The sequence below is a fragment of the Pristiophorus japonicus genome, unplaced genomic scaffold (genome assembly GCF_044704955.1).
Source record: "Pristiophorus japonicus isolate sPriJap1 unplaced genomic scaffold, sPriJap1.hap1 HAP1_SCAFFOLD_442, whole genome shotgun sequence".
In the NCBI taxonomy this organism is placed as follows: Eukaryota; Metazoa; Chordata; class Chondrichthyes; family Pristiophoridae; genus Pristiophorus; species Pristiophorus japonicus.
This window is the reverse complement of record NW_027254334.1, coordinates 262,679-536,477: the sequence shown is the minus strand read 5'-3', so window position 1 is coordinate 536,477 and position 273,799 is coordinate 262,679. Positions and strand designations below refer to the sequence as shown.

General features: G+C 48.7%; 2 protein-coding genes and 3 non-coding genes across 5 annotated transcripts; 2 read left to right on the top strand and 3 right to left on the bottom strand.

The window, feature by feature from the left end:
• The first annotated feature begins 43,308 nt into the window (after positions 1-43,308).
• On the top strand, positions 43,309-43,797 carry LOC139251760 (ribonuclease H-like). The gene has a single exon (XM_070873299.1). The coding sequence runs from the start codon at positions 43,309-43,311 to the stop codon at positions 43,795-43,797; it is 489 nt and encodes a 162-aa protein (XP_070729400.1).
• Positions 43,798-63,876: 20,079 nt separating this feature from the next.
• Positions 63,877-245,905, bottom strand: LOC139251759 (beta-1,4 N-acetylgalactosaminyltransferase 2-like). The gene is made up of 7 exons (XM_070873298.1): positions 245,802-245,905; positions 242,286-242,414; positions 228,238-228,344; positions 228,111-228,148; positions 226,034-226,174; positions 97,343-97,487; positions 63,877-64,016 (listed from the first exon to the last, which is right to left on the bottom strand). The coding sequence occupies exons 1-7, from the start codon at positions 245,903-245,905 to the stop codon at positions 63,877-63,879; spliced, it is 804 nt and encodes a 267-aa protein (XP_070729399.1).
• On the bottom strand, positions 193,212-193,285 carry trnan-guu (transfer RNA asparagine (anticodon GUU)). Its single transcript has one exon. It is a non-coding gene; the product is annotated as a tRNA-Asn (tRNA).
• On the bottom strand, positions 214,560-214,632 carry trnak-cuu (transfer RNA lysine (anticodon CUU)). Its single transcript has one exon. It is a non-coding gene; the product is annotated as a tRNA-Lys (tRNA).
• On the top strand, positions 221,357-221,428 carry trnaw-cca (transfer RNA tryptophan (anticodon CCA)). Its single transcript has one exon. It is a non-coding gene; the product is annotated as a tRNA-Trp (tRNA).
• Positions 245,906-273,799: the final 27,894 nt, after the last annotated feature.

Here is a 273,799-nt window from a genome sequence, read left to right as displayed (position 1 = left end):
TGCAAACCCTACACTTGCAAACCCTACACTTGCAAACCCTACACTTGCAAACCCTACACTTGCAAACCCTACACTTGCAAACCCTACACTTGCAAACCCTACACTTGCAAACCCTACACTTGCAAACCCTACACTTGCAAACCCTACACTTGCAAACCCTACACTTGCAAACCCTACACTTGCAAACCCTACACTTGCAAACCCTACACTTGCAAACCCTACACTTGCAAACCCTACACTTGCAAACCCTACACTTGCAAACCCTACACTTGCAAACCCTACACTTGCAAACCCTACACTTGCAAACCCTACACTTGCAAACCCTACACTTGCAAACCCTACACTTGCAAACCCTACACTTGCAAACCCTACACTTGCAAACCCTACACTTGCAAACCCTACACTTGCAAACCCTACACTTGCAAACCCTACACTTGCAAACCCTACACTTGCAAACCCTACACTTGCAAACCCTACACTTGCAAACCCTACACTTGCAAACCCTACACTTGCAAACCCTACACTTGCAAACCCTACACTTGCAAACCCTACACTTGCAAACCCTACACTTGCAAACCCTACACTTGCAAACCCTACACTTGCAAACCCTACACTTGCAAACCCTACACTTGCAAACCCTACACTTGCAAACCCTACACTTGCAAACCCTACACTTGCAAACCCTACACTTGCAAACCCTACACTTGCAAACCCTACACTTGCAAACCCTACACTTGCAAACCCTACACTTGCAAACCCTACACTTGCAAACCCTACACTTGCAAACCCTACACTTGCAAACCCTACACTTGCAAACCCTACACTTGCAAACCCTACACTTGCAAACCCTACACTTGCAAACCCTACACTTGCAAACCCTACACTTGCAAACCCTACACTTGCAAACCCTACACTTGCAAACCCTACACTTGCAAACCCTACACTTGCAAACCCTACACTTGCAAACCCTACACTTGCAAACCCTACACTTGCAAACCCTACACTTGCAAACCCTACACTTGCAAACCCTACACTTGCAAACCCTACACTTGCAAACCCTACACTTGCAAACCCTACACTTGCAAACCCTACACTTGCAAACCCTACACTTGCAAACCCTACACTTGCAAACCCTACACTTGCAAACCCTACACTTGCAAACCCTACACTTGCAAACCCTACACTTGCAAACCCTACACTTGCAAACCCTACACTTGCAAACCCTACACTTGCAAACCCTACACTTGCAAACCCTACACTTGCAAACCCTACACTTGCAAACCCTACACTTGCAAACCCTACACTTGCAAACCCTACACTTGCAAACCCTACACTTGCAAACCCTACACTTGCAAACCCTACACTTGCAAACCCTACACTTGCAAACCCTACACTTGCAAACCCTACACTTGCAAACCCTACACTTGCAAACCCTACACTTGCAAACCCTACACTTGCAAACCCTACACTTGCAAACCCTACACTTGCAAACCCTACACTTGCAAACCCTACACTTGCAAACCCTACACTTGCAAACCCTACACTTGCAAACCCTACACTTGCAAACCCTACACTTGCAAACCCTACACTTGCAAACCCTACACTTGCAAACCCTACACTTGCAAACCCTACACTTGCAAACCCTACACTTGCAAACCCTACACTTGCAAACCCTACACTTGCAAACCCTACACTTGCAAACCCTACACTTGCAAACCCTACACTTGCAAACCCTACACTTGCAAACCCTACACTTGCAAACCCTACACTTGCAAACCCTACACTTGCAAACCCTACACTTGCAAACCCTACACTTGCAAACCCTACACTTGCAAACCCTACACTTGCAAACCCTACACTTGCAAACCCTACACTTGCAAACCCTACACTTGCAAACCCTACACTTGCAAACCCTACACTTGCAAACCCTACACTTGCAAACCCTACACTTGCAAACCCTACACTTGCAAACCCTACACTTGCAAACCCTACACTTGCAAACCCTACACTTGCAAACCCTACACTTGCAAACCCTACACTTGCAAACCCTACACTTGCAAACCCTACACTTGCAAACCCTACACTTGCAAACCCTACACTTGCAAACCCTACACTTGCAAACCCTACACTTGCAAACCCTACACTTGCAAACCCTACACTTGCAAACCCTACACTTGCAAACCCTACACTTGCAAACCCTACACTTGCAAACCCTACACTTGCAAACCCTACACTTGCAAACCCTACACTTGCAAACCCTACACTTGCAAACCCTACACTTGCAAACCCTACACTTGCAAACCCTACACTTGCAAACCCTACACTTGCAAACCCTACACTTGCAAACCCTACACTTGCAAACCCTACACTTGCAAACCCTACACTTGCAAACCCTACACTTGCAAACCCTACACTTGCAAACCCTACACTTGCAAACCCTACACTTGCAAACCCTACACTTGCAAACCCTACACTTGCAAACCCTACACTTGCAAACCCTACACTTGCAAACCCTACACTTGCAAACCCTACACTTGCAAACCCTACACTTGCAAACCCTACACTTGCAAACCCTACACTTGCAAACCCTACACTTGCAAACCCTACACTTGCAAACCCTACACTTGCAAACCCTACACTTGCAAACCCTACACTTGCAAACCCTACACTTGCAAACCCTACACTTGCAAACCCTACACTTGCAAACCCTACACTTGCAAACCCTACACTTGCAAACCCTACACTTGCAAACCCTACACTTGCAAACCCTACACTTGCAAACCCTACACTTGCAAACCCTACACTTGCAAACCCTACACTTGCAAACCCTACACTTGCAAACCCTACACTTGCAAACCCTACACTTGCAAACCCTACACTTGCAAACCCTACACTTGCAAACCCTACACTTGCAAACCCTACACTTGCAAACCCTACACTTGCAAACCCTACACTTGCAAACCCTACACTTGCAAACCCTACACTTGCAAACCCTACACTTGCAAACCCTACACTTGCAAACCCTACACTTGCAAACCCTACACTTGCAAACCCTACACTTGCAAACCCTACACTTGCAAACCCTACACTTGCAAACCCTACACTTGCAAACCCTACACTTGCAAACCCTACACTTGCAAACCCTACACTTGCAAACCCTACACTTGCAAACCCTACACTTGCAAACCCTACACTTGCAAACCCTACACTTGCAAACCCTACACTTGCAAACCCTACACTTGCAAACCCTACACTTGCAAACCCTACACTTGCAAACCCTACACTTGCAAACCCTACACTTGCAAACCCTACACTTGCAAACCCTACACTTGCAAACCCTACACTTGCAAACCCTACACTTGCAAACCCTACACTTGCAAACCCTACACTTGCAAACCCTACACTTGCAAACCCTACACTTGCAAACCCTACACTTGCAAACCCTACACTTGCAAACCCTACACTTGCAAACCCTACACTTGCAAACCCTACACTTGCAAACCCTACACTTGCAAACCCTACACTTGCAAACCCTACACTTGCAAACCCTACACTTGCAAACCCTACACTTGCAAACCCTACACTTGCAAACCCTACACTTGCAAACCCTACACTTGCAAACCCTACACTTGCAAACCCTACACTTGCAAACCCTACACTTGCAAACCCTACACTTGCAAACCCTACACTTGCAAACCCTACACTTGCAAACCCTACACTTGCAAACCCTACACTTGCAAACCCTACACTTGCAAACCCTACACTTGCAAACCCTACACTTGCAAACCCTACACTTGCAAACCCTACACTTGCAAACCCTACACTTGCAAACCCTACACTTGCAAACCCTACACTTGCAAACCCTACACTTGCAAACCCTACACTTGCAAACCCTACACTTGCAAACCCTACACTTGCAAACCCTACACTTGCAAACCCTACACTTGCAAACCCTACACTTGCAAACCCTACACTTGCAAACCCTACACTTGCAAACCCTACACTTGCAAACCCTACACTTGCAAACCCTACACTTGCAAACCCTACACTTGCAAACCCTACACTTGCAAACCCTACACTTGCAAACCCTACACTTGCAAACCCTACACTTGCAAACCCTACACTTGCAAACCCTACACTTGCAAACCCTACACTTGCAAACCCTACACTTGCAAACCCTACACTTGCAAACCCTACACTTGCAAACCCTACACTTGCAAACCCTACACTTGCAAACCCTACACTTGCAAACCCTACACTTGCAAACCCTACACTTGCAAACCCTACACTTGCAAACCCTACACTTGCAAACCCTACACTTGCAAACCCTACACTTGCAAACCCTACACTTGCAAACCCTACACTTGCAAACCCTACACTTGCAAACCCTACACTTGCAAACCCTACACTTGCAAACCCTACACTTGCAAACCCTACACTTGCAAACCCTACACTTGCAAACCCTACACTTGCAAACCCTACACTTGCAAACCCTACACTTGCAAACCCTACACTTGCAAACCCTACACTTGCAAACCCTACACTTGCAAACCCTACACTTGCAAACCCTACACTTGCAAACCCTACACTTGCAAACCCTACACTTGCAAACCCTACACTTGCAAACCCTACACTTGCAAACCCTACACTTGCAAACCCTACACTTGCAAACCCTACACTTGCAAACCCTACACTTGCAAACCCTACACTTGCAAACCCTACACTTGCAAACCCTACACTTGCAAACCCTACACTTGCAAACCCTACACTTGCAAACCCTACACTTGCAAACCCTACACTTGCAAACCCTACACTTGCAAACCCTACACTTGCAAACCCTACACTTGCAAACCCTACACTTGCAAACCCTACACTTGCAAACCCTACACTTGCAAACCCTACACTTGCAAACCCTACACTTGCAAACCCTACACTTGCAAACCCTACACTTGCAAACCCTACACTTGCAAACCCTACACTTGCAAACCCTACACTTGCAAACCCTACACTTGCAAACCCTACACTTGCAAACCCTACACTTGCAAACCCTACACTTGCAAACCCTACACTTGCAAACCCTACACTTGCAAACCCTACACTTGCAAACCCTACACTTGCAAACCCTACACTTGCAAACCCTACACTTGCAAACCCTACACTTGCAAACCCTACACTTGCAAACCCTACACTTGCAAACCCTACACTTGCAAACCCTACACTTGCAAACCCTACACTTGCAAACCCTACACTTGCAAACCCTACACTTGCAAACCCTACACTTGCAAACCCTACACTTGCAAACCCTACACTTGCAAACCCTACACTTGCAAACCCTACACTTGCAAACCCTACACTTGCAAACCCTACACTTGCAAACCCTACACTTGCAAACCCTACACTTGCAAACCCTACACTTGCAAACCCTACACTTGCAAACCCTACACTTGCAAACCCTACACTTGCAAACCCTACACTTGCAAACCCTACACTTGCAAACCCTACACTTGCAAACCCTACACTTGCAAACCCTACACTTGCAAACCCTACACTTGCAAACCCTACACTTGCAAACCCTACACTTGCAAACCCTACACTTGCAAACCCTACACTTGCAAACCCTACACTTGCAAACCCTACACTTGCAAACCCTACACTTGCAAACCCTACACTTGCAAACCCTACACTTGCAAACCCTACACTTGCAAACCCTACACTTGCAAACCCTACACTTGCAAACCCTACACTTGCAAACCCTACACTTGCAAACCCTACACTTGCAAACCCTACACTTGCAAACCCTACACTTGCAAACCCTACACTTGCAAACCCTACACTTGCAAACCCTACACTTGCAAACCCTACACTTGCAAACCCTACACTTGCAAACCCTACACTTGCAAACCCTACACTTGCAAACCCTACACTTGCAAACCCTACACTTGCAAACCCTACACTTGCAAACCCTACACTTGCAAACCCTACACTTGCAAACCCTACACTTGCAAACCCTACACTTGCAAACCCTACACTTGCAAACCCTACACTTGCAAACCCTACACTTGCAAACCCTACACTTGCAAACCCTACACTTGCAAACCCTACACTTGCAAACCCTACACTTGCAAACCCTACACTTGCAAACCCTACACTTGCAAACCCTACACTTGCAAACCCTACACTTGCAAACCCTACACTTGCAAACCCTACACTTGCAAACCCTACACTTGCAAACCCTACACTTGCAAACCCTACACTTGCAAACCCTACACTTGCAAACCCTACACTTGCAAACCCTACACTTGCAAACCCTACACTTGCAAACCCTACACTTGCAAACCCTACACTTGCAAACCCTACACTTGCAAACCCTACACTTGCAAACCCTACACTTGCAAACCCTACACTTGCAAACCCTACACTTGCAAACCCTACACTTGCAAACCCTACACTTGCAAACCCTACACTTGCAAACCCTACACTTGCAAACCCTACACTTGCAAACCCTACACTTGCAAACCCTACACTTGCAAACCCTACACTTGCAAACCCTACACTTGCAAACCCTACACTTGCAAACCCTACACTTGCAAACCCTACACTTGCAAACCCTACACTTGCAAACCCTACACTTGCAAACCCTACACTTGCAAACCCTACACTTGCAAACCCTACACTTGCAAACCCTACACTTGCAAACCCTACACTTGCAAACCCTACACTTGCAAACCCTACACTTGCAAACCCTACACTTGCAAACCCTACACTTGCAAACCCTACACTTGCAAACCCTACACTTGCAAACCCTACACTTGCAAACCCTACACTTGCAAACCCTACACTTGCAAACCCTACACTTGCAAACCCTACACTTGCAAACCCTACACTTGCAAACCCTACACTTGCAAACCCTACACTTGCAAACCCTACACTTGCAAACCCTACACTTGCAAACCCTACACTTGCAAACCCTACACTTGCAAACCCTACACTTGCAAACCCTACACTTGCAAACCCTACACTTGCAAACCCTACACTTGCAAACCCTACACTTGCAAACCCTACACTTGCAAACCCTACACTTGCAAACCCTACACTTGCAAACCCTACACTTGCAAACCCTACACTTGCAAACCCTACACTTGCAAACCCTACACTTGCAAACCCTACACTTGCAAACCCAATTTCCATTTTAGGGTCAAGTTAGTTAGGTTTTAGTTCTCGTGCCTGCCTCCATACACAAGTTAAATTTACAGTAAGGGTTTGTTCAATGATCTTCCTACATACATTTAAGTTGGGTTTAGGTTTTAGGGCAACAGTTTTTTGGGGAATATGTCTGTTTAGCTTTAAGCTCGGGCCAGCATTTGTTCTCGTGTCTGTCCATTTCAGTTTAAGATTCAGTTGAGTTCTCAGTTCATGGTCTGCATTTGTTTTAAATTATGATTAGGTTTTAAGGCTAGGGTCGCTATTTAGGTTTACGTTTATAATGTTTTACTGCTAGGGTGGGTTTAGGTTTACAGTCAGGGTCTACAAGTATAGTTTAGAATTAAGGATTAGTTTGAGCACAGCTTTTAGACCAACTTAAAACAGAATCTATTGCCACTGTGCTTAAGAGCCCAAGGGGTTATTTTATCAAAGCATAACATGCCTTCTGCCCCATGCTGCAAATATTCACTTAAATTGAAAGGAATTCAACAATGTCCAATATCTTGTAAATGTAATTCTACAATTCAAGTGAATGAAGACATTAATTGCAGAAAGAATACCTGCTAGTAGAAAGGATTAATTCTTTAGGTTTAAAAGGCAGAGCAAAACCTTGTCATTTAGTCGTCACAAATTTAATAATATGTTTCCAAACAACAATTTGCCTAGAAAAAACATAAGGCGTTTCCCTTTTCTCCTCAATGTGAAAGTCTCATGTCTGGAACCAGAGACATTCACACTGAAAGAACTAGAATGTCACCGTGTCCACAATGAAAATTGCATTTTCGTATGTTAATCATTATTAATAACTCCATTTTAATTTTCAAGGGATACCATGCAAAGACAGACTTTCCTTTCCACAACCAAATGGTTATGGTTCGATTTTTTTAATTCATAGCATTTAACTTCAACGGTATAACGTCCCTTCTGCACAATAGGTCTTGTGCATTTTGTTACTCCAGGAATCAACAAAACAATGCACCCAAGTTTCTAACTCAATGTCATTTAAAAATAGCTACACAATCAGGAAACTTCCTACATCCAGTACAACACCAAAGGGTTTAAAAAAGCTGTCCGAAAAGGTGGCTGCAACTGAAGCAAAGACATTTATTTTAAACACAGGTTCAAACAAAAGATTCTTGAATTCCCCAAACATTGACAATTGGGAAAGCTTCCACACTTACAAAAAAAGTTTAAAACATCCTTTAAGGTGAGTATTTGGGCTGGGTGCAGTCTCTCTATGCCTGGGTTTCCTTACGATTTTCCCCATGCACGGTATAACCTTTCCTTGAGGACGCATCTGCGTGGCTACATATCAAAGCACCTCCTTGCAAGTCGGTTGAAATCCTTTGCGCGGTGGAACCTCAGTCTTCCCTTTTAGGCTACAGTTCTGGAGGTGCCCTCGCTCTCCAGTTAAAATAATCCCGCGGACGGACGCGCACATCGCCCTCGTGCAGAGTTTAGCGATTACAGAGCATGGCAAAAGGCAACGTGCTTTTGTTGTGGTCGCCTACTTCACGGGGATTGAAGGGAACTGCTAACTTGATAATTGATGGATATCCTGCTTAAACAATGTGAAGCAATAGTGTAACAAAGTTTAGATTTAAAAGTAAGATTCTCCATTACAAATAAGATTGTATTTCATTGTTCAGAACTGTTAATGTCGTGATTGACTGACTCGCTAACTGTAGATTGTATCAGTTCTTTAAATAAAGCTCTTTTTGGAGTGTGTGGATCAATAACAAACCACATCTCAAGCACACTTTTGGTGGAGGTACATTACGAGAGCCCGGTCCCTTACAATATCGAAGATAATTGTAATCAGGCTAAAACTTTATTAAAAAAGTAATCTGAAAGATCGTAACATTCTCGGGTTGTTCCTTTTGGGAAAAGTAGTCCAGACTTAGACCCAGTTAGCATCTTAAAAATTCGCTTACCACCAACCGGGACAGACGCAAATGGGCCAAGGTTGTAACAGTCACCAGGGGAAGGGGAGGGTGCGAGTTATGGTTAGGGATAAGGATTTGTTGATCACTGCACACCAGGTCCACGACCCCACAGACGTGATGAAGACCGTTCTTTATCCCTAGCCCAGACAAACCGTTCTCCGGGCCATTTGGATCCTGAAACTTGTAGCAATATGACGTCACACCGGAATTACATGACACGAGACCAGAAACCTACAAAAAAACTAATCTACACGGCAAACCGTTATCCAGGCCATTTGGACCCAGACATCTGTTGCAATGCGATGGACAGCGGGGTTACCCCCGCCTCCCAACCACGGGATTTTCCAGAATCCATAACTGCCACTTTTGATCGGCTCACGATGCCCAAAGCTTACGACTCAGACTTTCAATTGCCTTAGCCAACCTTTTATTTCTATGAGCCCTAACTCACGTATCACCATTTCAACATAACTGTCACACCCCTCGCCACAGGCAGGCACAGAACAGACCAAAGTCGAAAGAAGGGCTGCAAGCCAAGGCCACACAAGGTCCACGAACAGTGACCATCTGAAAGAAGAAACCAAGCGCCCCAGGCCCGTCCCTGTCGCATGTTGACCCAAACGTCCTCTGTCTGGCCACCTTCTAGCAAACTTTAGATTCGTTTTTTTTTTAATGCTAAAAATAGCACTACCTGAAGTAACCCACTGCATTTAAGGTTAGGGATTGATTTAGGAAAGGAATAGGCCCGGTGTGTTTCGCCCCTTCTAGGGCTCATCAGGAACCAAAAAAGGGTTTCAGGGAGGATGAGGTTTAGGAACGATTAGGTTTTAGTAAGAATGGGGAAAAAAAAGCCCCAACAGCAAAAAATGCAGCACTCCGACCCAACTCACTGTTTTTGTTTTTGTTTTTGTTTTTGTTTTGGTTTTGCCGTTGCCCCTACCTCTGCCTCGCCTTCTGCCTCCGGAAGTCATCTGAGCAAACAAGTCCCAGAGCTCGGTATTTAAGCGCAATAAGCTCCTCCCATATGATCAGGCGACCTGACCATTATAAAATTAACCCTATGCACTTCACTTAGTACCTAAAAAAGGTTAACTTTGAATAACGTTTATTGGTTTATTCACCCGTGGAAACACTAATTTTCAAAGGACACCGTGCAAATACGGAAACATTCCCTTTCTGCAACCACATTGAAAAACAGTACTTTGTTCGGTTCGACTTTTCTAATTGAATTCAACCCAAATATTTACAATCTATATTACTGACTTGGATGAAGGGGCCAAGTGTAGTGTAGCCAAGTTTGCTGACGATAAGGATGGGAGGAAAAGCAATGTGTGAGGTAATAAAACCTGCAAAAGGACATGCAGGCTAAGTGATTGGGCAAAAATTTGGCAGATGAAGTATAATGTTGGAAAATGTAAGGTTATGCACTTTGGCAGAAAACATCGAAGAGCAAGTTATTATTTAAATGGAGAAAAATTGCAAATTGCTGCAGTACAGCAGGACCTGGGGTCCTGGTGCATGAAACACCAAAGGTTAGTAAGCAGGTACAGCAAGTGATCAGGAAGGCGAATGGAATCTTGGCCTTTATTGCAAAGGGGATGGAGTATTAAAGCAGGGAAGTCTTACTACAATTATACAGGGTATTGGTGAGGCGACACATGGAATACTGCGGACAGTTAGTTTCCATATTTAAGGATAAACTTGCTTTGGAGGCAGTTCAGAGAAGGTTCACTAGGTTGATTCCAGAGATGAGGGGGTTGACATGAGGAAAGGTCAAGCCTCTAATCATTGGAATTCACTTCACTTGTCTGCATTTATTAAAGTTGAACAAAAAGGCTCTTGGCCTGCAAGGTATACCGCGTTATTAGGATTTAGTCAATTTGTAGGTTCTGCCATCTTAAAAGCAGGAAACTGTGCATTCGCAGAGGGCATCTCTCCCTCTCTTGCATAGGGGACGGGTGTATAACAGGAAAAAGAGAGAAGGAAGGACAATGGAGAGAGAGAGAAAAAAGTGGACGAGTGAAAGGAGAAATTGGAGGGCAAAGAGAGAAACAAAAATATAATAGAATGGAGAGAGGAGATAGAAAAGAGAGGAAGGTCGGAGGGAAAGTGTCAGCGAAAAGGAATGAAACAGGAAGAATGGAGAGCGAAAGGGAGAAAGAGGATTAAGAAAAAGGACACTTATGTCATTACAGATAAATATTTAGAATCTGCAGCATATAGAAAATCGAGGCAAAATTAAAAAGGATATTAGGAATGCTAAGAGAGAGCATGAGAAATTCTTGGCCAGTAAAATTAAAGGAAAACCCCAAGATGTTCTATAAATATATTAAGATATTAAGAGTAAGAAGGGAACTAAAGAAAGGGTAGGGCCTATTAGAGGCCATGAGGGTAATCTTTGTGTGGAAGTGGAAGATGTTGGTAGGGTTCTTAACAAATACTTTGCATCTGTTTTCAGAAAGGAAAGAGGCAATGCAGATACTGCTATAGAGGAGGAGTGTGATATTCTGGATGAAATAAATAGTGGAGTGGAAGGAGGGAGTATTAAGGGATTTAGCAGCTTTGATATGTCCCCAGGCCCGGATGAAATGCATCCCAAGCTGTTGAGCAAAGTAAGAGGAAATAGCAGAGGTCTTGACCATCATTTTCCAGTCCTCTTTGGATCTGGGCATGGTGCTGTAGGATTGGAGGACTGCTAATGTAGTACCCTTGTTTAAGAAGGGGAAAAGGGATAGGCCAAGTAATTACAGGCCTGTCAGCCTAACCTCAGTGGTGGGAGAATTATTGGAAAAAACTCTGAAAGACAGGATAAATCTGCATTTGGATAGGCAAGGATTAATTATGAACAGTCAGCATGGATTTGTTAAGGGAAGATCGTGTTTGACTAACCTGATTGAATTTTTTGTGGTGAAAACCAAGAGGGTCAATGAGGGTAGTGCATATGATGTAGTATATATGGACTTTAGCAAGGCTTTTGATAAGGTCCCGCATGGTAGACTGGTCAAGGTTAAAGCCCATGGGATCCAGGGCAAAGTGGCAAGTTGGATCCAAAATTGGCTCAGAGGTAGGAAGCAAAAGCATTGATGGATGTTTGTAACTGGAAGGATGTTTCCAGTGGGGTTCTGCAGGGCTCAGTATTGGGTCCCTTGCTTTTTGTGGTATATATCAACGATTTAGATTTGAATACAGGGAGTATGATTAAGACGTTTGCAGATTACACTAAAATTGTCTGTGTGGTTGATAATGAAGAGGAAAGTTATGGGCTGCAGGAGGATATCAATCTACTGGTCAGGTGGGCAGAGCAGTGGCAAATGGAATTTAATTCAGAGAAGTGTGAGGTGATGCACTTTTGGAGGGCTAATAAGGAAAGGATATACACATTAAGCGGTAGGCCACTTAGTGGAGATGAACAATAGGACCTTGGAGTGCTTGTCCACAGAACTCTTTTGCGAGGAAACTAAAACATTAAATCGTGGCCCCCCCAATCTGGGGGATGCACCAAACATTTACAAGGCCCTTTTTTGTGGTTTTTTTGTGGGATTTTTTGTGTTTTTTCTTTGTGGTTTTTTTTGGGGCACTAAAATCATATTTTTTTCTCCAAGTGCCCTCTATAAGAGGGGAGGGGGACACTAAAAACACCGGCAATTGAAACAAATAAACTTTAAAACATAAAATCAAATTAAAATTTGGTTGCCGGGGGTGACGATGCACTCCAGTCCCTCCGGCGCCCAACTCTCGCGGAAGGCCGCGAGCGTACCGGTGGACACCGCGTGCTCCATCTCCAAGGATACACTGGTGCGGGTGTACGCGCGGAAGAGAGGCAGGCAGTCAGGTTGAACAACCCCCTCGACCGCCCGCTGCCTGGACCGGCTGATGGCCCCCTTGGCCAGGCCCAGGAGCAGTCCTACGAGGAGGCCCTCGTACCTACCCGCTCCCTCCGCACAGGGTGCCCAAAGATCAGGAGTGTGGGACTGAAGTGCAGCCAGAATTTCAGGAGCAGCCCCTTTAAATAATAAAACAGGGGCTGCAACCTCGTGCATTCAATAAAAAACATGGAACACGGACTCTTCCAGACCGCAGAAATTGCAGGCGGCCTGGGAGCCCGTGAACCGGCTTAAAAATTTATTGCATGGCACTGCTCCGTGCAACACTCTCCAGGCCAAGTCCCCGATAAATAGTGGGAGGACTCCCGCGTAGAGTGCCCTCCATCGGGGACCCCCGCCTCCTTCGGACGGCAAGATGGTACATGGCGTGTCCGGACGGCAGGCGAGGATGGCAAAGTTGAGAGTGTGCAGGAGCAGCCCGTACAGGAAACCCCTCCGCGTGGAATTGAAAGGCATGGAGGGGATTTCCTCGAGGCGGCTCAAGTTGTGAGGCGCCGGCTCCCGAGGGAGGTTCCGGGGTTTGGCGCCGATGAGGAATTCCGTTCGGACAGGGGTCAGTTCGGACGGGATCTCCCCACGTGCTTGAGCCTCCTCGACACACCTAACGGAGTCGGGGCCCAGAGCTGTTTTTAGCGACTCGATGGCATCGGCCACGCGGCGGACGTTGGCGGAACTTAGGCACCGCGCCAGCGTGTCAGGTGCCATCCAGCCCGCTCCTCCGCCATCGAGCAGGTCCCTGACCCTGGTCACCTCACCAACCACAGCCCTCTCGTCCGACCGCCACCTAAAACCTCGGTCGTGGAGGTCCGGATTCCCGAGCAGCGGCTCCTGCAGGACAGCCGCCACTCCAGCCGGTGGAGAGCTGCACTTGGTGGAGACTTTGTTCCAGACTCTGGTGAGTTCCTTGTAAAAGACAGGCAGCTCCTGGAAGGCGGTCCTGACGCCCCCCACACTCACAAACAGGAGATGCGTGTCGTAGTTGAGGTCGTGCTGCTGGCGGAAGAAATACGTCGCCAGACCACGCCATCTGGGAGGGGGCTCGACGTAAAGGTATCTCTGCAGGGTCTGAAGACGGAAAGTCGCGAGCTGGGTGCTGACGCACACCAACGACTGACCGCCCTCCCCAAGCGGGAGACTCAAGACCGCGGCAGAGACCCAGTGCTTCCTGTTGTTCCAGAAGAAGTCCACCAGCTTCTTCTGTATCTTGGTGACAAACGCAGAGGGAGGGGTCAAAATGACCAGCCGGTACCACAACATGGCGGCCACCAGCTGGTTTATGACTAGCGCTCGACCACTGTAGGACAGCAGTCGGAGCAGTCCTGTCCAGCGCCCTAGGCGAGCGGCGACCTTGGCCTCCAGCTCATGCCAGTTCGCCGGCCAGGCTTCCTCGTCGGGGCTAAGGTAGACTCCCAAATAGAGGAGATGGGTCATGCTCCAGGCAAAAGGCCTGAGCTCCTCCGGCAGGGAGTCCACCCGCCAGTGACCCACCAGGAGCCCGGAACATTTCTCCCAGTTGATCTCCTGGCACTCACGCATCCTCCGCAGGTCAGCGGGATACTCTACTGTGAGGAGCACGTCATCGGCGTAAGACGAGAGGACGACCTCCATGCCCGGCCCTTGCAGAGCCAGTCCCGTCAACCTCGTCCACAGGAGACGCAGGAAAGGCTCCACGCAGATGGCATCTAACTGGCCGGACATGGGGCATCCCTGGCGCACCCCTCTCCCAAAGCGAAGGGGCGCTGTCAAGGACCCGTTAACCTTTATCAGACACTCCGCAGTGGCGTACAAAAGTCGGATCCGGGCGACGAAATGCGTCCCGAACCCGAAAGCGCGCAGAGTTCCGAACAGATAGTCGTGATCCACCCTGTCGAACGCCTTCTCTTGGTCGAGAGATAGGAAGGCGATCGACAGACCAGCCTCCTGGGAATGATGGATGAGGTCCCGGACCAGATGGATGTTATCATGGATTGTCCGGCCCGGGACCGTGTAGGACTGGTCGGGGTGGATCATGTTAGATGAAGTCCTTACTACTAGGGGAATCAAGGGGTATGGTGAGAAAGCAGAAATGGGGTACTGAAGTTGCATGTTCAGCCATGAACTCATTGAATGGCGGTGCAGGCTAGAAGGGCCGAATGGCCTACTCCTGCACCTATTTTCTATGTTTCTATGTTTCTATGTAGTCCAGCACGGTGACAAGGCGAGCAGACATCATCCTGGTGAAGATTTTGTAGTCCGTGCTGAGGAGGGAGGCCGGGCACCAGTTCTTAAGGAGGCGGAGATCGCCCTTCTTAGGCAGCAGGACGCCGCCTGCACGTACGTTTTAGCTGGCCCTGCCACCGGCGTGGATGGGGTCGCCATGACGGGGTCCCTTTAAGGGCTACACCCACCCCAAAGTCACAGGCTTTAATGGTCTTTAATTGGCCTCGTTGGTGTTTTGAGCAGAGGGAGCTCTTAATGGGGCACACCTCTTCCCTAGTTAGCGAATGGGGAGGGGCCTTGCTCCCTCTGCTCAGTTGTCATAATTTAACTTTAATTTAAGGAGGAAAGGGGCTCTCAGAGAGAGAGGGGAGAGACAGAGAGAGTGACAGAGAGAGAGAGAGAGGGAGGGGGGGGGGTGAAAGAGAGGGGGTGGGAAAGAGGGAAGCTGTGAGGGCAGGTCTCCCCTCACAGCGATGGGTGTGCGTTTTTCTGGGGTGCACTCCCCAGATGATGGAAAAAAACAAGACACAGTCTTATAGGATGGTCTTCGGGTGGGGGGAGAAGATGTCTTCACCTGGGGCAGCTGGAGCCACCCAGGCACACACTCCCAACGAAGTTTAAATAGGGTGATTAATGATTCTTCAGCCAGGTAGCTCCAGCTATCCCAGGCTAGGCAATGGGGGAGGGGTGCTTCAGTGGTGTGTGGGGCCTAGCTGTAAGCAAGACCCCCACACACACTTCCACACACACACAACCCCCACGATGTTCCGGCCCTCTAGCAAGTCTTCTTTCCTCCCCCACCGATATAACAAAGTCTTTCGGGGAATGCACCAATACACCCACCTTTAGAATGTTGTAGAGTCTCCCTCCTTCCACACAGGTTGTTGTTCTTTTCCCCCTCTCTCCAACTCTCTGTAGAAGTAATGAAGTTGTTGAATTTTCTGCTCTCCTCCTCTCCCTCTGGATGGATTGTAATGAAGTAAGCCCCTTCCTCCTCTTCCTGGGCTGGTCTCAGGGTTCACAAAGGCCTTCCAGGCAGGAGCAACAGCAGGGAGCTCCTTCTCTCACTGCAGCACAGCTCCAAGTGAATAGGCCACGCCTCCAACAGCTCCACCATTGGTCCACAGAACTCTTTTGGGAGGAAACTAAAACATTAAATCATTAAATCGTGTCCCCCTGACCTGGGGGCCACACCAAACATTTCCAAGGCCCTTTTTTTGGTGTTTTTCTTTGGGTTTTTTTGTGATTTTTAAAAAAGTTTTTTTGGGCACTAAAATCATTTCCCCCCCCACCCCCCCCTCCCTCCAAGTGCCCCCTATAAAAGGGGAGGGGGACACTAAAAAACACCGGCAATTAAAATAAATTAAACTTTAAAACATAAAATCAAATTAAAATTTGGTTGCCGGGCGTGATGATGCACTCCAGTCCCTCCGGTGCCCACCTCTCGCGGAAGGCCGCGAGTGTACCGGTGGACACCGCGTGTTCCATCTCCAAGGACACCCTGGCGTGGATGTACGCGTGGAAGAGAGGCAGGCAGTCAGGTTGAACGACCCCCTCGACCGCCCGCTGCCTGGACCGGCTGATGGCACCCTTGGCCAGGCCCAGGAGCAGTCCTACGAGGAGGCCCTCAGACCTACCCGCTCCCCTCCGCACAGGGTGCCCGAAGATCAGGAGTGTGGGACTAAAGTGCAGCCAGAATTTCAGGAGCAGCCCCTTTAAATAATAAAACATGGGCTGCAACCTCGTGCATTCAATAAAAACATGGAACACAGACTCTTCCAGACCGCAGAAATTGCAGGCGACCTGGGAGCCCGTGAACCGGCTTAAAAATTTATTGCACAGCACTGCTCCGTGCACCACCCTCCAGGCCAAGTCCCCGATAAATAGTGGGAGGACTCCCGCGTAGAGTGCCCTCCATCGGGGACCCCCGCCTCCTTCGGACGGCAAGATGGTGCACCATGGCGTGTCCGGATGGCAGGCGAGGATGGCAAAGTTGAGAGTGTGCAGGAGCAGCCCGTACAGGAAACCCCTCCGCACGGAACTGAAAGGCACGGAGGGGATTTCCTCGAGGCGGCACAAGTTCTGAGGTGCCGGCTCCCGAGGGAGGTTCCGGGGTTTGGCGCCGATGAGGAATTCCGTCCGGACTGGGGTCAGTTCGGACGGGATTTCCCCACGTGCTTGCGCCTCCTCGACACACCTAACGGAGTCGGGGCCCAGAGCTGTTTTTAGCGACTCGATGGCATCGGACGCGCGGCGGACATTGGCAGAATTTAGGCGCCGCGCCAGCGTGTCTGGCGCCATCCAGCCCGCTCCTCTGCCATCGAGCAGGTCCCTGACCCTGGTCACCTCACCAGCCACAGCCCTCTCGTCCGACCGCCACCTAAAACCTCGGTCGTGGAGGTACGGATTCCCGAGCAGCGGCTCCTGCGGGACAGCCGCCACTTCAGCCGGTGGAGAGCTGCGCTTGGTGGAGACTTTGTTCCAGACCCTGATGAGTTCCTTGTAAAAGACAGGCAGCTCCTGGAAGGCGGTCCTGACGCCCCCCAAGCTCACAAACAGGAGCTGCGTGTCATAGTTGAGGCCGTGCTGCTGATGGAAGAAATACGTCGCCAGAGCACGCCATCTGGGAGGGGGCTCGACGTAAAGGTATCTCTGCAGGGTCTGAAGACGGAAAGTCGCGAGCTGGGTGCTGACGCACACCAACGACTGACCACCCTCCCCAAGCGGGAAACTCAAGACTGCTGCAGAGACCCAGTACTTCCTGTTGTTCTAGAAGAAGTCCACCAGCTTCTTCTGTATTTTGGCGACAAACGCAGAGGGAGGGGTCAAAGTGACCAGCCGGTCCCACAACATGGCGGCCACCAGCTGGTTTATAACTCGCGCTCGACCCCTGTAGGACAGCACTAGGAGCAGTCCTGTCCAGCGCCCTAGGCGAGCGGCGACCTTGGCCTCCAGCTCTTGCCAGTTCGCTGGCCAGGCTTCCTCGTCGGGGCTAAGGTCGACTCCCAGATAGAGGAGATGGGTCGTGCTCCAGGCAAAAGGCCTGAGCTCCTCCGGCAGGGAGTCTGGAACATTTCTCCCAGTTGATCCTGGCGGAGGATGCGGCCGAGTAAATCTCCTGGAACTCACGCATCCTCCGCGGGTCAGCGGGATCCTCTACCGCGAGGAGCACGTCATCGGTGTAAGCCGAGAGGACGACCTCCATGCCTGGCCCTTGCAGAGCCAGTCCCGTCAACCTCGTCCGCAGGAGGCGCAGGAAAGGCTCCACGCAGATGGCATCTAACTGGCCGGACATGGGGCATCCCTGGCGCACCCCTCTCCCAAAGTGAAGGGGCGCCGTCAAGGACCTACTAATGGTTATCAGACACTCCGTGGCGGCGTACAAAAGTTGGATCCGGGCGACGAAATGCGTCCCGAACCCGAAAGCGCGCAGAGTTCTGAACAGATAGTCGTGATCCACCCTGTCGAACGCCTTCTCTTGGTCAAGAGATAGGAAGGCGACCGACAGACCAGCCTCCTGGGAATAATGGATGAGGTCCCAGACCAGATGGATGTTATTGTGGATTGTCCGGCCCGGGACCGTGTAGGACTGGTCGGGATGGATCATGTGGTCCAGCATGGTGCCAAGGCGAGCAGACATCACCCTGGTGAAGATTTTGTAGTCCGTGCTGAGGAGGGTGACCGGGAGCCAGTTCTTAAGGAGGCGGAGATCGCCCTTCTTAGGCAGCAGGACGATGACTGCCCTGCGCTAAGAGAGGGGCATCTCCCCGGTCGCCAGACTTTCCCCCAGGACCCGCGCGTAGTCGCCCCCCAGGACGTCCCAGAACGCCCTGTGGAACTCCACGGTCAGCCCTTCCAGCCCCGGGGCTTTTCCCCTCGAGAGCCGGTCGAGGGCGCCGGTAAGCTCCGCCAGGCTTAGCGGAGCTTCCAGATTTTCAGCGCCCTCCGGGCCGACCTTCGGCAGGTCCTCCCACAAAACTCTACGCGCTTCCTCGCTGGACGGCTCCGGAGAGAACAGAGCCCTGTAATATTCACGGGCCCTGTTGTTGACGCCCTCTGGATCCGAGACGAGAGAGCCGTCGTCGGCCAGCAGCGTCAAGAGCTGCTTACGGACACTGTCTTTTTTCCAGCGAGTAGAAGAAGTGAGAGCCGTGGTCCAGATCCCGCAGGAACCGGATCCACGACCTCACGAACGCGCCTCGGGACCCGACGAGCTGCAGGTCCTTCAGCGCGGCCTTCTTCCCTTTGTACACCATCCGCAGGGCCGGGTCCTCGACGACTTGACTGAGACGGGACTCCAGGACGAGCACCTCTTTTTCTAGGCGCCCGACCCTGGCCGCCCGCCTCTTGGTCGACCCCCTCGCGTATCTTGACAGAAGCCTTGCCCACGTCCCACCATAGCCTCAAGGAGGGGAAGCCCCCCTGCTTCCTTCTCCAGTTGGCCCAGAAACGACGGAACGAGTCCTGGAACCGCACATCCTCCAGCAGCTGGTTGTTAAAATGCCAGTACGCGGACCCCGTCCTCGCGCAGAGCGAAGCGAGCTCCGCCCACACCAGGTGGTGGTCCGAACACGGCACCGGCCGCATGGAGGCCGCCGGGACATAGGAAACGTACGCCTGAGACACGTAAAGGCGGTCGACTCTGGACCATCCTACTCCAGGCCTCACCCAAGTAAAGGCGCTGGAGTCGGGATGGAGATTTCGCCAGACGTCCACCAAGTCGAAGGACCCGACCAGGTCCCTCAACTTTTCCATCGCCGTCATGCTCTGCGGGGCACCGGAGCGGTCCCTCGCCTCGAGGGTGCAGTTAAAATCCCCCCCGAGGACAATGCAGTCGCCGACATCGACGGAGCCAAGAAGAGCGGACACTTCTTCGAAGAAGCGCGTTTGCTACGGGCCGGGCTGAGGGGCGTACACGTTCACGAGATGGAGCGGCATGTCCCCCAGGTGAACCGTGATGTGCAGCAAGCGGCCTGGCACGGGCTCCTCGACCCCCAAGATCTCCGGCTGAAAATGCGGGGCCAACAAGATGGCCACCCCACAAGAAGTGGTGGTGAGGTGGCTCATGCGGACCTCTCCTTGCCATTCCAGGAGCCATGTGGCTTCGTCTCCCGGAACGGTGTGGGTTTCTTGCAGGAAGCACACTGCATATTTCCCCTCCCGCAGGAGCAAAAAATTGTTAAATCTACGGCGTGCCTCTCTGCCGCCGTTGATGTTGAGGCTGGCTATGGTTATCTTCATGACAAAAGCATAGTGCAACCTCTACCTAACCTATTGTGGGGGGGGAGTGGAGTCGTTTGTTGACCTCCACTTCTTCAGCAGCCCAGCGAGGAACCTTTTGAGCCGGCGCAGCTCAAGGCCTTCCGCCTTTGATAAGGGCCCGCCCGCGGCCATGGTTTTAGCGGCGGCGCGGACGGACGCGACGAGCAGCCCCGGCTCGGACCATTTTTCCCGGGCCAGATGGGCTCGGTTGCGGCGACCCTGGCTCTGGACCAAAAAGTCCCGGAGTTCCTTTGCAGGAATGAGGGGGGACTCAGCGGCGGGCACGAGGAGATCCACCACCTCACTGGCGATGGACTCGAGATCTTCTCCCTCGTCCCCCACCGAGTCCCCGTCCCCCTCCGGGAGGTCGCAGCCAACAGCCGGCCCGTCGACCGCACGAGGTACGGCAAATGGCCCGCCCTCTCCATCCGGCCCTGGCTCCGCCCCGATCCCACCCCCAGGATCGGCGGCAGAGGAGACCCCACTGGGCTCGTTTAAAAGCGGTGCTGGGTCAGGAAGCGACAGCAGAAGGGGTTCCTCCTCCGCCCCAGGAGACGGGGAACACGGAGAGACCTGGTCAAAGAAATGTTCCAGGTCCTCCAAGTACCTCAGCTCCAAAGTAGGGGGTGAGGGTTGTTGTTCTTCCCCCTCCCCGCCGCCACCCCCCGGCCCAGCGTGTACAGAGTCATTAAAATTGTTAACATATTTTGTTTCTTCCGGGTCGAGCGACTCCCGGGGGCAGTTGGTTAATAGCTGGGCGGGCTCAGGTTCGGCCTTTTCGGCCCCGCCCGCCTCAGTCCCCGGGACGCTCGATCCGGCGGCTACGCATTCCTCCGCTGGCCCCACGCCCCCCACGACAGGCAGATCTTCCACGCCATCCCCGGGAGGCAGAGGCTGGGCAGCCACAACTGTATCACCCTCCCCGGGGACAGATTCCTCTTGCCTACGGCGCAGTTTGGGGGCGCTGGTGGGGGACGCGGGACACGCGGGGGGCACTGACTCCTCCGCGGAGGGATGTTGTTCCCCCTCCGTCTCATTCGAGCAGCGCCTCCTTTTGTTCCTGGGGGGGCGCGGAGGCAGGGAGACCTCCATGTCTGCCGAGGCATCCCGCTCCACTCCCCCCTTTTTCTCATCTTGCCCGCGCCTGAGCCCCTCTGTGATATTGGTCAAGGGCTCGGGCACGGGCTCAGGGCACCCCGCGCTCGCCGGTGACAGGGTTGGGTTGAGCGTGGTGATCAAATTGTCTGGCGCACTGAGGGGACCTGCCTCGAGATGTTTCGCCTTCCTCCGCGCCTTCTTTACGATCGGACGCTCTCCCTCCTCCTCGCCGGAGGCCGTGAAAACAAAGACCCCTGACGATGCCCGCGCACCTATGGCTCCCAGCATGCGGACGCTACTAGGGGGAGGGGTGGAGGCGGCGGCAGCCTTGGCCGCCCTTGGTGGTTTGGCGGCCTTGGAGGCGGGGCAGTTCTTACGAACATGCCCCACCTCCCTACAGGCATGGCACCACACACCGTCCGACGTCCAGAAGACGCGGTAGGCAGTCCCCTCGTGCACCACATTAAAACTTCCCTCCGTCGTCTCCTCCCGCGCCAGCCGGACAAAGAGCTGGCGGCGGAAGGAGAAGACATCGCGCAGGCTGCTCTCCCTGAGGCTGAGCAGTATGGGGTTTTTCCCTGACCTTACCTCCCCCAGTTGGTGTAGGTGAGGGAGGAGGAGCCCAGCGGGAACAAAGGGCGGGACGTTTGAAAGGATGACCCTCTGCGCGGTGGCCTCGAGAGGGTCCACCGGCTGGAACGTCCCGCCCACCGTGAGCCCCTTTTCAAGGGCCAGGGACACCGCCCGCTCCGACCCCAGGAAGAATACAGCCTTCCCAGACATCTTAGAGGCCGCGACAATGGCCGAGGGGCCGACTACCCCAGCCATCGCCCGCACGCACTCCTCGATGCTCATTGTGGGGTGAGTGTAGCTCTTGACCCCGTGTTTTTTTGTTATAAGTCTGAACGGTGGCAGGGCAGCAGGCGGTGCAGGAGGCGCCTTGGATGTCGATGCCACCTGCGCATATGTCTTTGCTGGCCCTGCCACCGGCGTGGATGGGGTCGCCATCACGGGGTCCATTTAAGGGCCACACCCACCACAAAGTCACAGGCCTTAATGGTCTTAAATGGACTCGTTGCTGTTTGAACAGAGGTAGCTCTAAAAGAGGCACACCTCTCCCCTGGTTGACAATTGGGGAGGGGCCTTGCTCCCTCTGCTCATTTGTCTTAATTGGTTTTTCAATTAGGGGGAAAGGGGATCTCAGAGAGAGAGGGGAGAGACAGAGAGAGAGAGAAAGAGAGAGGGGGTTGGGAAAGAGGGAAGCTGTGAGGGCAGGTCTCCCCTCACAGCGATGGGTGGGTGTTTTTCTTGGGGTGCACTCCCCAGATGATGGAAAAAGAAACAGTTTTTGTAGATGGTCTTCGGGTGGGGGGGAGAAGATGTCTTCACCAGGGACAGCTGGAACCACCCAGGCACACACTCCCAACGATGTTAAATAGGTGATTAATAGTTTTTCAGCCAGGCAGCTCCAGCTATCCCAGGCTAGGCAATGGGGGAGGGGTGCTTCAGTGGTGTGTGGGGCCTAGCTGTAAGCAAGACCCCCACACACACTTCCACACACACCCACCCACCACGGTGTTCCAGCCCTCTAGCAAGTCTTCTTTCCTCCCCCCACTGATACAACAAAGTCTTTAGGGGAATGCACCAAAACACACCCACCTTTGGTTGATGAAGTTTCTTCCTCCTTCCACACTGGATAGTTGTTCTTTTTTTCCCCTCTCTCCAACTCTCTGCAGCAGTATTAAAGGTTGTTGAATTTTCAGCTCTCCTCCTCTCCCTCTGGATGAATTGGAATTTTAGAAAGCCCCTTCCTCCTCCTCCTGGGCTGTTTCACAGGGCTCACTCCAGGCTTTCCAGGCAGGAGCAACAGCAGGTAGCTCCTTCTCTTACCACAGCACAGCTCCAACTGAATAGTCCACGCCTCCAACAGCTCCACCATTGGTCCACAGATTCCCTGAAAGTAGCAGGTCAGGTGGATAAGGTGGTTAAGAAGGCATATTGAATGCTTGCCTTTATTGGCTGAGGCATAGAATATAAGAGCAGGGAGATTATGCTGAAATTGTACAATACTTTGGTTAGGCCACAGCTGGAATACTGCGTGCAGTTCTGCTCGCCGTATTATAGAAAGGACGTGATTGCACTAGAGAGGGTGCAGAGGAGATTTACGAGGATGCTGCCTGGAATGGAGAATCTTAGTTATGAGGACAGATTGGATAGGCTGGGTTTGTTCCCATTGGAACAGAGGAGGTTGAGAGGAGACCTCATTGAGGTGTACAAAATATTGAGGGGCCTGGGCATAGTGCATAGTAAGGGTTCATTTCCATTGGTGGAGGGGTCTATTACGAGGGGGCATAGTTTTAAGGTGGTTGGTGGAAGCTTTAGAGGGGATTTGAGGGGGGGCTTCTTTACGCTGAGTGTTGTGGGGATCTGGAACTCGCTGCCTGGAAGAGTGGTGGATGCAGAAACCCTCACCACTTTTGAGAGATGGTTGGATGGGCACTTAAAGTGCAGTAACCTGCAGGGTTACAGACCTAGAGCTGGTAATTGGGATTAGACTGGATGACCTTTTGTTGGATTGCACAGATATGGTAAGTACTGCAGGGAATAGAATACGGCCAGGGTGATCTCCTGGACTAGTTTTGATTGCCTGGATGGGTCGGAGAGGAATTTTCCCAGATTTCTTTTCTCGCTAAATTTGCCTGGGTTTTTATCTGGTTTTTGCCTCTCCCAGGAGATCACTTGGCTCCGGTTGGGGTGGAGTGTAGATGTTTTCAGTATAAGGGGTGTCGCAGTTGTGTGGGGTGGACTGGTTGGGCTGGGTGCTCTTTGCCTTTCTGTCATTGTTCATAGGTTTGTATATAACCTTTAGGGCTGCTGACCAAGGGCCATGCGGTTCTTTGTCGGCCGGCGTGGACACAATGGGCCAAAAAGGTCTCCTTCTGCACTGTATGTTCTATGTTCTATGTTCCTATGTTTCTAAAGGGAGAAATAAATGAGATAGAGAAATAGAATCCAGAGAGGCAAAGAGAAAAGAGGGAGAAAGAGAAATACAAGAGTGAACTGGAAAAGGATGAAAGGAACAGCACAAGAAAGGATGAAAAGGGAGAAACTGAGAAAGGAGAAAAGGAGAGATCGGTGCAAGAAAAACAGCAAGAGTGAGAAATGAGAGAGAATGAGAAAAATTAGTGATACTCACCACCACACACGGTCAGCACTCATCATCTCCACCTTCTCGCAGACCCTTGACCCACAGCTCGGGAAACTTTCTCCTACACCTGGGCACAGGACCTGGAATAGAGAGAGGGGGAATGGGGTACAAGCATGATCCACTCACATGGAGAGTCCCACACACAAGGTGTTTCACATATACTTGGCACAGCACTAAACATTTGACAATACACTTACAATTCCTGGACAGAGTGACCCACACTTTGAAGACAAACAAAAACAGAGATAGTTACATTACCTGCAGAGCGACACTTGCCTTTAAAGACTGTCTCCACAACCTGCCTGCAGCAGGACTAAAAGACTGAAAACTAGCTCTGCAGGTCCTTAAATAGGCCAGCCCTAAAATGCCTCAACCTACCAGCTTGCTGCTTCCTCCACCCAGGTGAGAGAGTCCAAGGTGGTTTTAGGGAGGGTGACCTGCTACCATGTGCTGTGTGTCGCTCTACAGAAACATAGAAAATAGGTGCAGGAGTAGGCCATTCGGCCCTTTGAGCCTGCACCACCATTCAATAAGATCATGGCTGATCATTCACTTCAGTACCCCTTTCCCACTTTCTCTGCATATCCTTTGATCCCTTTAGCCATAAGGGCCATATCCAATTCCCTCTTGAATATATCCAATGAACTGGCATCAACAACTCTGCGATAGAGAATTCCACAGGTTAACAACTCTGAGTGAAGAAGCTACTCCTCATCAGTCCTAAATGGCCTACCCCTTATCCTGAGGCTGTGACCCCTGGTTCTGGACTTCCCCAACATCGGGAACATTCTTCCTGTATCTAACCTGTCCAGTCCTGTCAGAATTTTATACATTTCTATGAGATCCCCTCTCATCCTTCTAAGCTCCAGTGAATACAGGCCCAGTCGATCCAGTCTCTCCTCATGTCAGTCCTGCCATCCTGGGAATCAGCCTGGTGAACCTTTGCTGCACTCCCTCAATAGCAAGAATGTCCTTCCTCAGATTAGGAGACCAAACTGAACATAATATTCCAGGTGAGGCCTTACCAAGGCCCTGTACAACTGCAGTAAGACCTCCCTGCTCCGATACTCAAATCCCATACCTATGAAGGCCAACATACCATTTTCCTTCTTCACCGCCTGCTGTACCTGCATGCCAACTTTCAATGACTGATGTACCATGACACCCAGATCTCATTGCACCTCTCCTTTTCCTAATTTGCCGCCATTCAGATAATATTCTGCCTTCGTGTTTTTGCCACAAAAGTGGACAACATCACATTTATCCACATTATACTGCAACTGCCATGCATTTGCCCACTCACCTAACCTGTCCAAGTCAACCTGCAGCCTCTTAGTATCCTCCTCACAGCTCTCACTGCCACCCAGCTTAGTGTCATCTGCAAACCTGGAGATATTACACAATTCCTTCATCTAAATCATTAATGTATATTGTAAATAGCTGGGGTCCCAGCACTGAGCCCTGTGGCACCCCATTAGTCACTGCCTGCCATTCTGAAAAGGACCCATTAATCCCAACTCTCTGCTTCCTGTCTGCCAACCAATTCTCTATCCACGTCAGTATATTACCCCCAATACCATGTGCTTTAATTTTGTACACCAATCTCTTGTGTGGGACTTTGTCAAAAGCCTTTTGAAAATCCAAATACACCACATCCACTGGTTCTCCCTTGTCCACTCTACTAGTTACATACTCACAAAATTCTAGAAGATTTGTCAAGCATGATTTCCCTTTCATAAGTCCATGCTGACTTGGACCAATCCTGTCACTGCTTTCCAAATGCGCTGCTATTTCATCTTTAATAATTGATTCCAACATTTTCCCCATTACTGATGTCAGGCTAACTGGTGTATAATTACCTGTTTTTTCTCTCCCTCCTTTTTTAAAAAGTGGTGTTACATTAGCTACCCTCCTGTCAATAGGAACTGATCCAGAGTCGATAGACTGTTGGAAAATGATCACCAATGCATCCACTATTTCTAGGGCCTTAAGTACTCTGGGATGCAGACTATCAGACCCCGAGGATTTATCAGCCTTCAATCCCATCAATTTCCCACCTAATAAGGATCCCCTTCAGTTCCTCCTTCTCACTAGAATCTCGGTCCCCTAGTATTTCTGGAAGGTTATTTGTGTCTTCCTTCATGAAGACAGAACCAATGGTATAGATAAAAAACAGGATGTGTTCCTACAAGCTGAATTTAGGTAGCTCGGAGTTAAATTAAAAAGTAGTAATCTCAGGAGTGTTACGAGTGCCACGTGCTAGTCAGTAGGAATCGCAGGATAGTTCAGATGGTTATATGGCTTGAGTGGTGCAGGAGGGAGGGATTCAAATTCCTGGGACATTGGAACCGGTTCTGGGGGAGGTGGGACCAATACAAACTGGACAGTCTGTACTTGGGCAGGGCCGGAACCAATGTCCTATGGGGAGTGTTTGCTACTGCTGTTTGGGAGGGGTTAAACGAATATGGCAGGGGGATGGGAACCTATGCAGGGAGATAGAGGGAAGTAGAATGGGAGCAGAAGCAAAAGATAGAAGAAAAGTAAAAGTGGAGGGCAGAGAAACCCAAGGCAAAAATCAAAAAGGGACACATTACAGCAAAATTCTAAAGGGGCAAAGTGTATTAAAAAGACAAGCCTGAAGGCTCTGTGCCTCAATGCAAGGAGTATTCATAATAAGGTGGATGAATTAACTGCCCAGGCAGAAATTCACAAATATGATCATTGGCATCACGGAGACATGGCTCCAGGGTGACCAAGGCTGGGAACTCAACATCCAGGGGTATTCAACATTCAGGAAGGATCGACAGAAAGGAAAAGGAGGAGGGGTAGCATTACTGATTAAAGAGGAAATTAATGCAACAGTAAGGAAGGAAATTAGCTTGGATGATGTGGAATCTGTATGGATGGAGCTGCAGAATACCAAAGGGCAGAAAGCGCTAGTGGGACTTGTGTACAGACCACCAAACGATAATACTGAGGTTGGGGACAGCATCAAACAAGAAGTTAGGGATGCGTGCAATAAAGGTACAGCAGTTATCATGGGTGACTTTAATCTACATAGAAAATATAGAAAATAGGTGCAGGAGTAGGCCATTCGGCCCTTCTAGCCTGCACCGCCATTCAATGAGTTCATGGCTGGACATGCAACTTCAGTACCCCCTTCCTACTTTCTCGCATACCCCTTGATCCCCCTAGTAGTAAGGACTTCATCTAACTCCCTTTTGAATATATTTACATATAGATTGGGCTAACCAAACTGGTCGCAATACAGTAGAGGATTTCCTGGAGTATATTAGGGATGGTTTCCTAGACCAATTTGTCGAGGAAACAACTAGAGGGCTGGCCATCCTAGACTGGGTGATGTGTAATGAGAAAGGACTAATTAGCAATCTTGTTGTGCGAAGCCCCTTGGGGAAGAGTGACCATAATATGGTAGAATTCTTTACTAAGATGGAGAGACTAGGGTCCTGAACTTGAGGAAAGGTAACTTCGATGGTATTAGACGTGAATTGGCTAGAATAGACTGGCGTATGATACTTAAAGGGTTGACGGTGGATAGGCAATGGCAAGATCACATGGATGAACATTAACTGTACATCCCTGTCTAGAGTAAAAATAAAATGGGGACGGTGGCTCAACCATGGCTAACAAGGGAAATTAAGGACAGTGTTAAATCCAAGGAAGAGGCATATAAATTGGCCAGAAAAAGCAGCAAACCTGAGGACTGGGAGAATTTTATAATTCAGCAGAGGAGGACAAAGGGTTTACTTAGGAGGGGGAAAATAGAGTATGAGAGGAAGCTTGCTTGGAACATAAAAACTGACTGCAAAATCTTCTATGGATATGTGAAGAGAAAAAGATTAGTGAAGACAAACGTAGGTCACTTGCAGTCAGATTCAGGTGAATTTATAATGGGGAACAAAGAAATGGCAGACCAGTTGAACAAATACTTTGGTTCTGTCTTCACAAAGGAAGACACAAATAACCTTCCGGAAATACTAGGGGACCGAGGATCTAGTGAGAAGGAGGAACTGAAGGAAATCCTTATTAGTCAGGAAATTGTGTTAGGGAAATTGATGGGATTGAAGGCCAATAAATTCCTGGGACCTAATAATCTGCATCCCAGAGTAGTTAAGGAAGTAGCCCTAGAAATAGTGGATGCATTGGTGATCATTTTCCAACAGTCTATCGACTCTGGATCAGTCCTATGGAATGGAAGGTAGCTAATGTAACACCACTTTTTAAAAAAGGAGAGAGAGAGAAAATGGGTAATTATAGACCGGTTATCCTGACATCGGTAGTGGGGAAAATGTTGGAATCAATTATTAAAGATGAAATAGCAACGCATTTTGAAAGCAGTGACAGGTCCAAATCAGCATGGATTTATGAAAGGGAAATCATGCTTGACAAATCTTCTGGAATTTTTTGAGGATGTAACTGGTAGAGTGGACAAGGGAGAACCAGTGGATGTGGTGTATTTGGACTTTCAAAAGGCTTCTGACAAGGTCTCACACAAGAGATTGGTGTGCAAAATTAAAGCGCAAGGTATTGGGGGTAATGTACTGACATGGAGAGAGAACTGGTTGGCAGACAGGAAGCAGAGAGTCGGGATAAATGGGTCCTTTTCAGAATGGCAGGCAGTGACTAGTGAGGTGCCGCAGGGCTCAGTGCTGGGACCCCAGCTATTTACAATATACATTAATGATTTAGATGAAGGAATTGAGTGTAGTATCTCCAGGTTTGCAGATGACACTAAGCTGAGTGGCAGTGAGAGCTGTGAGGAGAATGCTAAGAGGCTGCAGGGTGACTTGGACAGGTAAGTGGGCAAACACATGGCAGATGCAGTATAATGTGGATAAATGTGAGGTTATCCACTTTGGTGGCAAAAACACGGAGGCAGATTATTATCTGAATGGCGGCAGATTAGGAAAAGAGGAGGTGCAACGAGACCTGGGTGTCATGGTACATCAGTCATTGAAAGTTGGCATGCAGGTTCAACAGGCGGTGAAGAAGCTAAATGGTATTTTGGCCTTCATAGCGAGGGGATTTGAGTATCGGAGCAGGGAGGTCTTACTGCAGTTGTACAGGCCTCACCTGGAATATTGTGTTCAGTTTTGTTCTCCTAATCTGAGGAAGGATGTTCTTGCTATCGAGGGAGTGCAGCGAAGGTTCACCAGACTGATTCCCGGGATGGCAGGACTGATATATGAGGAGAGACTGGATCGCCTGGGCCTGTATTCACTGGAGTTTAGAAGGATGAGAGAGGATCTCATCGAAACATATAAAATTCTGATGGCTCTGGACAGGTTAGATGCAGGAAGAATGTTCTCGATGTTGGAGAAGTCCAAAACCAGGGGACACAGTCTGAGGATAAGTGGTAAGCCATTTAGGACTGAGATGAGGAGAAACTTCTTCACTCAGAGAGTTGTTAACCTGTGGAATTCCCTACCACAGAGAGTTGTTGATGCCAGTTCGTTCGATATATTCAAGAGGGAGTTAGATACGGCCCTTATGGTTAAAGGGATCAAGGGGTATGGAGAGAAAGCAGGAAAGGGGTACTGAGGGAATGATCAGCCATGATCTTATTGAATGGTGGTGCAGGCTCGAAAGGCCGAATGGCCTACTCCTGCACCTATTTTCTTTGTTTCTATGTTTCTATGGGAGGGCGTCTCTCTCTCTCACATACTGGGGAGGGGCATGAAACAGGAAACATGGAGAGAGATGATGAGAAGAAGGACAATGAAAAATGAGAAAAAGCAAGGGGAAGAGGGAAAGGCGAAATCGGAGGGCAAAGAGAGGGAGAGAGAGACAAAGAGAATACAATGCAGAGAGGAGATAGAAGAGAAAGAAAGGTCGAGGCATGGGGGAAGAGTAAAAGAGAAAATTGAAGAAAGGAATGAAACAGGAAGGATGAGAAAAAGAGAGCGAAGGAGGAAAGGAATAAAGGGAGAAAGGAAAGAGATAAAGGAAGAATAGGAGCTAGAGAGAGACAAAGAGAAGAAGAATAGAGAAATACAAGAGTGAATTAGAAAAGGGAGATGGAAGGAACAGCATAAGAAAGAATGAAAAGTGATAAACTAAGAAAGGAGAGAAGCAGCGCAAAAGAAACAATGCAGCAAGATGAAGGTGAGAAATGCAAGAAAGAGAATGAGGAGAGAAATTAGAGGCGATACTCATCGCCACACATGGTCAGCGCTCCCTCCTCCACTACCATCTCGCAGACCTTTGACCCGCAGCTTGGGAAACTTTCTCCCACACCGGGGCACAGAACCTGGAACAGGCAGAGGGGGGACTGGAGTAAAAGCTCAGAGTTTCACACACTGAGTCTCCCTCACAAACAGAGTTCACATACACACATTCGGCACAGCACTGTCTAATCATTCGACAATACAGCTACATTTCCTGGACAGAGACCGCCAAACTTTAAAGACAGAAACCGAGATACAGTTACATTACTTGGAGAGACTTGTGCTTAAAGACATGAGACACTGTCCCCACAATCTGTCTGCAGCAGGAATAAGACTGAAAGCTAGCTCTGGAAGCCCTTAAATAGCCCAGCCGTCAAAATACCTCAACCTCCCAGTTTGCTGATTCCTCCACCTTCAGCCTTCCCGCTCCCCCCCGTCCCCCACCACCCAGCTGTGGGAGGGTCCAAAGGGATTTTTTTTCTGTAACGGGGGGAGGCATAACATGCTGTATCCCAAATGGTTCCTTCCTGTATCTGCTCTCCCTCCCCCAGGCCCCTGAGTGCAGACAGGCAGAGACTGGGCTGATGGACCTTGGGGAGCCTCACTCAGGTACATTATCCTGCTCCCTCACTGAGTCTCTTGCTGAAGGAATCTGGTTTGATGGGTTCCCCCCTGCTTGCACCCTTTTTGCTGGTTCCCTGTTTAACCCCGAGCTTCCTCCACTTTCCCCAGCTGATCCTGTGCAGTGTGCGGTGTGTGTGAGTCATGTAGCTGCCCCTGAGGATTATACAGTGTGTGCCTCCCAACAGTGTCTCTGGGGTTGATGAGGACACATTGTCTGCTATAACTGGGCAACTTCAGCTCACTGTACAACATGTTATTAAAAGAGGCTTTTCAGTGATTACTGTTTAAGACAACCAGACATAATAATAAGAACATAATAAGAATTAGGAACAGGAGTAGACCATCTAGCCCCTCGAGCCTGCTCGGCCATTCAACAAGATCATGGCTGATCTGGCCGTGGACTCAGCTCCACTTACCCGCCCACTCCCCATAACCCTTAATTCCCTTATTGGTTAAAAATCTATCTATCTGTGACTTGAATACATTCAATGAGCTAGCCTCAACTGCTTCCTTGGGCAGAGAATTCCACAGATTCACAACCCTCTGGGAGAAGAAATTCCTTCTCAACTCGGTTTTAAATTGGCTCCCCCGTATTTTGAGGCTACGCCCCCTAGTTCTAGTCTCCCCGACCAGTGGAAACAACCTCTCTGCCTCTATCTTGTCTATCCCTTTCATTATTTTAAATGTTTCTACAAGATCACCCCTCATCCTTCTGAACTCCAACGAGTAAAGACCCAGTCTACTCAATCTATCATCATAAGGTAACCCCCTCATCTCCGGAATCAGCCTAGTGAATCGTCTCTGTACCCCCTCCAAAGCTAGCATATCGTTCCTTAAGTAAGGTGACCAAAACTGCACGCAGTACTCCAGGTGCGGCCTCACCAATACCCTATGCAGTTGCAGAAGGACTTCCCTGATTTTGTACTCCATCCCTCTCGCAATGAAGGCCAACATTCCATTCGCCTTCCTGATTACCTGCTGCACCTGCAAACTAACTTTTTGGGATTCATGCACAAGGACCCCCAGGTCCCTCTGCACCGCAGCATGTTGTAATTTCTCCCCATTCAAATAATATTCCCTTTTCCTGTTTTTTTTCCCAAGGTGGATGACCTCACACTTTCCGACATTTTATTCCATCTGCCAAACCTTAGCCTATTCGCTTAACCTATCTAAATCTCTTTGCAGGCTCTCTGTATCCTCTACACAACCCGCTTTCCCACTAATCTTTGTGTCATCTGCAAATTTTGTTACACTACACTCTGGCCCCTCTTCCAGGTCATCTATGTATATTGTAAACAGTTGTGGTCCCAGCACCGATCCCTGTGGCACACCACTAACCACCGATTTCCAACCCGAAAAGGACCCATTTATCCCAACTCTCTGTTTTCTGTTAGCCAGCCAATTCTCTATCCATGCTAATACATTTCCACTGACTCCGCGTACCTTTATCTTCTGCAGTAATCTTTTGTGTGGCACCTTATCGAATGCCTTTTGAAAATCTAAATACATCACATCCATCAGTACACCTCTATCCACCATGCTCGTTATATCCTCAAAGAATTCCAGTAAATTAGTTAAACATGATTTCCCCTTCATGATTCCATGTTGTGTCTGCTTGATTGCACTATTCCTATCTAGATGTCCCACTATTTCTTCCTTAATGATAGTTTCAAGCATTTTCCCCACTACAAATGTTAAACTAACCGGCCTATAGTTATCTGCCTTTTGTCTGCCCCCTTTTTTAAACAGAGACGTTACATTAGCTGCTTTCCAATCCGCTGGTACCTCCCCAGAGTCCAGAGAATTTTGCTAGATTATAACGAATGCACTGTCCAATATACACTTTACTGACTGTCCAATATACACTTTACTGACTGTCCAATATACACTTTACTGACTGCCTCCCTCTGCTGGTCTCTATATTATTGTCACTCACTCCCCCGCTCATCTCTCCATCTCTCGCTAAACACCCTCCTCTCTCTCTCGCTCCCCCCTCCTCTCTCGCCCTCCCCTCCATCTCTCGCTCCCTACCCCCCTCCTCTCTCTGTCTCGCTCTCCCTCCTCTCTCTCTCACTCCCCCCTCTTCTCCCTCGCTCCCCCCACCTCATCTCTCTCTCACTCCCTGCCTCCTCTCTCTCTCTCTCACTACCCCTCCTCTCTCGCTCCCCCCTCTTTCGCTCCTCCCCCCTTGCTCCCCCCTCTCGCTCCCTCCTCCTCTCTCACTCCCTCACTCCTCTCTTTCTCTCACTCCCCCCTCCTCTCTCTCTCACTCCCCCCTCCTCTCTTTCTCACTTCCCCCTCCTCTCTCTCTCGCTCCCCCCTCATCTTTCTCTCGCTACTCCCCTCCTCTCTCTCTCACTCCCTCCTCATCTCTCTCTCACTCCCCCCTCCTTTCTCGCTCCCCTCTCCTCGCTCCCTCCCCCCTCCTCTCTCATTCCAACCTTCTCTCTCGCTCCCCCCTCCTCTCTCCCTCTCCCCTCCTCTCTCACTACCCTGCTCCTCTCTTGCTACCCCCTCCTGTCTCGCCCCCCCCTCCTCCCTCACTCCCCCATCTCTCTCCCTCCCACTTCGCTCTCCCCCTGCTCTCTCGCTCCCCCTCCTCTCCTGCTCCCCCCTTCGCTGTCCCCTCTCTCTCTTGCCCCCCTCACTCCCCCCTCCTCCCTCACTCCCCCTCCTCTCTCGCACCCCCCCTCTCTCGCTCTCCCCTTCTCTCTCGCCTCTCTCTCTCTCTCGCTCGCTTTATTTCTCCATTGCTCTCTCTTTCTCTCTCTCTCTCTCTCCCCCGTGCTCACTCTTTCTCCCGCGCTCGCTCTCTCTCTCTCTCCCTCTCTCACTCCTGCACTCTCTCTCTCTCCCACCCGCTCTCTCTCTCTCTGTCTCTACCCGCTCCTCCCTCTCTCTCTCTCCCCGCATGTCTCTCTCATTCTCTCTCCCCGCCTCCACATCCAACTGCTCTCTCTCTGTCTCCCTCCGCTCATCTCTCTCTGGCTGTCTCGCTCGCTCCCCCCGCATCTCTCGCTCCCCATCCCTCTCCTCTCTCTCTCTCACTGCACCCTCTTCTCTCTCGTTCCCCCCATCTTCTCTCCTGCTCCCCCCTCCTCTACCTCTCTCACTCCCTTGCTGCTATCTCGCTTACCCCCTCCTTTCTCGCTCCCCCCTTCTCTCTCACTCCCCCCTCCTCTCTCCCCCGCTCTCTCTCTCTCTCGCTCTCTCTCGCTCCCTTGCTCTTTTTTTCTCTCTCTCTCTCTCTCCCAGCCGCTCTCTCTCTCTCTCTCTCTCTCCCCCTGCATGTCTCTCTCACTCTCTCCCCCTCCCGCTCTCTCTCTGGCTCCCTCCGCTCATCTATCTCTGGCTGTCTCTCTCACTCCCCCATCTCTCGCTCCCCATCCCCCTCCTCTCTCTCTTGCTCCCCCATCTTCTCTCTCGCTCTTCCCTCCTCTACCTCTCTCGCTCCTTCCTCCTCTCTCTCTCTCACTCCCCCCTCCTCTCTTGCAACCCCCTCACTGCCCCTTCCTCTCTCGCTCCCCCTCCTCTCTCTCTCACTCCCCCATCTTCTCTCTCGCTCCGCCCTACTCTACCTCTCTCGCTCCTTCCTCCTCTCTCTCTCTCTCTCTCTCGCTCCCCCTTCCTCTCTCGCTGCCCCCTCCTCTCTCACTCCCCCTTCCTCTCTCTGTCGCTCCCCCCCTCGCTCCCCTCCCCTCCTCTCTCTCACTACCCCCTCCTCTCTCGCTCCCCCCCTACTCTCTCTCTCCCCGCTCTCTCTCTCTTGCTTTCTCTCTCCCCGCGCTCTCTTTCTCTCTCTCTCTTTCTCTCTCTCCCGTGCTCTCTCATTCTCCCACACTTGCTCTCTCTCTCTCTCCCTTTCTCACTCCTGCACTCTCTCTCTCTTTCCCACCCACTCTCTCTCTCTCCCTCTCTGTTTCTACCCGCTCCTCCCTCTCTCTCTCTCCCTGCATGTCTCTCTCACTATCCCCCCCTCCCGCTCTCTCTCTGTCTCCCTCTGCTCATCTCTTTCTGGCTGTCTCACTCCCCCTCTTCTCTCTCGCCCCCCCCTTATCTCTCGCTTCCTGCCTCTCTCTCTTGCTCCCCCTCCTTTCTCTCCCTCACTCCCCCCTCATCTCTCATTCCCCATGCCCCTCCTCTCTCTCTCGCTCCCCTCCTCTCTCTCTCTCGCTCCCCCTCCTCTTTCTTGCTCCCCCCTCCTCTTTCTTGCTCCCCCTCCTCCCACTCTCGCTCCCCTCCTCTCTCTCTCTCTCGCTCCCCCTCCTCTCTCTTGCTCCGCCGCTCATCTCTCTTGCTAAACCCCTTCCTCTCTCTCTCTTGCTCCCCCTCTCTCTCTCCCTCCCCTCCATCTCTCACTCCCCCTCTCCTCTCTCTCACTCCCCCTTCTCTTCCTCGCTCCCCCCACCTCATCCCTCTCTCTCACTCCCTGCCTCCTCTCTCTCTCTCGCTAACCCCCCTGCTCATTCTCTCGCTCCCCTTCCTCTCTCTTTTGCTGCCCCTCCTCTCTAGTTACCCCCTCCTCTCTCTCTCACTCCCCCCTCATCTCTTCCTCACTCCCCCCTCATCTCTCACTCCCCATGCCCCTCCTCACTCTCTCACTCCCCCCTCCTCTCTCCCTCTCCCTTCCTCTCTCACTACCCCTCTCCTCTCTCACTACCCCCTCCTCTCTTACCCCTTCCTCTCTCTCTCGCTCCCCCCCTCGCTCCCCTCCCCTCCTCTCTCTCACTCCCCCCTCCTCCTCTCTCTCGCTCCTCCTCTTCTCTCACTCCCCCCTCCTCTCTCGCTCCCCCCCTACTCTCTCTCTCCCCGCTCTCTCTCTCTTGCTTTCTCTCTCCCCGCGCTCTCTTTCTCTCTCTCTCTTTCTCTCTCTCCCGTGCTCTCTCATTCTCCCACACTTGCTCTCTCTCTCTCTCCCTTTCTCACTCCTGCACTCTCTCTCTCTTTCCCACCCACTCTCTCTCTCTCCCTCTCTGTTTCTACCCGCTCCTCCCTCTCTCTCTCTCCCTGCATGTCTCTCTCACTATCCCCCCCTCCCGCTCTCTCTCTGTCTCCCTCTGCTCATCTCTTTCTGGCTGTCTCACTCCCCCTCTTCTCTCTCGCCCCCCCATTATCTCTCGCTTCCTGCCTCTCTCTCTTGCTCCCCCTCCTTTCTCTCCCTCACTCCCCCCTCATCTCTCATTCCCCATGCCCCTCCTCCCTCTCTCGCTCCCCTCCTCTCTCTCTCTCGCACCCCGCCTCCTGTCTCTCTCGCTCCCCCCTTATCTCTCCATCGCTCCCCCATCTCTCGCTCCCCATCCCCCTCCTCTCACTCTCTCACTCCCCCCCTTCTCTCTTGTTCCCCCCATCTTCTCTCTCGCTCCTCCCTCCTCTCTCTCTCTCGCTACCCCCTCCTCTCTCACGCTCCCTCTCACTGCTCCCTCCTCTCTCGCTCCCCCCTCTTCCCTCGCTCTCCCGTCCTCTATCGCTCCCCACTCCTCTCTCTTGCTCCCTCCCTACTCTCTCGCTCCCCCCCTCCTCTCTCGCTTCCTCTCCTCCCTCTCTCTCTCGCACCCCCATCCTCTCTCTCTCGCTCCCCCCTCTCTCTCTCTCGCTCCCCTCTCCTCTCTCTCATGCCCCCTCATCTCTCTTTTGCTCCCCTCCATCTCTCGCTCTGCCCTCCTCTCTCTCTCTCGCTCCAACCTTCTCTCTCGCTCCCCCCTCCTCTTTCCCTCCCCCTCCTCTCTCACTCTCCCCTCCTTTCTCTCTCGCTCCCCCTCTTCTCTCGCTCCCCCCTCCTCTCTCCCACCCCCTTCTCGCTCTCCCCAATTTCTTGATGCCCCCTCTCTCTCTCGCTCCCCCCTCGCTCCCCCCTCCTCTCTCGCTGCCCCCTACTCTCTCGCTCTTCCCCCCCTCTCTCTCTCGCTCTCCCCTGCTCTCCCTTTCTCTCTCTCTCTCTCCCGTGGTCTCTCTTTCTCCCGTTCTCTCTCTCTCCCTCTCTCACTCCTGCACTCTCTCTCTCTCTTCCACCCGCTTTCTCTCTGTCTCTCTCTCTCTCTGTCTCTACCCACTCCTCCCTCTCTCTCTCTTCCCTGCATGTCTCTCTCGCTCGCCCCCTCCTCTCTCTCGCGCTCGCCCCCTCCTCTCTCTCTCTCACTCCCCCCATCTCTCTCGTTCCAACTTTCTCTCTCGCTCCCCCCTCCTCTCTCCCTCCCCCTCCTCTCTCACTACCCCCTCTCCTCTCTCGCTCTCCCCTCCTCTCTCGCTCTCCCCTCCTCTCTCCCTCCTCCCCCTCTCGCTCCCCCCAATTTCTCGATCCCCCCTCCTCTCTCGCTCCACCCTCCTCACTTGCTCCCCCCTCCTCTCTCGCTCCCCCCTACTCTCTCACTCTCCCTTACTCTCTCACACCCCCCTACTCTCTCACTCCCCCTCCTCTCTCGCTCCCCCCTACTCTCTCACTCCCCCCTACTCTCTCTCTCCCCCTACTCTCTCACTCCCCCCTACTCTCTCGCTCCCCCCTCCTCTCTCGCTCCCCCCTCTCTGACTCCCCCCTCCTCTCTTGCTACCTCTTCCTCTCTTGCTTGCGCCCTCCTCTCGCTCCCCCCTCCACTCGCTCGTCCCCTCCTCTCTCGCTCTCCCTGTCCTCTCTCGCTCCCCCCCGTCCTCTCTCGCTCCCCCTCTCCTCTCTCGCTCCCCCTCTCTTCACTCGCTCTACCATCCTCTCTCGTTCCCCCCTCCTCTCTCACACCCCCCTCCTCTCTCGCTCCCCCGTCCTCTCTCTCTCGCTCCCCCCTGTCCTCTCTCGCTCCCCTCATCTCTCTTGCTCCCTCCTCCTCTCTTGCCTTCCCCCTCCTCTCTCACTCCCCCCGTCTTCTCTCGCTCCCCCCCTCCTCTCTCGCTTACACACCCCCCCACCTCACCTCCTCTCTCATTAAATCCAAGAAAGAGGCATTATAAATTGGCCAGAAAAAGCAGCAAACCTGAGGACTGGGAAAAATTTAGAATTTATAATTCAGCAGAGGAGAACGAAGGGTTTAATTAGGAGGGGGAAAATAGAGTATGAGAGGAAGCTTGCTCAGAACATAAAAACTGACTGCAAAAGCTCCTATATGTGAAGAGAAAAAGATTAGTGAAGACAAATGTAGGTCCCTTACAGTCAGAATCAGGTGAACAAAGAAATGGCAGACCAATTGAACAAATACTTTGGTTCTGTCTTCACGAAGGAAGACACAAATAACCTTCTGGAAATACTTGGGGACGGAGGATCAAGCGAGAAGGAGGAGCTCAAGGAAATCCTTGTTAGTCAGGAAATTGTGTTCGGGAAATTGATGGGATTGAAGGCTGATAAATCCCCAGGGCCTGATAGTCTGCATCCCAGAGTACTTAAAGGAAATGGCCCTAGAAATAGTGGATGCATTGGTGATCATTTTCCAGCAGTCTATCGACTCTGGATCAGTTCCTATGGACTGGAGGGTAGCTAATGTAACACCATTTTTTAAAAAAGGAGGGAGAGAGAAAATGGGTAATTATAGACCGGTTAGCCTGACATCAGTAGTGGGGAAAATGTTGGACTCAATTATTAAAGATGAAATCGGAGCGCATTTGGAAAGCAGTGACAGGATCGGTCCAAGTAAGCATGGAGTTATGATGGGGAAATCATGCTTGACAAATCTTTGGTGTTAAAAACAGGAAGGCAGAATATTATCTGAATGGCTGCTGGAGTAAATAGAGCTTGTTGGGAAATCAGACAAGTGGCAGCTTGGCAGCAGGGGAGGGAAATCCCCAGTTGCACAACTATGGATAGGTCACACTCGAGCATAAACCATTTAACCGTATAATGTCATGTAGACAGACAAAGACGGTGGCTGTTATATGACTCATGGGTCAGGCGATTTCTGTACAATAACGAGATTTTCTGTACAATAACGATATTTTCTAAACTTGTTTACTTCAATGTATAAATGATTGTGCTCCGCTCTGCTTAAACGAGAAGTCGGCTGCTGTGACTGCAGAGTCCACAGCGTCTCTCCCAGAGCGCTCTGTTTAATAAACCGTTTATGATTCGCAAAGCTCACTCGGTATTCCGGTGAATAAGTTCTTTCACTAACAATTTGGCGCTGTGAGCAGGGTCCGTGTCGAGAACTCTCTCTACCTAGGCCCGCAGTACCGGGCGAGGAGTCACATTTCTGACCGTCCATAAATGGACACCGTGGGACTGGCGAGTAGGACACGCGGACAGATCCAACGTACTAAGGGTTTGTGACTTAAACGGCTTATATAGGTCACGACCAGCGGTTCCGTAACTGTACTGTTTCTTATTTACAGAAGACTAAACGTTAAATAGGTCCATGATATGCCACATATTAGTCACAAGTGAGACACCGCTGAGAGACCGGGAAAGTGTGGGTTTACAAGTGAGGCACCTCTGACGATGGATTATAGTAGGCGTCCCAGCTGGATAAGCGGGACCCAGTGGGACATAAGTGGGGTAGTAGACGTACTACGATGGCAGGTAAGGACTCTAGATTTAGTTCGGGGCCGTCAGGATCCTTGACCAGATGGTTTATGGAGGAAAGAAAGACAGTGAGAGAGAAAATGAATCGGGACGGGTGGGACCCATCCAAACTGCTCCCGGAGCAATGGGACTGGTGGGAAAAACAGAAGAAAGATAGAACACAAAAGGCAGGGATAATGTTGGGCCAAGCACATATACAGTTACAGGAAATAGCGGAAGAAAACGATAGATATAAAACAAAAAGAACCAGAGAATTAGAGAAACAATTGGAAAATGTAACCGGTACACCAAATAGGTCATACGCATCAAGAGAAATGTTCGGACGAGAAATACCGCCCCCATATGCGGCAATATATCCCGTGGCGTCGGCCCACCCCTCCGGAAATGGAGGGTCAGAACAGAGAAGGGGGCGACGGCGTCTCGGAAATAAAAGCAGCTCCAGTGAGAAGGGGAGGGACTGCGGCAAACCCAACTGCGAAATATGCCGCGTTTCCGCCATTAGAGAAACAAACCATCCTGAAGGACCTTGGGTCTCTGAAACCAAGGAGTAATAACAGAGAATTTTGGAAGGCCCTTGACGAGACCTGGGATGTACATGACTTACACCCTAGGGACATCGATCAACTGGTCAGGGCCAAGTGCCCGAAGGATCGGTGGAGAGCCCAGGCTAATGCAAATTATCGGGACGGGACTTGGGCCTCGAATGTTGTCCTGGCGGCAGACAGAGCTGCCCAATGGGCACCTTTTGCTGCCTTTAAGGCCTCCGTCCAAACCGCCCTCAGGGCAGCTCCCACTAATTGGGGGAAAATTATGACATACAAACAGATAAAGGGAGAGGGGATGTCAGAATACGGGGAACGACTGTTCGCCGCCTATGAGGAATCATCAGGACAGCCAAATGCCACAATCAATGACCCAGCCTTTGTCCAAGTGTTTAAGGAGGGATTATCATCCCAACACCAAAAGATTTTGGAAATGGGGGTGGTTGCCGCTGCCACCTATGATGATGTAGTACGGTGGGCTAGTAACGTAGATGCCCAAGGGGCAAAGCGAGAACATGGGGGCCCAACTTTAAAACAAGAGAGAGGGGCGACGGGACAGGTGCAGGGTACCCGACCCCGAACCTGTTTTAATTGGGGTAAGGCCGGGCACATGGCAAAGGCCTGTAAAGCCCCGAAACCTGTCTGCAAGAATTGTGGAAGGAATGGGACACCTAGCAGAGAAATGTTGGGCGGGACAGGCCGAGGCCAGTAAAACATTGGCCCCTGGGACCCTCAAACAACAAATAGATAGCGACGAGTACCGCAAATACCTGGAATACCTCGAAGTCAGGGAGCAGCTATTGAGGGTCTGCGGCCCCCAGGGAAGGAGGGTCAGATGAACGAATGTATGTGTCTGCACTAATACGGGGCCGACAGTGTGAAATGTTAGTGGACACAAGATGCTCGATCTCTATTACCAACATACCCCTCCCGTTAACCAAGGATAAAATAGTGATAGTGGGCTTAGGAGGAGAACGAGTCCACGTGTACAAAAGCACAGTGCAGGTGGTAGAAACAGATGGGAAAATGATACCCGCACAGTTCTATGTGTGTAAGAATAACGAGGGTACCATCATGGGGCTCGACCTCATGAGGGACCTTAACCTCTTGATAGATGCCCGACAATCTAAATTGCACTGGCTGGAAGCAAATGGGGCCAGGACACATCTCACCAAATATACCCGCCATACGGCCAAGGCAGGAAGTGCGCAAGTTTTGGCACAAGATTGGACAAAGATTAAGGGAATCTACCGAGCGGTATCTAGTGCCTTGTCCGCAGTTTGGGCCAAGGACAAGCAAGATACCGGAGAGGTGGTTATGCCACCCATTACAGTCGAGGGACCAGCCCATACCGCCCACAGACAGTACCCCATTAAAACGGAAGCAGAACAGGAGGTTAAAGAGATAGTTAAGGAGCTGGAGAAAAGAGGAATAGTGAGACACACTGAAAGCACTACTAATTCCCCTGTGTGGCCAGTGTCTAAACCAGACGGGTCTTACCGCCTTACGATCGACTACACGGCCCTAAAGAAGGTCACCTCGAAGGTACATCCAATTGTGGCCAACCCGGCCACAATATTTAACCGGCTCAGCCCCACTCATAAGGTTTTTACGGTTTTAGATATAGCAAATGGGTTCTGGTCTGTCCCACTCGGCCTGGCGTCTCAGGACAAATTCGTCTTCACAGTCGGGGCAAAGCAATATACCTGGACAAGACTCCCACAAGGATTTCACAATAGTCCAGTCATCTTCCACCGGGCCATGAGCGCGTTATTAGAAAAAGTAGACCTGACACCGTACCACAGGATGGTTTTACAATATGTAGACCACCTCCTAATCGCTTCAGAGGATATAAGGGGGCTCGCCACTGTGCTGGTCGTGGTATTGCAAGCACTGCTGGAGGTCAGGTTTAAGGTAAATCCAAAGAAAGCACAGATAGGGTTGGCCCAGGTCACGTACCTCGGACAACAGTTGTCGCAGGGACAACGAACCATTCCCGGAGACCGGCGGAGTGCCATAGAACGAATGCCTCGTCCGGTCTCCGTAAGGGGGGGTGAGGAAAGTCCTGGGGCTTTTTAATTACAGCTGGAGCTTTATTCCCAATTTTGCAGAAATAGTCGAACCTCTACAGGCATTAGTGAGAGGCTCCCCTCTGGCCACGTCGGAGGTAGAATGGGGCCCGAAACAACAGGAAGCCTATATGGCGTTAAAACGGGCCCTCATTACAGCACCCGGACTGGGATTGCCGGATATGTGAAAGCCATTCCACATATTCTGTAACAATCATGCAGGATTTTACACAGCAGTAGTGGCACAAGATCATGGGGATAGAAAAAGGCCGGCGGCCTATTACTCTGCTAAGAGTAGAAGAGGGACTATCGCGATGTGTAGCCGCCTTGGACTGTGCTGCATGGGTGGTAAAAGCATGGGTGGTAATGACAGGAGATATTATCCTACATACCAAACATACCATTGTGGAAACGTTAAACACTGGAAGGCTGAGGTCCATCTCTAACATGCGCCAGGCAAGGTGGGAGGCAGTGTTACTACCCACCTATCAGTCAGTCAAGATAATCAGAGACATAGGGGAGAATCCAGCAGAGGGGATGATGGGGGAAGGTAGTCCCCATCAATGTGAGGAAGTGGATGAGGAAGTGAACATGGGAAGGCTGAAGGATGTACCGTTGGAGGACCCACAGCTCACCTTCTACGTAGTTAGGTCACGTGAATATATAGATGGGGCCCCGCGGACTGGGTGGGCTGTGGTGAACGAGCACTTAGACGTTGAGAGATCGGGACGAATAGATGGGAGCCTGTCGGCTCAGGTAGCCGAATTGGTGGCCCTCACGGAAGCATTGAAGCTAGCAGAAGGAAAAACCGTAAACATTTATACGAACAGTCGGTACGCATTTGGGGTAGTGCATGACTATATGACCGCATGGGGACGCAGGGACTTTATCACCACAGGGGGAGAGCCTGTTAAGAATCAAGTAAGAATTAGGAACCTATTAGAAGCCTCAAGTAAACCGACACAGGCAGCAGTTATAAAGATTAAGGCACACCAAAAGGTTAAGACAAAAGAACAGGAGGGTAACCAAGCGGCTGACAAGGTTCGGAACGGGTGGAACAAGTGGCGGCCGCAAGAGTAGAACAGGAAAGGATAAATATAATCCAGCTTCATGCTGACATCCCCGCCGCCGAGAAAGGGGAATGGGCACAGAAGGGAGCAAAACTGGAAGCGGACCATGCGTGGAGGAAAGACGGGAGAGTAGTAGTCCCGTCCTGTATAAGGTAGATGTTAATGGAATTATACCATGGCGCGAGCCATACCGCACGAGTCCCAATGGCAATTGCGATTATGAAAGACTGGTGGTGGCCGGGGTTGAGGCCGGATGTCGGCCGATATTACCATAGGTGTATTATATGCGCACAGCACAATAGTGGAAAACCGGTACAGGTCCGGATGACACATCAGCCACACCCGCGGGGACCTTGGGAAAACGTCCAGATAGACTTCACTGGGCCCCTCCCAGCTTCCCGGGGAAAACAATACTGCTTGGTGGTGAGAGACAAATTCATCCTTTGGGTAGAAGCCTTTCCAACGAGAAACTGCACGGCAACTACCGTGGCACAAATCTTGGCAGAGGAGGTAATTCCGCGATGGTGGGTACCATTGCAAATAGATTCGGACCAGGGCACACACTTTACGGGATCGGTAATAAAAACAGTCTGTAAATTATTGGGAATCAGACAAAGGTTCCACGTTCCCTACCATCCTCAGAGCTCGGGTATGGTAGAACGAATGAATAGAACATTAAAATTGGCTTTGGGGAAGGCCATCCGGAACACCGGACAAACCTGGGTAGATGTGTTGCCTATAATCCTAATTAAATTAAGAGCGATCCCCCAATCGCACTACCGGAATTACCCCGTATGAACTGATGACCGGCGGGCAATGTTGCTGCCCGAGGGCATCGCCACGGGAGGAATGGAGGTGGGCCCATTGAAAGATAGAATACGAACCTACCTCATCGAATTGAGTCAGCAATTGGCAGATATGAGGAAAACGGTTCGTTCTGACCAAAAGGAAAGAGATGATAACCTTAAGTTGACCACTCTCCCTGAAGTACCCCCAGCGGGGACAAGGGTAATGGTCAAGGTCATACCGGGAAAACCGGGCTTCGCCCCGAAATGGATAGGACTCTATGAGGTCGTGCTTAGCAGTGATACTTGTGCTTGTGTGGACATTAAGGGAAAGGGACAATGGAAACATTGGTCCCAGCTTAAAGTATATGAGCCCTAACACTTAACAAACCTCGTTATTACCATTGACAGGAAGGCCCTGACACATCTTCTATCAACACGTTGCGCGCGGGTTTGGGAGATTGTTAAAGTGTCGAGTAATAAGTAACAATGAGAATGAAAGTACTGTCCCATTTATCTGTGTTTTGCTTCCTCAGCGTTAGCCAATGGGGAAAAGGTACGGCCCACCGGAGAAAACGGGAATTACATGTTAACATGTTCTTGTATATGTCATATACATATGCTAAAGCTCAGAATTTGTCAAGCTGCTGGGTATGTGCACATGTCCCAATTCACGCTGAGGGAGGTATTCCGCTGAGGCCCGTCCCGCTCAACCTGTCAGAGGGGGCGGAATGGTACATCAACCAGAACGCCTCCTCCACGGATGAGACAAGAGAAGGAAGTCTAGCCACCGGGGGTGGAAGGTATATAGTTAGTATATAAGAACATAAGAATTAGGAACAGGAGTAGACCATCTAGCCCCTCGAGCCTGCTCCGCCACTCAACAAGATCATGGCTGATCTGGCCGTGGATTCAGCTCCACTTACCCGCCCGCTCCCCGTAACCCTTAATTCCCTTATTGGTTAAAAATCTATCTATCTGTGACTTGAATACATTCAATGAGCTAGCCTCAACTGATTCCTTGGGCAGAGAATTCCACAGATTCACAACCCTCTGGGAGAAGAAATTCCTTCTCAACTCGATTTTAAATTGGCTCCCCCGTATTTTGAGGCTGTTCCCCCTAGTTCTAGTCTCCCCGACCAGTGGAAACAACCTCTCTGCCTCTATCTTGTCTATCCCTTTCATTATTTTAAATGTTTCCATAAGATCACCCCTCATCCTTCTGAACTCCAACGAGTAAAGACCCAGTCTACTCAATCTATCATCATAAGGTAACCCCCTCATCTCCGGAATCAGCCTAGTGAATCGTCTCTGTACCCCCTCCAAAGCTAGTATATCCTTCCTTAAGTAAGATGACCAAAACTGCACGCAGTACTCCAGGTGCGGCCTCACCAATACCCTGTACAGTTGCAGCAGGACCTCCCTGCTTTTGTACTCCATCCCTCTCGCAATGAAGGCCAACATTCCATTCGCCTTCCTGATTACCTGCTGCACCTGCAAACTAACTTTTTGGGATTCATGCACAAGGACACCCAGGTCCCTCTGCACCGCAGCATGTTGTAATTTCTCCCCATTAAAATAATATTCCCTTTTACTATTTTTTTTTCCAAGGTGGATGACCTCACATTTTCCGACATTGTATTCCATCTGCCAAACCTTAGCCCATTCGCTTAACCTATCTAAATCTCTTTGCAGCCTCTCTGTGTCCCCTACACAACCCGCTTTCCCACTAATCTTTGTGTCATCTGCAAATTTTGTTACATTACACTCTGTCCCCTCTTCCAGGTCATCTATGAATATTGTAAACAATTGTGGTCCCAGCACTGATCCCTGTGGCACACCACTAACCACCGATTTCCAACCCGAAAAGGACCCATTTATCCCGACTTCTGTTTGCCAGCCAATTCTCGATCCATGCTAATACATTTCCTCTGACTCTGCGTACCTTTATCTTTTGCAGTAACCTTTTGTATGGCACCTTATCGAATGCCTTTTGGAAATCTAAATACATCACATCCATCAGTACACCTCTATCCACCATGTTCGTTATATCCTCAAAGAATTCCAGTAAATTAGTTAAACATGATTTCCCCTTCATGAATCCTTGATGCGTCTGCTTGATTGCACTATTCCTATCTAGATGTCCTGCTATTTCTTCCTTAATGATAGCTTCAAGCATTTTCCCCACTACAGATGTTAAACTAACCAGCCTATAGTTACCTGCCTTTTGTCTGCCCCCTTTTTTAAACAGAGGTGTTACATTAGCTGCTTTCCAATCCGATGGTACCTCCCCAGAGTCCAGAGAATTTTGGTAGATTATAACGAATGCATCTGCTTTAACTTCCGCCATCTCTTTTAATACCCTGGGATGCATTTCATCAGGACCAGGGGACTTTTCTACCTTGAGATCCATTAGCCTGTCCAGCACTACCCTCCTAGTGATAGTGATTGTCTCAAGGTCCTCCGTTCCCACATTCCCATGACCAGCAATTTTTGGTATGGTTTTTGTGTCTTCCACTGTGAAGGGAAGTGCGGCAGAATGGGAACAAGCAGGCCACCCATTAAAAACCTTCACAGGATGGGACCAGCCCAAGTACAATACAAGTTGTCAGCCCCCGTTCCTGGTTCTTACTAATACCTCAGGAATAGGGGAACCACTCGGGTCAGTTTGTTTCATTAGAAACCAGACTGGAGGGCAAACAATGGGGCATAGTAAGGGCTCCCAGTATTTTAACATAACTGATGACGCTGATAAGAGTTGCATAATATTCCAGAACCTTACGGATGGTAGCAACCTGACTGACGCATGGGCCCCTGAGATGGTAACACCATACAGCCCATATAATGGGACATACTTTGTCTGTGGCCATAAGGCGTACCCCTGGCTACCACTGAAGTGGACCGGGTCTTGCTACCTGGCTTACGTGGTCCCATACGTACACCCTCATTTGGCAAAAAGAGAAATAAGTGAGACCACCCGATTCTTTGCTATCATAGCACCCTCCTATGGTGTTGCCTGAGCAATAAACAAAATACAACTCCTGGCCTCCCGACTCGAAGAGGTTGCCAATGATACGGCTGAAGCGCTGGAAGGCATAAGCGCCGAAACCGTGGCAATACGCACAATGGTTTTACAAAACAGGATGGCTCTAGACTTTATCTTAGCCGAGAAAGGAGGCACGATAATTGGAAGAGAGATAGCTCGGAGACTAGCCACGATTTAGCTAATCACATCCAAACAGAGGCAGCAAAGGCTCGATAAAGGCCGGATTCCTCCCTGTGGGGATGGGCGACCGGCTGGTTGGGATCAATAGGAACCACCCTGATGCAGGGATTTGTTACAATTGTTATTGTCATACTAGTGCTGTATCTCTTGGTTATGCTGGTACAGTGCTGTTGTGCCAGAATGGGAGAAACGATAGTCCCAGCCGCTGCCGCGGAATATCAACAAGTGATCCAGCCCAGATCCCGTTACTCCAACATTGCTAATACTCACAAGAAAGGAATTTGGCTGTAGGACCACCACAGCCTGAGAGCAGGGGATCGCAGGATTGGCGAACCCCATACATGCTGAACATCAAGCAAAACACCAGAAGAGGTGGCGAGAGGAACGACATCAGCAGAAGGGTCCAGGGCATTATGGTTCAGAGGGGTGGGAGCAGAGGGACTGTTGGAGTAAATAGAGCTTGTTGGGAAATCAGACAAGTGGCAGCTTGGCAGCAGGGGGGGGAAATCCCCAGTTGCACAACTAGGGATGAGGTCACACTCGAGCATAAACCTTTAACCATATAATCATATACAGACGTCATGTAAACAGACAAAGGCGGTGGCAGCTATATGACTCATGGGTCAGGCGATTTCTTATCAATAACGAGATTTTCTGTACAATAACGAGATTTTCTATACTTGTTTACTTCAATGTATAAATGATTGTGCCCCACTCTGCTTAAACGAGAAGTCGGCTGCTGTGACTGCGGAGTCCACGGCGTCTCTCCCAGAGCGCTCTGTTTAATAAACTGTTTATGATTCACAAAGCTCACTCCATATTCCGGGGAATAAGTTATTTCACTAACAATGGCGACAGATTAGGCAAAGGGGAGATGCAATGAGACCTGGGTGTCATGGTACATCAGTCATTGAAAGTTGGCATGCAGGTACAGCAGGCGGTGAAGAAGGCAAATGGCAGTCTCATTGATGTAATCTCTCTTTATCTCCCTTTCTTTCTGTTTGTCTCTCTCTATATTTTTCTGACTCCCTCACTCTCTGTCGCTGTCTCGTTCTGTGTCTTTGTCTCTCTCTCTCTCCGTCTTTCCATTTCTTTCTCTATCTCTCTCTCATACTGTCTCTCTCTCTCTCTCTTCTGTCTCTCTCTCACACTGTCTCTCTCGCTCCCTCTGCCTCTCTCTCTCTCTCTGCCTCCCTCTCTCTCTGTGCAGCTCTCTCTCTCTCTCTCTGTTTCTCTCTCTCTCGCACTGTCTCTCTCTCTCTCTCTTCTGTCTCTCTCTCTCTGTCTCTCTCTCTCGCACTGTCTCTGTCTCTCGCACTGTCTCTGTCTCTCTCTCTCGCACTGCTCTCTCTCTCTCTCTCTGACTCTCTATCTGTCTCGCTCTCCCTCTGTCTCTCTAACTCTCTTATAGACTCTGGATCAGTTCCTATGGATTGAAGGGTAGCTAACGTAACACCACTTTTTTAAAAAGGAGGGAGAGAGAAAACAGGGAATTATAGACCGGTTAGCCTGACATTTGTAGTGGGGAAAATGTTGGAATCAATTATTAAAAATATAATAGTAACGCATTTGGAAAGCAGTGACAGGATCGGTCCAAGTCAGCATGGATTTATGAAAGGGAAATCATGCTTGACAAATCTAGAATTTTTTGAGGATGTAACTAGTAGAGTGGACAAGGGAGAACCAGTGGATGTGATGTATTTGGACTTTCAAAAGGCTTTTGACAAGGTCCCACACAAGAGATTAGTGTGCAAAATTAAAGCACATGGTATTGGGGGTAATGTATTGAAGTGGATAGAGAACTGGTTGGCAGACAGGAAGCAAAGAATAGGAATAAACAGGTCCTTTTCAGAATGGCAGTGACTAGTGGGGTGCCGCAAGGTTCAGTGCTGGGACCGCAGCTATTCACAATATACATTAACGATTTAGACAAAGGAATTGAATGTAATATCTCCAAATTTGCAGATGACACTAAGCTGGGTGGTAGTGTGAGCTGTCAGGAGGATGCTAAGAGGCTGCAGGGTGACTTGGACAGGTTAGGTGAGTGGACAAATGCATGGCAGATGCAGTATAAAGTGGATAAATATGAGGTTATCCACTTTGGTGGCAAAAACAGGAAGGCAGAATATTATCTGAATGGTGACAGATTAGAAAAAGTTGAGGTACAACGAGACCTGGGTGTCATGGTACATCAGTCATTGAAAGTTGGCATGCAGGTACAACAGGCGGTGAAGAAGGCAAATGGCATGTTGGCCTTCATAGCGAGAGGAATGGGTCTCCTCCTGTTCCTAATGTAACAGGCTTGAGGGGCTGAATGGCCTCCTTCTGTTCCTAATGTAACAGGCTCGAGGGGCTGAATGGCCTCCTCCTGTTCCTGTGTAACAGGCTCGAGGGGCTGAACGGCCTCCTCCTGTTCCTGTGTAACAGGCACAAGGGGCTGAATGGCCTCCTCCTGTTCCTGTGTAACAGGCTCGAGAGGCTGAATGGCCTCCTCCTGTTCCTGTGTAACAGGCTCGAGGAGCTGAATGGCCTTTTCCTGTTCCTAATGTAACAGGCTCGAGGGGCTGAATGGCCTCCTCCTGTTCCTAATGTAACAGGCTCGAGGGGCTGAATGGGCCTCCTCCTGTTCCTCTTGGTAGGATCACTTCTCTTTGTTGCTCTTTTCTCTCTCTCTCTGTCACGGTCTCTCTCTATCTCTCTCTTTAACTCTCTCCCTCTGTGTCTCTTTCTCTCTGTTTCTCTCCCATTCTATCTCTCACTGTCTGTCTCTCTCTATTTCTCACCCACTATCTATTTCTCTCTCTCGCCCTCTGTCTTTCTCTCTGCCACTGTCTCTATCTATCTCGCTGTCTTTCTCGCTCACACACTGTGTATCTCTCTCTCCTCTCTGTCATTGTCTTTCTCTCTCTTTCTAATACTCTCTCTCACTGTCTCTCTCTCTGTCACTGTCTCTCTTTCTCTGTCTATTTATCTCTCTCTCTCTCTCACTCTCTCTGTCATTGTCTCATTCTCTCTCTCTGTCTCTGTCTCTCTCTCTCTCTCTGTCTCGCTCTCTCTCTAGCGCTCTCTCTCACTGTCTCTCTGTCACTATTTATCTCTATCTCTCTCTCACTCTCTCTGTCACTGTCTCATTCTCTCTCTCTGTCTCTCTGTCTCTCTCTGTCTGTCTCTCTCTGTCTCTCACTCTCTCTCTAGCGCTCTCTCTCACTCACTCTCTCTCTCTCTCTCTGTCACTGTCTCTCTCTAACTGTCTATCTCTCTCTCTCTCTCTGTCTGTCTCTCTCTCTCTCACTCTCTCTCTCTCTCACTCACTCTCACTCTCTCACTCTCTCATTCTCTTACTCTGTCTCACTCTGTCTCAATTTCTCTGTCTCTCACTCTCTCTCACTCTCTCACTGTCTCACTCGTTCATTCTCTCTCTCAACCGTTCATTCTCTCTCTCACTCTGTCTCACTCTCTTGTCTCTCTCTCATTGTCTCTCTCACTCTGCCTCACTCTGTCTCTCTCTATCACTCTCACGGTTGCGCTCTCTATCCCCCTCTCTCCCCCTGCACTCCCCCCTTGCTACAACACTCACCCTTTCTCCTGTCTGTGATGCAGATGAATCAGATGATGAAGGAACAATGCCCAAACGAGGAGTTCAGTTTCAAACCGGAGGATGTTGAGTGCTCGGATGGGAATTGACGGAGCGAGCGGCTCAGCCAGAGCCCATGATGCCGTCTCCGTGTGTGTGTGTGACAGCCTGCCTCGATTCCGGCTCTGCCTGACTGACCGTCATCTTGTTTAACCCAAGGAAACTCTTCGCAAAGGGTTAACCTCCAACGAGCCGCGTGCTATTCTTGTATTGCTATTGATTCCTCTTCGTACTGCGAGGGCGCGGGAGCTTTAGCGGTGGGAAATACCATCCCATGTTTATGTAGTGATCACTGGGCCAAGGCTGAGGGGACCTCTTGCTCAGTGAGGGAATCTCAGCAAAGACCCAGCCAGCCAGCATTGTGCAGAGGCTCCTGAGCTTCAGGGAGCTGTCAGTCAGCGCTGATAACGGGCGGGCGGGAGGTAGTCCTGGCCAAATCACAGATCGATAGATTTTCAACCAATAAGGGAATTAAGGGTTATGGGGAGTGGGCGGGTAAGTGGAGCTGAGTCCACGGCCAGATCAGCCATGATCTTGTTGAATGGCGGAGCAGGCTCGAGGGGCTAGATGGCCTACTCCTGTTCCTAATTCTTATGTTCTTATATTCTAAGGACAACCTCTGGCTGGATATCAGCATTGCAATTGGGGTTTCTCTAGAGTGGGGGCAAGTAGTTGGTTGTGGTCCTTACAGAATTAATTATAGACTTATAATAAAGATTTTCTTTGGTAGAACAGCAATTATATGAGACAAAAGCTAAACGTTTTGATAAGATGAGGGAGGAATGAAGTTATACCGAGTTCATGAACCCAGTGTAAAATAGGTAAGGGCGCCAGCTTTATTAACCGAAGTTACTGGTAACGGGCGGGTCCAGTGAGATTCTCCTGACACGGAGAGTTATTCCTGAGGAAGTGGAAAGCCAAAGGTTTGTATTTTGCCCCACGTCAGTGAACAGACGTGTTGTTCCAGATGTGTTGACCCAGTGGTTGTTCCCCGTTCTGTGGTGTGACGGTGGAAAGCTGCAGACATGAGCCAGACATGGTCAGGACAGGTGTAGCTTCCGTTGATGGATATTTGGACAAGGGGGAACCTGGAGCTGAGAAAGGAACAATAAAGTGGGGGACGGGAGTGGGGCATTGTACTGTAAGGGTTTGTGGGGCCAGAATACTGAGCCCAGAACTGGAAGCCCCTTTCAGCCTCTGCCCATCGGTTGTGTCTGTAAGCCCCATCTGTTTAGTGTGTGTTTAAGTGCCACTGCATGATCTGTACTGCTCAATAAATCAACCAACGCTTAACCTGCACGTGTCAAGAAGCTTATTGATCTGGGAGGAATGGCGGGATCAGCTGATCAGGAAAAGCCGGTGTTTTTCCCCCGGTAAGGAACGCTCGCTGTCCAGCGATTGGTGGATGGAGGCTGGTGTCAGATGAGATGTCACAGTAACCGGTGGGTGGGGTCTGTCCATCCCAGCACCCAGTGTGCCCCCCCCCCAGTGTAACCGGCGGGAGGGGTCTGTCCATCCCAGCACCCAGTGTGCCCCTCCCCATTGTATTGTGCTCACCTTGGCTAATCCATCTCACTCAAAATGGCTCACACTGAGACATAGGGATGGGAGTAGGCGGTTCAGCCTCTCGAGCGTGTTCCCCCACTCAATGAGATCATGGCTGATCTGTACCTTAACTCCGTCTACCTGCCTTGGTCCCATATCCCTTGATACCCTCACCCAACAAAATTTGCAATTAACCCCCAGCCCCAACAGGTTTCTGTGGTCTGCCATTTCTTTGTTCCCCATTATAAATTCACCTGAATCTGACTGCAAGGGCCCTACGTTTGTCTTCACTAATCTTTTTCTCATGCACAAGTACCACCAGGTCCTGTTGTACTGCGGCACTTTGCAATCTTTCTCCATTTAAATAATAACTAGCTGTTTGATTTTTTTTCTGCCAAAGTGCATGACCTCACACTTTCCAACATTATACTCCATCTGCCAAATTTTTGCCCAGTCACTTAGCCTGTCTATGTCCTTTTGAAGATTTTGTGTGTCCTCCTCACACATTGCTTTTCCTCCCATCTTTGTATCGTCAGCAAACTTGGCTACTTACACTTAGTCCCTCCTTCCAAGTCGTTAATATAGATTGTAAATAGTTGGAGTCCCAGCACTGATCCCTGCAGCACTCCACTAGTTACTGGTTGCCAACCAGAGAATGACCCATTTATCCCGACTCTCTGTTCTGTTAGTTAGCCAATCCTCTATCCATTTTAATATATTAGCCCCAACCCCGTGAACTTTTATCTTGTGCAGCAACCTTTTATGTGGCACCTTGTTGGGCCTATACTCATTGGAGTTTAGAAGAATGAGAGGTGATCTTATTAAAACGTATAAGATAATGAGGGGGCTCAGCAGGGTAGATGCTGAGAGGATGTTTCCCCTGATTGGGGAATGTAGTACTAGGGGGCTTTGTTTCAGAATAAGGGCTCGCTCATTTAAAATGGAGATGAGGAGGAATTTATTCTCTCAGAGGGTCGTGAATCACTGGAACTCTCTGCCGCAGACTGATTATTGCACTATCGGGGAGTCAAGGGTTATGGGGATGGTGCGGGGAAAAGTGGACTTGAGGCCCAGATCAGATCAGCCACGATGTTATTGAATGGCAGAGCAGGCTCAAGGGGCCAAATGGGCTACTCCTGTCCCTCTTTCTTATGTTCTTAAGGGGCATAACCTCAAAAATTAGAGCTAGGCCGATCAGGGGATGATGTCAGTCAAAACTTCTTCACACAAAGGGTAGTTGAAATCTGGGACTCTCAAACAAATACTTTGGTTCTGTCTTCACGAAGGAAGACACAAATAACCTTCTGGAAAACTAGGGACCAAGGGTCTAGTGAGAAGGAGGAACTGAAGGAAATCCTTATTAGGCGGGAAATTGTGTTAGGGAAATTGATGGGATTGAAGACCAATAAATCCCCGGGGCCTGATAATCTGCATCCCAGAGTACTTGAGGAAGTAGCCCTAGAAATATTGGATGCATTGGTGATCATTTTCCAACAGTCTATCAAATCTGGATCTGTTCCTATGGAATGGAAGGTAGCGAATGTAACACCACTTTTTAAGAAAGGAGGGAGAGAGAAAATGGGCAATTATAGACCGGTTAGCCTGACATCAGTAGTGGGGAAAATGTTGGAATCAATTATTAAAGATGAAATAGCAGCGCATTTGGAAAGCGATGACAGGATCGTTCCAAGTCAGCATGGATTTATGAAAGGGAAATCATGCTTGACAAATCTTCTGGAATTTTTTGAGGATGTAACTGGTAGAGTGGACAAGGGAGAACTAGTGCATGTGGTGTATTTGGACTTTCAAAAGGCTTTTGACAAGGTCCCACACAAGAGATTGGTGTGTAAAATTACATAGAATCACATAGAAACATATAAAATACTGACAGGACTGGACAGGTTAGATGCAGGAAGAATGTTCCCGATGTTGGGAAAGTCCAGAACCAGGGGACATAGTCTAAGGATAAGGGGTAAGCCATGTAGGACTGAGATGAGGAGAAACTTCTGAATTCAGAGAGTTGTTAACCTGTGGAGTTGTTGATGCCAGTTCATTGGAAATAGTCAAGAGGGAGTTAGATATGGCTCTTACGGCTAAAGGGATCAAGGAGTATGGAGAGAAAGCAGGAAAGGAGTACTGAGGTGAATGATCAGCCATGATCTTATTGAATGGTGGTGCAGGCTCGAAGGGCCAACTGGCCTACTCCTGCACCTATTTTCTATGTTTCTATGAAACACAAAAGGATAGTATGCAGGTACAGCAAGTGATCAGGAAGGCCAATGATATCTTGGCTTTTATTGCAAAGGGAATGGAGTTTAAAAGCAGAGAAGTCTTGCTACAGTTATACAGGGTATTGGTGAGGCCACACCTGGAGTACTGTGTGCAGTTTTGACTTCCATATTTACGAAAGGATATACTTACTTTGGAGGCAGTTCAGAGAGGGTTCACTCGGTTGATTCCGAGGATGAGGGGGTTGACTTATGAGGAAAGGTTGTGTAGGTTGGGCCTCTACTCATTGGAATTCAGAAGAATGAGAGGTGATCTTATCGAAACGTTTAAGATTATGAGGGGACTTGACAAGGTGGATGCAGAGAGGATGTTTCCACTGATGGGGGAGACTAGAACTAGGGGGCATGATCTTAGAATAAGGGGCCGCCCATTTAAAACTGAGATGAGGAGGAATTTCTTCTTTCAGAGGGTTGTAAATCTATGGAATTCGCTGCCTCAGAGAGCTGTGGAGGCCGGGACATTGAATATATTTAAAACAGAAATAGACAGTTTCTTAAACGATAAGGGGTTATGGGGAGTGCGTGGGGAAGTGGAGCTGAGTCCATGATCAGATCAGCCATGATCGTATTGAATGGCGGAGCAGGCTCGATAGGCCGAATGGCCGACTCCTGTTCCTATTTCTTATGTTCTTATGTTCTTAAGTGGTTTTGGGGATTCCTGGTATGAGTGAGGAGAGATAAAGTTACAGGACATGAGAGCTATCCTTGGTGATGTGGGACCTGCACCGGTTCAGGATCTTAATAAGTTTGCCCAATGGTGGTGTAATATTCTGGGATGGTGGCAGTCAGGGAACATATCAGAGAAACAGAGGGATCAAACGATTCTGCGAGCTTTAGGGAATCACCGGAAAAAGGTAGTAGGTTTTGAAACAACTTCCAGGGCTCTGCTTGGTCAAATCATAGCTGCAATCTTTGGTGCTCACTCAGGGCCACAGTTAATAAAGCGGCTTGCATTATTACCAGGTGTAAAGTCCTGTCCCCTCAGTACAGATTCACACGAGACACATAATGAAGTTATTACACAACTCTCGAATGCCACACTTGCCTGAGACCTGTCCTTATATACCTGTCTGGGACAGGTATCCAGTGTCTCCTGCAAGTGCACCCTGGTGGTAAGGTAAGCTTATGGTTACAGGTCATCTATAGTTACAGTCATGTATAGCATGGTAATATACAGTTATGTACAGTAGTGTGAGATACATGACATCACCCTCCCCCAAGGTCTTATTGTTTTTATAGGTTCAGTCTCTCAGGTGGTCTATGCTCGTCTTGGGGGTTGTGGTTCAGTTGTTTGCCTTGGTGCCTGTTTTTCTTTCGGTGTGTTTGCTGGTATCTCGCCTGGGCTGTCTGTTTCGTTCAGTATGATTGTTGGTGTCTTGCCTGGACTGTCTGTTGGGATTGCCCTTTCCTCAGGCTGTTCCCTCTGTCTGTCAACCAGGTGTGGTTTGAGTTCCACATTGTATTCTGCTTGTAGTTCAGCAGTGTTGTTGGTAAATTCATGAAGAATGTTCCCAATATTGGGGAAGTCCAGAACCAGGGGTCACAGTCTAAGGCTAAGGGGTAAGCCATTTAGGACCGAGATGAGGAGAAACTTCTTCACCCAGAGATTGGTGAACCTGTGGAATTCTCTACCACAGAAAGTTGTTGAGGTCAATTCACTAAATATATTCAAAAAGGAGTTGGATGTAGTCCTTACTACTAGGGGGATCAAGGGGTATGGTGAGAAAGCATGAATGGGGTACTGAAGTTGCATGTTCAGCCATGAACTCATTGAATGGTGGTGCAGGCTCGAAGTGCCGAATTGCCTACTCCTGCACCTATTTTTTATGTTTCTATGTTTCTATGACTTAGTCTACATGCCTCCGGCAGGTTTGGCCATTGTCTATTTGTATCACCAGTAGCCTGTTTCCTTCCTTGCCTGTTACTGTCCCTGCAAGCCATTTGGGACTCCTGCCATATTTTATCACAAACACTTTGTCCCCTATCTCATTCCACCTCCCCCTCGAATTTCGGTCATGGTACTCAGTTAGCTTACAGCGCTTTGCCTCAACAATTTCATGCATGTCTGGGAGGATTAATGAGAGTCTTGTCTTTAAGGTGTGTTTCATCAATAGTTGCGCGGGGGGAACTCCAGTCAATGAATGCGGATGAGATCTGTATGCCAGCAGCAGTCACGACAGGCGGCCCTGCAGCGTGGGACCTTGGATTTTGAGCATGCCTTGTTTAATGATCTGCACTGCTCGCTCCACCTGGCCATTGGAGGCCAGCTTGAACGGTGTCGTCCTAACGTGATTTATGCTGTGGTCACTCATGAAATCTTGGAATTCTGTGCTGGTGAAGCACGGACCATTATCACTGACCAATACGTCAGGAATGCCGTGTGTTGCGAACATGGTTCCAAGGCTCTCCACAGTGGTGGAGGTGGTGCTCGAGTTTAAGATCGTGCATTCGATCCACTTTGAAAATGCATCTACAACTACGAGGAACATTTTGCCCATGAATGGGCCCATGTAGTCTATGTGCACCCGCGACCACGGTTTGGTGGGCCAGGGTCAGGGGTTCAGGGGGGCCTCCCTGGGGGCATTACTGAGTTGGACACAAATGGTGAACCGTCGGAAGCAGAGCTCCAAGTCCGCGTCAATGCCAGGCCACCAGACGTGGGATCTGGCTATGGCCTTCATGAGAATGATCCCGAGTGCTCGCGGTGGAGCTCCCGGACAAATGCCTCTCTGCCTCGCAGAGGCATAACTACTCGGCTGCCCCACATCAGGCAGTCTGCTTGTAGTGACAGCTCATGCATGCGCCTATGGGAGGGTTTGATCTCCTCGGGGCAGGCATCGCGAGCCTCTGCCTAGTCACCAGTTAAGACACATCTTTTTACTCGGGATAACGTGGGGTCACTGGTCGTCCAGGCTCTGATTTGGTGAGCCGTCATGGGTGAACCTGTGGACTCAAAGGCATTGATTGCCATGACTATCTCATAGTCCTGTTCGTCAGACCCTTCTGTGGTCACCAGGGGTAGCCTGCTAAGCATGTCGGCACAGTTGTCTGTGCCTGGTCTGTGCCTTATGGTGTAATCGTAAGAGGCTAGCATGAGTGCCCACTGTTGAATGCGCACCAAGGCATTGCCGTTTATTGCCTTGCTCTCAGATAGCTGGGACGTGAGGGGCTTGTGATCGATTTCTAACGTGAACTTGGCCCCGAAAAGGTATTGGTGCATCTTTTTGACCCCGTACACACACGCGAGCGCCTCCTTCTCCATCATTCCGTACCCGCGCTCCGCCCGCAAAAGTGGCCTGGAGGCATAAGCTATGGGTTGTAATTTACTCGCACTATTGACATGTTGTAAAACACACCCAACCCCGTACGCTGACGCATCACATGTAAGAACCAGCTTTTTTCCTGGGTCAAAGAAAGCCAAAACACTGTTGGAACACAGAAGGTTGCGTGCCTTGTTGAAGGCACGTTCCTGGGTGTCCCTCCAAAACCAATCGCACCCCTTCCTGAGTAGCACGTGGAGAGGCTCCAGCAGCGTGCTTAAGTTCTGCATAAAGTTCCCAAAGTAATTGAGCAGCCCGAGAAAGGCGCGCAGTTCTGAGACATTCCGTGTGGATTTATTCGGATGAGAGGTTACGGAGCTAGGAAATGCACAAAGGATAGGTTTGTTGAGACATGGTCCCGGTGGTTAAAAGTTGTAATGCCTTTTTTTTTAAAAAGCCTTTGTGGGTCTCTCGAGGTGCAGGCTGGGGGAGTACACTCTCATTGTCCTTGGTGTAAATTCTTGGTACAAAAGCTTCTAGCTCAGTAAGAGGATTTTTTTTGATAAAGAGTGACAGTACAATAGTTGAATTGGGATTTTGAGATATTTCAGGTAATCTCTTGATCAACATTTTGGGTGTATTGGAAAAATCTTGGGTTTGGAAGCCTTTTAATAAAATTAGAAAACAAGTACTTTACATTCTGTGATCTGTGAATCACCATAAGCATAAATGAGAAGTCCGTGTAACACACAGATTTGTCCAGTTCAGAAGCCCACACAAATATTCTCACAATGCTTAAAGGATGTGGAATGAAGTATCCCGGAATGCTTTCCAGAATCTTAAGCAGTCCCTCACTTCAGCACCAGCCTTGGGATTACCAGATTACACTAAGCTATTCAACTTATTTGTGCATCACAAGTCGGGTTTTGCACAATCTGTTTTGACTCAGTTACATGGGGACAGGCAGCGACCGGTAGCATATTTCAGTACCCAACTAGACCCAGTGGGACGCGGACTATCGGGATGTCTTCCTTCGTTGGCAGCAGCTTATTATGCTATGCAACAGGCTCAGACAATAACTCTAAATCATCAGACCATTTTGTATATCCCACACTCTGTCGAGATTTTACTTACTAAATGTGCCACCCAACACCTAACCTCCGCAAGAACCACTAAATACGAGGTCGAACTGTTATCAAATCTGAATCTTATCATCAAAAGATGCACTACCTTAAATCCAGCCACTCTACTCCCCACGGAAGACGACGGCGAACCCCATTCATGTGAAATGGTAACCAAATTAGTGACTAAACCACGTATCAATCTAACAGATGTACCAATGTGTAACCCTGATCTAGTGTACTATGTTGACGGATCAGCCTTACGAAATGATAGGTGCCAACCTAGAGCGGCTTATGCAATTGTAACTCAGTTTAATGTTGTCGAAACAGCCTCTCTTCCAGACTCCTTTTCAGCCCAACAAGCCGAATTGTTTGCGTTAACTCGAGCCTGTATTCTGGCTGAAGGACACACAGTTAATATCTACACTGACTCCAGGTATGCTTTTGGGGTATCACATGACTATGGACAAATTTGGAAGATTCGCGGGTACCTGACTTCTTCAGGAACCCCTATCAAAAATGCAGAACAAGTGGAAAATCTCCTGCGAGCCATTCAATGCCCCTTAAAACTTGCCATTATCAAATGCCAAGCACATACAGGCCAGTCGAATGAGGTGGCACTTGGGAATGCCAGAGCTGATAATGCAGCTAAGTCAGCAGTTCTGTCGAAAGGGGGGATGCAGGTGTCATTGTTCCCACTAAGGAAAAATAATTGCTCAGACCCGCCACCCACTATTAATGACGTGCTGGCCTTTCAGACACAGGCCAGTATGGAGGAGGTGGTGACCTGGACGAAGGATCAATGTTATAAAAATCCAGAAGGAATATGGGTTCACCATGACGGCCGCGTGGTGGCCCCTAGATCCTTACTTCCATGGATTGCCCGATGTGTTCATACATTCACACATGCAGGCAAAGGGGGATTGGCAGATTATATTTTGGCAACTTGGTATGCACCAGGTATTTCGGCAATTGCAAAACAAATCTGTGAAAATTGTGTTACCTGTCAGACAATGAATCCGGGTAAGACGGAAAAAGTAGAATCTGCCTCCCACCCAAATCCAGTCGGGCCTTTTGTACATTTACAAATGGATTTTATTGAATTACCTATGTGTATGGGATTCAAGTATGTATTAGTTATTGTAGATGTGTTCTCTAGATGGATTGAAGCCTTTCCATGTAAAAAGGCCGATGCCACTACTGTTGCTAAATGTTTGTTAAAAGAAATTGTACCGCGCTTTGGAATCCCTGCTAAGCTTTCCAGTGATAACGGGTCACATTTCACGGGAACTGTTATAAGAGAAATGTGTAAAGCTTTACAGATTAATCAACGTTTTCATTGCAGTTATCATCCACAATCAGCTGGACTTGTTGAAAGATATAATGGAATGCTTAAAAATAAGCTGGCAAAACTATGCAATGACACTGGACTGAAATGGACAGAACTGCTGCCCTTAGCTTTGATGGTAATGCGATCTGCAACCAACAGAACAACAGGCCTGTCACCGCATGAGATAGTTATGGGACGTCCCCAACGACTACCTTTTACAGCACCATTTACTGCAAAACAGATGGACATCCACAAAATGGAGGAAAATATGTTGAATTATTGTATTGCACTAACCAAATGTATTTCCAGCTTTCATTCACAGGTAAAGGAAGCTCAAGTCAAGCCAGCGGAAGGGAAGTGTCATAACCTGGAGCCAGGGGAATTCGTTTACATCAAGATTTTTAAAAGGAAAAGCAGTCTACAGCCAAGATTCGAAGGACCATACCAGGTCTTGCTGGCGACCGATACTGCAATCAAGGTAAAGGAAAGACCAACATGGATCCACGCATCCTATTGCAAACGGGCACCCGACCAGGAGGAAGGGACGAAGGAATCAGAGGAACAGAAAAAGGAAGACTGAATAAGGAACTGTATGGACTATGGGGACTGATGGTGCTGGGCTTGACAGGGTTTTACTTCACATTATTGATTACACCAGGGGTACAGACCCACTACCGAAGGGAATTGCACGTAAACGTATTTATGGCACTGAGTCATAGGTATGCTCAAGAAAGAAACTTGTCGAGTTGTTGGATATGTTCCCATGTACCTGTCCACTCCAGGGGGGGTATTCACCTGAGATCTGTCCCCTTTAACGAATCAGAAATGGTAGAATGGTTGACAGTGCAAAATAGGACAAAACTAACTAAGGGGCCAGAAATGAAGGAGCAAACAGAATGGAAGTCGGCAGGGTATAAACTCACAGCCTTCCAGGGATGGTACCAGCCCAATTATGATAATAACCATCAGCCTCCCTTCCTAAGCATTACTCCCAGAACAAGAAATCCTGAAGGTATAATATGCCAAGTGAGTAATGAAACTAAAGAAATGGAAATGGAGAGACTGTACAAGATCAGAATGGATTGAGTTGTCCTTGTGAAGGACAAAATGGGGGAATGTGGAAATGTATTTTTATCTAAGCTGATACCATACGGTATTTGTGTGCCTTTTGATTAAAATGGAGTCCTGGCCCTTCCAGAACTTTCTACATTTTAGCAGCCAGCTTGCATAAACAGCTAAACCTGCTGTTAGATGGCTGATGGTTATCAGACAGCTAGGAGACAAGTCATGCTGAGACAAGTAACCCCACCATGGTGCTCTCCTATTGTCTACACTACAGGAGTTCCATGTCACCCCACCCTTATCTTCTAGCCATTATCTCTTTCCTTTACCTCATCCATTTGAAGCAAACAGGTAAACTGACCAGGAAATTGGATAATCCTGACACAATACAAGACAGGTGATAGCCCATTACCTATGACTCATGGAGTAATGGCCGTTTGGCTTTCTGATAACCCTGACAAAAGGAAATATCTTGACACCATGTCAGGACCAGGATATAGTAATTAACTCTTTATCTGTATTCACTGACTGTGAGACAGAGCAATACACAGGGAGAGGCCAGAACTTGGGTTTTATTGTATAAATATCTTGTTAAACTGAACCATTGCGGAGGTGTTCATTTAGCCCTTGACTGAGTGAAACCTACCCCTTGCGAGCAAGTAAATTAAAAAGGAAACTTCTACCGGAGCTGTAAGTGTCGGAGTCATTCTTTTCGGAGGTCGAGATTTCGACAGTGCCAGGTGAATTGCTTCAGTTTTGGACTCTGTTGGGCGGATTCAATCAGTGGCAATCCATCTGCCCAAAAATTCAACCTCGGGTGCGAGAAACAGGCACTTGGATTTCTAAACTCTTAGGCCTACCCGAACCAAAACCGCTTTAGTACTTCCTCCAAATTACGGAGATGGGAGTCAGTGTCCCTGCCCGTGATAAGTATGTTGTCTTGAAATACAACAGTCCTCGGGATGGACTTGAGCAGACTCTCCATGTTGCGCTGGAATATGGCAGCTGCCGACCTGATGCCGAATGGGCATCGATTGTTCATGAAAAGGCCTCGATGTGTGTTGATGGCGGTGAGTAGCTTGGACTCCTCGGTCAATTCTTGCGTCATATATGCAGATGTGAGATCTAGTTTTGAGAAAAGCTTTCCTCTAGCCAATGTGGCAAATAAGTCCTCCGCTCTGGGCAGCGGGTATTGGTCCTGTAGGGAGACTCTGTTTATGGTAGATTTGTAGTCCCCACAGATTCATACGGATCCATCAGGCTTCATGACTGGGACGATGGGACTTGCCCAGTCGCTAAATTCCACGGGTGAGATAATGCCTTCCCGCAAAAGCCTGCCCAGTTCATGTTCAATCTTTTCCCTCATCACATAGGGCACAGCTCTAGCCTTGTGATGGACCGGTCTAACATCCTGTGTTATGTAGAGTTTGAATTTAGCCCCTTTGAAGGTGCCCACACCTGGCTGAAAGAGATGTTCAAATCGACTTAGAACTGTTGAGCAGGAGGTCCGTTCCTCTGATGACATGGCGTGAACATCATCCCATTTCAAGTTTAGTTTTGCCAGCCAGCTTCTCCCCAGCAGTGCTGGGAGATCTCCGGGGACAATCCACAGGGGAAGTCGGTTCACTGTCCCTTTGTGTGTGACTGAGAGCATGGCGCTGACGAGAACTGGGACGATTTCTTTGGTATAGGTCCTTAGTTTGGTGTCGACCCTTGTGAGTTTTGGTCTGTCTCTTTTGTGCGGCCACAGTTGTTCAAATTGTTGAGCGCTCATGAGAGATTGACTCGCTCCCGTTGAGTAGGACCCTCATCATTATTGGAGGCGTCTTGTTGTAGGATCAGTAGCCATTGATCGTGTTGACCCGCTGCACATCGGTGTCCCGGGTACCGTCCCCATCTTCTTCTGGTCCACTTTTCGACCCTTCCGATTCGTATACCAGCCGAGCTGCCGTTTTTCTGCACATGTGGGCCAGATGCCCTGTATGGTCACAGTTTCTGCAAACAGCATGCTGAAATCGACACCCCCTTGATGAGTGCCTTCCTCCACATCTCCAGCACAGACCACTTCCATTGTTTCCAAAGAATGAGCTGTGTCTGGCTGATTTCTCTTGAGCTTCTCTCAGTTTGTAGTTGATTGCTTGCATTGTGGGTTGATAAGGTGTGAACGGCTGTTCATGTGGCCCTTGATGGCTTCTGGCATCACTGCCTGCTGTTGAGGGCCTGCTCTCCTGCCTTTGTCTGTTTGTGGGGGTAGCAGCTTGTTTCACGCTGTGAACCCTTGTTCCGATGTTTCGTTAGTTGTCGTACCCGCAGTGTAGATCAACCTCGTTTCTTCTTCTCCTGCCAAGAATGTCTGTGCAACCAGTGCTGCTGCCTCTAGGGTCAAGTTCTTGGTTTCTATGAGCTTTCGGAATATGCCTGTGTGGCCTATGCGTTCAATAAAAAAGTCTCTCAGTACTTCTTTCCTTAGTTCATCGTAGAACTCACATAAGCTAGCCAACCTCCGAAGTTCTGCCACGAAGTCGGGTATGCTCTGGCCCACACAGCGTCTGTAGTTGTAGAACCTGTGTCTGGCCATGTGTAGGCTGCTTGCTGGCTTCATGTGGTCTTTTACCAGTGTGCTCAACTCTTCAAACGACTTGCTTGCTGGTTTCTCGGGTGCCAGCAGGTCCTTCATTAAAGCGTAAGTTTTCGAGCTACAGCTGGTCAAGAGATGGGCTCTTCTCTTGTCTGCCTTGTCGTCGCCTAACCAGTCTTTGGTTACAAAGCTTTGCTGGAGCCTTTCTATAAAGTCCTCCCAATTATCTCCAGCATTGTATTTTTCAGCTGAGCCGTTGTTCGCTATTCTGTGGATTCTGTAATCCCGTAACTCGTCACCACTGTAAAGTCCTGTCCCCTCAGTACAGATTCACACGAGGCATGTAGTGAAGTCAAGGTCACTCTGGACCTGCACCTTTATTTCACAGCTCTCGAATGCCACACTTGCCTGAGACCTGTCCTTATATACCTGTCTGGGACAGATATCCAGTGTCTCCTGCAAGTGTACCCCTGGTGGTAAGGTAAGCTTGTGGTTACAGGTCATCTATAGTTGCAGTCATGTATAGCATGGTAAGATACAGTTATGTACAGTAGTGTGAGATACATGACACCAGGGGAAGGACCCAGGGAAGCGGGGGAACATATATTCCAGTTATGTAAAAGTTTGGGAAGTAATTGGATTGATATCAGTCATTACGGCGATGATACACATAGAGACCATTTTGACTCTCCTAACCCCTTCAGTCGTTCTGGAAGTAGTTGCCTGGGGCGGGGACGATGGTTTTGGTAAATGGTTGGCGAGGGTAGAAAGCTTGTGTCAGAGAGCTGCAGGAATCTCAGTCATGGAAGTGAGACCGGGGTTACAGCGATGGAAGGCAGAAGGGCCGGAGTGGATGAATCCCGCGAGGAGTCGCATAAAAGGAGCAAGACCAGATGGTGCCTGGATCCAGACCCGTCAGTTGATAGAGGACAGAGATAGACTGGCTAAAGAATTAGAAAAGTTAAAAGAAAAGTTGAAGAATGAGGAAAGAGAAGCTGGAGTCACAGACAGGAATGATACCTCGGTTCAGTTGCTGAGGTCGGGGGTAGATTCTGCAGGTGAGGGGGAATTGCGATCGGGATGCCGCACCTCAACCACACATGTCGTTTCTTTCAGACCCTTACTTCAGGATAGGGATGGCCATACCCTTATCGCAGCTTCTGTGGACGGGCAGTGGGTAATGGACACAGGGTCTGCTGGACAAATGAAGGGGCTCCTGGAGGAAGGGGATTCCCCCCTTCAGAGACAGTTCCCCAACACCCCAGATACACGAGGAGCAGTTACTGAACAGTCAGAGATGGAAGCAGTGGGAGAAGCTTGTTTAGAAGCATTTAAAGTTTCTGCAGGAATGGGCTGTCTCAGAACTGATGAGATGTTCAGTGAAACGCTCAAATGTGGGAGTTACAAACATGATCTTAAAGGATGTGAAATAGAAGTTGGAGCGTTGCAAATGTCGAGAGAGGAAATGATAGCAGTTCCGAAGGGTGAACTGAGAGAAGGACTGGGTCTCTCGACTGACTATTCAGCATTTCTGTCATCCTTTACTCTATGTTGTTGCACTTCTCCCATAAAGCAGAGACAATTGTGAAAAACCTTGCCGAGGGCAACAGACTTGGTCGAAGACACCGATTGGGAGTTTACATTTCTGAATGTAAACAGCATGAAATTGATACTATGCAGGCCGGGGAGCAGGGGGAGCAGTGTGGCAGCCTGGTCCAGCAGTCTGTGCGCCTCCGGCCTGCGAGAACCACCGGAGCAGGCCGGGGAGCACAAGGAGCAGTGTGGCAGCCTGGCCCAGCAGTCTGTGCGCCCCCGGCCTGCGAGCACCACCGGAGCAGGCCGGGGAGCAGGGGGAGCAGTGTGGCAGCCTGGCCCAGCGGTCTGTGCGCTCCCGGCCTGCGAGCACCACCGGAGCAGGCCGGGGAGCAGGGGGAGCAGTGTGGCAGCCTGGCCCAGCAGTCTGTGCGCCTCCTGCCTGCGAGCACCATCAGAGCAGGCCGGGGAGCAGTGTGGCAGCCTGGCCCAGCAGTCTGTGCGCCTCCGGCCTGCGAGCACCATCGGAGCAGGCCGGGGAGCAGGGGGAGCAGTGTGGCAGCCTGGCCCAGCAGTCTGTGTGCCTCCGGCCAGCGAGCACCATCGGAGCAGGCCGGGGAGTGGAAGGAGCGGCGTGGCAGCCTGGCCCAGCAGTCTGTGCGCCTCCGGCCTGCGAGCACCATCAGAGCAAGCCGGGGAGTGGAAGGAGCGGCGTGGCAGTGTACCACTCCAGGGAGCAGCACGTGCTGAAACAGGAGAACAATGGCAGTGAAAAGGGATGTCACCAAGGTCCAGGTCGGTAATTGGAGCGTAGACAGGTACAGCAGGAGCGGCGAGGTCAGGACGAAGGAGCGGCGAGAGACTGTAGAGGGACGTGATCGGGGCCCAGGAGAGGCATGGGGTCGGGGCCCAGGGGCAGCTCGGGCCGGCCCACACTGCGATATGTGTGCACTAGGTCCGTGCAGCAGAGCAGGTCTCCAGTCGTCCTGGTTAATCCTTGCTACTGGGCCAAGACCTCGCTCTGTCAAGCCTGTGTGGTGGCTGGTGTGCAACGGTCACCACACATTAAATAAATCCACACACAGGCATCTTCCATCCTTCAGGATTTAGTCGGACCTGGAATTTTATGTCCATCATTGAAACACCTGTGAACTTTTTGATCTGGAAGCAAGTCATCCTCGATTAGAGGGACTGCCTATGATGGTGATGTACCTTGTTACTATGTGAATAATCATTTGATTACATTGTCTGTATGTTAAACGATTCAGAAAGTAATCAGCCACGATTTCAGGACAATGCCATTTTTAATCCTACATTGTCTGCATGTTAATTGTGTAAATGTACTATGCAAACAAATAAAGGTTCAAAGGCTTTTTAGGTATAAGAGATGGAACTGATTTTTGTCACACACACACGGACTGTTCACACACTGGAATCTTGAAAGGTGTGTCACAAGCAGCCACAGAACTCCGGGCAAGCTAGAGAGCTGCCTTTGTGAAGTATGTCAGTAACTTCCATACTGGGTTTGTTTAGTATGAATGTCTAAATAAAAGACCCAATCCTGCCTTTACTACAACTGAGTGTGTGCGTAATTGGATGTTTAAAGCAACGAAGCGAAAAGAGCAAGACAGCCTTACAACATCCAGTAGTGTGTCCCTGGTGCAAGGGTCAAGGATGTCTCAGAGTGGGTGCAGGACATTCTGAAAAGGGAGGGTGAACAGCCAGTTGTCGTGGTGCACATTGGTACCAACGATATAGGTAAAAAAAGGGATGAGGTCATACGAGACGAATTTAAGGAGCTAGGAGCTAAATTAAAAAGTAGGACCTCAAAAGTTGTAATCTCGGGATTGCTACCAGTGCCACGTGCTAGTCAGAGTAGGAATCGCAGGATAGCGCAGATGAATACGTGACTTGAGCAGTGGTGCAGCAGAGAGGGATTCAAATTCCTGGGGCATTGGAACCGGTTCTGGGGGAGGTGGGACCAGTACAAACCGGACGGTCTGCACCTGGGCAGGACCGGAACCAATGTCCTAGGGGGAGTGTTTGCTAGTGCTGTTGGGGAGGAGTTAAACTAATATGGCAGGGGGATGGGAACCAATGCAGGGAGACAGAGGGAAACAAAAAGGAGACAAAAGCAAAAGACAGAAAGGAGATGAGTAAAAGTGGAGGGCAGAGAAACCCAAGGCAAAAAAAAAAGGGCCACTGAATATAAAGGGGCTGCTGGAGGGGTCAAAACTAAAAATCATGGTTTAAAAACTAGTATTAAAACACTCTACCTAAACGCACGCAGCGTTCAAAATAAAGTAAATGAGTTGACGGCACAAATCATTACAAATGGGTATGATTTGGTGGCCATTACAGAAACGTGGTTGCAGGGTGGCCAAGACTGGGAATTAAACATACAGAGGTAGCTGACGATTCAGAAAGATAGACAAGAAGGGAAAGGAGGTGGGGTAGCTCTGTTAATAAAGGATGATATCAGGGCAGTTGTGAGAGACGATATTGGCTCTAATGGACAAAATGTTGAATCATTGTGGGTGGAGATTAGAGATAGTAAGGGGAATAAGTCACTGGTGGGCGTAGTTTATAGGCCCCTAAATAATAACTTCACGGTGGGGCGGGCAATAATCAAGGGAATAATAGAGGCATGTGAAAAATGAACGGCAGTAATCATGGGGGATTTTAACCTACATATCGATTGGTCAAATCAAATCTCACGGGGTAGCCTGGAGGAGGGATTCATAGAATGCATACGGGATTGTTTCTTAGAACAGTATGTTACAGAACCTACAAGGGAGCAAGCTATCTTAGATCTGGTCCTGTGTAATGAGACAGGAATAATAAACGATCTCCTAGTAAAAGATCCTCTCGGAATGAGTGATCACAGTATGGTTGAATTTGTAATATAGATTGAGGGTGAGGAAGTAGTGTCTCAAACGAGCGTACTATGCTTAAACAAAGGGGACTACAGTGGGATGAGGGCAGAGTTGGCTAAAGTAGACTGGAAACACAGACACAATTGTGGTGGCACAATTGAGGAACAGTGGAGGACTTTTAAGGAGCTCTTTCATAGTGCTCAACAAAAATATAATCCAGTGAAAAAGAAGGACGGTAAGAGAAGGGATAACCAGCCGTGGGTAACCAAGGAAATAAAGGAGAGTATCAAATTAAAAACCAATGCGTATAAGGTGGCCAAGGTTAGTGGGAAAATAGAAGATTGGGAAAATTTTAAACAACAGCAAAGAATGACTAAGAAAGCAATAAAGAAAGGAAAGATAGATTACGAAGGTAAACTTGCGCAAAACATAAAAACGGATAGTAAAAGCTTTTACAGATATATAAAACGGAAAAGAGTGACGAAAGTAAATGTTGGTCCCTTAGAAGATGAGAAGGGGGATTTAATAATGGGAAATGTGGAAATGGCTGAGACCTTAAACAATTATTTTGTTTCGGTCTTCACAGTGGAAGACACAAAAACCATGCCAAAAATTGCTGGTCACAGGAATGTGGGAAGGGAGGACCTTGAGACAATCACTACCACTAGGGGGGTAGTGCTGGACAGGCTAATGGGACTCAAGGTAGACAAGTCCCCTGGTCCTGATGAAATGCATCCCAGGGTATTAAAAGAGATGGCGGAAGTTATAGCAGATGCATTCGTTATAATCTAGCAAAATTCTCTGGACTCTGGGGAGGTACCAGCGGATTGGAAAGCAGCTAATGTAACGCCTCTGTTTAAAAAAGGGGGCAGACAAAAGGCAGGTAACTATAGGCCGGTTAGTTTAACATCTGTAGTGGGGAAAATGCTTGAAGCTATCATTAAGGAAGAAATAGCGGGACATCTAGATAGGAATAGTGCAATCAAGCAGACGCAGCATGGATTCATGAAGGGGAAATCATGTTTAACTAATCGACTGGAATTCTTTGAGGATATAACGAGCATGGTGGATAGAGGTGTACCGATGGATGCGGTGTATTTAGAATTTCAAAAGGCATTCGATAAGGTGCCACACAAAAGGTTACTGCAGAAGATAAAGGTACGCAGAGTCAGAGGAAATGTATTAGCATGGATAGAGAATTGGCTGGCTAACAGAAAGCAGAGAGTCAGGATAAATGGGTCCTTTTCGGGTTGGAAATCAGTGGTTAGTGGTGTGCCACAGGGATCGGTGCTGGGACCACAACTGTTTACAATATACATAGATGACCTGGAAGAGGGGACAGAGTGTAGTGTAACACAATTTGCAGATGACACAAAGATTAGTGAGAAAGCGGGTTGTGTAGAGGACAAAGAGATTTAGATAGGTTAAACGAATGGGCCAAGGTTTGGCAGATGGAATACAATGTCGGAAAGTGTGAGGTCATCCACCTTGGGGAAAAAAACAGTAAAAGGGAATATTATTTGAATGGGGAGAAATTACAACGTGCTGCGGTGCAGAGGAACCTGGGGCTCCTTGTGCATGAATCCCAAAAAGTTAGTTTGCAGGTGCAGCAGGTAATCAGGAAGGCGAATGGAATGTTGGCCTTCATTGCGAGAAGGATGGAGTACAAAAGCAGGGAGGTCCTTCTGCAACTGTATAGAGTATTGGTGAGGCCGCACCTGGAGTACTGCGTGCAGTTTTGGTCACCTTACTTAAGGAAGGCTATACTAGCTTTGGAGGGGGTACAGAGACGATTCATAGGCTGATTCCAGAGATGAGGGGGTTACCTTATGATGATAGATTGAGTAGACTGGGTCTTTACTCGTTGGAGTTCAGAAGGATGAGGGGTGATCTTATAGAAACATTTAAAGTAATGAAAGGGATAGACAAGATAGAGGCAGAGAGGTTGTTTCCACTGGTCGGGGAGACTAGAACTAGGGGGCACAGCCTCAAAATACGAGGGAGCCAATTTAAAACCGAGTTGAGAAGGAATTTCTTCTCCCAGAGGGTTGTGAATCTGTGAAATTCTCTGCCCAAGGAAGCAGTTGAGGCTAGCTGATTGAATGTATTCAAGTCACAGATAGATAGATTTTTAACCAATATGGGAATTAAGGGTTATGGGGAGTGGGCGGATAAGTGGAGCTGAGTCCACGGCCAGATCAGCCATGATCTTATTGAATGGCGGAGCAGGCTCGAGGGGCTAGATAGCCTATTCCTGTTCCTAATTTTTATGTTCTTATGTCAGTGTTTACAAGGGGTCTCCGGGAGTGTGGCAGTATTTACAGGGGGTCCCCGGGAGTGTGTCAGTGATTACAGGGGGTCCCTGGGAGTGTGTCAGTAATTACAGGGGCTCCCCGGGAGTGTGTCAGTGTTTACAGGGGGTCGCCAGGAGTGTGTCAGTATTTACAGGGGGTCCCCAGGAGTGTGTCAGTATTTACAGGCGGTCCCTGGGAGTGTGCCAGTATCTACAGGGGGTCCCCGGGAGTGTGTCAGTATTTACAGGGGTCCCTGAGAGTGTGTCAGTATTTACAGGGGCTCCCCGAGAGTGTGTCAGTGTTTACAGGGGGTCGCCAGGAGTGTGTCAGTATTTACAGGGGGTCCCCAGGAGTGTGTCAGTATTTACAGGCGGTCCCTGGGAGTGTGCCAGTATCTACAGGGGGTCCCCAGGAGTGTGTCAGTGTTTACAGGGAGTCTCTGGGAGTGTGTCAGTATTTACAGGGAGTCTCTGGGAGAGTGTGTCAGTATTTACAGGGTGTCCCCGGGAGTGTGTCAGTATTTACAGGGGGTCCCCAGGAGTGTGTCAGTATTTACAGGGGTCCCTGGGAGTGTGTCAGTATTTACAGGGGGTCCCTGGGAGTGTGTCAGTATTTACAGGGGGTCCCCGGGAGTGTGTCAGTATTTACAGGGAGTTCCCGGGAGTTTGTCCGTATTTAAAGGGAGTTCCCGGGATTGTGCCAGCATTTACAGGGGGTCTCTGGGAGTGTGTCAGTATATACAGGGGGTCCCCGGGAGTGTGTCAGTATTTACAGTGGGTCCCCGGGAGTGTGTCAGTATTTACAGGGGATCCCCGGGAGTGTGTCAGTATTTACAGGGAGTTCCTGGGAGTATGTCAGTATTTAAAGGGAGTTCCCGGGATTGTGCCAGCATTTACAGGGGGTCTCTGGGAGTGTGTCAGTATATACAGGGGGTTCCTGGGAGTGTGTCAGTATTTACAGAGGATCTCCGGGAGTGTGTCAGTATTTACAGGGGGTCCCCGGGAGCGTGTCAGTATTTACAGGGGGTCCCCGGGAGTGTGTCCGTATTTAAAGGGAGTTCCCGGGAGTGTGTCAGTATTTACAGGGGGTCCACGGGAGCGTGTCAGTATTTACAGGGGGTCCCTGGGAGTGTGTCAGTATTTACGGGGGTCCCTGGGAGTGTGCCAGCATTTACAGGGGGTCTCTGGAAGTGTGCCAGTATTTAAAGAGAGTCTCTGGGAGAGTGTGTCAGTATTTACTGGGAGTTCCCGGGAGTGTGTGTGGTGTATTTGGACTTTCAGAAGGCTTTTGACAAGGTCCCACACAAGAGATTAATGTGCAAAGTTAAAGCACATGGGATTGGGGATTGTGTGCTGACGTGGATTGAGACAGGAAGCAAATAGGAAGCAAAGAGTTGGAGTAAATGTGTACTTTTCAGAATGGCAAGCAGTGACTAGTGGGGTACCGCAAGGTTCTGTGCTGGGCCCCAGCTGTTTACATTGTACATTAATGATTTAGACGAGGGGATTAAATGTAGTATCTCCAAATTTGCGGATGACACTAAGTTGGGTGGCAGTGTGAGCTGCGAGGAGGATGCTATGAGGCTGCAGAGTGACTTGGATAGGTTAGGTGAGTGGGCAAATGCATGGCAGATGAAGTATAGGCCCCAAGTTTTGCCATGATTTGCTCCTGATTTTTAGGAGCAACTGGTGTAGAACGGAGTATCTTAGAAATTGGAATTCTCGCCATTTAGTTTGCTCAAGTTCTAGTCAGTTCGAACAGTTTCACTTTGGAACAGAATTATTTTTTCAAAAGGGGGCGTGTCCGGCCACTCACGCCTGGTTTCAAAGTTTCGTCAGTGAAAACTTACTCCAAACTAACTTAGAATGGAGTAAGTGAAGATTTTTGTACGCTCGAAAAAACCTTGTCTACACTTTAGAAAATCAGGCGTAGGTTACAAATCAGGCGTAGGGAATGGGGGAGGTGGCGTTTAAAGGGAAGTTTACAAACATTAAACACTTCAGTTTTACAAATAAAGAGCCATCATCAATAATAAATGATAAAAGCATCAATATATCAACCAATAAATCAATCAAAAAAAATTAATAAGAAATAATTTTTTTTTAAATCAATAAATAAAACATTTTCTACTTCCCGACTGCCGCATCGGGAGCCCCCTTTTTCTTCCCCCCCCTTTTCCTCCTCCCCCCTCCCCCTTCTCACCCCTCCCCCGTCACCCTCTTCTCCCCCATCCCTCCCCCTTCCCTCCCTCTGCTCCCCCCTCTCTCCCTCTACCCCCCTCCTACCCCTCCCCTCGCTGTCAGAAACACAGACACTGACAGAGAATGAGAGACACACAGACAGACAGACAGATAGATAGAGACACTGAAATAGACACACTAGGGGGGGCGGGGGGAAAGGAGATGGGGGGGGAAAGAAAAAGGGGGGGAAAGGAGAAGGGGGGAAAGGAGATGGGGGGGGAAAGGAGATGGGGGGAAAGGAAATGGGGGGGGGAAAGGAGAAGGGGGAGGGAGGCTGAACGGGCCGGGCCCGAGACTTCGGGCAGGGCCCAAGACTTCGGGCAGGGCCCGACCCCAGCACCAGATTTACAGGTAGGTGGCGTTGGGTCGGGTCGGGATCGCGGGTCGCGTTGGGGGGAGCGCGGGTCGGAGTCGGGAGCACGGATCGGGGTCGGGGGGGTGGTTGGAGGGAGGTCGGTTCGGTTCGGGTCGGGGGGAGGGAGGGAGAGGGAGGTCAGGTTGGGGAAAGGGAGGTCAGGTCGGGTCCAGTCGGGGGGGGGGTGGGGAAGCGGGAGTCGGGTCGGTGTCGGTGTCGGGTCCGGTCCGGAGGCGGGGGGGCGGGGGGGAGAGGGGGAAGCGGGAGTCGAGTCGGGTCCAGTCCGGGGGGTCGGGTTGGGTCCGGTCCGGGGGGGGGGGGGTGGGGAAGCGGGAGTCGAGTCGAGTCGGGAGGAAGCAGGAGCTGGCCGTGGGAGGAGCCTTATTCACGCAGCCCCAGTGAGGCCATTGGGCCAGGGCTAGGGGCTGCGTGCTTCGGGCCCCTCCCACACAGTTTTGGGCGCCTGGAGCTACTGCACATGTGCGCCCACTGCAGCGCGCATGTGCAGAGGTCCCGGCACTGTTTTCAGCGCAGGGACCTGGCTCCGCCCCCTACAGCTCGTGCTGCGCTGCGCCAAGCTGCAAACGACCTGCAGGGAGCTGGAGAATCTGGAAGTTTTTTTTAGGCACACTTTGTGGTGCAAAAAATGGGCGTCCAGGTCGGGACAGCGCCGTTCTAGGCGCGGCTCGAAACTTGGGCACATAATGTGGATAAATGTGAGGTTATCCACTTTGGTGGTAAAAACAGAGAGACAGACTATTATCTGAATGGTGACAGATTAGGAAAAGGGGAGGTGCAACGAGACCTGGGTGTTATGGTACATCAGTCATTGAAGGTTGGCATGCAGGTACAGCAGGCGGTTAAGAAAGCAAATGGCATGTTGGCCTTCATAGCGAGGGGATTTGAGTACAGGGGCAGGGAGGTGTTACTACAGTTGTACAGGGCCTTGGTGAGGCCACACCTGTAGTATTGTGTACAGTTTTGGTCTCCTAACTTGAGGAAGGACATTCTTGCTATTGAGGGAGTGCAGCGAAGGTTCACCAGACTGATTCCCGGGATGGCGGGACTGACATATCAAGAAAGACTGGATCAACTGGGCTTGTATTCACTGGAGTTCAAAAGAATGAGAGGGGACCTCATAGAAACGTTTAAAATTCTGATGGGTTTAGACAGGTTAGATGCAGGAAGAATGTTCCCAATGTTGGGGAAGTCCAGAACCAGGGGTCACAGTCTAACCGAGATGATGAGAAACTTCTTCACCCAGAGAGTGGTGAACCTGTGGAATTCGCTACCACAGAAAGTTGTTGAGGCCAATTCACTAAATATATTCAAAAAGGAGTTAGATATAGTCCTTACTACTAGGGGGATCAGGGGTATGGCGAGAAAGCAGGAATGGGGTACTGAAGTTGCATGTTCAGCCACGAACTCATTGAATGGTGGTGCAGACTCGAAGGGCCGAATGGCCTACTCCTGCACCTATTTTCTATGTTTCTATGTTTCTATGTGTGTCAGTATTTACAGGGAGTTCCCGGGAGTATGCCAGTATTTACAGGGGGTCTCCGGGAGTGTGCCAGTATTTACAGGGAGTCTCCGGGGGTGTGCCAGTATTTATAGGGGCTGCACTGGAGTGTGTCAGTATTTACAGGGGGTCCCCGGGAGTGTGTCAGTAGTTACAGGGGATCGCCGGGAGTGTGTCAGTATTTACAGGGAGTTACCTAGAGTGTGTCAGTATTTAAAGGGGGTCTCCGGGAGTGTGTCAGTGTTTACAGGGGGTTCCCGGGAGTGTGTCTGTATTTACAGGGGGTCCCCGGGAGTGTGTCAGTATTTACAGGGGTTCCCCGGGAGTGTCAGTATTTACAGGGGGTCCCCGGGAGTGTGTCAGTATTTACAGGGGCTCCCTGGGAGAGTGTGTCAGTATTTACAGGGGGTCTCCGGGAGTGTGTCAGTATTTACAGGGGCTCCCTGGGAGTGTGTCAGTATTTACAGGGGATCCCCGGGAGTGTGTCAGTATCTACAGGGGGTTCCTGGGAGTGTGTCAGTATTTACAGGGGATCCCCGGGAGTGTGTCAGTATTTACAGGGGGTCCCCGAGTGTGTGTCAGTATTTACAGGGGGTCCCTGGGAGTGTGTCAGTATTTACAAGGGGTCTCTGGGAGTGTGTCAGTGTTTCCAGGGGGTCCCCGGGAGTGTGTCAGTATTTATAGGGAGTTACCTAGAGTGTGTCAATATTTAAAGGGGGTCTCCGGGAGTGTGTCAGTGTTTATAGGGGGTTCCAGGGAGTGTGTCTGTATTTACAGGGGGTCCCCGGGAGTGTGTCAGTATTTACAGGAAGTACCCGGGAGTGTGGCAGTATTTACAGAGGGTCTCCGGGAGTGTGTCAGTGTTTACAGGGGGTCCTCGGGAGTGTGTCAGTATTTACAGGGGGTCCCCGGGATTGTGTCAGTATTTACAGGGGGTCCCCGGGAGTGTCAGTATTTACAGGGGGTCCCCAGGAGTGTGTCAGTATTTACAGGGGCTCCCTGGGAGAGTGTGTCAGTATTTACAGGGGGTCTCCGGGAGTGTGTCAGTATTTACAGGGGCTCCCTGGGACTGTGTCAGTATTTACAGGGGATCCCCGGGAGTGTGCCAGTATCTACAGGGGGTTCCTGGGAGTGTGTCAGTATTTACAGGGGATCCCCGGGAGTGTGTCAGTATTTACAGGGGGTCCCCGGGTGTGTGTCAGTATTTACAAGGGGTCCCTGGGAGTGTGTCAGTATTTACAAGGGGTCTCTGGGAGTGTGTCAGTATTTCCAGGGGGTTCCCGGGAGTGTGTCAGTATTTACAGGGGGTCCCCGGGAGTGTGTCAGTATTTACAGGTTGTCCCAAGGGAATGTGCCAATATTTACATAGGTTCCTCAGTAATGTGTCAGTATTTATAGGGGGTCCCCGGGCGTCTATCAGTATTTACATGCGGTCACGGGAGTGTGTCAATAATTACAGGGAGTCCCCTAGGGGTGAGTCAGTATTTACAGGGGTTCCCCGGGAATGTGTCAGTATTCACAGGGAGTTCCCGGGAGTGTGTCAGTATTTACAGGAGGTCCCCAGGATTGTGTCACTATTTACAGGGGGTCCCTGGGAGTGTGTCAGTATTTACGGGGGGTCCCTGGGAGTGTGTCAATATTCACGGGGGGTCCCTGGGAGTGTGTTAGTATTTACAGGTGGTAATGGGAATGTGTCATAATTTACAGGGGGTCCCCGGGAGTGTGTCAGTGTTTACAGGGGGTCCCCAGGAGTGTATCAGTATTTACAGGAAGTTACCGAGAGTGTGTCAGTATTTAAAGGGGGTCTCCGGGAGTGTGTCAGTGTTTACAGGGGTTCCCTGTGAGAGTGTTAGTATTTACAGGTGGTCATGGGAATGTGTCAGTATTTACAGGGGCTCCCTGGGAGCGTGTGTCAGTATTTACAGGGGTTCTCCGGGAGTGTGTCAGTATTTACAGGGGCTCCCTGGGATTGTGTCAGTATTTACAGGGGATCCCCGGGAGTGTGTCAGTATCTACAGGGGGTTCCTGGGAGTGTGTCAGTATTTACAGGGGATCCCCGGGAGTGTGTCAGTATTTACAGGGGGTCCCCGGGTGTGTGTCAGTATTTACAGGGGGTCCCTGGGAGTGTGTCAGTATTTACAGGGGGTCCCCAGGAGCGTGTCAGTATTTACAAGGGGTCTCTGGGAGTGTGTCAGTATCTACAGGGGTTTCCTGGGAGTATGTCAGTATTTACAGGGGATCCCCGGGAGTGTGTCAGTATTTACAGGGTGTCCCTGGGAGTGTGTCAGTATTTACAGGGGGTCCCCGGGAGTGTGGCAGTATTTACAGAGGGTCTCTAGGAGTGCGTCATTAATTACATTTGGTCACCGGGTGTATGTCAGTATTGACTGGGGGTCCTAGTAAGTGTGTCAGTATTTACAGGGGGTCCCCGGGAGTGTGTCAGTATTTACAGGGGGTCCCCGGAAGTGTATCAGTGTTTACAGGTTGTCCCCGTGAGTGTGTCAGTATTTTCAGGGGGTCCCCGGGAGTGTGTCAGTATTTACAGGGGGTCCCCGAGATTGTGTCCGTATTTACACGGAGGTCCCCGGGAGTGTGTCAGTGTTAACAGGGGGTTCTGGGACTGTGCCAATATTTACATAGGTTCCACAGTAATGTGTCAGTATTTATAGGGGGTCCCCGGGCATGTATCAGTATTTACATGCGGTCACGGGAGTGTGTCAATAATTACAGGGAGTCCCCTAGGGGTGTGTCAGTGTTAACAGGGGGTTCTGGGACTGTGCCAATATTTACATAGGTTCCACAGTAATGTGTCAGTATTTATAGGGGGTCCCCGGGCATGTATCAGTATTACATGCGGTCACGGGAGTGTGTCAATAATTACAGGGAGTCCCCTAGGGGTGTGTCAGTGTTTACAGGGGGTCCCCGGGAGTGTGTCAGTGTTTACAGGGGTTCCCTGTAAGAGTATTCGTATTTACAGGTGGTCAAGGGAATGTGTCAGTATTTACAGGGGCTCGCTGGGAGAGTGTGTCAGTATTTACAGGTGGTCTCCGGGTGTGTGTCAGTATTTACAGGGGCTCCCTGGGAGTGTGTCAGTATTTACAGGGGATCCCCGGGAGTGTGTCAGTATCTACAGGGGCTCCCTGGGAGTGTGTCAGTATTTACAGGGGATTCCCGGGAGTGTGTCAGTATCTACAGGGGGTTCCTGGGAGTGTGTCAGTATTTCCAGGGGATCCCTGGGAGTGTGTCAGTATTTACAGGGGGTCCCTGGGAATGTGTCAGTATTTACAGGGGGTCCCCGGGAGTGTGTCAGTATTTACAGGGGCTCCCTGGGAGTGTGTCAGTATTTACAGGGAATCCCCGGGATTGTGTCAGTATCTACAGGGGGTTCCTGGGAGTGTGTCAGTATTTACAGTGGGTCCCCAGGAGCGTGTCAGTATTTACAAGGGGTCTCTGGGAGTCTGTCAGTATCTAAAGGGGGTTCCTGGGAGTGTGTCAGTATTTACAGGGGATTCCCGGGAGTGTGTCAGTATCTACAGGGGGTTCCTGGGAGTGTGTCAGTATTTACAGGGAATCCCCGGGAGTGTGTCAGTATTTACAGGGGGTCCCCGGGTGTGTGTCAGTATTTACAGGGGGTCCCTGGGAGTGTGTCAGTATTTACAGGGGGTCCCCAGGAGCGTGTCAGTATTTACAAGGGGTCTCTGGGAGTGTGTCAGTATTTACAGGGGGTTCCTGGGAGTGTGTCAGTATTTCCAGGGGGTCCCTGGGAGTGTGTCAGTATTTACAGGGGGTCCCCAGGAGCGTGTCAGTATTTACTAGGGGTCTCTGGGAGTCTGTCAGTATCTACAGGGGGTTCCTGGGAGTGTGTCAGTATTTACAGGGGATCCCCGGGAGTGTGTCAGTATTTACAGGGGGTCCCTGGGAGTGTGTCAGTATTTACAGGGGGTCCCCGGGTGTGTGTCAGTATTTACAGGTTGTCCCAAGGGAATGTGTCACTATTTACAGGGGGTCCCTGGGAGTGTGTCAGTATTTACAGGAGGTCCCCGGGGGTGTGTCAATATTTACAGGGGGTCCCCGGGGGTGTGTCAGTGTTTACAGGGTGTCCGGAGGAGTGCGTCTGTATTGACAGGGGGTCCCCGTGAGTGTGTCGGTATTTACAGGGGATCCCTGGGAGGGTGTCAGTATTTGCAGGGTGTCCCTGGGAGTGTGTCAGTATTTACAGGCGGTCCCCGGAAGTGTGGCAGTATTTACAGGGTTTCCCCGGGAGCGTGTCAGTATTTAAAGGGGGTCCCCGAGAGAGTGTCACTATTTACAGAGGGTCTCTAGGAGTGTGTCATTAATTACATTTGGTCACCGGGTGTATGTCAGTATTGACTGGGGGTCCTAGTAACTGTGTCAGTATTTGCAGGGGGTTCCGGGACTGTGCCAATATTTACATAGGTTCCACAGTAATGTGTCAGTATTTATAGAGGGTCCCCGGGCGTGTGTCAGTATTTACATGCGGTCACGGGAGTGTGTCAATAATTACAGGGGGTCCCCTTGGGGTGAGTCAGTATTTACAGGGGGTCCCCGGGAGTGTGTCAGTATTCACAGGGAGTTCCCGGGAGTGTGTCAGTATTTACAGGGGGTCCACGGGAGTGTGTCACTATTTACAGGGGGTCCCTGGGAGTCTGTCAGTATTTACGGGAGGTCCCTGGGAGTGTGTCAATGTTCATGGGGTGTCCCTGGGAGTGTGTCAGTATTTACAAGGGGTCTCTGGGAGTGTGTCAGTATCTACAGGGGGTTCATGGGAGTCTGTCAGTATTTCCAGGGGATCCCCGGGAGTGTGTCAGTATTTACAGGGGGTCCCTGGGAATGTGTCAGTATTTACAGGGGGTCCCCGGGAATGTGTCAGTATTTACAGAGGCTCCCTGGGAGTGTGTCAGTATTTACAGGGGATCCCCGGGAGTGTGTCAGTATCTACAGGGGCTCCCTGGGAGTGTGTCAGTATTTACAGGGGATCCCCGGGAGTATGTCAGTATCTACAGGGGGTTCCTGGGAGTGTGTCAGTATTTACAGGGGGTCCCCAGGAGCGTGTCAGTACTTACAAGGGGTCTCTGGGAGTCTGTCAGTATCTAAAGGGGGTTCCTGGGAGTGTGTCAGTATTTACAGGGGATTCCCGGGAGTGTGTCAGTATCTACAGGGGGTTCCTGGAAGTGTGTCAGTATTTACAGGGAATCCCCGGGAGTGTGTCAGTATTTACAGGGGGTCCCCGGGTGTGTGTCAGTATTTACAGGGGGTCCCTGGGAGTGTGTCAGTATTTACAGGGGGTCCCCAGGAGCGTGTCAGTATTTACAAGGGGTCTCTGGGAGTGTGTCAGTATCTACAGGGGGTTCCTGGGAGTGTGTCAGTATTTCCAGGGGGTCCCTGGGCGTGTGTCAGTATTTACAGGGGGTCCCCAGGAGCGTGTCAGTATTTACTAGGGGTCTCTGGGAGTCTGTCAGTATCTACAGGGGGTTCCTGGGAGTGTATCAGTATTTACAGGGGATACCCGGGAGTGTGTCAGTATTTACAGGGGGTCCCTGGGAGTGTGTCAGTATTTACAGGGGGTCCCCGGGTGTGTGTCAGTATTTACAGGTTGTCCCAAGGGAATGTGTCACTATTTACAGGGGGTCCCTGGGAGTGTGTCAGTATTTACAGGAGGTCCCCGGGGGTGTGTCAATATTTACAGGGGGTCCCCGGGGGTGTGTCAGTGTTTACAGGGTGTCCGGAGGAGTGCGTCTGTATTGACAGGGGGTCCCCGTGAGTGTGTCGGTATTTACAGGGGATCCCTGGGAGGGTGTCAGTATTTACAGGGTGTCCCTGGGAGTGTGTCAGTATTTACAGGGGGTCCCCGGAAGTGTGGCAGTATTTACAGGGTTTCCCCGGGAGCGTGTCAGTATTTAAAGGGGGTCCCCGAGAGAGTGTCACTATTTACAGAGGGTCTCTAGGAGTGTGTCATTAATTACATTTGGTCACCGGGTGTATGTCAGTATTGACTGGGGGTCCTAGTAACTGTGTCAGTATTTGCAGGGGGTTCCGGGACTGTGCCAATATTTACATAGGTTCCACAGTAATATGTCAGTATTTATAGAGGGTCCCCGGGCGTGTGTCAGTATTTACATGCGGTCACGGGAGTGTGTCAATAATTACAGGGGGTCCCCTTGGGGTGAGTCAGTTTTTACAGGGGGTCCCCGGGAGTGTGTCAGTATTCACAGGGAGTTCCCGGGAGTGTGTCAGTATTTACAGGGGGTCCCCGGGAGTGTGTCACTATTTACAGGGGGTCCCTGGGAGTCTGTCAGTATTTACGGGAGGTCCCTGGGAGTGTGTCAATATTCATGGGGGGTCCCTGGGAGTGTGTCAGTATTTACAAGGGGTCTCTGGGAGTGTGTCAGTATCTACAGGGGGTTCCTGGGAGTGTGTCAGTATTTCCAGGGGATCCCCGGGAGTGTGTCAGTATTTACAGGGGGTCCCTGGGAATGTGTCAGTATTTACAGGGTGTCCCCGGGAATGTGTCCGTATTTACAGGGGCTCCCTGGGAGTGTGTCAGTATTTACAGGGGATCCCCGGGAGTGTGTCAGTATCGACAGGGGCTCCCTGGGAGTGTGTCAGTATTTACAGGGGATTCCCGGGAGTGTGTCAGTATCTACAGGGGGTTCCTGGGAGTGTGTCAGTATTTCCAGAGGATCCCCGGGAGTGTGTCAGTATTTACAGGGGGTCCCTGGGAATGTGTCAGTATTTACAGGGGGTCCCCGGGAGTGTGTCAGTATTTACAGGGGCTCCCTGGGAGTGTGTCAGTATTTACAGGGGATCCCCGGGTGTTTGTCAGTATCTACAGGGGGTTCCTGGGAGTGTGTCAGTATTTACAGGGGGTCCCCAGGAGCGTGTCAGTATTTACAAGGGGTCTCTGGGAGTCTGTCAGTATCTAAAGGGGGTTCCTGGGAGTGTGTCAGTATTTACAGGGGATTCCCGGGAGTGTGTCAGTATCTACAGGGGGTTCCTGGGAGTGTGTCAGTATTTACAGGGAATCCCCGGGAGTGTGTCAGTATTTACAGGGGGTCCCCGGGTGTGTGTCAGTATTTACAGGGGGTCCCTGGGAGTGTGTCAGTATTTACAGGGGGTCCCCAGGAGCGTGTCAGTATTTACAATTGGTCTCTGGGAGTGTGTCAGTATCTACAAGGGGTTCCTGGGAGTGTGTCAGTATTTACAGGGGATCCCCGGGAGTGTGTCAGTATTTACAGGGGGTTCCTGGGAGTGTGTCAGTATTTACAGGTTGTCCCAAGGGAATGTGTCACTATTTACAGGGGGTCCCTGGGAGTGTGTCAGTATTTACAGGAGGTCCCCGGGGGTGTGTCAATATTTACAGGGGGTCCCCGGGGGTGTGTCAGTGTTCACAGGGTGTCCGGAGGAGTGCGTCTGTATTGACAGGGGGTCCCCGTGAGTGTGTCGGTATTTACAGGGGATCCCTGGGAGGGTGTCAGTATTTACAGGGTGTCCCTGGGAGTGTGTCAGTATTTACAGGGGGTCCCCGGAAGTGTGGCAGTATTTACAGGGTTTCCCCGGGAGCGTGTCAGTATTTAAAGGGGGTCCCCGAGAGAGTGTCACTATTTACAGAGGGTCTCTAGGAGTGTGTCATTAATTACATTTGGTCACCGGGTGTATGTCAGTATTGACTGGGGGTCCTAGTAACTGTGTCAGTATTTGCAGGGGGTTCCGGGACTGTGCCAATATTTACATAGGTTCCACAGTAATATGTCAGTATTTATAGAGGGTCCCCGGGCGTGTGTCAGTATTTACATGCGGTCACGGGAGTGTGTCAATAATTACAGGGGGTCCCCTTGGGGTGAGTCAGTTTTTACAGGGGGTCCCCGGGAGTGTGTCAGTATTCACAGGGAGTTCCCGGGAGTGTGTCAGTATTTACAGGGGGTCCCCGGGAGTGTGTCACTATTTACAGGGGGTCCCTGGGAGTCTGTCAGTATTTACGGGAGGTCCCTGGGAGTGTGTCAATATTCATGGGGGGTCCCTGGGAGTGTGTCAGTATTTACAAGGGGTCTCTGGGAGTGTGTCAGTATCTACAGGGGGTTCCTGGGAGTGTGTCAGTATTTCCAGGGGATCCCCGGGAGTGTGTCAGTATTTACAGGGGGTCCCTGGGAATGTGTCAGTATTTACAGGGTGTCCCCGGGAATGTGTCCGTATTTACAGGGGCTCCCTGGGAGTGTGTCAGTATTTACAGGGGATCCCCGGGAGTGTGTCAGTATCGACAGGGGCTCCCTGGGAGTGTGTCAGTATTTACAGGGGATTCCCGGGAGTGTGTCAGTATCTACAGGGGGTTCCTGGGAGTGTGTCAGTATTTCCAGAGGATCCCCGGGAGTGTGTCAGTATTTACAGGGGGTCCCTGGGAATGTGTCAGTATTTACAGGGGGTCCCCGGGAGTGTGTCATTATTTACAGGGGCTCCCTGGGAGTGTGTCAGTATTTACAGGGGATCCCCGGGTGTTTGTCAGTATCTACAGGGGGTTCCTGGGAGTGTGTCAGTATTTACAGGGGGTCCCCAGGAGCGTGTCAGTATTTACAAGGGGTCTCTGGGAGTCTGTCAGTATCTAAAGGGGGTTCCTGGGAGTGTGTCAGTATTTACAGGGGATTCCCGGGAGTGTGTCAGTATCTACAGGGGGTTCCTGGGAGTGTGTCAGTATTTACAGGGAATCCCCGGGAGTGTGTCAGTATTTACAGGGGGTCCCCGGGTGTGTGTCAGTATTTACAGGGGGTCCCTGGGAGTGTGTCAATATTTACAGGGGGTCCCCAGGAGCGTGTCAGTATTTACAATTGGTCTCTGGGAGTGTGTCAGTATCTACAAGGGGTTCCTGGGAGTGTGTCAGTATTTACAGGGGATCCCCGGGAGTGTGTCAGTATTTACAGGGGGTTCCTGGGAGTGTGTCAGTATTTACAGGTTGTCCCAAGGGAATGTGTCACTATTTACAGGGGGTCCCTGGGAGTGTGTCAGTATTTACAGGAGGTCCCCGGGGGTGTGTCAATATTTACAGGGGGTCCCCGGGGGTGTGTCAGTGTTTACAGGGTGTCCGGAGGAGTGCGTCTGTATTGACAGGGGGTCCCCGTGAGTGTGTCGGTATTTACAGGGGATCCCTGGGAGGGTGTCAGTAGTTACAGGGGGTCCCCGGGTGTGTGTCAGTATTTACAGGGGGTCCCTGGGAGTGTGTCAGTATTTACAGGGGGTCCCCAGGAGCGTGTCAGTATTTACAATTGGTCTCTGGGAGTGTGTCAGTATCTACAAGGGGTTCCTGGGAGTGTGTCAGTATTTACAGGGGATCCCTGGGAGGGTGTCAGTATTTACAGGGTGTCCCTGGGAGTGTGTCAGTATTTACAGGGGGTCCCCGGAAGTGTGGCAGTATTTACAGGGTTTCCCCGGGAGCGTGTCAGTATTTAAAGGGGGTCCCCGAGAGAGTGTCACTATTTACAGAGGGTCTCTAGGAGTGTGTCATTAATTACATTTGGTCACCGGGTGTATGTCAGTATTGACTGGGGGTCCTAGTAACTGTGTCAGTATTTGCAGGGGGTTCCGGGACTGTGCCAATATTTACATAGGTTCCACAGTAATGTGTCAGTATTTATAGGGGGTCCCCGGGCGTGTGTCAGTATTTACATGCGGTCATGGGAGTGTGTCAATAATTACAGGGGTTCCCCTTGGGGTGAGTCAGTATTTACAGGGGGTCCCCGGGAGTGTGTCAGTATTCACAGGGAGTTCCCGGGAGTGTGTCAGTATTTACAGGGGGTCCCCGGGAGTGTGTCACTATTTACAGGGGGTCCCTGGGAGTCTGTCAGTATTTACGGGAGGTCCCTGGGAGTGTGTCAATATTCATGGGGGGTCCCTGGGAGTGTGTTAGTATTTACAGGGGGTTCCTGGGAGTGTGTCAGTATTTACAGGTTGTCCCAAGGGAATGTGTCACTATTTACAGGGGGTCCCTGGGAGTGTGTCAGTATTTACAGGAGGTCCCCGGGGGTGTGTCAATATTTACAGGGGGTCCCCGGGGGTGTGTCAGTGTTTACAGGGTGTCCGGAGGAGTGCGTCTGTATTGACAGGGGGTCCCCGTGAGTGTGTCGGTATTTACAGGGGATCCCTGGGAGGGTGTCAGTATTTACAGGGGGTCCCCGGGTGTGTGTCAGTATTTACAGGGGGTCCCTGGGAGTGTGTCAGTATTTACAGGGGGTCCCCAGGAGCGTGTCAGTATTTACAATTGGTCTCTGGGAGTGTGTCAGTATCTACAAGGGGTTCCTGGGAGTGTGTCAGTATTTACAGGGGATCCCTGGGAGGGTGTCAGTATTTACAGGGTGTCCCTGGGAGTGTGTCAGTATTTACAGGGGGTCCCCGGAAGTGTGGCAGTATTTACAGGGTTTCCCCGGGAGCGTGTCAGTATTTAAAGGGGGTCCCCGAGAGAGTGTCACTATTTACAGAGGGTCTCTAGGAGTGTGTCATTAATTACATTTGGTCACCGGGTGTATGTCAGTATTGACTGGGGGTCCTAGTAACTGTGTCAGTATTTGCAGGGGGTTCCGGGACTGTGCCAATATTTACATAGGTTCCACAGTAATGTGTCAGTATTTATAGGGGGTCCCCGGGCGTGTGTCAGTATTTACATGCGGTCATGGGAGTGTGTCAATAATTACAGGGGTTCCCCTTGGGGTGAGTCAGTATTTACAGGGGGTCCCCGGGAGTGTGTCAGTATTCACAGGGAGTTCCCGGGAGTGTGTCAGTATTTACAGGGGGTCCCCGGGAGTGTGTCACTATTTACAGGGGGTCCCTGGGAGTCTGTCAGTATTTACGGGAGGTCCCTGGGAGTGTGTCAATATTCATGGGGGGTCCCTGGGAGTGTGTTAGTATTTACAGGTGGTCATGGGAATGTGTCATAATTTACAGGAGATCCCCGGGAGTGTGTCAGTGTTTTCAGGGGGTCCCCAGGAGTGTGTCATTATTTACTGGGGTCCCCAGGAGTGTGTCAGTATGTACAGGAGGTCCCTGGGAGTGTGTCAGTATTTACAGGGGGGTCCCCCGGGAGTGTGTTAGTATTTACAGGGGGTTCCCGGGAGTATGTCAGTATTTACAGGGAGTTCCCGGGAGTGTGCCAGTATTTACAGGGAGTTCCCGGGAGTGTGCCAGTATTTACAGGGGGTCTCCAGGAGTGTGCCAGTATTTACAGGGAGTATCTGGGAGAGTGTGTATGTATTTACAGGGGGTCCCCGGGAGTGTGTCAGTATTTACAGGGAATCCCCGGGAGTGTGTCAGTATTTACAGGGGGTCCCTGGGAATGTGTCAGTATTTACAGGGGGTCCCCGGGAGTGTGTCAGTATTTACAGGGGCTCCCTGGGAGTGTGTCAGTATTTACAGGGGATCCCCGGGTGTGTGTCAGTATCTACAGGGGGTTCCTGGGAGTGTGTCAGTATTTACAGGGGGTCCCCAGGAGCGTGTCAGTATTTACAAGGGGTCTCTGGGAGTCTGTCAGTATCTACAGGGGGTTCCTGGGAGTGTGTCAGTATTTACAGGGGATCCCCGGGAGTGTGTCAGTATTTACAGGGGGTCCCTGGGAGTGTGTCAGTATTTACAGGGGGTCCCCGGGAGTGTGTCAGTATTTACAGGGAATCCCCGGGAGTGTGTCAGTATTTACAGGGGGTCCCTGGGAATGTGTCAGTATTTACAGGGGGTCCCCGGGAGTGTGTCAGTATTTACAGGGGCTCCCTGGGAGTGTGTCAGTATTTACAGGGGATCCCCGGGTGTGTGTCAGTATCTACAGGGGGTTCCTGGGAGTGTGTCAGTATTTACAGGGGGTCCCCAGGAGCGTGTCAGTATTTACAAGGGGTCTCTGGGAGTCTGTCAGTATCTAAAGGGGGTTCCTGGGAGTGTGTCAGTATTTACAGGGGATTCCCGGGAGTGTGTCAGTATCTACAGGGGGTTCCTGGGAGTGTGTCAGTATTTACAGGGAATCCCCGTGAGTGTGTCAGTATTTACAGGGGGTCCCCGGGTGTGTGTCAGTATTTACAGGGGGTCCCTGGGAGTGTGTCAGTATTTACAGGGGGTCCCCAGGAGCGTGTCAGTATTTACAATTGGTCTCTGGGAGTGTGTCAGTATCTACAGGGGGTTCCTGGGAGTGTGTCAGTATTTACAGGGGATCCCCGGGAGTGTGTCAGTATTTACAGGGGGTCCCTGGGAGTGTGTCAGTATTTACAGGGGGTCCCCGGGTGTGTGTCAGTATTTACAGGTTGTCCCAAGGGAATGTGTCACTATTTACAGGGGGTCCCTGGGAGTTTGTCAGTATTTACAGGAGGTCCCCGGGGGTGTGTCAATATTTACAGGGGGTCCCCGGGGGTGTGTCAGTGTTTACAGGGTGTCCGGAGGAGTGCGTCTGTATTGACAGGGGGTCCCCGTGAGTGTGTCGGTATTTACAGGGGATCCCTGGGAGGGTGTCAGTATTTACAGGGTGTCCCTGGGAGTGTGTCAGTATTTACAGGGGGTCCCCGGAAGTGTGGCAGTATTTACAGGGTTTCCCCGGGAGCGTGTCAGTATTTAAAGGGGGTCCCCGAGAGAGTGTCACTATTTACAGAGGGTCTCTAGGAGTGTGTCATTAATTACATTTGGTCACCGGGTGTATGTCAGTATTGACTGGGGGTCCTAGTAACTGTGTCAGTATTTGCAGGGGGTTCCGGGACTGTGCCAATATTTACATAGGTTCCACAGTAATGTGTCAGTATTTATAGAGGGTCCCCGGGCGTGTGTCAGTATTTACATGCGGTCACGGGAGTGTGTCAATAATTACAGGGGGTCCCCTTGGGGTGAGTCAGTATTTACAGGGGGTCCCCGGGAGTGTGTCAGTATTCACAGGGAGTTCCCGGGAGTGTGTCAGTATTTACAGGGGGTCCCCGGGAGTGTGTCACTATTTACAGGGGGTCCCTGGGAGTCTGTCAGTATTTACGGGAGGTCCCTGGGAGTGTGTCAATATTCATGGGGGGTCCCTGGGAGTGTGTTAGTATTTACAGGTGGTCATGGGAATGTGTCATAATTTACAGGAGATCCCCGGGAGTGTGTCAGTGTTTACAGGGGGTCCCCAGGAGTGTGTCATTATTTACTGGGGTCCCCAGGAGTGTGTCAGTATGTACAGGAGGTCCCTGGGAGTGTGTCAGTATTTACAGGGGGGTCCCCCGGGAGTGTGTTAGTATTTACAGGGGGTTCCCGGGAGTATGTCAGTATTTACAGGGAGTTCCCGGGAGTGTGCCAGTATTTACAGGGAGTTCCCGGGAGTGTGCCAGTATTTACAGGGGGTCTCCAGGAGTGTGCCAGTATTTACAGGGGGTCCCTGGGAGAGTGTGTATGTATTTACAGGGGGTCCCCGGGAGTGTGTCAGTATTTACAGGGAATCCCCGGGAGTGTGTCAGTATTTACAGGGGGTCCCCGGGTGTGTGTCAGTATTTACAGGGGGTCCCTGGGAGTGTGTCAGTATTTACAGGGGGTCCCCAGGTGCATGTCAGTATTTACAAGGGGTCTCTGGGAGTGTGTCAGTATCTACAGGGGGTTCCTGGGAGTTTGTCAGTATTTCCAGGGGATCCCCGGGAGTGTGTCAGTATTTACAGGGGGTCCCTGGGAATGTGTCAGTATTTACAGGGGTCACCGGGAGTGTGTCAGTATTTACAGGGGCTCCCTGGGAGTGTGTCAGTATTTACAGGGGATTCCCGGGAGTGTGTCAGTATCTACAGGGGGTTCCTGGGAGTGTGTCAGTATTTACAGGGGATTCCCGGGAGTGTGTCAGTATCTACAGGGGGTTCCTGGGAGTATTTCCAGGGGATCCCCGGGAGTGTGTCAGTATTTACAGGGGGTCCCTGGGAATGTGTCAGTATTTACAGGGGGTCCCCGGGAGTGTGTCAGTATTTACAGGGGCTCCCTGGGAGTGTGTCAGTATTTACAGGGGATCCCCGGGTGTTTGTCAGTATCTACAGGGGGTTCCTGGGAGTGTGTCAGTATTTACAGGGGGTCCCCAGGAGCGTGTCAGTATTTACAAGGGGTCTCTGGGAGTCTGTCAGTATCTAAAGGGGGTTCCTGGGAGTGTGTCAGTATTTACAGGGGATTCCCGGGAGTGTGTCAGTATCTACAGGGGGTTCCTGGGAGTGTGTCAGTATTTACAGGGAATCCCCGGGAGTGTGTCAGTATTTACAGGGGGTCCCCGGGTGTGTGTCAGTATTTACAGGGGGTCCCTGGGAGTGTGTCAGTATTTACAGGGGGTCCCCAGGAGCGTGTCAGTATTTACAAGGGGTCTCTGGGAGTGTGTCAGTATCTACAGGGGGTTCCTGGGAGTGTGTCAGTATTTCCAGGGGATCCCCGGGAGTGTGTCAGTATTTACAGGGGGTCCCTGGGAATGTGTCAGTATTTACAGGGGGTCCCCGGGAGTGTGTCAGTATTTACAGGGGCTCCCCGGGAGTGTGTCAGTATTTACAGGGGATCCCCGGGAGTGTGTCAGTATTTACAGGGGGTCCCTGGGAGTGTGTCAGTATTTACAGGGGGTCCCCAGGAGCGTGTCAGTATTTACAAGGGGTCTCTGGGAGTCTGTCAGTATCTACAGGGGGTTCCTGGGAGTGTGTCAGTATTTACAGGGGATCCCCGGGAGTGTGTCAGTATTTACAGGGGGTCCCTGGGAGTGTGTCAGTATTTACAGGGGGTCCCCGGGAGTGTGTTAGTATTTACAGGTTGTCCCAAGGGAATGTGTCACTATTTACAGGGGGTCCCTGGGAGTGTGTCATTATTTACAGGAGGTCCCCGGGTGTGTGTCAATATTTACAGGGGGTCCCCGGGGGTGTGTCAGTGTTTACAGGGTGTCCGGAGGAGTGCGTCTGTATTGACAGGGGGTCCCCGTGAGTGTGTCGGTATTTACAGGGGATCCCTGGGAGGGTGTCAGTATTTACAGGGTGTCCCTGGGAGTGTGTCAGTATTTACAGGGGGTCCCCGGAAGTGTGGCAGTATTTACAGGGTTTCCCCGGGAGCGTGTCAGTATTTAAAGGGGGTCCCCGAGAGAGTGTCACTATTTACAGAGGGTCTCTCGGAGTGTGTCATTAATTACATTTGGTCACCGGGTGTATGTCAGTATTGACTGGGGGTCCTAGTAACTGTGTCAGTATTTGCAGGGGGTTCCGGGACTGTGCCAATATTTACATAGGTTCCACAGTAATGTGTCAGTATTTATAGAGGGTCCCCGGGCGTGTGTCAGTATTTACATGCGGTCACGGGAGTGTGTCAATAATTACAGGGGGTCCCCTTGGGGTGAGTCAGTATTTACAGGGGGTCCCCGGGAGTGTGTCAGTATTCACAGGGAGTTCCCGGGAGTGTGTCACTATTTACAGGGGGTCCCTGGGAGTCTGTTAGTATTTACGGGAGGTCCCTGGGAGTGTGTCAATATTCATGGGGGGTCCCTGGGAGTGTGTTAGTATTTACAGGTGGTCATGGGAATGTGTCATAATTTACAGGAGGTCCCCGGGAGTGTGTCAGTATTTACAGGGGCTCCCCAGGAGTGTGTCATTATTTACTGAGGTCCCCAGGAGTGTGTCAGTATGTACAGGAGGTCCCTGGGAGTGTGTCAGTATTTACAGGGGGGTCCCCCGGGAGTGTGTTAGTATTTACAGGGGGTTCCCGGGAGTATGTCAGTATTTACAGGGAGTTCCCGGGAGTGTGCCAGTATTTACAGGGAGTTCCCGGGAGTGTGCCAGTATTTACAGGGGGTCTCCAGGAGTGTGCCAGTATTTACAGGGAGTCTCTGGGAGAGTGTGTCAGTATTTACAGGGGGTCCCTGGGAGTGTGCCAGTATTTACAGGGGGTCCCTGGGAGTGTGTCAGTATTTACAGGGGGTCCCCGGGAGTGTGCCAGTATTTACAGGGGGTCTCCAGGAGTGTGCCAGTATTTACAGGGAGTCTCTGGGAGAGTGTGTATGTATTTACAGGGGGTGCCCGGGAGTGTGTCAGTATTTACAGGGGGTCCCTGGGAGTGTGCCAGTATTTACAGCGGGTCTCCAGGAGTGTGCCAGTATTTACAGGGAGTCTCTGGGAGAGTGTGTATGTATTTACAGGGGGTGCCCGGGAGTGTGTCAGTATTTACAGGGGGTCCCTGGGAGTGTGCCAGTATTTACAGGGGGTCTCCAGGAGTGTGCCAGTATTTACAGGGAGTCTCTGGGAGAGTGTGTATGTATTTACAGGGGGTCCCCGGGAGTGTGTCAGTATTTACAGAGTCAATGGAATGTTGGAAAGTGACTGTCAATGCATCCGCTATTTCCAAGGCCATCTCCTTAAGTACTCTGGGATGCAGTCCATCAGGCCCTGGGGATTTATCGGCCTTCAATCCCATTAATTTCCCCAACACAATTTCCCGATTAATAAGGATTTCCCTCAGTTCCTCCTCCTTACTAGACCCTCTGACCCCTCTTATATCCGGAAGGTTGTTAATGTCCTCCTTAGTGAATACCGAACCAAAGTACTTGTTTAATTGGTCCGCCATTTCTTTGTTCCCCGTTATGACTTCCCCTGATTCTGACTGCAGGGGACCTACGTTTGTCTTTACTAACCTTTTTCTCTTTACATACCTATAGAAACTTTTGCAATTCGTCTTAATGTTTCCTGCAAGCTTCTTCTCGTACTCCATTTTCCCTGCCCTAATCAAACCCTTTGTCCTCCTCTGCTGAGTTCTAAATTTCTCCCAGTCCCCGGGTTCACTGCTATTTCTGGCCAATTTATATGCCACTTCCTTGGCTTTAATACTATCCCTGATTTCCCTTGATAGCCACGGTTGAGCCACCTTCCCTTTTTTATTTTTACGCCAGACAGGGATGTACAATTGTTGTAGTTCATCCATGCGGTCTCTAAATGTCTGCCATTGCCCATCCACAGTCAACCTCTTAAGTATCATTCACCAATCAATCCTAGCCAATTCACGCCTCATACCTTCAAAGTTAGCCTTCTTTAAGTTCTCTGAATTAACTGTTTCATTCTCCATCCTAATGCAGAATTCCACCATATTATGGTCACTCTTCCCCAAGGGGCCTCGCACAATGAGATTGCTAATTAATCCACCCAGACTAAGATGGCCTCCCCCCTAGTTGGTTCCTCGACATATTGGTCTAGAAAACCATCCCTTATGCACTCCAGGAAATCCTCCTCCATCGTATTGCTTCCAGTTTGGTTAGCCCAATCTATGTGCATACTAAAGTCACCCATTATAACTGCTGCACCTTTATTGCATGCACCCCTAATTTCCTGTTTGATGCCCTCCCCAACATCACTACTACTGTTTGGAGGTCTGTACACAACTCCCACTAATGTTTTTTGCCCTTTGGTATTCTGCAGCTCTACTCATATAGATTCCACATCATCCAAGCTAATGTCCTTCCTAAATATTGCATTAATCTCCTCCTTAACCAGCAATGCTACCCCACCTCCTTTTCCTTATATTCTATCCTTCCTGAATGTTGAATACCCCTGGATGTTGAGTTCCCAGCCCTAATCATCCTGGAGCCACGTCTCTGTAATCCCAATCACATCATATTTGTTAACATCTATTTGCACAATTAATTCATCCACCTTATTACGGATACTCCTTGCATTAAGACACAAAGCCTTCAGGCTTGTTTTTTTTAACACCCTTTGTCCTTTTAGAATTTTGCTGTACAGTGGCCCTTTTTGTTCTTTGCCTTGGGTTTCTCTGCCCTCCACTTTTCCTCATCTCCTTTCTGTCTTTTGCTTTTGTCTCCTTTTTGTTTTCCTCTGTCTCCCTGCATTGGTTCCCATCCCCCTGCCATATTAATTTAACTCCTCCCCAACAGCATGAGCAAACACTCCCCCTAGGACATTGGTTCTGGTCCTGCCCAGGTGCAGACCGTCCGGTTTGTACTGGTCCCACCTCCCCCAGAACCGGTTCCAATGCCCCAGGAATTTGAATCCCTCCCTGCTGCACCACTGCTCAAGCCAACGTATTCATCTGCGCTATCCTGCGATTCCTACTCTGACTAGCACGTGGCACTGGTAGCAATCCCGAGATTACTACTTTTGAGGTCCTACTTTTTAGTTTAGCTCCCAGCTCCTTAAATTCGTTTCGTAGGACCTCATCCCTTTTTTTTACCTATGTCATTGGTACCAATGTGCACCACGACAACTGGCTGTTCTCCCTCCCTTTTTAGAATGTCCTGCACCCGCTCCGAGACATCCTTGACCCTTGCACCAGGGAGGCAACATACCATCCTGGAGTCTCGGTTGCGGCTGCAGAAACGCCTATCTATTCCCCTTACAATTGAATCCCCTATCACTATCGCTCTCCCACTCTTTTTCCTGCCCTCCTGTGCAACAGAGCCAGCCACGGTGCCATGAACTTGGCTGCTGCTGCCCTCCCCTGATGAGTCATCCCCCCCAACAGTACCCAAAGCAGTGTATCTGTTTTGCAGGGGGATGACCACAGGGGACCCCTGCACTACCTTCCTTGCACTGCTCTTCCTGTTGGTCTTCCATTCCCTATCTGGCTGTGGACCCTTCACCAGCGGTACAACCAACTCGCTACACGTGCTACTCACGTCATTCTCAGCATCGTGGATGCTCCAGAGTGAATCCACCCTCAGCTCCAACTCCGCAACGCGGTCCGTCAGGAGCTGGAGGCGGATACACTTCCCGCACACGTAGTCGTCAGGAACACTGGTGTCGTCCCTGAGTTCCCATATGGTACAGGAGGAGCATAACACGTGACCGAGCTCTCCTGCCATGCTTAACCCTTTGATAACCAACAACAATGCTAAAGTTTACTCACTGTTATCGAAGAGAAAAAAGAAAAACTACTCACCAATCACCAGCTAATCACTTACCCCCCTTGGCTGTGATGTCACCTTTCTGTTTCTTTCTACTTCTTTTTGCCTTATCCCTGTAGCTGCACAAGTCACGCCTTTCCACGCACCTCCTCGACGCTGCTCCTGACTGCCGCCGACGCTGGGCCCAGGACTCCCTGCTGTGCCTTTTATAGGCCTCACCAACGGACCTCCTTGATGCTGCTCCCGACTGCTGCCGACGACCAATGCACCCACTATTTCTAGGGCCACTTCCTTGAGTACTCTGGGATGCAGACTATCATAGAAAAATAGAAACATAGAAAATAGGTGCAGGAATAGGCCATTCGGCCCTTCGCGCCTGCACCGCCATTCAATGAGTTCATGGCTGAACATGCAACTTCAGTACCCCATTCCTGCTTTCTCGCCATACCCCTTGATCCCCCTAGTAGTAAGGACTACATCTAACTCTTTTTTAAATATATTTAGTGAATTGGCCTCAACAACCTTCTGAGAATTCCACAGGTTCACCACTCTCTGGGTGAAGAAGTTTCTCATCATCTCGGTCCTAAATGGCTTACCCCTTATCCTTAGACTGTGACCCCTGGTTCTGGACTTCCCCAACATTGGGAACATTCTTCCTGCATCTAACCTTTCTAAACCTGTCAGAATTTTAAACATTTCTATGAGATCCCCTCTCATTCTTCTGAACTCCAGTGAATACAAACCCAGTTAATCCAGTCTTTCTTGATATGTCAGTCCCGCCATCCCGGGAATCAGTCTGGTGAACCTTCGCTGCACTCCCTCAATAGCAAGAATGTCCTTCCTCAGGTTAGGAGACCAAAACTGTACACAATACTCCAGGTGTGGCCTCACCAAGGCCCTGTACAACTGTAGTAACACCTCCCTGCCCCTGTTCTCAAATCCCCTCGCTATGAAGGTCAACTTGCCATTTGCTTTCTTAACCGCCTGCTGTACCTGCATGCCAACCTTCAATGACTGATGTACCATGACACCCAGGTCTCGTTGCACCTTCCCTTTTCCTAATCTGTCACCATTCAGATAATAGTCTGTCTCTCTGTTTTTACCACCAAAGTGGATAACCTCACATTTATCCACATTATACTTCATCTGCCATGCATTTACCAACTCACCTAACCTATCCAAGTCACTCTGCAGCCTCATAGCATCCTCCTCGCAGCTCACACTGCCACCCAACATAGTGTCATCCGCAAATTTGGAGATACTACATTTAATCCCCTCGTCTAAATCATTAATGTACAATGTAAACAGCTGGGACCCCAGCACAGAACCTTGCGGTACCCCACTAGTCACTGCCTGCCATTCTGAAAAGTACCCATTTACTCCTACTCTTTGCTTCCTGTCTGCCAACCAGTTCTCAATCCACGTCAGCACACTACCCGCAATCCCATATGCTTTAATTTTGCACATTAATCTCTTGTGTAGGAACTTGTTGAAAGCCTTTTGAAAGTCCAAATACACCACATCAACTGGTTCTCAGGCCCCGGGGATTTATCGGACTTCAATCCCATCAATTTCCCTAACACAATTTCCCGCCTAATAAGGATATCCTTCAGTTCCTTCTTCTCACTCGACCCACTGTCCCCTAGTACCTTCGGAAGGTTATTTGAATCTTCCTTCATGGGATAGTGGATGGATGGTCAGTGGATTGGAAAGTCGATTGATCCTCAGGCCCCTGAGTTGGGGATGTCTCTGGGTCTGTAATAAAGGAAGAGAGACATGGGAGAGTGGAGAATGACAGAACAGGCCATCAGGCTGATGCTATATCCAGAGAATGTCAGATACCAGTCTTTATATAACCCAGAATATTACAATCCCTCGCCCCCCAGTCACTGCAAACCACTCCCCTCAGTAACAGATGGATGAATCTCTGGGACTGAGGATTTCAGCAGTTACACTGGGTGAGCAGACTGTGTAGAATGGACCCCACAAGGCAGATACCTGAGGGTGTAGACCCCCCTGGGATAGTGGATGGATGGTCAGTGGTTTCACGAGTCGATTGATCCTCGGGTCCCTGAGTTGGGGTTGTCTCTGGGTCTGTAATAAAGGAAGAGAGACATGGGAGCGTGCAGAGTGGAGAACACCAGATCAGGCCATAAGACTGGTACTAGTGTCCAGAGATTGCCAGACACCAGTCTTTCTATAACCCCGAATATCCCAATCCCACTTCCCGTGACCTGTAACGCCTGGAGAGGGAGGGTGGGTGCCCAGGGCTACACTGGGGTCTATCACCATCAGTGGACACCACAGGGAACAGTGTCCGATACACACAGAGAACAGCGTCTGATTCAGCTCCGTGGAACTTTGGTGAAAAGACCACTTTGTGTTTCAGGTCCTTTGTCTGTGGTGTCCCTTACAACCAGGGGAGGTCCGCCGCGTGTAACTGTCTTATTGCTGTGGGTGGGTGACACGGGACATCCCAGAGTCACTCTTCTGGACCATTCACATTCCGCAATGTACCTATACAATAAGCATCGCAACCGGTGCTTGTCGGCTTCAACCGGTAAATGTAGTAACTGGTGCAGTTTTTGATCTTTATCTCCCAGGTCTTGAAGCAGCGATTTCCAGCCCAGTTAAAACAAACTGTCCTCGTCGCTTCTCCCTTGGCCCACGGTGGGATGAGCTCCAGAAATGAGGATTATAAATATTGAAGAATGTAACCGAGGTGAACAGTGCTGGACAGTGAATGTAAATCTGAGATTATAAAGTCTGACAATACCGTTTAACCAGCCGGGGGCCCATGTGGAGCAGTGAGTGTCTGAGATCACAGTCTCCGGAATCTTCCATCCGCCAGAACTGAAACAACAATCAGAGGCAGCCCCTGAACTGATTCAATGATCAACTGATAGAAGCCATTCCCCTTTCCCTGTATCCACTCACACCCTGCCCCATTGCTCTGACTGATGATCCCGCTCTCTCCACACAACCGCTTCCTAATCCCACACTCTGCTCTCTTTTCTACATTTACTTCTGGCTTATTGACTAGTTTATCTGTCATTTTCCCCTCACGTTACCTTTTAAATCTGTACCATCCGTAGTCAAAATCCCCATCACACTGAAGGGTTCCGATGCACTCAGTCCCATTACAATCCGTGCTCCTCCAGGACTGGTCCAGGACTGTGTGATCCACATATGGGTCAGTGAGTGCGGAGTCTGCGACTGAGTGACAGAAAGATATTTAATGTTAATATAAAGCACAGTTAATGTTACACAGCGGCGTGTACCCCCAAAGCACCAATAACCTCAGTGTCACTCTCCGCCCTGGTAGACAATTCCCCAAATTAAACCTGGATCCTTTCCTCCTTCTCTAAACCAGGTTTCCATCTGTCCCCCAGCTCAGCCTCCCATCCAACTCACTGCTCACAGACAGACCTCATGGGTATCTCAGTCCCCGGGTGAACACTGAGTGTAGAGGGTGGGACTGGATGGTCAGTGGGAGATACCATGGGGTATCTCAGTCCCTGGCTGAACACTGAGTGTAGATGGTCAGAGACACTGGATGGTCAGTGGGAGATACCATGGGGTATCTCAGTCCCCGGGTGAACAACTGAGTGTAGAGGGTGGGACTGGATGGTCAGTGGGAGATACCTTGGGGTATCTCAGTCCCTGGATGAACACTGAGTGTAGATTTGGGGACATTCGATGGTCAGTGGCTCAGTCCTGGGGTGAAATTAGATGAGAAATAATTTGCTGTTCTTGGTTCTTCATTGATAAAATAATATATAGAAACATAGAAACATAGAAATTAGGTGCAGGAGCAGGCCATTCAGCCCTTCGAGCCTGCACCGCCATTCAATAAGATCATGGCTGATCATTCAACTTCAGTACCCCTTTCCTGCTTTCTCGCCATACCCCTTGATCCCCCTAGTAGTAAGGACTACATCTAACTCTTTTTTAAATATATTTAGTGAATTGGCCTCAACAACCTTCTGTGGTAGAGAATTCCACAGGTTCATCACTCTCTGGGTGAAGAAGTTTCTCCTCAGCTCGGTCCTAAATGGCTTACCCCTTATCCTTCGACTGTGACCCCTGGTTCTGGACTTCCCCAACATTGGGAACATTCTTCCTGCATCGAACCTGTCTAAACCCGTCAGAATTTTCAACGTTTCTATGAGGTCCCCCCTCATTCTTCTGAACTCCAGTGAATACAAGCCCAGTTGATCCAGTCTTTCTTGATATGTCAGTCCCGCCATCCCGGGAATCAGTCTGGTGAACCTTCGCTGCACTCCCTCAATAGCAAGAATGTCCTTCCTCAAGTTAGGAGACCAAAACTGTACACAATACTCCAGGTGTGGCCTCACTAAGGCCCTGTATAACTGTAGTAACACTTCCCTGCCCCTGCACTCAAATCCCCTCACTATGAAGGCCAACATGCCATTTGCTTTCTTAACCGCCTGCTGTTACCCCTTCCTGCAGTTAACCACTTAGCCTGTCTAAATCCCTTTGTAGATTTTTTGTGTCCTCACAATTTGCTTTCCCGCCCATCTTTGTAACATCAGCAAACTTGGCTACATTACACTCGGTCCCTTCATCCAAATCATTAATCTAGATTGTAAATAGTTGAGGACCCAGCACCGATCCCTGCAGCACCCCACTAGTCACTGTTTGCTGACCGGAAAATGACCCATTTATCCCGACTCTGTTTTCTATTACTTAGCCAATCCTCTATCATTACTAATATATTACCCCCAACCCCGTGAACTTTTATCTTGTGCAGTAACCTTTTATGTGGCACCTTATCGAATGCCTTCTGGAAATCCAAATACACCACATCCACTGGTTCCCCCTTTATCCAGCTTGCTCATTACAGCCTTAAAGAACTCCAGTAAATTTGTCAAACATGATTTCCATTTCATAAAACCATGCTGACTCTGCTTGATTGAATCATGCTTTTCCAAATGTCTGTATGCACCACACCACATCTACATTCCTGATCCTAACCACTCGCTGCGTAAAAAAGTGGTTTCTTACATCGGCTTTGGTTCCTCTGTCAATCATCTGAAATCTGTGTCCTCTGGTTCTCAACCCTTCCTCCAATGGGAACAGTTTCTCTCGATCTACTCTGTCCAGACTCTCATGGTTTCGAACACCTCCATCAAATCTCCTCTCAACTTTCTCTGCTCCAAGGAGAACAACCCCAGCTTCTCCAGTCTCTCCAAGTCACTGAAGTCCCTCATTCCCCTGGAACCATTCTCGTCAATCTCCTCCGCACCCTCTCTAAGGCCTTCACATCCTTCCTAAAGTGCGGTGCCCAGAATTGGATACAATACTCCAGTTGGGACCGAACCAGTGTTTTATACATGTTCATCATAACTTCCTTGATTTTGTACTCTATACTTCCTTTGTGCTTGGCACCCATTGGCTTGCTTTCCTTAATAAGAGGAGGTTCGAGACATGTCACTGCTTCTGCAGATTGCTGTTCCGTCCGAATCTTATTAAAGGCCCCACTATTTGCATACATCTCAAATAAATCACATTATCTGCTCATTCATCTTGTTTACTCGCAGTCTCTAGTCACGCTTGAGACAACATTTTTCTTCGATTACCATGCTGCTCTTCTTTAAATAGTGGCGATGGGATCCTTAACATCCACCTGAGAGGACAGACAGGGCCTCGGTTTAATGTCTCAGCGAAAGATGCCACCTCCGACAGTGCAGTGCTCCCTCAGTACCGCCCCTCCGACAGTGCGGCACTCCCTGAGTATCGCCCCTCCGACAGTGTGGCACTCCCTCAGTACTGCCCCTCCGACAGTGCGGCGCTCCCTCAGTACTGCCCCTCCGACAGTGCGGCGCTCCCTCAGTACTGCCCCTCCGACAGTGCGGCACTCCCTGAGTACCGCCCCTCCGACAGTGCGGCACTCCCTCAGTACCGCCCCTTCGACAGTGCGGCGCTCCCTCAGTACCGCCCCTCAGACAGTGCGGCATTCCCTGAGTACCGCCCCTCCAACAGTGCGGCGCTCCCTCAGTACCGCCCCTCCGACAGTGCGGCACTCCCTGAGTACTGCCCTTCCGACAGTGCGGCGCTCCCTCAGTACTGCCCCTTCGACAGTGCGGCGCTCCCTCAGTACCGCCCCTCTGACAGTGCGGCGCTCCCTCAGTACCGTCCCTCCGACAGTGCGGCACTTCCTCAGTATAGCCCCTCCGACAGTGCGGCGCTCCCTCAGTATAACCCCTCCGACAGTGCGGCACTCCCTCAGTATAGCCCCTCCGACAGTGCGGCACTCCCTCAGTATAGCCCATCCGACAGTGCGGCGCTCCCTCAGTACTGTCCCTCCGACAGTGCGTCACTCCCTCAGTACTGGCCCTCCGACAGTGCGGTGCTCCCTCAGTACTGCCCCTCCGGCAGTGTGGCGCTCCCTCAGGACTGCCCCTCCGACAGTGCGGCACTCCCTCAGTATTGCCCCTCCGACAATGCGGTGCTCCCTCAGTACTAACATTGGGAAGGTCGGCCTAGATTTCTGTGTTCAAATCTCTGGAGTGGGACTGGAACTCGCAACATTTGATTCAGAGGGGAGGGAGTGCAGCCCATTGAGCCAAGGCTGGAGGAGATTATTCTCACTGACTCACACTGAAAAAAGAGATAATTTATAAATATGTAGGCACAATTCCCACCCAGATTCCTCACCCCAGCTGTGTGTTAAAAATGCATTCATTCTCAAACAATTGCCTTTAAACAGCATCTACTCAGTGGAAAAACTCCTCCCAGAGGGTTTAAATCTCAACGTAAACTCGTGCAACACTGCATCTGTCCCAACTTTGACCGGGACCTGCAGCCTCTCTGGCCTGAGACACTCACCCACCCCACCAGGACTCTCTCCCTGCTCCCAGCTTGGACTGCACCCTCACTATCCCAGCCACCCAGATCCCAGTCCCTCAGCCTCATCTCACCGACTGCCACTCAGAAATAATCCAGTCAATCCCCAGCCTCCCGGGTCTGCATCAGGAGTGAAAGCCATTAATTAATATATTAATAATCTTAAAGAGAGAGGGAGAGAGAGAGAGAGACAGACAGACAGACAAAGGCAGAGAGAGAGAGAGACAGACATAGGCACTGATAGAGATACCGAGACACACACAGACTCTCGCACACACGGGCAAAAGGAGAGACACATACAGAGACAGTCAGAGACACAGATTCTCTCTCTCTCTTACACAGAGAGACACATACACATATACAGAGAGAGAGACACACACACACATGTACAGAGAGACACAGATATATACAGAGAGAGAGAGAGAGAGACGCACACACATATACAGAGAGTGACACACACACACACACACACATATATACAGAGACAGAGAGAGAGAGAGAGACACACACACACACACACCCACACAGATACACATACACACACACACAGAAATTGATGGGATAGAAGGCCGATAAATCCCCAGGGCCTGATGGTCTGCATCCCAGAGTACTTAAGGAGGTGGCCTTGGAAATAGTGGATGCATTGACAGTCATTTTCCAACATTCCATAGACTCTGGATCAGTTCCTATCGAGTGGAGGGTAGCCAATGTAACCCAACTTTTTAAAAAAGGAGGGAGAGAAAATAGGGAATTATAGACCGGTCAGCCTGACATCGGTAGTGGGTAAAATGATGGAATCAATTACTAAGGATTTCACAGCAGCGCATTTGGAAAGAGGTGACATGATAGGTCCAAGTCAGCATGGATTTGTGAAAGGGAAATCATGCTTGACAAATCTTCTGGAATTCTTTGAGGATGTTTCCAGTAGAGTGGACAAGGGAGAACCAGTTGATGTAGTGTATTTAGACTTTTAGAAGGCTTTCGACAAGGTCCCACACAAGAGATTAATGTGCAAAGTTAAAGCACATGGGATTGGGGGTAGTGTGCTGACGTGGATTAAGAACTGGTTGGCAGACAGGAAGCAAAGTAAATGGGTACTTTTCAGAATGGCAGGCAGTGACTAATGGGGTACCGCAAGGTTCTGTGCTGGGGCTCCAGCTGTTGGGTGGCAGTGTGAGCTGTAAGGAGGATGCTATGAGGCAGCAGAGTGACTTGGATAGGTAAGGTGAGTGGGCAAATGCATAGCAGATGAAGAATAATGTGGATAAATGTGAGGTTATCCACTTTGGTGGTAAAAGCAGAGAGACAGGCTATTATCTGAATGGTGACAGATTAGGAAAAGGGGAGGTGCAACGAGACCTGGGTGTCATGGTACATCAGTCATTGAAGGTTGGCATGCAGGTACAGCAGACGGTTAAGAAAGCAAATGGCATGTTTGCCTTCATAGCTAGGGGATTTCAGTATAGGAGCAGGGAGGTGTACAGTTGTACAGGGCCTTGGTGAGGCCACACCTGGAGTATTGTGTACAGTTTTGGTCTCCTAACTTGAGGAAGGACATTCTTGCTATTGAGGGAGTGCAGCGAAGGTTCACCAGACTGATTCCCGGGATGGCGGGACTGACATATCAAGAAAAACTGGATCAACTGGGCTTGTATTCACTGGAGTTCAGAAGAATGAGAGGGGATCGCGTAGAAACGTTTAAAATTCTGACGGGTTTAGACAGGTTAGATGCAGGAAGAATGTTCCCAATGTTGGGGAAGTCCAGAACCAGGGGTCACAGTCGAAGGATAAGGGGTAAGCCATTTAGGACCGAGATGAGGAGAAACTTCTTCACCCAGAGAGTGGTGAACCTGTGGAATTCGCTACCACAGAAAGTTGTTGAGGCCAATTCACTAAATATATTCAAAAAGGAGTTAGATGTAGTCCTTACTGGTAGTGGGATCAAGGGGTATGGTGAGAAAGCAGGAATGGGGTACTGAAGTTGCATGTGCAGCCATGAACTCATTGAATGGTGGTGCAGGCTTTAAGGGCCGAATGGCCTACTCCTGCACCTATTTTCTATGTTTCTATGAGATAAACACACACACATACACAGATACAGAGACACACCTCCGCATACACACAGACAGATACAGAGCCACCCACACAGAAAGAGACAGAGACACACACAGATGCAGAGGGACACACACGCAGATACAGAGACGCATATACACACACAGATAAACACACACACAGAGATAGAGACACATACATACACACAGAGAGGGATAAACACACACACACACATACACACAGAGATACAGAGACACCCATACAGAGAGAGACAGAGACACGTACAGAGGCACACACAGATGCAGAGACACAAAAAGATACACACACACATCATCATCATCATAGGCAGTCCCTCGGAGGCGAGGATGACTTGCTTCCACTCTAAAAGTGAGTTCTCAGGTGACTGATGGGACCAATGCGGGACCTACAGTCTCTGTCACTGGTGGGGCAGATGGTGGTTGAAGGTAAGGGTGGCCTGGTTTTCCGCGCGCTCCTTCCTCTGTCTGCGCTTGTTTTCTGCATGCTCTCGGCGACGAGACTCGAGGTGCTCAGTGCCCTCCCGGATGCACTTCCTCCACTTAGGGCGGACTGGTCTTTGGCCAGGGTCTCCCAGGTGTCGGTGGGGATGTTGCGCTTTATCATGGAGGCTTTGAGGATGGCCCTGTAACGTTTCCTCTGCCCACCTGGGGCTCGCATGCCATGTCGAAGCTCCGAGTAGAGTGCTTGTTTTGGGAGTCTCGTGTCGGGCATGCGGAGCTGGTCGAGTGTGGTCAAAGCTTCGATGCTGGAGATGTTGGTCTGAGCGAGAACACTAACGTTGGTGCGGAGTCTGCGTTGGTGGTATTTCGCCAGTGTTTTGAGATGTCTGCTGTACATAGTCTATGTCTCTGAGCCATCCAGCAGGGCGGGTATTACTACAGCCCTGTAGACCATGAGCTTGGTGCCAGATTTGAAGTCCTGGTCTACCTCAAGTGACCGAAGCTGAGGCAGACACATACAGACATAGGCAGAGAGTCACATACACACAGAGACACACACACACAGGGGCAGAGGGAGGACAGATATCGACAGTCAGACACACACACATTCTCTGTCTCTCACACACACAGACAGATACAGACACACACCGCCACCTGCTGGTGGGCCCCGCATTGCAGGTCCACAGGGAGTCCTCCACACACACCGCTACCAGCTGGTGTGCGCCCGCACTGCAGATCCATGGAGAACTCCACACACACCGCCACCGGCTGGTGGGCGCCCGCACTGCAGATCCATGGAGTCCTCCCCAAACACCGCCACTGGCTGGTGGGCGCCCGCATTGCAGGTCCACAGGGAGTCCTCCGCATACACCGCCACCAGCTGCTCGGCGCCCGCATTGCAGGTCCATGGACTCCTCCACAAACACCGCCACCGGCTGGTGGGCCCCCGCACTGCAGATCCACAGGGAGTCCTCCAGAAATAGCGCCACCAGCTGCTCGGCGCCCGCATTGCAGGTCCATGGAGTCCTCCACAAACACCGCCGCCGGCTGCTGGGCGCCCGCACTGCAGATCCACAGGGAGTCCTCCAGTAATAGCTCCACCAGCTGCTCGGCGCCCGCATTGCATGACCATAGTGTCCTCCACAAACACCGCCACCGGCTGGTGGGCCCCCGCACTGCAGATCCACAGGGAGTCCTCCAGAAATAGCGCCACCAGCTGCTCGGCGCCCACATTGCAGGACCATAGTGTCCTCCACAAACACCGCCGCCGGCTGCTGGGCGCCCGCACTGCAGATCCACAGAGAGTCCTCCAAAAATAGCGCCACCAGCTGCTCGGCGCCCGCATTGCAGGTCCATGGAGTCCTCCACAAACACCGCCACCGGCTGGTGGGCCCACGCACTGCAGATCCACAGGGAGTCCTCCAGAAATAGCGCCACCAGCTGCTCGGCGCCCGCATTGCAGGTCCATGGAGTCCTCCACAAACACCGCCACCGGCTGGTTGGCCCCTGCACCGCGCGGCCCTGGCCAACGCGGACCATTTACCAGACCTCGGGAGCCTGAGGAAACAGAGAAACATAGAAAACAGGTGCAGGAGGCCATTCGGCCCTTCGAGCCTGCACCGCCATTCAATAAGATCATGGCTGATCATTCCCTCAGTACCCCATTCCTGCTTTCTCTCCGTACTCCTTGATCCCCCGAGTAGTAAGGACTTCATCTAACTCCTTTTTGAATATATTTAGTGAATTGGCCTCAACAACTTTCTGTGGTAGAGAATTCCACAGGTTCACCACTCTCTGGGTGAAGAAATTTCTCCTCATCTCGGTCCTAAATGGCTTCCCCCTTATCCTTGGACTGTGTCTGGACTTCCCCAACATCGGGAACATTCTTCCTGCATCTAAACTGTCCAATCCCGTCAGAATTTTATAAGCTTCTATGGGAGCCTCTATGAAATGGCCCTCCTTGCGTGCTGTAAACTTCGCTATGATTCTATGACTGCATGGATAACATATTTAGAAATGATAAAGAGGGGGGAAAGGGCAGATGAAGTCGCTGTACTGATTATGGACAACGTAATGGCAGTCAGAAAAAGTGACGCAGCTATCAGCAAGACAGAAATTGTTGTTGTTGTAATTCTATGTAGTTCCAGCAGAGGGGGCTGGTTGTCCACCAGTTCCAGTCGAGGATGTTGGCACAATAACGGAAAGGCAAAGAGCACCCAGCCCAACCAGTCTGCCCCACACCTCTGCAACATCCCTTATACTAAAAATACAGTACAGCACTCCCTCAGTACTGCCCCTCTGACAGTACGGCGCTCCCTCAGTACTGCCCCACCGACAGTGCGGCGCTCCCTCAGTACTACCCCTCCGACAGTGTGGCGCTCCCTCAGTGCTGCCCCTCCGACAGTGTGGCGCTCCCTCAGTGCTGACCCTCCGAAGGTGTGGCTCTCCCTCAGTACTGCCCCTCTGACAGTGCGGCATTTTCCTCAGTACTGACCCTCCAACAATGCGGCACTCCCTCAGTACTGCCCCTCCGACAGTGCGGCGCTCTCTCAGTACTGCCCCTCCGACAGTGTGGCGCTCCCTCAGTACTGCCCCTCCGACAGTGCGGTGCTCCCTCAGTACTGGCCCTCCGACAGTGCGGCACTCCCTCAGTACTGCCCCTCCGACAGTGTGGCGCTCCCTCAGTACTGCCCCTCCGACAGTGCGGCACTCCCTCAGTACTGCCCCTCCAACAGTGTGGCGCTCCCTCAGTACTGCCCCTCCGACAGTGCGGCGCTCCCTCAGTACCGCCCCTCCGACAGTGAGAGCCATCACCCCTGGACCCCTCCCTCCCCCGCCATCGCCCATGACCCTGCCGCCGATGGGTATTTATATCTGAGGACAATAACGTTTCCTTTGCACAATATCTGTGTCTATTCCAGTCTGACACCAGCTCCCGGCCTGTTTCCCATCTCACTCAGCAACCCCACCTCGTGGCGGAGGGCTCACTGAGGTAAGTCTGATAATTATCCAATCTGCACCTCGCCCCCTGCTCCCTTTATACTGGGCCTACCAGTCCTGCCCACCTTCATACTGTGGTTAATAGTCCACCCCTGCCCTGCCCCCGACCAGGACAGGGAAGACTGGCTGAATCCCACCCTGCGTTCCCCCGGGGCCCAACAGAGAATCAGAGAATCGTAGAAATTTACAGCACGGAAGGAGGGCCATTTCGACCCATCGTGTCCGCCTCACGCCGACCAAGAGCTACCCCAGCCTAATCCCACTTTCCAGCTCTCGGTCCGTAGCCCTGCAGGTTACGGGACTTCAAGCGCATGTCCAAATGTGGTGAGGGTTTCTGCCTCTACCACCCTTTCAGGCATTGAGTTCTGCCCCAGACCCCCACCACCCTCTGGGTGAAGACATTTCCCCTCAAATCCCCTCTAAACCTCCCCCCAATTACTTTTAATCTATGCCCCCTGGTTGTTGACCCCTCTGCCGAGGGAAATAGGTCCTTCCTATCCACTCTATCCAGGCCCCTCATAATTTTATACACCTCAATCAGGTCTCCCCTCAGCCTCCTCTGTTCCATAGAAAACAGACCCAGCCTATCCAATCTTTCCTCATCGCCAAAATTCTCCAGTCTCGGCAACATCCTCTGCACCCTCTCCAGTGCAATCACATCCTTCCTGTAATGTGGTGACCAGAACTGCACGCACTCCAAGGTTCCTTTGTTCCTCTACACTTTTCAATGTGGTACCATTTAATATTTATTCCCTTTCTTTGTTAGCCCTCCCCAAATGCATCACCTCACACATTTCCGAATTAAATTTCATTTGCCATTGTTCTGCCCATGTGACCAGTAACATAGAAACATAGAAAATAGGTGCAGGAGCAGGCCATTCGGCCCTTCGAGCCTGCACCACCATTCAATAAGATCATGGCTGATCATTCCCTCAGTACCCCTTTCCTGCTATCACCAGGCAGTGAGTTCCGCCCCAGACCCCCACCACCCTCAGGGTGAAGACATTTCCCCTCAAATCCCCTCTAACCTTCCCCCCAATTACTTTCAATCTGTGCCCCCTGGTTGTTGACCCCACCGCCAGGGGAAATAGATCCTTCCTATCCACTCTACCCAGGCCCCTTATAATTTTATATACCTCAATCAGTTCTCTTCAATATTGAGGGAGTGCCGCACTGTCGGAGGGGCAGTACTGAGGGAGCGCCGCACTGTCGGAGGGGCAGTACTGAGAGAGTGCCGCACTGTCGAAGGGGCAGTACTGAGGGAGCACCGCACTGTCGGAGGGGCGGTATTGTGGGAGTGCCGCACTGTTGAAGGGGAAGTACTTAGGGAGCGCCGCACTGTCGGAGGGGCAGTACTGAGAGAGTGCCGCACTGTCGGAGGGGCAGTACTGTGGGAGTGCCGCACTGTCGGAGGGGCAGTACTGAGAGAGTGCCGCACTGTCGGAGGGGCAGTACTGAGGTAGCACCGCACTGTCGGAGGGGCGGTACTGTGGGAGTGCCGCACTGTCGAAGGGGCAGTACTGAGAGAGTGCCGCACTATCGGAGGGGCAGTACTGAGGTAGCACCGCACTGTCGGAAGGGTAGTTCTGAGGGAGCGCCGCACTGTCGAAGGGGCGGTACTGTGGGAGCGCCGCACTGTCGGTAGGGTAGTTTTGAGGGAGCGCCGCACTGTCGAAGGGGCAGTACTGAGGGATCGCCACACTGTCGGTAGGGTAGTTTTGAGGGAGCGCCACACTGTCGAAGGGGCAGTACTGAGGGAGTGCCGCACTGTCGGAGGGAAAGTACTGAGGGAGTGCCGCACTATCGGAGGTGCCGTCTTTCAGATGAGATGTTAAACCAAGGCCCCGTCTGCCCCCTCACGTGGAAGTAAAAGATCCCACGGCCACTATTTTGAAGAAGAGCAGGGTAGTTATCCCCGGTGCCCTGCGGCTAATATTTATCAATATAACAAAAACAGATTATCGGGGTCATTATCACATTGCTGTTTGTGGGAACTTGCTGTGCACATATTGGCTGCCGTGTTTCCCACATTACAACAGTGACTGCACTTCAATAAGTACCCCCTTGGCTGTAAAGCGCATTGAAACGTCCAATGGTCGTGAAAGGCGCTATATAAATGCAAGTCTTTCTGTCTTTTGTATTTATCCCACACTATTCAGCCTCCTAAGGACCCATTTTAAGAGTGGAAGCAAGTCTTCCTTGATATTGAGGGACTGCCTATGATGATGGCTTGCTGTACCTGCATGTTCACTTTCTGTGATTGGTGTACAAGGACATCCAGGTCCCTCCGAACACCAATATTTCCCAATCTCTCACCATTCAACAAATATCTCACTCCCCCTCCTGGTGTCTCCCTGTGTCATCATTATCATAGGCAGTTCGGGACCTGGAACGTCAGGACCCTCATGGACAATCCCAACAGCAACAGGCGGGAACGCCGCACCGCCATAGTTGCCCGGGAACTCAGACGTTTTGACATCGACATCGCCGCCCGAAGCGAGACCCGACGGGCAGGGGAAGGCCAGTTGAAGGAACATGGTGGAGGTTGCACCTTCTTCTGGAAAGGGAAACCAGAGGCAGAACGCCGCCTTCATGGAGTCAGCTTTACCGTCAAGAATGAGCCTCAAAGACTCCCCCTGTGGGGTCAACGAACGCTTCATGACTCTTCGTATTACCCTATCTCGGAACCAATGTGCCACAGTCATCAGTGCGTACGCCCCCACACTCGATACAACGGATGAGGCTAAAGAGGGTTTTTATTCTAACCTCGAGGCATCCTTGTCCTGTGTCCCCACGGGCGACAAATTGATCCTCCTGGGTGATTTTAATGCCAGGGTTGGCAAAGACACAGCCCTCTGGGGAGGCGTGATTGGCAGAGGGGGGTAGGGAAAGCCAACTCCAGCGGTACCCTACTCCTGACAAAATCTAGAACATGAACTCCTCATTGCCAACACGCTGTTCCGCCAGAGGGACAAATACAAGGCATCGTGGCAACGCCCTCGCTCCAAACATTGGCACCTACTTGTCTATGTCATCGTCCGAGCCAGGGATCGCAAGCGTGTGCGCATCACCCGCGCCATGACAGGAGCTGATGACTGCTGGACGGACCACCGCCTAATCCGATCTATCATCGACATTAACATTGCCCCAAAGCAGAGGGGACAGCAGAAGCAGTGCCGCAAAAAAGTGCCGGGGCACTTAGAGACCCAGCTAAGGGAGCCCTATATAGCCAGCGCCTCACAGCCAATCTGGCGTGCCTTGATGACCCTGAGATGCTGAATCCCCACAGTGCTTGGTCTGCCCCCCAGGCCTCTATAACCAGTGTCTGTGAAGAGATACTTGGTCACTCAACCGGAAAACATCAGGACTGGATTGATGAAAATGATCAGGAGATTGAAGAACTAATAGATCGCAAGCGCAAAGCATTTCTGAGCCTCAAGCAACAGCCCAACTCGGCAACCGCAAAGCAACGTTACAGACGTCTCAAAGCTGAGGTCCAACAAAAAACCTGGGACCTAAAGAACAGGTGGTGGATGGAGAAAGCACAGGAGATACAACAACTGGCCGACAGTCACGATATGCGAGGATTCTTCGCGGAAGTCAAGGCCACCTACGGTCCAAACTCCCAAGGGGTGGGTGGAACTGGTTTGCCGCACGCTCCTTCCGCTGCCTGTGCTTGCTTTCTGCACGCTCTGACGACAAGACTTGAGGTGCTCAGTGCCCTCCCGGATGCACTTCCTCCACTTAGTGGCATTTAAAGTTGGCATGCAGGTACAGCAGGCGGTGAAGAAGGCAAATGGTATGTTGGCCTTCATAGCTAGGGGATTTGAATATAGGAGCAGGGAGGTCTTACTGCAGTTGTACAGGGCCTTAGTGAGGCCTCACCTGGAATATTGTGCTCAGTTTCGGTCTCCTAATCTGAGGAAGGACATAGAAACATAGAAAATAGGTGCAGGAGTAGGCCAGTCGGCCCTTCGAGATCTGCACCGCCATTCAATGAGTTCATGGCTGAACATGCAACTTCAGTACCCCCTTCCTGCTTTCTCGCCATACCCCTTGATCCCCCTAGTGGTAAGGACTACATCGAACTCCTTTTTGAATATATTTAGTGAATTGGCCTCAACAACTTTCTGTGGTAGAGAATTCCACAGGTTCACCACTCTCTGGGTGAAGAAGTTTCTCCTCAGCTCGGTCCTAAATGGCTTACCCCTTATCCTTTGACTGTGACCCCTGGTTCTGGACTTCCCCAACATTGGGAACATTCTTCCTGCATCTAACCTGTCTAAACCATTCAGAATTTTAAACGTTTCCATGAGATCCCCTCTCATTCTTCTGAACTCCAGTGAATACAAGCCCAGTTGATCCAGTCTTTCTTGATATGTCAGTCCCGCCATCCCGGGAGTCAGTCTGGTGAACCTTCGCTGCACTCCCTCAATAGCAAGAATGTCCTTCCTCAAGTTAGGAGACCAAAACTGTACACAATACTCCAGGTGTGGCCTCACCAAGGCCCTGTATAACTGTAGTAACACCTCCCTGCCCCTGTACTCAAATCCCCTCACTATGAAGGCCAAATGCCATTTGATTTCTTAACCACCTGCTGTTACCCCTTCCTGCTGTTAACTACTTAGCCTGTCTAAATCCCTTTGCAGATTTTTTGTGTCCTCACAATTTGCTTTCCCGCCCATCTTTGTAACATCAGCAAACTTGGCTACATTACACTCGGTCCCTTCATCCAAATCATTAATCTAGATTGTAAATAGTTGAGGACCCAGCACCGATCCCTGCAGCACCCCACTAGTCACTGTTTGCTGAATGGAAAATGACCCATTTATCCCGACTGTCTGTTTTCTGTTACTTAGCCAATCCTCTATCATTACTAATATATTACCCCCAACCCCGTGGAATTTTATCTTGTGCAGTAACCTTTTATGTGGCACCTTATCGAATGCCTTCTGGAAATCCAAATACACCACATCCACTGGTTCCCCCTTTATCCAGCTTGCTCATTACAGCCTTAAAGAACTCCAGTAAATTTGTCAAACATGATTTCCATTTCATAAAACCATGTTGACTCTGCTTAATTGAATCATGCTTTTCCAAATGTCCGTATACACCACACCACATCTACATTCCTGATCCTAACCACTCGCTGCGTAAAAAAGTGGTTTCTTACATCGGCTTTGGTTCCTCTGCCAATCATCTGAAATCTGTGTCCTCTGGTTCTCAACCCTTCCTCCAATGGGAACAGTTTCTCTCGATCTACTCTGTCCAAACTCTCATGATTTCGAACACCTCCATCAAATCTCCTCTCAACTTTCTCTGCTCCAAGGAGAACAACCCCAGCTTCTCCAGTCTCTCCAAGTCACTGAAGTCCCTCATTCCCCTGGAACCATTCTCGTCAATCTCCTCCGCACCCTCTCTAAGGCCTTCACATCCTTCCTAAAGTGCGGTACCCAGAATTGGATACAATACTCCAGTTGGAGCCGAACCAGTGTTTTATACAGGTTCATCATAACTTCCTTGATTTTGTACTCTATACTTCCTTTGTGCTTGGCACCCATTGGCTTGCTTTCCTTAATAAGAGGAGGTTCGAGACATGTCGCTGCTTCTGCACATTGCTGTTCCTGTCCGGATCTTATTAAAGGCCCCACTATGTGCATATATCTCAATAAAACAGGTTATCTGCTGATTCATCTTGTTTACTCCCAGTCTCTAGTCACGCTTGAGACAACGTTTTTCTACGATAACCATGCTGCTCTTCTTTAAATAGTGGCCGTGGGATCCTTAACATCCACCTGAGAGGACAGACAGGGCCTCGGTTTAATGTCTCAGCTGAAAGATGCCACCTCCGACAGTGCGGCGCTCCATCAGTACTGCCCCTCCGACAGTGCGGCACTCCCTCAGTACCACCCCTCCGACAGTGCGGCACTCCCTCAGTACTGCCCCTCCGACAGTGCGGCACTCCCTCAGTACTGCCCCTCCGACAGTGCGGCGCTCCCTCAGTACTGCCCCTCCGACAGTGCGGCACTCCCTTAGTACCACCCCTCCGACAGTGCGGCACTACCTCAGTACTGCCCCTCCGACAGTGCTGCACTCCCTCAGTACTGCCCCTCTGTCAGTGCGGCACTCCCTCAGTACTGCCTTTCCAACAGTGCGACACTCCCTTAGTACCACCCCTCCGTTAGTGCGGCACTCCCTCAGTACCGCCCCTCCGACAGTGCGGCGCTCCCTCAGTACCGCCCCTCCGACAGTGCGGCGCTCCCTCAGTACCGCCCCTCTGACAGTGCGGCACTCCCTCAGTACTGCCCCTCCGACAGTGCGGCACTCCCTCAGTACCGCCCCTCCGACAGTGCAGCTCTCCCTCAGTATTCCCCCTCCGACAGTGCGGCGCTCCCTCAGTACCGACCCTCCGACAGTGTGGCGCTCCCTCAGTACCGCCCCTCCGACAGTGCGGCGCTCCCTCAGTATTGAAGAGAACCGATTGAGGTGTATAAAATTATAAGGGGCCTGGGTAGAGTGGCTAGGAAGGACCTGTTTCCCTTGGTGGAGGGGTCAACAACCAAGGGGCACAGATTGAAAGTAATTGGGGGAGGTTTAGAGGGGATTTGAGGGGAAATGTCTTCACCCAGAGGGTGGTGGGGGTCTGGGGCGGAACTCACTGCCTGAAAGGGTGGTAGAGGCAAAAGCCCTCACCACATTTGGACGTGCGCTTGAAGTGCCGTAACCTGCAGGGCTACGGACCGAGAGCTGGAAAGTGGGATTAGGCTGGGCTAGCTCTTGGTCGGCCGGGTCGGACACGATGGGCCGAAATGGCCCTCCTTCCGTGCTGTAAACGTCTCTATGATTCTATGACTGCATTGTATAACATATTTAGAAATGATAAAGAGGGGGGAATGGGCAGGTGAAGTAGCTGTACTGATTCGGGACAACGTAATGACAGTCGGCAAAAGTGACGCAGCTATCAGCAAGACAGAAATGTTGTTGTTGTAATTCTATGTATTTCCAGCAGAGGGTGCTGGTTGTCCACCAGTTCCAGTCGCTGATGTTGGCACACAAGAACACAAGAATTAGGAGCAGGAGTCGGCCATTTGGCCCCTCGAGCCTGCTCCGCCATTCAATAAGACCATGGCTGATCTTCTACCTCAACTCCACCATATCTTCTAACTCAACTCCACCATCTTCGACCTCAAATCCCCATATCCCTCGATTCCCTCAGTGCCCAAATATCTAGCGATCTTTGCCTTGAATTTACTCAAATCGCTGGTTAAATGCCACCAACGATGTCTCCACAAGATCCTGCAAATCCCCTGGGAGGACGGACGTACCAAGGTTAGCGTCCTCGACCAGGCCAACATCCCCAGACTCGAAGCACTGACCACACTCGACCAGCTCCATTGGGCAGGCCACATTGTTCGAATGCCAGACACGAGACTCCCAAAACAAGCGCTTTACTCGGAACTCCTGAACACAAGCGAGCCCCAGATGGGTAGAGGAAACGTTACAGGGACACCCTCAAAGCCTCGCTGATAAAGTGCAACATCCCCACCGACACCTGGGAGTCCCTGGCCAAAGACCAGACCGCCCTAAGTAGAGAACGAGCATCCGGGAGGGCGCTGAGCACCTCGAGTCTCACCGCCGAGAGCTTGCAGAAACCAAACGCAGGCAGCGGAAGGAGCGTGCGGCAAACCAGTCCCACCCTCCCCTTCCCTCATCGACTGTGTGTCCCACCTGTGACAGGGACTGTGGTTCTTGTATTGGACTGTTCAGTCACCTGAGAACACACTTTTAGAGTGGAAGGAAGTCTTCCTTGATTTCAAGGGACTGCCTATGATGATGAATATACTCAACAACAACAACCTGTATTTATATAGCGCCCTTAACGGAGTGAAACGTCCCAAGGTGCTTCACAGGAATGTTATAAGACAAGAAATTTGACACCGAGCCGCATAAGGAGAAATTAGCGCAGGTGACAAAAAGCTTGGTCAAAGAGATTGGTTTTAAGGGGCGTCTTGAAGGAGGAAAGAGAGGTAGACGGGTTTAGGGAGAGAGTTCCAGAGCTTGGGACCCAGGCAACAGAAGGCACGGCCATCGATGGTGGAGCGATTATAATCAGGGATGGTCAAGGGCAGAATTAGAGGAGCGCAGAGATCTCGGGGGTGGGTTGTGAGCCTGGAGGGGGTTACAGAGATAGGAAGGGGTGTCGGGGCTGGAGGAGGTTACAGAGATAGGGAGGGGTGTAGGGGCTGGAGGATGTTACAGAGATAGGGAGGGGTGTCAGGGCTGGAGGAGGTTACAGAGATAGGGAGGGGTGTAGGGGCTGGAGGGGGTTACAGAGCTAGGGAGGGGTGTCGGGGCTGGAGGAGCTTACAGAGATAGGGAGGGGTTTGAGGCTGGAGGAGGTTACAGAGATAGGGAGGGGTGTAGGGGCTGGAGGAGGTTACAGAGATAGGGAGGGGTGTAGGGGCTGGAGGAGGTTACAGAGATGGGGAGGGGTTTGAGGCTGGAGGAGGTTACAGAGATAGGGAGGGGTGTAGGGATTGGATGAGGTTACAGTGATAGGGAGGGGTGTCGCGGCTGGAGGAGGTTACAGAGATGGGGAGGGGTGTTGGGGCTGGATGAGGTTACAGTGATAGAGAGGGGTGTAGGGGCTGGAGGAGGTTACAGAGATGGGGAGGGGTGGAGGAGCTGGAGGAGGTTACAGATTTAGAAACACAGAAACAGAAATTTAAAGGGCAGAAGGAGGCCATTTCGGCCCATCGTGTCTGCGCCGGCCGACAAAGAGCTGTATGGCCCTCGGTCAGCAGCCCTAAAGGTTACATACAAAACCATGAACAATAATGGAAAGGCAAAGAGCACCCAGCCCAACCAGTGTGCCCCACACCTCTGCAACACCCCTTATACTAAAAATATCTGCCCCTCAGTACTGGCCCTCCGACAGTGCGGCGCTCCCTCAGTACTGCCCCTCTGACAGTGCGGTATCCCCTCAGTACTGCCCCTCCGACAGTGTGGCGCTCCCTCAGTACTGTCCCTCCGACAGTGCGCCGCTCCCTCAGTACTGTCCCTCCGACAGTGCGGTGCTCCCTCAGTACTGCCCCTCCGACAGTGCGGCGCTCCCTCAGTACTGTCCCTCCGACAGTGCGGCGCTCCCTAAGTACTTCCCCTTCAACAGTGCGGCACTCCCACAATACCGCCCCTCCGACAGTGCGGTGCTCCCTCAGTACTGCCCCTTCGACAGTGCGGCACTCTCTCAGTACTGCCCCTCCGACAGTGCGGCGCTCCCTCAGTACTGCCCCTCCGACAGTGCGGCACTCCCTCAATATTGAAGAGAACTGATTGAGGTATATAAAATTATAAGGGGCCTGGGTAGAGTGGATAGGAAGGATCTATTTCCCCTGGCGGTGGGGTCAACAACCAGGGGGCACAGATTGAAAGTAATTGGGGGGAAGGTTAGAGGGGATTTGAGGGGAAATGTCTTCACCCTGAGGGTGGTGGGGGTCTGGGGCGGAACTCACTGCCTGGTGATAGCAGGAAAGGGGTACTGAGGGAATGATCAGCCATGATCTTATTGAATGGTGGTGCAGGCTCGAAGGGCCGAATGGCCTGCTCCTGCACCTATTTTCTATGTTTCTATGTTACTGGTCACATGGGCAGAACAATGACAAATGAAATTTAATTCGGAAATGTGTGAGGTGATGCATTTGGGGAGGGCTAACAAAGAAAGGGAATAAATATTATATGGTACCACATTGAAAAGTGTAGAGGAACAAAGGAACCTTGGAGTGCGTGCAGTTCTGGTCACCACATTACAGGAAGGATGTGATTGCACTGGAGAGGGTGCAGAAGATGTTGCCGAGACTGGAGAATTTTGGCGATGAGGAAAGATTGGATAGGCTGGGTCTGTTTTCTATGGAACAGAGGAGGCTGAGGGGAGACCTGATTGAGGTGTATAAAATTATGAGGGGCCTGGATAGAGTGGATAGGAAGGACCTATTTCCCTCGGCAGAGGGGTCAACAACCAGGGGGCATAGATTGAAAGTAATTGGGGGGAGGTTTAGAGGGGATTTGAGGGGAAATGTCTTCACCCAGAGGGTGGTGGGGGTCTGGGGCAGAACTCAATGCCTGAAAGGATGGTAGAGGCAGAAACCCTCACCACATTTGGACATGCGCTTGAAGTCCCGTAACCTGCAGGGCTACGGACCGAGAGCTGGAAAGTGGGATTAGGCTGGGGTAGCTCTTGGTCGGCGTGAGGCGGACACGATGGGCCGAAATGGCCCTCCTTCCGTGCTGTAAATTTCTACGATTCTCTGATTCTCTGTTGGGCCCCGGGGGAACGCAGGGTGGGATTCAGCCAGTCTTCCCTGTCCTGGTCGGGGGCAGGGCAGGGGTGGACTATTAACCACAGTATGAAGGTGGGCAGGACTGGTAGGCCCAGTATAAAGGGAGCAGGGGGCGAGGTGCAGATTGGATAATTATCAGACTTACCTCAGTGAGCCCTCCGCCACGAGGTGGGGTTGCTGAGTGAGATGGGAAACAGGCCGGGAGCTGGTGTCGGACTGGAATAGACACAGATATTGTGCAAAGGAAACGTTATTGTCCTCAGATATAAATACCCATCGGCGGCAGGGTCATGGGCGATGGCGGGGGAGGGAGGGGTCCAGGGATGATGGCTCTCACTGTCGGAGGGGCGGTACTGAGGGAGCGCCGCACTGTCGGAGGGAAAGTACTGAGGGAGTGCCGCACTATCGGAGGTGCCGTCTTTCAGATGAGATGTTAAACCAAGGCCCCGTCTGCCCCCTCACGTGGAAGTAAAAGATCCCACGGCCACTATTTTGAAGAAGAGCAGGGTAGTTATCCCCGGTGCTCTGCGGCTAATATTTATCAATATAACAAAAACAGATTATCTGGGTCATTATCACATTGCTGTTTGTGGGAACTTGCTGTGCACATATTGGCTGCCGTGTTTCCCACATTACAACAGTGACTGCACTTCAATAAGTACCCCCTTGGCTGTAAAGCGCATTGAAACGTCCAATGGTCGTGAAAGGCGCTATATAAATGCAAGTCTTTCTGTCTTTTGTATTTATCCCACACTATTCAGCCTCCTAAGGACCCATTTTAAGAGTGGAAGCAAGTCTTCCCCGATACTGAGGGACTGCCTATGATGATGGCTTGCTGTACCTGCATGTTCACTTTCTGTGATTGGTGTACAAGGACATCCGAACACCAATATTTCCCAATCTCTCACCATTCAACAAATATCTCACTCCCCCTCCTGGTGTCTCCCTGTGTCATCATCATCATAGGCAGTTCGGGGCCTGGAACGTCAGGACCCTCATGGACAATCCCAACAGCAACAGGCGGGAACGCCGCACCGCCATAGTTGCCCGGGAACTCAGACGTTTTGACATCGACATCGCCGCCCTAAGCGAGACCCGACGGGCAGGGGAAGGTCAGTTGAAGGAACATGGTGGAGGTTACATCTCCTTCTGGAAAGGGAAACCAGAGGCAGAACGCCGCCTTCATGGAGTCAGCTTTACCATCAAGAATGAGCCTCAAAGACTCCCCCTGTGGGGTCAACGAACGCTTCATGACTCTTCGTATTACCCTATCTCGGAACCAATGTGCCACAGTCATCAGTGCGTACGCCCCCACACTCGATGCAACGGATGAGACTAAAGAGGGTTTTTATTCTAACCTCGAGGCATCCTTGTCCTGTGTCCCCACGGGCAAATACACAGCCCTCTGGGGAGGCGTGATTGGCAGAGGGGGGTAGGGAAAGCCAATTCCAGTGGTACCCTACTCCTGACAAAATCTAGAACATGAACTCCTCATTGCCAACACGCTGTTCTGCCAGAGGGACAAATACAAGGCATCGTGGCAACGCCCTCGCTCCAACTTGTCTATGTCATCGTCCGAGCCAGGAATCGCAAGGATGTGCGCATCACCCGCGCCATGACAGGAGCTGATGACTGCTGGACGGACCACCGCCTAATCCGATCTATCATCGACATTAACATTGCCCCAAAGCAGAGGGGACAGCAGAAGCAGTGCCGCAAAAAAGTGCCGGGGCACTTAGAGACCCAGCTAAGAGAGCCCTATACAGCCAGCGGCTCACAGCCAATCTGGCGTGCCTTGATGACCCTGAGATGCTGAATCCCCACAGTGCTTGGTCTGCCCTCCAGGCCTCTATAACCAGTGCCTGTGAAGAGATACTTGGTCACTCAACCGGAAAACATCAGGACTGGATTGATGAAAATGATCAGGAGATTGAAGAACTAATAGATCGCAAGCGCAAAGCATTTCTGAGCCTCAAGCAACAGCCCAACTCGGCAACCGCAAAGCAATGTTACAGACGTCTCAAAGCTGAGGTCCAACAAAAAACCTGGGACCTAAAGAACAGGTGGTGGATGGAGAAAGCACAGGAGATACAACAACTGGCCGACAGTCACGATATGCGAGGATTCTTCGCGGAAGTCAAGGCCACCTACGGTCCAAACTCCCAAGCGGTGGGTGGAACTGGTTTGCCGCACGCTCCTTCCGCTGCCTGTGCTTGCTTTCTGCACGCTCTGACGACGAGACTTGAGGTGCTCAGTGCCCTCCCGGATGCACTTCCTCCACTTAGTGGCATTTAAAGTTGGCATGCAGGTACAGCAGGCGGTGAAGAAGGCAAATGGTATATTGGCCTTCATAGCTAGGGGATTTGAATATAGGAGCAGGGAGGTCTTACTGCAGTTGTACAGGGCCTTAGTGAGGCCTCACCTGGAATATTGTGCTCAGTTTCGGTCTCCTAATCTGAGGAAGGACATAGAAACATAGAAAATAGGTGCAGGAGTAGGCCAGTCGGCCCTTCGAGATCTGCACCGCCATTCAATGAGTTCATGGCTGAACATGCAACTTCAGTACCCCCTTCCTGCTTTCTCGCCATACCCCTTGATCCCCCTAGTGGTAAGGACTACATCGAACTCCTTTTTGAATATATTTAGTGAATTGGCCTCAACAACTTTCTGTGGTAGAGAATTCCACAGGTTCACCACTCTCTGGGTGAAGAAGTTTCTCCTCAGCTCGGTCCTAAATGGCTTACCCCTTATCCTTTGACTGTGACCCCTGGTTCTGGACTTCCCCAACATTGGGAACATTCTTCCTGCATCTAACCTGTCTAAACCATTCAGAATTTTAAACGTTTCCATGAGATCCCCTCTCATTCTTCTGAACTCCAGTGAATACAAGCCCAGTTGATCCAGTCTTTCTTGATATGTCAGTCCCGCCATCCCGGGAGTCAGTCTGGTGAACCTTCGCTGCACTCCCTCAATAGCAAGAATGTCCTTCCTCAAGTTAGGAGACCAAAACTGTACACAATACTCCAGGTGTGGCCTCACCAAGGCCCTGTATAACTGTAGTAACACCTCCCTGCCCCTGTACTCAAATCCCCTCACTATGAAGGCCAAATGCCATTTGATTTCTTAACCACCTGCTGTTACCCCTTCCTGCTGTTAACTACTTAGCCTGTCTAAATCCCTTTGCAGATTTTTTGTGTCCTCACAATTTGCTTTCCCGCCCATCTTTGTAACATCAGCAAACTTGGCTACATTACACTCGGTCCCTTCATCCAAATCATTAATCTAGATTGTAAATAGTTGAGGACCCAGCACCGATCCCTGCAGCACCCCACTAGTCACTGTTTGCTGAATGGAAAATGACCCATTTATCCCGACTGTCTGTTTTCTGTTACTTAGCCAATCCTCTATCATTACTAATATATTACCCCCAACCCCGTGAACTTTTATCTTGTGCAGTAACCTTTTATGTGGCACCTTATCGAATGCCTTCTGGAAATCCAAATACACCACATCCACTGGTTCCCCCTTTATCCAGCTTGCTCATTACAGCCTTAAAGAACTCCAGTAAATTTGTCAAACATGACTTCCATTTCATAAAACCATGTTGACTCTGCTTAATTGAATCATGCTTTTCCAAATGTCCGTATACACCACACCACATCTACATTCCTGATCCTAACCACTCGCTGCGTAAAAAAGTGGTTTCTTACATCGGCTTTGGTTCCTCTGCCAATCATCTGAAATCTGTGTCCTCTGGTTCTCAACCCTTCCTCCAATGGGAACAGTTTCTCTCGATCTACTCTGTCCAGACTCTCATGATTTCGAACACCTCCATCAAATCTCCTCTCAACTTTCTCTGCTCCAAGGAGAACAACCCCAGCTTCTCCAGTCTCTCCAAGTCACTGAAGTCCCTCACTCCCCTGGAACCATTCTCGTCAATCTCCTCCGCACCCTCTCTAAGGCCTTCACATCCTTCCTAAAGTGCGGTGCCCAGAATTGGATACAATACTCCAGTTGGGACCGAACCAGTGTTTTATACAGGTTCATCATAACTTCCTTGATTTTGTACTCTATACTTCCTTTGTGCTTGGCACCCATCGGCTTGCTTTCCTTAATAAGAGGAGGTTCGAGACATGTCGCTGCTTCTGCAGATTGCTGTTCCGTCCGAATATTATTAAAGGCCCCACTATGTGCATACATCTCAAATAAATCACATTATCTGCTCATTCATCTTGTTTACTCGCAGTCTCTAGTCACGCTTGAGACAACGTTTTTCTACGATAACCATGCTGCTCTTCTTTAAATAGTGGCCGTGGGATCCTTAACATCCACCTGAGAGGACAGACAGGGCCTCGGTTTAATGTCTCAGCTGAAAGATGCCACCTCCGACAGTGCGGCGCTCCCTCAGTACTGCCCCTCCGACAGTACGGCGCTCCCTCAGTACTGCCCCTCCGACAGTGCGGGGCTCCCTCAGTACTGCCCCTCCAACAGTGCGGCACTCCCTCAGTACCACCCCTCCGACAGTGCGGCACTCCCTCAGTACTGCCCCTCCGACAGTGCGGCACTCCCTCAGTACTGCCCCTCCGACAGTGCGGCGCTCCCTCAGTACTGCCCCTCCGACAGTGCGGCACTCCCTCAGTACCACCCCTCCGACAGTGCTGCACTCTCTCAGTACTGCCCCTCCGTCAGTGCGGCACTCCCTCAGTACTGCCTTTCCAACAGTGCGACACTCCCTCAGTACCACCCCTCCGACAGTGCGGCGCTCGCTCAGTACTGCCCCTCCGACAGTGCGGCGCTCCCTCAGTACCACCCCTCCGACAGTGCGGCGCTCCCTCAGTACCGCCCCTCCGACAGTGCGGCGCTCCCTCAGTACCGACCCTCCGGCAGTGCGGCGCTCCCTGTGTACCGCCCCTCTGACAGTGCGGCACTCCCTCAGTACCGCCCCTCCGGCAGTGCGGCGCTCCCTCAGTACCGCCCCTCTGACAGTGCGGCGCTCCCTCAGTATTGAAGAGAACCGATTGAGGTGTATAAAATTATAAGGGGCCTGTGTAGAGTGGCTAGGAAGGACCTGTTTCCCTTGGTGGAGGGGTCAACAACCAAGGGGCACAGATTGAAAGTAATTGGGGGAGGTTTAGAGGGGATTTGAGGGGAAATGTCTTCACCCAGAGGGTGGTGGGGGTCTGGGGCGGAACTCACTGCCTGAAAGGGTGGTAGAGGCAAAAGCCCTCACCACATTTGGACGTGCGCTTGAAGTGCCGTAACCTGCAGGGCTACGGACCGAGAGCTGGAAAGTGGGATTAGGCTGGGCTAGCTCTTGGTCGGCCGGGTCGGACACGATGGGCCGAAATGGCCCTCCTTCCGTGCTGTAAACGTCTCTATGATTCTATGACTGCATTGTATAACATATTTAGAAATGATAAAGAGGGGGGAATGGGCAGGTGAAGTAGCTGTACTGATTCGGGACAACGTAATGGCAGTCGGCAAAAGTGACGCAGCTATCAGCAAGACAGAAATGTTGTTGTTGTAATTCTATGTATTTCCAGCAGAGGGTGCTGGTTGTCCACCAGTTCCAGTCGCTGATGTTGGCACACAAGAACACAAGAATTAGGAGCAGGAGTCGGCCATTTGGCCCCTCGAGCCTGCTCCGCCATTCAATAAGACCATGGCTGATCTTCTACCTCAACTCCACCATATCTTCTAACTCAACTCCACCATCTTCGACCTCAAATCCCCATATCCCTCGATTCCCTCAGTGCCCAAATATCTAGCGATCTTTGCCTTGAATTTACTCAAATCGCTGGATAAATGCCACCAACGATGTCTCCACAAGATCCTGCAAATCCCCTGGGAGGACGGACGTACCAAGGTTAGCGTCCTCGACCAGGCCAACATCCCCAGCATCGAAGCACTGACCACACTCGACCAGCTCCATTGGGCAGGCCACATTGTTCGAATGCCAGACACGAGACTCCCAAAACAAGCGCTTTACTCGGAACTCCTGAACACAAGCGAGCCCCAGATGGGTAGAGGAAACGTTACAGGGACACCCTCAAAGCCTCGCTGATAAAGTGCAACATCCCCACCAACACCTGGGAGTCCCTGGCCAAAGACCAGTCCGCCCTAAGTAGAGAACGAGCATCCGGGAGGGCGCTGAGCACCTCGAGTCTCACCGCCGAGAGCTTGCAGAAACCAAACGCAGGCAGCGGAAGGAGCGTGCGGCAAACCAGTCCCACCCTCCCCTTCCCTCATCGACTGTGTGTCCCACCTGTGACAGGGACTGTGGTTCTTGTATTGGACTGTTCAGTCACCTGAGAACGCACTTTTAGAGTGGAAGGAAGTCTTCCTTGATTTCAAGGGACTGCCTATGATGATGAATATACTCAACAACAACAACCTGTATTTATATAGCGCCCTTAACGGAGTGAAACGTCCCAAGGTGCTTCACAGGAATGTTATAAGACAAGAAATTTGACACCGAGCCGCATAAGGAGAAATTAGCGCAGGTGACAAAAAGCTTGGTCAAAGAGATTGGTTTTAAGGGGCGTCTTGAAGGAGGAAAGAGAGGTAGAGGGGTTTAGGGAGAGAGTTCCAGAGCTTGGGACCCAGGCAACAGAAGGCACGGCCATCGATGGTGGAGCGATTATAATCAGGGATGGTCAAGGGCAGAATTAGAGGAGCGCAGAGATCTCGGGGGTGGGTTGTGAGCCTGGAGGGGGTTACAGAGATAGGAAGGGGTGTCGGGGCTGGAGGAGGTTACAGAGATAGGGAGGGGTGTCGGGGCTGGAGGAGGTTACAGAGATAGGGAGGGGTGTAGGGGCTGGAGAGGGTTACAGAGCTAGGGAGGGGTGTCGGGGCTGGAGGAGCTTACAGAGATAGGGAGGGGTTTGAGGCTGGAGGAGGTTACAGAGATAGGGAGGGGTGTAGGGGCTGGAGGAGGTTACAGAGATAGGGAGGGGTGTAGGGGCTGGAGGAGGTTACAGAGATGGGGAGGGGTTTGAGGCTGGAGGAGGTTACAGAGATAGGGAGGGGTGTAGGGACTGGATGAGGTTACAGTGATAGGGAGGGGTGTCGCGGCTGGAGGAGGTTACAGAGATGGGGAGGGGTGTTGGGGCTGGATGAGGTTACAGTGATAGAGAGGGGTGTAGGGGCTGGAGGAGGTTACAGAGATGGGGAGGGGTGGAGGAGCTGGAGGAGGTTACAGATTTAGAAACACAGAAACAGAAATTTAAAGGGCAGAAGGAGGCCATTTCGGCCCATCGTGTCTGCGCCGGCCGACAAAGAGCTGTATGGCCCTCGGTCAGCAGCCCTAAAGGTTACATACAAAACCATGAACAATAATGGAAAGGCAAAGAGCACCCAGCCCAACCAGTGTGCCCCACACCTCTGCAACACCCCTTATACTAAAAATATCTGCCCCTCAGTACTGGCCCTCCGACAGTGCGGCGCTCCCTCAGTACTGCCCCTCTGACAGTGCGGTATCCCCTCAGTACTGCCCCTCCGACAGTGTGGCGCTCCCTCAGTACTGTCCCTCCGACAGTGCGCCGCTCCCTCAGTACTGTCCCTCCGACAGTGCGGCGCTCCCTCAGTACTGCCCCTCCGACAGTGCGGCGCTCCCTCAGTACTGTCCCTCCGACAGTGCGGCGCTCCGTCAGTACTGCCCCTCCGACAGTGCGGCGCTCCCTCAGTACTGTCCCTCCGACAGTGCGGTGCTCCCTCAGTACTGCCCCTCCGACAGTGCGGCGCTCCCTCAGTACTGTCCCTCCGACAGTGCGGCGCTCCCTAAGTACTTCCCCTTCAACAGTGCGGCACTCCCACAATACCGCCCCTCCGACAGTGCGGTGCTCCCTCAGTACTGCCCCTTCGACAGTGCGGCACTCTCTCAGTACTGCCCCTCCGACAGTGCGGCGCTCCCTCAGTACTGCCCCTCCGACAGTGCGGCACTCCCTCAATATTGAAGAGAACTGATTGAGGTATATAAAATTATAAGGGGCCTGGGTAGAGTGGATAGGAAGGATCTATTTCCCCTGGCGGTGGGGTCAACAACCAGGGGGCACAGATTGAAAGTAATTGGGGGGAAGGTTAGAGGGGATTTGAGGGGAAATGTCTTCACCCTGAGGGTGGTGGGGGTCTGGGGCGGAACTCACTGCCTGGTGATAGCAGGAAAGGGGTACTGAGGGAATGATCAGCCATGATCTTATTGAATGGTGGTGCAGGCTCGAAGGGCCGAATGGCCTGCTCCTGCACCTATTTTCTATGTTTCTATGTTACTGGTCACATGGGCAGAACAATGGCAAATGAAATTTAATTCGGAAATGTGTGAGGTGATGCATTTGGGGAGGGCTAACAAAGAAAGGGAATAAATATTATATCGTACCACATTGAAAAGTGTAGAGGAACAAAGGAACCTTGGAGTGCGTGCAGTTCTGGTCACCACATTACAGGAAGGATGTGATTGCACTGGAGAGGGTGCAGAGGATGTTGCCGAGACTGGAGAATTTTGGCGATGAGGAAAGATTGGATAGGCTGGGTCTGTTTTCTATGGAACAGAGGAGGCTGAGGGGAGACCTGATTGAGGTGTATAAAATTATGAGGGGCCTGGATAGAGTGGATAGGAAGGACCTATTTCCCTCGGCAGAGGGGTCAACAACCAGGGGGCATAGATTGAAAGTAATTGGGGGGAGGTTTAGAGGGGATTTGAGGGGAAATGTCTTCACCCAGAGGGTGGTGGGGGTCTGGGGCAGAACTCAATGCCTGAAAGGATGGTAGAGGCAGAAACCCTCACCACATTTGGACATGCGCTTGAAGTCCCGTAACCTGCAGGGCTACGGACCGAGAGCTGGAAAGTGGGATTAGGCTGGGGTAGCTCTTGGTCGGCGTGAGGCGGACACGATGGGTCGAAATGGCCCTCCTTCCGTGCTGTAAATTTCTACGATTCTCTGATTCTCTGTTGGGCCCCGGGGGAACGCAGGGTGGGATTCAGCCAGTCTTCCCTGTCCTGGTCGGGGGCAGGGCAGGGGTGGACTATTAACCACAGTATGAAGGTGGGCAGGACTGGTAGGCCCAGTATAAAGGGAGCAGGGGGCGAGGTGCAGATTGGATAATTATCAGACTTACCTCAGTGAGCCCTCCGCCACGAGGTGGGGTTGCTGAGTGAGATGGGAAACAGGCCGGGAGCTGGTGTCGGACTGGAATAGACACAGATATTGTGCAAAGGAAACGTTATTGTCCTCAGATATAAATACCCATCGGCGGCAGGGTCATGGGCGATGGCGGGGGAGGGAGGGGTCCAGGGATGATGGCTCTCACTGTCGGAGGGGCGGTACTGAGGGAGCGCCGCACTGTCGGAGGGAAAGTACTGAGGGAGTGCCGCACTATCGGAGGTGCCGTCTTTCAGATGAGATGTTAAACCAAGGCCCCGTCTGCCCCCTCACGTGGAAGTAAAAGATCCCACGGCCACTATTTTGAAGAAGAGCAGGGTAGTTATCCCCGGTGCCGTGAGGCTAATATTTATCAATATAACAAAAACAGATTATCTGGGTCATTATCACATTGCTGTTTGTGGGAACTTGCTGTGCACATATTGGCTGCCGTGTTTCCCACATTACAACAGTGACTGCACTTCAATAAGTACCCCCTTGGCTGTAAAGCGCATTGAAACGTCCAATGGTAGTGAAAGGCGCTATATAAATGCAAGTCTTTCTGTCTTTTGTATTTATCCCACACTATTCAGCCTCCTAAGGACCCATTTTAAGAGTGGAAGCAAGTCTTCCCCGAGACTGAGGGACTGCCTATGATGATGGCTTGCTGTACCTGCATGTTCACTTTCTGTGATTGGTGTACAAGGACATCCAGGTCCCTCCGAACACCAATATTTCCCAATCTCTCACCATTCAACAAATATCTCACTCCCCCTCCTGGTGTCTCCCTGTGTCATCATCATCATAGGCAGTTCGGGACCTGGAACGTCAGGACCCTCATGGACTATCCCAACAGTAACAGGCCGGAACGCCACACCGCCATAGTTGCCCGGGAACTCAGACGTTTTGACATCGACATCGCCGCCCTAAGCGAGACCCGACGGGCAGGGGAAGGTCAGTTGAAGGAACATGGTGGAGGTTGCACCTTCTTCTGGAAAGGGAAACCAGAGGCAGAACGCCGCCTTCATGGAGTCAGCTTTACCGTCAAGAATGAGCCTCAAAGACTCCCCCTGTGGGGTCAACGAACGCTTCATGACTCTTCGTATTACCCTATCTCGGAACCAATGTGCCACAGTCATCAGTGCGTACGCCCCCACACTCGATGCAACGGATGAGACTAAAGAGGGTTTTTATTCTAACCTCGAGGCATCCTTGTCCTGTGTCCCCACGGGCGACAAATTGATCCTCCTGGGTGATTTTAATGCCAGGGTTGGCAAAGACACAGCCCTCTGGGGAGGCGTGATTGGCAGAGGGGGGTAGGGAAAGCCAACTCCAGCGGTACCCTACTCCTGACAAAATCTAGAACATGAACTCCTCATTGCCAACACGCTGTTCTGCCAGAGGGACAAATACAAGGCATCGTGGCAACGCCCTCGCTCCAAACATTGGCACCTACTTGTCTATGTCATCGTCCGAGCCAGGAATCGCAAGGATGTGCGCATCACCCGCGCCATGACAGGAGCTGATGACTGCTGGACGGACCACCGCCTAATCCGATCTATCATCGACATTAACATTGCCCCAAAGCAGAGGGGACAGCAGAAGCAGTTCCGCAAAAAAGTGCCGGGGCACTTAGAGACCCAGCTAAGGGAGCCCTATATAGCCAGCGGCTCACAGCCAATCTGGCGTGCCTTGATGAACCTGAGATGCTGAATCCCCACAGTGCTTGGTCTGCCCCCCAGGCCTCTATAACCAGTGCCTGTGAAGAGATACTTGGTCACTCAACCGGAAAATATCAGGACTGGATTGATGAAAATGATCAGGAGATTGAAGAACTAATAGATCGCAAGCGCAAAGCATTTCTGAGCCTCAAGCAACAGCCCAACTCGGCAACCGCAAAGCAACGTTACAGACGTCTCAAGGTTCAGGTCCAACAAAAAACCTGGGACCTAAAGAACAGGTGGTGGATGGAGAAAGCACAGGAGATACAACAACTGGCCGACAGTCACGATATGCGAGGATTCTTCGCGGAAGTCAAGGCCACCTACGGTCCAAACTCCCAAGGGGTGGGTGGAACTGGTTTGCCGCACGCTCCTTCCGCTGCCTGTGCTTGCTTTCTGCACGCTCTGACGACAAGACTTGAGGTGCTCAGTGCCCTCCCGGATGCACTTCCTCCACTTAGTGGCATTTAAAGTTGGCATGCAGGTACAGCAGGCGGTGAAGAAGGCAAATGGTATGTTGGCCTTCATAGCTAGGGGATTTGAATATAGGAGCAGGGAGGTCTTACTGCAGTTGTACAGGGCCTTAGTGAGGCCTCACCTGGAATATTGTGCTCAGTTTCGGTCTCCTAATCTGAGGAAGGACATAGAAACATAGAAAATAGGTGCAGGAGTAGGCCAGTCGGCCCTTCGAGATCTGCACCGCCATTCAATGAGTTCATGGCTGAACATGCAACTTCAGTACCCCCTTCCTGCTTTCTCGCCATACCCCTTGATCCCCCTAGTGGTAAGGACTACATCGAACTCCTTTTTGAATATATTTAGTGAATTGGCCTCAACAACTTTCTGTGGTAGAGAATTCCACAGGTTCACCACTCTCTGGGTGAAGAAGTTTCTCCTCAGCTCGGTCCTAAATGGCTTACCCCTTATCCTTTGACTGTGACCCCTGGTTCTGGACTTCCCCAACATTGGGAACATTCTTCCTGCATCTAACCTGTCTAAACCATTCAGAATTTTAAACGTTTCCATGAGATCCCCTCTCATTCTTCTGAACTCCAGTGAATACAAGCCCAGTTGATCCAGTCTTTCTTGATATGTCAGTCCCGCCATCCCGGGAGTCAGTCTGGTGAACCTTCGCTGCACTCCCTCAATAGCAAGAATGTCCTTCCTCAAGTTAGGAGACCAAAACTGTACACAATACTCCAGGTGTGGCCTCACCAAGGCCCTGTATAACTGTAGTAACACCTCCCTGCCCCTGTACTCAAATCCCCTCACTATGAAGGCCAAATGCCATTTGATTTCTTAACCACCTGCTGTTACCCCTTCCTGCTGTTAACTACTTAGCCTGTCTAAATCCCTTTGCAGATTTTTTGTGTCCTCACAATTTGCTTTCCCGCCCATCTTTGTAACATCAGCAAACTTGGCTACATTACACTCGGTCCCTTCATCCAAATCATTAATCTAGATTGTAAATAGGTGAGGACCCAGCACCGATCCCTGCAGCACCCCACTAGTCACTGTTTGCTGAATGGAAAATGACCCATTTATCCCGACTGTCTGTTTTCTGTTACTTAGCCAATCCTCTATCATTACTAATATATTACCCCCAACCCCGTGAACTTTTATCTTGTGCAGTAACCTTTTATGTGGCACCTTATCGAATGCCTTCTGGAAATCCAAATACACCACATCCACTGGTTCCCCCTTTATCCAGCTTGCTCATTACAGCCTTAAAGAACTCCAGTAAATTTGTCAAACATGACTTCCATTTCATAAAACCATGTTGACTCTGCTTAATTGAATCATGCTTTTCCAAATGTCCGTATACACCACACCACATCTACATTCCTGATCCTAACCACTCGCTGCGTAAAAAAGTGGTTTCTTACATCGGCTTTGGTTCCTCTGCCAATCATCTGAAATCTGTGTCCTCTGGTTCTCAACCCTTCCTCCAATGGGAACAGTTTCTCTCGATCTACTCTGTCCAGACTCTCATGATTTCGAACACCTCCATCAAATCTCCTCTCAACTTTCTCTGCTCCAAGGAGAACAACCCCAGCTTCTCCAGTCTCTCCAAGTCACTGAAGTCCCTCACTCCCCTGGAACCATTCTCGTCAATCTCCTCTGCACCCTCTCTAAGGCCTTCACATCCTTCCTAAAGTGCGGTGCCCAGAATTGGATACAATACTCCAGTTGAGACCGAACCAGTGTTTTATACAGGTTCATCATAACTTCCTTGATTTTGTACTCTATACTTCCTTTGTGCTTGGCACCCATTGGCTTGCTTTCCTTAATAAGAGGAGGTTCGAGACATGTCGCTGCTTCTGCAGATTGCTGTTCCGTCCGAATATTATTAAAGGCCCCACTATGTGCATACATCTCAAATAAATCACATTATCTGCTCATTCATCTTGTTTACTCGCAGTCTCTAGTCACGCTTGAGACAACGTTTTTCTACGATAACCATGCTGCTCTTCTTTAAATAGTGGCCGTGGGATCCTTAACATCCACCTGAGAGGACAGACAGGGCCTCGGTTTAATGTCTCAGCTGAAAGATGCCACCTCCGACAGTGCGGCGCTCCCTCAGTACTGCCCCTCCGACAGTACGGCGCTCCCTCAGTACTGCCCCTCCGACAGTGCGGGGCTCCCTCAGTACTGCCCCTCCAACAGTGCGGCACTCCCTCAGTACCACCCCTCCGACAGTGCGGCACTCCCTCAGTACTGCCCCTCCGACAGTGCGGCACTCCCTCAGTACTGCCCCTCCGACAGTGCGGCGCTCCCTCAGTACTGCCCCTCCGACAGTGCGGCACTCCCTCAGTACCACCCCTCCGACAGTGCTGCACTCTCTCAGTACTGCCCCTCCGTCAGTGCGGCACTCCCTCAGTACTGCCTTTCCAACAGTGCGACACTCCCTCAGTACCACCCCTCCGACAGTGCGGCGCTCGCTCAGTACTGCCCCTCCGACAGTGCGGCGCTCCCTCAGTACCACCCCTCCGACAGTGCGGCGCTCCCTCAGTACCGCCCCTCCGACAGTGCGGCGCTCCCTCAGTACCGACCCTCCGGCAGTGCGGCGCTCCCTGTGTACCGCCCCTCTGACAGTGCGGCACTCCCTCAGTACCGCCCCTCCGGCAGTGCGGCGCTCCCTCAGTACCGCCCCTCTGACAGTGCGGCGCTCCCTCAGTATTGAAGAGAACCGATTGAGGTGTATAAAATTATAAGGGGCCTGTGTAGAGTGGCTAGGAAGGACCTGTTTCCCTTGGTGGAGGGGTCAACAACCAAGGGGCACAGATTGAAAGTAATTGGGGGAGGTTTAGAGGGGATTTGAGGGGAAATGTCTTCACCCAGAGGGTGGTGGGGGTCTGGGGCGGAACTCACTGCCTGAAAGGGTGGTAGAGGCAAAAGCCCTCACCACATTTGGACGTGCGCTTGAAGTGCCGTAACCTGCAGGGCTACGGACCGAGAGCTGGAAAGTGGGATTAGGCTGGGCTAGCTCTTGGTCGGCCGGGTCGGACACGATGGGCCGAAATGGCCCTCCTTCCGTGCTGTAAACGTCTCTATGATTCTATGACTGCATTGTATAACATATTTAGAAATGATAAAGAGGGGGGAATGGGCAGGTGAAGTAGCTGTACTGATTCGGGACAACGTAATGGCAGTCGGCAAAAGTGACGCAGCTATCAGCAAGACAGAAATGTTGTTGTTGTAATTCTATGTATTTCCAGCAGAGGGTGCTGGTTGTCCACCAGTTCCAGTCGCTGATGTTGGCACACAAGAACACAAGAATTAGGAGCAGGAGTCGGCCATTTGGCCCCTCGAGCCTGCTCCGCCATTCAATAAGACCATGGCTGATCTTCTACCTCAACTCCACCATATCTTCTAACTCAACTCCACCATCTTCGACCTCAAATCCCCATATCCCTCGATTCCCTCAGTGCCCAAATATCTAGCGATCTTTGCCTTGAATTTACTCAAATCGCTGGATAAATGCCACCAACGATGTCTCCACAAGATCCTGCAAATCCCCTGGGAGGACGGACGTACCAAGGTTAGCGTCCTCGACCAGGCCAACATCCCCAGCATCGAAGCACTGACCACACTCGACCAGCTCCATTGGGCAGGCCACATTGTTCGAATGCCAGACACGAGACTCCCAAAACAAGCGCTTTACTCGGAACTCCTGAACACAAGCGAGCCCCAGATGGGTAGAGGAAACGTTACAGGGACACCCTCAAAGCCTCGCTGATAAAGTGCAACATCCCCACCAACACCTGGGAGTCCCTGGCCAAAGACCAGTCCGCCCTAAGTAGAGAACGAGCATCCGGGAGGGCGCTGAGCACCTCGAGTCTCACCGCCGAGAGCTTGCAGAAACCAAACGCAGGCAGCGGAAGGAGCGTGCGGCAAACCAGTCCCACCCTCCCCTTCCCTCATCGACTGTGTGTCCCACCTGTGACAGGGACTGTGGTTCTTGTATTGGACTGTTCAGTCACCTGAGAACGCACTTTTAGAGTGGAAGGAAGTCTTCCTTGATTTCAAGGGACTGCCTATGATGATGAATATACTCAACAACAACAACCTGTATTTATATAGCGCCCTTAACGGAGTGAAACGTCCCAAGGTGCTTCACAGGAATGTTATAAGACAAGAAATTTGACACCGAGCCGCATAAGGAGAAATTAGCGCAGGTGACAAAAAGCTTGGTCAAAGAGATTGGTTTTAAGGGGCGTCTTGAAGGAGGAAAGAGAGGTAGAGGGGTTTAGGGAGAGAGTTCCAGAGCTTGGGACCCAGGCAACAGAAGGCACGGCCATCGATGGTGGAGCGATTATAATCAGGGATGGTCAAGGGCAGAATTAGAGGAGCGCAGAGATCTCGGGGGTGGGTTGTGAGCCTGGAGGGGGTTACAGAGATAGGAAGGGGTGTCGGGGCTGGAGGAGGTTACAGAGATAGGGAGGGGTGTAGGGGCTGGAGGATGTTACAGAGATAGGGAGGGGTGTCGGGGCTGGAGGAGGTTACAGAGATAGGGAGGGGTGTAGGGGCTGGAGGGGGTTACAGAGCTAGGGAGGGGTGTCGGGGCTGGAGGAGCTTACAGAGATAGGGAGGGGTTTGAGGCTGGAGGAGGTTACAGAGATAGGGAGGGGTGTAGGGGCTGGAGGAGGTTACAGAGATAGGGAGGGGTGTAGGGGCTGGAGGAGGTTACAGAGATGGGGAGGGTTTTGAGGCTGGAGGAGGTTACAGAGATAGGGAGGGGTGTAGGGACTGGATGAGGTTACAGTGATAGGGAGGGGTGTCGCGGCTGGAGGAGGTTACAGAGATGGGGAGGGGTGTCGGGGCTGGATGAGGTTACAGTGATATAGAGAGGTGTAGGGGCTGGAGGAGGTTACAGAGATGGGGAGGGGTGGAGGAGCTGGAGGAGGTTACAGATTTAGAAACACAGAAACAGAAATTTAAAGGGCAGAAGGAGGCCATTTCGGCCCATCGTGTCTGCGCCGGCCGACAAAGAGCTGTATGGCCCTCGGTCAGCAGCCCTAAAGGTTACATACAAACCCATGAACAATAATGGAAAGGCAAAGAGCACCCAGCCCAACCAGTGTGCCCCACACCTCTGCAACACCACTTATACTAAAAATATCTGCCCCTCAGTACTGGCCCTCCGACAGTGCGGCACTCCCTCAGTACTGCCCCTCTGACAGTGCGGTATCCCCTCAGTACTGCCCCTCCGACAGTGCGGCGCTCCCTCAGTACTGTCCCTCCGACAGTGCGCCGCTCCCTCAGTACTGTCCCTCCGACAGTGCGGCGCTCCCTCAGTACTGCCCCTCCGACAGTGCGGCGCTCCCTCAGTACTGTCCCTCCGACAGTGCGGCGCTCCCTCAGTACTGCCCCTCCGACAGTGCGGCGCTCCCTCAGTACTGCCCCTCCGACAGTGAGAGCCATCGCCCATGACCCCTCCCCTCTCCCACCCCCATTGCCCATTACCCTGCCGCCGATGGGTATTTATATCTGAGGACAATAACGTTTCCAATGCACAATATCTCTGTCTATTCCAGTCCGACACCAGCTCCCGGCCTATTTCCCATCTCACTCAGCAACCCCACCTCGTGACGGAGGGAAATTTCACGACCGTCGAGCTCACTGAGGTAAGTCTGATAATTATCCAATCTGCACCTCGCCCCCTGCCCCCTTTATACTGGACCTACCAGTCCTGCCCACCTTCATACTGTGGTTATCAGTCCATCCCTGCCCTGCCCCCGACCAGGAAAGGGAAGACTGGCTGAATCCCACCCTGCGTTCCCCCGGGGCCCAACAGAGAAATTTACAGCACGGAAGGAGGGCCATTTCGGCCCATAGTATCCACCTCGCGTCGACCAAGAGCTATCCCGGCCGAATCCCACTTTCCAGCTCTCGGTCCGTAGCCCTGCAGGTTACGGCACTTCAAGCGCACGTCCAAATGTGGTGAGGGTTTCTGCCTCTACCATCCTTTCAGGCAGTGAGTTCCGCCCCAGACCCCCACCACCCTCTGGGTGAAGACATTTCCCCTCAAATCCCCTCTAAACCTCTCCCCAATTACTTTCAATCTATGCCCCCTACTTGTTGTCCCCTCCGCCGAGGGAAATAGGTCCTTCCTAACCACTCTATCCAGGCCCCTCATAATTTTATACACCTCAATCAGGTCTCCCCTCAGCCTCCTCCGTTCCATAGAAAACAGACCTAGCGTATCCAATCTTCCCTCATCGCCAAAATTCTCCAGTCCCGGCAACATCCTCTGCACCCTCTCCAGTGCAATCACATCCTTCCTGTAATGTGGTGACCAGAACTGCACGCACTCCAAGGTTCCTTTGTTCCTCTACACTTTTCAGTGTGGTACCATTTAATATGTATTCCCTTTCTTTGTTAGCCCTCCCCAAATGCATCATCTCACACATTTCCGAATTAAATTTCATTTGCCATTGTTCTGCCCATGTGACCAGTAACATAGAAACATAGAAAATAGGTGCAGGAGCAGGCCATTCGGCCCTTCGAGCCTGCACCGCCATTCAATAAGATCATGGCTGATCATTCCCTCAGTACCCCTTTCCTGCTATCACCAGGCAGTGAGTTCAACCCCAGACTCCCACCACCCTCAGGGTGAAGACATTTTCCCTCAAATCCTCTCTAAACCTCCCCCCAATTACTTACAATCTGTGCCCCCTGGTTGTTGACCCCTCCGCCAGGGGAAATAGATCCTTCCTATCCACTCTACCCAGGCCCCTTATAATTTTATACACCTCAATCAGTTCTCTTCAATACTGAGGGAGTGCCGCACTGTCGGAGGGGCGGTACTGAGGGAGCGCCGCACTGTCGAAGGGGCAGTACTGAGGGAGTGCCACACTGTCGAAGGGGCGGTACTGAGGGAGCGCCACACTGTCGGAGGGGCAGTACTGAGAGAGTGCCGCACTGTCGGAGGGGCAGTACTGAGGGAGTGCCACACTGTCGGAGAGTCAGTACAGAGGGAGCGCCGCACTGTCGGAGGTGTCGTCTTTCAGATGAGATGTTAAACCAAGGCCCCGTCTGCCCCCTCAGGTGGAAGTAAAAGACCCCACTGCCACTTTTTCGAAGAAGAGCAGGGTAGTTATCCCCGGTGCCCTGCGGCTAATATTTATCAATATAACAAAAACAGATTATCTGGGTCATTATCACATTGCTGTTTGTGGGAGCTTGCTGTGGGCAAATTGGCTGCCATGTTTCCCACATTACAACAGTGACTGCACTTCAATAAGTACCTCCTTGGCTGTAAAGCGCATTAAAACGTCCAATGGTTGTGAAAGGCGCTATATAAATGAAAGTCTTTCTGCCTTTTATATTTATCCCATACTATTCAGCCTCCTAAGGACCCATTTTAAGAGTGGAAGCAAGTCTTCCTCGATACTGAGGGACTGCCTATGATGATGGCTTGCTGTACCTGCATGTTCACTTTCTGTGATTGGTGTACAAGGACATCCAGGTCCCTCCGAACACCAATATTTCCCAATCTCTCACCATTCAACAAATATCTCACTCCCCCTCCTGGTGTCTCCCTGTGTCATCATCATTGTAATGTCCTGTCCCCTCAGTACAGATTCACACGAGGCATGTAGTGAAGTCAAGGTCACTCTGGACCTGCACCTTTATTTCACAGCTCTGGAATGCTGCACTTGCCTGAGACCTGTCCTTATATACCTGTCTCTTGCAAGTGCACCCCTGGTGGTAAGGTATGCTGGTGGTTACAGGTCATATCTTATTACAGTCATGTTAGGATACAGTTATATATAATAATGTAAGATACATGACATCACCCTCCCCCAAGGTCTTATTGTCTTTATAGGTTCTGTCTCTCAGGTGGTCTACGCTCTCGCATGGAGCGTCTGAGTTGTGGTTCAGTTGTTTGCCTTGGTGTCTGTTTTTCTTTGGGTGTGGTTGCTGGTATCTTGCCTGGGCTGTCTGTTTCAATTGGTGTGATTGTTGTTGACTCGCCTGGGCTGTCTGTTGGGATTGCCCTTTCCTCAGGTTGTTCCCTCTGTCTGTCCACCAGATGTGGTGCGAGTTCCATATTGTAGTCTGCCTCTGGTTCCGCAGTGTTGTTGGTAAATCTGCTTTTGACTTGGTCTACATGCTTCCGGCAGGTTTTGCCATTGTCCATTTGTACTACCAGTCGCCTGTTTCCTTCCTTGCCCGTTACTGTCCCTGCAAGCCATTTGGGACCCCTGCCATAGTTTAGTACAAACACTTTGTCCCCTATCTCATTCCATCTCCCCCTCGAATTTCTGTCATGGTACTCAGTCAGCTTACGGCACTTTGCCTCAACGATTTCATGCATGTCTGGGAGAATTAATGAGAGCCTTGTTTTTAAAGTCTTTTTCATCAACAGTTGCGCAGGGGAATCCCAGTCAGTGAGTGCGGACGAGATCTGTATGCCAGCAGCAGTCGCGACAGGCGACCCTGCAGCGTGGGACCTTGGATTTTAAGCATGCCTTGTTTAATGATTTGCACTGCTCTCTCCACCTGGCCATTGGAGGCTGGCTTGAACGGTGCCGTCTTGACGTGATTTATGCCGTGGTCAATTATAAAGTCTTGGAATTCTGCGCTGGTGAAGCACGGACCATTGTCACTGACCAATATGTCAGGGATTCCATGCGTTGCAAACATGGTTGCGAGGCTCTCCACAGTGGTGGAGGTTGTGCTCGAGTTTAAAATGGTGCATTCGATCCACTTTGAAAATGCATCTACAACTACGAGGAACATTTTGCCCATGAATGGGCCCGCATAGTCTACGTGCACCCGCGACCACGGTTTGGTAGGCCAGGGCCAGGGGCTCAGTGGAGCCTCCCTGGGGGCATTGCTGAGTGGGACACAAATGGTGCACCTTCGGATGCAGAGCTCCAAGTCCGTGTCAATACCAGGCCACCAGACGTGGGATCTGGCTATGGCCTTCATGAGAACGATACCCGGGTGCTCGCGGTGGAGCTCCCGGACAAATGCCTCTCTGCCTCACAGAGGCATGACTACTCGGCTGCCCCACATCAGGCAGTCAGCTTGTAGTGATAGCTCATGCATGCGCCTGTGAAAGGGTTTTAATTCCTCGGGGCAGGCATCGCGAGCCTCTGCCCAGTCACCGGTTAGGACACATTTTTTTACTAAGGATAACGTGGGGTCGCTGGCCGTCCAGGCTCTGATTTGGCGAGCCGTCATGGGCGAACCTCTGGAGTCAAAGGCATTGATTGCCATGACTATCTCACAGTCCTGTTCATCAGACCCTTCCGTGGTCGCCAGGGGTAGCCTGTTGAGTGCGTTGGCACAGTTGTCTAGGACGCCAGCATGAGTGCCCACCGTTGAATTCGTGCCGAGGCTTTGGCGTTTATTGCCTTGCTCTCGGATAGGAGGGACATGAGGGGCTTGTGGTCAGTTTCTAATGCGAACTTGGCCCCAAAAAGGTATTGGTGCATCTTTTTGACACCATACACGCACGCGAGCGCCTCCTTCTCTACCATTCCGTACCCACGCTCCGCCCGCGAAAGTGACCTGGAGGCATAAACTATGGTTGTAATTTGCCCGCACTATTAACATGTTGCAAAACGCACCCGACCCCATACGCTGACGCATAGCATGTGAGAGCTAGCTTTTTACCTGGGTCAAAGAAAGTGAAAACACTGTTGGAACACAGAAGGTTGCGTGCCTTATTGAAGGTGCATTCCTAGGCGTCCCCCCAAAACCAATCGCACCCCTTCCTGAGTAGCACATGGAGAGGCTCCAGCAGTGTACTTAAGTTCTGCATAAAGTTCCCAAAGTAATTGAGTAGCCCGAGAAAGGCGCGCAGTTCTGAGACATTCCAGGGCCTGGGTGCCTGGCGAATTGTTTCTGTTTTGGACTCTGTTGAGCGGATTCCATCAGCGGCTATCCTTCTGCCCAAAAATTCAACCTCGGGTGTGAGAAACAGGCACTTGGATTTCTTGACTCGTAGGCCTACCCGATCCAACCGCTTTAGTACTTCCTCCAAATTACGGAGATGGGAGGCTGTGTCCCTGCCTGTGATAAGTATGTCGTCTTGAAATACAACCGTCCCCGGGATGGACTTGAGCAGACTCTCCATGTTGTGTTGGAATATGGCAGCTGCCGACCTGATGCCGAATGGGCATTGATTGTACATGAAAAGGCCTCGATGTATGTTGATGGTGGTGAGTAGCTTGGATTCCTCGGTCAATTCTTGCGTCATATACGCAGATGTGAGGTCTAATTTTGAGAAAAGTTTACCTCCAGCCAATGTGGCAAATAAGTCCTCCGCTCTGGGCAGCGGGTACTGGTCCTGTAGGGTGACTCTGTTTATAATAGATTTGTAGTCCCCACAGATTCGTACGGATCCATCAGTCTTCTTGACTGGGACAATGGGACTTGCCCAGTCACTAAATTCCACAGGTGATATAATGCCTTCCCGCAGAAACCTGTCTAGTTCGTGTTCAATCTTTTCTCTCATCACATTGGGTACAGCTCTGGCCTTGTGATGGACCGGTCTAGCATCCTGTGTGATGCAGATTTTGACTTTGGCCCCTTTGAAAGTGCCCACACCTGGCTGAAAGAGATGTTCAAATCGCTTTATAACTGTTGAGCAGGAGGTCCGTTCCTCTAATGACATGACATGGACATCATCCCATTTCCAGTTTAGTTTTGCCAGCCAGCTTCTCCCCAGCTGTGCTGGGGGGTCTCCGGGGACAATCCACAGGGGAAGTCGGGTCACTGTCCCTTTGTGTGTGACAGAGAGCATGGCGCTGCCGAGGACTAGTACGATTTCTTTGGTATAGGTCCTTAGTGTGGTGTCGACCCTTGTGAGTTTTGGTCTGTCCAGCTCCATGTTGACAGATATCATTATAGGAGGCGTCCTGTTGTAGGAGCAGTGGCCATTGATCGTGTTGACCTGCTGTTCATCGGTGTGCCGGGTACTGTCCCCACCATCTTCTGGTCTGCTTTCCGACCCATCCGATTCGTATACCATCCGAGCTGCCGTTTTTCTGCACATGCGGGCCAAATGCCTTGTATAGTCACAATTTCTGGAAACAGCCTGCTGAAAGCGACATCCCCTTGATGAGTGCCCATCCCCACACCTCCAGCACAGACCTGTTCCATTGTTCAAAGAGTTCTCAAAGAATTAGCTGCGTCTTGAGCCTCTTGAGCTTCTCTCAGTTTGTAGTTGATTGCTTGCATTGTGGGTTGATGAGGTGTGAATGGCTGTTCCTGTGGCCCTTGATGGCTTCTGCCTGCTATCGAGAACCTGTTCTCCCGGTTTTGTCTGTGTGTGGGGGTAGCAGCTTGATGGCTTCTGCCTGCTGTCGAGAGCCTGTTCTCCCAGTTTTGTCTGTGTGTGGGGGTAGCAGCATGTTTAGTGCTGTGAACTTCTTCTTCCAATATTTCGTTAGTTGTCATATGTGCATTGTAAATCAACCTCGTTTCTTCTTCCCCTACTAAGAATGTCTGTGCAACCAGTGCTGCTGCCTCTAAGGTCAGGTTCTTGGTCTCTATGAGCTTTTGGAATATGCCTGCGTGGCCTATTCCTTCAATGAAAAAGTCTTTCAGCATTTGTCTCCTCAGTTCATCGGAGAACTCACATAAACTAGCCAAGCTCCGAAGTTCCGCCACGAAGTCAGGTATGCTCTGGCCCACACAGCGTCTGTAGTTGTAGAACCTGTGTCTGGCCATGTGTAGGCTGCTCGCTGGCTTCAGGTAGTCTCTTACCAGTGTGCTCAATTCTTCAAATGACTTGCTTGCTGGTTTCTCGGGTGCCAACAGATCCTTCATTAAAGCGTATGTTTTCGAGCCACAGCTGGTCAAGAGATGGGCTCTTCTCTTGTCTGCCTTATCGTTGCCTAACCAGTCTTTGGTTACAAAGCTTTGCTGGAGCCTTTCTATAAAGTCCTCCCAATTGTCTCCCGCATTGTACTTTTCATCTCATCCGTTGTTCGCCATTCTGTGGATTCTGTAATCCCGTAACCTGTCGCCACTGTAAAGTCCTGTCCCCTCAGTACAGATTCACACGAGGCATGCAGTGAAGTTAAGGTCACTCTGGACCTGCACCTTTATTTCACAGCTCTGGAATGCTGCACTTGCCTGAGACCTGTCCTTATATACCTGTCTCTTGCAAGTGCACCCCTGGTGGTAAGGTATGCTGGTGGTTACAGGTCATATCTTATTACAGTCATGTAAAGCATGTTAGGATACAGTTATATATAATAATGTAAGATACATGACAATCATCATCGGCAGTTCGGGGCCTGGAACATCAGGACCCTCATGGACAATCCCAACAGCAACAGGCCGGAACGCCGCACCGCCATAGTTGCCCGGGAACTCAGATGTTTTGACATCGACATCGCCGCCCTAAGCGAGACCAGACGGGCAGGGGAAGGCCAGTTGAAGGAACATGGTGGAGGTTGTACCTTCTTCTGGAAAGGGAAACCAGAGGCAGAACGCCGCCTTCATGGAGTCAGCTTTACCGTCAAGAATAAGCCTCAAAGACTCCCCCTGTGGGGTCAACGAACGTTTCATGACTCTTCGTATTACCCTATCTCGGAACCAATGTGCCACAGTCATCAGTGCGTACGCCCCCACACTCGATGCAACGGATGAGGCTAAAGAGGGTTTTTATTCTAACCTCGAGGCATCCTTGTCCTGTGTCCCCACGGGCGACAAATTGATCCTCCTGGGTCATTTTAATGCCAGGGTTGGCAAAGACACAGCCCTCTGGGGAGGCATGATTGGCAGAGGGGGGTAGGGAAAGCCAATTCCAGTGGTACCCTACTCCTGACAAAATCTAGAACATGAACTCCTCAATACCAACACGCTGTTCTGCCAGAGGGACAAATACAAGGCATTGTGGCAACGCCCTCGCTCCAAACACTGGCACCTACTCGACAATGTCATCGTCCGAGCCAGGGATCGCAAGGATGTGCGCATCACCCGCGCCATGACAGGAGCTGACAACTGCTGGACGGACCACCGGATAATCCGATCCATCATCAACATTAACATTGCCCCAAAGCAGAGGGGACAGCAGAAGCAGTTCCGCAAAAAAGTGCCGGGGCACTTAGAGACCCAGCTAAGGGAGCCCTATATAGCCAGCGCCTCACAGCCAATCTGGCGTGCCTTGATGACCCTGAGATGCTGAATCCACACAGCGCTTGGTCTGCCCCCCAGGCCTCTATAACCAGTGCCTGTGAAGAGACACGGTCACTCAACCAGAAAATATCAGGACTGGTTTGATGAAAATGATCAGGAGATTGAAGAACTAATAGATCGCTAGCGCAAAGCATTTCTGAGCCTCAAGCAACAGCCCAATTAAGGAACCGCAAAACAACGTTACAGACGTCTCAAAGCTGAGGTCCAACAAAAAACCCAGGACCTGAAGAACAGGTAGTGGATGGAGATACAACAACTGGTCGACAGCCACGATATGCGAGGATTCTTCGCTGCAATCAAGTCCACCTACAGTCCAAACTCCCAAGGCCCCACCCCACTCCTGGCCAAGAACGGGCAAACACTCATCAAGGACATCGAGGCTGTCAGGGCCCGATGGAAGGAGCACTGTGAAGATCTCCTCAATCGAGACTCTGCCTTTGACTCGAGTGTTCTCGATTCCATCCCGCAGTATGCCATCGGCCACCAACTCAGTGAAACCCCAACGTTGCACAAGGTTGGCAAAGCCATAAAACAGCTTAAGAATAACAAGGCTACGGGAGCTGATGGAATCCATGCTGAGGTGCTAAAATATGGTGGAGAGGCGCTGTTGGCGCGGATACATGACCTCATCTCTCTCACCTGGAGGGAGGACAGCATGCCAGGAGATCTCAGAGATGCAGTGATTGTGACCATTTTTAAAAAGGGGGACCAGTCCGACTGTGGCAACTACAGGGGATTCTCCCTGCTATCAGCCACTGGGAAAGTTGTCGCTCGAGTTCTCCTCAATCGTCTTCTCCGTTGGCCGAGGCGCTCCTCCCGGAATCACAATGCGGATTTCGTCCCCTACGGGGCACAACAGACATGATCTTTGCAGCGCGCCAGTTGCAGGAAAAATGCAGGGAGCAGCGCCAGCCCTTATACAGAGGCCTTTGACACTGTCAACCGTGAGAGTCTATGGAGCGTCCTCCTTCGCTTCGGATGCCCCCAAAAGTTTGTCAACATCCTTCGCCTGCTTCACGATGACATGCAGGCCGTGATCCTTACAAACGGATCCATTACAGACCCTATTCACGTCCGGACCGGGGTCAAACAGGGCTGCATTATTGCTCCAACCCTCTTCTCAATCTTCCTCACTGCCATACTCCACCTCACAATCCACAAGCTCCCCGCTGGAGTGGAATTAAACTGCAGAGCCAGCAGGAAGCTGTTTAACCTACGCTGCCTCCAGGCCAGGTCCAAGATCACTCCAACCTCTGGTATTGAGCTGCAGTGCGCGGGCGATGCTTGCATCTGTGCACAGTGTTTGAAGAGCAGGCCCTCAAATCTACCGCCAAACTCATGGTCTACTGGGCTGTAGTAATACCCGCCCTCCTGTATGGGTCTGAAGCATGGACGATGTTCAGAAGGCAGCTCAAGTCGTTGGAGATATATCACCAATGATGTCTCCGCAAGATCCTGCAAAATCCCTGGGAGGACAGGCACACTGTCCCCGACCAGGCTAACATCGTCAGTATTAAAGCACTGACCACACTCGATCAGATTCGCTGGGCAGGCCACATAGTTCACATGCCAGACACGAGACTCCCTAAACAAATGCTTTATGTGGAGCTCCTTCATGGTAAACGAGCCAAAGGAGGACAGTGGAAACATTACAAGGACACCCTCAAAGCCTCCCTGGTAAAGTGCGACATCACCACTGACACCTGGGAGACCCTGGCCGCAGACCGCTCGAGGTGGAGAAAGTCCATCCGGGAGGGCGTTGTGCTCTTTGAGTCTCGATGCAAGGAGCATGAAGAGGCCAAGCGCAGGCAGCGGAAGGAGTGCGCGGCAAAGCTACCGACCTCTTCCCCTGACGAATGTCTGTCCCACCTGTGACAGGGTCTGTGTCTCTCTTATTGGACTGTTCAGCCATCAAAGAACTCACTTTGGGAGTGGAAGCAAGTCTTCCTCGATTCCGAAGGACTGCCTATGAGTCCCTGTCACAGGTGGGACAGATAGTTGTTGAGGAAAGGGGTGGGTGGGACTGGTTTGCCGCACGCTCCTTCCGCTGCCTGCGCTTGCTTTCTGCACGCTCTGACGACGAGACTCGAGGTGCTCAGCACCCTCCCGGATGCACTTCCTCCACTTACTGGCATTGAAAGTTGGCATGGAGGTACAGCAGGCGGTGAAGAAGGCAAATGGTATGTTGGCCTTCATAGCTAGGGGATTTGAGTATAGGAGCAAGGAGGTCTTACTGCAGTTGTACAGGCCTTAGTGAGGCCTCACCTGGAATATTGTGTTCAGTTTCGGTCTCCTAACCTGAGAAAGGACATAGAAACATAGAAAATAGGTGCAGTAGTAGGCCATTCAGCCCTTCGAGCCTGCACCGCCATTCAATGAGTTCATGGCTGAACATGCAACTTCAGTACCCATTCCTGCTTTCTCGCCATACCCCTTGATCCCCCTAGTAATAAGGACTACATCTAACTCCTTTTTGAATATATTTAGTGAATTGGCCTCAACAACTTTCTGTGGTAAAGAATTCCACAAGTTCACCACTCTCTGGGTGAAGAAGTTTCTCCTCATCTCGGTCCTAAATGGCTTACCCCTTATCCTTTGACTGTGACCCCTGGTTCTGGACTTCCCCAACATTGGGAACATTCTTCCTGCATCTAACCTGTCTAAACCAATCAGAATTTTAAACGTTTCTATGAGGTCCCCTCTCATTCTTCTGAACTCTGCTTGATTGAATCATGCTTTTCCAAATGTCCGTATATACCACACCACATCTACATTCCTGATCCTAACCACTCGCTGCGTAAAAAAGTGGTTTCTGACATCGGCTTTGGTTCCTCTGCCAATCATCTTAAATCTGTGTCCTCTGGTTCTCAACCCTTCCTCCAATGGGAACAGTTTCTCTCGATCTACTTTGTCCAGACCTCTCATGATTTCGAACACCTGCATCAAATCTGCTCTCAACCTTCTCTTCTCCAAGGAGAACAACCCCAGCTTCTCCAGTCTCTCCAAGTCACTGAAGTCCCTCATTCCCCTGGAACCATTCTCGTCAATCTCTTCCGCACCCTCTCTAAGGCCTTCACATCCTTCCTAAAGTGCGGTGCCCAGAATTGGACACAATACTCCAGTTGGGGCCGAACCAGTGTTTGATACAGGTTCATCATAACTTCCTTGATTTTGTACTCTATACTTCCTTTGTGCTTGGCACCCATTGGCTTGCTTTCCTTAATAAGAGGAGGTTCGAGATATGTCGCTGCTTCTGCAGATTGCTGTTCCTGTCCGGATTGCTGTTCCTGTCCGGACCTTATTAAAGGCCCCACTATGTGCATATATCACAAATAAAGCAGATTATCTGCTCATTCATCTTGTTTACTCGCAGTCTCTAGTCACGCTTGAGAGAACATTTTTCTTCGATTTCCATGCTGCTCTTCTTTAAATTGTGGCCGTGGGATCCTTAACATCCACCTGAGAGAACAGACAGGGTCTCGGTTTAATGTCTCAGCCGAAAGATGCCACCTCCGACAGTGCGGCGCTCCCTGAGTACCGCCCCTCCGACAGTGCGGCGCTCCCTCAGTACCGCCCCTCCGACAGTGCGGCGCTCCCTCAGTACCGCCCCTCCGACAGTGTGGTGCTCACTGAGTACCGCCCCTCCGACAGTGCGGCACTCCCTCAGTACTGCCCCTTCGATAGGGCGGCGCTCCCTCAGTACCGCCCCTCCGACAGTGCGGCACTCCCTCAGTACCGCCCCTCCGACAGTGCAGCTCTCCCTCAGTACTGCCCCTTCGACAGTGCGGCACTCCCTCAGTACCGCCCCTCCGACTGTGCGGCGCTCCTTCAGTACTACCCCTCCGAAAGTACGGTGCTCCCTCACTATTGCCCCTCCGATGGTGCGGCACTCCCTCAGTACCGCCCCTTCGACAGTGCGGCACTCCCTCAGTACCGTCCCTCCGACAGTGCGGTGCTCCCTCAGTACCGCCCCTCCGACAGTGCGGCACTCTCTCAGTATTGCCCCTCCGACAGTGTGGCGCTCCCTCAGTATTGCCCCTCCGACAGTGCGGCACTCCCTCGGTACTAACATTGGGAATGTCGGCCTAGATTTCTGTGTTCAAGTCTCTGGAGTGGGACTGGAACTCGCAACATTTGATTCAGAGGGGAGGGAGTGCAGCTCATTGAGCCAAGGCTGGAGGAGATTATTCTCACTGACTCACACTGAAAAAAGAGATAATTTATAAATATGTAGGCACAATTCCCAACCAGATTCCTCATCCCAGCTGTGTGTTAAAAATGCATTCATTCTCAAACAATTGCCTTTAAACAGCATCTCCGCAGTGGAAAAACTCCACCCAGAGGGTTTAAATCTCAATGTAATCTCGTGCAACACTGCATCTGTCCCAACTTTGACCGGGATCTGCAGCCTCTTTGGCCTGAGACACTTACCCACCCCCCAGGACTCTCTCCCTGCTCCCAGCTTGGACTGCACCCTCACTATCCCAGCCACCCAGGTCCCAGTCCCTCAGCCTCATCTCACCGACTGCCACTCAGAAATAATCCAGTCAATCCCCAGCCTCCCGGGTCTGCATCAGGAGCGAGAGCCATTAATTAAATATTAATAATCTTAAAGAGAGAGAGAGAAAGAGAGACAGACAAAGGCAGAGAGAGAGAGAGAGACAGACACAGGCACACACACTGATAGAGATAACGAGACACACACAGACTCTCGCACACACAGGCACTCACGGGCAAAAGGAGAGGCACATACAGAGACAGTCAGAGACACAGATTCTCTCTCTCTCTTACACAGAGAGACACACACACATATACAGAGACATACACACATATACAGAGACAGAGAGAGAGACACAGACACATATACAGAGAGAGAGAGACACACACACACACATATACAGAGAGACACACAAACACACATATATACAGAGAAAGAGAGAGAGAGACACACACACAGAGACACACACATATACAGAGAGAGAGCGACACACACACACACTGCGACACACACACACACTCAAACACACACACATACACAGAGAGAGAGAGAGAGACACACACACACACACAGACATAGTAGGCCATTCGGCCCTTCGAGCCTGCACCGCCATTCAATGAGTTCATGGCTGAACATGCAACTTCAGTACCCCATTCCTGCTTTCTCGCCATACCCCTTGATCCCCCTAGTAGTAAGGACTACATCTAACTCCTTTTTCAATATATTTAGTGAATTGGCCTCAACAACTTTCTGTGGTAGAGAATTCCATAGATTCACCACTCTCTGGGTGAAGAAGTTTCTCCTCATCTCGGTCCTAAATGGCTTACCCCTTATCCTTGGACTGTGACTTCTGGTTCTGGACTTCCCCAACATTGGGAACATTCTTCCTGCATCTAACCTGTTTAAACCCGTCAGAATTTTAAACGTTTCTATGAGATCGCCTCTCATTCTTCTGAACTCCAGTGAATACAAACCCAGTTGATCCAGTCTTTCTTGATATGTCAGTCCCGCCATCGCGGGAATCAGTCTGGTGAACCTTCGCTGTACTCCCTCAATAGCAAGAATGTCCTTCCTCAAGTTAGGAGACTAAAACTGTACACAATACTCCAGGTGTGGCCTCACCAAGGCCTTGTAGTAACACCTCCCTGCCCCTGCACTCAAATTCCCTCACTATGAAGGCCAACATACCATTTGCTTTCTTAACCGCCTGCTGTACCTGCATGCCAACCTTCAATGACTGATGTACCATGACACCCAGGTCTCGTTGCACCTTCCCTTTTCCTAATCTGTCACCATTCAGATAATAGTTTGTCTCTCTGTTTTTACCACCAAAGTGGATAACCTCACATTTATTCACATTATACTTCATCTGCCATGCATTTGCCCACTCACCTAACCTATCCAAGTCACTCTGCAGCCTCATAGCATCCTCCTTGCAGCTCACATATGCCACCCAACTTAGTGTCATTCGCAAATTTGGAGATACTACATTTAATCCCCTCATCTAAATCATTAATATACAATGTAAACAGCTGGGGCCCCAGCACAGAACCTTGCGATACCCCACTAGTCACTGCCTGCCATTCTGAAAAGTACCCATTTACTTTGCTTCCTGTCTGCCAACCAGTTCTCAATCCACATCAGCACACTACCCCCAATCCCATGTGCTTTAACTTTGCACATTAATCTCTTGTGTGGGACCTTGTCGAAAGCCTTCTAAAAGTCTAAATACACTACATCAACTGGTTCTCCCTTGTCCACTCTACTGGAAACATCCTCAAAAAATTCCAGAAGATTTGTCAAGCATGATTTCCCTTTCACAAATCCATGCTGACTTGGACCTATCATGTCACCTCTTTCCAAATACGCTGCTATGAGATCCTTAATAATTGATTCCATCATTTTACCCACTACCGATGTCAGGCTGACCGGTCGATAATTCCCTGTTTTCTCTCTCCCTCCTTTTTTAAAAAGTGGAGTTACATTGGCTACCCTCCACTCCATAGGAACTGATCCAGAGTCTATGGCATGTTGGAAAATGACTGTCAATGCATCCGCTATTTCCAAGGCCACCTCCTTAAGTACTCTGGGATGCAGACCATCAGGCCCTGGGGATTTATCGGCCTTCAATTCCATCAATTTCCCCAACACAATTTCCTGACTAATAAGGATTTCCCTCAGTTCCTCCTTCTTACTCGACCCTCTGACCCCTTTTATATCTGGAAGGTTGTTTGTGTCCTCCTAGTGAATACCGAACCAAAGTACTTGTTCAATTGGTCTGCCATTTCTTTGTTCCCCATTAAGACTTCCCCTGATTCTGACTGCAGGGGACCTACATTTGTCTTTACTAAACTTTTTCTCTTTACATATCTATAGAAGCTTTTGCAGTCCGTCTTAATGTTCCCTGCAAGCTTCCTCTTGTACTCTATTTTCCCTGACCTAATCAAACCCTTTGTCCTCCTCTGCTGAGTTCTAAATTTCTCCCAGTCCCCGGGTTCGCTGCTATTTCTGGCCAATTTGTATGCTACTTCCTTGGCTTTAATACTATCCCTGATTTCCCTTGATAGCCACGGTGTACTCTCTACCATGTGAGTAAAACGGATACAGGCATATTGCCTCTCCAGTGAAAGGCTTCAGTGGCCAAAACAAGGTGAGCCTTTTGCTCACAAGAGGTTTCTTCACTGTTGAATCGCATATGTAATCTGTTGTCCACAGGGGAGGTACTGCAATCTACGAGACTCGACATTTAAAAGCTAAAGTTATTTTTTATGATCATTTCTTTCTCAGCTTGCAGGCAGAAGAGATCTGGCTCTGGAAATATCTTGAAACAGCCCGGGGAAGGTTTCAGTGGGAAAAGATAAAAAGAGCACTAGTCGATCGAAGGTTCTTATGTGATAAGAGTTCAGATAATGGGACCATAAGTTTTATAAGTTTTATTAGGATAAGTTAAGGACTCGGTCTGTAGTGGCGTACAACGCAGGCTGAGAATTAAGGTTATGATTTGTATACTCGCATGAATATTGTTTGTCCTCATTGTCCTTGTTATATTGTTGTGTGCAATACCTTTGTGCAACATTGCAATTAGAAAAACGGGACGAGTCACTTGGGAAAATTGTGATTCCGGAAAACAAGGATTGATTAAGAAAAGAAACAGTAACTGACTGATCAACTACGGTTGGTTCGTGCCAACATATCTCACACACCCAGACTGAGCCCGAATTAAGAGCTTTTTCAGGCCACGTAACGGCCAGGAGAAATGGCTGTCGAGAACGCGGTTGGCCGAAAGGATTGTGAGATCAGAAACTGTGGAAAATCTTAATCATCCAGACTGGGTGCCGGAGCAAGTGAAACACCACCAAAGGGCACACCACCCTATGTCATGCTCCAGAATTGTGGTCAGTCTTCAATTGACCACCTAAAAAAAAAATATGGGTAAAGTGGACTAAGGGCGAAAACAGGCCATTCCCACCCGATGGTTCATTTAATTTAGAGAGAACAACATGTCTAGAGGAGTGTCTTATAAACAGAGACCCAGATAGAAGAGGTAAAGAAAAAAAAAAGGAAAGTAATAGAAAAGGCCTGGGTTCCGATTCTTCGAGCCCACGTAAAATTAACAGAGGAAGTAAATCAATATGTAAGGGAAAAAAAGAACCCAATAGTGACTTATGGATTCAAAAAAATAAAGCTGGCCAACAAAAAGCTTTATTAAATGAAGAAAGACTTTTGTGAATGTCTGACTTTGAATGAGAGTGCTTGTGTGTTTTTTTTTCTCATGTGTCTGAAAGCCTGTTTGGAAAGGAGGTGGAACTGCCTGTTTGTTTTAGCTCCACCCACTTTTTCAAACAGAGTGAAGGTTTTTTTTTAACCCTTCGTAGTGTTGTCCTGTATGTGGGAAGTTTAAGACATTTTAAGTTAGAAACGCAGGTGTGGATTTATTCGGATGAGAAGTTACGGAGCTAGGAAATGCACAAAGAATAGGTTTGTTGAGACATGGTCCCGGTGGTTAAAAAAAAAAGAGAATTTATTTGACACGCTCACTTACTTGTCGAAAGAAGACATGCAATCATTGATTTCATTGGGTTGAAATACATAAATTTAGTCTCGGAGTGAGATAAAGAACAGGGAAGGGAAGTTGTAATGCCTTTAAAAAAAAACCTTTGTGGATCTCTCGAGGCTGCAGGCTGGGGGAGTACGCTCCCATTGTCCTTTGTGTAAAACCTTGACGCGAAAGCTTCTAGCTCAGTAAGAGGATTTAAAAAAAAATAAAGGTTGGCAGTACAATATTTGAATTTGGATTTTGAGATATTTCAAGTGATTCTCCTTGATCAACATTTTGGGTGTATTGGAAAAATCTTGGGTTTGGAAGCCTTTTAATAAAATTATAAAACAAGTACTTTGCATTCTGTGATCTGGGAATCACTATAAGCATAAATGAGAAATCCGTGTAACACACCGATTCTTCCGGTTCAGAAGCCCAATAGTGACAAATGGAGGTTTGTCCAAGACCTACGAGCTGTGAATGAATTTACTATATTCTCACACTGCTGAAAGAAGGATTTAGAATGAAGTACCCCAGAATCTTCCAGAATCTTAAGCAGTCCCTCACTTCAGCACCAGCCTTGGGATTACCAGATAACACTAAGAACATAAGAACATAAGAATTAGGAACAGGAGTAGGCCATCTAGCCCCTCGAGCCTGCTCCGCCATTCAAAAAGATCATGGCTGATCTGGCCGTGGACTCAGCTCCACTTACCCGCCCGCTCCCCATAACCCTTAATTCCCTTATTGGTTAAAAATCTATCTATCTGTGATTTGAATACATTCAATGAGCTAGCCTCAACTGCTTCCTTGCGCAGAGAATTCCACAGATTCACAACCCTCTGGGAGAAGAAATTCCTTCTCAACTCAGTTTTAAATTGGCTCCCCCGTATTTTGAGGCTGTGCCCCCTAGTTCTAGTCTCCCCGACCAGTGGAAACAACCTCTCTGCCTCTATCTTGTCTATCCCTTTCATTATTTTAAATGTTTCCATAAGATCACCCCTCATCCGTCTGAACTCCAACGAGTAAAGACCCAGTCTACTCAATCTATCATCATAAGGTAACCCCCTCATCTCCAGAATCAGCCTAGTGAATCGTCTCTGTACCCCCTCCAAAGCTAGTATATCCTTCCTTAAGTAAGGTGACCAAAACTACATGCAGTACTCCAGGTGCGGCCTCACCAATACCCTGTACAGTTGCAGCAGGACCTCCCTGCTTTTGTACTCCATCCCTCTCGCAATGAAGGCCAACATTCCATTCGCCTTCCTGATTACCTGCTGCACCTGCAAACTAACTTTTCCAAAAAGAGTTTCATGCACAATGACCCCCAGGTCCCTCTGCACCGCAGCATGTTGTAATTTCTCCCCATTCAAATCATATTACTTTTTACTGTTTTTTTTCCCAAGTTGGATGACCTCACACTTTCCGACATTGTATTCCATCTGCCAAACCTCAGCCCATTCGCTTAACCTATCCAAATCTCTTTGCAGCCTCTCTGTGTCCTCCACACAACCCGCTTTCCCACTAATCTTTGTGTCATCTGCAAATGTTGTTACACTACACTCTGTCCCCTCTTCCACGTCATCTATGTATATTGTAAACAGTAAGACATTCAACTTATTTGTTCATCACAAGTTGGGTTTTGCACAATCTGTTTTGACTCAGTTACATGGGGACAGGCAGCGACCGGTAGCGTATTTCAGTGTCCAACTAGATCCAGTGACACGCGGACTACCAGGATGTCTTCCTTCGTTGGCAGCAGCTTATTACGCTATACAACAGGCTCAGACAATAACTCTAAATCATCAAACCGTTTTATATATCCCACACTCTGTCGAGATTTTACTTCTAAATGTGCCACCCCACATCTAACTTCTGCAAGAATCACTAAATATGAAGTCGAACTGTTATCAAATCCGAACCTTATCATCAAAAGATGTACTACCTTAAATCCAGCCACTCTACTCCCCACGGAAGACGGCGAACCCCATTCGTGTGAAATGGTAACCGAATTAGTGACTAAACCACGTATCAATTTAACAGATGTACCAATGTGTAACCCTGATCTAGTGTACTATGTTGACGGATCAGCCTTACGAAATGATAGGGGCCAACCTAAAGCGGCTTATGCAATTGTAACCCAGTTTAATGTTGTTGAAACAGCCTCTCTTCCAGACTCCTTTTCAGCCCAACTAGTCGAATTGTTTGTGTTAACTCGAGCCTGTATTCTGGCTGAAGGACAAACAGTTAATACCTACACCGACTCCAGGTATGCTTTTCGGGTATCACATGACTATGGACAAATTTGGAAAATTCGCGGGTACCTGATTTCTTCAGGAACCACTATCAAAAATGCAGAACAAGTAGAAAATCTCCTGCGAGCCATTCAATGCCCCTTGAAACTTGCCATTATCAAATGCCAAGCATATACAGGCCAGTCGAATGAGGTGGCACTTGGGAACGCCAGAGCTGATAATGCAGCTAAGTCAGCAGCTCTGTCAAAAGGGGGGATGCAGGTGTCATTGTTCCCACTAAGGAAAAATAATTGCTCAGACCCGCCACCCACTATTAATGACGTGTTGGCCTTTCAGACACAGGCCAGTACGGAGGAGGTGGTGACCTGGACGAAGGATCAATGTTATAAAAATCCAGAAGGAATATGGGTTCACCACGACGGCTGCGTGGTGGCGCCCAGATCCTTACTTCCATGGATAGCCCGATGTGTTCATACATTCACACATGTAGGCAAAGGGGGGATGGCAGATTATATTTTGGCAACTTGGTATGCATCAGGTATTTCGGAAATTGCAGAACAAATCTGTGAAAATTGTGTTACCTGTCAGACAATGAATCCGGGTAAGACGGAAAAAGTAGAATCTGCCTCCCACCCAAATCCAGTCGGGCCTTTTGTACATTTACAAATGGATTTTATTGAATTACCTATGTGTATGGGATTCAAGTATGTATTAGTTATTGTAGATGTGTTCTCTAGATGGATTGAAGCCTTTCCATGTAAAAAGGCCGATGCCACTACTGTTGCTAAATGTTTGTTAAAAGAAATTGTACCGCGCTTCGGAATCCCTGCTAAGCTTTCCAGTGATAACGGGTCACATTTCACGGGAACTGTTATAAGAGAAATGTGTAAAGCTTTACAGATTAATCAACGTTTTCATTGCAGTTATCATCCACAATCAGCTGGACTTGTTGAAAGATATAATGGAATGCTTAAAATTAAACTGGCAATGACACTGGACTGAAATGGACAGAACTGCTGCCCTTAGCTTTGATGGTAATGCGATCTGCAACCAACAGAACAACAGGCCTGTCACCGCATGAGATAGTTATGGGACGTCCCCAACGACTACCTTTTACAGCACCATTTACTGCAAAACAGATGGACATCCACAAAATGGAGGAAAATATGTTGAATTATTGTATTGCACTAACCAAATGTATTTCCAGCTTTCATTCACAGGTAAAGGAAGCCCAAGTCAAGCCAGTGGAAGGGAAGTGTCATAACCTGGAGCCAGGGGAATTCGTTTACATCAAGATTTTTAAAAGGAAAAGCAGTCTACAGCCAAGATTCGAAGGACCATACCAGGTCTTGCTGGCGACCAATACTGCAATCAAGGTAAAGGAAAGACCAACATGGATCCACGCATCCCATTGCAAACGGGCACCCGACCAGGAGGAAGGGACGAAGGAATCAGAGGAACAAAAAAAGGAAGACTGAATAAGGAACTGTATGGACTATGGGGACTGATGGTGCTGGGCTTGACAGGGTTTTACTTCACATTATTGATTACACCAGGGGTACAGACCCGCCACCGAAGGGAATTGCACGTAAACGTATTTATGGCTCTGAGTCATAGGTATGCTCAAGAAAGAAACTTGTCGAGTTGTTGGATATGTTCCCATGTACCTGTCCACTCCAGGGGGGGTATTCCCCTGAGATCTGTCCCCTTTAACGAATCAGAAATGGTAGAATGGTTGACAGTGCAAAACAGGACAAAACTAACTAAGGGGCCAGAAACGAAGGAGCAAACAGAATGGAGGTCGCAGGGTATAAACTTACAGCCTTCCAGGGATGGTACCAGCCCAATTATGATAATAACCATCAGCCTCCCTTCCTAAGCATTACTCCCAGAATAAGAAATCCTGAAGGTATAATATGCCGAGTGAGTAATGAAACTAAAGGACCAGAAATGGGACGCAGCAAGTGTTCCCAAATGACTAAATGGCAAGCCACAACTAAACCCACTGAGAGAAAGATAGCAACCGGTGGCTGGACAATGGTCCATAACAAAGCCCCGGGTGAAGGGTGGGAAGGTGAGACTACTCGAGTAGGGATAGTGCGAAAGGACCAGGAGCTGACGCCCTATAATTGCACCGACTTTATTTGTGGCCATAAAGCCTACCCATGGTTACCAGCCAACTGGACAGGGTCCTGTTACTTAGGATATGTGGTACCCCTTATCAGATCAGTAAGGACTCTTAAGGGAGGCCTATGGAAGCCACAGATTTAAACGGGATTTGACGTGGCTAAACGGAATATTCAAGGTAATGGTGCCACCCTATGGAATAGCATCGACCGAATGGCAGTTACGGGAACTGGCTAACTTAGTCGAATCAGTAGCCAATGCAACTTCCCAAGCCTTTGAAGGGATAAATGACGAAATGGTAGCTATTCGAACAGTGGCTCTCCAAAATCGTATGGCCTTAGATTATCTCCTAGCCAAGGAGGGAGGAACATGTGCATTAATAGGTGGAGAATGCTGTACGTATATCCCAGATAAATCAGAAGATATCGTCAGTCTAGCTGAAAACATCAGGATGGTTGGGAGTCCTGGGGAAATCTGTGGTACAGGGTTTGATCATATTCCTGCTGATAGTCTTCGCCCTGTATCTATTATTTGTCGTCATTAAGTGTTGCTGTGCCAGGGTGGGAGAAACTATGTTACCTACCGAGACCACGGCTAGAGTTATGGTAGCAACAACTGCTGAAGGCTCTTGTGTGGAAATGGAAATGGAGAGACTGTACAAGATCAGAATGGATTGAGTTGTCCTTGTGAAGGACAAAATGGGGGAATGTGGAAAGTATTTTTATCTAAGCTGATACCATACGCTATTTGTGTGCCTTTTGATTAAAATGGAGTCCTGGCCCTTCCAGAACTTTCTGCATTTTAGCAGTCAGCTTGCATAAACAGCTAAACCTGCTGTGAGATGGCTGATGGCCATCAGACAGCTAGGAGACAAGTCATGCTGAGACAAGTAACCCCCATGGTGCTCTCCTATTGTCTACACTACAGGAGTTCCATGTCACCCCACCCTTATCTTCTAGCCATTATCTCTTTCCGAGACCTCATCCATTTGATGCAAACAGATAAACTGACCAGGAAATTGAAACAATCCTGACACAATACAAGACAGGTGATAGCCCATTACCTATGACTCATGGAGTAATGGCCGTTTGGCTTTCTGATAACCCTGACAAAAGGAAATATCTGGACACCATGTCAGGACCAGGATATAGTAATTAACTCTTTATCTGTATTCACTGACTGTGAGACAGAGCAATACACAGGGAGAGGCCAGAACTTTGGTTTTACTGTATAAATATATTGTTAAACTGAACCATTTGGGAGGTGTTCACTTAGCCCTTGACTGAGTGTGACCTACCCCTTGCGAGCAAGTAAATTAAAAAGGAAACTTCTACCGGAGCTGTAAGTGTCGGAGTCATTCTTTTCGGAGGTCGCGATTTCGACAGGTATAACACCTTTTCGGTTGGTACCAATACTAATCTGTTCCCAGTCACTTGGTGGTGGTCGGACACCTTTCTATTATTGTTCTCACTGGTGGGGTCGTGGGCAGGGGTTTCTTAATGCGTGCTATAAGTTCGGTGGTGTTAATTGGGAGTGGGGAGTGTGGGACCACACACCCGTGTAGGCTGGAATCCCACCCCATCCCTTCCCCCTCATCTTGCCATTGCCTGGCAAAGGCGATTGATATGCCTGCAGGACAGATCTCCTCTGACCACCACATGCAGACGTAAATTCCCTGTTCAGACTCCCACCACTTGTTCTAACACACCTTCACTCCTCCCCGTGTCCCCGTGATGGTACAGTACGTGTCATTCCCGAGTCTTTCCCAGTCAGAGTGCTGATCCCCCACATCCTTGCTCAGCTTCCTGAGCCAGCACCATCTACCCAGGGGAATCTTTCCTTTACAAGTCAAACATACACGTTTTCCCTCCGTGACACTGACCCACGCAGCAACGACCCGTATCCTGGGGCATGGAACGGAGGCCTCCCCAGAGGTAAACCCTTCCTGGCTGGAGTAGTGGGTGGAATGAGACCCCATCCACCCTGGCCACCTTCCCTCGTGGGCGTACACGGCGAGCTCTTCCACACCCGGGGTGTCACCCCCTGCAGTCACGATCGGTGCTCTCTCTCCTGAGACCATAAATGGGGGATTCTTCCACGTCTCCTCAGCTGTCGCTGCTCATCCTTATCAGGGTGAGCAGGAACAGGACCCTGTTCATGTTGTTATCGATCTTGTAGTGCCTCTTTTACTGCCGACAAGGTGGGGTCTTTTCCTTTCCCCAATACATATGTCACTATTTAGTCACCGGCTGTCGACTGAAACTCTTAACTTCTATATTCATATAAACATCCTGATCCTATTCTACTCGTTTCACACCTTCCAGACGTGTGGTTTCTTTTCGGTTGTGGTGCCTGAAATCATTACACGCATAATCTACACTACGCTAGATTCTTACTAAACATACCTTAACACATATCGTATTATTTATGTACATCTGTCACCCATCTCCGGGTGGCCAGGTTAATTCTTGTCCTTCTCTTTTCTTCCCTGGCCTCTGTGTTTCCAGCGGGGCCGGTCGTAGGTCGGACTGTACCGCAGGACCTGGAGTGTCCTGACCGGAGGTGGGTCTGAGTCCCACACTATTGGGGGAATGTCCCCTCCGGTGATACAGCACACCGCTCCTTTGGGGGTGGCTGCCTAGTTCATTTTGTCCCCTGGGGGTTCTGCCTGGTTGAAGGCCGTGGGCTGGGGACCCCCAATTAGTGGCTGGTCCACCACTATCTCTTCTGGGGCTCCCTCGTCGCCCGAGGCTACCGGCTGGGTGTCCCTGCTCGCAGGTTGGTCCCTGATCTTAGGTACCCTTTCACGGCAGGTCCCTCTCCCGGGGCTGAACCACTTAAATTGGGGCGCTGGTGACCACGGTGCCTTAGGCCGTGGCGTGCGGAGAGTCCTTCTCAGGGTTTTGACCCCTGGGGGTGCGTCCAAGTCCCAAATGATTGGGGGGATAGCTCCTCCAGTAACTCAGTCCACCGCCCCTCTGGGTACAGTCTGTGGGTCTGCCATGTCCCCTGTGGGATTTCCACAGTCGGGAGCTGCTGGCTGAGGGTCCCTGCCTTTAACACGGTTCTCTGTTTCTGGCTGTCCCTTACGTTTTGCTGCTGTCCCAGGGTTGAAAAGTTTGCACTGGTTTATGTGGAACCACTTTGTACGGCGAGGCATTTTCACGGCACAGACCATGGGGCTTGCCTTGTCGACAATGTGGTACGGCCCCATGTACAGTGCCTCATAAACCCCTACTCGAACGTAGTTGCTGACCATAACCTGGTCCCCTATCTCCCATTCATGGTGTTTGAGGGGTTCTAGCAGCAGTCAGTTGCTCCGATGCTGTTTTCCCATATTGTCAGCAGCCTGCCAGTGAATCTGTTTCATGTGTTCAAACAGGTTCCTGACAAAGCTGTCCCAGCTCGCTTCCCTAAGCTGACCTTCCGTGAGTACCGGGGCTAACACATGGGTGGGGGTTCACCTGGCTCTGCCGGTCATGAGCTCATACAGGGAGTACCCCGTGATCTTTGACTGGCTGGCCCGGATCCCTATGAGGACCAGTGGTCGGACCTCTACCCACCTCTTGGGTGAGTCCCCTGTCTCTTTTCGCAGCCTTTCTTTGATGTTGCGGTTTAAACGCTCCACAGGCCCGGATGACTGCGGGTTGTGGGCGACATGCCATTTACCTTTAATGCTGAGCACCTTAAGGATCTCCTGCATCACCTGCCTGGTGAAGTGGCTCCCCTAGTCGGACTTCACGTACTGGGGTAGTCCCCATCGGGAGAACACCTCCCTGACCAGGATCCTGGCTGTTCCCAGGGCAGTGGCTGTTCGGCATGGGAAGGCTTCCACCCATTTGGTGAATACATCCACCAACACTAGACAGTACTGGTAACCTCCCTGGGCGGTGGGTAGGGGCCCGATGTAATCGACCTGGATCGACTGCCAGGATCCCTCTACCCTCCTGATATGTCCCATAGACACCTTCCTTTTCTGGGGGTCGGGGTTGTTGGCAGCGCACACCAGACAGCTGACACAGAACTCGCGGACGTCTTCCCTGAGTCCCGGCCACCACCCTGCCTGTTCCACCCGTTGCCAAGTGGTCTCAGGTCCAGGGTGTCCTGCTCCTGGACCCTCGTGGGCCAGCTGGAGGAATTCTCTCCGCTGTTGTTGGGGTACTACCCATTGCTCCCCCCTGAACAGCATGCCTTCTGTACGGGCTGTCTATCCTATCCCCTTTTTCTAGCGTGTTCAGGACAGTTTTGGGGATGGGGTCTTGGATCTGAACCGTTTTTAGGTCCGGGGACAATGCTACCCCTGCCCTCCCTGTCATCCCAATCCTGCCCCTGACTGCTGCGATGGGGCCTGGGTTGTACAGATCCTAGAGCTTGCCTGTGCGCGCACCTTGCTTGGCCAACATGTCAGCCTGCTGGTTTCCCTCGCTACGGGGTTCAGTGGTGGAATGTGCCTTCACTTTATGTATATAGATCTTCCCTTCCTCCCCCACGGCTGTCATGATCTTTTCCAGTCGGGGCTTAATTGCCAGGGGTCTCCCGTCTGCAGATGTGTATCTGCGACGGGACCAGATAGCCAAGTACTCCAGGCACGAATTGCATGTGAACATACTGTCCGAGAAAATCGTGTGTGGGCTGGGGAATTCTTCGGGGTGTGTGACTACATATACCACCGCAGACAGTTCAGCGTGCTGGGCACTCATCGTACTGGGGAGTTTAATCACCAGGGCAATGCCTGCCTCTGGGTCATAAACTCCGCAGCCTGTGAGTCGTTCACCCACAGATCCGTGCTTGAACCGTCCACAAGGATCTCTCGGCCTCTGCGGTGTAACCCAGCCCGAAAACCTATGTTAATTTCCCACCGTACACCGGTGGGCAGTCCCTGGATAGATCATGTTGGCTGCGAGTCTTGGCTCGCAGAGACCCTTTACCCTCAGGTCCATCTGGGAGAGGAGTAGGGTCCAGCGAGCAATGCAGGCACTGCTCTCTGTCCCGTCCTTGATCCGACCGTCCAGGAGCATTTGGGTGGGCGTATGGTGGGGAAGGAGTGTGATAGGGGATCCCCCTGTGAAGATCAGTGATCTTTTCACAGCCCAGTGAGTGGCTAGGAGATGCCGCTCACAGTTGGAGTGTCCCTTCTCCACATCCGTGAGTATCCTGGAGGAGTAGACCACTGGTCTCAGCCGGCCATGCCACTCTTGGAGCAGTACTGCACTCAGGCTGTCCCTTCACTGGCTGCTACCTCCAGGAAAAACTCTTTATCCCCATCAATAGCCCCTAGAGCTGGTGCGATCTGCAGGTCTTTCTTGAGTTGGATAAATGCTGCCTCTCAGCCTTCGTCCCATTCCCACTCCACTCCCTTGTGTCGGAGTCGGAGCAGAGGGGCTGCTGTGGCTGCATAATCCTCAATGAGATCTCTGCTGTACCCGGTTAGCCCGAGAAAAGATCTTGCTTCTGTTACTGTGTCGGGAGCTGGTAACTACTGCACTGCTTCCCTTCTAGCTTTGTCAATGGCCCTTTCCCCAGCGCGCACAGCCAATCCCAGGAATTTTACTTCCTTCAGGCCGATCTGTGCCTTTGTGGGATTCACTTTAAACCCTTCTTCTTTCAGCAGCTCCAGCAGTTCAGCCAGCAGTGAACCATGCTCCTCCCCCTCATCGGTGAACAGGAGCAGGTCGTCCACATACTGTACCAGCTGCTGGGGTCTGCTGAAGCTCTTTAAACAGTTGGCTATACATTGATGGAAAATACTGGGGCTGTTGTGGAAGCCCTGAGGGAGACAGTTCCAAGTGTATTGCTGTCCTTTAAAGGTAAAAGCAAACTTGTACTGATCTTCTCTTCTTAAAGGTATGGACCAGAACCCGTTGGACATATCCAGCACCGTGAAGGTGGTCGCGGAGGCTGGGATACGTCCAATGAGGTCGACGACAGCAGCAACAGTGGGTGCACAGGCGGGGATGTTACAGTTGAGTACTCGATAGTCCACCGTGGCTCTCCAGGAGTTGTCCTGTTTCTTAACCGGCCACAACGGAGAGTTCACATGGGTAGCTATTGGTCTCAATACCCCTGTTTCACTAAAGAACCCAAGGCTGTTTCCATGTCTGCCTCCGCCTCCCTGGGGAAGTTATACTGTTTCTACGGTCGGGTCATAGGGTCACCATCTATGCTAACCTCGACCCCGTTTATCCTCCCACAGTCGTGTTTGTGAGTGGCAAAAGCTGCAAGGTTTGCCCTTACATACTTTTGGTACTCCATCGGAGTGTTACTGACCAGTGATTCACGGTCGTAACACTCCTTTGCCTTCATGGTGCACACTGTCCCCTTTCCCCGTTTTTCTGGGATAACCATTACCTCACTCTCCTGTCCCGTACAGACTGACCCCCAAAGACAGTCGTTTCTTAAATCCACTAGGATCCCGTGGCCTAGAATAAAGTCAGCCCCCAGGATCCCTCTCCCTTCCTGTTCCCACATCATCAGGACACAAGTCCACTTGGTGTGGAGTGTTCCTAAATGAACAGAGAGCGGAATGGAGAATGAGCCAACCTGCTCGGTGCCTGTGAAACCCACCAAGCCCTCGGGGACCCCGTTAGACAGAGGTGAGGCGGCGGGGTTATTTACATAGACAAGGGTGCTTGATGCACCGGTATCCAGCAGGTCAGTCCCTTTCACCTTCTCCACTTCCATCTGAACGGTCGGTCTCCCCCACGCATCGTACTCGAGGGAACACAGGGGAACAGGCTGTGTCTGTTCTAGTCACTGTTTTGGCTGGGATGGGGCAGATGGGATTTCGGTACCGGTGGCGGTGGCTACCCTCCCAGAGCCATCCAGCATTGTTCGCAGCGCAGTCAGAAAGGTATCAAACGTGTGGGGAGGGGCTGGCTTCTCGGTCTCGGTCTTTTGGGCAGGGGCAGGAGAACTCTTCCCTGTGCTACTCTTCCATGGGTTTCTACAATCCTTTCTCCAGTGCCCACTCTTTCCGCACCCAAAACAGGTACGTTTTGTACCGGAGGGGTTGCCCCCTCGTGGCACCATTCCCTCTTGTCCTGACTAGGTCTGATTTTGTGGACCCTTCCCTTGGGTGGGTGCTCTTCCATCCCCCTGCCGTTCCAATAGGCTCGGGTCAGTTGCCTGACCACTCCCTGTTCGGTGGCCTGGGGATCTCTCGGGTCAAACCAGGCCTCAGCCTTTGTCCTTATACGTGGTAAATTGTTTGCCATCAGGCTTCGTAGCCAGTGGGCTCTCTCATCCCGGCTTAGGTGATTCCGGTCGAGGTCCCCTCCACAGACGCTCTGGTACACAGGCCACAGCCTGTCTGCGAAAACCTGTCGGGTTTTCCCTGTGAGCTGCACTGTTGGGACTCCCATCATTACAGTCCATGGCTTCTAGAATATCTTCCTGGACAGCAGCACATGTCCTCTGTCCCCTTTTACTCTCGGCAGAGAGGAACCTGTACAGCTTGCCGTCTAGTGAGAGGAGGTGCATATTTGCTATCTCAGCATCATCACACACGTTAATATCCCCTGCCTGTTCCACTTCCATAAAGTGGACCGAGGTGTCCCCCTTTGGGGTGAGCTTTCCCAGGTGACTTATCATAGCCCAAAGGTGTTGGGTCATGTGGGGAACCACAAACTGACTTTCCAGGGGCCCCAGACCCCCAGCACCGGTGGGCGGGCCAAACGTTTGTTGCCGGACCGGGCACATTGGCCCTGGTTCTGGGCCTTCCTGTTCTGGCTCGCCTGCCCCTCCTCCCTGCTGCCAAGCCAAGCTGAAACTCGGTGCCACAGGTGGTGGTGGTCCGCTGTCCCTGTCCGCCCCACAACTCGTTCACCCTCCTGCTGCCGAACCGGTATAGTCACCGGCACCACAGGTGGTGATTGAACAGTTTCCTCCTTCTCTTCCAGGTTTACCCGGGCCGTTCCCGGGTTTATTAGGAATACCTTGCCTTTTGCCTTGGACAGAGCAAGGGTTAAACTTTTGTTTGTTGCTGGCAGGGACCGTGGTCTCCTGACTCAAACCCATTAGTGCTGGCTACTTTATAAGCTGCTATACGTCTCTTAACTTATCCTCCAGCTCTTTTACTTGAAGGGTGAGCCGAGTGTTTTCCTCCCACAGTATCTTTTCATTATTCTTAGCCTCGGTAACCTGACACTGAAAATAGTTCTGGCTGTTTTTGAACCTTTCCATTCGCTGTGTCTTTCCATGTTTTAGTTTCCGGAGTTCCCCCCACACCTTTCTTCTGCCATAGCCCTGTCATGTGATGTTTCTGCACATTCACATTGTTCTGCCTGCAGTGACTCAATGTTCTTATCTAGGGGTTGGACCTGTTGCTGTCGTCAGGACAACCAAATTGCCTTTTCTACTGATTCCTTCTGGTACTTGCTGGCTGTCCACTGGGCCGCAGCGTCTCCTGAACGCTCAGCGCGCAACAGACCAAGCACCCATTCCTTAGTGACATTCACTTTCTTATACACATAGGAGGAAATCCTCTCTTCCATCTTTGTTCTTTCCTCCAAAACAGCAATCTCTGCATCACATCCTTTACACCAAAGTCCTGCCGTGGTCGCCATTCTGTCAGGCATGGTGTGTGGGGTGAGGTTCACCTCTGACCTTCTGAGTGGTTTGAATCGCTCGCACTATCTGCGTTCTAGACTTTGGATTTATTTGGGGATGTGACAAAGTGCAAGAAACAATTGGTTTTGGTGCAAAGAACCTCAATTTTATTAAGGGCAAGAACGTAAAATGTCGAGCTTGTAATTACTCGAATAAAAAAACACTTATCACACTTTAAAGGGGTTACAGAAAAATAATACACCTCCCACCTCCCAATGCCTAACTCTGACTCGGTGAAACTCGAGGGCAAACAGGGATTATGCTCACCAATCCTCTTATTGTCAGTTGGCGGTGGTTTGCAGTTTTGAGGTTCGCTGGACTCTGTAAGTTCTGCTTGCCGTACCCCGAACATCGTGGAAGACTTCTTACTGCGTAGTCTTCAGTTGGGTGGTGTCCGCTGATGCGGTAGGGTGCGTATTGGATTTATGGGGTGAGTACCCACTTTCTTCCGTCAGCAGTAGGTTTTAAAGTCTCTTTAGGTAATGTTTCACCTGTTGGTATCGAGGAACAGATTGTAGAGGGGAAACATTCGAAGCTTCGGTTTCTTCTTGAGGACTTTTGTTCTTAGAATTTGCCGATCGCGGTGTTTTCGATGTTACCACGTTGGCTGTGGTCAGTTGCTGCCGCGATGATGATGTCCGAAGTTACTGGGAACTGCTTTCTCTGCTGTGATGATGTTCTTCCTTCTCCTTCGGTAGCAGGGCAGTGTGGTCCAGGAGTGTCGTCGAGGCTGAAGATGTTGGAGCTCAGAAGAGCTGTATAGGAGGCTGTGTAGCAAGCTCTCTGGAAGGCTTGTTCCAAACTGCTGCGGTGATCTCTCTCCTTTTTCCCTCCTTCCCGTTCTCCTTCTTTCGTTAAAAAACAAGGCCCCAGTTATACTTTGGGAGCCGTTCTAATCTGCGTGCCAAATGAGCCCCGATTCTTTGTTTTAATTTTGGCGGGCTTGATATCTCTTTGTTATATTTTGGCGGGCCCATTAATGGTAACCTGTCTTGGATGTGTTGATCTTTTGAATTTGTTTCTTGATCGGGAAAATTAGATTTTTGGTATTTGCAATGTCAGCCGAGGCCTGGGTTTTCCATGCGGGCTGGATGGGCCATTGTCATTATGTATACGCTGGATGGGTTTCCTGCTCAGAGTGATGGCTGGCTATCTCTGGGTTGATTGTTGCTATGTTAATGTCTCCCGGGGAGATGGGTTTTCGAGTTTACACAATTCCCCAGACAATTTGTTCAGCTTCAAGATCCCAGACAGCTTCAATACCCAAACTGCTTTCTTTGAACGATCCTTTAGTTCTCAGCCCTTTCCACACGGACCCAATCTGCCTTGTAAAATTCCAAATTCGATTAAAACTTGTAGTTTCTTCCATGTGCACTTTAGGATCCCAAACTTTCTGGTTGATAGTTCCAAATTAAATTTCCTTTCCAATGAGTCCACACATTGTGGGGTTGTCCAACAAATTTTTGCAATCCTACTCCTGCACCTATTTTCTATGTTTCTATGTTTCAAAAACTTTGGCATGATTGGTTCCATGGTGTAATGGTGAGCATTCTGTACTCAGTAAACCAGTGATCTGAGTTCACATTGTGGTGGAACCTCAATTCTTGCTGTCCCAGCTGCTGAAAATTTGGGACAAACAAGTGAAAGACACCTGGTGTTGGTGGGCAGTTTTGTTGCCTTTGTCAGTGATGCTTGATCTGCCAGTCCAGTTGTCAAATCGTGTGTTCAACCATCAGTTACCTGTTACAAATCAGCAGAGAATAAACCAGTTTTTTTATCTAATGCTGCCTTTACCTGCACAATGTGTGCTGAGATTATCTGTGCAATATGCTTTCAGTTGGATGAATAAAAGCAATGCTTTTTGAAATGCAGGCACTGCATGTTTTGTGCTCGAAATAATTTGCATTTTCTTTTCATGCCAAGCATTTTACATTAATGCATTGCAATGCCAATGCACTTTTTACCTGGCAAGACTGAAGTACAAGCTGTGATGAACAGTGTGAAACAAAAACAGGCACTTGAGAACCCATAGCCTCGACAGCATCTGTGTGAATTGGTCTGCATCGATAATTAGCAGAACGTAAAGAGGGGAACACTATGGAAGAGAAAAGGCTGAGCCAAAGTGTAATGTTGGAGATGATTTTATTGTTTTTGAGAAATGTTTCAAATAATTTTTGCATTGTTGGTTCCATGGTGTAATGGTAAGGACTCTGAATTCAGCGATCTGAGTTCAAATCTTGGGGGAACCTGAATGCTTGTTGTCCCAGCTGCTGAAAATTTGGGACAAACAGATGAAAGACACCTGGTGGGCAGTTTTGTTGCCTTTGTCATTGATGCTTGATTGACAAGTCTCGTTGGCAAATCGTGTGTTCATTCACTGGAGTTTAGAAGGATGAGAGGGGATCTCATAGAAACGTATAAGATTCTGACGGGACTGGACAGGTTAGATACAGGAAGAATGTTCCCGATGTTTGGGAAGTCCAGAACCAGGGGTTATAGTCTTAGGATAAGGGGTAGGCCATTTAGGACCAAGATGAGGAGAAACTTCTTCACTCAGAGAGTTCTTAACCTGTGGAATTTCCTGCCGCAGAGAGTTGTTGATGCTAGTTCATTGGATATATTCAAGAGGGAGTTAGATATGGCTCTTACGGTTAAGGGGATCAAGGGGTATGGAGAGAAAGCAGGATAGGGGTACTGAAGGAATGGTCAGCCATGATCTTATAGAATGGCGGGGAAGGCTCGAAGGGCCGAATGGCCTAATCCTGCACCTGTTTTTTTCTATGTTTCTATGTTGCTAACCATCAGTTACCTGTTACAAATCAGCGGAGGAGAAATCAGTTTATTGTCTAAAATACTGCCTTTACCTGCACAATGTGTGCTGAGATTATCTGTGCAATATGCATTCAGCAAGATGAACAAAAATAACGCTTTTTGAAATGCAGGCACTGCCACTATAGATAAAAAAAGGCCGAGCAAAGTGTAATGTTGGAGATGATTTTGCTGTTTTTGAGAAATGTTTCAAAGATTTTAGTGTAGTTGGTTCCATGGTGTAATGGTGAGCACTCTGGACTTTAAATCCAATTATCTGAGTTCAAATCTCAGTAGAGCCTGAATGCTTGTTGTCCCAACTGCTGAAATTTAGGGACAAACAAGTGAAAGATACCTGGTGTTCGAGGGCAGTTTTGTCGCCTTTGTCATTGATGCTTGATCCACAAGTCCCATTGTCAAATCGTCTGCTCAACAATTAGTTACCTTTTACAAATCAGCGGAGGAGAAATCACTTTGTTGTCTAATGCTGCCTTTGCCTGCACAATGTGTGCTGAGATTATCTGTGCAATATGCATTCCGCAGGATGAATAAAAGCAACGCTTTTTGAAATGCAGGCACTTCATAGAAACAGAAAATATTTGCAGGAGTCGGCCATTCAGCCCTTCGAGCCTGCATCATCACTCAATAAGATCATGGCTGATCATTCACCTCAGTACCCAATTCCTGCTTTGTCTCCATACCTCTTGATCCCTTTAGCCGTCAGGGCAACATCTAACCCTCTTGAATACATCCAATGAACTGTCATCAAAAACTCTCTGCAGTAGTGAATTGCACAGGTTAACAACTCTCTGAATGAAGAAGGTTCTCCTCATCTCGGTCCTAAATGGCTTACCCATTATTCCTAGACTGTGTTCCATGGTTCTGGACATCCCCAATATTGGGAACTGACGCGAAACATGAGAAAAGGCCGAGCCAAAGTGTAATGTTGGAGATGATTTTTTTGTTTTTGAGAACTGTTTCAAAGGTTTTTGTGTGGTTGGTTCCATGGTGTAATGGTGAGCACTCTGGACTTTGAATCCAGCAATGTGAGTTCAAATCTCAGTGAAATCTCAATTCTTGTTGTCCCAGTGGCTGAAAATTTGGGACAAACAAGTGAAAGACACCTGGTGCTGGTGGGCAGTTTTGTTGCCTTTGTCATTGATGCTTGATCTACAAGTCTCATTGTCAAATCGTGTGCTCTGTGTGAGCACAGTCCTGCATTGCTGAACTCTTTGCTTCAGCACGCAGTCTGAAGTTTGGATTAAAAAACAGGAAGATTGAAGTTTGGATGGTAAAGAGACTGTTAGACAATGTGGTGCCTTCAGCCAGTGAGATGAGTAACTGGTCATTGTCTGGATGTTAAATATTTGAGTACCTTGTTACGGTGGGAATAATGGAAATTCAGGACTAAACGATTTGACAATGTCTGTATGTTCAGTATTTGAGTGTAACCTTGTTACTATTTAATGAGATCTGTAGGTTAAACAATCAATATTAAGTCTGTCTGTTAAACGATTCAGAAAGCAGTTAGTCAGGATTGTCTGAATGCAAAGAATAAGAGTTCAAAGGCTTTTTCAGTATAAAGATGAGATCCTTATGGACTGTAGAGACACAGACAGCAGAGACACTGGATATTTGGAAGGTGTGTGTCTCAAGCAGCCACGAAAATCGAAGCAAGCTGCCTTTGTGAAGTGTTCTCAGTAACTTTCATACTTGGTTTGTTTAGTATGAATGTTTAAATAAAAGACCCGATCCTGCCTTTACTACAACTGAGTGTGTGCGGGTAATTCGATATTAAAAGCAACGAAGCGAAAAGAGCAAGACAGCTGTTTACAACATTTTGGTGACCCCGACGTGATTTTCAAAAGTTCGTTGGCTTATTCGAAGACCCCGACGTGAAGCAGAAAGTTGGCTGAGTTGTTGGAAGAAGTGTTTCCCACAAATCAGTTCGAGGGGTGAGCATTCTCTTAGTTGTCGTGATTAAAGGGATCTTCAGTTAGTAATGGGAGGCTCAGGGGATATTCCAGTTGAAGTCCGGTCATTTCTTAATGAGTGGATTGAGTCGAAAGGGAGAACTTATGGGATAAGACAGGAAACAATGACAGGAGGATGGAGAGAGACACGGCAGTCCTTAGTGGAGAGTGTCCAGTTAAAAAAGATTAAAGTGTTTGTGTTAAAATGTGATAAAAAGAGAAAAGCGTGAGTGTTGCAGTGTCTCATGCTGGGGATTCAAACGTTAGGAGAAGAAGCTGAGGCTCGAGATAGGGAAGTCTCAGATCTCAGAGAGCAGCTAACAGCAGTGAGTAAAGAAGTAGAGAATTGGTGATTTCAGGTACTCGGGGCAGCCAGGACTGTTCTGACACTGGATCAGCATCTTGCTGATGAACAGAAGCGTAAACAAGATCTAGAGAAAGGAATATCTAAGCTGCAGCAGATGGTGGCATTAGGTTGCCCAGCGGAGACAGCAATTGATAAAGCCGGGTGGTATTCGGAGGATTCTCCGGGTCTGAGAGTTGAAAAGGGGATGAAGGGACAGGGAGAATGCCCACTGTTCCCATCCACAGCTCCTTTGTCTTCTCTGACTTCGGAGCCTCGAACCCGTGTGGTTCGCGTGGCAACGTTAGGATCGGAGGCGGAGCAGTTAGATGCCTCTTCGGTTACTCAGACGCTTAACACCCCACAACATTACACACGACCTTCCGGTAATGTGGAGAGTGGGGGAAGCACGCTCGAGTGGACAAGGCGAGAGCAGGATCATGATTCCTCTACTCCCTGTGGAGCTCGTGAAGGGAACAAGACCTTAAGTGGTTTTGGGGTTTCCTGGTATGAGCGAGGAGGGGTACAGCTACAGGACATGAGAGCTATCCTTAGTGAAGTGGGACCTGCACCTCTTCAGGATCTTAAAAAGTTTGCCCAATGGTGGTGTCATATTCTGGGATGGTGGCAGTCAGGGAACATATCAGAGAAACCGAGGGTTCACATGGTTCTGTGAGCTTTAGGGAATCACCGGGGAAAGGTAGTAGGTTTTGAAACAACTTCCAGGTCTCATGTTTGGTAGAATAATAGCTGCAATCTTTGTTACTCACTCAGGGCCACAGTTAATAAAGCGGCTTGCATTATTACCAGGGGAAGGACCCAGGGAAGCTGGGGAACGTATATTCCAGTTGTGTAAAAGTTTGGGAAGTAATTGGATTGATATCAGTCATTACGGGGATGGTACACATAGAGAGATCATTTTGACTCTCCTATCCCCGTCAGTAGTTCTGGAAGTAGATGCCTGGGGTGGGGACGAACGTTTTGATAAATGGTTGGCAAGGGTAGAAAGCTTGTATCAGGGAGCTGCAGGAATTTCAGTCATGGAAGTGAGACAGGGGCTACAGCGATGGAAGGCAGAAGGGCCTGAGTGGATGAATCCCGCGAGGAGTCACATAAAAGGAGCAGGACCAGGTGGTGGCCGTCAGTTGATAGAGGACAGGGAGAGACTGGCTAAAGAATTAGAAAAGTTAAAAGAAAAGTTGAAGAATCAGGAAAGAGAAGCTGGAGACACAGACAGGAATGATACCTCGGTCCAGTTGCTGAGGTTGGGGGTAGATTCCGCAGGTGAGGGAGGATCCCTATAGGGATGCCACGCCTCAACCACACATGTCGTTCCTTTAGGACCCTTACTTCAGGATAGGGGTGGCCATACCCTTATCGAGGCTTGTGTGAAAGGGCAGCGGGAAATGAACACAGGGTCTGCTGGACAAATGAAGGTGCTCCTGGAGGAAGGGGATTCCCCCCTTCAGAGACAGTTCCCCAACACCCCAGATACACGAGGAGCAGTTACTGAACAGTCAGAGATGAAAGCAGTGGGAGAAGCTTGTTCAGAAACATTTAAAGTGTCTGCAGGAATGGGCTGTCTCAGAACTGATGAGATGTTCAGTGAAAACCTGAAATGTGGGAGTTACAAACATGATCTTAAAGGATGCGAAATAGAAGTTGGATCGTTGCAAATGTCGAGAGAGTAAATGACAGCAGTTCCGAAGGGTGAACTGAGGGAAGGACTGGGTCTCTCGACTGACAATTCAGCATTTCCGTCATCCTTTACTCGATGTTGTTACACTTCTCCCACAAAGCAGAGGAAATTGTTAAAACCTGTGCAGAGGGTAACAGACTTAGTCGAAGACACCGATTGTGAGTTTACATTTCTGAATGTAAACAGCATGGAATTCAGTTGGAAACATCAAAAATTGAAAGTTGACTTTTAAGTAAAAATGGATATGGTGATCACAGACCAACGGACTTTAAAATGGCATCCTGAGAATCTGAATCTACAAGAACCCTACTTTGACCCGAAGCGTGCTGCTGTTTGGAAGAAGGAAATACGGAAATGGAATACAACATTTCAACAGCTACAGAGTTTGAATCAAGCAATCGTTGTGGACATTAACCATCACACTGCGGAAATCGAGAACGTGCACACAACTTTGGAGCAGATTGAACATGTGAGCTGGTGGGAGTCATTGTTGGGATGGAGCCCGACGGCAACAGGTGTGATGAACACAATGATACACCCTGTCCTTATGCTGGTGCTGGTTCAGCTGGTCGTGCTGGTCATTTTGATTTACTGTGGATGTTGTGTTGAAAAACAAGGACTACAACTGGACAATGCTGTTGAACGAGCTCGAGCCACCATGCAAATGTATGTTACCCAGATAAGACCTGCAGAGAGGCGAGGAGAAGAAGTAGGGGAATGTGAGAGCACAGTCCCACATTGCTGAACTCTTTGCTTCAGCACGTGGTCTGAAGTTTGGATTAAAAAACAGGAAATTGAAGTTTGTATCGAAAGAGACTGTTAGACAAAGTGGTGCCTTCAGCCATTGAAATGAGTAACTGGTCATTGTCTGTATGTTAAATATTTGATTGTACCTTTGTTACTATTTAATGACATCTGCAGGTTAAACAAGCAATATTAAGTCTGTGTCTTAAACAATTCACAAAGCAGTTAGCCGTGATTGTCTAAATGCAAAGAAATAAGAGTATAAAGATGAGACTCACACACGCAGACACCAGAGACACTGGACATTCGGAAGGTGTGTGTCTCAAGCAGCCACGGAAATCGAAGCAAGCTGCCTTTGTGAAGTGTTCTCAGTAACTTTCATACTTGGTTTGTTTGGTATGAATGTTTAAATAAAAGACCCGATCCTGCCTTTACTACAACTGAGTGTGTGCGGGTAATTCGAGGTTAAAAGCAACGAAGTGAAAAGAGCAAGACAGCTGTTTAAACCATTTTGTAACAGGTAACTGACGGTTGAACACACGAATTGACAACTAGACTTGTCGATCAAGCATCAATGACAACGGCTACAAAACTGCCCACCAGCACCAGGTGTCTGTCACTTGTTTGTCCCAAATTTTCAGCAGCTGGGACAACAAGCATTCAGATCCCACAAAGATTTAAACTCAGATCACTGGATTCAGAATCCTGAGTGCTCACCATTACACCATTGAACAGATAATGTAAAATCTTTGAAACATTTTTCAAAAACAACAAAATCATCGACAACATTACACTTTGGCTTGGCCTTTCCTCATCCACACCGTCAGTTTCCTCTCTTTACGCTCTGCTAATTGTCGATGCAGAGCAATTCACACAGATACCGTTGAGGCTATGGGTTCTCAAGTAGCTGTTTCTGTTTCACACTGTTCATCACAGCTTGTACTTCAGTCTTGCCAGGTAAAAAGTGCGTTGGCATTGCAATGCATTAATGCAAAATGCTTGGCATGAAAAGAAAATGCAACATTTTGTCAAGTTAGCGAGTAGGTGATGAGGTTTGGGGTTGATGTGTGTTGCTTTCAGTCTTTGAAATTTCACCAAGCAAAGAAACGGTGAATCGAACTGTCCCTGTAAGCATTGTGTTCACATTTAATCACAGGAATATCTGCAGTCAGGAGTCGAAAAGGAATTACAACCTAATACCAGCTTCCGGACAATCAGAATACTTTGTCACAGACAAGGCACCGGAAGGCTGGAAGGTAGATCACACCGGTTGTGGGAGAGCTGGTTGGCGGTGACATGGAAGTGTCTGCAGTGTGCGGGACCAGACTGCTTCCACACATCCACAATGAATGTTCCACGCTTTATTTGGAAAAAATACAAATGAGAGTGGATATGTTCCATCCCGGTCAGAGCAATCTGAAGCTTTAACTGACTGACACCCTGGTTTGGGATGTCTTGCGATGTTCATTTGTGTAAGTTTCTGTGGCGCAATGGGTTACCATGTTCGACTGTTAACAGAAAGGTTGGTGGTTCGAGCCCACCCAGGGAAGATCCCTTTAACTGTTTTTCCCTGAGGATTCGGTGCCGCACAGTTCCAGGTTGTCATTGTGCGTTTTGGTTGCACAAATATATTCTGCAAACATTGCCAGCTGTGCTGTTATCCAGTGAGTTCCCACTCCAATACTTTTATGAGCATTCAGTTCAAGTGTCGAGTTTGAGTGTATGCAGAACTGTACAGAGATATCAGAAAATTTAACAAGGCTGTGGGACATTGTGTTTTGTTAATATTGAACCACTAATATGAATAAATCCATTTGTTATAAAAATTAATTCAACAAGTTTTCAAAATGCTTCCGCCCAGTTTCAAACCAGTGACATTTTGTGTGTTAGCTGATAACCACTACATTACAGAAACACTACAGCAATGTCAGGAACATCACCAGAGCTTTAACCTACACTGCTGGCCTATACTTCAGGCACTGGTTTTACGAGAATAGAATGACGGTGCTATATTTAGGAAGGCTGTGAGTGTGGCAGGAATTGATCTAGTGTTTGCTAGACTTTACACATAGGAACAGGAGGTGACCATTGAGCATCGAGTGGTTAGGATCTGGCATGCACGGCTTGAAAGGGCGGTGGAGGCAGACTCAATCTTATCTTTCAAACGGGAGCTGGATAAGTGTCCGGAGGAAAAACAATTGCAGGGCTACGGGGAAAGGGCGGGGGAGTGGGACTCGCTGAGAGTCGGCACGGGCTCGACGGGCCGAATGGCCTTCCGTGCTGTAACCATTCCATGATTCTATAAGTTAGTGGCACATTTCAGAGTGTGGGTGGAAGCAGAACATTGCAAAGGGACATGGATTGAATCGGCAAAACTAGAGGCATCTGATTCAGGAGATTCGGGGGGCGCGGAAATTCGGAAGTTTAATGACTGTGAAAGGAACATTTTTGTTTTGTGCAGTTTCTGTCAAAGAAATGTTTGTGAAAGGAATTTTTTGCACAGAGGAATGCAGCATTTAATCTTCTGCCTTAACACTTCTTCCTGGGTGTCGGGGTCACATTTCTTTTCAACGTCATTCTTCTAGGATTTATATTTCCTTTGGTGTTTCACAATAACCAGATTCTTGCTCTAAAGTCAGTCGCAGTGTTTCCCCAGTCTCCTGTTGATGTTACCAAAAATGAACATTTTGAACCAGACCCCGGAAACACACTGTGCAAATTGGGACATGTTTTAACAGTTAACGTGGGGCTCGAACCCACAAATTCGAGATTAAGAGTTTCATGATCTACCGATTGATCTCACGGGGCTTCTGCCCAAATACACGTTTTTGTCACTGATTACAGCCAGGCGCCTGTTGGCTCCGCCCCAGATGTTTAAACTTGATGTCGAGGAACTGCCAGGATCTTCTTGAATGGTGGACCAGGCTCGAGGGGCCGAATGGCCCACTCCGGCTCCAAATCCTTACATGTTTATGATCTTATGACCTTTCACAGGAGAACAATCTCGCCCCTGAGCATGCATGAGGAGAAAGCTACAGAAAATATTCCCACCCGGTGAGCTTTCACGTGTGAGGCGAACGTGTTAACCGCTACACTGCGGAAACATCTCCACTTTCAGCACCCGGTCAGACAGAAATGTTAAGCGAGCAGCTGAACTGCTGAATCCCAGTTTTTAGGAGCTCGTTGTGGTGTCAAATGAGTTTTGCTTAATGATTAAAAATAAAATATGTCAGAAGTGGGATGAGAAGCCAAGCTTTACAAAGCAGATTGCAACTTAAACACAACACCTTAGACCGCTCAGCCATCCTGAATATTAAAACTGCATCTGGCCACCGGCAGGTTGATTTTGAACTTTTGTGTCCTGTCACATGAAATAAATAAGGGCAGCAGGCGTATCTCTGCCTGACACCGGGGAAACAGTGAGACAGACCTTGGAGCAAGGGTCTGGTTATCGTGAAACAGCAAAGAATATATTACTTCTCGAAGAACAATATCAAAAATTACAGTGACCCAGATGTGATTGGAACACACAAGCTTCTGATTTGGAGTTAGACGCACTACCGTTGCACCACGAGGTCGACACAGGGTGCTTAAAATGTCCGTCGATATGAATGTTTCACAATACAAGGGGCTTTAAAATCCCCGCCCATTCCCACCAGGAATCAGAAGCAACGCTCAGCTGCCAGTCACCGTGTGTTTTTTCCGAAGACTTTTGTGTTGCTTTCACGGGAAAGCATCATTAATTAACCCCTCACCTTCTTTTGCACAGTGAAAAAAATGATAACTGAGGGACAGTCGGATACTTCAATCATTTGTCCTGTGCTTTGGGGAGCGGGCAGGGAAGTGGACCTGAGTCCATGATCGGATCGGCCATGATCATATTAAATGTCGGAGCAGGCTCGAGGGGCATATGGCCGACTCCTGCTCCTATTTCTTATGTTCTTATGTTCTTGTGCATGTTAACCCATTTTACACATTGTATTTTAGGAGTCTGGTTTAAAATCTTCATTGCCGATGACACCAGGAATCTGGGGCAACTTTTGTTAACTTTAACAGCACCAGTTATTCCTACCGTGCACAGAAAATAGAATCAGTAGTGAAGATAAAATCCCATGGTGCTCATTTTCAGATTCAATGCAGTAGGATTTCAAATAAAGTGAAATAATTTTACAGTGAAAAGATTTGCAAGTATTACTTGTATTTCTGTCTTTAATTAAAATTTGTGGCGTCTGACTCGAGTTCATGCCTCTGCTGAATAAGAAAGGAGGGTTTGACGTTGACCAGACTGCACTGCCCCTGATATTTGTGAGCTCATCCTTTATATTCAGTGGTTTCTCGCCCTTTGATGGGCTGCAGTGTAACGGATATCACGTTGGCCTCACACACGAAAGGTCCCCGGTGGATCCGTTTTCTCTCACTGAAAGTTATCTATTTATTGAAGTGAAAAGGAGCAATGAAGGAATAAGGAAGCCCTTTTGCCAGGAGAATAAACAGCAAATGCTGGAAATCTCAGCAGGTCAGGCAGCATTTGCCAGGAGACGAAACTAACCTCCGATTGTTTCCTTATGGCAAGTTTAAATACAATGTTTCTGCCCGGGATTGAAGCAAAGACCTTTTGCATGTAAAGCAAACGTGATAACAACGACACCACAGGAACCTCTGGCACAACAGCCCCAACAGAGGGGAGCTGACCAGTGAGCTCCCTCTGTGCTGATCGGGAATGTGTTGGCTCACCTGAAACAACTTCTGTCCCACACTGAAAGTTCTCAATCCTTCTCCTCCACTGCCCTTTATAGAAATGTCACGGATCACCCAGCCACCGTGTTCACTTCCACATCCTCACAGTGGGGCCACAGAGGCTCCTACCGTCTCCCCGCGATCAGTGAACTCGCCCAGTTTACAAAATTAAACCCGGAACACGTGCCCGGCAAAGGGCAGGAGAAGCCAGATAGTCTGTAAGCTCGGTCTATCGCAGAAAGTATTGGTATTCATGGTGATTACAGCAATTATTAATCGTCTCACAGACCTCAATTATTTTTATGCGACGACTTGATCGACAATTGAAACCAGTTTCGTGCGCCGGATCTTAACCCCTCGACCACCAGAGAACAGTTATGATAGATGTAGATATATTTATATATATTTATATATGAACCTGAATATCAATGGCTAGCTACCTAGACCTCATGGTGCAACAGTAGTGAATCTTACTTTGAGTGAGAGAATTTGTTCCACAGTGATACCCATTTCATCTTTTGTTCCCTTTTAAACACTAGAAACTGAGACAGGGGGAATAAATAGAGAAATAAAAGCACAGGGATATAGACAAGAGGAAGAGAGAAGGGGAAAGATACTGTCACCACCCAGAACTAATGCAGAAACCCCTCTGCGGCGCTCGGGGTGGCCACCCACAGCCTGGATGCACTAACGGGAGAACACCAGCGGCAGGTCGGGGCCATAAAAGGAACGCTGAGCGGCACTGGGAGCAGCTTGGAGATCCCGGGAGACTACTCCAGGGAGCAGCGCGAGCTGGTGTAGGAGGGCGGCGGCAGCGAAGAGTGATGTCATCAAGGTCCAGGTCGGTGATTGGAGCGTGGGCAGATACAGCAGGAGCGGCGAGATCGGGGCGAAGGAGCGGCGAGAGACTGTAGAGGGACGTGATCAGGGCCTAGGGGAGGCATGAGTTCAGGGCCAGAGGCCCAGGGGCAGCACGGGCCAGCCCACACTGCGATATGTGTGCGCACTAGGTCCGTGCAGCAGAGCTGTTCTCCAGTCGTCTTGGTTAACCCTTGCCACTGGACCAAGACCTCGCTCTGTCAAGCCCGTGTGATGGCTGGGGTGCAACGGCCATCACACGTTAAAAAAATCCACGCACAGGCATCTTCCACCCTTCGGGATGTAGTTCGGGTCCTTCATTAAAACACCTGTGAACTCATCCTTTTTCGGCGTGGAAGCAAGTCATCCTCGTTTCGAGGGACCGCCTATGATGATGATGATGATGGATACATTAACGTCCCAACAGCTCATTGACTGCAGGAGTGGGACCGTGCGGCACTTCAGAAGAAATGTCAAAAAGGCAAAGTCACTGATTCCGTCTCATGTGCTCCTCCGATCAAGAATTGCAACAAATACTAAAAAATGCTTCAATAATGGTTACATCTTATCTCCACCTGTGTTAAGCAGTTGGCTTGTTGGTCCAGGGGTCTGATTCTTTCTTTGGGTTTGCTGCTTGAAATTTGTGAGAGATTCTGGGCTCAAATCCTAGACGATCCTTGAATTTGCATCGGACTTTTGCAAAGAAGGACTTGCATTTCTGCAGCGTCTGTCAGGAACTCCTGATGCCCCAAAGTGCTTTACAGCCATTGAGTTACCTTTGGAGTGTTGTCATGTGAGGAAAGATGTGCCCAAATCACCCCACACGCACCTCAACTCTTTGCAAAGAAGTTCATAGAATCATAGAAGCTTACAGCACAGAAGGAGGCCATTTCGGCCCATCGTGTCCGCTTCGGCTAACAAGAGGCTATCCAGCCTAATCCCACTTTCCAGCTCGAGGTCCATAACCCTGCAGGTTACGGCACTTCAGGTGCACATCCAAGCACTTTTTAAATGTGGTGAGGCTTTCTGCCTCTACCACCCTTTCAGGCAGTGAGTTCCAGACCCCCACAACCCTCTGCGTGAAGAAATTTTCCCTCTAAACTTTCACCAATTACTTTAAATTTATGCCTCCTTATTGTTGACTCCTCTGCTAAGGGAAATAGGTCCTTTCTATCCACTATATCTGGGCCCCTCATAATTTTATACACCTCAATGAGGTCTCCCCTCAGGCTCTGTTCCATGGAAACCAAATCCAGCCTATCTAATCTGTCCTCATGGCTAAGATTCTCCACTCCCGGCAACATCCTCGTAAATCTCCTCTGTACCATCTTCAGTGCAATCATGTCCTTCCTGTAATATGGCGACCAGAACTGCACGCAGTACTCCAGCTGTGGCCTAACCTGCCCCACCGACCCCTTCTCTTGTATTCTATGCCTCGGCTAATAAAGGCAACCATTCCATATTCATTCTTAACCACCTCAGCTACCTGGCCTGCTACTTTCAGGGATCTGTGGACCAGCACTCGCTGGATTCTGGGGAGGACCCAGCAGATTGGAAAATTGCAAATGTAATGCCCCTATTTTAAAAAGGAGGCAACAAAAAGCAGGAAACTATTGACCAGTTAGCCTAACATCTGTGGTTGGGAAAATGTTGGAATCCATTATTAAAGACACAGAAAAATAGAAACATAGAAAATAGGTGCAGGAGTAGGCCATTCGGCCCTTCGAGCCACACCACCATTCAATAAGATCATGGCTGATCATTTAGCTCAGTACCCCTTTCCTGCTTTCTCTCCATACCCCTTGATCCATTTAGCCATAAGGGCCACATCTAACTCCCTCTTGAATATATCTAACGAACTGGCATCAACAACTCTCTGCGGCAGAGAATTCCCATAGGTTAACAACTCTCTGAGTGAAGAATTTTCTCCTCATCTTTATCCGAAATGGCTTACCCCTTATCCCTTCGACTCTGACCCCTGGTTCTGGACTTCCCCAACATCAGGACCTGTCCAGTCCCATCAGAATTTTATATGTTTCCATAAGATCCCCTCTCATTCTTCTCAACTCCAGTGATCTCTCGATCCCTTGATTCCCCGAGACTCCAAAAATCTATTTAACACAGCCTTGAATATATTCAGAGACTCAGCAACCACAGGCCCGTGGGGCAGAGATTTCCACAGATTCATAACCCTCTGAATGAAGAAATTCCTCCTCATCTCTGTCTTAAATGGCCGACCCCTGAACCTAAGACTGTACCCCCTGGTTCTCGACACTCCAGCCCGGGGAAAACAACCTCTCAGCATCTACCCTGTCAATCCCCTTCAGAATATTGTGTGTTTCAATGAGATCACCTCTCAATCTTCTAAACTCCGGAGAGTATCGGCCCATTCTACACAATCTCTCAACTTAAGACAGTCCTCTCATCCCAGGAATCAATCTGGTGAACCTCTGTTGTACCTCCTCCCAGGCAAATATTTCCTTCCTTAAATAAGGAGACCAAAACTGTGCGCAGTACTCCAGATGTGGTCTCACCAGTGCCCTGTACAATTGTAGCAAGACTTCCTTACTCTTGTACTGTGGGCTATATATTAGGTACTATGGGGCGAGTGCCCTGTTTTTTGCTGATTCTACGGTTGTATAAAGAGTTATTAAAATTTGACAGTTGCTCGGCAAACATATTTGTATTTCCTTCAGTGTACTCCTTACTCTTCAAGGGCTAGATTTTCCCCAAGCAGTTTTGTCGGCGCACTGACCTCAAGCGCACTGACTTTGCGCGCTGGAAACGGCGCGGGGAAAAACTCGCCCCATCCTGGCCGCTGTGTACAGTCCCCGGAGTCCTGGCGTGGTGTCGATGGTGAAGTGGGGGGCGGAGCCAAATGCCTACGCCGAAAACACTGCCGGCACCTTCGCACATGGGCAGTAGGGAGAGAAAACTTGGCACTCTGCCATTTTTAAACAGTGTCAAACCCGATGAAAAGCACAGCAGCTTCTCAGCTTCTCCAGTCGCTCGGCGGGCTCTCCCCCCGTCCCTCCCCGATAAAACGCACAGCTCCAGCAGCTGCAACTTCTCCGGTCCACAAGCTCACACTTCTCCGGTGTGTCTTCCCTCCCCTATCCCAGGGATATAGGGACCGAGTGTAATGGAGCCAAGTTTGCTGATGATACAAAGATGGGTGGGAAAGCAAATTGTGAAACAGCAAAGTAAATCTCAATTCCGGAAGAACAATATGGAAAAGTACAGTGACCCCGACGTGATATAAACACGCAGCCTTCTGATCTGGAGTCAGACACACTACCGTTACACCACGAGGTCTACAGCGCAGAGTGCCCATGTTTGTATACATGAAGGTTCCTGAAACACAGTTTCATTTACCCTTCATTGGTGCAATGAAAGGGCTTTAAAATCCCCGGCCACTCCCACCGTGGGTCAGACAGCATCAGAAGCAGTGCCCACCTGTCACTCACCCTCTCACACCCGCTTTCATCACCTGCTGCCCGCGGACTGCAGCAAATCCAGTTCACCATCATCATAGGCAGTCCCTCGAAGCGAGGATGACTTGCTTCCACGCCAAAAAACAATGAGTTCACAGGTGTTTCAATGATGGACCTAATATTCCAGGTCCCGAACTGCATGTTGAAGGGTGGAAGAAGCCTGTGGGTGGATTTTTTTAATGTGTGGTGGCCGTTGCACCCCAGCCACCACACGGGCTTGACAGAGCGAGGTCTTGGTCCAGTGGCAAGGGTTATCCAAGACGACTGGAGACCAGCTCTGCTGCACGGACCCAGTGACCACACATATCACAGTGTGGGCTGGCCCGTGCTGCCCCTGGGCCCCTGGCCCTGAACTCACGCCGCCCCTGGGCCCCGATCACATCCCTCCACAGTCTCTCACTGCTCCTGCTGTACCTGCCCACGCTCCAATCACCAACCTGGACTTTGATGACATCACACTTCGCTGCCGTCGCCCTCCTGTACCAGCTCGCACTGTACCTTGCCGTGGTACACCACCACGCTGCTCCCAGGCCGCCGCTCACCGCTCCTTTTATGGCCCCGACCTGCCGCTGGTGTTCTCACACAGGTCGGGGCCTCCACGCTGCTCCCAGCAAATCCAGTTACACCCCGTGTCACCGCACAATTCTCAGCTGTGATTGTAAGCTGACGAAATTTAAAGATATCGCAGAGGCTACAAGCAGTGTTCCCTGGTAGTCTAGTGGTTAGGGTCTGGTGCTCTCACTGCCGTGGTCTGGGTTTGATTCCTGGTCAGGGAAAGCATTTTTACAGAGCAAGTTGACAAAAATAATTCAAGTCTGTGAGATACTGAATAATTGTTTCAATCATCATTAATCCACCCACATGTGTTGCACACTGAAGGAAATACAAATATGTTTGGTGAGCGACTGTCGAATTTTAATAACTTTTTATACAACCGTAGAATCAGCAGAAAAACAGGTTATTCAGCCCACAATATCTAATATATAGCCCACAGTAGAAGAGTAAGGAAATCTTGCTACAATTGTGCAGGGTCTTGGTGAGACCACACCTGGAGTACTGCGCACAGTTTTGGTCTCCTTATCTGAGGAAGGATATACTTGCCTTGGAGGTGGTAGAACAGAGGTTCACCAGATTGATTCCTGGGATGAGAGGACTGTCCTATGGTGAGAGATTGTGCAGAATATGCCGATACTCTCTAGAGTTTAGAAGAATGAGAGGTGATCTCATTGAAACGGACAATATTCTGACGGGGATTGACAGGGTAGATGTTGAGAAGCTCGGCTAGCTCAGTCGGTAGAGCATTAGATTCATAATCTCATGGTCGTGGATTCGAGTTGGGCGAATTATTTTCCTTAAACTTTATGTTGCTTTCACGGGAAAACCTCTTTAATGAACCCATGATCTTCTTTGCACAATAAAAGGAATGCGAACTGAGGGAGAGTTGATAATTTATCATTTGTTCTGTGATCTGCATAAGAACACAAGAACCAGGAGCAGGAGTCTGCCATTTGGCCCTTCGAGCCTGCCTTCTTTTGCACCGAAACAAATTCAACTATGTTTTTAAATTAGCAGTGCGAGATATTGAGAGGGCACCTTTCAATGCTTCACAAAACTGTTGCTTTCGTTACAGCCACCTGGGATCGATTCCTGGTTTGGGAAGTAAATTTGATATCACCGTTTGTAATTGAAGTGGAGTAATTTTATTAAGTCAGATGGATGTCCCAAAGCACGTCAGAGTGGTGTCAAAACAAATGAGTTTGTAATTAAACACAATGAATGTTAGGAGTGAGATTCAAACCCATGCCTCCAGAGAAGACTGTGAGCTGAACACAGCACCTCAGACCACTCAGCCATCTTGACTGTTGGATGTTTTTGTTACAAGTTATTACTCTGGATAGTTTCAGACCGGGCACTTGTTCAGTGTCGCTGGAAGGCCCAGTGACCGGGATATCCTCTTCCCTGGGGTTTTCCTCAGCCTGTGCTCGGTGTACAGGGAGCTTTGGCCCAGGCCTGAGGTAGTTTGCATCATGCGTCAATGTAGCCTGGAATGTTTTTGTTCAATTTTATTGCAGACATGTTTTTGTTTCAACAACCATGTTTCTGTCCGTGATCGAACTGCAGACTTTTCGCATGTGAGGCGAACGTGATCACCACTGAACTTCGCAAGCTGCTGCTTAGCTCAGTGCCCAGAGAGAAGTGTTCAGCAACAAGCTGAAATGCTCAATCCCTCTCTCTGCAAAAAGTTCCTTTCACAAACATTTCTCTGACTCCTTTCAAAGTCATTAAACTCCCGAATTTCCACGTCTGCAGTTTTCTGGACAAGGACAAGGACTGAAAGTGCTTTGTGATCAGAAAATTGCCGGAACCCCTGTGGTTAATGACAGGGCATTTGATGATTGATTTCCGTACACACCTTGGAATTCAGGAGAACCGATTTCGTGGTTTGAAGTTCGAGGGAAACCCATGGGGCGGAGCCAACAGTCGCCTGTCAGCAATCAGCGACAGGAACATGCAACTTAAGCAGGCCCGGCTATCAACGGCATTCCCATCGTCGAATCCCCCACCATCAACATCCTGGGGGTCACCATTGACCAGAAACTTTACTGGACCAGCCACATAAATACTGTGGCTACAAGAGCAGGTCAGAGGCTGGGTATTCTGCGGTGAGTGTCTCATCTCCTGACTCCCCAAAGCCTTTCCACCATCTACAAGGCACAAGTCAGGAGTTTGATGGAGTACTCTCCACTTGCCTGGATGAGTATGGTTCCAACACTCGAGAAGCTCGACACCATCCAGGAAAAGCAGCCCGCTTAATGGGCGCCCCATCCACCACCTCCAACATTCACTCCCTCCACCACCGGCGCACTGTGGCTGCAGTGTGTACCATCTACAAGATGCACTGCAGCAACTCACCAAGGCTTCTTCGGCAGCTACTCCCAAATCCGCGACCTCTACCGCCTAGAAGGACAAGGGCAGCAGGTGCGTGGGAACACCATCACCTCCATTCTGGGGGGAGTGGGTGAACAGCCAGAGGTCGTGGTCCATATCAGGACCAATGACATGGGTAGCAAGAGAGATGAGGTCCTGCAGGCAGAGTTTAGGGAGCTAGGGGAGAGATTAAAAAGCAGGACCTCAAAGGTAGTAATCTCCGGATTACTCCCGGTGCCACGAGCTAGTGAGTACAGAAATAGGAGGATAGAGAGATGAATACGTGGCTGGAGAGATGGTGCAGGCAGGAGGGCTTTAGTTTCCTGAGGCATCGGGACCACTTCTGGGGGAGGTGGGACCTGTACAAGCCGGACAGTTTGCACCTAAACAGAGCCGGGACCAATATCCTCACGGGGGGGTTTGCTAGTGCTGTTGGGGAGGGTTTAAACTAGCTTGGCAGCGGGATGGGAACCTGAGAATAGATTCAGTAGGGAGGGAAATAATGCTGGAATTAGAAAGCAAAAATAAAGAAAGTGAATTTGAAAGAGAGAGGAAACAAGCAGGTAAAAAGGGTAAATAAACAAATTGAAAGACACTGTTGTAGGAAGGCAAAGGCACCTGCTGAATATATAAATGTATGTATGTTTAAAATGTTAGTCAAATATAAAATGGCTGCCAGGGGGCTTAGCAAAGCATGATGGGGGCTCGGTAAGCCAAGTTAGCTAAAACTGCTGACTGAGCGCTGACCCTGCAGAGCCTGGTACCAGGAATGTCTTGAATTAACAACTTGAGGCAAGATAGTATACAGAACACTGCGGTACCTAGTACAGAATGTCCTCAAGTCAGTGACCCCCAGATGGGGTGCCTAGCAACCACGGAGATAAGGAGCTAGGCCCCGGTGGAACCCATGATTAACGAAGATAAGAGGGATCTGGAAAACATCACATGGATATGAATCAGCCCCCAACAATCACGAACTGATCATGCAGCCCCCTGATGTACCGGGGTTAATTCTATTGGCCCATTTAAACCTATATGTAATCTATAATCATTATGATTGGATTGTGTCCAGCCGAAGTGGGCTGAGTAACTGTAATGAACTATTGTAAAACATATAAATATCGATGAATTTCTTTGTTCGGCGGAGTAGAGTGCCTGGAGTTGGACCAGAGGCTCTCTCCCCTCCGGCATAATAAAGGCCGTTTTGGCGTTGGAACCGACCCCGAGTGTCGAGTGATTCTTCCACGAAAACATTTGCGCTAACAGTGTTGTCACGAACAGGATTTCCCGGAGTCGCTGGACGTCCTTGGAAAAACCCGGGTGCGTATAAAAAAATTTAATTATAAAGGGTGCGGAAGGTGGAGGCCGGTTGATCGACACGACGAGGTGATCTAATATCTCAAACGCCTAGCCTGAGCCTGAATTAAGAGGACTTTTGTCCCACGTGACGGCCAGGAACTAAGTAGGCGTAGGGAATGAACTTAGACCGTGGGATCGTGATACCGAGCGACATCTCCCGGACCCAGTAGTATATTTTGAAAATATACCCCAGAGACCAGGTGGTGCACAGCAACCAAAGGAAACCAAACCTGTGAACAGGGTCGGACCGACAGACAAAACGGTGGTAGGTAGTCGTTAAGGAGGCGTGGGGCACTGTGGGAATTGCTTAAACGCGTTTTAAGAATTGTATAAGTTTGTGTAATAGCAGAACTTGTGACCTGACAGTAGCCAGGAGACGGTCTGCTACAAGTTACGCTCGGAAGAAAGTGGACCTCTGAGAGTCGATTCCTAACGGTTCTAGTCCTACCCAGGAATGGCCAATAAATCAAGTAATCTTGAGTGGGGACTAGAAGGGTCCCTTACCCACCACCTGGCATAAAAACAAAAGAAACTAATTGAGAAGATGATTAAGTCAGGATGGAACCCCCAGGACCCGCCAGCAAATCAACGGGAATGGTGGGAGAAGGAAAGGAAAGATAAAGATGAGAAAGCCGTGGTCTTGATTCTTCAAACGCACATAAAATTAACAGAGGAAGTTAATCAATATGTAAGAAATAAAAAAAACCTGATAGTGATTATCTTAAGTGAAGTATGGATCCAAGAATAGAGCCAGCCAAACAATAAACTTTGTTGAATGAAAAGAGACTTTTGTGAATGTCTGTCTAGGAATGAGATAAAGAATGGAGAAGGGAAGCTGTAATGTCTTTAAAAAAAGCCTGTGTCTCTGGAGGCTGCAGGCTGGGGAAGTACGCTCCCATTTTTCATTTGTGTAAAACCTTGATGCGAAAGCTTTTAGCTCAGGAAAGAGATTTTTAAATTACAGATTGGCAGTACAATATTTGAATTGGGATTTTGAGATATTTCAGGTGATTCTCATTGATAAACATTTTGGTTGGATAGGAAAATCTTGGGTTTGGAAGCCTTTTTAATAAAAGTACACGTACTGCGTCAGGAACTGAAGCTTAAAAAAGATGTAATTAATGAGATATAGTACCACAAAATTGAAGTTACAGAGCAAAAGATCAGAGTTTTTGATCAGCTTCTAAAATGGAATTTAGGCAAAAAAATCCAGTAATACCATATTTGACATTTTGTAATTCAACAATAAATACAAATTCTACAAAAGGGGAGCAGAAATTAGGATGGGAACAGCGAAGAGTTAATTTTGTTGTGAAGGTTTCAAGTACCACTGGTTACAAAAAGGCACAACAAAATGCGATATATTTAAAACAAAAAGTGAAATCTGATCTCTTTTAAAAAATAAAACTAAAAGGTTTGAGAAAATGACGTAACGTACTAAATAAGTGCTGAAAAAAAAAGTGTTTGCAATGGAAAAATACATAACTTACTAAATACTAGCTGATATTGGCTGTGAAAAAGATATTGGTTTAATTGGGAAAAGGATAAAAAAATTGGAGGAGGTAAAAGACACTCTCCATTGATAATGATTTTAAATTACGAGAAAGTTTCAATGCAGTTTGAAAAGATTTCCAGAATAGATGTTGTTAATCAAGAAAAGTCCCGAACAGTCTAAACAAGCAGGAGGGTTTTGAAAATAACGAGGAGAAAAGATCTAAGCTATGCGAATTCAGCAGAGAGAGAAATAAAACACAAGATTGGCCCATTGAACGGGACCGTTAAAAAAAAAAAAAAATTTTGGCATGTATACAGCTTGTGTGAAAATTGTATTTCAGTAAACAAAAAAGCTATTAAAAATGTGTGCTCTCATTTAAAAATAATCTTTGGCAAGTACTTGAATTCGATGTTAAGGAAAAAATTTGAGTTTAATCGAAAATGCTGTCTTTCCCGATGAGAAGATTTTTATTATGACCACTTTACTAATGATTTCTGCTGTTTTAACGGATTCCTAATTTCTAAGCAAGGTTTGAAGGCACAAAGATTTGGATGATTACGCGAAGTCACGGAATGACATCAGGCCTTCTTACAAACCTGTAAAGGAGTTAATCCTTTCCATTGACAGCTGTTTTACACTGGACCTTACTAATTTGAATTTCTTACTAAAATAAAGAAGACTCACCTGGCAGACTGTGGAAATGGTGGGATAGTCAGAATAAAAATAAAACAGAACTAGCTGGTCAAGAGTTAAAAGCTAAGATAAATAAGCTGGAAGAGATTTTAAACAACAGGCCCAGACGGATAGTGCAGTGTGCAGCCAAAGCACCATCACCTGTGGCAATCGAGCCAATGTATCCCACGGTGAGTCGGTGTAGTCCACAAACCCAACCTAACAGTAAAGCACACTGCGATGTTTGGAGGAATAGTGGTGGCATTGGTGTTTATTAGAGTTTGGATAATATTTAGATGGGTCATCGTGCAGGCTCGAGCACAGCAGGCTCAAATACAAAACCGACGGCAGCCCAGACAGGGACATGAAGTGATCGAGATGGTACGACTATAAAGAATATGGATAACCTAACCCTTACCTCCGATTCCACAGAGTAACCGCGACACAAGTAGACCAGAACCTAACACCTGGTGACGACCAGGCTATCTGTTTAAAATTTGCAGATAAAACACACCGAGATGGGACCGCAGTGGTGACTTCGACTCTGGGGACTCATGATACTGGGAACCTTGAGGCCCACACAAGCATTGGATAATACAGACCGACTACGAGAGATGCAGCACACGCAAGAAAGACACAACTGCATCAACTATGGGGTTTTGTTTGCTTTGACTGACGGAATATGCATTCCAGCAGCCAAGGACAGAACTGATTTTAACGCGTGGCTGCAAATGAATCCGGATAAGAATAGAGTATGCGTGCGATGCTCCATGGGTACAAGAAGCAGTTGCATTAGACGAAGGGAGGCCGGGGGGGCCCGATGAATGTACCTTTGGAATAATTTGCGCGCCTCCTGCCCAGCCACAACCGTTAGTCGCCCACAAAAAGGGGGTGGGGCTGTGCGGATACTATGAGGAGGTAGAGGCTGCCGCAATATCGTTGTATGTATGCTTCTCACCCCCTCCGACACCACGCCCCATAAGAACCACCACACTGCCCATGGAATTGCCATGTCCAACAATTACAAGGGGACCGGAAAATGGGATCGTGCCGTCCAACGAGGGTGAACTATTGTATGATAATGTTAAGCATGAAATTGTGCCTGTCCTGATCAATATCTCAGGTAAACAGATGCCGGAATATTGTACAGAGCAGGCAAGAAATATGTATAATGTATTAAGTAAAGTTGTAATGCAGCAGGCTGCCGATGCCATGTGTGCCAGTAGATTCCGAGGACAGGAGCCAGTTCATAGGACTAAGAGGGAAATAGTTAATGATGTTGCGACCGGTTTTAATGCCGGAACCTCCATAGTAAACTCACTGGACATACAAAGGCTAAATGAAAGGGTGGAGCAGCTTAAAGGGGTGATGAAGGGATTATTAGAACGGGCAGAGTGGAATCAGGAAGATCAAGCCGAACTCGGAAGAGAGGGTGCTGAAATCCAATTGGATGGCCTCTCGGTCCTGGAAGCTCAGGCAAAAACAATCAATCACCTTATCAACAGAGAGAGAGAAGATACCACAAAACTTAGACAGGGACAACTCTGTCACGCTTATGGCCTATGGATGGTGGGACAGATACGACACAACCTCGATCATATCCAAAGGGGGGAGTTGCCAGACTGGATAGACAGCCCACATCTGGCTCAGTTGGCCAAACTGAAGGGGACACTGGGTAATTGCACTCTGAAGGGACTAACCAGAGTATGCCCAGTGATCCCAAACTGCCGAATGGGCAAAGCTGCCGGAGTGGGAAGAGCCCTGATGATACCTAGTCACACAAGACTCAGGACCGTTTCCCCTTTATCAACTGTAGAATATCGGGATCATACGGGAAAACACCTCCCTCCATTACTATCTGACCGCAGCCCCTGCTGTCCGCAGAGACAACACACTCTATGGGATCTCCCTGACGGGATGCAAGCAGACGGGTGACATTACGGTGTGCCCTCACCCGGTGGGACAGGGAGAACTAGTCGATTGTGGATTTAATCCAACCGATGGATGTGTATTGGAAATAGTACCTGCCCCCACACATTTTGCCAGAACAGATTACGGGGGCAAAGGAAAATACTGTGTCTCTACCACGGCACATTTATATTGGTACAATGGCTTACAATGCCAGATCTCGCAACCAAACTTTTGCTTCATAGCCCTATGACCTCACAATAGGACAAGCCCACATTATCCAGGTTAGACGCCGAGGCCCAAAATCATTAACGCCATCGATCAGCTCCACGATCACCTGCAGGGTTATGACGAGCCAGAGCAGGCCCCTATCCCACATTTAGTTGCAGTATTAAGGGAACTAAGACTCAGAGTAGGCCAGTGTGTCAGACTCTACCACCAACTACAGACAAAGATTGAAATACTGGAGAAGGATACTGACCAAGAGTTCCAAAACCAGAGTTGGTGGAGGAGGGTCTGGGACTGGGGCATGAACGTAAACATCCACCCCTGGATTGGAATAATATCACACATACTGGTAGGGATACAGCTGGTCTTAGCACAAACATGGAGAGTCATGGCCTGTCGATCCTGCAGGCATTATGCACGACAAAGGAGTATCAGAACAAGGGCTCAAGTAAATAAAGTGACTTGTCCAGCAGAGGGACAGGGGAATCTGAACTATATCAATTTGATCTAAGCAACTGGGACTTCTGACACCACGTGACTGGTCAGCACGTTGAGGCAGGAAGTACCGGGTGGTACATAACAATATAAGTCGAGTAACAAATTATGTTGTCGGTTAAAGGAGACTAGGATTAGTCCATTACCGAAAGGGGGGATTGTTGTAGGGCAAAGGCAAAGGCACCTGCTGAATATATGTCTGCATATATGTATGTGTAAAATGGTAGCCAGACATAAAATGGCTGTCAGGGATTCTGCAAAGCACTAGGGGAATTCAGCTAACAGTTAGCTTGAATACATTTTTGGGTGGCTGATGACACTGCAGTTCCATGTACAGGAACACTGGAAAGAGCGAGCTCAGCAGAACGTCCTTAATCAACAAACCACAGACAAGATGTCCCAGCAGAATACTGAACAAAGAAATTCCTGTGACTGTGTAAGGATAAGGAGGTTAGGTGCAGACAGAACCCAAGGACAGTAGAGATAAGGGAATCTGGAGAATATCACGAGGCCATGAATAAGCCTCAGCTAAAACATGAGGTGATCACGCAGTCCCCTGGTGCCTGGAGGCCAATTCCATTGGCCCAGTGGAATCGATTTGTAATTTATAGTCCTTATGATTGGATTGTGTCCAGCTGACATGGGCTAAGTAATTGTAATGAACTGTTGTAAAACATATAAATATCGATGAATTTCTTTGTTCGGTGGAGTGGAGTGCCTGAGTTGGACCAGAGGCTCTCTCCCCGCCGGTGTAATATAGGCCATTTTGGCATTGGAACCGACCCCGAGTGTCGAGTGATTCTTCCAGGAAAAGATTTGTGCTAACATAATCCGTGCTGTACCAGCCCTGGGAGAGATTGATGGGACAGTGTAGAGGGAGAGTTACTCTGTATCTAACCCCGTGCTGTACCTGCCCTGGGAGAGATTGATGGGACAGTGTAGAGGGAGCTTCACTCTGTATCTAACCCCGTGCTGTACCAGCCCTGGGAGAGATTGATGGGACAGTGTAGAGGGAGCTTTACTCTGTATCTAACCCCGTGCTGTACCTGTCCTGGGAGAGATTGATGGGACAGTGTAGAGGGAGATTTACTCTGTATCTAACCCCGTGCTGGATCTGTCCTGGGAGAGATTGATGGTACAGTGTAGATGTTGATTTATTCTGTATGTAACCCATGCTGTACTTGCCCTGTAAGGGTTTGATGGGACAGGTTAGAGGAAGCTTTATTGTATATCTTAGATGGGCTGTATCTGCTCTGTGAGTCTTTGATGGGACAATATAGGGGGAGCTTTAATCTGTATATAACACATACTGTACCTGCCCTGGGAGGGTTTGATGTGACAGTGTCGAGGAAGCTTTAGTCTGTACCTGTCCTCTGAGTCTTTGATGAGACATTGTAGAGGGGGCTTTAATCTGTATCTAATCCATACTGTACCTGCCCTGACGGGTTTGATGGGACAGTATAGTGGGAGCTTTGCTCTGTATCTATCCTGTGCTGTGCCTGCCCTGGGAGGGTTTGATGGGACAGTGTCGAGGGAGATTTAAACACGTGCTGCACTGTAATGTATATATGCCCGGGTTTACCTGCCACCAGGGGGACCGACCGTCGAAGGTCATTGGGCCACAGGCACACACATGCAACTCTTGTATATAAAGAAAGCCTCCATGTTTAATCCTTTGTTCGAGAGCTAGAAAAGTACGGTCAGGATGCACCTGATTGAGTTCACGGTAGTAAGCCTACTGAGTTATTGCATATGCACCATGCACCTGCCCCTGGAAGAGTTTGATGGTGCTGTGTAGCGGGAGATTTATGTTGCAACTAATTTGTGCTGTACATGCCCTGAGAGTTTGATGGGACAATGTAGAGGGAGCTTTCCTCTGTATCTAACCCCGTGGTGCATCTGCCCTTGGAGCGTTTGATGGGACAGTTTAGAAGAATCTTTACTCTGTATTTAACGCATGCTGTACCTGCCCTTGGAGAGTTTCATGGGACAGTATTGAGGGAGCTTTACTCTGTATTTAACCCATTCTGTACCAGCCCTGGGAGTGTCGATGAGTCAGTGCAGAGGGAGCATTACTGTATATCTAACCCGTTCTGTACCAGCCCTGGGAGTGTTGATGGGTCAGTGCAGAGGGAGCATTACTCTGTATCTAACACGTACTGTACCTGCCCTGGGTGAGCTTGATGGGACAGTGTAGAGGGAGTTTTACTTTGTATCTAACACGGGCTGTATCTGTCCTGAGAGGGTTTGATGGGACAGTGTCGAGGGAGCATTACTCTGTGTCTAACACGTGCTGTACCTGTCCTGGGAGGCTTTGATGTGACTGTGTAGTGGTAGCTTTACTCTTTATTTAACATTATTGTCCTTTTCAATCCACTTGTTTCACACCGAAACAAATCGTAACCATGATGTGAATTTAACGCCACGTGATTCTTTGAAATCATCTTTAAATGATTGGGTAAAACCACTCCTTATGCCACCGAAAAACAGCTTTGATTCCAGGTCTTGGCGATAACTTTTGTAACACCATTTTTAAATTCAAAACCTTATAAAATTGATGACATGCAGCCAACGTGCAAAAGTAAGAATTCTTTTAATCACCGTTAATTAGCCGATAATCTTCTTCAGAATGAAATAAATAATAATATAATTACTGAGGAACAGTATTATCTTCAATCATTCATTTTCTCTTTATATGTGATGAAGTTTTATCCCTATCGCATTTACACGCTGTATGAGAATGGTTTAAAATTGTAAGTGTTTATGACTCAGTTGAAAAACCATTGATTGTGTGTGTGCCGATTCTTGATAGGAGGAGCACTTGAGACCGAAGTTCCAGTTCTATGAGCCCAAGTTTCCACACGATAAGAAACGGGTGCCCCTCCGAGCTGGGCGCCCGTTTTTCGCGCCTAAAACGGTGCCTAAAAAAAACCTTGCGATTCTGGAGCGTTCTGCAGCTCCTTGTCTGCCTGGCGCCGCGCCCAGGGGGGCGGAGCCTACACTCGCACCGATTTTGTAAGTGGGAGTGGGCGGATACTATTTAAATTAGTTTTTTTCCTGCCGGCAACGCTACGCGTGCACTTTGCAGCGTTCGTGCATGCTCAGTGTGAAAAAAACATTGGCACTCGGCCATTTTTGTAGTTCTTTGTAGCTGTTTAATTTTTGAACATTTTTTTAATAAAAGCACATTGCCATCAGCACATCAGCCTTCTCACTGTCTCCTTCCCCCCCCACCGCGGGAAGAACGGGCGCCTCTTACCCACCCATGCAGGAAAAACGGGCGCCTCCTCTCCCCTCCCCCACCCCCCGCGGGAAGAACGGGCGCTTCTTACCCCCCCCGCGGGAAGAACGGGCGCCTCCCCTCCCCCCCCCACCCCCCGCGGGAAGAACGAGCACCTCCTCTCCCCTCCCTCCCCCCCGCAGGAAGAACCGGCGCCTCCTACCCCTCCCGCGGGAAGAACGGGCGCCTCCTACCCCCTCCGCGGGAAGAACGGGCGCCTCCTCTCCCCTCCCCCCACCCCCCGCGGGAAGAACGGGCGCCTCCTACCCCCCCGCGGAAAGAACGGGCGCCTCCTCTCCCCTCCCCCCACCCCCCGCGGGAAGAACGGGCGCCTCCTACCCCCCCGCGGAAAGAACGGGCGCCTCAGGCTGACTGCAGCATTCTCCGTGCCTGAAGCACTTTCACACAGGTAGGAAGATGGTTTATTTAATCTTATCTTTGCTTATAAATGTTTATTCAGGTTGGATTTATTTGTATAATATTTGTAGAAGTATAAATAAGGATTTATTGTACAATTTAATGACTTCCCTTCCCACCCCCCCTCGTTCTGGACGCCTAATTTGTAACCGACGCCTGATTTTTTAATGTGTAGAACAGGTTTTTTCAGTTCTACAAAAATCTTCACTTGCTACATTCTAACTTAGTTTGGAGTACGTTTTCACTGTGGAAACTTTCAAATCAGGCGTCAGTGGCCGGACACGCCCCCTTTTGAAGAAAAAATTCTGTTCCAAAGTAGAACTGTTCTACCTGACTGGAACAGCAGAAAAAAAAATGTGGAGAATTGCGATTTCTCAGATAGTCCGTTCTCCACCAGTTGCTCCTAAAAATCAGGCGCAAATCATGTGGAAACTTGGGCCCCAGAAATGTATCAATAGAATCAATTTCCACCAGTTTCTTTAAACCCAATCACATAATTTATTTCTAGTGGGCTGGATGGAGGAATATGATCCATGTAAAACATTGTTATCGTTTTACTTGAACTGAATGCTCATAAAATATTGGAGTGGGAACGAACTGGATAATAGCACTGCTGGCAACATTTGCGGAATATATTCATGCAGCCAAAACGCACAATGACAACCTGGGACTGTGCGGCACTGAATACTCGGGGAAAAACAGTTAAAGGCTTCGTCCCTGGGTGGGCTCGAACCACCAACCTTTCGGTTAACAGCCGAACGCGCTAACCCATTGCGCCACAGAGACTGATGGAAGTGTAATGTGCACGACATCACAAACCAGGGTGTCAGTCAGTTAAAGCTTCAGATTGCTCCGACCGGGATGGAACTTGTCCACTCTCAGTTGTACGTTTCCCAAATAAATGGAGAGACATTCATTGTGGATGTGTGGAAGCAGTCTGGTTCCGCACACTGCAGACACTTCCATGTCACCACCAACCAGCTCTCCCACAACCGGTGTGATCTACCTTCCAGCCTTCCGGTGCCTTGTCTGTGACAAAGTATTCTGATTGTCCCGAAGCCGGTATTAGGTTTGAATTCATTTTCAGCTCCTGACTGCGGATATTCCTGTGATTAAACGGGAACTAAATGTTTACAGGGACAGTTGGATTCACCGTTTCTTTGCTTGGTGAAATTTCAAAGATTGAAAGCGACGCACATCAACCCCAAACGTCCCGTGAGATGGAAGCCCAGTTGCTGTTTCAAGCTTGAATGCAGGTACAAGCAGAACTTATTCAAAGAAATTCCAAGTCCCTGAGACGCCTGATTATTTGCACCAAACTCTTTGCAAAGAGTTGAGGCTCATGTTTGGTGATCTGGGCACATCTTTCCCCAAACTACAACACTTCAAACATAACTCAATGGCTGTAAAGCGCTTTGGGGCGTCATGAGTTCCTGAAAGGCACTGCAGATATGCAAGTCCTTCTTTGCAAAAGTTCGATGCAATTTAAAAATATGCGAGCAATATCAGGGCTCCTCTGGGACCCCTCGTAAATTTCAATTAACAACTCCGAAGGGAGAATCACAGCCCGAGACCAATGAGCCAACTGTTTGACAAACGTGAAGATAAGGTGTAACCATTTCAAAGCATTTTTTTGTTTGTCGCTATTCAGAACATAAGAACTTAAGAACTAGGAGCAGGAGTAGGCCATATGGCCCCTCGAGCCTGTTCCGCCATTTAATATGATCATGGCTGATCCGATCATGGACTCAAGTCCACATCCCTGCCCGTTCCCCATAAGCCTTATTCCCTTATCAGTTAAGAAGCTATCTCTGTCTTAAATTTATCAAATGTCGTGGCTTTCTCAGCTCTCTGAGGCAGTGAGTTCGACAGATTTACAACCCTCTGAGAGAAGAAATTCCTCCTCATCACAGATTTAAATGGGTGGCCCCTTATTCTGAGATTATGCCCCCTAGTTCTAGTCTCCCCTATCAGTGGAACCATCCTCTCTGCATCCACCTTATCAAGCTCCCTCATTACCTTATACGTTTCGATAAGATCACCTCTCATTCTTCTGAATTCCAATGAGTAGAGGCCCAACCTATTCAACCTTTTCTCATAAGTCAACCCCTCATCTCCGGAGTCAACCCAGTGAACCTTCTCTGAACTGCCTCCAAAGCAAGTATATCCTTTCGTAAATATTGTAAGTGTTTGTGATCCTCGCCCAATTGCCAGACGGACGGTTTGAATCGTCCCCACCTTACGAAAGTTCGAGATGCGGGAATTATTATTCAGAGTGTAAATTAAATGAGTCACGGAAAGGGATGCTTCGGTAATAAATCGTAGTATATTTATTTGGTCTAACATACAATGGCTAAAACATGCACTGCTAAACGAAATCACTGTCTCTGTGGAGAATAAAATCCCGGTTACAAACAACATACATACAGTACAGAAATGAACCTAGTAACACGCAGTAATTCCCTGGTGGATTCTAACCCCACTCCTACCAATGAATTACCCTCCCCAGAATAGCCCTGAAAAGCTTCACTTCTGAGAAAACCCTGAGCCCTTACCCAGCTGGCCTGGGATATCTGGTTACTGGCTTGGGACACTCGCGACCATGTTCATCACCACACGCAGCCCGTTTCCTTGCTCAGCTCAGCTGTGGGAAGTCACTGCCTGGTCTTCAGTCTCGGTGGCTTCTTCTGCAGTACTGCGGCCCCTTCCTCTGGTACATCGATCGGTGGAGCGAGAGCAAGAGCGAGAGGGGGCTCTCTCTAGACACAAGCTGCAAGCTGCAAGCTCCAAGCTTCACACCAAGCTCCAAGCTAAAAATAAAGTGGAAAGGACCCTGTCTTTCTGGGAGTCTTGCTACCCCTATCTTTCCCGACAATCTTTAAAACCCCTTTGTTTCTAAGCACGGGTACTTAGTCAGTGATGGGCCATCCCACCCATGCATTGGGCTGATGGCCCTTAGTCTGGGCATCTCTCTGAGCCTTTGTGTTGGGAAAGTCCCAGCTCCTCCTTGGCTGGCCAGGCTGGTGGGTTCATTGTTCTGTGTCTCCTTCTGAGATGCAGGTGAGAAGTGCTTTTACAAATTAGAGTGGCTTTGTCAGTGGCCCCCCTTCCTGGCCGACAGCTCTTTTGTCAATGGATGACTGACAGGTCTTTTGTCCCAGCTTACTTTCATGCGGTCCCTGGAATTTTAACAAAACCAGCTTTTTCACATAGCTGCGCAGGGTGTCCCCAGCACAGGGAAAATAGCCTCAGAAAAATAAAATCCACAAAATATTCTCAACTGAGTCCATTCTTTAAACAGAAACTTTGCAATCTCTTCATTCTGCTCTGCTAATTATCGATCTTGCCACGTAAAAAGTGCGTTGGCATTGCAATGCATTGATGTAAAATGAATGTGAAGAAAATGCAACGTTTTGTCGAGTGCAAAACATGCAGTGTCTGCATTTCAAAAAGCATTGCTTTTATTCACCCTGCGGAATGCATATTGCACAGATAATCTCAGCACACATTGTGCAGGCAAAGGCAGCATTAGACAACAAAGTGATTTGTCCTCCGCTGATTTGGAGCAGATAACTGACGATTGAGCACACAATTTGATAACTCGACTTGTAGATCAAGCATCAATGAAAAAGGCAACTAAACTGCCCACCAGCACCAGGTGTCTTTCACTTGTTTGTCCCAAATTTGCAGCAGCTGGGACAACAAGACTTTAGGTTTCACCAAGATTTGAACTCAGATCGCGAGATTTAAAGTCAAGAGAGCTCACCATTACACCATGGAACCAACTATGCCAAAACTTTTGAAACATACTTCGTCACAGACAAGGCACCGGAAGGCTGGAAGGTAGATGACACCGGTTGTGGGAGAGCTGGTTGGCGGTGACATGGAAGTGTCTGCAGTGTGCGGGATCAGACTGCTTCCACACATCCACAATGAATGTCCCACCCTTTACTTGGGAAAAGTACAACTGAGAGTGGATAAGTTCCATCCCGGTCGGAGCAATCTGAAGCTTTAACTGACTGACACCCTGGTTTTGCATGTCTTGCAGTGTGTATCTGTGGTGCAATGGTTTAGCGCATTCGGCTGGTAATTGAAAGGTGGGTAATCCAAACCCATCTCCGGGCGAAGCCTTTTAATGTTTTTCCCCGAGGATTCGGTGCCGCACAGTTCCGGGTTGTCATTGTGCATTTTGGCTGCACGAATATATTCCGCAAACATTGCCAGCTGTGCTGTCATCCAGTGAGTTCCCACTCCAATACTTTTATGAGCATTCAGCACAAGTAAAACGAAAACAATTTTTTACATGGATCATGTTCCTCCATCCAGTCCAATCAAAATAAATTATGTTATTGGGTTTAAAGGAACTGGTGAAAATTGATTCTATTGATACATATATCGAACTGGAACTTCGGTCTCAAGTGCTCCTCCTATCAAGAATAGACACACACACAATCAATGGTTTTACAACTGAGTCATGAACACTTACAATTTCTCATACAGCATGTAAATGAGATAGGGATAAAAATTCATCACATGTAAAGAGAAAATGAATGATTAAAGATACCACTGTCCCTCAGTAACTATATTATTATTTATTTCATCCTGAAAAAGGTTATCGGTTATTTAACGGTGATTAAATGAATTCTTATTTTTTCATATTAGCTGCATGTCGTCAATTTTATAAGGTTTTGAATTGAAAAAAGCTGTTACAGAAGTTACCGCCCTGACCTGGAATCGAAGCTGTTTTTCGGTGGTATAAGGGGTGGTTTTACCCAATCATTTAAAGGTGATTTCAAAGAATCACGTGACGTTAAATTCAGATCAAGGTTACGATGTGTTTCGGTGTGAAACAAGTGGATTAAAAAGAACAATAATGACACCAAGCATTACGATGCAGCGATGCAGCAATGCAGCGTTCCCTGGTGGTCCAGTGATTAGGATTCGGCGCTCTCACCACCGCGGCCCTGGGTCGATTTCCGGCCAGGGAAATTGCACTTCCCTCAAAATTAAAACCTTAGAAGAAAGAGTTACATGCATCTCATGTGAAAAAAAGATTCATTGATTTAAACATAATTAATTAATCCATTGTAGAACTTCAATCATTTATTTTGCCCTGAGTACGTGAGGAACGTTTATCCCGACCTCATTGTATTTTAGGAACATGGTCCAGCCCCGGTATCTCCACCTGTGAAAGTAGGAAACTGCTGGAAATACACAACAGGACGGGTAGCCTTTGACAAACAATTAAACCGAGGTTACAGACTCTCTTCCTTCCCCTGCCCTTTGCGGGACACTTGTTCCCCTTTAATTTTACAGACTGACTGAGTTCACTAACCGCGGGGAGAGAGTAGGTGCCTCCGCGGCCCCACTGTGCTAACATGGAAGATAACACGATGGGGATGTGGGATGGTGGGTGGGGATCAGTGACATGTTTGTGTAAAGGGCAGCGGAGGAGAAGGATTGACAGCTGTCAGTGAGGGACAGAAGTTGTTTAAGGTGAGCCAACACATTCCCGATTAGCACAGAAGGCATTCGCTGGTCAGCTGCCCTCTGCTGTACTTCTGGTCAGAGCGGTTTCCGCAGTGGAGCCGTTATCACGTTTGCTTTCTACGCGAAAGGATCCCGCACAGAAATATTATGTTTAAACTTGCTGTGGATGAACAGCCATGGGCGAGTTTATTCTCCTGTCAAAAGGGCGACAGTGGCTTCTCCCTTATTCTTTAATTGCTCTTTATTTCACTTCACTAAATAGATATATTTGAGTGAGAGAAATTGTTCCAGAGTGTCGCCCACTTCATCTTTTGTTCCCTTTTAAACACATAAAATGAGGCCGGTGGAATAAATACAGAAAACAAAGCCGAGGGATACAGACAAGAGGAAGAGAGAAGGGGAAATACTGTCCCCACCCAGAACTAATGCAGAAACCCCTCTGCTGCGCTCGGGGTGGCCACCCACAGCCTGGATACACTGACGTCCCAACAGCTCATTGACTGTCGGAGTGGGACCGTGCGACGCTTCAGAAGACAGGACGAAAAAGCAAAGTCACTGATTCAGTCCCATGTGCTTCTCTGACTGACACCGGGGAAACGGTGAGACAGATTTTGGAGCATAGGTCTGGTTATTGTGAAACAGCAAAGAAAATATGAAGTCTGGAATTAAATTATTTAATGTGTATCCTGCTCGTTTAGTGGTTAGGCGTTCACAGAGGGTGCCCGAGTTTGGAAAGTAACTTTTTAATTCAAACTTTTTTCAAATAATTACATGTAATTAACTAAACTCTGTGGGAGGTGGGGTGATTAAAACATCACCGATCGGAAAGGAATTGTCCGCGGGTAGCCTCCAACCGGAATTTTTGGGCCAATATTCCCACCCGGATTGTTTTGCAGACTTACAGTCAATACTTAAATAACTGAACTGTAATAATTTCAGGAGCTTTCATCATCGATGATATTTTACACCCTATCTGGCTTAAAACACTCTGAATTTTTGAAATTGGTTTAAAATGTTCATTGCTCAGAAGACAAGTAACCTGGGGTACGCCAGGCCAGTGCACCACAAGGCCAGAGCGGTGCCGTACGTGATACGGGAAAAGATAGAAGGTGAATTGAACCGCCTGCTGAGGGAAGGTATCATTTTGCCAGTCAAATTCAGTGACTGGGCGAGCCCGATTGTACCGGTGTTCAAGGCGGATGGGTCGGTCAGGATATATGGTGATTACAAGGCCACCATCAATCGGGTGTCACTCCAAGACCAGTACCCATGACCGAGAGTGGAGGACCTCTTTGCGATGCTATCCGGTGGCAAACTTTTTTCAAAATTGGACGTGACCTCAGCTTACATGACCCAGGAGCTGGCGAGAGAGTTGAAGAAGCTGACCACCATCACGACACACAAGGGGTTGTTTGAATACAACAGATGTCCGTTCGGGATTCACTCGGCCGTCGCGATCTTCCAACCAAATATGGAAAGCCTCCTCAAGTCAATTCCAGGGACGGTGGTTTTTCAGGACGATATCCTCATCACGGGTTACGATACTGAAGAACACCTTCACAACCTGGAGGAGGTGCTACGCAGACTGGACCGGGTAGGGCTGCAACTGAAAAAGGCGAAGTGCATCTTCCGAGCTCCAGAGGTAGAATTCCTGGGGATGAGGGTAGGAGTAGACGGGATGAGCCCTACTGCGTCCAAGACGGAAGCAATCCAGAGAGCACCCAGACCCCGTAACACGACGGAGCTGCGTTTGTTCCTGGGGCTCCCCAACTATTTGGTAACTTTCTTCCCAAATTGAGCACGCTGCTAGAGCCGCTACACGTGCTCCTAAGCAAAGGTCTCGAATGGGTCTGGGGGGACAGCCAGGAAAGGGCTTTTAATAGAGCACACAATTTGTTATGTTCCAACAATCTGTTGACGCGATATGACCCATGTAAGAAACTTGTGTTAATGTGTGATGCGTCATCCTATGGTGTCAGGTGTGTGTTGCAGCCTGTCAATGCCAAGGGTCAGTTACAGCCGGTAGCTTATGCCTCCAGAAGTCTGTCCCAGGCAGAAAGTGGCTATGGGATGATAGAAAAGGAGGCGCTCGCATGTGTATATTCGGTAAAGATAATGTACCAGTACCTGTTTGGCAGGAATTTTGAGCTGGAGACAGATCACAAACCCCTAACGTCACTTTTGGCCGACAACAAGGCCATAAATGTAAACTTATCGGCCCGCATACAGAGGTGGGCACTCACGTTAGCCACCTATGACTACACAATTCGGCACAGACCGGGCACTGAAAACTGCGCCGATGCACTCAGTAGGCTCCCACTAGCCACCACTGAGGGGGCTACCGAGCATGCTGCTGAGATGGTGATGGCTGTTGAAGCTTTCACAAGCGAAGGCTCACCTGTGACAGCCCGTCAGATTAAAGTCTGGACAAATAGAGACCCTAGTCAAGAAATGTGTCCTGAATGGGGACTGGGCAGCCACTTACAGGGCATGCCCTGAGGAATTTAAACAATTTCACAGGGGCAGGGATGAACTCTCGATTCAGGCCGATTGCCTACTGTGGGGAAACCACGTAGTCATGCCTCAGATGGGCAGAGAGGTGTTCATCAGAGAACTCCACAATGAGCATCCGGGCATTGTCATGATGAAGGCAATTGCCAGGTCACACGTTTGGTGGCCAGGGATAGATGCAGATCTGGAAGTTTGTGTTCGCAGGTGCAACACGTGTGCCCAGCTGGGCAATGCACCCAGGGTAGCCCCCCTTAGCCCCTGGCCATGGCCCGCCAAGCCTTGGTCACGCATCCATGATGACTACGCAGGTCCTTTCATCAGAAAAATGTTTTTGGTTGCAGTAGAAACCCATTCCAAATGGATCGAGTGTGACATTTTAAATTCAAGCACATCCTCTGCCACGGTAGAAAGTCTATGGGCAATGTTCGCCGCCCACGGTCTACCAGATATCTTGGTCAGCGACAATGGCCCATGCTTCACAAGCACTGAATTCCAGGACTTCATGGCAGGCCATGGAATTAACCATGTCAGAAAGGCACCGTTCAAGCCAGCCTCAAATGGCCAGGCAGAGCGAAAAGTGCAAATAATCAAACAGGGGATGCTCAGAATCCAAGGGGGTTCCCTACAAAGCCACTTATCACGCCTCCTGTTGGCCAATAGATCCTGACCACACTCGCTCACAGGGGTTCCACCCGCAGGGCTGCTAATGATAAGGACGCTCAAAACCCGTTATTCCTTATACACCCCACCATGAAAGAAATTGTTGAGAGCAGGCGCCAATCACAATATAACTACCATGGCAGGAATGCGAGGGCTCGATATATTGGTGTAAACGACCCTGTTGTTGTCCATAACTACACTGCAGGGCCTAAATGGCTCGCAGGCACTGTGATTGCCAAAGAGGGCAATAGGATTCTGGCAGTTAAACTTACCATTGGACAAATCTGCCGCAAACACGTGGATCAAACAAAAAGGAGGTTCAGTAACCCCATAGAAGAAGCAGAGGAAGAACACGATATAGAGTTCACTCCAGCACAGGTGACCGAACACCGGAACCAAAGGGAGGAGAGCCCAGTCACTGTGGGCAGTCCGGATAGGCCTGAGGCACCGCAAACAGCAGACATGCAGGCCAGCGCCCAACAACCGGAGCCCCAACTCAGGCGCTCTACAAGAGAGCGTAAACCACCAGAAAGACTCAACCTGTGATCCCAAAAAGACTTTGGGGTAGGAGGTGATGTCATGTATTCAACCAGCATTGCAACCCATGTATAAACTGACAAGTTGTACACTGTCAGAACAATGACCACTAGGTGGTGAACTTGTGGGAGACACTCCTAACCTGGACCTTCAGGTATAAAAGGGGAAGCTCCACCCACTTCCATCACTTGTGTGCTGAGGAATAAAGGACAGGTCACAGACTGACCTTCTCTCAAGCATGGGCCTCGTGTGCATTTATACTGTACAGTAAGGACGTATCACTTATGACTCCAGGAATCCGGTGCAACTTTTGTTAAAATTAACAGGACCAACTATTTCACAGAAAAAATCTTCTCTGACATAATGTTTTTAGATCATGCACTGGTCGATCATTCTTCGGTGCAAAGTGGATGAACTGACTCTTCCCCACATTGAACCCCAGTAATCACAGTCAAGGAGATATTTAATCGAGGTTTTCAGAATTATGGGGAAACTGTTTCCATGGGCAGGAGTGTCTGTAACCAGAGGACACAGACATAAGATAATTGGTAAAAGGAAAAATCCGGACGGGGGATGTGGGGTGAGGAGATGTATTTTTACCTGCTCCTGATCCTTACATGTTTATGATCTTATGACCTTCCACAGGAGAACAATCTCGGCCCTGAGCATGTATGAGGAGAAAGCTCCAGAAAATATTCAATATTCCCGCCCGGTGAGCTTTCGCGTGTGAGGCGAACGTGTTAACCGCTACACTGCGGAAACATCTCCACTTTCAGCACCAGGTCAGACGGAAATGTTAAGCGAGCAGGTGAACTGCTGAATCCCACTTTAAAGGAATTGGTCGTGGTGCCAAGCAAATGGGTTTTGCTCAATGACGATAAGGAAGAAGTGGGATTCGAACCCACACTTCCAGAAAAAACTGCAAACTGAACACAGCACCTGAGACCGCTCGGCCATCCTGACTATTTAATGCTGTATGTGGCCATCTGCAGGTTGATGTTTCAATTTATTTCACAGCAAATATATTCTAAAATGATGTTTCTGCCTGGGTTTGAACATGGGACCTTTTAAGTGTGAGAAACTAAGATGATAACCGCTACACTACAGAAACCCCTGTTTAACTGCCTGCCCAGAGAGAAGTGTTAAGCCAGAAGATGTAATTCTGAATCCCTTTCTGTGAAAAAATCATTACACAAACATTTCTCTGACCGAAGCTGCACAAGTCAAAAATGTTCCTTTCAAAGTCGTTAAACTCCCAAATTTCCGTGCCCCCCGAATCTTCTGAATCAGAAAGCTCTCGTTGTACCGACTCAATCCATAAATAACAAATAAAAACAGAATTGCTGGAAATCTCAGCTGGTCAGACAGCATCAGCGTTTTTACCAGGAGACTAAGCTCGCCTCCGATTGTTCATCCACAGCAAGTTTAAACATAATATAGAATCATGGAACGGTTACAGCACGGAAGTAGTCCGTTCGGCCTGTCGAGCCCGTGCCGACTCTCAGCTAGTCCCACTCCTCCGGCCTTTACCCGTACCCTTGAGATATTGTACCTTCAGATACTTATCCAAATCCATTTTGAAAGATAAGATTAATTCTGCCTCTGCCACCCTTTCAGGCAGCACATTCCGGATCCCAACCACTCGCTGCCAAATGGCCTCCTCCTGTTCCTATGTTCCTGTGTATAAAGTCTGGGAAACACGAGATCAATTCCTGCCACTCTCACAGCCTTCCTAAATATAGCACTGTCATTCTATTCTCGTAAAACCAGCTCCTGAAGTATCGGCCAGCTGTGTTGGTTGGAGCTCTGGTTATGTTCCAAAGACAACATCTACCACTGTGTGTCTGTAGTGTAGCGGTTATCATGTTCCCCAAACACACCAAAGGTCTCCAGGTGGAATCACTTTGAAAAAATTGAAATGGACCGAATGGCCGACTCCTGTTCCTAATTCTTACGTTCTTATGATCTTATGTCCTTTCACTGGAGAACAATCTCGCCCCTGAACATGCATGAGGAGAAAGTTCCAACAAAATATTTCCACCCGGTGAGCTTTCCCGTGTGTGAGGCGAACGTGTTAAACGCAACACTGCGGACACATCTCCACTTGCAGCACCAGGTCAGACAGAAATGTTAAGCGAGCAGCTGAACTGCTGAATCCCACTTTTAAGGACTTTGTCGTGGTGTCAGAACAAATTTTGGGTGAGACTCCATTTGCCGGCGAAGTTTGAACTTGCAGTTAGAACTTTTGCAAAGAATGACTGCATTTTTACGTGGCCTTTCAACAACTCAGGATATCCCCAAGTGATTTAAAGGCAATGAAGTACCAATGGAGCCTTGCTATGTGGGGAAAGATGTGCCCCAATCACCCCACACGCATCTCAACTCTTTCAGAAGCAAGAGAGTGTGTAACCTGGGTCTATAACATAAAGTAATGGGCTCATTAACGATTAAAGCCCATTATTAATCCTCTCACACACCTCAATTATGTTTATGCAATGCATCGATGGAAACTTCAATAACTGAACTTTACTGAGTTAAGGAACTTTAATCATTGATGAAGTTTTATCCCCTATCTGATTTTACACACACTGTATTTTAGGAGAGTGAGTTAAAATGCCCATCGCTCATGATACAAGGAACCTGGGGCTACTTTTTAAAATATATTCCACAGAAAAATATTTGCCAAAATAATGTTTCTGTCCGTGCTCAAACCGAAGATATTTCACATGTGTGGCGAAGGTGATAACCGTTACACGACGGAAACCTCTGCTTACACCTTGAAAAAAAGCATCTTGCAGTGCTGCCTCACTGCCCAGCAGCAGATCAAAGCCGCAAACAAACCCATCGATTATTCCCACTTCCCCACCTCCACAGATACTGCCCGACCTGCTGAGTGTTTCCAGCATTTTCTGTTTTTACTGAATACACAAACACGGGTATTCGTTCAAAATCAAACTGGAGGTGGCCACACACAGATTGAACAGAGCCAGAGAGACAGACAGGATCGGGAAACACAGGGAAATGGGACGGAACCAACAGGCGCCTGGCTGCAATCACCGACAGGGAGATGTCATTTACATAATCCTTGCTAGCTCAGTAGATACAGCATGAGGCTCTTATTCTCAGAGTTATGGGTTTGAGCCCCACATTGGGTGAATCATTATCGTTAAATTTTATGCCGCTTTCTCGGGCAAACTTCATTAATTAACCGATCAGCTTCTTTTGCACAGTGAAAGTAATGTTAACTGAGGGAGAGACGATAATTGAATAATTGGTTCTGTGCTTTGCATGTTAACTGTTAATCCATATCCCATTTTACACACTGCACTTCAGGCATCTGATTCAGAATGTTTATTGTAACATGAACGTGCCCCTGGGGAAACAGTGAGACAGGTTTTAGAGCAAGGGTCTGGTTATTGTGAAACAGCAAACACAATATCAATTCCGGAAGAACAACAGCTAAATTAACTGATTTGAACACACAGCCTCCTGATCGGGAGTTAGACCCGTAAGCGTTGCACCACGATGTCCAGATTCTACAACAGTCCCAGCGGATCGGAAGGTAGAAAATGTAACATCGCTATTCAAGAAAGGAGGGAGAGAGAAAACCGGGAACTACAGGACAGTTAGTCTGACATCAGTCATCGGGAAAATGCTGTAATCCATTGTTAAAGAAGTGGTGTCAGGGCACTTCGAAAATTATAACATGATTTGACAGAGTCAACATGGTTTTATGTAAATGTCATGGGCAGGATCAGAAAATAATCAAATAAGACTAATGTTAAGCTGGCCTTCATATCTCGCGAACTCGATCACCAGCAAGTGATCAGGAAGGCCAATGGAATCTTGGCCTTTAGTGCAAAGGGGATGGAGTATAAAAGCAGGGAAATCTTGCTCCAGTTATACAGGGTATTGGTGAGGCAACACCTGGAATACTGCGTGCAGTTTTGTTTTCCATATTTACGAAAGGATATACTTGCTCTGGAGGCAGTTCAGAGAAGGTTCACTGGTCGATTCCGGAGTTGAGGGGGTTGACTTCTGAGCAAAGGTTGTTTAGATTGGGCCTCTACTCATTGGAATTCAGAAGAATGGGTGGTGATCTTATCCAAATGTATAAGATTATGAGGGGGCTTGACAAGGTGGATGCAGAGAGGGTGTTTCCACTGGTGGGGGAGACAAGAACTAGATCTTAGAATAAGGGACCGTCCATTTAAAACTGAGATGGGGAGAAATTTCTTCCCTCAGAGGATTGTAAATCTGTGGAATTCGCTGCCTCAGAGAGCTGTGGAAGCTGGGACATTGAACATATTTAAGACAGAAATCGATAATTTCTTAAACCATGAGGGGATAAGGGGTTATGGGGAGCGGGCGGGGAAGTGGAGCTGAGTCAATGATCAGATCAGCCATGATCTTATTAAATGGCGGAGCAGGCTCGAGGGGCCAACTCCTGCTCCTATTTCTTATGTTCGTATAACTGGAACACAAGGGGACAGATGTTGTGTGCAGCTACACAAAGCCCTGGTTAGACCTCACTTGGGGGACTGTGTTCAGTTCTGGTACCGCACAGGCAGCATCTGCTTTTTTGCCAGGAGACTAAACTCACCTCCGATTGTTCATCCACAGCAAGTTTAAACATAATGTTCCCGCCTGGGATAGAACCAGGAACTTTTCACATGTAAAGCAAACATGATAACCGCCACACTACAGAAACCTCTGTTACAAGAAGTACAACAGAGGGGAGCTGAACAGTGAGCTCCCTCGGTGCTGATCGGGACCGATGCTGATGTGGAAGCAAGTCATCCTCGACTCCGGGGGATTGCCTCAGAAGAAGAGAGGAGGATCAGGAATGTGTTGGCTCACCTTAAACAACTTCTGTCCCTCACTGAAAGCTCTCAATCCTTCTCCTCCACTGCCCTTTACAGAAATGTCACGTAATTACCACCCATCATGTTCACTTCCACATCCTCACAGTGGGCCACAGAGACTCCTGCCGTCTCCCTGCGATCAGCGAACTCACCCAGTTTGTAAAGTTACACCCGGAACAAGTGTCCCGCAAAGGGCAGGAGAAGCCAGAGAGTCTGTAAACTCAGTGTGTAACAGAAAGTAACGGGGTTATTAACGGTGATTACAGCAATTCATCATCATAGGCTGTCCCTCGAAATCGAGGAAGACTTGCTTCCACTCTAAAAGTGAGTTCTCAGGTGACTGAACCGTCCAATACGGGAATTACAGTCTCTGTCACAGGTGGGACAGACAGTGGTTGAAGGAAAGGGTGGGTGGGACTGGTTTGCCACACGCTCCTTCCGCTGCCTGTGCATGTGTTCTGCATGCTCTCGACGATGAGACTCGAGGTGCTCAGCACCCTCCAGATGCTCTTCCTCCACTGAGGGTGGTCTTTATCCAGGGACTCCCTGGTGTTGGTGGGGATGTTGCATTTTATGAAGTGGCTTTGAGGGTCCTTCAAAAGTTTCCTCTGCTCACCTGGGGCTCGCTTGCCGTGCAGGAGTTCCGAGTAGAGCGCTTGCTTTTGGAGTCTTGTGTCAGGCATGCGAACAATGAGGCCCGTCCAACGGAGCTGGTCGAGTGTGGTCAGTGCTTCGATGCTGGGGATGTTGTCCTGATTGAGGACGCTAACGTTGGTGCGTCTGTCCTCCGAGGGGATTTGCTGGATTTTGCAGAAACATCATTGGTGGTATTTCTCCAGCGACTTGAGGTGTCCACTGTATAAGGTCCATGTCTCTGAGCCATACAGGAGGACGGGTATCACTACAGCCCTGTAGACCATGAGCTTAGTGGCAGATTTGAGGGCCTGATCTTCGAACACTCTCTTCCTCAGACGGCCGAAGGCTGCACTGGCGCACTGGAGGCAGTGTTGAACCTCGTCGTCGATGCCTGCCCTCGCTGATAATAGACTCCCGAGGTATGCAATTATTCATCCTCTCACAGACCTCACTTATTTTCATGTGATAAACTGATTGAGAATAGAAAGAGGGTTAGTGCTCGAGATCTTAACCACCCGACCACCAAGGAAAAATTATGGTAATGGTATATATTATAAATATATATCTATATTAATAGAATCATAGAATCAGAAAGTTTCAGCACAGAGTGAGGCCATTTCAGCCCATCGTGTCTGCACCGGCCGACAAAGAGCTATCCAGCCTAATCCCACTTTCCAGCTCTCGGTCCATAGCTCTGTAGGTTGTGGCACTTTAAGTGCACATCCACGTATCTTTTAAATGTGGTGAGGGTCCCTCCGCCACTTTCTTCTTCATTATCAACCACTCAGCCTATTTTGGTGTCATCTGCAAACTTCTTACTCATACCCTCAACATTTAAGTCCAAGTCATTGATGTATACCACAAAAAGCAAGGGTCCCAGGGCTGAGCCCTGCGGAACCCCACTGGATCACAAAATCACCCATCAACCATTACGCTTTGATTCCTGCCTCTGAACAAATTTTGGACCCAACTTGCCACTTTGCCCTTGAATCCCATGGGCTTTTACATTCGTAACCAGTCTGCCAAGTGCGACCTTATCAAAAGCTTTGCTAAAGTGCATATACATTACATCATACCACTGCCCTCATCAACCCTCCTGGTTACCTCCTCGAAAAATGCAATCTATTTAGTCAGACACGACCTTCCCTTGACAAATTCATGTTGACTATCCTTGATTAATCCATGTCTTTCCAAATGAAGATTTATCCTGTCCCTCAGGATTTTTATAAATAATTGTAAAAGGTTCGGCTGGCCAGCCTGTATTTACTCAATCCCTTTCTCCATTTTTAAACAAAGGTACAACGTTAGCAGTGCTCCAATCCTCTGGCCCCGCACCTGTAGCCAGTGAGTATTGGACAATGGTGGTCAGAGCCTCTGCTATTTCCTCTTTTGCTGCTCTTATCAGCCTGGGATACATTTCATCCGGGCCTAGGGATTTATCCACTTTCTAAGCTGCTAAACCACCAATACTTCCTCTCTCACTATGCTTATTTCATCTAATATTTCACACTTCTCCACCCTCATTGCAAAGTCCACATCGCTCCTCTCTTTTGTGAAATCAGATGCAAAGTATTCATAAAGAATCCTACCCACTTCTTCTGCCTCAGCGTACAGATTCCCTTTATGGACTCTAATAGGCCCCACTCTTTCTCTACTTATCATCGTGCTCTTAATGTATTTGTAAAACATCTTTGGGTTTTCCCAGATTTAATTGCCAACATTCTCTCATGCTCTCTCTTTGTTTTCCTGATATATTTTTTAATTGCACCTCTGCACCTCTGGAGTTTCTGCAGTATTGAGTTATCGGTATCTGTCATAAGCTTCCCTTTTTTTCGTTAACTTTCCCTGTATGTCCCCTGACATCCCGGGAGCTCTAGATTTGTTAGTCCCACCTTTGTTTTAAGGGAACATACTTGCTCTGTACCCTCAGGATCTCCTCCTTGAATGCCTCCCACTGCTCTGACACTGATTTACCAGCAAGTAGCCGTTCTCAGTCAACTTTGGCGAAATTCCTTCTCAGCTCAGCAAAATTGGCTTTACCCCAATTGAGAACTTTTATTCCTGGTCCCCTTTGTCCTTTTCCATAACTATCCTAAACCTTACTGAGTATGATCACTCGCACCAAAATGCTCTCTCACTGATACCCCTTCTACCTGCCCCTCTTCGATCACAAGACCCAGTCCAGAACCGCCCCTCCCTTGATGGGCTTGTTACATACTGGATAAAGAAGTTCTCCTGAATGCATTTTAGGAATTCTCCACCATCTGTACCATTCACACTATCATTTTCCCAGTTAATATTCGGGTAGTTGAAATCCTCCACTATTACAGCTCGATAGGTTTTGCACTTCTCAACATTCTGCCCATATACTTGTTTTTCTATCTCCCTCTAACTGCCCGGGGGTCTATAGTGCACTCCCAGTAGTGTGATCGCCCCTTTTTTGTTCTTTAATTCAACCCACATGGCCTTGTTTGATGACCCCTCTAACACATCTTTCCTCTTCACAGCTGCAGGATCCGTCAATAATCTCTCACAACTCAACTGAAAGCAGCTGGAATGTGCAGCTTTGAGAGGGGCTTTCTGCACCGTCAGGGCTGGAAACTGTCGAGTTTGAATGTGTACCGAACTGTACAGAGCATTCAGTAAATATAGCAGGACTGGGAGACATTATGCTTTGTTAATACTGAACAAGAAATGCACATTATTCAATGCTTCTCATATTTAACTGAGCACGTTTTCAGCTGGTTTTGAAACGGGAACCTTTTGCATGTTAAGCGAATGTGATGACCACTACACTACGGAACCCACGCTTTCAAAGCAGACTGCAACCTGAATGCAGCAACTTAGACCGCTCGGCCATCCTGACTGCTCAATATTATGTGTGGCCACCTGCAGTTTGATTTTCAACTTTTGTGTCCTGTCGCATGAAGTAAATGAGGACAGCAGGCGTATCTCTGCCTGACACCGGGTAAACAGTGAGACAGACCTTGGAGCAAGGGTCTGGTTATTGCGAAACTGCAAAGAAAATATTAATTCTGGAATTACCCAAAAGGACAGGGACCTCAACATGATTTAAACATGCAACTTTCTGATCAAGAGGCAGACACACCACCGCTGCACCACGAGGCCTAAACACTGAGTCTGAGATGTTCGTCGATATGAAGGTTCTGCAATAAAAGGGGCTTTAAAATCCCGCCCATTCCCACCGGGTGTCAGAAGCAGCGCTCACCTGCCAGTCACCATATGTTTATTTGTTAAACTTTTGTGTTGCTTTCACGGGATAGCATCATTAATTAACCCATCACCTTCTTTTGCACAATGAAAGAAACGCTAACTGAGGGAGAGTCGATACTTTAATCAATAAATACAGCAAATGCTGGAAATCTCAGCAGGTCAGGCAGCATTTGCTCGGAGACTAAACTCGGCTCCGATTGTTCATCCACAGCAAGTTTAAACATAATGCGCCCACTTGGGATCGAACCAGGGACCTTACCATGTATAAAGCAAACGTGACAACCACTACACTGCAGAAACCTCTGGCAAAGCAGCTGCAACAGAGGGGAGCTGACCAGTGAGCTCCCTCTGTGCTGATCAGGAATGTGGAGGCTCACCTTAAACAACTTCTGTCCCACACTGAAAGTTCTCAATCCTTCTCCTCCGCTGCCCTTTACAGAAATGTCACGGATCACCCAGCCACCGTGTTCACTTCCACATCCTCACAGTGGGGCCACAGAGGCTCCTACTGTCTCCCCGCGATCAGCGAACTCACCCAGTTTACTAAATTAAACCCCGAACATGTGCCCGGCAAAGGGCAGGAGAAGCGGGAGAGTGTGTAAGCTCGTTCTGTAACAGATAGTAGTGGGGTTATTAACGGCGATTACAGCAATCATTAATCCTCTCACACACCTCAATTATTTTTCTGCGATGTACTGTTTGAAAATGGAAAGAGGTTTAATGCTCGAGATCTTAACCACTCGACCATAGAACAGCTTCGATAATTTGTATAAATATAAAAATATATATTTATTTATGGACCTGAATATCAACGGCTAGCTGCCGAGACCTCATGGCGCGACGGTCGTGCATCGAACTTTGAGCGAGAGAAATTGTTCCACAGTGACACCCATTTCATCTTTTGTTCCCTTTTAAACATTAGAAACTGAGACAGGGGAATCAATAGAGAAATAAAAGTACAGGGATACAGACAAGAGGAAGAGAGAAGGGGAAATACTGCCCCCACCCAGAACTAATGCAGAAACCCCTCTGCTGCGCTCGGGGTGGCCACCCACAGCCTGGATACACTAACGTCCCAACAGCTCATTGACTGTCGGAGTGGGACCGTGCGGCGCTTCAGAAGACAAGTCGAAAAAGCAAAGTCACTGAATCGATCTCATGTGCTCCTTCTGCCAAGAACAGCTGCACACAAAAAATGCTTTAATAAAAGTTTCACCTTATCTCCAGGTTTGTCAAAAAGTTAGCTTGTTGGTCAAGGGGTATGATTCTCGTTTCTGGGTTGTTAATTGAAATTTGCGAGAGATCCCGGCCGAGCCCATTATTCTGTCGTGAATTTTGAAATTACATCGAACTTTTGCAAAGAAGGACTTGCATTTCTGCAACACCTTTCAGGAACTCATGATGCCCCAAAGCGCTTTACAGCCGTTGAGTTATGTTTGAAGTGTTGCAGTGTGGGGAAAGATATGCCCAAATCACCCCACACGAACCTCAACTCTTTGCGAAGGAGTTCGGTGCAAATAATCAGGTGCCTCAGGGACTTAGACTTTCTTTGAATGAGTTCTGCTTGTACCTGTATTCAAGCTTGAAACAGCAACTGGGCTTCCATCTCACGGGAGCAGCGTGTAGCGGTTAGCGAGTAGGTGACGAGGTTTGGGGTTGATGTGCGTCACTTTCAATCTTTGAAATTTCACCAAGCAAAGAAATGATGAATCCAACTGTCCCTGTAATCCTTTTGTTCAGGTTTAATCACAGGAATATCTGCAGTCAGGAGCTGAAAAGTAATTAAAACCTACGACTGGCTTCGGGACAATCAGAATACTTTATCACAGACAAGGCACCGGAAGGCTGGAAGGTAGATCACACCGGTTGTGGGAGAGCTGGTTGGCGGTGACATGGAAGTGTCTGCAGTGTGCGGGACCAGACTGCTTCCACACATCCACAATGAATGTCCCACCCTTTATTTGGGAAAAGTACAACTGAGAGTGGACAAGTTCCATCCCGGTCGGAGCAATCTGAAGCTTTAACTGACTGACACCCTGGTTTGGGATGTATTGCAATTTACATTTGCGTTAGTCTCTGTGGCGCAATGGGTTAGCACATTCAGCTGTTAACCAAAAGGTTGGTGGTTCGAGCCCACCCAAGAACAAAGCCTTTAACTGTTTTTCCCCGAGGATTCGGTGCCGCACAGTTCCAGGTTGTCATTGTGCGTTTTGACTGCACGAATATATTCCGCAAACATTGCCAGCTGTGCTGTTATCCAGTGAGTTCCCACTCCAATACTTTTATGAACATTTAGTTCATGGAAAACGATAACAATTTTTTACATGGACCATGGTCCTCCATCCAGTCCACGAGAAATAAATTACATTATTGTGTTTAAAGGAACTGGTGGAAATTGTCTGACCTATAGTTATGGCTTTGCTCAAATTCTGAGAGTCAACAGTTTGCGAAGAATTATCTCATGGCCAATGCCAAGCACGAAAATGTCTCTCAGCATTTGTTCTCGGAATCCCTCAAATTCGCAATGTCCTGCGAGGCGCCTTAATTCGGCGACATAGCTCGCCACTTCCTGGCCCTCCGACCGTTGGCACGTGTAGAACCGATACCTCGCCATCAGAATGCTTTCTTTAGGATTTAGATGCTCGCAGACCAGCGGACACAATTCTTCATAGGATTTAGTTGTTGGTGTCACCAGAGCTAGAAGATTCTTCATGAGGCCATAGGTTGCTGCCCCACAGACGGTAAGGAGGGTCGCTCTTCATTTGGCAGCGTTCTCGTCCCCTTCCAGCTCGTTGGCCACGAAGTATTGGTCGAGTATCTCCACAAAGGCTTCACAATCGTCCACTTCTGAGAACTTCTCCAGGAGACCAACTGTTCCTTGCATTTTTGCGTGGTTGTTCATTGACTCATTGCCAATTGATACGCTCATAATAAAGAAAGAAACTTAGTATTGTGAACAATGAGTAAGTGTGACCATAGCTCCTTTAATAAGACTCCAGAGTACAGGTACCTCATGGGTGGCCTGCTTACATACCGTGCTCCCAAAGGATACTGGGATCCCTTGGGACTCCGACAGGTAGGCCCTCTGGTGGTGGTGTGTACAGGTTGTCAAGGGTTAAATACATAACACAAGATGTGTACAGAAATCAACCATCAAAAGCCCTGTCATTAACCGCAAGGGGTTTCCTGCAATTTTCTGATCGCAAAGCGCTTTCAGTCCTTGTCCTTAAAATTGCAGACGCGGAATTTGGGGAGTTTAATGACTTTGAAAGGAGGACATTGTTGTTTGGTGCCGTTCTGGTCAGAGAAATGTTTGTGAAAGGAACTTTTTGCAGAGAGAGGGATTGAGCATTTCAGCTTGTTCCTGAACACTTCTCTCTGGGCACTGAGCTAAGCAGCAATTTCTGTCGTGTGGAGGTTATCACATTTCCTTCACACGTGAAAAGTTCCCGGTTCAAGCCTGGGCAGAAACATTATTTCTCAAAAAAAACTTGTCTGCAATAAATTAAATAAAAGCTGTTTTGGATACATTGTTGCATGAGCAATGCACATTTAAAACCAGTCTCCTCAAATACAGATTGTGTAAAATCAGATCGGGGATAAAACTTCATCAAGGATTAAAGTTTCATGAATTATTAAAGTTCACTAATTGAAGTTTTGACTGTCCCTGTCAGCATTTCATTCATTCTGTGAAACAACACTATCGGTTTACACGAGCAGATCTAAGCTGCATTTGAAACCACTCATTAATTATTCGCTTTTCCCCAGTTCCAGAGCTCAGAGGGTTATTGTCCATCCCTGGGATACAAGCTACCTCAGACCCGGGCCAAAGCTCCCCGTACACCGAGCACAGGCTCAGGAATACCGCGGGGGAGAGGTTATCACGGTCACTGGGCCTTCCAGCAGCCCTGAACAAGCACCCGGTCTGAAACTTTCCAGAGTAATAACTTGTAACTGGAGCATCTAACAGTAAGGACGGCCGAGCGGTCTGAGGCATTGCTTTCATTATTTGATTAAATTATCAACTCTCCCTCAGTTCGCATTTTTTTCATTGTGCAAAAGAAGATCATGGGTTCATTAATGATGTTTACCCGTGAAAGCAACATAAAAGTTTAATGAAAAGTAATCACCCAACGTGGGGCTCGAACCCACGACCCTGAGATTAAGAGTCTCATGCTCTACCGACTGAGCTAGCCGGGTGATTTACTCTGTCAATCCCCTTCAGAATATTGTCTGTTTCAATGAGATCACCTCTCATTCTTCGAAACTCCAGAGAGTATCGGCATATTCTACACAATCTCTCACCATAGGACAGTCCTCTCATCCCAGGAATCAATCTGGTGAACCTCCGTTGTACCACCTCCAAGGCAAGTATATCCTTCCTCAGAAAAGGAGACCAAAACTGTGCGCAGTACTCCAGGTGTGGTCTCACCAGGAGCAAGACTTCCTTACTCTTGTACTATGGGCGGAATATTAGGTACTATGGGCCGAATATCCTGTTTTTCTGCTGATTCTACGGTTGTATAAAAAGTTATTAAAATCCGACAGTCACTCGGCAAACATATTTGTATTTCCTTCAGTGTGCAACACATGTGGCTGGATTAATGATGATTAAAACAATTATTCAGTATCTCACAGACTTGAAATATATTTGTCAGCTTGCTCTGTAAAAATGCTTTCCCTAACCAGGAATCAAACCCAGACCACGGCAGTGAGAGCACCAAATCCTAACCACTAGACGACCAGGGAACACTGCTTGCAGCCTCTGCGATAGCTTTAAATATAGTCAGCTTACAATCACAGCTGAGAATTGTGCGGTGACACGGGGTGTAACTGGATTTGCTGGGAGCAGCGTGGAGGCCCCGACCTGCGTGAGAACACCAGCGGCAGGTCGGGGCCATAAAAGGAGCGGTGAGCGGCGCCCTGGGAGCAGCGTGGTGGTGTACCACGGCAAGGTACAGCGCGAGCTGGTGCAGGAGGGCGACGGCAGCGAAGTGTGATGTCATCAAAGTCCAGGTCGGTGATTGGAGCGTGGGCAGGTACAGCAGGAGCAGCGAGAGACTGTGGAGGGATGTGATCGGGGCCCAGGGGCGGCGTGAGTTCAGGGCCAGGGGCCCAGGGGCAGCACGGGCCCAGCCCACACTGCGATATGTGTGGACACTGGGTCCGTGCAGCAGAGCTGGTCTCCAGTCGTCTTGGATAACCCTTGCCACTGGACCAAGACCTCGCTCTGTCAAGCCCGTGTGATGGCTGGGGTGCAACGGCCACCACACGTTAAAAAAATCCACGCACAGGCATCTTCCACCCTTCAACATGCAGTTCGGGACCTGGAATATTAGGTCCATCATTGAAACACCTGTGAACTCATCCATTTTTGGTGTGGAAGCAAGTCATCCTCGCTTCGAGGGACTGCCTATGATGATGATGAACTGGATTTGCTGCAGGTGATGAAAGCGGGCGTGAGAGGGTGAGTGACAGGTGGGCACTGCTTCTGATGCTGTCTGACCCACGGTGGGAGTGGCCGGGGATTTTAAAGCCCTTTCATTGCACCAATGCAGGGTAAATGAAACTGTGTTTCAGGAACCTTCATGTATACAAACATGGGCACTCTGCGCTGTAGACCTCATGGTGCAACGGTAGTGTGTCTGACTCCAGATCAGAAGGCTGCATGTTTATATCACGTCGGGGTCACTGTACTTTTCCATATTGTTCTTCTGGAATTGAGATTTTCTTTGCTGTTTCACAATTTACTTTCCCATCTTTGTATCATCAGCAAACTTGGCTCCATTACACTGGGTCCCTATATCCCTGGGATAGGGGAGGGAAGACACACCGGAGAAGTGTGAGCTTGTGGACCGGAGAAGTTGCAGCTGCTGGAGCTGTGCGTGTTATCGGGGAGGGACGGGGGGAGAGCCCGCCGAGCGACTGGAGAAGCTGAGAAGCTGCTGTGCTTTTCATCGGGTTTGACACTGTTTAAAAATGGCAGAGTGCCAAGTTTTCTCTCCCTACTGCCCATGTGCGAAGGTGCCGGCAGTGTTTTCGGCGCAGGCATTTGGCTCCGCCCCCCACTTCACCATCGACACCACGCCAGGACTCCGGGGACTGTACACAGCGGCCAGGATGGGGCGAGTTTTTCCCCGAGCCGTTTCCAGCGCGCAATGTCGGTGCGCTTGAGGTCAGTGCGCCGACAAAACTGCTTGGGGAAAATCTAGCCCTTGAAGAGTAAGGAGTACACTGAAGGAAATACAAATATGTTTGCCAAGCAACTGTCAAATTTTAATAACTTTTTATACAACCATCGAATCAGCAAAAAAACAGGGCACTTGCCCCATAGTACCTAATATATAGCCCACAGTACAAGAGTAAGGAAGTCTTGCTACAATTGTACAGGGCCCTGGTGAGACCACACCTGGAGTATTGCACACAGTTTTGGTCTCCTTATTTGAGGAAGGAAATATTTGCCAGGGAGGAGGTACAACGGAGGTTAACCAGATTGATTCCTGGGATGAGAGGACTGTCTTAAGTTGAGAGATTGTGCAGAATGGGCCGATACTCTCCGGAGTTTAGAAGAATGAGAGGTGATCTCATTGAAACACACAATATTCTGAAGGGGATTGACAGGGTAGATGCTGAGAGGTTGTTTCCCCCGGGCTGGAGTGTCGAGAACCAGGGGGTACAGTCTCAGGTTAAGGGGTCGGCCATTTAAGACAGAGATGAGGAGGAATTTCTTCACTCAGAGAGATATGAATCTTTGGAATTCTCTGCCCCACAGGCCTGTGGATGCTGAGTCTCTGAATATATTCAAGGCTGCGTTAGATAGATTTTTGGAGTCTCGGGGAATCAAGGGATCGAGAGATCACTGGAGTTTGGAAGAATGAGAGGGGATCTTATGGAAACATATAAAATTCTGACGGGACTGGACAGGTCCCGATGTTGGGGAAGTCCAGAACCAGGGGTCGGAGTCTAAGGGATAGCCATTTAGGACTGAGATGAGGAGAAACTTCTTCACTCAGAGAGTTGTTAACCTGTGGAATTCTCTGCCACAGAGTTGTTGATGCCAGTTTGTTAGATATATTCAAGAGGGAGTTAGATGTGGCCCTTATAGCTAAAGAGATCAAGGGGTATGGAGAGAAAGCAGGAAAGGGGTACTGAGCTGAATGATCATCCATGATCTTATTGAATGGTGGTGCGGCTCGAAGGGCCGAATGGCCTACTCCTGCACCTATTTTCTATGTTTCGATGTTTCTATGTCCTGCTACTGCTTCTTTAATAATGGATTCCAACATTTGCCCAACCACAGATGTTAGGCTAACTGGTCTATAGTTTCCTGCTTTTTGTCTGCCTCCTTTTTTAAATAGGGGCATTACATTTGCAGTTTTCCAATCTGCTGGGTCCTCCCCAGAATCCAGCGAGTGCATGTCCACAGATCCCTGAAAGTAGCAGGCCAGGTAGCTAAGGTGGTTGAGAAGAAATATGGAATGCTTGCCTTTATTAACCGAGGCACAGAATACAAGAGATGGGGTCGGTGGGGCAGGTTAGGTCACAGCTGGAGTACTGCTTGCAGTTCTGGTCGCCATATTACAGGAAGGACATGATTGCACTGAAGATGGTGCAGAGGAGATTTACGAGGATGTTGCTGGGAGTGGAGAATCTTAGCCATGAGGACAGATTAGATAGGCTGGATTTGGTTTCCATGGAACAGAGCCTGAGGGGAGACCTCATTGAGGTGTATAAAATTATGAGGGTCCGAGATATAGTGGATAGAAAGGACCTATTTCCCTTAGCAAAGGGATCAACAACAAGGAGGCATAAATTTAAAGTAATTGGTCAAAAGTTTAGAGGAGATATTTCTTCACGCAGAGGGTTGTGGGGGTCTGGAACTCACAGCCTGAAAGGGTGGTAGAGGCAGAAACCCTCACCACATTTAAAAAGTGCTTAGATGTGCACCTGAAGTGTCATAACCTGCAGGGTTATGGACCTCGAGCTGGAAAGTGGGATTAGGCTGGATTGCCTCGAGTTGGTCGGTGCGGACACGATGGACCGAAATGGCCTCCTTCCGTGCTGTAAACTTCTTTGATTCTATGAACTCGTTTGCAAAGAGTTGAGGTGATTTGGGCACATCTTTCCTCACATGACAACATTTCAAAGGCAACTCAACGGCTGGAAAGCGCTTTGGGGCATCATGAGTTCCTGACAGACGCTGCAGAAATGCAAGTCCTTCTTTGCAAAAGTTCGATGCAAACTCAAGGCTGGTCTGTGATTTGAAGCCAGGATCTCTCTGCAAATTTCAAGTAATAACCACGAAGCAAGAATCATACCCCGAGACCAACAAACCACCTGCTCAGAAAATGTGGAGATAAGATGTAACCATTATTGAAGCATTTTTAGTATGTGTTGCTGTTCTTGATCGGAGCAGCACATGAGACGAAATCAGTGACTTAGCCTTTTCGACATGTCTTCTGAAGCGCCGCACGGTCCCACTCCTGCAGTCAATGAGCTGTTGGGACGTTAATGTATTCATCATCATCATCATCATAGGCGGTCCCTCGAAACGAGGATGACTTGCTTCCACGCCGAAAAAGGATGAGTTCACAGGTGTTTCAATGAAGGATCCGAACGACATCCCGAAGGGTGGAAGATGCCTGTGCGTGGATTTTTTTAACGTGTGGTGGCCGTTGCACCCCAGCCATCACACGGGCTTGACAGAGCGAGGTCTTGGTCCAGTGGCAAGGGTTATCCAAGACGACTGGAGACCAGCTCTGCTGCACAGACCCAGTGTGCACACATATCGCAGTGTGGGCTGGCCCGTGCTAACCCTGGGCCCCTGGCCCTAAACTCATGCCTCCGCTGGGCCCCGATCACGTCCCTCTACAGTCTCTCGCCGCTCCTTCGCCCCGATCTCGCCGCTCCTGCTGTATCTGCCCACGCTCCAATCACCGACCTGGACCTTGATGACGTCACACTTCGCTGCCGCCGCCGTCCTGCACCAGCTCGCGCTGCTCCCTGGAGTAGTCTCCCGGGACCTCCAAGCTGCTCCCAGGGCCGCTCGCCGTTCCTTTTATGGCCCCGACCTGCCGCTGGTGTTCTCCCGTTAGTGTATCCAGGCTGTGGGTGGCCCCCCGAGCGCAGCAGAGGGGTTTCTGCATTAGTTCTGGGTGGTGACAGTATCTTTCCCCTTCTCTCTTCCTCTTGTCTATATCCCTGGGCTTTTATTTCTCTATTTATTCCCCCTGTCTCAGTTTCTAGTGTTTAAAAGTGAACAAAAGATGAAATGGGTATCACTGTGGAACAATTTCTCTCACTCAAAGTTAGACGCACTACCGTTGCACCATGAGGTCTAGGTAGCGAGCCGTTGATATTCAGGTTCATATATAAATATATATAAATATATCTACATGTATCATAACCGTTCCCTGGTGGTCGAGGGGTTAAGATCCGGCGCACTAAACTGGTTTCAATTCTCGATCAATTCATCGCATAAAAATAATTGAGGTCTGTGAGACGATCAATAATTGCTGTAATCACCATGAATACCAATACTTTCTGCGATAGACCGAGCTTACAGACTATCTGGCTTCTCCTGTCCTTTGCCGGGCACGTGTTCGGGGTTTAATTTAGTAAACTGGGCGAGTTCACTGATCGCGGGGAGACGGTAGGAGCCTCTGTGGCCCCACTGTGAGGATGTGGAAGTGAACACGGTGGCTGGGTGATCCGTGACATTTCTGTAAAGGGCAGCGGAGGAGAAGGATTGAGAACTTTCAGTGTGGGACAGAAGTTGTTAAAGGTGAGCCAACACATTCCTGATCAGCACAGAGGGAGCTCACTGGTCAGCTCCCCTCTGTTGGGGCTGCTGTGCCAGAGGTTTCTGTAGTGCAGTGGTTATCACATTTGCTTTATACGAGAAAAGTACCGGGTTTGATTCTGGGTAGAAACATTATGTTTAAACTTGCTATAAGGGAACAATCGGAGGAGAGTTTAGTCTCCTGGAAAATGCTGCCTGACCTGCTGAGATTTCCAGCATTTGCTATCGTTATTTGCTATTTATTCACCTGGTAAAAGGGCTCCCTTATTCCTGAATTGCTCTTTATTTAACCAATAAATAGATAACTTTCAGTGAGAGAAAATGGCTCCACCGGGGACCTTTCGCATGTGAGGCCAACGTGATATCCGCCACACTGCAGCCCATCAAAGGTGAGAAATCACTGAATATAAAGGATGAGCTCACAAATATTAGGGTCAGTGCAGTCTGGTCAATGTCAAACCCTCCTTCCTTATTCAGCAGAGGCATGATCGGGAGTCAGATGCCACAAAGTTTAATTGAAGATACAAATACAAGTAACACTTCCAAATCTTTTCACTGTAAAATTCTTTCACTTTATTTGAAATCCTACTGCGTTGAATCTGAAAATGATCACCATGGGATTTTATCTTCACTACTGATTCTATTTTCTCTGCACGGAAGGAATAACCGGTGCTGTTAAATTTGACAAAAGTTGCCCCGGATTCCTGGTGACATTGGCAATACAGTGTGTAAAATGGGTTAACATGCAGAAGAACATAAGAACAAAAGAAATAGGAGCAGGAGTCGGTCATACGCCCCTTGAGCCTGCTCCGCCTTTTAATACGATCATGGCCGATGCGATCATGGACTCAGGTCCACTTCCCTGCCCGCTCCCCAAAGCACAGGACAAATGATTGAAGTATCGACTGTCCCTCAGTTAGCATTTCTTTCATTGTGCAAAAGAAGGTGATGGGTTAATTAATGATGCTTTTCCATGAACGCAACACAAAAGTTTCAGAAAAAAACATACGGTGACTGGCAGGTGAGCGTTGCTTCTGACACCTGGTGGGAATGGGCGGGGATTTTAAAGCCCCTTGTATTGTGAAAGCTTCATATAGAGGAACATCTCAAACATATTGTGTAGGCCTCGTGGTGCAACGGTAGCGCGTCTGACTCCAGATCAGAAGGTTGCGTGTTCAAATCACGTCAGGGTCACTGTTCTTTCAGAATTAATATTTTCTTTGCTGTTTGGCAATAACCAGACCCTTGTTCCAAGGTCTGTCTCATTGTTTCCCCGGTGTCAGGCAGAGATACGCCTGCTGCCCTCATTTAATTCATGTGCCAGGACACACAAGTTCAAAATCAACTTGCAGGTGACCACACACACCGCCGAGCGGTCTGAGGTGCTGTGATTAGATCGCAGTTTTCTCTGGAGGTGTGGGTTTGAATCCAACTTCTGACATTTCTTATTTTTAATCATTAAGCGAAACTCATTGTTTGACACCACGACCAACTCCTTAAAACTGGGATTCAGCAGTTCACCTGCTCGCTTAACATTTCCGTCTGACCTGGTGCTGAAAGTGGAGACGTTTCCGCAGTGTCGCGGTTAACACGTTCGCCTCACACACGAAAGCTTTTTCCCAACCACAGATGTTAGACGAACTGGTCTATAGTTTCCTGCTTTTTGTCTGCCTCCTTTTTAAAATAGGGGCGTTATATTTGCAGTTTTCCAATCAGCTGGGTCCTCACAGAATCCAGGGAGTGCATGTCCACAGATCCCTGAAAGTAGCAGGCCAGGTAGATAAGGTGGTTAAGAAGGAACACGGAATGCTTGCCTTTATTAGCTGAGGCATAGATTACAAGAGATGGGGTGGGGATTTATACTTGTGCTGTATAAAACACTGGTTAGGCCACAGCTGGAGCACTGCGTGCAGTTCTGGTCGCCATATTACAGGAAGTACGTGATTGCACTGAAGAGGGTACAGAGGAGACTTACGAGGATGTTGCCGGGAGTGGAGAATCTTATCGATGAGGACAGATTCGATAGGCTGGGTTTGTTTTCCCTGGAACAGAGGAGGCTGAAGGGAGACCTCATTGAGGTGTATAAAATTATGAGGGGCCTAGATATAGTGGATAGAAAGGGCCTATTTCCCTTAGCAGAGGGGTCAACAACCAGGAGGCACAAATTTAAAGTAATTGGTAGAAAGTTTTGAGAAGAAATTTCTATACGCAGAGAGTGGTGGGGGTCTGGAACTCACTGCCTGAAAAGGTGGTAGAGGCAGAAACCCTCACCACATTTAAAAAGTGTTTGGATGTGCACCTGAAGTGCTGTAACCTGCAGGGTTATGGACCTGGAGCTGGGAAGTGGGATTAGGCTGGATAGTCTCTTGTTGGCTGGCGCGGTCACGATGGGCCGAAATGGCCTCCTTCTGTGCTGTAAACTTCTATGATTCTATGAACTCCTTCGCAAAGAGTTGAGGTTCGTGTGGGGTGATTTGGGCACATCTTTCCTCACATGGCAACACTTCAAAGGTAACTCCATGGCTGTAAAGACCTTTGGGGCGTCACGAGTTCCTGACAGGCACTGCAGAAATGCAAGTCCTTCTTTGCAAAAGTTTGACGCAAATTCAAAATTTGCAGCAAATTGAGGGCTCATGCGGGATTTGAACCCATAAACTCTCGCAAATTTCAAGTAAAAATCCTAAAGCTACAATCATACTCAAAAACCAACCAGCCAACTGTTTAGCAAATGTGGAGATAAGGTGTAACCATTATTGAAGCATTTCTCGTGTGCTTTGCTATTCTTGATCGGAGGAGCACATGAGACGGAATCAGTGACTTTGCCTTTTTGACATGTCTTCTGCAGCGCCGCACGGTCCCACTCCTGCAGTCAATGAGCTGTTGGGACGTTAATGTATCCATCATCATCATCATCATCATCATAGGCGGTCCCACGAAACGAGGATGACTTGCTTCCACACCGAAAAAGGATGAGTTAACAGGTGTTTCAACTTACTCCTTATCCCAGAATCTCTTCCTACTTACAAGCTGCTGATGGTGTATGCATGGATATCTTGCTTTTCACCACTCCAATAGATTGCTAAGAATGCTGAGGCGCCACCCTGGGGGATTAGCAGTGGGTCTGTGGAGCAGGAACCTGCTGTCCTCTTTCAGATTGACCTACTTCCACAACTGCCACATTACTCTTGCTGCTGCCTGTCATTCAGCCAGCCCAGACTTCTGCCGTCCATGATGTGGTGGTGCAGTTTACAGCTGGGCCTTCTAGGTCCACAGCTGGTCGATGGTGTCCTGCATGGCCATCTGCAGTCTTCCCCATGGAAACTCCGCAGCCTTCCACCACCCATGCCGCAGCCACTGGGGGAGCAGGAAAGGGCGCTGAAGGACAGTCACTAAGGGACTGTACTGTAAATTGAATGTAAATTTATTCAGTTTGTTTGAAATGTTTGTTTTGTGGAGGCTCTCCTTTCAGCTTTGTGCCCAGGAGGATGCCATGATGCTCCGAAACAGAGGGCTGGTATAATGGGGATGTGGTGAGCAATTGGGATCTGGTGTTCCATTCATTGAGGTGTTCACGGACAGCTGCCCGCCTCCACCCTTCCTCCTCGTCCTCCTCATCTTCTTCTTGCTCCTCCTCCTCTCCCTCCTCCTCCTCCTGAGGTGGTCCTGCAATCCCTGCTGTGCCCTCATGATAGCCAAGTTGTGAATCATGCAGCAGATCACCATGAAATGGGACGCCGGCTCCCGCAAGTACTGGAGGGCTCCTCCCGAGTGGTCAAGGCAGCAGAACCATTGCTTCAGCAGCCCAGTGGTCTGCATGATAATGTTCCTGGTGGCAGCATGGCTCTGATTTTAAGAGTGCTGGGTATGAGTGATGGGGCTGCAGAGGGGATTCTTCAGCCAGGTGTAGAGCAGATAGCCCTTGTCTCTGAGCAGCCACCCACTGGTTGATATGGTGACTGTAAGATTTCTGCCACACTAGATTATCACAGGATGAAGGCATCATGATTGCAGCCGGGATAGCTAGCATTGATCATCAGCATGTGCTGAGTGTGGTCGCACAACAACTGCACATTAAGTGAGTGGTGGCCTTTGCAGTTACGGAAGATCTCAGGATTGGCATACGGAGCCCGCAAAGCCACGCGGGTGCAGTCGATAGCGTCCTGCACCATGGGGAAGACCGCTATCCTGGCAAAGCCACATGCACGCTTATCCTGCTTCTCTTCGTTCAGAGAAGACAATATAGTCCCTTCTCCAGGTGTAGAGAGCCTCTGTGACCTCCCGGATGCAGTGATCGATGGCGAACTGGGCGATGTTAGCTATATCTCCTGCTTTAGACTGGAAGGATCAGCTGGTGAAGAAATTGAGGGCCACTGAAAGAGCCGTGATCACCCTACTCTGAGGCTGCAGGTCTGGTTGCAGAAGGTGGCAGATTTCTGTGACCACCTCCTTGGTGAAGCAGAACTTCTAAATACACTGCTCCTCGCTTCAGTGAGATAAGAGAAGTGCTCTCTGAAAACCTTGGGTGGGTAAGGCCTCCTGTTGAGAGCTCTCCTGGCCCTCCTCCTTCTCCTTCTGTGCGCTTCTTCTCCTCTTTGCTGCCTCCGTTCCGTCTTCTGAAGATACTCGAACGCGAGGGGGACTGCAAGTAGAGCCCCCATGACTGCGCACAAGTGGTGTAAGCAGATGCATTTAAAGAAGAATGAAGGCATTCTCCACTTGCACCAACACGCCCTGTCACCTTAGGAACTTGAAACAAGTTTAGAAAGCTGCAAGATTTATAGAAAGTTCTACAAAGCCAGTCAAGTTGGAAAAGCATGCTAGCTGCAAGTTGTTGCTGATGATCACTTTAAATCATGCTCTTGCAGGCTCTTTGCTGCTTGTGAATGCTTGGTCAACTGTTCGTAATTAACACAGGCTGACAATTGGAGCAGCAAACGCGAAAATGGTAGATCGGGCACCAGGCAAGCATTGCACACCCAGGCTGGGATTTTGCCAGCGCTCAGAGGGTGGGTTTGGAGGTGGATCCGCTATCAAAATATAAAGATTGACAGCGGGTTGAGATCTCGGTGTGAACCCGCCTCTGTGTCAGTTTCCCAAATGCCAGGTTTGCCTGCGCTTCACAGACCCGACATCAAGCGGTAGGCGAGCCAATTGACATAGTTAAGAGCTAGTTAGAAGGTAGTTACCCTACTCTGAAACTGCAGGTCTTGGTAGCATTGCCGACCTGCTGAAAATGGCGGCCACTGTGGAACCCGCCAGAAGAGAGGCGGCCGCCATTTATTTCACCAAAATGGGCCATAACGGCCAGCGCTAACACCTCCAATTTTCGAGGCAAATCTGAGGAGCTGAGTGCTGTCCACCCCGTTAATCTGTTTAACATACTGCATGAACAGCTGATCGAAGCTGTATAAAGTCTTCACTTTTCGACTGCCGTAGTTGTTAACAGTGCGAACAGCTGATGGAGAATTCAGGCAGCTTCAGTCAGCTGTTTTCTAAATAGAGATGATGAGTTTGTTCCATTGAAATGAATCATAATCCGACTTTGAATTGATTTAGCATCATGCAATACAGACACCACGCTATAAAATTCTTTTCACAGATTATTCTAGGAATGACTTCGCACTACAAGTTAATAGCTGCAAATCATTTTTTTTGCTTCTCCATTAGTTGAACATAACATCAATAGCTGTATCTTCTATGCAAGTGAAGATTCATTTCGGGAATGTTTCAAACTGGAATATTCAACAGATTGAAGTATCTGAAACAAACGTCTCCACTTTTCTTCAGTTCCATACTTACCACATCCAAGTTTGTGTTTTCCAATACATCTACTAGCTTTTCCAATTTTGTTTCTTTTGTGAATAAAAAATCGTCATCCACCCAAAGCATGTATTTAGTTGTGACCTGAGAAGCTGCCAAGTTTCTTCCAGCAAACCATCCCTGAGAAGAAAAAAATTCCAAGATGTTCAAGATCAGTAAGTGTGGACAATTTGGTTTCTTTGAAATTGGTTTGGTCTCAATAATGTTACACCAATGATCATGCCTATTTAAAGTCACATGAGAGCAATGGCAGAAAGATGACTTTGTTTCCTAGTGTTTTCTTCCTCCCTCGTTCCCTCCCGTTCCTTTGATTCAACTAAAAGGCTTGTACATCTCTCAATCTTTACTTCTAAAGGACGCTGTCCAAAATGTGGACTGGAAGGGAAACCTGACATATGAGTTAACAGAGAACAAAGTAGAAAGACTACAATTCACCTGAAGGAGCTTCGACAGTAAGGAGACAATAAATAATAGAGAAAATACACAATGCACCTTAATGCCACAGGAATATGAACTCTTCTTAAATCAAAACCAGGCAAACATATTTTTCTAAAATTACATTAGCCCGGATTTTGTTTTTGCATAATATTTTCAGACTACATTGGAACTGTCAACATTGAGATTGACAGTACGTGGGTTACAAAGGCTAGAAAGCAGTAATGATACCATATCAATCCAATTTACCTAATTGTGCTTTGAAATCTAAAAAGAACATAGAGCATAAGAAATAGGTGCAGGATTAGGCCATTTGGCCCATCGAGCCTGCTCTGCCATTCAATAAGACCATGGCTGATCTGATCCTGGCCTCAACTCCACTTCCCTGCCCACTCCCCATAACCCTTGACTCCCTTATCGTTCAAAAAGCTGTCTATCTCCACCTTAAATATATTCAATGACCCAGCCTCCACAGCTCTCTGGGGTAGAGAATTTCAAAGATTCACGACTCTCTGAGAGAGGAAATTCCTCCTCATTTCCGTTTTAAATGGGCGACCCCTTATTCTGAAACAATGCCCCCTAGTTCTAGATTCCCCCACGAATGTTGGTTTAAAGCCTGTATAGTACATAAATTGAGTACGGGAATCTTTACTGTACTTTTGCGAATGGCATTGTGTAATGCTCGATATGTGGTCCTTCAATTTTTTCAATAATGTCACTGTCATCTGCAATGATTATTGTCATGTTTGGGTAAAATCTCCGAACGCTATCTATCATGATTCGAAGCTTATGATATCTTAAGAACGTCTTTGTTGTTATGGTAACCAAGGAATTGATGTTACTGTCTGGAATAAGGAAAATAAAAATCTCAGTTAGTTGAAGAAACAAATTTTATTCAAGTGTACTGATCAAATCTCTGATTTGTAACCCAAATTCCAACTGAAGTTACCTGGCCCGAGATCAAATAAGCGTGGCGTTGGGGACTGCCTGATAATGATTGGAAATACAGCTGTATGTTCTTCAAACTGAAAAGACACTTTATAAAAAGAACAATTTGTAAAGTACAACACATTTCCTGTCCAGCAAATTTATGAAATTTCACTGACTGAGGGAACGAGGGAGGAAGAAAACACTAGGAAACAAAGTCATCTTTCTGCCATTGCTGGTGACACTTCGAATATAGTGTACTTTAAATTCTTTAGCACTAAATTCCCACTTCTTACTCTATTTTATATGATGAATTCAAATTATTGAATAATTCAATTTTCTTTCACTGAAAAATGACTGGCTTAACAGGACTAGAATCTCATCTCATCCAAAAGGCAGTGCCTCCGACCAATCAGCACAGCACTGAAACATTAACCTAGATTATCTACTCAGATTCCGGAATGGGGCTGGAACCCACGACCTCCTGACTCCGAGGTAAGAGTGCAACCACAGAGCCAAGCTGACACTCAATATCCCGCTGGCAATCATCATCTGGACTCACATGTACAGAATGGCACCTTCAATAAGGTGCAGGAGGGCTACCAGTAGCTGCGGAACAGTAGCCCGGTCGGAGTCAGCGCCCACAGGAGAGGAAAAACTTGGAGGAAAAGGAGAAATGTAAGATTTTACATACCATATAGTCCTGTCTTTTTGATGCATGCACACCTAAACCTGGAGGAAGAGATTATGTTTTATATGAAATGAAACAATAAAATGAATAATGTTCATTGCGTTACTGAAAATTAAATTGATAATCTAACCTGGGATGATGATCGACTGTAGAGGCAGTACTTCAACTCCTTGGATAGGATAGCTTAGAGGAGAATTGGGTTGGGCTATGATTATATTCTTCAAGGGTGATTCATTTCTGTATAGAAATAGGTCATCATAATAAAAGAACTTTGTACATGCATTCTACTTTTATTTTCATCTACAATAAACTTGAATCAAATAGCTGCTGATCAAACTGAACCCCCAGTTAAAATTGCACTGACTCCAAAATGTTATTGAGCAGCTGAAAAGCTACAGCAAGACCTATTAAGAATAATCCAGAGCCCCGATCACAGTGGAGAAGCATTCCTCCATTAAACCCTTGTGAAAATCCTAGCCCTGTCCCTCAGAGAGGTATGTTTGTCTTATCTTCATTCCCTTCCCTTGGTGAATAGACCTCTGTTGAGATGGCTATTGGGCTGCCAGTTCCCTACAGAGCTCCTTTGCTGTGCAACTCTATCCTTGGCTATCCTTTGCCCGTTCTCCTCCAATCTTCTCTCTGCCATTGTTTATGTTACCCTGGCTCTAATAATGGGTACATTTTAGCCCTAGTTATGAATTGACTGCTAGTTTAAAGTTACCTGGGCCCACTGCCCATACCCTGACCATGCCTGCTCTTTAATTTCTTCAGTGAGAACTGGATTTTTGCTCAAGTGTGCCTTCCAAATTTCTGGACTTCTCTGAATGTCAAGACTACGCTTCTCCACTGGACTACATTGTAAGACTCAGCTGCTGTGTCTATGATCTGCTATTCATTTGCTTATGTTTTACAGTAACTATGTCTCGCTTACAGCCCACCCTCACCACTGTTGTTATCTGCTGAGTTTATGATTGTCCTAAGTCCAGGGGACGCAGATTTGAATGCTTATACTAGACAACTAGTTTAGCCATTCATCGCCAGACCTGGCTGGACCACATAAAGCACAATCGGGACCTGCTCTCCTCTGCCAAATCTGCTCACTATTCCAGAATCATCCTGGAATGCAAAGCTAACCCTTGGTGGCTTCTCTTCTCTTCTCTTCTCTTCTCCACTACAAACTGTTTTCTGAAACAGATCTTCCCTGCACCCTCATCTCCAACAACAAGTGCGAGAACTAAGATTGAGGTCATCTGTTCAGCTACCTCTGCTGCTTCCCTTCCTTGCCTTAGCCCACTGGGTCGAAATTCCTCTAAGGTTCCCCCTTGCCCTAGCCCTGACCTCACATCTATCTGTAGTTTCTCTCCGATCTCCCCTTATGCCCTTTCCAAGCTCATCTTTACCATGAGACCCACCTCCTGCTCCCTCGACCCAATTCCCAGCAAACTGCTGACCATAAAACTTGTGTTCTTGACCCCCATGTTAGCTGATATTGTTAACAGTTATCCCTCTTCGGGTACTATCCCCCTGCCCTTCAAATCTGCCCTCATTACCCCTCTCCTCAAAAAAACCTTTGACCTCTCTGTCCTTGTAAACCAGCACCCTATCTCCAACCTCCCTTTTCTCTCCAAAATCTTTGAACATGCTGTAGCCAACCAAATCCGTACCTATCTTTCCCGCAACTCCATGTTTGAATCCTTCCGATTGGGTTTTCGGGCCGTTGCAGTACTAAAACTGTCCTTACCAATGTCACAAATGACATCCTATGAGACTAGGACAATGCTAAACTGTCTCTTCTCATCCTTCTTGACATGTCAGCAGCGTTTGACACGGTTAAGCACATCAACCTCCTCCAATGCCTCTCCTCGTCCAGCTGGGTGGGACTCCACTCACCTGATTCCATTCTTATCTATCCAGTCCTAGCCAGAGGATCACCCTCAATGGCTTCTCTTCCCACTCCTCTACCATCACCTCTGGAGTTGTTTCACTACGTTAAAGGCGCTATATAACTACAAGTTGTTGTTGAGTTCCCCAAGAATCTATCCTTGTCCCCCTCCTATTTCTCATCTACCTGCTGCCCTTAGGCGACATCATTCTAAAGCACAACATCAGGTTTCACATGTATGCTGACGAAACTGAGCTCTACCACACCACCACCTCTCTTGACCCCTCTACTGTCTTTAATTTTTCACACTGCTTGTCTGATATCCAGTACTGGATGAGCAGAAAATTAGTCCAACTAAGTATTGGGAAGACCAAAGCCACTGGGGGAGAAATTGGCCACCTTTGCACCTCCCGTTAGTGCCTCCGGGAAGTGATAACAGAACGTAATGTTGGGGAAGTCCAGAACTAGGGGTCACAGTCCAAGGATAAGGGGTAAGCCATTTAGGACCGAGATGAGGAGGAACTTCTTCACCCAGAGAATGGTGAACCTGTGGAATTCTCTACCACAGAAAGTTGTTGAGGCCAATTCACTAAATATATTCAAAAAGCAGTTAGATTAAGTCCTTACTACTAGGGGGATCAAGGGGTATGGCGAGAAAGCAGGAATGAGGTACTAAAGTTGCATGTTCAGCCATGAACTCATTGAATGGCAGTGCAGGCTCGAAGGGCCGAATGGCCTACTCCTGCACCTATTTTATGTTTCTATGTTTCTATGATTTCCTTCCGCAACCCCAACACATGCCCAGCACTCATATAATGAGAGCCATGCTGCCACCAGGAACATCATTGAGCAGACCGTCGGAATGCTCAAGCAACGGTTCCGCTACCTTGACCGGTCGGGAGGAGCCCTCCAGTACTCAGCTAATGTGAGTCCCTTTTCGTCGCCTTCTGCTGCATGCTGCACAACTTGGCCCTCATGAGGGCGCAGCCATTGCCACCAGGCATTGCTGCAGCACCTCAAGAGGAGGACGAGGGAAAGGAGAAGGACAAAGATGAGGAAGAGAAAGAGCAGGAGCAAGAACAGCAAGGGCGAAGGAGACAGACACTCAGTCGGGCTTGTGCAAGGGCGCTCCGTGACCGCGTCATCAAACTTTAGTTCCAATGAATTCGAGGCCACTTCCCGGTTGCTTAACATACCTCCATCATTCCATCAATTTCTCATTCCATATCACACCCCAAAGCTGAAATGAGACACAGCAGCAAATCTGCTAATCTGCAACATTCCAATAATAAATGTATCCAAAATCAGTAACCACATATATACAACAACAATATTAACCCTTGCGCAAACCCTTACTTTTCCTCTTAATGTTGCCTTTTACTAATCTACTGCTCCTCTGTATGGTCTCTCCAGTGGCTGCAACAGGGCTGGAGGAAGGCTGCTGAGTGTCGATGCAAGAGAATACAGATGACCAGTGACCCACTGCCACTCCCCCAGGGAAGCACCTCAGCTTCCCTACGAATCTGCTGGAGTGTGGATTGGTGACGTGCTGCAACTCGTGAGATCCCCGGTGGACTGTGGTGGACCCAGCAACGATGGCAGCCATCAGAGCTTGCGTGGCATCCAGTAGAGACTGTATGAGAGCAGTCTGAGATTCGATGCCACCAACTATTGAGTGCATGACAGCACTAAGACATTGTGTGGCATCCAGCTGCGACTGCAATGGGAGCTACCACATCGCCCATGACACGCATCATGAGGTCTGGATCCGCACGGTCTCTCTGGGAGTCCACCATCCTCTGCAGGAAATTTTGGACTCAATGGTGTGCGCAGAACTCTGTGCAATGTTGTATGTGGACTCCTCCATGCTCCTTTCCATTGCTGAGAGGCTCTCGGAGTGCATGACCATCACCCATCTTGTGAACTCTCCTTATCGAGGTCCTCATCTGAGTCCTGCAGCAGAACTCACACGTGAACTTACCCTCCATGGAGCTGTCTCCTGAGCTACCCTTTCCCAATGGCCTTGCTGCAACCCGTTCATCCCCAGTGTATCACCCAGTGTAGACCCCTATACTAAACTTGCCTCTAAAGATCACGTAGTGCCAGTATCTGAGGCGATGCCTGTGCGCGAGAGATGCAGTGACGTAGAGTTTTGCTCCTCTTCTTCTTCCTCACTCTCAGTGGGAGGCTCAGGGACAGGCTGGTCATCTGCTGGCTGATTATTTGAAAGCATAAAGGCACAAGACTCGTGTTAAGGAGAGGGCACGGGGACAGAATGGAGCAAGGAATGCAGACATCAGGAGCTGGAAAATGAGAAAGGCTTGTGGTGTGAGGGGTAAGTGGGATGAGAAAAGGAGAGGGGTTGAGGATACCGTTGTTGCCCCCAATGGGGTTGATGTTGCCGACGGCCACGCCGCCCACCACCTGTGGCCCAATGAGTTGCACCACTCGCTCCTCAAGGTCTGTAAGCTGCTGGAGCTGTGCATCACCCACCCCCGCCCCCCTCTTTTCTGCTGTTCCCTCCTAATGTGGGCCATCTTGGCCTGCAAGAGAAATGAATGCGTTTGAGTCAGAGTCCAGCTAGGTGTTTGGGAGATATGCATGCCACAGTTGAAGAGTTGTAATTGTAGGCAAGACGCGAGATGTGGATGTGAGTTTGAGTAGGTGCAGATGCTTGGTGGGTGAGTGGTAGGGGTGTGGTGCAGTGAGTACAGACAGAGGTTCAGATGCTGGTATGAAGGACCTCTTGAAGCAGGTACTCAGCTTGACCACCCGACTGAGGTTGTTGAATTTTTTCCGGCAATGTGTCAGGCTGCATTGCACCACACTATTGACCGAGACCTCCTGAGCCGCTTTGCTGCACATTGCCCTGAAGACCTGGGAAAATGGCCTCCTTCCAGTGGCTGGGAACAGCACTGCCCTCCTTCGCTTCACTCCCACCACCAATGCCTCCAATACCACGTCCGTGAAATGATGAGCTGTCTCCCTGGGAGTAGGAACAGCCATTATGATCAGGGGATTGAGTTGGTTGCAGGTCGACTTCACAGCCAGCTATGCTGATAATGAGGATCTGCACAATGATGGAACCTCCCCTTTAAGAGCTGGATGGAGCCAGTGTGAAGGATCATTGCCGATTGCATTGCACCTGAAATAGATTATCGTTCTGCTAGTAGCACTCCTGTAGCGCCCTACAGAGGGCATTAGCACTTGATTTAGTGCTCCAATTCTTTCCTGGAGCGCTAACAGCCAATTTACAGGAAGCTGAGAATCAATAGTACTTGGTGCTAATTTTTCAAGATTTCAAAAGTTAATCGCCGAATTTCTAGCAATTGTTTTTGATCCTGGCCACAACCTGTTCCCTAGCAGCTGACTCCTTACCTCTCCCTGGCAACTGTCTGAGGCTTAAATGGATCATTCACAACTTTCATGTCATATTTGATCTTGAGATGAGCTTCTGAACACATATCCGCTCTGTTATGTCTGTAATGTACTTATGAATGACTCCGCAAGGCAGTGTGTTGTACTCAAACTGTAGTGACCTTGATCCTTTATTTGTAACTCCAGAGTGAAGCACAAGCATGGTGGGCAGCCTTTTATACTGGGCCCTGCACACCTATGCAGGTGACCCTCAGGTCTTCCACCGCAGTGCCCTTTGGTGGACAGTCTCTGCCACAGGGACAGGAAACCCCGGTCTCCACCAGTTGCACCCTCTAGTGATGCCAGCATAGTTTATACACAGTGTAAACCTTATTGATAGCACATCAGGTAACAAGTCTCCATCTTATGCAACTATACAGTGACTACACAGAGAGTATAATTTTAGTCTGCATATATAACATCACTCTCCCCCAAGTCCTTTGTGCCGATTACCTTTGCACTATGTGCTCTGGCTTAGCTCTCCCCAGACTTAAGTGCCAATAGCCCTTGCACCTTGGCTGTGCTTTGGCTTGGCTCTCTCCCTGTTAACCCCCAAGTCCTTTTTGCCACAACATTGGGTAGTAGTTAACTGTTTGGATGGTTTGATGATGCAGTGGAGGTTCCAGTAGGTTCTGGATGTGATCTGTGTGTGTGTCTATGGCTACATACATCCATTTCCCACCCCCCCGCCCCCGCCAGCGAGATCGTGCAGCAGGCACATTACATTAACATACAGGATCAGACACAGTGCAAATATAAAGAAAGGAAGTTACAGTTTGTATCGTGACACCTTGGTTCAGTGACTTACATTCGTTACGTTTTGCGGTCGTGCGCCAGGATTGGGTAGATTGCATTCATGGTTCAGTCATGGTAAGTACTGAGGTAGCAGTACAGGTATGTGAGGACGCAGGTTCCAGAGCAAGCAGATGGGGTCCTAGTCGTCTGATAGCGGCGCTGCGCCCCCTGCTAGTGGTGTGGGCTTGGTTCGCTCACCGAGCCAGGACTCAGGGCCTTTGCCGTTGCCTAGTGGTGGGTAGAGCCACAGATGTGTGTGGCTTACCTGTCCTCCTTTGAGGGCTGCAGAATCTTCTGCCTGCTCTTTAACGGTGTTGTGAACCTGGCTGTTTCAGGTCCTGTTTGGGGAACTCGTTGGTTCTGACCTTTCGCTCCCGGACATGACCGAGGTAGTGACTGGGTCTGGGGCTGCACCGTCTCCACCCAGGTGGTGAGCAATGGCGGCCGACTACGTGTATTGGCGCTGTTTTCGTGGCGAATAGTGCCATCGGGTGCCTGCAGCGTGGGATAGACCTGGGGCAGGGTATCAGGATCAGTGCCTTCACCCTCCTGAGGTTGCTGGCCTATAACTTGTGGGGACACCTAGGGCAGGGCATCAGGATCGGCGCCTTTACCCTCCCGAATTCGCTACTTTTGGGGACCCTCTAGTACCAACATCTCGCAAGAACATTTTGTTCACAATCTTAATCAGTTCTTTACATTGATTGCCATGCATACAATGTCTCTAAGTTCAGTTGGTTGCAGGTCTCCTTTAAGAGAACCCTGCTGGCTTTACCCCAATCAAATCCTTTGTTAGACTTTGTTAAACTCTCTCTCCTGCGACAGTTGGAACTGGTGCTCTCCACTCTCTCTCCTGTGACAGTGGGAACTGGTGCTCTCCACTCTCTCTCCTGCGACAGTTGGAACTGGTGCTCTCCACTCTCCCGTCCTGCGACAGTTGGAACTGGTGCTCTCCACTCTCTCTCCTGTGACAGTGGGAACTGGTGCTCTCCACTCTCCCGTCCTGCGACAGTTGGAACTGGTGCTCTCCACTCTCTCTCCTGTGACAGTGGGAACTGGTGCTCTGCACTCTCCCGTCCTGTGACATTTGGAACTGGTGCTCTCCACTCTCCCGTCCTGCGACAGTTGGAACTGGTGCTCTCCACTCTCCCGTCCTGTGACAGTTGGAACTGGTGCTCTCCACTCTCCCGTTTGTGTAGGAGGGAGGACTTTAGTTTCCTGAACAATTGGGACCGCTTCTGGGGTAGGTGGGACCTGTACAAGTCGCTCAGGTTACACCCCAACAGAGACGGGGCCAATGTTCTCGCGGGTGGTTTTGATAGTACGGTTGGGAGGGCTTTAAACTAGCTTGGCAGGGGGATGGGAACCCAGGAGAGGGCTCTGAGCTAGTTAGGGTGGGTGAGAGCTCAGATGAACAGAACCCCAAGAAAGAATGCAAAAGGCAGGAGGCAACAGAGCAGAGTAGCACTAGGGCAAGTGTAAACCACAAGGTAATAGGAAGGGACAATATGTATGAATATAAAGGGGCTGCAGGAGGGGTCAAAACTAAAAATCATGGTTTAAAAACTAGTATTAAAACACTTTACCTAAACGCACGCAGCATTCAAAACAAAGTAAATGAGTTGACGGCACAAATCATTACAAATGGGTATGATTTGGTGGCCATTACTGAAACTGGTAATTCAATGAGTTCATGGCTGAACATGCAACTTCAATACCCCATTCCTGCTTTCTTGCCATACCCCTTGATCCCCCTAGTAGTAAGGACTACATCTAACTCCTTTTTGAATATATTTATGAATTGGCCTCAACAACTTTCTGTGGTAGAGAATTTCACAGGTTCACCACTCTCTGGGTGAAGAAGTTTCTCCTCACCTTGGTCCTAAATGGCTTACCCCTTATCCTTAGACTGTGACCCCTGGTTCTGGACTTTCCCAACATTGGGAACATTCTTCCTGCATCCAACCTGTCTAAACCCGTCAGAATTTTAAACGTTTCTATGAGATCCCCTCTCATTCTTCTGAACTCCAGTGAATACAAGCCCAGTTCATCCAGTCTTTCTTGATATGTCAGTCCCGCCAGCCCGGGAATTAGTCTGGTGAACCTTCGCTGCACTCCCTCAATAGCAAGAATGTCCTTCCTCAAGTTAGGAGACCAAAACTGTACACAATACTCTAGGTGTGGCCTCACCAAGGCCCTGTACAATTGTACTCAAATCCCCTCACTGTGAAGGCCAACATGCCATTTGATTTCTTAACCGCCTGCTGTACCTGCATGCCAACCTTCAATGACTGATGTACCATGACACCCAGGTCTCATTGCACTCGATACACTTCTTCGTGGGGATGAGCTGCCTCTCTGGCCAAATCATCATACTCATCTTCAAAGGCATCTACCGACTCCTCTGCTAGACGGTGAGTCATATTTCTTTTACACATACGCTGGAGGTGGCCCTTCATGTTACAAGCTTTGCATACGTACTCAGCAAACTGACACTGGTGAGCCCTATGGTTTCCTTCGCAACGCCAGCATGGTGTTACTCGATTAGCACCCCTCAGCGGACTCTGAGTTCTGGAATCCTGAGGTTTGTGCTCTCTGCCCTGGGCAGAACCACGTTCTACAGTCTTGCCTGTGAAAGGCACCATTCTGTGTACAGTACTTGCCGGATTTGAGTCCACAGGATGAATAATTTGCTTGGTGCTGCAGGTCGAGGTCATGAATGCCTGACTGATGCTGATGCTGATGGCCTTCTGCAGGTTGACTGTGGTGTCGGCAGATAATAGTTTGTAAAGGAGACCCTCATGACCCATTCCCAGAATGCAAATGTCTCACAATGCTTCGTTGAGGTGCGTGCCGAAATCACACAGTGCCGCAAATCTCTTTAAGGCCGGCAGCATATTTTGAAATCTCCTGGCCCTCAGGTCTGCGATGAGTGTAGAATCTGTGCCTGGCCGTGAGGATGCTCTGTTTTGGTTTTAGTTGGTCACGAATTAGTTCAGTCAGCTCATCGTATGTCTTATCCTTGGCCTTCGTGGGTGCCAGCAAATCCCTGACGAGGCGGTAGACCTCGGGCCCACAACTGGTCAGCAGTATAGCCTTGCGCTTCTCCGCCAATGTGTCCATCTCCCCTGCCAGGTCTTTGCCACGAAATATTGCTCAAGCTTTTCCGTGAAGGCATCCCAATCATCGCCCTCTGTGAAGTCCAAAGATAGCCATAATCGTGTGAAAGTCCGTATTCTCGTTGCCAGTTGTTACGTCTGTAATGTACTTATGAATGACTCCACGAGGCAATGTGTTGTACTCAAACTGTAGTGACCTTGATCCTTTATTTGTAACTCCAAAGTGAGGCACAAGCTTGGTGTGCAGCCTTTTATACTGGGCCCTGCACACCTATGCAGGTGACCCTCAGGTCTCCCACTGCAGTGCCCTCTGGTGGACAGCCTCTGCCACAGGGGCAGGAAATCCCGGTCTCCACAATTGTAACCTGTAATGGTGCCAGCATAGTTTATACACAGTGTAATCCTTATTGATAATACATCAGGTAACAAGTCTCCATCTTGTGCAACTATACAGTGACTACACAGAGAGTGTAACTATAGTCTGCATATATAACACGCTCGATCACCAAGATAGCCTACTTCCAACTCATCCATGCCATTGTTACCTATAAACCTCTCATGGCCACCCTCCATAAACTTGAGCACATCCAAAATTCTGCTGCCCGTATCCGAAGTTGCACGAAGTTCCATTCACCCATCACCCCTTTGCTCGCTGACCTACGTTAGCTCCCAGTGCGGTAACGCCTTAAATTAAAAATTCTCATCCTTGTTATCAAATCTCTCCATGGCCTCGCCCATCCCTAGTTCTGAAACCCCCAGTCCTACAACTCTCCAAGATCCATGTGCTCCTCCAATTCTGGTCTTTTGCGCATCACCGATTTTAATCGCTGCACCACTGGCGTCCGTGCCTACAGCTGCCTCGGCACTAGCTCTGGAACTCCCTGTCTAAACTTCTCCACCTATCTACTTCTCCCTGCTCCCTCGAAATTACCACTTTGATGAAGCTTTTGTTCATCTCTCCTAATATCTCAGTGTGTGGCTCGATGTCAAATTTTGTTTGGACAACGCTTCTGTGAAGTGCTTTGGGACCTTTTGCTACGTTAAAACCTCTACAGAAATGCAAGCTGTTGTTGTAATGGAGGGTTTTATGGACTCCCACAATCCACCAGAAGCAAGTTTTCTGCTGAGTCAACCCGGAATTCAGAGCGGCAATCACTCACTGGAGCCCCACTTGCCAGGACTGTCTGGTGCAGGGTTTAAATGCTGCACCTTCTGACTCAGAAATAGGAATCCAACCAGGCTCACTCCCCACACAGAGTTAAATGTGGTGAACTTTTCTCATTTCCTAAAACCTCTGAAATAAATAGTTTAATTCCACTCCAAAATGTGGGCGATGCCCCTGATTACAATACAAAATGCGAGAGGATTTCATAGTGATAGATAGGGCTAGAAGTTTGGCCTTAGTGCCACTCCGTAGTGCCATTACATGGCTCTAAAATGGCGGCTGCTGCTCTTTCGCCAGCTGCTGGTGGTACTTGCAGCAGTCACTGTTTTCGTGCTTACCTTTGCGCTGCTGGTAACTAGCAGCGCCATGCTGGAGTAAATGACAGCGATGTGATGTTAACTTCAATCCTCATGCTGAATTCAGTGCTGGGTCCTAAGTATGTTAGCTTAATCTGATATGGAAACAGGCTGACAGTGGCGATGTTTGCACCTCTTAAAGGGACAGACACATTGTTCAGGTAAATTTGGATTTTTATTACATTTTATTGAACTGGTGGCTTCCTGCAATAGATGTTAAATGTGTTCTTTTTAGTGTGTAGGGCGTGCTGCTAGATGCTTGCAAGGGCTTGGATGGTAAATGAAGGGCTTTGAGAAGACAGAACATGCTGCAAATACTCAGCAGGACAGGCAACATCCGTGGAGCATTCACGTCTCAGATTGCGATGCTGCCTGGCCAGCTGAGTATTTTCAAGATTTTATACTGTCATTTCACATTTACAGCTTCTGCTTGCAGAGGGAAGAGGAAGATACAGACGAGGAAGCTGAAGAGGAGGAAGCAGAAGAGGAGGAATCAGATGAAAGGATGCATTGCAGACAACCCCTCTGTGGCCGGGATATGTGGGATGGAATTATCTGCCTGTGGTAGCAATAACCACAACCCTTGAAGTGCATGTCCACAGATCCCTGAAGGTAGCAGGACAGGTAGATAAGGTGGTTAAGAAGGCATATGGAATAGTTGCCTTTATTAGCCGAGGCATAGAATACAAGAGCAGGGAGGTTATTCTTGAACTGTATAAAACACTAGTTAGGCCACAGCTAGGGAACTGTGTGCAGTTCTGGTCACCACATTACAAGAAAGATGTGATTGCATTTGAGAGGGTACAGAGGAGATTTATGAGGACGTTGCCTGAACTGGAGAATTTTAGCTATGAGGACAGATTGGATAGGCTGGGGTTGTTTTCTTTGGAACAGGGGAGGCTGAAGGGAGACCTGATTGAGGAGTATAAAATTATGATGGGCCTAGATAGGCTGGATAGGAAGGACCTATTTCCCTTAGCAGAGAAGTCAACAACTGGGGTGCATAGATTTAAAGTAATTGGTAGGAGGGTTAGGGGAGATTTGAAGGCAGTTTTTTTCACCCAGAGGGTGGTGGGGGTCTGGAACTCACTGCCTGAAAGGGTGGTAGAAGCAGAAACCCTCACCACATTTAAAAGGTACCTGGATATGTACTTGAAGTGCCATAATCTACAGGGCTACGGAGCAAGAGCTGGAAAGTGGGATTCAGCTGCATTGGTCTTTGTCGGCCGGCACGGACACAATGGGCTGAAATAGCCTCCTTCAGTGCTGTAAATTTCTATGATTGAATGAACGCCAATTCCCCTTTCAACATTAGTCCTTGCACCTTTCCATCTGTTACTGACCATCATGAAATCCCCTTGGTCATGATACTGAAATAAAAGCCACCACAAAGCAAACTTTCCAATCCACCTATGTACGCCTATCAATCCAATGTGACATACAGAAATCAATACTTCACCCATTTGCATTCCCTTAGTGAGTGTCTTGTGTGTGCCTTTGCCGAGTGATGTCATGCAGTGCTATCCCAGTGGCTGCAGCCTGGTTGGTGGATGGCTGCTGACTTTCAGTTGAAGGCACTGCAAATGTCCTTTCCAGTTGACCTTGAGGAGCTGGTGCTGGGAGTGTCAAAATCAATCTTCTTCTTCTTGTTCTTCACTCTCCTCTCCCTCTTCTTGTCACCCACTGGCTGTGCAGGCTGCATTTCTTGGGCGTGTGAAATGAGAAAGGTACAAGGGTGGAGTTGTAATGGGAAGGCAGGAAAGCTTGAGGTACATGCCAAAAAGAGGATAATGTATGAGGATACCAGCATCTTTTATCCTTTCAGCTCTGCCACTGGCCAAGGGCTCAGCCATGCCCCTGCCAAAAATAGCCTGCTCTCTTTCCTCCAAGAGAGTGAGGTGAGGCTAGGAATGGGAGATGTGCCTCGGGATTGGTAAGTGAGTAATTGGGCTGGGGGCCGTGCATTGGGCAGTGTGTGAGGCTAGTGGTGCAGTTGGTAGGAGACGGCTTTTGAAGATGCATTCACTGACCTTGACCACTGGTCTGAGATCATGAAGCTTCTTTGGAGTCATGTGATGAGGCAACACCGCTGACAGTGACGGCCTTGGTGATGTGGTCCCACATCGGTCTTTTTGGTGGGCCTCCTTGCTCCTGTGGGTAAAAGGTCTCTCTTGAGCCACTGCACAAAGCTGGAGTTCTGCGAGTGAGACCCTGGGTGCCCCTTCCCTGGCTTGTGGAGCCATTTTTGTTAGTGCTCAGGTACTTTTCCCATTTTTTAAGGTTAGGAAAGGAATTCAGCTTTAAGAGCTGAACATTCACATTTGGGATTGCTTTTTCATGTTAAATATTTTTAAAAAGGCAGAATGGGTTGCAAATTGCAGTGTTTCACTTCATTTTAATTTGTATTGCTTCAGTGAGCATGGCCCCTGTAATTCTCAGACCTCTTCATAATGCAAAATTCCTTGTGAACTCCACAGCCTTGCTTCCAGAGACTGTGCGAAACTCGAATGGCGCACCTGAACACAAACTTCGCTTCGGATGCCTCCAGCAACGCGATCAGGACGGCATTGCATGGAAAGTAAGCGCTGTGCCAACAATCTCCATCACCCAGATCAATTTTGCTCCATTAGCGTTGTGGCCATTTTCAGCGGGTGTTAACTCTAGTTGCCGTTGATACCAGCATTTTTGCTGGCTGAAACGAATTTCTCCCCCAGAGAGTTTACAGTACAGAAACACGCCATTCAGCTGTACTGATCTATGCTGGCATTTTTTGCTCCACAGGAACCTCCTCCCACACCTCTTAATCTAACCCTATCAACATATCCTTCTATTCCTTCCTCCCTCATGTGCTTATCTAGCTTCCCCTTAAATGCATCTATGATTTTCGCTTAAACTACTCCTTGTGGTAGTGAGTTCCACATCTTACCAATCTTTGGGTAAAGAAGATTCTCCTAAATTTCCTATTGGATTTATTAGTGACTATTTTATATTTTATCTAATTTGGACTCACCCACAAGTGGAAACATTTTCTCTACATCTACCCTAACAAACTCTTTCATTATCTTGAAGACCTCTATCACATCACCCCCCCAAACATTAAATGGGTATGGGTTATATTCTGGCCTCTGATCAATGGGACCTGGATTCAAATCCAGTTCACACTGAAATTCTCCTGTGTCTGTATTGGTCCAGTGTGAAATTAGTTTAGGCAGTGCCAATCCAGGGCATGTGCTTACAGCATAAGACTGTTGTTAAATTAGCATTAACAACAGGTCAAGGAATGGGGGCCTTCTGTGTTTGGGGCTGAGGAAGAACCGAGGGAGCTTTAATCTGCATCCTAATCTAGGATTACTTTGGGTAGATTTTCGACTATTGGGAGACCGACTGTGCGCTTTGTGACAGTTACTAATTGCTCAAAAGAACAGAATTTTCAAAATTAGATACCTCTTTCTGTATTGTTCATACTGTAGTTTTCTCCTTTCTTTGATTGATAAAATATCTTTCTGATCATAAGATTGTTCGAAAGGCCGTAGTCTCCCAATGTTACAGCTGCAATTATTTTTGATATATGACCTGTAGAGGATTTGAAGTTGACATTAACAAAAGTGACAAATAAAAGAAAAGGAGTTTCATATATCTGCTCATTATAATCACATTCAATATACGTATCGCTACATTGATTCATAAGACAAATCTACTTAACCGTTGATACTGCCCTTGCCAACACGGTTTGGAAATGTTTTAACCATTCAATAATAATTGTCGAGAACCCCAAGTGAACAGTTAAGAGGTTTGGGTTGCTTCACAGTGATGAAACTTTCTCAACTATTCCAGGAATGTGTGAGTATTTAGTCACAGGTTGAGTACCTAATTACTTAGCAGAACACTTACAAATGGAAAGATTTTACTGTTTACCTTTAGCTGAAGCATTGATAGCTCCATTAAGAGGGCTTATCTTGTCAGCCTTATCCAAGTGGTGTTTGTTGCCTCAAATTAAATAGATTTCAGCATCATTCTATGACCTTGTGGCTCTAGCAGTGAATGAGCCAGCATGTTCCATAAAGTATTCATCATTTATGTACATCTTTATCCTTTAGGCTTTCAATCCTGTTCTAAAACAGCTCCTTATCAATTGTTTGTCTTGACTGCTGATTGATGCCGTCTCCTGGCCCAATCCATTCACCATTAGGTTCCTGCTCTTCAGAACTCTCTTCCTAACTATCTTTCCTTGCTATCTCTCATCCTGCCTTCAACATTTTCACTAATGGTACGCATAATGTCGCTTCCCAAAGTTTAGCCATTCTGCGCTATGGCATCATGAACCAGTTTAGGCATGATGTTCATTTGGAGCAGATGTACAGTCCTCCCGGAGAAGGGCTCAGCATCAGCAGGGTAAGGCAGGGCTAGTACTGAGAACAGCTTTGCTCTGCAGTTGAACTGTGTCCATGGATTGGCTGCTACTAGGCTCGCACTGCCATTGGCCCTGGTACCTTGGAGGATGCTCCACTCATTCATGTACTAGCCAGGCAAAGTGCATGGGATTTCCAAGAGCCGACCTCTGATCAGAGTGGGGGTATCTCCACCAATTTTAAAAGCGCTGTTCAGCAATAGACAGTGCTGACAATTGTCTGATTTAAATAAAGGGAACTGGCAACAGGGGGACACAAAACAAAATTCCTTAGATATTTCAAGGATAGAATTCAGAATATATTTAAAAATTTCTAAAATGGGATTAATTTTACATAATACATATTATACAACAAGGCTTACCAGCTTCCTCCATACGGAGACAGAGAGGTTAGTTTTTCCCATGGTGTGATTTTTAAGTGCAAGTTAGTACTGGGGTTCTGATGTTTCATGATGGGAGTTGAATTCCATGATCTAATAAATGTTCCGGCAATTGCCATCATGAACAATAATGCCGGTATAAATATATAACAAAATTTGATTTTCATGCTGAAAAAGATACAAGAAAAATTAAGAATTAAATATTTCAGCTCGACAATATATGCAACATCATTTCAGAGCCTTTAGAAAAAATTGTACTTTATTGTTATGAAACTCATTAATCAGGATTTTGCTTTTCATAGTCTTTTTATTTATCAAAATTAATGGGGATTTTAGCAAATATGATATACATGATGATATACATATTACAGGTTTTGGAGGACTATTATAATTCATGCTCCTTACTATATGGTCAGTCCCATTACCTGTCTAACTAGGTGAGATTTTGGTATTTGGTCAAATATGCTGTTGTATTGTTGTACATGCCTGCTTAAGATGGAGACGACTGAATGTTTGAACTAAAGACAACTTTTTTTTACTACAGGCACAGGCACCAAGCAGTTTTACTTATCTTATGCTTTGTGTGAGCTAATTAAAGAACTCAGGATATGATCTACTTGTTTGGGCATGAGCATTGCTATTTGGGCATTGATAGTCTAAACTAATTGGGTTGTGAAACAGTTACAGGTTGAACCTCTCAAATCCGGCACTCTTTCATCCAGCAACATCCCTGGTCCGCCTTCATTCCCGGTGGGGGGGGAGGCGTGGGGGGCGTGGTGGCGCTTGCGCAGAACACAGCCTGGACGTTGACAGCAGTGTTGTCAGCAGGACCCAGTAAGGTACTGGTAAATTTAGATTTTTTAATTTAGTTACTTATCGTGAGAATACAAGGCTGTGAGGTGAGCGTAATAATACAGGAACAAGGAAGGGGATTTCAGTATGTCAATAAATTGACTACCTGATACTGTGAAATGTGCACAGTAATAGTATTCAGAAGACTGTCGGATGAATGCATTATGCTATCATCTGCTAGTCTCATGAGTGATTTTGGACTAAATGCTGCGCAGCACATGTGGAAATCCAGCTTCAGAGTCGGGACGCCATCTTGTCAGACAACGTTCAACAAAGCAGCGCGGAGAAGGAGCGTGGTGGGACTTTTGGGGCTGGAGCATGGCGGAGGTGGTCAGGGGCATGAGCGCTGTCATCAGGACCCGGTAAGTCGAGGGTCAGCGTGACCTCCCGTGGTCCGGAAAATTCTCTGGTCCGGCAAAGGCCAGGTTCCAAGGTTGCCAGAGTAGAGATGTTCAACCTGCATTCTTTGTGGGAACATTGACCTGGATTTTGCATTCGGAATAAGGGTAAGGTTATTAGCATTTACCATTATTAAGGAGCAAATCGGAAAGCAACTTCCGGCATCTGCTCATGTGCAGTTAAATGTAGAAATCAGGAAGTTGCTGTCCGCGTTGCCCTGCTCCTGCACAAGCTTCGCTACACTGATACCTCGCCGAGAGACTTGGCATTAAACCACATGAAGGGCTTGAATTCATGGTACTTACTAATTATATTCTTACTGAACACGCCAGAAATAGTTATGGCTTGTTCATGGAAGTGTAAGTGAATATTTACCAGTGTGTAAAGTCTTAATTACTACCAAACAAACTCTCTTACCACTGAAAATGTACTTTTACAAGTGTGGAGTCTCTTCCATCAGATTTTAATTATTGTTGGAGAATTAGAAAAATAAAAAATTACTATAATTTATTTTAAACTTTTTCTTCTGTCTCTTTTATCTCTCTCTCATAATCACGTCCTTTTACCCTCTATTTATTTTGCTTTCTATGCATGTTTTTACATTTAATTAAATATTCTAACTTACATTTCCTGGTTTCAACTCTGCATGCCTCAGTAAGGCTTCTTCAGTCTGATTGGTTGAAGAAACACGCTGTTGCTTTCACTGCTCACACAGATCCCAGATCCCCTGCAGAGGTCGTTGTACTGAACCAATTTTAAACTAGATTAGGAATCCTTGATTCTTACCTTTTCAAAATCTTAGGCACTCGGGAGTCCGATGAGAAGAGAGGGAGAGGGAGAGGGAGAGGGACAGCACGAAGCTCTCCACACCCATCTTCCTAACTAGCAGCTCAGGGGTGATGGTGATTGGCCTCAAATTACCCAAACTGCTCCCCTCCTTCCCCCTGGGCTAAGCCGTCATAAAGAATTTTTAAAACCACACACGTTGCAATCGGAAGCTGGAGCTGTCTGTCACCAGGGGCCATGGTGCGGCTACTTTTATCTCAACTTTCACCTGCAGTCCCTAATTCACCGCTCCTTCCAGGCGGGTTTCAGATGGATTTAGTGTCCACCACAAGAAGCGGGCAAATCACCTTTGCACTAATACACAAGCTATCTGCAGTGGTGACTATATATCCAATTCCCTTTTGAAAGTTGTTATTGAATTCAGGCAGTGCTTTCCAGATCATAACTAATCACTGCATACAAAAAATTCTCCTCATCTCCTCTATGGTTCTTTTGCCAATTACCCCAAGTCTGTCAGTGGAAACGATTTCTCCTTATTTACTCTATCAAAACCCCTCATAATTTTGAACATCTCTTTTAAAATCTCCCCTTAACCTTCTCTACTGGTAGGGCGGGTAGGGTTACAATCACCCCCATTGTTGTGCTGTTGCTCTGCTTGACAACCTTGTGCTGGCTAGAAGGTATCTAAACCCACCGTGTACTCAAAAAAATACATTATCGCCCCCTCCCTCATCCATAAACCAACAATAGAAAAAACATCAAAACTGACCTGGAGAACAGATTTCATCGAATCATAGAATGACACAGCACAGAAGGAAGCTATTCGAATCATCGTACCTGTGCTGGCTGGCTCTTTGAAAGAGCTATATAATTATTGCTGCTCCCCTGCATCCACCCGCATGAAGCCTCCGACTGCAATTTGTGGGCCAGAACTGGATTTTTAGCTAAGATGTATCTGAGAGATGTACCTAAGATTGTTAAGGTAATAGATAAAGTAAATCTGGAATATTACTTCAAATTAAATTGCAAGAGTAGACTACAGAACAGATGCAAACTAGTAAAAGATAATTTTAGGGCTGATGTCACAAAACTCTACCCAGACAGGTGTCGAAACTCGGTTGCTAACGCCTACTGATAATGTCGGTTTAGGTGTTAATTGGGAGTTAGGCGGTTCGGAGTGGCGTTGGGTGCTGTTTACACCTTCCGCAAAATTCGGTGGTAATTTTCTAAGGGCTTTAAAATATCGTCCTGCCGGCCAACGCCATGGAAATCATGACGTCAGTACGCGTGCAATGCCTCCTTGGCGCCCTTCTCGCCACATTTACTTTTGCCACCTCCCTTAATGGCTAGCCGCGATGACGCCTGAATAAGTTGGACTGCACAAGGCGGAGAAACAAATCTGGGTCGTTATTTAAAGGGAGTTGCAGCCGGGCCTCAGAGGTCTCAGTCAGTGCTGTGTTTGATGCTCGCACAGAGAGTAGGGTGTTGGCATCGTACTGCTGTTGACTCGTCAGATTGAGTACTAGTATCTCGGACACATTGTTGGGTTCTTTATCGGAAAAATGTGGAAGTTGCATTTTGCTGTGACCTCTGCAAAGTTTTGGGGGCAGTGATCGCACACCATGCCGTCCTGTGACGATGACTTGAAAGGGGCCGGCTGCAGAGATAGCTTAGGGTAAATGTGGATCCTCCCCAGAGGAGTCATCCCAAATGGCAGGATAGGAGGCCGTACAGATGCAGGCTTTGCTGTGCGCATTACTTTTATCTTAAGATGTCTGAGGAGCACTGCTTAAGAAGGCTGATGCTGCAGAAGAAGGTGATCCCTGAGCTTTGCATTCTTCTGCAGACATATCTGGCAGCTGACATCGTCACCAGGACCTCACTGTCAGTGGCAGTGAAAGTGACAGCAGTACTTAACTTCGATACTACCAGCTTCTTTGGCTCAGCGGTGAGCCATATTCTGCGCGGAAAAAAAAACGCTCAGGAGAAACCTGCATTGCAGCCCTTGGAACGGGTATGTAGGTATGAAGAACTGCAAAAAAGGTAAGTTAAAGTTTTAATTTTTTAATTCTTTTGCAGTGATTCGATAGTTAAGTGTCTTGTGAATGTCTTGTGATGTTTTATTTTTTGTTTTTTAACATTTTTTGGGGGTGTTTTTCCCCCTCCCAAGGCCTCTCTCGCAGTGGTTATCGGCCTCGGAATAAAGTTGGCGAGGATCACGTTTCCTGATTTTTACTGCTGGGTGCATTTTTACCCCAAAACTTAGGCCTTAAAAACTAGCGTAGTGACAGCAGTATTTTTGACGAAAAAATCCAGCCAACGCCAAAAAACTCATTTCTAGCCCCATGGATGCAAATAAAAATGCATTTCAAACAGTATAATTACTTTGGCTGCACTAAACAAAACTAAAGACAAAAAGACCTACAATCCTGTTGAGAATTGAACTGCAGGTAAAAGAAAAGATATGTATTCCTTATGTCTATCAAACTAAAAATGATCAATGCAGAAGAATAAAATAGAAGCTTAAAATGATTTCTAGCTTCGAGATAAAACTTCCATTACAGTCTTTACTTAGGCAGATGGAGCACGATTAAAGCATTGCGTTACAACCTTTGTACCAGACACGATGTTTATGAAACTGTTGCTTCCTGTTTCTGGAGCCTCGGTTTGCTTATGGTTCACTGCAATAGCTATTTGCCACATTTAACCAATGGGCAGGCCCAAGAGTTGAATAATGACTCCGATATTAACCCTTCACAGGAATGGAGCTGGAAGGTGGCGATAGGGGGCGACAAACGTGCAACATCGTGGGACAGGGAGGTCTGATTTCAACGGTCAAGCTTCATTATCATTTTACTTCTGGGTTTCGTGACTCCATTGCACGTGAGCGGGCGCTACATGGATCCACATGATGTGATTCCCGGTTGACTACTTAAAGTTAAGAGGTTAAACGGAGGAGAAGGTTTCGAGGCAAGGAGATTCTGCAATAAAAGGAGAAGATAGAGATGGCTGCAAGGCGACCAAAGGCTGCCCCTGGGTTCATGGATGCATCCCTGGATGTTCTACATGATGCAGTAAGGGTCATGAGGGAGGTCCTCTTTCCCCGCAGCAATTGAAAGAAAAAACCTGCTCACAACACAAAGAAGGCATGGCTGGAGGTGGTACAGGAGGTCAGTAGCAGGAGCTTCACCATTAGATTGTGGATACAGTGCTGCAAATGCTTCAATGGCCTGACTAGGTCAGGAAAGATCAGCAAACGTAAAGCTGCACCTACACCCTGCAGTGTACTCCCTCTCACTCTGTCTGGTCAATCATACTTCATTCACAGCACTCCTCACGCCCATTTCTCTGTCATCAGCACCTAATGTTCCACTTATATGCACAAACGCTCAACCTCACTCCCCATACATCTGCTGCCTTCCTCCACCACTGCCAGTCACCCAATCCTCATATAATCTGATACCATCTTATTCTGCTCCCCTGAAACTCAGCACTTGTCCTGAAATGGCATCGACAACACGTCCTGCAAGGGGAACAGTAGCATAGTGGTTATGTTACTGGATTAGTAATCTAGAAGCCTGGTCTTGTAATCTCGAAACATGAGTTGAAGTCCCACCATGACAGCTGGGGAATTTACTTCAGTTAATTAAATAGATATGGATTGGTAATGGTAACCCTGAAACTACCAGATTGTCGTAAAGCACATCTAGTTCAATAATATCCTTGAGGGAAGAAAATCTACCATCCTTACCCGATCTGATCTATATGTGACTCCAGACCCACAGCAATGTGGTTGTCTCTTAACTGCCCTCTGAAATGGTCTAGAAAGCTATTCAGTTGTCAAGAAGGCGACTCACCACCACTCTCGCAAGGACAATTAAGGATGGACAATAAATGCTGGCCTTGCCAGTGACGGCCACATCCCATGAATGAATTTTAAAAAATTGCCAGTCGCACTCATGATGCATCAGCCTGATTGTAATCCTCACCATATGCACTGTATGCATCGGATGCACAAATGCCTCAGATTCACACATGTGTCTGTTGTGCCACCCTTGCAGGAGAAAATAACGCAAAATGCCAGGAAGAGGGCAAGGACCAGTGGCAGAAAGCCCTCTCCTACTCCCAGATCAAGGGGTTTTATCCTGCACAGGAGGAGGCTCTTGAAAGAAGCACAATCTCTGCCTTCCTCAGCATCAAAATGGCAAGATTGGTGGTGCATTGGAGCAGGGCAGCAGCATTAATCTCTCAGACCTCCATCTCCCACAATACAAAGACATCTTCAGCTGATTTCAGAACATTATCAAATATAATTATGTGCATTTCAACATGTGTAAAGTTTCAGTACTAAATCTTGACCTTGTCTTCTGTCCTCCAGGGCCATCACGTGAAGAACATGAGCCCCTGCCCGGAGAGGACGAAGACTCCTCAGAGGAGCTAATTGCTGCAGAGGGCCCACGGTCAGAGCAGACATGCGTTGTAGGCACCAGCACAGATACAAGCACATTGCTAGGGCCTGTAAGATGGGATGTCACCTGGTGATTGGCACGGCACAAGTGACAATGAGCAGTGGTGGCAGGAACAGCTATGGCGAGTCTGTGGCTGAGGGCGCTGTCTTCTCCAAGCTGTGCTCAGTTGGACAGAGAAGCTGAACCTTGAATGCAATCAATTAAGATGAGAATGCTAGAGGCTGAGCAGCTACCATGTGAGTTATTGGCAGTCCTGCCAGGCACACTTTCCACAATGGCACAGAGGGTGGAGGAGTTTACCTCGACCATTTGTGGAGTGATGTCACAGGGCTTCTCGCCATACAATCTTCCATTGAATGTTTGGCTGCCTCTATTGAAGTTGTATAAAGGTGCACAAATGAATCCCTCAGGCCCAGGTGGAGACCTAGCATACTCTGGCTGCCAATGTTTCTTCGACAAGCTGGCAGATATATTAGATGCGAGCTTATAAGGCATCACTGATCTCCTCCCGGGTGCTTGCCCACATAGAGGCAGGTGTGATCTGGCACTGATGTTCTTATACCCTGGCTCTGCATTATCCACCTTATTCATTCGTCTTATTGAAGGCCTTTTGAAAATCTAGACAGATTACATCCACTACGTTACCTTATCTATTCTCTCTGGCCAAGCAAGACTTTTCCTTTTGAAATCCATGCTGACTATTCATTATTATATTTTTGATTTATAGATATTCTTCTATTTTCTCCTTTAGTTGGAATTTCATTATTTTTCCTATCACCGATGTTAAGCTGACTGGTCGAAAGTTCCCTGGAAAAGTTCTATTTCCCTTCTTAAATATAGGTATTCTGTTAGGTATCCGCTGGTCCTATGGTACTACACCTTCTAATGAATTATTAAATATGTGTAGTAATGCTTCTGTTATCTCTTCCCTAGTTTCTTTAAAATGCGCAGATGTAATCCGTCCTGTAGTTTTATCCTCTTTGAGTTTGATTAGTTTATTTTATATATCTCCTCTTTTTATTTTTGCAATTATCTCATTACTCGTCTAATCATCCGATGTCATGTTCACGTGTTCAATCTATTGGTAACTCCAGAAACAAAGTAGTTATTTAATATTTCTGCCATTTCTCTATCACTGCCTGTGGTATTATTCTGTCTATCCCTTAGTGGTTCTGTTCTCACCCCGCCCTTCCTTTTTTTATTTATGTGCCCATAAAATATTTTACTATTTTGTTTTATGTTCCTTGACAATTCACTTTCATAGTTCCTCTTCGCCTTCCTAATAGTTTTTTTTACTTCATTCCTAATCTCTTTGTATTCTTGCTTATCCTGCTCTCCTGATGCTGTCCATGTACTTAATGTATGCCTCTTTCCTTATCCTCAATTTTTCCCTGAGTACTTTATTGATCCATGGTGTATCATTAGTGTTTAGCTTGTTCTTGTCTTTTAGCGGAATATATTTTTCCTGGACTCTGTTGAATACCGTTTCAACAGGGAAAATTTTTTCCGTTGCGCTCTGTTTGGGGGCAGCAGCGTTCACAAGGCACGAAACTTTGTGCCAGGCGCAGGAATCTCGTCTCTCACTAGAAATTGGGGTTACCGCCCTCAAAAGGAAGTGGAATGCAAAATAACGTGCCCCGTTTCCTTTCTGGGGCACTAGCAGTGTGAATGCATCGCGAGTGGGGCAGAGAGCTACACACCGTGCCACGTAAGGCTGCTGCGTAGGAGGGGCTCTTTGCTTAATTAAAGGAAAAGCCCAAGCTGCAAACTCTGCATTATAAAAATGGGCCAACCTGGACCACCGAGGAGCAAGGGTGCTGTGCCAACAGCATGGCACTCAAGCAGAGTGCGGGTTGACTGATCGCGGCATTGACCCTGTATCCAAACCACCCAGGGGTGCACCAAAACATCAGCCAATTGTTTGAAAATCCAATGTACCTCCCCTTTAACTATCACTCCAAGTTATTAACTATGAGTTACCGCACTGCTAAACTCCCACGGAATTTAGCGGGAGTCAGTAGTGGCGTCGTGCGCGGGCAAAAATTCATTTTCGCCCCGATAACGCCCCCGGGGGCCCTAACAGGAGGTGAAAATGACACAAATTTCTTGGCCGAAATGTTTCCCAATGATATTCTACGTCATTGTTTTCCAATATTGTTGTCCATTTTATTTTCCGAAATAATATTCTCAGCCCCTCAAAATAAGCCTTTCTCCAATCTATTACCCTGGTCTTTGTCATACCTATTTCCTTCTCAATTATTATCTTAAAGCATACTATTTTATGGTCACTATTGCCGAGATGTTCCCCTACTTTTACTTCCCCCATCTGTTCTGGATCATTCCCCATTGCTAGATCCAACAGCGAATCCTCTCTTGTTGGGCTTTTTACATATTGGATTAGAAGGGAACCCTGCACACATTATAGGAACTCCATTCCCTTATCCCCTTTACCTACCTCTTGTCCAATTAATATTGGGGTAGTTGAATTCCCATATGATGCCGCTAATAGGGCATTAGAGCATTATCACCTGGGTGAGGCGAATCCCGCACTGCACACCAAATTCCGCCCCCGCCCCACCACAGCTAACTGTTATCGCGGGAGCCTCAATGCCATGACGTCAGTGAGTGTGCAACTCCCACTGACCACCCGATTTGCGAAATTGATTGTTGCCATCTACCTTAGCGCCTGGCATGAAGCACCAGGAAGCCGGCTCCAGGGTCATTATTTAAATGGATCATCATTAATAAGTCGCAGATGTAATCTGTCTGAACAAGTGGTTTTGTCCTCTTTTAGTTTGATTATTTTATTTAATATATCTCCTCTTTATTTTAAATGCAGTTATCTCATTACTAATCCAATCATCCGATGTCATGTCCATCTATTCTATCTCCTGGTAAATACAGAAGCAAAGTAATTAGTTAATATTTCTACCGGCTTCCGCTACCTTTGGTATTATTCTATTATCCCTTAGTGGTCCTATTCCCTACCTTTCTTTTTTTATCCATGTGCCTTTAAAATATATTACTATTTTGCTTTATTTCCCTTAATAATTCACTTTCATTGTTCCTCTTTGCCTTCCTAATTCATTTTTGACTTCTCTCCTAATCTCCGAAGAGTGAGAGGAGGAGAAGTAGGATGAGGAAGAGGAAGACAAGGAGGACGAGGAACAGAAGTGAGAGAGGAGGTAGCCAATCAATCAGCTTTTGGGACGAGCGGTCCGTGACCGCCTTATCAGATTGCGTTTTGACTTAATTAAACCCCAGATCCCCGTAGCTCACCATATTCCCATCATTAAGTCCCCGTCGAAGGCCATATGAATTGAGAGGCGAGATAAAAGAATCCAAACTGAATTAATAAATTGATCAATAATCAGTGAACACATATTTACAACAAAATTATTAACTATTCACTCTTCTGCAACCCCTTGTTGCCTCTTGTTACCTGTTACTGTGCCTTTGCCTACTCTGGTGCTTCTACAACATGTTCCCCAGTGGCTGGTGCAGGGCTGGTGGAAGGCTGCTGAGTGTCCATGTGGGATACCTCAGATGGCGTTGTCGGATGCCTTCAACCAGCTCTGTGCCTGGAAGGCCCGGCTGCACACTGCGCCACTGGGTGGCAGCAGTCTGGGCTAGCTGCATGGCAATGCTGGAGTGGCAGTGGTGGGAGCTGGAATATTTTTGTACAATGTATGTTAATAAGGTCTGCCCACTAACAGGGGGCACTACCGTCGGAGGTCCTAGGGTCATAGGTACACTTGTGCTGTGCCCAGTATATAACCTGAACTTCACCTTTGTATCTTCACTTCTTGAAGCCATTAAAGATTGACCAGGGTACACCTAGTCACTGGCTCACAGTAAGGTGTTCATTGTATCATTTCATACACCACAACTGGCGACGAGGCAAATACAAACCCACGCAAAAGTATGGCAAGCACCGCACGATGGAGTACTGTTGGATTCCTCGAGAGATTCAATGAGAGAGAGGATTGGGGAGATTTCACGGATCGTCTTGACCAGTATTTCGTGGCAAACGACCTAAACAAAGACGAGGATGCAGAGAAGCGCAGGGCAGTTCTTCTCACCGTCTGTGGCCCCACGATCTATGCACTCATCAAGAATCTGCTCTCACCCACTCTTTCTACAGAAAAGGATTACAAAGAACTGTGTGCTCTAGTTCGGGAATACCTTAAACCTATGGAAGGAATCCTCATATCCAGATATTGCTTCTATAACCAAGTTCGTCCAGAAGGCCAGGACGTAGCGGCATTTGTTGCCAACCTGAGGCGTCTTGCAGGGCCTTGCAAATTTGGGTCTGTGTTGGAAGACATGCTGCGTGACTTTTTCGTGATCGGGGTCAACCACGAGGTGATCTTAAGTAAGCTGCTGGCTGCGGGGACGCCGGACCTCAGCAAGGTCATCACCATCACCCAGGCTTGCATGTCCACGCAGAAAAGCACGAAGCAGATATCGCGACAAAACAGGAACTCCACGGCAAGTACTGTGCACAAAATTGTATCGACGGCCAGGAAGGCTGCTCATGGCAGGGCCTACTCGACTGCATCTGCAAGACTGGGAAGCGCTCAAAGTTCGCCATCGAGGGCCTACTCGATTGCGTATGCGAGAACGGGGGCTGCTGAAAGCCCGCCATCGGGTGCAAATCCGAGCTCAATGTATTGGCGTTGCGGGGCCAATCACCGACTCCATCAGTGCCGCTTCAGGCAGTATGTATGCAGAGGGTGTGCGAAGACGGGGCATCTTCAGCGGACGTGCCACAGCAGAGCAAGTGAGCTGTGACACACCACGTGGATGATGATCAATTCAGCGTGGATCTGGCGATGCGACCAGAGGCATTTGAGAGCACTTGAGGAGGAAGTGTATAGCGTACGTACGTTCCTAACCAAGAGCCAACCGATAATGATGGAGGTAAAATTAAACGGCGTGCTGGTATCCATGGATTTAGACACGGCTGCGAGTCAATCGATAATGAGCCAGGGGACTTTTGAAAAGCTGTGGAAGACCAAGGCAGAGAGACCCAAGCTGAGTCCGATAAATGCGAAGTTGCATACCTACACCAAAGAGCTCATACCAGTGATTGGTAGTGCAGCAATAAGAGTGTCGTATGAGGGAGCAGTTCATGATCTACCATTATGGATTATTCCGGGCAACGGCCCATCGTTATTCAGCAGGAGTTGGCTCGAGAAAATAAAATGGAAATTATATAATAAACTCCGTACTGGAAGCCAGTGACTAGATGTAACCTGGTCAGTCTTCAATGGCTTCCAGAAGTGAAGATACAAAGGTGAAGTTCAAGTTATAAAGTCGGCCCAGCACGAATGTACCTATGACCCTAGGACCTCTGATGGTAGTGTCTCCTATTGGTGGGCAGACCTTATGTACATACGTTACATCATTTCCCCCCAGTTCTTCGCACAAGTCCATATTACAAGTTCAGACGGTCCAGAGCCCTTCGCTCCCTGGTTGACCGTCTCAGTACAATCCCAGTGCTTTCCGAGTCTCTCACGACTTGGGGCTGGGCGTTGACCACAGTGGGTTCTTCTGATGGCTGGACGTGAGTTGGTTGGTTGTCTAAGCTTGGGGTGTCTTCTTCCAACTGTTCGGTTCATCAGTGTGTCTTAGCTTGATTTGATCAATGTGTTTTCTACACATCTGCCCCTTCTCAAGCTTAACCATATACACCGGTTACCCTCCTTATCCGTAACATTGCCCGGGAGCCACTTGGGCCCTTGACCATGGTTAAGTACATACACTGGGTCATTTACAGCTATGTTGCGTGACACTGTGGTGCGGTTGTGATACCACTGCTGGTGTTGACATCGGGTTTCGACATGATCTTTAAGGTCAGGATGGACTAGAGAGAGCCTGGTTTTGTGGCCTCTCTTCATCAATAGTTCCACAGGTGGGACCCCGGTGAGCGTGTGTGGCCTTGTCCTGTAAGTGAGCAGTATGCGTGACAGGCATGTCTGCAAGGAACCGTGAGTTATGCGTTTCAGGCTCTGCTTGAAGGTTTGAACTACCCGCTCTGCTTGACCATTGGATGCGGGTTTGAACGGGGCTGACCTCACATGTTTTATGCCGTTGCATTTCATGAACTCTTGAAACTCCAGGCTTGTGAAACATGATCCGTTGTCGCTGATAATGATGTCTGGCAGACCATGTGTGGCAAACATTGCTCTCAGGTTCTCAATGGTGGCAGTGGAAGTGCTGGATGACATGATCACACATTCTATCCATTTGGAGTATGCATCCACCACCACAAAAAACATTTTACCGAGGAAGGTGCCCACAAAGTCGATGTGGATTCTAGACCACGGTTTGGATGGCCACGACCACAGACTGAGCGGAGCTTCCTTTGGGGCATTGCTTAACTGCATGCAAGTGCTGCACTGATGCACGTATTACTCTAAGTCCGAGTCAAAGCCAGGCCAACAAACATGGGACCTGGCGATGGCCTTCATCATGACAATACCGGGATGTGTACTATGTAACTCCCGTACAAATCTCGCCCTGCCTTTCTTGGACATTACAGTATGATTACCACACAGTAAACAGTCGGACTGGATGGAAAGCTCATCTTTGCGATGGCTGTACGGTTTGGTTTCATCACCCATTTCCTTGGGGATGGTCAACCAGTCCTCGTTAAGAACAGAACGTTTTGCAACTTATAGGGTCGGACCCTGGCTGGCCTAGGTCTTAACTTGTTGAGCAGTGGCAGGCGACCCTTCACTCGCAAAGACATCCATGACCATGAGTAGCTCTGCGGGCATTGGCGTTTCCACCTCCGGTGTGGGCAACGGTAACCGGCTCAATGTATCAGCACAGTTGTCGGTGCCTGGTCTATGGCGAATGAGATAATCATAGGCAGATAATGTCAGCGTCCACCTCTGGATGCGGGACGACGCGTTGGTATTGATACCTTTATGTTCCAAGATCAACGATATAAGCGGCTTGTGATCGGTTTCCAGCTTGAAGCGAAGCCCAAAGGAGGGTAACCGGTGTATATGGTTAAGCTCAAGAATGGGCAGATGTGCAGGAAACATATTGATCAAATCAAACTACGACGAACCGGAACAGCTGGAAGAAGACACCGCGAGCTTAGACGACCAACCAACTCACGTCCAGCCATCAGAAGAACCCACTGTGGGCAACGCCCAGCCCCAAGTCGTGAGAGACTCAGAAAGCACTGAGATTGTACTGAGATAGTCAACCAGGGAGCGAAGGGCTCCGGGCCGTCTGAAATTGTGATATGGACTTGTGCGAAGAACTACGGGGGGAATGATGTAATGTATGTACATAAGGTCTGACCACCACAGGGGGCACTACCGTCGGAGGTCCTAGAGTCATAGGTACACTCGTGCTGGGCCCGGTATATAACCTGAACTTCACCTTTGTATCTTCACTTCTGGAAGCCATTAAATAATGACCAGGTTACACCTAGTCACTGGCTCACAGTACAGAGTTCATTATATCAATTCATACACCACAGTTGTCATCCTTCCTTAAATACAGAGACCAAAACTGTATGCAGTACACTAGGTGTGGCCTTACCAATACCTTGTACAGTTGTAGCAGGACTTCTCTGTTTTTATACTCTATCCCCCTTGCAATAAAGGTGAACATTCCATTTGCAGTTTTGAGATAAAATTTCGATTACAGTCTTTACTTCGGCAGATGGAGCACGATTAAAGCATTGCGTTACAACCTTTGCATCCAGATACGATGTTTCTGGCACTGTAGCTGCAAATTTCTGGAGCCTCAGTTTGCATATGGTTTATTGCAATAGTTATTTGCCACATTTAACCAATGGGCAGGCCCAGGAGTTGCACAATGTCTCAGACATCAAACCTTGACAGGAATGGAGTGGGTGGGTGGGGCGCTAGGAGCGACGAACGCGCAACATCATGGGACGGGGTGGTGTCATTTCAACGGTCATGCTTCATTATCATTTTACTTCTGGGTTTCGTGACTCCATTGCACGTGAGCGAGCCCTACATCGACCCACATGATGTGATTCCCCAATAACTACTTAAAGTTAAGAAGTTAAAAGCAGGAGAATGTTTCGAGGCAAGGAGATTCTGCAATAAAAGGAAAAGATAGAGATGGCTGCAAGGCGACTGAAGGCTGCCCCTGGGTTCATGGATGCTTCCCTGGATGTGCTACTGGATGCAGTAAGGGTCATGAGGGAAGTCCTCTTTCCCCGCAGCAATAGAAAGAAAAAACCTGCTCCCAACACAAAGAAGACATGGCTGGAGGTGGTACAGGAGATTAGTAGCAGGAGCTTCACCATTAGGTCGTGGATACAGTGCTGCAAATGCTTCAATGGTCAGGAAAGGTCAGCAAATGTAAAGCTGCACCTACACCCTGCAGTGTATTCCCTCTCACTCTGTCTGGTCAATCATACTTCATTCACAACACTCCTCACACCCATTTCTCTTTCATCGACACCTATTGCTTTGTTTACATGCACAAACGCTCAACCTCACTCCCCATACATCCTCACCTCCCGCTTCCTCCTTCCACCACTGCCAGTCACCCCAGTCCTCATATAATCTGATACCATCTTATTCACCTCCCCTGACTTGCAGCACACGTCCTGAAATGGCATCGTCAACACGTTCCTCAAATGCATGCCGGCAGCTGCCTGATTGTTTTCCTCATCACATGCACTGTATGCATTGTGTGCACACATGCCTCAGGGTCACAGATGGGTCAGTCGTGCCACCTTTGCAGGAGAAGAGAGCCCAGACGGCCAGGAAGAGGGCAAGGACCAGTGGCAGACTCGGCCCAAATCATGGAATTTTGCCCTGCAGAGGAGGAGGCTCTTGAAATAAGTGTCATGTCTGCCTCCTTCAGCATCAAAGATAGCACGATTGGTGCTCTATTGGAGCACGGCAACAGCATTAATCTCTCAGACCGCCATCTCCCACAAAACAAAAGCATCTTCGGTTGACTTCAGTACATTAGCTAATATTTGTAAAGTTCCATTAGTAAATCTTATCCTTGTTTTCCCGCCTTTAGGGCCATCACATGAAGAACACGATCCCCTGTCCAGAGAGGAGCTAAATGCTGCAGAGGGCCCACCACCACAGCAGACATGCGTTGCTGATACCAGCGCATTCATGTCCAATCTTGTCCCCAGCTGCACAAATGCATTTTTTTTACTCTTCAATGTCAAAATGTCAGTCCGGCAACTGTGATGGCCCAGAATTTGCAGTCAATGGTGAAGCAAATGCATTCACTGCTGACCCTGAAGTAAACTTCCCACAATTATCTTGCGATCTCTGTGGCGAGTACTTTGGCTTTTCCGACGTGCAGTTGAGATCAGTGTCGTGCAGTGGGAATCCCACAGCGTGAGCTGCTGTGACATCATCAAGCTATCCAAGCAGCCAATCACAGTGCAGAATTCTCACAGGTGGAGACCCAGGAAATGAGTGAGCTCCTTTGATTCTAGCATTTTTTAAATGCTATAGAGAGCAAAACAAAGATTGGGGCTCTCACATAAGGAAAAAGTAAACCTGAAATAAAGATGAACAAGCCTTTTAAAATAATAACATTTTAAAAAAGTTTCTCAAAAATGTTAAGTTTTATTAAAATGTTTAAATTTGACACTGCACAAAATAAAAATTCATTTTTCAGCGCCCTAACATTTGTTTAGCGGTAGTTATTACTCAGATCAGCATTTAATACCCAGTTACACCTCATTTGAATGGGTCTAACTTTTTGGGGGTTTCTAACAGAGATATTTGTTGGGAAAAGGGAAAGTTTTCTTCAGATCAGTGAATTCACTGATTGCCGGCTCTGAGGGGAGGGGGTGGTGGGTCCACACGCAGCCTGCGGAGGAGCTGTGAACAACAGACCAACAACTTCAGGATTTCCGCATTAGGCTGCGCATGCGCTAAATCCTGAAGTTGTGTCAGTTTCAGACCCAGCCACTTCGCCGTCATCGGGACCCAAATTCCGGACCATTATTTTTCTTAGTGTAAAGCTGATTACTGATGTTCTAGCCTTTATCCCCAGCAGTGAGTGAATGTTATCTCTTTAAGCAAATCGATGACTAAGTTTAGACTAGCGTTTGATGAGGTTTCTCCTTCGTTACACTGATCAAATCATGTAATGATTTTGAACACCTCGATCAAATCTCCCCTCAACTTTCCCTGCTGCACGGGCACGGCGCGGCAGGATTTCAAGGCTTACATTTTCAACTATCTCCGAGATATCTGCTCCATTACATTGGGCTAGACTTTCCACCTTTGTGAGGATCACCCAAAAATGGGCGTTATTTCCAGCGTGGGCGCTAAATATGGGTTTTGAGATCGTCAGGTTATTGCCCATTTTCAAAACCCTAACTGCATTTTTTTAAATCGGCGACACTGCGATCGATCTGAAATGGATGTTAGCATTAAATTTTTTTGACCTTCTGCCGTAAAGTGTCGCCGTCCATAGCAATGGCATGGCAATGCTCGTTTCCCGCATTGCAGGAGGTCAGGGGTCATCATTACTTGCACAGGAGACAGAGCGCGAGTGAACAGAGAGGAAGTGAGCGCATGTGTGGGCGTGGTGTGTGTGCTTGTTTGGCTGTTTCGGGAGGCAGGAGGCAGATTCACCAGCAGCAAAAAGTCTACTGAGCACAAAGAACGTGGTTGGCACTGAGTTTTTGTCTAAAAAATATTTAAAATAGAAGGGACGTAGGAGGCAACACAGCATGCTGTGGAGACTGACGCTGGTGAAAGCAGTGAGCTGGGAGAGAAACAATTGGGAGGACGAAAAAGAGCAAGAAGGTTCTCGGACGAGGCAAATGCCTCCCTCATGCAGGAGGTTGAGTCACGCTGGGGTCAATTGACCCAGGGAGGGTGTGGGAAGCCCACCCCAAAGACCTACCAGAGGATATGGGTCGACATGGCCGAGGTGGTCTCGTCGGCGAATAATGAGGTGCGTGAGGGCAACCAGTGCCGCAAATGCTGGAACGACCTTGTTGGATCTGCCAGAGCAATTATTACATTTATTTACATGTACTTATATATTTATACAATTTGAATTGTTAGTGTAATGAGTGATTAAAATCAGATGTGATGTCTTGCACTTATACCGGGAATGTGTTACTCAAAGCCTGCGTTCACGGTGTACGTCTTTTGGTAAAGAATGATAAGTTTCATAATAATCATGATTACATCTGTCGGTTATGTGTTGTATCAGTATCTGTGAGAGTAACTAGCAATGATATCATGCAATGATCTCAAGCCATGTCGAGCTGTTGTTACCTTTTACAGAAGAAGCTTTCCAAGAACAGGGCCAAGCAGAGGTGAATGGGTGGCGGGCCACCAGTCAACATCGACCTCACTGACATCGAGGAGCGGGTGCTGGCACTAGTGGAGAGCCACCCCCGGTCAGCCACACATGCAGCTGCAAAACCTGATTTGATGCCACATGAGTAAAGTATACACCATTGCGTGATGTAAATTTAATAGATGCCACACCCATTCATATCCGACCAATAATATGATAGATGAATGATAAAAGTGTTCTCTAAATAATGATGGCCTCATGCGAATCATTGCAATGCAGAATTTGGTGATGGTCATGAAATGTGATGTCTGTGAGTCTTGACAGCGGTGGTACTTTTGTCATGCATATGCTGTGTGTAGCGCTGGAATCACCTTGTAACCTTAGCACCCCCTTCTCCTCTAATAACATCATTTATGTTTTGCAGCTCAGCCAGCAGCACAGTCCCATGCAAGAACACCGAGCCCAGAAGGTGGGGGCGTGGGGATGGACTCACCGGACGATCCTCCATCTGGTGCTGAGGAGCCCTGATTCTCGCCTGTGGATCTGCTGGGTCCCTTCTCAACGGATGACAGTGCCGACTTTGAGGAGCCTGCATCACCAAGCTCCATAATCCATTCAACACCGATGACATCTAGTGCTCCTGTGGCCATTCCCACCTCCACCGTGGAGGTACCGGGCCCAAGCACTTTGCCACAGGGCACCCCAGGTGTCTCCAGGAGTTGGTTCAACGCGGCAGGTCTGCTCCATGACACTTGTCCAGGAGGAGTGTTGACAGAGGTCAGCAGATCCTCCAGACAATGGGGGGGGCATATCCTGCCAGCATGTCCACCACCATGATGGAGTACGTGCCGCGGATGGAGAGGCCCTGGAGCTGATAGCCAGGGACACTGGTGGCAGAGGCCTCCCAGTGGTCCCAGAGCGTGGCACTGCACCCCAAGGTGCCGCACCCCCATTGCCAATGACACATGAGAGCCAGGAGGAAGATCTTGCTTCTGGCTCGGAGCACCTTCCCACCTCGTGACCGTCCTCTCCCATATCCATTGAAGTAGCGGTTCTGCCGTCATCCCCCCCAATGAAGCATCGCCTGAGGCGCTCCTCGGCCAGGCGGCTTGGAGTTAGAAGGGGAAGGGGAAGGGGTAGAGGTGGTGAGGAGAAGCGGGGGGCGGGTGGGCGGCGGGGGAGGGAAAGGAAAGTGAGGTGCATGGCCACAGGTGTTGTCTTGGGCATATTATTATGTTGCTGACACTATTTTGTTGGGAGGGTTGGGGGAACGGGCGAGGGGGCTACCTTGTTGGTTTGCATTTGTGTTCTGTGTTGCTGGAAATGTTGACCATTTGAATGATGTAAGTGTGATACATTTGTTGTGGGGTGGTGGTGGTGGGGTGGGTGTTTTTTACAGTTATACTTATGATTTCACACAAATGTTCGGATTGAATGTTTTTTGATTTAACATAACCTTGTTGCGCATTGTCTCAGATAGCTGCACCTTTGCACACTGGTGATTCCTGAACATGAAAGAGTATAATTAAACTTAATGTGAATCAACTTAAACTTTAACTGTCACCTAGGTGATGCACACCATTGATGTATGAGCTGCGCACAAAGCTTTGTAAATAACATCAACGTTCTTTCAAGCAAAGAGCACATTTATGAGCTGCTAAAGTAAGAGACTTGCAGCTATGTAGCCACCACGGGCCCTTTCCTGCGGTCTGGAGTGTGGCGGGGACATGGTTTCAGCGTCAGCCTGATTGTCTGGCCCGAGGTCAGCGTCCACCTCCTCATCCTCCTCTTCCTCTCTCTCCTGAGGTGGACTGACAGTCCCTCCTGGCAATTCATGTTCCCTCCTGATAGCCAAGTTGTGCAGCATGGAGCGCACCACTACGAATTGAGCTACCTGCCCAGGGTAGTATTGGAGCTCACCTGAGTGGTCCAGGCATCTAAAGCACTGCTTAAGCATTCCAATGGTTTTCTCGACGAGTGTGGGAGTGGGGCGGGGGGGGGCGGCGGGGGTGGCGGTGTGGTGTAAGGTCTCGTCCTCCTCATCAGTCTGGCATGTTTTAGATTGAGCACATAATGCTGTCGAATATGCCTTCTGACATCTCTAGTCTGCAGCATGTGCGTACTCATCAAGACAGGCTGAGAAATGACAGGCCCTATTCCAATAAGTATCAGTATTACACCTATTGTTCACAAACAATAAATGTCCCCACTAAGATACCTAAACTAAATTCCAATCATCCACATTATGATAAGATGTTTGTTCAGATGTTCACATCACCTTAAAAGAACTCCGAGTACATCAAAACTCCAATGAAGTTGAAGCAGCCTTCCAAATGAAGCGACCTGCGATTTAGAAATGGCATCCATACCACTGTGATTAGTTCAGGTGAGAGCAACTTTTTCACAGCGTTTTTTTCTGCGAGCGATATTGTCGGCGATATGTGTCGAGGTGCCGAAAGTAACGCTCGATGATTTTCTGGGTGTTAGTTTCGGCAAAGGTGATCTTTACGCCAAAAAAAGTGGCCGGGCGTGCGGGCGGTATTATTAAATCTCGGCGTTAATTACATGCAGAAAGTAATGGGCATTGGTTTTGCCCATTCTGATCTTTCCGCCCAAAAAAAGTAATGCTCGGCGATAAATGGGCGTTAGTTTCCATTTTGTTGCTAAATGGGTGTTATATCTCATTTCAGCATTAACATGGACGTTAAGTGGGCGGTATATATGCAAACATAATGGAAAGTTTAGCTCATTATCTGACAAGACAAATTGTGATTGCAAGTTTTATTCTCCAACATTGACTAATACAAGCATTCAAAAACTGATTGATCTCCCAACCTGCCCAAAACAACAGGTTGTTCCATGATTCACCTGGCATGCCACTGCGGAAGAATAGGTAAAGTTCAATTATTTGCAGTATTTCTTCCTGCGATTTGTTTCAAATTTTCTTTGACAGCACTCCTGTGACCGATCATTAGTTTGATAATGCGCCTCGGATTGTTATACTACATTAAAGATGCTGTAGAAGAGCAAGTTATTGTTGTCGGTAAGGGAACAGGGCAATAATTTTATTGCATCTATTCGTAAAAATTCAAATGCTAGTGCAGCCGATCACACATCAATTTAAAAAACTGTTTCTAAATTCATTACATTCAAAGACTAGTGATCAAAATAAAAATGCCGTTCAAACAGTGTAATTACTTTGGCTGCAATAAACAGAACAAAAGATAACGAGACCTACCTTAATTTTCTGTTGAGAATTGAAACTGCAGGTAAAAGAAGATATGTATTCCTATGTCTATCAAACCAAAAATGATCAATACAGAAGAATAAAATAGAAGCTTAAAATGATTTGCAGCTTCGAGTTAAAACTTTCAGTACAGAACTTTCTTAGGCAGACGGAGCACGATTAACACATTACGTTACAACCTTTGCACCCAGATACGATGTCTCTGGTACTGTTGCTTCCTGTTTCTGGAGCCTCGGTTTGCTTATGGACTTTTGAAGTACGTATTTGTCACATTTACGCAATGGGCAGTCCCACGAGCTGCACAATGGCTCAGATATTAACCCGTGACAGGAATGGTGTGGGTGGGTGGAGCGATTGTGGGCGACGAACACGCAACATCGTGGGATGGGGAGATCTGCCTGATTTTACCGGTCATGATTCATTATCATTTTACTTCTGGGTGTCGTGATTCCACTGCACGTGAGCGGGCGTTCCATGGACCCACATGGTGTAATTCCCCGTTGACTACTTAAAGTTAAGAGGTGAAATGTAGGAGAAGGTTTGGAGGCAAGAAGATTCTGCAGTACAAGGAGAAGATAGAGATGGCTGCAAGGCGACCGAAAGCTGCCTCTAGGTTCATGGACGATTCCCTGGATGTTCTACTGGATACAGTAAAGGTCATGAGGGAGGTTCTCTTTCCCCGCAGCAATGGAAATAAAAAACCTGTTCCCAACACAAAGAAGGCATGGCTGGAGATGGTACAGGAGGTCAGTAGCAGGAGCTTCACCATTGGATTGTGGGTACAGTGCTGCAAATGCTTCAATGGCCTGACTAGGTCAGAAAAGATCAGTAAATGTATAGCTGCACCTACACCCTGCAGTGTACTCCCTCTCACTCTGTCTGGTCAATCATACTTCATTCACAGCACTCCTCACACCCATTTCTCCATTTACATGCACAAACGCTCAACCTCACTCCCCGTACACCCTCACCTCATGCTTCCTCCCTCCACCACAGCCAGTCACCCCAATCATCATGTAATCTGATACCATCTTATTCAGCTCCCCTGATTCTCAGCACACGTCCTGAAATGGCATCAGCAACACGTTCCTCAAATGCATGCCAGTTGCACTCATTATGCATCTGGCTGATTGTCATCCTCTCCACATGCACTGTACGCATCAGGTGCACACATGCCTCAGGGTCACACATGGGTCAGTCGCGCCACCCTTGTAGGAGAAGAGAGCCCAGACGGCCAGGAAGAGGGACTGGTGAAAGACTCGTCCCAGATTGTAGAACTTTACCCTGCTGAGGAGGAAGCTCTTGAAATAAGCGTTATGACGGCTGCGCATACATTAACTCCTGACGTTGCAGTGAGTTTCGGGAGCTGACAGTTCGCCGTCATCAGGACGACAAATTCCAGGCCATCATCTTTATTAGTGTAAAGATGATTACCGATTCTTTGGTCTTGATGCCCAGCATAAGTGAATGGCACAGAAATTCCGGCCTCCCGGACCCCTACTGAGTGTGTATGACCCTGGGAAGGCATCGCAAAAGCTGGTTTTCAATGCACAATGCATGCGCTGAAAACCGGCTTTTCCGATCTGCCAAGCTGGAGCTTGACAGATCTTAGATATCTCGGCAGCCGGGATCTTTGCATGGGCAAGATTGAGGTATTTACCCATCTCTTGCCCAGTAAATGTCCTGAAAACTCTTGCGCCTGATAAAAGCAGGCGCATAGCTTACTTTTTCATGGGTAAGAGTTTTAAAACACACTTAAAACATCAAAAATAAAATTAAAAAGGCACATTTTATTTTTAAAATCCCTGCCCAGTCGTAAAATTTATTTTAAAGCATAATTAAAGAAACTTAAAAAAAATCAGAAAAATATATATTTTGAATTATACATTAATAACTTTAATTTAAATTAATATTAAACATGTAATGTCTTTGTTATTAATGTTTTGTGTGTTTGGGGGGGGCGTGGGGTTCTCATTCATAATAATGGGAACTCCAACTTACGGACATGCACGCGCTGCGACGCGCAGTCAGTGGAGGCCTCAGGACCGTGAATTTGCGTGGGCGCAGCAGCTTCAGGTAAGTGCGCTACTTTTTAAAGTTTTTACCCGATCAGCCGCGGGAAGCAGCCGACCGGGATTTCTGGGCCATTGTTATCTCTTGAGGCACATTTATGGCTATGTGTGGATTAACAGTTTGACCCTGTTACTTTAAGGTAGATATAACTCTCTGTTGTTAAAAGGGAAACTACTGCTTATATAGGTGCATGAATGGAAAAGTCCACGTGATCGGTAGAATCTTGTACTTGTGGAATGTCAGACTTTTAATTTTCACTCTACGAAGTGCTGTCAGACTTTTATGCATTAAAGATTCTATTTGAAATTTTTTTGCAGTCATATTATCACATATTAAAAATATAAATTTTCGTGTAAAGTAATGCCAAATAGACACACTCTTATACAAAATAAAAACACAATGCAGAAGATAACAGCAACTTTAGTTAAAATGGATTTACAAAGTTCTGACTTTTACATTTTTATCAGTAGAAGGGACTTGTGGCAGGAAGTGGTGTCCCCTAGGAATCCGTGCTGTGACCACGAATGGTCAGCAGATACACTGCGGGACATCACTCCCTGCCAATTTGAGAATGTTCCTCTAACTCCCATTCTGTTTTCTGTTTTGTAGCCATCTTTCCATCCATTCTGCTCCCTGCCCCTTACTCCACACACCCTGATCTTTGTCATGATTCTCTTATGTGGCACCTTATTGAACGTTCATGTCCATCACATCCACTGCATTGCCCTTGTCTACACTTTCTATTACTTCTGCAAAGAATTAAATAAAGTTGGTTAAACAGCATCTTCCTTTAGAAATCCATGGTCACAGGAGTCAGCAGCACCCGAGGCGGATAAATACAGCGGGAGTTCAGGACAGCACGGACCTGCGAGGAGTCGGCAACACCCGAGGCAGTAGAAATCTGACAAATTCAAAAACAACCAAAAAACAAGGAGTGACTTCACAGGATAACTGGTAGGGTGATTGGTTCATGAGTATTAATGTTTTTTCCTCTCTGTAAGCTAGGACAGTGGTTTGAACTGAGGACGGGAAACTATAACGCACTTTATTAAATTAATAATTTAACTAATCTAATGAATATAACTATAAATAATCATTGAATAAAACTTAAAACTAATTAAGTAAATAAAATAAGGTTAGACTAAGATATGGCAGAGCAGGTGGTGTGTCTGGACTGCAGTATATGGGAGTTTGTGGACAGGGCGAGACTGTCCCAAGCGAACATGTCTGCAGGAGATGTCTCCGTCTCGAATCTTTCTGGCTCAGAGTCATTGAGCTGGAGTACGAGTTGGAGACATTGCGATACATAAGGGAGGGGGAAGAGTATCTGGACAGTTTTCTCCAGATTTCAGTCACATCTTGTAGAAAGGTACAGGATCAGAATGGGATTGGTGTGACTGATACTGTGCAGAGTAAGGGGAACCCAGATAAGAAAGGGAATGAGGATCCACAGAAACTAATCCTATCCAACAGGTACAATGTACTTGCTACCTGTGAGGATAAGGATAAAGACTGTCGGCAGAACAACCAGAATGTGGACCGTGGCACTTTGGAGCAGGAAGTTGTCCAAAGGGGGAGGAGGACGAGGAGAGGAAGCGTAATATAGTAGTTGTAGGGGATTCTATTATTAGGGGGACAGATAAAATCCTTTGTAAGCAAGAACGAGAGTCCACTATGGAATGTTACCAGATCGAGGGACATCTCAAACCGGCTAATTACCTCAAATCTGTGTCCTCTGCTTGCCGATCATTATACCCCTGAGAAAGGTTTCTTCTTAATGAAAATTTCAAATCTGAACACCTCTATCAAATCTCTCCTTCTCTGCTCAAAGGAGAACTAGTTTTTCTCGTCTCGCCACCCTTTCACCACCAGCAACGACTCAATTATAAATTCGCATCAATATTTTCAAATCCGGCACCAACTTTGCACTGGTCTTTTGCAGAGCTTGTAGCCCATCCTTTCCAGCATGGGAATGGTGGTCAACTCCATTAGCACAGATGTGCAACCAACCACGATGCAGTGTCTGATGCAGCACAAGCAGAAGCCAGACTTCTGTCATGCAAGCTCAGATAGCTGCGGATACCAGTGTTCAAAGGGGCTTTCAGGGTTTCACAGCAGTCCAGCAAACTGCCCTCCAACAGATTGCTAGGATTGCTGAGGTGCCGTGCCGGGGGAGTGCCAGTCGCTCTGTGGAGCAAGAACTGTTCTCTCAGGATGACAGCATTTCTCCTCCCACCACTGGCACTCCAGCCGTGGATAACCAAGGAAATAAAGGAGAGTATCAAATTAAAAACCAATGTGTATAAGGTGGCCAAGGTTAGTGGGAAACTAAAAGATTGGGAAAATTTTAAACGACAGCAAAGAATGACTAAGAAAGCAATAAAGAAAGGAAAGATAGATTACGAAGGTAAACTTGCGCACAACATAAAAACAGATAGTAAAAGCTTTAACAGATATATAAAACAGAAAAGAGTTACGAAAGTAAATGTTGGTCCCTTAGAAGATGAGAAGGGGGATTTAATAATGGGAAATGTGGAAATGGCTGAGACCTTAAACAATTATTTTGCTTCGGTCTTCACAGTGGAAGACACAAAAACCATGCCAAAAATTCTGGTCACAAGTATGTGGGAAGGGAGGACCTTGAGATAATCACTATCACTAGGGGGGTAGTGCTGGACAGGCTAATGGGACTCAAGGTAGACAAGTCCCCTGGTCCTGATGAAATGCATCCCAGGGTATTAAAAGAGATGGCGGAAGTTATAGCAGATGCATTCGTTATAATCTACCAAAATTCTTTGGACTCTGGGGAGATACCAGCGGATTGGAAAGCAGCTAATGTAATGCCTCTGTTTAAAAAAGGGGACAGACAAAAGGCAGGTAACTATAGGCCGGTTAGTTTAACATCTGTAGTAGGGAAAATGCTTGAAGCTATCATTAAGGAAGAAATAGCAGGACATCTAGATAGGAATAGTGCAATCAAGCAGACGCAGCATGGATTCATGAAGGGGAAATCATGTTTAACTAATTTACTGGATTTTTTGAGGATATAACGAGCATGGTGGATAGAGGTGTACCGATGGATGTGGTGTATTTAGATTTTCAAAAGGCATTCGATAAGGTGCCACACAAAAGGTTACTGCAGAAGATAAAGGTACGCGGAGTCAGTGGAAATGTATTAGCATGGATCGAGAATTGGCTGGCTAACAGAAAGCAGAGAGTCGGGATAAATGGGTCCTTTTCGGGTTGGAAATTGGTGGTTAGTGGTGTGCCACAGGAATCGGTGCTGGGACCACAACTGTTTACAATATACATAGATGACCTGGAAGAGGGGACAGAGTGTAGTGTAACAAAATTTGCAGATGACACAAAGATTAGTGGGAAAGTGGGTTGTGTGAAGGACACAGAGAGGCTGCAAAGAGATTTGGATAGGTTAAGCGAATGGGCTAAGGTTTGGCAGATGGAATATAATGTTGGAAAGTGTGAAGTCATCCACCTTTTGAAAAAAAACAGTAAAAGGGAATATTATTTGAATGGGGAGAAATTACAACATGCTGCGGTGCAGAGGGACCTGGGGGTCCTTGTGCATGAATCCCAAAAAGTTAGTTTGCAGGTGCAGCAGGTAATCAGGAAGGCGAATGGAATGTTGGCCTTCATTGCGAGAGGGATGGAGTACAAAAGCAGGGAGGTCCTGCTGCAACTGTATAGGGTATTGGTGAGGCCGCATCTGGAGTACTGCATGCAGTTTTGGTCACCTTACTTAAGGAAGGATATACTGGCTTTGGAGGGGTTACAGAGACGATTCATGAGGCTGATTCTAGAGTTGAGAGGGTTACCTTATGATGATAGATTGAGTAGACTGGGTCTTTACTCATTGGAGTTCAGAAGGATGAGTGGTGATCTTATAGAAACATTTAAAATAATGAAAGGGATAGACAAGATAGAGGCAGAGAGGTTGTTTCCACTGGTCGGGGAGACTAAAACTAGGGGGCACAGCCTCAAAATACGGGGGAGCCAATTTAAAACCGAGTTGAGAAGGAATTTCTTCTCCCAGAGGGTTGTGAATCTGTGGAATTCTCTGCCCAAGGAAGCAGTTGAGACTAGCTCATTGAATGTATTCAAGTCACAGATAGATAGATTTTTAACCAATAAGGGAATTAAGGGTTACGGGGAGCGGGCGGGTGAGTGGAGCTGAGTCCACGGCCAGATCAGCCATGATCTTGTTGAATGGCGGAGCAGGCTCGAGGGGCTAGATGGCCTACTCCTGTTCTTAATTCTTATGTTCTTATGTTTTTATGTTCTCTGCCAGTGCCATTGCTGTTGCCTGTCAGCCAGTCAGGCTGATGCAGCCATGCTGAGATTGTACAGCCAAAGCCAGGCCTTCAAGGCCCAGAGCTGCACAAGGTTGTTTTCCAAGGGCATCTGCAATCTCCCCCACTGAAAGTCAGCAGCCTTCCATCAGACATGCTGCAGCCACTGGGGGTAGCACTGTGTAGCAGCACTAGGTCATGCAAAGACACACAGAAGACAGGCACTCAGGGAATGCACAAGGGTGATTAGTTGACAATTGTATGCAATCTGGCATGGTTTGACTTGTACATTTGTTTTGGAATGTTTATTTTGTGTTGGCTTTTATTTTTGAATTGTGGCGGAGCAGACGCTGTGATAGTCAGTGACAGAGGGAAGGTGAAGTGTAGGACTGTTGGTGAATGCGGAATTGGGATTGTGTTACTGGTATTGCATTTGGAGGAGGTGGTCACAGACAGTCTGGCCAGAAAGGGCCTGTCTAGGTAGTCTCCTTCCTTCAAGTTCCTTCTCCTCTTCCTTCCCCATCTCCTCCGCATCCTGTTCCTCCACCTGCTCCTTCTCCTTCTCCTGCTGCTCAACAGGTCATTGTATAGCTGGTGGCAAGGGCTGTGCCCTCATGATGGCGAAGTTGTGCAGCATGCAGCAGACCACCACAAATTTTGATACCCGCTCTGCTGAGTACTGCAGGGCTTCTCCAGAGTGGTCCAGGCAGCAGAAGGATTGCTTCAGCATGCTAATGGTCTGCTCAATCATATTTTGTATGGCAGCATTGTATGCATGCTTCCCTCGTGTGCGTGGGTTCCACATCGGAGTCATGAGCCACGCTGTTAACAGACAGCCCTTGTTACCAAGTAGCCACCCTCTGGCTTGTCGTGGTGGCTCAAATGCAGCTGGCACAATGGACTGCCACAGAATGAAGGCATCATGACTGCTGCCAGCATACCGGGCATTCACCTGCATGATTTGCTGAATGTACACCAGCTGGATTTTGAGGGAATGGAATCCTTTTCGGTTGCAGTAGGTCTCAGAGTTTAGACACGGTGCCCGCAAAGCCATGTGCATGCAGTCAATGCCACCCCGCACCATGGGGAAGCTTGCAATATCATGGCGCCGCATGCTCATTCCGTCTGCTGCTCCCTGACCAGAGAGTATGAGATGTATTCAGCTCTCTTGCAATACAGAGCCTCAGTTACCTCCCTTATGCAACAATGGATGGTATACTGGAAGTTCATGGTCACGGTCACCTTCACAGACACTGGCCATGCAGTCTTTGCCCCGCTCTGAGGTTGCAATTGTGGATGCAGCAGGTGGCAGATTTCAGTGAGTACGTCCCAATGAAACACAGACGTCTGACACACTGTTCCTCGCTGAGGTTCACGTTGGAGTTTGTTTTCCGATGCTCAATTTGGGTTCCATCAGGAACACTTGGCTCCATACCTCATTATAGTCTTGGTCCAAATTTGAACAAAAGAGCTGAATTCCAGAAAATGACTGCCCTTGACATCAAGTCAGCACTTGACTGAGTGTGGCATCAAGGAGCCCTAATAAAATTGAGGTCCCTTGTGGCATACTGGTCACGAAAGTAATAGCTCAATGGATCCAGGGCAAAGTGGCAAGTTGGATCCAAAATTGACTCAGTGGCCGGAAACAAAGAGTAATTGATGATGGGTGTTTTTGTGATTGGAAGGCCTTTTCCAGTGGGGTTCCACAGGGCTCAGTGTTGGGTCTCTTGCTTTTTGTGGTATATATCAATGACTTGCAACTAAATGTTGGGAGTATGATTAAGAAGTTTGCAGATTACACTAAAATAGACTATGTGGTTGATAATGAAGAAGAAAGATGCGGACTGGAGGAAGATATCAATGTACTGGTCAGGTGGGCAGAACAGTGACAAATGGAATTCAATCTGGATAAGTGTGAGGTAATGCATTTGGGGAGGTCTAAAAAGGCAAGGGAATACACATTAAATGGTGCGACACTGAAAAGTGTAGAGGAACAAAGGGATCTTGGAGTGCAGGTCCACAGATCCCTAAAGGTAGCAGGCCAGGTAGATAAGGTGGTTAAGAAGACATATGGAATACTTGCATTTATTAGTTGAGGGATAGAATACAAGAGCAAGGCGGTTATGCTTGAATTGTATAAAACACCGGTCAGGCCATAGCGGGGGTACTGTGTGCAGTTCTGGCCATCACATTACAGGAAAAATGTGATTGCACTGGAAGGGGTGCAGAGGAGATTTACAAGAATCTCCTGGACTGGAGAATTTTGGCTGTGAGGGAAGATTGGAGATGCTGGGTCTGTTTTCTTTGGAACCAAGGAGGCTGAGGGGAGACCTGATTGAAGTGTATAAAATTATGAGGGGCCTGGATAGAGTAGATAGGAAGGACCTGTTTCCCTTAACAGAAGGGTCAAAAACCAGGCGGCATAGATTTAAAGTAACTGGGGGGAGGTTTAGAAGAGATATGAGGAGAGATTTCTTCACCCAGAGGGTGGTGGGGGTCTGGAACTCACTGCCTAAAAGGGTGGTAGAGGCAGGTACCCTCACCACATTTAATAGATACTTGGATGTGCACTTAAAGTGCCATAACCTATATGGCTACGGACCAAGAGCTGCAAAGTGGGATTAGGCTGGATAGCTCTTGGTCGGCCGGATCAGACACAATGGGCCAAAATGGCCTCCTTCCGTGCTGTAAATGCATGATTCTATGAATGGGAACCAAGGGAAAAACTCTCCACTT

Coding starts and splice junctions, on each gene's coding strand:
- LOC139251759 (XM_070873298.1), bottom strand. CDS start 245,905: ATGGCCCCTGGTGACAGACAGCTCCAGCTTCCGATTGCAACGTGTGTG. Junction 228,149..228,237: donor ACAGTCGATCATCATCCCAG/GTTAGATTATCA, acceptor CTCTTCCTCCAG/GTTTAGGTGTGCATGCATCA. Junction 226,175..228,110: donor CAAAAAGACAGGACTATATG/GTATGTAAAATC, acceptor TTTTCTTCTCAG/GGATGGTTTGCTGGAAGAAA.
- LOC139251760 (XM_070873299.1), top strand. CDS start 43,309: ATGGGAAGGCTGAAGGATGTACCGTTGGAGGACCCACAGCTCACCTTC.